General features: G+C 41.2%; 3 protein-coding genes and 2 long non-coding RNA genes across 12 annotated transcripts; 3 read left to right on the plus strand and 2 right to left on the minus strand.

Annotated features, from left to right (window-relative positions):
* Positions 1-18,442: 18,442 nt before the first annotated feature.
* FRMD1 (FERM domain containing 1) lies at positions 18,443-58,198 on the plus strand. 3 transcript variants are annotated; one of them, XM_061471360.1, is made up of 14 exons: positions 18,525-18,545; positions 27,776-27,939; positions 33,594-33,684; positions 42,592-42,671; positions 44,751-44,827; positions 46,454-46,640; positions 49,087-49,242; positions 51,475-51,540; positions 51,748-51,816; positions 51,990-52,164; positions 53,836-54,171; positions 54,312-54,440; positions 55,145-55,224; positions 57,134-58,198. In XM_061471360.1, exons 2-14 carry the CDS (start codon positions 27,844-27,846, stop codon positions 57,419-57,421), a joined length of 1,830 nt encoding a protein of 609 aa, XP_061327344.1. In that variant the 5' UTR covers positions 18,525-18,545; positions 27,776-27,843; the 3' UTR covers positions 57,422-58,198. The 3 variants fall into 3 exon arrangements, with proteins under 3 accessions (XP_061327345.1, XP_061327344.1, XP_061327343.1); XM_061471361.1 differs by lacking the exon at positions 54,312-54,440 and having other exon boundaries at positions 18,443-18,545; XM_061471359.1 differs by lacking the exon at positions 18,525-18,545 and having other exon boundaries at positions 27,694-27,939.
* Positions 58,199-71,483: 13,285 nt separating this feature from the next.
* Positions 71,484-111,618, minus strand: KIF25 (kinesin family member 25). 2 transcript variants are annotated; one of them, XM_061471362.1, is made up of 15 exons: positions 111,429-111,618; positions 110,553-110,618; positions 106,286-106,402; positions 104,550-104,688; positions 101,703-101,806; positions 100,366-100,454; positions 98,848-98,890; positions 94,746-94,813; positions 88,201-88,275; positions 83,230-83,379; positions 81,996-82,172; positions 77,178-77,329; positions 74,662-74,859; positions 72,230-72,385; positions 71,484-71,676 (listed from the first exon to the last, which is right to left on the minus strand). In XM_061471362.1, exons 1-15 carry the CDS (start codon positions 111,501-111,503, stop codon positions 71,501-71,503), a joined length of 1,785 nt encoding a protein of 594 aa, XP_061327346.1. In that variant the 5' UTR covers positions 111,504-111,618; the 3' UTR covers positions 71,484-71,500. The 2 variants fall into 2 exon arrangements, with proteins under 2 accessions (XP_061327346.1, XP_061327347.1); XM_061471363.1 differs by lacking the exon at positions 111,429-111,618 and adding an exon at positions 106,556-106,797 and having other exon boundaries at positions 110,553-110,616.
* A 4,340-nt stretch (positions 111,619-115,958) lies between these two features.
* AFDN (afadin, adherens junction formation factor) lies at positions 115,959-229,677 on the minus strand. 5 transcript variants are annotated; one of them, XM_061471364.1, is made up of 35 exons: positions 229,155-229,677; positions 195,446-195,641; positions 193,782-193,894; positions 192,074-192,237; positions 190,724-190,884; positions 189,573-189,730; positions 183,905-184,016; positions 183,292-183,459; positions 182,233-182,277; positions 178,050-178,144; positions 177,067-177,329; positions 175,634-175,703; positions 173,420-173,535; positions 171,962-171,964; positions 169,918-169,979; positions 168,808-169,013; positions 165,184-165,204; positions 164,294-164,439; positions 161,997-162,091; positions 159,749-160,014; positions 159,103-159,246; positions 158,409-158,607; positions 156,944-157,047; positions 154,303-154,389; positions 138,976-139,041; positions 138,742-138,815; positions 138,103-138,221; positions 136,878-137,072; positions 136,537-136,628; positions 135,909-136,097; positions 132,172-133,194; positions 125,491-125,625; positions 123,405-123,696; positions 119,056-119,140; positions 115,959-118,111 (listed from the first exon to the last, which is right to left on the minus strand). In XM_061471364.1, the coding sequence occupies exons 1-35, from the start codon at positions 229,263-229,265 to the stop codon at positions 117,967-117,969; spliced, it is 5,520 nt and encodes a 1,839-aa protein (XP_061327348.1). In that variant the 5' UTR covers positions 229,266-229,677; the 3' UTR covers positions 115,959-117,966. The 5 variants fall into 5 exon arrangements, with proteins under 5 accessions (XP_061327348.1, XP_061327353.1, XP_061327351.1 ...); XM_061471369.1 differs by lacking the exon at positions 182,233-182,277; XM_061471367.1 differs by lacking the exon at positions 165,184-165,204 and having other exon boundaries at positions 125,491-125,619.
* A 3,069-nt stretch (positions 229,678-232,746) lies between these two features.
* On the plus strand, positions 232,747-235,287 carry LOC133278518 (uncharacterized). The gene is made up of 2 exons (XR_009746576.1): positions 232,747-233,003; positions 234,513-235,287. It is a non-coding gene; the product is annotated as an uncharacterized LOC133278518 (long non-coding RNA).
* A 2,037-nt stretch (positions 235,288-237,324) lies between these two features.
* LOC133278517 (uncharacterized) lies at positions 237,325-245,242 on the plus strand. Its single transcript, XR_009746575.1, has 2 exons — positions 237,325-239,824; positions 241,221-245,242. It is a non-coding gene; the product is annotated as an uncharacterized LOC133278517 (long non-coding RNA).
* Positions 245,243-288,358: the final 43,116 nt, after the last annotated feature.

Below are 288,358 nucleotides of genomic sequence, written 5' to 3' on the forward strand. Positions count from 1 at the left end.
ATGCCTGGCTGTTGTTCTGTTGAAAGTCGGTTTGTTTCTGTCTCATAAAGTATGCAAGAATGTTCCCATGCTCTGCTCGGGCCAGCCCCCAGCAGCATGCTTTGCACATTAGCAGCTGATGCTGGAATGCGGCGTTCCCAGGGCAACTGCTGGCCCCCCATTGAGCACAGCCAGCCCCCCACCATTGTGCGTCTTGGCTGAAGGCGGCTTTGTTGGGTGATGTAATGCCATGTATGCAAACTAAGCCAGGGGCACAAATGGCACTTGGAAACTGTTCCCTCACTTCAAAGGGCAGGCTGCCTGACTCTCACTAAAGCTGCCTTGCTCAGGCCTGCACCTTCACAGCTGTATTTCACCCATTCTCCCACTCCTTCATTAATACCGCAGTGATAGCCCTGGAAGAAGCATAGCAGGAGCTCTGCAGTGGAAGGGACTCAGGTGTTGCTATCAGTATGTCAGCCTAACTTGCTCACACACCTGTCCCCACATGGACCTCTGGGGTACAGTCAGGAAGCTTTTTTCCAGAATATTATTCCTTCTTGAAGCTTGGGACTGAGAAAAGTGCTGCACAGTAAGAAAGAAGAATTGTCCGCTCAGATCCATATCCTGGCTGAAAGGACACAGCTGAATTGCTACCCATCACCTTCAATAATTCAACTAATTCTACAGCACTGTATCCTCAAGAGATATGGCTCCATATTGATTAGCGGCTTAGGCTCCAGGGAGCCATGACTTGATGTAGAACTAATGCTGTGTAAATGTTTAAAAAACATTATTCTTGTCCCTGAAGCTTTGCTGGGTTCTACAGGTAATGAATATTAAGAAGGCAATTGGAGGTTTGTCACCAGCTTCAAAAAGAGAGAGCAATGTTTTTGTTACATTTAAAATCCATTTATTCGACTACTGTCTAAATTCAGTTACATAAAATGCAGAAATAGAACACATCAGGGCATTGTGGGGGCTGATCAGTTCCTTAACAACACCTTGAGATTAATGAAAATCTCAGCATCAGACCTCTTACATGCCAGATTGATTGAGAAACAATGGAAGTATGCCTGTTCTGTGAGCCTGGTTTCTGTTTTCAACAAGAAGTGGCAGAGGTATTTCAAAGGATATTGAAAAAAAAGGTGGAAAATATGCAGCGTTCAAAAAAATCTTCGTAGTGCTCTTTGGTTGTGCAACAGCAAACCGATACGTAACTCCAGCTAGGACTGAGAAAACTTCTGCCTGGGAACCAAAGGCATCCCAGTTACACACCTATTTGCAGACTGCGGAGTGCTTTAATACTGACATCTTGTCCTAGAACATTTTGGCCCAGTTTTTCAAAGACATATATATAATGCCAGAAGATGCATATAGGCATCAGTATATAACTGTCTAAAGTTTTGGCCCATGCTTCTTTTCTATTTGTGTCTTTCAGTACTGGGAACTCATTAAATGATCTCAGACATTTCCTGTAGCACTTCTGAGAGGCAGGCAAGTCAAGCGCAGCAATGATGTTACTACCCAGTGCAAAATCAGTAAGCAAAATGGCTAGCATTTTGGTCACTGTCAGTGACAAAACCGGGACAAGAAGCTGATGGATGCAGATGGAAGAACTCCTCTGGATTTCAGGAAGGCCAGGGCCAAGGCTGCTCCCTCAGGATCCTAGCTCAACTGCCATGCATTGAGGCGATCTCATGATCACACAGTGTTTCTGATGGGAAGGAAAACTGAACTACAGTGTCCTCCATAGCAAATATAAAGCATAATCAAATAAAACAACATGCTTGAAGGCCAATAAATTCAGAGATACTCTTAAAACAACCTTATAATGTGGAAATAGAGATGAACACAAAGCATATAGGCTTAAGTCTGTCCATGTGTACCTACCAAAACTGCAGCGGGAGGGCTGGTGCTTCAGTTGTGCAGCTTCCTAAAAATGAAGCTGAGTAGAGAAACTTACTGACCTGTTCCAGTGAGACCCAATTCTGTTTCCCTTCAGCTTATACAAAGCTCCCATTACTTTCAGTAGTGGGAACAGCTTAGCAGTTCTAGTAGTGTGAATAGATGCATTATAATGTCAGTAATAACAAATGTCATGCACATTCCATGATTAGCTAGAAAAATGATTCTAGGGTTAAATAGGCATGTCTCATTCAGATGCATGTCACTGAGCCAGGCCCATCACCTAGGTACTGGATGCCATCTCTCCCTTCTTCTCCTATTGCTAAACATGCTAATCCTGCACAGCAACCAAACATCATTATTGCAGGCTTGTCCGAAAATTATGCAGAGACAATTAGTCTCATTGAAAAAGGTATCAAAGACCTCACAGTATCATTCGTCTGTCCCTCAGTGCACACTCACACACAGAGGCATCCAAGGGATTTTAAACATAGCGAAGACAGTGTTTTCATTAGTTCACTGTGAATGGCAGTGACTTCATGCATTAAAAACTCCGCACCTCCCCCTGTGGTGTAATGTCTGTGCCCTGGGATGAATGGCTTTGCTGCAGCTTTTTGTCCTCAAAGGCTAGGAGAGACACTCACCAGTCCCAAGGGAGATTGCAGCTGAAAGTGCCCTATTACGATCGCTGGCAGCATCTATTGATTGCAAAAAACAGGTGACAGCATCCCCATCAAAATAAACACAGGGATAAATCAAGCACCTCCAAATGGACAGAATGGAAACCGGGAAAGGGGAATTTAAAGGAATATCACTGGTTTAGATTCTCCTGGGGTATAAGTAGTTAGCAACAGTAGGAGTTGTTATTTCGGGTGTTTTACTAGTGTGAACAGACTCAGCGCTCCTGAGAAGTAGAAATTACATACTTTGTTTTTCTCCTCATATATTCTCCTATATATTTCTCCTTATATATTCTCCAATATAACAAATTTTATGTTATAAAGGTAGGAAAAAGAGCATGAGGTGCATTTGATAACAATGCTCCCAATGTAACTCTCAGCATCCACACAGCATGTGGGGACAGAAAGACTAAAAGTTAGACAAGTGGATGCAGTAAGGACCCAGACATTTACAGGAAATTCTGTAAGTAATTTGCTGTGGCTTTAAAGTTCCTGCAGCAGTTTCCATATGAAATTATGTTATTAAAGGGGTGAAATTATATTATTATAGGGATGACGATGCTTTTCATGTATTTTGATACTGGATTTTATGGCCACAATGCATATATCCTGTGGCTTACATTAGTTATTTTCTTGCTCACAAGTGTTCAGTGCGTTTTTATTACAAATACATGCTGTAATACAGTTGTGAGAGAATATCTGAACCACTACAAAGCAATACTGAGTGAATCAGCCAACTGAATGAGAAACTAAATTGCTTCACACTTTATCTTACAGAGAACTCATCAACAGAGAATGCGAAACAACTCTGGGAAACGATAGCAATTTTAACTTTTATTGGGAAACTTGGCAGGGCAGCCACAGCTCCACCAAGCTATAGAAGCTGAGCACTCAGGAGCAGACGATGACTCCCTGCAAACCTACTGAAGAGCCTATGGGCCCCAAAGCTCACTCACTTTTTACAGCTGTATGAGCAGTTACTGCCTCCTAATAGCATTTCTCTGGACCACCGAGGCTGCAATGATTTCAGTGCTGCAAGTCTTCAGACAGACCAGTGTCTTTCACAGGATGTATCAACAGCCTGATCCAAAATTGATGGCCATAAAGGGAAGCACAGCCATTCTAAAAACATAGCTTTTAAGTCTGCCTAAAAACAAGCTCAAACTTTCCCAAATTCTTTTAACAAAAATATTTACACTATCCAAAATAATTTACGGACTACTACCAACCCCATAACATGGAAAATCATTGTTATACCATATATTGTTATACTGGGCTGCTTTTTAAGGGTGACTTAAACCACACTGAAGCGGCTGTGCACAGCCTTTAGGAATCCACTGTCGTTAATGATTAAACTACACACCATTTCCTAAAGGTGGTGCTGCAGCCAAATTGCAATCCATAGGTGGGCAGCAGAAACCAGGCAAAGTAACTGTTTTAATAAAGAATGATTACTGCCTTCAAGCATAATGCTTTTGACAGGCTGGTCTAAACTCTTGTCGGGGTCACAAGGTTAATCTCACAGCAGCCACAGGCCCCGTTACTGCTGAGCGTGAACAATATGGTTAACATTTTTGGAACGGAGTTAAATTTCTTTGTCATTCCTAGCCTTCACCTGACAGACACAGCCCTCTCCTCTGCTTTCATAACCTGCCATCTGGAAGATAACAAACTCTTATCTAGCCCGTTGATCTTTTCTTCAATCGCGATGAATGTTTCCCACCACTGACCGAAAGACCAGAAAACAGAGCTTACCCACCTGAAATAAACCCTGAGCTCTCCTGAGGCTAATTCCTTCAGATCCTAATGTGACTGCAAAATACAGGAATGTGTGACACAGCAAAGAGCTCTCAATACAAGCAGCATTCCTCTGGCTCATCACCACAACCACCACAACTCTCATTCCTGAGCTACTGACTAAACACAAATAAATCTTGACATTGTTTTTTGTTCACTATCTCATCGTATTTTGGCTTCATTCATCAGTTTATCCCCATGAAAGACTAAGGGTAAGTTAATACAGGATAGATGATGCCATTTAGCTTATGTCCCAACAAAGAGGAGGTCACGCTTTGCTTGATCACCTACAGTGGCGGTGCAATACTACCCTTTAGTAAGTCAGCATGAACAACCAGTTACTGATCGTTTCAGTAAGGGATCTACCTGTCCTCATGAAGACTTGTATCACATGCAGCAGGAATTCTTTCAGTCAAAGTATTCAGGCTCAATAGAGGGATCCCTACCCTCGGTCCTTGCAATCATCTGCAAGTGCTATCTGCAGACCCAAGTCTTATACAAATGTATACATGGCTTAGCGTGTCTTCTTGGACTCAGGCAAGCTTCTTGTCCCCCAGATTGAAGGTGTCATGGTCAGGGTTTCACGTCCAAACCTCTCTCTAATCCAACCTAAATTAACCAAACTCAGGATTTTCCTTGCTAGCAGTACAGACCACATACTTAAATGTCCAGTTCTGAAAACACTGTGGCCTTATTTACATGCCTGAATTCATTCAAGTTACTGAAATTAGGTGACCACACAGTAATGCAGACTTGGACTACTGAGGGCTATTTATGCTGCCTAATTTTAGTGAGGCAACCTGTACAGTCACAGAAAGAAGAGAGGCCTCCCAAAGTCAGTCAGAGGTAGGGATTTTGTTTTTCTTAAACTGGCTGATGTGATGTGCCCCATCCAGAAAAGAAAACGAAAAGAGAATATGTGCCAGGTATATAAGGAGCCCCAAAACTCTTCCAGAAGAGGCATAGCATGAAAAGTTTGAGAATACACTCTGCTAAGTAGCATCTCTGTTTTCTCTGTTAGGAACACAAATAGACTCATCTTCCGGTTGCAACTGCCTCGACTATCCACTCCCACTCTCCTGCTTAACTTCAAATGTAGCAAGCATGCAATTGCCAAGACGTAGGCCCTTTCTTTCTGTGGGTTAGGTACCACTTCACATTTTAGTGAACCTGATTAAACAGTGTGTTTCTGCTGAGAAGGTTGTTTGCTGCTGCAAAGTCTCCAACTGCAGCGTCCCTCCCATCCCTCCCCATATCCTCTTGGAAATTGAAGCACCAATTAGTGCTTCAATTCAGCTGGCTCATTTTTGGACAGTATTAGTCTTCTGGAGTTGGCCAAATGGACCAGTTCCCCCTGCAGCTGTAGGATCACTAGGCTGCACCCTAAAGAAGCACTAGAGAGAGGAAGAGGAGCAGAGCATTCATAGAATCATAGAATAATTAGGGTTGGAAAGGACCTTAAGATCATCTAGTTCCAACCCCCCTGCCATGGGTAGGGACACCTTACGCTAAAAAATATCACCCAAGGCCTCGTCCAACCTGGTATTGAACACTGCCAGGGATGGAGCATTCACAACCTCCCTGGGCAACCCATTCCAGTGCCTCACCACCCTCACAGTAAAGAACTTCCTCCTTATATCCAATTTGAACTTCCCCTGTTTAAGTTTTAACCCGTTACCCCTTGTCCTATCATTACAGTCTCTAATGAAGAGTCCCTCTCCAGCACCCTTGTAGGCCCCCTTCAGATACTGGAAGGCTGCTATGAGGTCTCCACGCAGCCTTCTCTTCTCCAGGCTGAACAGACCCAACTTCCTCAGCCTGTCTTCATACAGGAGGTGCTCCATTCCCCTGATCATCCTCGTGGCCCTCCTCTGGACTTGCCCCAACAGTTCCATGTCCTTTTTATGTTGAAGACACCAGAACTGCACACAATACTCCAGGTGAGGTCTCACAAGAGCAGAGTAGAGGGGCAGGATCACCTCCTTTGACCTGCTGGTCACGCTCCTTTTGATGCAGCCCAGGATACGGTTGGCTTTCTGGGCTGCAAGCGCACACTGAAGCCGGCTCATGTTCATTTTCTCATCGACCAACACCCCCAAGTCCTTCTCTGCAGGGCTGCTCTGAATCTCTTCTCTGCCCAACCTGCAGCTGTGCCTGGGATTGCTCCGTCCCAGGTGTAGGACCTTGCACTTGGCATGGTTAAACTTCATGAGGTTGGCATCAGCCCACCTCACAAGCGTGTCAAGGTCCCTCTGGATGGCATTCCTTCCCTCCAGCGTATCAACCGAACCACACAGCTTGGTGTCATCGGCAAACTTGCTGAGGGCGCACTCAATCCCACTGTCCATGTCAGCAACAAAGATGTTGAACAAGACCGGTCCCAACACCGATCCCTGAGGGACACCACTCGTTACTGGTCTCCAGCCGGACACTGAGCCATTGACCACAACTCTTTGTGTGCGGCCATCCAGCCAGTTCTTTATCCACCGAGTGGTCCATCCATCAAATTGATGTCTCTTCAGTTTAGAGACAAGGATGTTGTGTGGGACAGTGTTGAACGCTTTCCACCAAGTCCAGGTAGATGACATCAACTGTTCTATCCCATCCATCAGTTCCATAGCCCCATCATAGAAGGCCACCAGATTGGTCAGGCAGGATTTCCCCTCAGTGAAGCCATGTTGGCTGTCACCAAGCACCTTGTTGTTCTTCATGTGCCTTAGCATGCATTCCAGGAGAATCTGCTCCAGGCACAAAGGTGAGACTGACTGGTCTGTAATTCCCCAGGTCATCCATTTTCCCCTTCTTGAAAATGGGGGTTATATTTCCCTTTTTCCAGTCGTCGGGAACTTCACCTGACTGCCATGATTTCTCAAATATGATGGCCAGCGGCTTTGCAACTTCATTTGCCAGCTCCTTCAGGACCTGCGGATGGATCTCATCAGGACCCATGGACACATTCAGATTTTTAAGATGGTCTCGAACCAGTTCCTCTCCTACAGTGGGTGCAAGGTCTTCATTCTCACAGTCCCTGCATCTGCCTTCCAAGACTTGGGTGGTGTGGTCAGAGCCTTTGCCAGTGAAGACCGAGGCAAAGAAGTCATTCAGAACCTCAGCCTTCTCCAAATCCTGTGTAGCCAGTTCTCCCGAGAGCTTCCTGAGGGGGCCTACGTTCTCCCTAGTCAGTTTTTTATTTGCTATGTACCTGTAGAATCCCTTCCTTTTAACATCCCTAGCCAAGTTTAATTCTAACTGGGCCTTAGCTGTCCTAACCTGGTCCCTAGCTTCCCAGACAACATCCCTGTACTCTTCCCAGGCCACCTGTACTTCCTTTCACATTTTATAAGGCTTTTTTTAATTTGAATTTTCCTCACGACCCCCTTATCAATCCAACGAGGTCTCCTGGCCCTCCTGCTGCATTTCCTTCTAGTTGGGATGCAACACTCCTGAGCTTGTAGCAGGTGATCCTTGAATATCAACCAACAGTCTTGGGCCCCCCTGCCCTCTAGGGCTATATCCCACAGAACGTTACTAAGCAGGTTCCTGAAGAGGCCAAAGTCTGCTCTTTTGAAGTCCAGGGCAGTGAGCTCACTGCACGCACTTCTCACTGTCCTGAGGATCTCAAATTCGAGCATCTCATGATCACTGCACCCAAGGTTGTCCTGGAGAGTCACATTTCCAACCAGCCCTTCCCTGTTGGTGAGCACGAGGTCAAGCATGGCACCTCTCCTTGTCGGCTCCTCTATTACTTGCAGAAGGAAGAAGGAAGTTGTCTTCCACACAATCGAGGAACCTCCTGGATTGATTGTGCCGGGCCGTACTGCCCTTCCAACAGGTGTCAGGGTGGTTGAAGTCACCCATGAGAACAAGGGCCTGTGAGCGTGAGGCTTTTCCTATCTGCCTATGGAGCGCTTCATCCACAGGTTCTCCTTGATCAGGCTGTCTGTAACAGATCCCCGCAGTAATGTCTCCCATAGCTATATTCCCCTTAACCCTGACCCACAAACTCTCTGTGGACTGCTCACCTGTCCCCAGACAGGGTTCCATACACTCCAGCCTATCCCTAAAATAAAGGGCAACTCCCCTCCCCGCCTTCCTTTTGTCCAAACCAGTTTAGCTGTAACTCGAAACCATGCCATAAATGAGGTGCCTCAAACACAGAGAGCAGGAATTTGCCCCCTTGCCACCCAGGAGCAATGCTCAGGCCACATGCCATTAATGCAGTCATCAGGAAACCATGCTATCTCTTTACTTCCTCAGCAGGTCATGACATCCCTGTTTTCAGGTCATGTGTGGGCAACACAGAAGAGCAATCTCTACCATGGGCATCCCCAGTACATGGGTATCAGTGATGCTCCCCTCCTCCTTTGAAATGTAGGATATGCCTGGATGCATGCATAGAGGCATTTATGGATGAAGTAAAATGAGGTGATCAAGCCCAAATTATTTGGAAATGCTATTACCTGCTTCAGAGGTGAGCTTGCAGGGCGGAATGCTAAGTATCTAGATAGCAAAAATGTTGTACGTATCACACAATCATAGAATGGTTAGGGTTAGGAAAGGACTTAAGATCATCTAGTTCCAACCCCCCTGCCATGGGCAAGGACACCTCACACTCCACCATCTCACCCAAGGCTCTGTCCAATCTGGCCTTGAACACCACCAGGGATGGAGCATTCACAGCTTCCTTGAGCAACCCATTCCAGTGCCTCACCACCCTTACAGTAAAGAACTTCTTCCTTATAGCCAATCTAAATTTTCCCTATTTAAGTTTGAACCCATTACCCCTTGTCCTATCACTACAGTCCCTAATGAAGAGTCCCTCCCCAGCATCCTTGTAGGCCACCTTCAGATACTGGAAGGCTGCTATGAGGTCTCCAAGCAGCCTTCTCTTCTGAAAGTACTTTATACCTGTTCGTGCAGGAACTGGCTTTCTATATCTGACATCTAATTAAGAGCATGACAAAGGTACCTCTATTTACTTAAAAGTACTTACTTACCCTACTTATTTTCACCCCTATAATGCCGCAGTGCAGTCAATAAAAACCTGATGATCACAGATGGCCACATAACTGGGACATGTATGGTAACTGGAAAGCTGTTTCTACTTTTCTTATAATTTTTCTCAACACAAAATCTGCTGAAAAAAGGTTTTGGTCATCTAAAAGCAAGTCAAACGACTGAAAGAAATATGGGGTGGGCATTATAATGTGCTATGTACCTTAATACAAAATTTCTCACTAACTTGAAAAAGGAGAAACCTACAACCTAAGATGCCTGGTTGAACATGCTTTGACCTTTGCTGAAGCAAGCTCTTCCAGCAGCTCACTTACTTGCTTGTATCAACACGACAAAGTGCTACATTTCCATGAGCATCCAGAGCCCACTGCATCCGCTAAGAATGAGACCCATGCCCAAGGGACTCTCGTCAGTGCTAGCAGGGCCTCCCTCTGCTGGAGTTCAGCTTTACTACTGAAGATGGCAAGGGCTAGCTCTAAAAACTGGTTTCACTGCTATCAGATAAGCATTTCTTCTGTCATTTTAATGGAAGGAATAGAACCAGCTATTTTTAAAAAGTAGGTCTTAGTTCTTTATGGGATCATTTTTAGAGGCTGTGGACGTCTTCCCCATGGGGAAAAACAACCAAGCAAACCAAACCCCCAAAACAAACCAACCAAAACTCAACCCTCAACTTTGAACTAGAAGATTAAAAACAATCAATAACAGTAAGTGTTTTCACGAGACATAACTGATACGTAGAAAGAATCAGAAAACAGTTCTTACCTTTTAAAGTTTTAGAATACAATTTGGAAGCAACCTTAAGTGAAGTAGGCTGACTTGTGTTTCTCATCTTTACTTGATGTATGATGACAAAAGGAGATAACCTTGGTATAGACAGCATGATTTATTCAGAACTGAAGTCAGTGAGACATGCTTGCAGTTATTGCAGATTAGTAACCCTTGTGTGTACATTTTTTATCACTTTAGGCTTTTCTCCCTTTCCCACCCTTCATCTCCAGCTTTTACTTTGTCTTTGCCTATCTCAAAGTAATGTCCTTTTTAAAGGACAGAAACCAATCCCACCAAGGATTATATTTCACAGCCACATTCTTTATTTACAAGGTGGTTTCAGTGCTCGAGACTTTTTATACTTGTAAGACACATCAGTTGTTTTTTATAACTTGATGAAACGTTTATAATGTGACAAAATAGCTTTCAAGTCAAAAGTACTTCAATGAGGAGAGTTGCAGCAGACATTTTAACACCTCCAGGCAGCCTCTAAAACTATGAGAGTTTGGTGAAATGTGATTATATTTCTTGATACAAGCTTTGAAATCAGCTCTGATTTCTTTTTCAGGAGCATGCCATTTTTCTTCCCGGAGAATGTCAGGTTGAAATACTCAACTCTGGATAAATGGTTTTGTTCACTTAAAGACCCATCATCCTCTTCAGAGGCAAAACCACAAATAGGCAGGAGATATTGCTACAGGCAGCTGAGCCTCTGACTGGAGCAGTGTTACTCACAATGGGTAGGGGCAGAGCCCTACCTGTAAGTAAGAAGGGGCCTGTGTGGAGCTTCTGGAGCTCCTTTAATCCCGACCCCCATTTTCAGAGGTGAGAGCAAAGCCTGACTAACTCCATCCTGGGGCACCTATCTAACCAACATTTACCAGCAATGAAGGGAGATCTAGTTGCCTCTTTACTCATTGACTTCAAAATACACTCTCTAGGTGGAATAAACCTCGTATTCCAGTCACTTTTCCTAATGTCACCTCCTGTATGGACAGGTATCACAGCACTCTTTCCAGTGACCTCTCTCAGCTTTGCACAGGAGCTGGGAATTCACCCAAACCCCTTGCACAGTGCCCAGATAATGTGATGAGGAGGGAAGCAGATGGGACCTACACATTGGTAGTTTTACCCAGAACATGCTGGAGAAAAGAAGAATATCTATGGAATTTATCCGTGCAGAAAATGAACACAGTACAGCATAAGATAACTTGTGAATTCCACTAGTTTTTAAGTCAGGTACAGGCAATGCCTTTTCTTTATGCTTGGAACTGTTTTGCCCCAAGCAATGCAAAAATGCTTTAGCCAAAGTTACTACATTTGGCCTGCATTTGCATTGACACTGATGTAAATTCAAATTATTTCACTCTAAGATCTTAATTTGTTAGAACATAGTCTGACTTGTAATTATCATTTTTACAACCCTTTGTTTACAGATTTCACTGGTTCTTTCCTGATGTTCCACTCCTGCTGCCTAATTTCAAAGCTCTTGCTACTTTGACACAGCATATCAGTCTTAATACATAACTGATGCATTTACTAAATGGGCAGAAAGGAAAAAGAGATGAGCAAGAGTAGGGTAAGTACTTGACTGTAATTATCTGTAAATAGGCTTAGGTTAGCAGTGATAATGGTAGAAATAGATTTTACATGTCAGGCTGAATTCATCCTGTGGGTAATTCAAATTGTCTTAGTGCCATTACTTCATGGAAAGGTTCAGCCTAAATGTAGCCTTTTCTTTTAACTTGCATCCCCTATTTCTTATTTAAGCAGCAGGATGACACAGCTCATAAGGATGTCTAGTCTCTTCCCTTAAATTTGTAGTATTGTAGCCTCTTTTTTGGCTTTCTCCCCACTTTTTCCAGTGTTTTCTCATCTAGGCACAAGGTGGGGGAATCCGCAACACTGCCTGCTAGCAGGGGGTAGAGAAGGGGCTGAGGCATTTGCAAGTGGCGGCCTCTGTTCATCCAATTGTTTCCTGCCTATAGGATTTTGGAGCATGTGGAGCTGCTCCCAGGCACGTTTCACTCCCCATTGCCCTCCAGCCCCCCTCCCCACTCCCCCACCGGGAACACCAGCTCTCCTTTGTGTGAAAGCGCAAGGTGCTCCACAGGCAGGAGGCTGCAGGCAGGACTCCAGTAGCCAAGATTACATTTCTTCCACATCTCAATTTGCTAGCGGGGTGGATCAGAGGGAACACACACAGCATTTCCAAAAACACAGGAAAGGGCAGCACTTTTAAAAACCACAGTGATTTTGCAGAAGAATCTTTCTCTTCTCCTGCCTCTCAATAATACTGCAACACTCTGTAATTGCAGACATTTCCATTATTTGATCTGGGGAACAACAGAGAAATGCAGATGAAAAATCTGAAGAAGGTAAAACACTGAAATTCAGATGAAAAATAAAATCTGCATCTCATATATATATAAAAAAAAAAAAGTTTAACCAGGGAATATTGTTCCAAATACTTCAAAAATTGATCCGTTTTTGTAACCAAGACCTACCGTTCCCCATCATCCAGTGGCGTTATTCTTCCTTTTGGATAAAAATAGTTAAGTAAGGGAGAAAAAGAGAAAATATAGGAAAATAATATTACAGAAAGTATTCTAATCAGAGCCAAAATAAACATGTATCTGAAATAAAATACAAGCAGAGAAAAGCCCTTGTGACACCCCTCTCCAGAGACAGCATTTACTTCTTTGGGAGGTATGGCTTTTGTAGGATTACTGTTGTGCTTTAGGGGCTGAGAGAGGAAAACTTGCAGGGAACAGACAGCAGGAAAGAATATTTTATTAAGCAGCAACTGACAATGTGTGTGTACGTTTGCCATGCAGGGGCATATAATTATTTTAGCGTTGTGATCGAAGCCTAGCACAGACGTGATCAGCACTGAGAAACCATAAGCAGGGATTTAACAGTTCTGGTGTGGTTTCAATATCCTCTAAAAAATAACCAAAACTTCACAGATCAAACAGCAGCATATGGTTAAATACGTTGACAACTCCTGTCCCCAGAAAGGGACTTACACCAGCAGCTTATGCACCTTGTGTGTATTTAGCTACAGATGATACCAACTTCCTAGAGCTCCTGTACAAGCACACATATGTCAAACGGGTCCTATCAGAGAGAGAAAGCGATTTAAACTCCCCATAGCCAGCGGCCACACCATCACTAGCTGTGATCTCAGAAGACTGTGTAAAGAATACAGGTTTGGGCTTGATTAGAGCTTGGGTTAGGAAATCTTGAAACAAAGGGTCCTGGGAATTTGGTCTGAGTTAGAAGAAAAGCATGAGCCTGTAATGATGTTAAATGATTTAATGTTACTGAAAGACTATTTCCCTGTTTCACTTTAGAAGTGAAATGAAGCTCATGACCATTTAATAAATGCAGTCCCAGAGGCTGCCAAGGGCAAGAGTTACAGCCTCTTGTGCCTTAGGGCCAAATTTATGAATCCATTCTCCCTACCCAGGTTACTCACATGGTTTCCAAAGTTCGTCGATGGAGCAGTGTTAAAGAGCTATTCCCTAACTACCTGCAGGTGCCTCTCTTTCAATGGCAAATGAAAAAGCTTATGGAGGAAGCACATCAGGATCCGCTGGGATGAAAGGTCCAGTACACAGTGCCTATAAGGCACCAGACCCAGTAGATACACTGCAATGTCGCCTATGCCTGCACAGTCACATGGCACGTCCCTGGCTCACAAGCCATACCTCAATTGCCCACAAGCAGTTTATGGCACCAGATCTGTACCTTGGCCTCACTTGCAGTGTAGTGTGCTCAATGATCATTGCAACAAGGATTTGATTTTTATTTAATGTAAACTGTCATTTCAAACCTCACCAATTATAGCTATACCTTGTACACAGCTTTTGGTATAACAAAGAGTAGTTATTACTAATAATGTTTTTGGCATATAAGCCACCCTGCAACTTTACAAATATTTTTTACTGTTTGCATGCTATCATAGAAAAATTTCATATTTTACTGGTGAAAAAAAACAACACCAGCCCCCTGTCCCAGAGCTCAAAATTAAACGCGATTTTGCAACATGCTAATCATTAATAGTCCCACTGGAGCTATCGATGATTTTCTAGGAATAAGGCAAGAGCCAGCATACTCAAGTTCTAACATGTTTGAAAACATCGCAAAATAAGATTTGGCTTCAGCATGTATGCTAACAGAAAGTAGATGATTATCATCATTTCATGTGTAATGCCTATGATGACTGTATGCACAATGAATATATGCAAAGAATTATTACTCCTGCAAGAGCTGCATTATGGTTGGAAGGTGTCTGTAACGTTTGCAGCTAGTTAAATCTGACCAGTTTAAACTGAGAACACAGAGTTCTGCAAATAATCCTTTTCATGCAAGTCAGAAAAGTAATTTTTCTTTAAGGTTCCCTGACTGTCAGCTCACTGCAGCCACAGCTACTTCAAACTTTTTTAGGTTTCATTTCATGCTCTCCTTTCTGTTAATATCCCCCAGATCAAACCTTTCTCTAATGAATAGCTGACCTATTCTTCTTTGATTTGCCATTGATTTCCTCTGCTTACCTCCCAACGCTTTGCCTGTTGATTAAATGCTGGACATAAGAATGCCTCAAATTTCTGACTTCTGAGTCATCCTCTCATGACTTGAACAGCTTGAAGCCAGCTTCAGCTCCCTGAGATCATTAGTGAGAACTCCTTTTGTTTCTAGACTCTTACAAACAATCCATTTCTTTCCAAGTTTAGGTGTTGTTTGTGAACTAGATAATAAATAGTAGCAACAAAATTAACCCCTATATTCATTGCTAAAATTGTGGTAAGAAAAGGAAAGGGATAAGTTTCCAAGACTGTGAAGGCAAACCTCAGCTTTCCCTTTTGCACTGGGAGATTTCTTTGTCTACATGCAACATAGACCAAGACCATAAGCAGACATCTGCTTATGCAAACTTTTGCATTGGGTCCCTCTGACTTCAGTACGACTCTGCATGAGATACAGGCTTACAAAAGGAGCTCTATTTTCTGAATTTTCTGAATCAAGACACTGGTTTATAAGAACCCTTCCACAAATCCCCCTCTCCAGCATACACTTCACAGAGCAAGCTGGATGAAATGGCTTATCTGCACTGCAAGAAGGAGAGCTGGAATTCACGCTTTGAAAATGTGCAGTGGTATTTCCTTGAGCACAGATATCTACAGCCTCTAACACTTTGATGTCTCCTCCAAAAACAAACAGGCTAACACTATCTCAATTTTCCTGCAGTTCTGATGTTTCTCAAAATGCAGCTTGTTTTCTCTAGGGTGACAAGCAACATCTGCCAACCCTAAGAGACCAGCTATGCAAGATAATGACTATACTTCTAATTAAAGTAGTCATACCTGACAAACTGTATGATACTGCATTCTGGTGGGAATGAGGACAGCAGGTTAACATGAGGTGCCATGAAGCACACCACAGTCCCAAAAGCCTAGATGCAGCCCTTTGTTCCTGTGATAGATAAAGGACTCTGCCACAGAAACCCAAGCTGAGTTTGTAAGCAAGTATAACATTTTATTTTCAAATGATCAAAACCCAGAAGCATGCAGCAACTGCTCAGAGCTGTTTGCTGACTTTTCAAGCTCTCCACTATCTGTCAAGGCATGACAGAAAGTCCTACGGTGAACTGGCTCTGAAGCAGGCTACATATGTGGTATTGGGCAGGTTTAATAAGAACAAGTTTGAAAATAGAGCCTAAACTTGGGCATCAGATTCCCTGCCTGACTGATTCCCATTCAATCCTGCAATCCATGCTATAAAGTAAGGCATAGAATCATAGAATTATAGAATAGTTAGAGTTGGAAAGGACCTTAAGATCACCTAGTTCCAACACCTCACACTAAATCATGCCACCCAAACCTCTGTCCAACCTGGCCTTGAACACCACCAGGCGTTCACAACTTCCCTGGGCAACCCATTCCAGTGGCTCACTGGAGATGTTGGTGGTGATATTACAAGACACTGACTCCAGCACTGAGTGGATCACTCCGTGGGACAATCTAATTCACCAACATGACAGAACACTCTTCCAGCAAAAAAAAAGAAGCTGCTCTTTTCTGTCCCTTTAGTGAGTTTGACCAGTTTGACCAGCAGTCTGAAGTGCTACCTTCAGTGCTGTCACAAGGAAGATGATACAGCCTTCAGTGCTCCTACAGTGAGCAAAGGGAGCGAAGGAGACAGAAGACTGAAGATGGGAAGAAGTAAAAAGAAGACAGTGAGTCATCTTTCTACAGAGAGGGGAGCTGTCATGCCAGCTCAGCTGCCTGTGAAACCCCATGTTAGGCACCTCAGATTTAGAAACATCTGGCATGTGGAGATGGTACTACACATCAGCATAGGCTTAACAAAAGAACAAGCCATGAAGGACTTAACCTTAGACAGTGGGGATCCCATCTGTTCACTGAGGACCCACAGCCCTGGAACTACTCCTGAAATGTGGTGCTTACACATTTCCTCAGATCATGAGTAAGATGCCAATATTTTCTCTCAGAAGACTATTGTGGGAAGAGAAAGGGTTGGTGGGGAGATGTCCCCTGAACTCAGAGGAGCCTCACTATTACAATCCAGCTGGGAAGAAGCAGAATTGTCATCCACATTGAGTTTTTATCCAGTCTCATGCTCAACCTGAAACACAGAAAAACCTGGGAGGAAGGAGAGGGATGCCCTGCTTCCCTCACCCTGCCAGATGCCCATGTCACACCAGCGAGTCAGGCTCACTCCTGTGGTCCCTCCTGGCAAATTTCATCTGTTTTCTGCAGAGCAGCACAACACTACAAAAGCCTTCCCACCTGCTCGACTTAGAGCTTGCTGCCATCCCAGCTCCCCTGCGGGCTGCACCTTTAAACAAGCTGGGTACGCGGGGAAATTAAACAACAATCTACTTATGAGGGAGAGGGAGCTACACTACAGAACTTGAGATGATGCCCAGAAAGGTGGCAGATGCACCATCCCTGGAGATATTTAGGGCCAGGCTGGATGTGCTTCTGGGCAACCTGATGTATTTGAAGATGTCCCTCCTCATTGCAGGAGGGCTGGACTAGATGACCTTTGAAGGACCCTTGCAACTCAAACTATTCTATGACGTTAGCCTTCTTTGGGAAAATCGCATTAAAAAGTGAATTATAACATAGAAGAAGGAAGGAGGCAGGAAGATTTTCAGTATCTCCTTCCCAAGCACGTTGCCTCCTGCACACGCAGGCTCCAGGATCCCACCAGGCACTCCGTATTTCCGTATCTGACCCCGACTCTCCGACAGCATCTCTTTACACGTTGTACTATTTCTTCTGCCCGGCCAACCCGGTTACGGCAGGGCGACCCGGTCTGAACTGATCGTGCTTTGCCTTCATCACTCTTAACGCAGAGTTAACTTCAGAAGCCTACAGAGGCTTCATCACTGCCACCGCGGAGCACGGACTACCCTGCCAGAAATAAAACCGATCCCAAACGGGGCAAACCCGCGCCAGCCGCCGCAGGCAGCTGCTGGGGTCTCCCCATCGCACACATCACCTTCCCGCCGCCCCCTTTTTCCCCTCAGCAGGGTCACTAAGACCCGAACCCACCACCGACCGCGACGGTCCCGCTCCCCTTCCCTCGGCACCGACCGCGGCGCTGATCGTCACCGCGCTGGCCAACCAGAGACCATGTCGCAACCCGCCCCGCCCACCGCTGCGCTGCTCTACCAATCCGCTGAGGCGGCGGCGGGGAGGGGGTGGGAGAACCCCGCGCGGGGCTGCCGCGGGTGTCGGAGTGCAGTGGCGGGGCGGGCCCGGGGCTGGGGACGTGTCTCGCCCCGCCTGGCCCCGCCCGGCCCCGCCCCACCACCGGTCCCCCTCAGGGCACCCCGCCCGCACCAGTGCTTTACTCCGCTCAGCTCTGCTCTGCTGGTGTTGGATGCTGCCCCGGAGAGCGCTGCGGAGACCCGCGGTGAGTGCGTGTCCGCCTGCAGCTCCTCTGGCAGCGGGTGGGGCAGGCGAGGCCCCGGTGAGCTGCCGGGGACAAAGGACGTGGGACGGGTCCCAAGTGCGGGGCGGGAGGGGCACCGGCACCTGTCCCATCTGGCTGTGGGGAGCGGTCACCTCGGAGGACGGTGCGGCTGCTTTGAACGAGGAGACCTGAGAAGCGCCCGGCTGCGCTCGCCTGCCGGGGTGTGCGAGGGAGCCCTTTGCACCGCGAGGGGAGGGCTCGGTGAGCGGTGTGTGTTCGGTGCTCCCCCCCAGCGTGCAGCCGGCCGCGTACCCGTGCGCTGCACGCTGCAGGAGTACGTTTGCAACTTGGTAGGTAAAGGGAGGTCTGAGTTTCGGCTGGAGCGCTGCACCGGTTTCTCGTGTTGCTGTTATGTTATCAGGGAACTTTGCCGTTAAAGCGGCGGTGAGCGGAGGGCTGAGGCTGTCGATGCCTCCTGCACCTATGTTGGACTCCTGGAGACAGCGAGGGTGGGCAGTACCGGCTGGGAACGGGAGGGAATGGGGCTCTGGAGTCGTGGCAACTCCGCCGTCATCCTCTGCCACCGGTGGGTCTCGCCGGTGCTAGACGAAGAGGTGATACCTGTACACGTTCCTTGAGAGACACCTCCGGCATGTCCCGAGGCAGCTGGTTATGTCCCAAAGGGCTCCCGTGGGATAAAGTCTGGACGCTTCCCAGTAGCCGTATAGTCAGCTGGTACCTGTCGAGCAGGTGCTGATGGAGAGTAACACGGCCATAGTCGGAAGGTTCAGGACAGCTGTGGGGCCGGTGGGGTGCGGGTTGCCCCCCATGCTTTAGCATCTCAGGCAGTGTGAGCAGTGTGGGGCAAGTAGCTGAGCGTCTGGGACTCCTCTAGGGCCTTAGGGCTGAGGGGCTGGAGGCATCCTGTGAGGCTGGTCTGACTGTGAGGACAGACATCCATCTGCCGGCATGGGACAGGATAGGGCAGGAGTGTCCCAGCAGGTGAAGGGATGGGTGTCAAGAAGGAAAAAGTCTCCATACTTCGTTCTTTCTGCACCTCTTAAGTTTCTTCTTGGTAATGATTTACAGGGAAAGGTTCTGGGTTTCCTGTGGTGGGAAGTCATCCTCCTCTGCATCGAGAGATGTTTCTCCTCCTGCTCGGCAGTGACGGGCTCTCAGGTTAACTCCCCTGTGGCATTTAAAATGCACATCTGGTTTTTTCCACTGCAATGTGCTGTCTGAACCTTGTCCCTTCTCCAGAGAACTGCTGTGATGCACAGGCCGTCACAGTAAATACTTCAAAAGCATAGGGCACTTTCCCAGAGAAAATAATGAGGGTTTATTTCTAGCACCTGTGATGTCAAAAAAGGAGGAAAAAAAAACCAGATATATATGTATTGGTGTCCCATTCATTTGTTCAGCTTTTATATTTTTTTAGTATATTTTAGTATATTTTTTAATATTATAAAATAATGTTTTATATTATTATTACGATTTTTTCTTATTCCTGGAAAAACGTGGCATGCAATAGAATGCCTTGGCCTTACATGGTTGTTTATTCCTCCCTTTTAAATATTGTGCACTTTTAATCAGTGTCCTATTTTCAGTACTGGCGATGCCGAGAGTCTGTGTAGTAGCCAGTGTTTTGGCCTCACATGAGGAATGCCAAATCAGAACAAAATGGAATCCAAAAGGGGGGGAAAAATGGTTTCTTGCAAAGATTACCTTAAGGGAAAAAAAAAAAAAGAAGAGTAAGACAAGTATAAGCAAAAATACATCTACAAAATGCTATTGGAGACCCTGAGGTGTAGTGATTTTTATTTTTCAGTGGTTTACCAAAAAAATATTGTCTCTGCTCTTTGGACAGGTCTTTTTCTCTAAAGACTTTTTTATGTGGAATTTTGTATAGTGCTAAACAGCAGTGTCAAACTTTTCACCTGTTGTTTTTTTTTTTCCCTCTACTAAAAAATCTTAAATCCCCTGAAATAAATTGTATTTACATGTGTGTTTCTGATTTAAGTCTTTTCTTGATAGAGGAAGTTTTTTGATAACAGGTATGAACTATGTAATTTCATTTTGGAGGGGGGAGTGTTCGTAGGTTTTAAAGTGGTTTTTGTTTTTTTTTTGTTAAGAAAAGTGAAACCGATAGGGCTTTAAAGCTATAGCACATTTTTCTGCTCCCAACATTGCAGGTAAAAGTCTTTGAATCCAGTGATTAACTGCATCAGTTAGCTTTTGTAGTAAAGTGGCTGCCCTACTGTTCATCCAATGCAAGACAATGTGAATTGCTTGCATGCTTCTGTGCTCCAGGGTTACACTTCTTTTCTTGCAGAAAGTCCTGTATTACTGCACTGCTGCTTGGTTATCTTGGTGATTTTTATCAATGGTACCTTAATTCATGGTTTGTGGTTAGTAACTGAGCATGGGTAAATGGTGGTTTCAGCCCAAGAGAGGTTCTCTGACAAGGAGGAGCTGCTCCTTGGAGATTTGCAGGAGGAAGTAATTTGCTTCTTGTTAAACCATGCCTTATGCTTGCCCTTTTTTTTGCTTCCCTCTCTTTCATCATTTTGCAGAATTTGGCATCACCTCAGAAAATGCAGCACTCTTGTTTTGGGGTTTTGTATTTTTGGGTTTTTTTTTTCTGTTCTGTTTCTTTTTTGGGCCATGTTTTCCCATTTCCCTAATGCTGATGCCTGGCAGTACTGCTTGCAGTCTCTGAAGCTGCATCTAATCATAAAGATCCTGCTGTTTGTGTTAATTTTGTCAAGGTATCAGCAGACTGGCATTTTCACACTTGTAATAGAGGCAAGCTGTGTTCCAGGCGGAGTTTTATTTATTCTTTCTGGATGTCTGGCCACTTTACATAGATCAATATTCCTATCTGCTCTGAATATTATCAGGGCTAGCTGGACACTTTAGGAGGAAAAAAGGTAGAAGCAAGCTGATGCGTAAGCTGCCTAATTGGTCTGAATATTTAGATGGTGATTCAGATGCGGGAGATCAGCAATGGACTTTCTCCTTCCTCTGGGGAAGTAAGCCAAGTTGGTTTGTTTTTTTTACCTGGTTATTACTGGTAGCAAAGCTATTCCTGCTCAGAAGAGTTCTTTACATGATATATTGGTGAAAGCCTGTCTGTTCTTATTTGTGCTGCAGCTCCAGGTGTTGCTTGTGAGATTATAATGATGCTTTTTCCTTTTTAAAGACTTCATAGTCTGCTTACTAATAGTTCTGTTACAAGATCTTGGTGAGAATAGAAAATGAAGGAAGAGTTTATTCACACTTTTTTGGGTAGCTCTGGAAGGTATTTCAGAAGGCTTAGTGACCTGTCCCAATTCAGTGCAGCTGTGGAATAACTTCTTCAAAGACAGTAGTGTCTCTCACCTGTTGTGCTTAAGGCCAAGAGTACAGTAGATTTGCTTGGGAGAATCAAGGCCAGGTGGAATGGATGGGGCTTTGAGCAGCCTGGTCTAGTGGAAAATGTCCCTGCCCATGGCAGGGGGGTTGGAACTGGATGGTCTTTAAGGTTCCTTCCAACCCAAACCATTCAATGTAATCCTGTTTATAGCCTTAGTAAACTTAACAGGAATGTGTTTCCAGTTGCATTTCCTGGCTCTCTATATGTATGCCCATGATTAAGCTTTCTGTAGGCATCTTGGAAAAGATGTGTCTATGGGTTTTAGTGGAGGCAAGCTTGTGTTACTGAGTGGCTATTCAAGTAATTCACTTCCCTTAACCTTTGGAAGTTCTCATGCAATGCTGTCTTGTCATCCAGCTTAGAAAACAGAGCTTTGCACTTGTGAGCAGGCTTCCTTTGCAGCTGCTTTATGCAAGGTGTAATGGACACTGAGGCTGCCTCATGCCTTGTCCCATATTTTGCTGGTTCTTTCTTAATGCGTCTGCATTTACTTAGGCCAATCGACACCTTCAGTTGCTACTTACTCATGAACTTTAATATGCTTGGCTTATGAAGTACGAGGAAGCCCTATAAATGATTGGTAATCAATAATAAACAAGTCCATTAATAGATTATGCAGAAGTAAACAAATTCATTGTAATGAGAAACTTCATGTTGATAGATAGGCATGATAGGGTACATGCTGCTACTTTTACCAATCAATGAAAAGGCAGGATCAGTTGATTCGTTCCTGTTCCCCTGTTGGCAAGAGAATGTTTGTCCTCCCAGGGAAAGGGCTTGCTAGCAAGGAATTGCATGCTCTAACTGCAGTCTTTACTGTTTGGGTATTGTTTAAAGCATGTATATTGCTAAGTTTTACATATGCTTCTGATAAAATGTGTTTTTAAAGGCTGCATGGTTTTGTGTACAAAAATTCAAAAGCACTTTCCATCACTTAGCAGTGATGGAAAGATGTAGTCCCTGTGAGATCCTGATTCTGTCCCTTTGCCTGGAGCCTTTAATACTCATTGTCTGTTTCTCTCAGAAGGCTTTGGATTCAGTTTTGGTTTCAGGGAAAGATTAAGCCCAGATGATTCATGCTGGGCTCTCCTCACAGGGAGTAAACTGCTGAGGAGCTTTGTTCATCCCATGGGAGAGCCAGATGGAAGTGTGGCAGCCACCCTGCATAGTCCTGCCACCACTGCCCTGCTGCTGTGCTTCCATGTGCTGTAGGATGTCATGTCCTTTGGTACTCTGTGTCAGCTAAGACTTCTTCCTCTCTTCGAAGACTAGTTAGCAGCAGCAAGGTCTGATGTGTGCCCAGAAGTGAGAGTCACTTTTACATGACTACCAGACAACACAACCAGCCCTGGGTAGAAGAGTTGTCCCCGTCTTTGAGCTTAAGGGCTGGTGCAGCCTACAGACTAAGTAGCACAGCGTCTCAGTCCCAGGTTAGGAATGGATGTCCCTGGGAATTTTGGGAGATCCCTTCTTCCTGAGCACACTGGCCATGTTGTAGGGGTGCAGAGCAGAAGAGTTACAAACTCAAGAGCGTGTTTTGTGTTCTAGTAGTCACTTATGCTGTTTGACATGAGGCAGGAAAACTTCACAGCACAAAGGTGTGGGTGGTGATGCCTCGCTAAGAGCTGTGTCTAATCCTGCAATGAAGACTGAGAGAGCATTTTCCTCTTTATTGTTAAAGCTCGGTGTCACCAGGGTGTGCTGCTTGTACAAGAAGAAAGGAAAAAGGATGCTGGTTGCTATCTGAGACCAATGCTCAGTGATTTCTCCATATGTCTCAAAAGGTACAGGGTGATGGTTAAGCCTTCTAGGGCTCCACAGTGCTGTAGTATGTGGAAACATCTTGCATGGTACCTTTTGAAAATCCTAAAGGAAATGTGGGAGCCAGGCATACATCCCATTCCTGCAAGAAGACTGCACTCAGATCTAACCAGTGTTGCTTGCAGATGCAGAAGGCCTACTGGAGTTGCATCTCCCATACTGTGGACTGAAAGATATTTGTCTTTGCTGCCAGTGTTGCGTCTGTCCTGTAACCAAGCTACATTGGTTTGGGATCCAGTCCTTCAGAGCACGCAAGTAACTGGGAGGTATATCAGTATTCCTCAGTGAATGGCTTTGAATAGGGACTTCCTACTAAGTAGTGCTCGGTGTTTGAAGGCAGGTGTGCAGTCCACCCTAAAAGCAGTGTCTGCACACAAAATTCAGCACATTACCTCCTTATGGCATCCGTGGCCTTGGATGTGTCATGCTAGCCCTGAAGTGATGCTGAGGCAGATACATTTGAAAAGTCAGTGTGCTTCTGGGAATTTGCTGCAGGGAAGCCTAGTTGTCCTGGCTGTTGGTTGTAGGTGGCACTTTTCATATCATCTTCACCTGTGACACAAAGCTGTTTAGCTTCAGTCTTCTTTTCTGGCCTGACAAGCAACCTTTTTTCCCTCCCTCCTGATTGATGCATCTTTCTGGAGAAGTTTTCATCATCTCAGGTGATAGTCAAAGGAGGTAGGTGGGGAGTTAAGGTTGCTGGGAATGGTTAATGCATGCCATCATTACATCTTTCATTCGCTTGAGCTCTTTATTACTGTTCTGTAGGTGCCATACATTATGCCTCTGAAGAGACGAAATACCAGGAAGGTGAGGGGAGTTCTCAGTTTTAAGGCTGTGTTTCGTCATGACTATGAGGCAGCCTGAGTGTGGGTTGTTGCCAAAGACAGATTTGTTTCCAGGCAGTTGTGTGTCTGTCTTGCTGCAGGACTGCCTTGATTAAAGCTGATTAAGCTGATTGTGAAACTGCAGTCTAAGAGTCTGGTTGTCTTAGAAGCCGAAGACATCTCTGGATAATGTCTGGGAAATGTTCAGAAGAGTCTTAATGTTTCTGGACAGTTTTTCATGGGACTTCATAGGGTCACTCTGTTAGGGTTTAATTGGGAAGGATGCTCAATGCTCACTTTCTGTCAGCTGTAGCAAAACCAGCTTTCCCAAGTTGTTTTTACTGTAATAAACCTTACAAAGCATGTTTCCAGGTGTTCCCGAGAAGCATGGAATTACCTGTGCTTTTCTCTCAATAGAAGATGACTTCATTCTGGTTTTCTGCTATGAGTTGGTAGGTGACTGCTTTGTCCCCTTAAGATGTAGTTGTGATAGTACCTAGAGGCTGAAGTCAGGATCGGGACCCAGTTCACTGTGGTCCCATGAACTGTTGTGTAAAATACAGCAGTGCTTATAAGGCTGTGTGAGCCCATGTGCTGTTTGGATGGGATCTGCTTCCAGACAGGCTGTGGCTGCACTGGGTCCCCAAATTCAGTGGTGGCAGGTCATCCTTGTGCCATTGTGTATATGGGCTGTGTGAGGTGGTTTAGTCAGCTGTTCCATTGAAATCCAAAGCAGTCTCCTTACTCATCCTCCTTGTCTCTATCACTCTTATCCCTCTTGCTGGGGCAAACCTCAACCATTCCTCCTTGGACCCAGGAAGTGCTGAGGTTCTGGACCAGTGCTGGAAGGCAGCTCAAAGGGCTGTAGAGAGAAGAGGGGATGACTGGGGGGCTTAATGAGTTTTTGCAGCCATGTAAGAACTGTTTAATTGGAAGAGTCTTGAAATTAATGACAGGTTTTCCAAAGCTCCGCTGTATGTGTGTTCAGGTAAGGTAAACAGTGTTAAATAAGCTGTGACACCTCTCTTGGCACTAATAAGCTTCCTGACGGGTACCAGAAGAATACAAATAAATAGTGCCTTTGACTGTTTCATTGATAGACTTCCGGGCCTTTGACCAAGCAATTACATCTTGAAATGCACTTCTACAGGAGCTAAAACATGCTGTGATATTATTTCTAAATAAATGAAATAATAATTAAAAAGCAACCAAAACCAACCAAACAAAAAAACCACAAACAAACCCAAACACCTTGTAGGGTGTCTCAGAGGCCAGTGATTGACTTCAGCTTTTATTAATTCATCTGCAGTGCATTTGCTGAAGCTTTCAGGGTTTAATTGAGGTTAAGAGGTTGGAATCTGTGGTAAACAAAAGAATGGCATATGGGCAGTCTGAAATTGTGTATGTTTAAGTAAGAGCATTCCTTCTGGCCACTTGTTTTCATTGGGCAGCTACTCCTGGCACGCAACTTTTTTCTTTTTAAAGGTGTAAGCATGTAATGCTAGCAAGTTAATGGTTCACTATGGTTTATCACATCCTAACATACCTCTGGAGAAGGCTGAGCTGGGCTTGTGTTTGACCTCCCCCTTCAGATTAAGGATGTTGCCTCTTTAACCTCTTGCCTGCTGTGGCTGGGTCCACAAGATCATTGGTTTAAAAACATAGGGAGGACAACACTTTCTCCCCTTCCTTTCTCATTTCCTTGCTCCCAGGGTCCACACTTTTTCTCATAAAAATCCAAACGGACAAAGCAGGTGTGAGACCAGAGAAAAATCTTTCCAGAAGCTTTGTTTTATAGAGACTATGGGGAAGTGGGATTCTTCTTCTCCGGTCGTGCACACAGTTTTCTGTGGCTGTGTTTTTAATGGTCACTTCTTCCTTCTATTTTCAGTTCTGTTAGAAGCCAAATTAATATCTTTGCAGGTCATGATCTCCTTGTGTGAGTGGGAATATGTACAGGCCAGTGCAACAGTTTGACAAGTCTCCTTGCACTGGAAAGCTTGAGCTCGTACTCTGAGGCCTTTATGCTGTTGATAAAGTTTATAGTGCATATGACATCAGCTGGCAATAATGATGGTGATCTGTTGCCCCTGAGTCATTCAGTAGACATCTGTAATTTATATACAACTGTTAGTAGTGTGTAGCCTGGAGCTCAAGAGGGCTCATCAGTATAATTATATCAATAAGAGAGGATAAATCAGAGTTTTTCTCTTAATATTTAATAGAACCTCTTATCTTTCTCAGGGAATCAAATGTTTTTCCCGCTTGCTAATAATTTAGAGTAATATCCTTTTTAAAACTCCTCATTCCTGTTTAAATTTTTTTTGAAAAAAGGTAATAATAGCACCCTTTATTAACCCCTTCTTTTCATTACTACAGTAAATGCAATTTTTATGCACTTGCCTCATAAGAGGTGCTCTACATAAAGAAATTGTATCAAAATGCTTTATTAAGAAGCATTATATATTCCAGCTCAGGGAAGGAGGTGCGCAGAACAGCTTTTGTACTTGCAAAAGGACACTTATAGATCTCTTTCTTGCATTTGATGAAGAAAAAAATAAAATGCTTGAGTGCAGAACTGAAGGGAGAGGGGTAAATCCAATTCTGGGGGCTTTGCAGGCAGGCATCAGCCAGCAGCACCTGGTGTTGCTGCTGGAAGGGAGTCATGCCAGGGTGACTTTGAGGCAGCCAGGGTTTGATTTGCATTACATCTTGCACAGGGATGATGTGGACCCCAGAACTGGTTGGTATCTTGCTGGTTCAGGTGTCTGCTGGTGTTCATCCCTGATTTGCCCTCAATGAGCAATGGATTCCTCAGGGCCTGGAGGAGCCTTCCTTGCTCTGGAGAGCATCAGAGCAGAGAGATGGCTGTAAAATGTCACAAATTGCTGCGGGAACTGTGTGTAGCCTAGCTATAACATGAAGATGATGTTGTCTACTGCGCTTCTGGGTGCGAGCAGAGTTTCTGTCTCTTATTTCTGTTGTTATCATAACTTAAGCTCCTAAGAGGCCTGTGTAGCTTGGGATCAATCTTAGGAAGGATGCTGGCAGTGCTCACCTCACAAAAAGTATGATACAGCAACTCAGCCTTGTGAGTTGATGCTTTTCTACCTTGAGGTATAGAGGATTTGTGGGAGTGGTTTCCTAAGGACTAGGGGTGAGGTCAGGGAGAAAGCAGCTCAGATGAAGTCTTGTGCACTGACACATGCCTGCTGGGTGGCTCATTGACATATCTGCTTTGGGTGAGAGTGAGGTACTTGGTTGAAAGACAGGCACTCCTCCCTCTCTTGTGGGCATTTCTGGGGAGCAGTCCATGGTGTCATCTCCCTTATCACTTAATATGCCTCAAAACCTTGAGTCTGGTTATTTCAGGGAGACCTCATCACTTTATGGCACTCTTTTAGGACTCACAAGCTATTTAAAGGTTGTTTTTTTCCCAGTTTGTGCTGTGATGCTGGTGAAAACATTGACAATGGCACTGTAAAATGTGCGTGGCTTGTTTATTGTTCTGTTTTAAACAGCAAGGAGGATAACCTCCCATCAAATGCACTCCATGGGCTGCTCCCAGTGCTGGCTGGAGCATGGCACTGATGCTCTCACCTTCTCTACAGGTGCGTGGGATGAACTGAGCCTGACGCCTGCTCAGAGAGGAGACCCTGTCCCCACAGAGCTGCCCACCATGAGCAGGGTGCTGCTGGCAGGCAGGATGCAGCCAGAGAGCCGCAGCGTCTGTGTGTTCCTGCCCACCCGCGAGCAGCTCAGCCTCGTCGTTGGGGTGAGTGGTTGGAGGGAGGACGGGAGGTCTCTGCTTTAGGGCTGTGGTTCAGTTTTGTTAGCTCCCATTGTTCTCCCAAGAGCCTGGTGTGGGTCTGCTGACCAAAAGGCTATTAGCCAGCTTAGGGTAATTGGTGCTCCATTTTCTATTGGGCAGCTTCAACTCATTTGCAGAGTTCCTTAAAGGTCTCTGTGGTGGTTTTGGACAGAGGGTCCCCCCTGCTCTTTTTTATTTTCTCAGAGTCTTTGTCACTGCTAATAATCTAGCAGTTTTTAAGGGCTGAGCCTGAAATGCCTTGATGACTTGGCAGCTGTAACCAACACATGACTATTTGCTCCGACTTTTAGCTATTTCTGGTTTTGATAGTCTGCAGATTGCTTCAGAGTCTTAAGGGAAACAGCCACTGCAGGTAGGGTTTTCTCCATTCTTTGAGTACGTGTACACACAAAAACTAGAGGTAAGTCACTTCATTCCTTTGATCACCACTTCAAATGCCCAAGAGTGTGTGCATGAGTGACAGCAGAGCAGGTCAGCTGGCAGCCCAGAGTGGCACAGTGTCCACCAGGGCATGGTGCCTCTTTGTGCAATGCCGGCTGCTCCTTGAACTTGTGAGAAACGGAGCTGACAGAGGCACTTCACATTCAGAAGACAAGCCAGCCTGAAAGATAAGCACTCTCCTGTGTGTACATGCACTCATGTGTAGGCTGGGAAGGTTTTGCTCTGTTTTGCGTGGGTTTTTCCCCCCCTCTGGGATGGGGAGGGGGAGAAGACAGTTGAGGTGAACTGTTATTTCAAGCACTTGATTTGAGCTGGTGGCTTTTGAAACTCTGCATGGTAATCTTCAAAATCCATGTAGGAATTTTCCTACCTGCTGTGCCTGTGTGGCATCATTAACTGAAACAGCCACCAGGGCTGGATGGAATAGGGCTTTAACAACAAAATCTGGGGCACTCTGCTTCTAGGTTACCCGTTCAAACCCAGCCCAGCTACTGCCCCAGAGGGGTTTTGCAATCTGCTGGCTTTTGTGCAAGCCTCAGAATGACAATTTAATTAAGTTCTTGGTGGCAGGTGCACAGGCCTGGGAACGGTCTGTTGCAGCTGACCCTAAATCTCACCTTCTTATAGCTTTTATCAGGGAGAATGATGATCTGAGATAGTGGAGGCCACTGCCGTGGGGAAAGTGCAGGCTGGTGTGTAGCAGGGCAGTGTATCAACAGGGCTGGTGCTGTCATTGCTCCTTCCTGGGCACATGGCTGTTCCTCCACTGCTGGGTCACGCTCCACCATATTAAGTTCAGGCAGTTTTTAGACTCTACAGTAAATCCTGGATACCTGCAGTTTATCCTAAAATCATAGAATCATTTAGGTTGGAAAAGACCCTTTAGATTGAATCCAGCCATAAACCGAACACTTCCAAGTCCACCACTAAACTATGTCCCTAAGTGCCACATCTATACATCTTTTAAATACCTCTGGGGTATTTAATAAGCATAAGAAATGGACCTTTGTATTGAGTGCTGGCAGAGACAGAAGGAAGGTGCCATGTCCTGCCTGCTGCCCCTCCAAAGAGTTGGGGTGCCTTGAGCATTGCTGCCTTGTCCCGCAGGGGTGTCCCTGTCACAGCACCTCCCAGCAGCCTTCTTTTTTGTGGTTCTGAGCAAACCTGATCTTGAGTTGAAGATGTCCCTGCTCATCACAGGTGGGTTGAACTGTATGACCTTTAAATGTGCCTTCCAACCCAAACTAGTCTATGATTCTAAAGACATTGCCCTTCCTTGCTTCTGCTGCTGCTTGCTTTGGTGGCTGGAAAACTGGAGAAAATATATATGTGGAGATGCTTTTGTGTGAAACGGAATAGCTGCCTGGGCCAAAACATGAGACCTTAATGTGCAGTTGTGTCCTAATTGCATAGAGGGTGAAACATGACCTGTTAAAACTGGGCAAGTCACCAAAACTAGCTTTTCGTTTGGCTTCTGTCTTTACCACAACACCCCTTCAAAACAGCAACAAAAAATAAGGTTTCACGCCTGGAGATCTACATATATTTTTAAAAGGAACATCAAGGCAATTTTCTAATGATGTTGAACTCAAATTCAATTAGTACAACCGCAGATGATACTTTGTGCATTTATTAGAATGATAATGCCACTACTTATGATTTTCAAAGCCTTTTAACCTCTTCAGTGTGGAATGCAAATACTAAACAAGCTTGCAGCTCAGTGAGGTAGGTAGGAATGGTTATCCTTGCAGCAGAATAAACTATAGATCCTTCCCATGATAAGCACAGTGTTTATGCAGGTAATTCCTTTCTCCTCCCTCCCATATAAATTCCACCCTTCCAGATAAGAGTTTACCTATATGTTTTATGTGGTCACAGGTAGATTAAATTCTGCTCTTTAAAATGGATTTATGTCCTTAACAGACAGTGCTGTTGAAGAGGGAACAGCAGGAGGCATTTTAAAGTTTCTTCCCTCATAATTGGGTATCTCATAATTAACTTTGGTGTCCACCTTTCTGCATGTATAGGTGAATTTGAGGGGATGGTGAGGAGGAAGGTTATCTTTCCAGGATGCAGTTGTGAGCATGAGAAGCAAAGCAGTGAGGAGAACTAGTGGGAGCTGCAGCTCCACCAGCTGCCCTGAGGACAGTGAGGCAAAGGGGAAGAGTGGACCTCTGAGCACAGAGCAAAGCCATCTGCCTTGCTCCAGGCAGCCCAAGCTGGGAGGTGGAGTATGAGCACCAGAGAGCTTAAGTGGGCTTGAGTGAGAATGGGGTAACTAAAAATTGTATTGCTTGCACCAGAGATGTTGGAGTGGTATCCAATTTGCTCAGTTTTGTCTGCCAGCATTGTGGCTTATCTTCCTGGTGGTGTTGAACCTGTTGATCAACTAGGTTTCTAAAACTTTTCTGGGCTGGTAGCAGCTGAATAAAGTAAAGACCCCTATGCTAGGGAAGGTCTGGCTGCCAAGGAGTGTAGCAGGGCAGGCAGCCACCCTACCTGTGTTTAGGTCTCAGAAGAAGCCACAGCAGATATTGCTCCTTGCCTAGAATCTGGAGAAACCATGGGACCATGAGCAGGAATTTCTGCCGTGAGGAAGTCCTATGAGCAGATTTTGTGTGTTGGTGAATGGCAAGCGTAGGTCTCGAGTCTTTCAGTTGTTCTGTGAGCAGGAGAGCTGATGTTTTAAAGCATATGGATTGAGTTAAAATAGAGATGGGTAACCAATATATGTGAATATTTGTATACAGAATGACCCTGGAGTAGCAGTACCTTCTGTAAGCTTGCACTTGACTTCGCTTTGGACTAAATTCCACATGTAAAGAAGCCCTGAGTCTGATGTGGGGCAAAGCTGAGGATCAGTGGAAGGAATGATTCATGGCGTGTCTGGGATGGAGCTTGGCACAGGAATCATATGCAAAGGGAGGAAAGGCAAAAGAGAAGTGTACGGATTAAAAATGAAAAGGGAAATGTTGGTTGTTTTGAGCATAGGGGAAGGCAGGAAGAGGGAATAGCCATTGCAAGTGTCGCTGGTATTGCATAGCCTTGAAGGCTGGGAGTAAAACTTGATACAAAAGGGAAGTGCCAAAAGGAGAATGGACAAAATGGTAGTTCACATACCTGCTGTGCAAGAAATATGATTAAGTCAGTACTTTAGAGTGTCACAAAACACTAAAGTGCTCAGCTCCCTGGAACTAAGTGTCTTAAAGCAGGTTTTTCTTCCCTTAGGTGTGAAAGTGTGCCACTTACAAAATTCATCTGATTTCAACTTTTCCATAAAGTCCTGTGCTGCTAGTGACTCATGTCACCATTCTGGCTAGGGGCAGGTCACCTCTTCCTTAGTCCTTCCCAGGTAGGAGAACAGGCTTAGAGCTTCCTTCAGGAAGGAGGTCAATCTGTGCCTAACTTTCCCTTCCACCTGTGTATTCCTGGCAGCTGAGTAAATACCGCATTTATTTGAGAGACTGTAAGGGTGCAGTCTCACATGGAGACCCATATTAAGACCTGGCTGTGGTTTTGGGTTTTAACAGAACTGTGCATCACCTCCTTTCTTCCCAAAGCACATACATGCACATGCGTGTATGTATGGGTGTAGCACAGGTTTCAAAGCTCCCAATAAAACAGTAGTGAGTGTTTGGCTAGCGATGCTTGGCAAGTAGAAGAAAACGAGTAATTAAATGACCTCCTGTTCCCATTGTCCATGTCTAGTGACATGGCATAGCCTGGGGCAGGAAGGGGAGCGCAGCCAGTTTCTGGGGAGTGTGGCACTAAAAGGGTTTGAAGAATTGCAGTGGCAGTTAGTTGTTGGCGGTGATTAGTTTGTAGGAGAGTTCAGCAGTTGGCTTCTGCCCAGTTATCTTTGCTGCTGTGAAGGTAGTGCTGCACTGTGTCCCCTCGGGAAGGCTGCTTCTGCTGCTGCTAATTGCATCATCCAGAAGCAATGCAGTGAAATTCAGAGCTTCTGGCCCATTTCATGTCTGCAGCTGGCTGCACCCTGTGCAGAACTGAGCTTATCTGTGTCAGCGTTGTACTGTTTTCCCCATCTGCTCTTGCCCCAGTGCCTCTGAGGGTTTTTGATTGTGCCTGTGGTTATCTGTCTGTGCTTCTGGGGTGGTGCAATGGGGCAGAAGGAAATGAGGCTGTAGGTGGGGAGCATTTAGTGGAGGAATCTTGTGATCATAGTACACATCCAGGCCTGCATATGCAGGTAGCCAGCATCACATTCTTACTGGGGGAGCCTGTACTCTGAGCCACCTTGCTAGTGGTGCGTTCAGTATCTGTGCCACAGTGTTACGGTGCTCTCTTGCCCTTGTACCATGCTTGCAAATTCCCCCCAGCCTCTGATCCCACGCAGGAGGGTATGCTGGCAGCTCTGCTTTTCCCAGTGCTTCCTCAGAGCATGCACAGTGTTATGGGAAGCAAGGGTACTGGAAGATCTCTGTGTCTCATGGAAATAGGAAAGAGCTTATTGGCCATTGGTAGCAGCTTCAGAAGATGAAGATGTTAATTGCTCTGTGACCAGGAGTCAGCAGGGGACAGAATAAGCTCTTCTGTGGCAGTACCGAGCAACCTCATCTCTAACCCACGATCTATTTCTGCTCTCAAACCATGCAGTTATGAGTTTAGTTTTGTACTTTTTTTTTTAGTTCTCCTGAATAAAAGCCTTTTGGTTTTGTTGTTTGCTCTTAACCTCTCTTTCTTAAAAGAAAATTTCTTCAAGAAATTCGTATTTTCATTTTTGTAATTACAAGCACGTTTTTGTAAGAGCACCTATAAATAGTCTGGTCAGTACTGAACAAAACCAGGGCTCCAGCAGCGCTCCAGATTCTTACACAGAGATGCCAATAGGTAGGAAACCTTTTAAATTCATCTCGCTAAACTGAGCAACGCTGCACTGTGAAGGAAGGAGAATGACGCATTAATTACTATTCTGTGATAACAGCAGTAATACTGAAAACAAACCTTGCTCTGTTTTGGGGTTTTGTTTTGGTTTTTTTTTGGTTGTTTTGGGAGAATTTGGGGGTTTATTTGGCTGTTTCAGGGTTGTTGTTTTTTTTTTGCTATGGTACCTCAAAATATACTGGCCAATGTGAAGTAGAATTGCTCCATCCAGGTGTGTGAGCCCTCTGTAATGTTGGATTGGTTGTTTCTTTCAGGTCAAAGCCACTGGACAGGAGCTCTTTCAGCAAGTTTGTGATTTAGTGAAGATTAAGGAGCCTCACTTCTTTGGCCTCAGCATTGTTAAAAGTAAGCAAACTCAATACGCGGAGCAAATGACTTGGCAAACGTCCACAGACCCGCTTGTGTATTTACAGTGTGTGCATATATACACAGCAGCCGTGCCTGCAGGGAACTTGATTGTAGTAAGGTCACAAAGTATGTAGATTATGCATGGGCTTCTCAAGCTCTTTTGATCTTTGGTATGTGGGCAGACAAATTGGGAGAAGGGGGGGGGCTTTTGTTCTCCACCTTTGTTCTCACATTCCACCTCTTCGTGGGGTTTTCTTTCTCTCCTGTAGCCAAGTTGCTAGCCAACATGTTTGTCACTGAATTCAGAACTGTCCATATTTGAACAAGAGGTGAATTTTAAAAGGACCTTGGGGCTGAAAGTGTTATTTCTGAAGTCACAGGAAAAGAATGTGGCAGCAGGGGGAGGAAACCCAAATGGTTTGGGGGGACTGAATGCATGTGTTGGGGACACTGGGTTTTGAAATGTTGCATGGGAAATACAAAACTTCTTAGTCCGTGGGTTGAAGTCCAGTCTTGGTCCTACAGCTCAGTATTGACCAGGTAACAGTGTAAGGTGATGCCTTAAATGAGCAAACTGATACGAGATATTGCATTTCTAGGATGGTGTGTGCATTGGCACCCCCTCTGTCCCCAACTCTTAGTAATAAGAAACGGATCTGTTGTCCTCCTTATCCTGCCTCCCCCCATTTCCAAAAGCACAGAAAGGACTTCCCTCCAAGTTTTCTCAAGTGTGTTATTTACTACTGCAACTCTAGATATTGTTACATTGAAATGAGAGTAGTCTTTTATGCGTCCTTCCAAATAAGGTTTCTTTTGCCTTCTAATGATTACATGGGATAAAATAGTTCCCTTTAAGTTTGCTTGTCTCATTTCCTTTCTGCTCTTATTCTCTGAGAACTTTTGCACTTTTTTTGAGCATAGTCCTCAAACTAAGACAGGCATAAGCTCTTTATCTCCATAAGGTGTGTAGAGTCTCCAAGAAATTCCATCAGTGTAACTACAACAGTAGCTAAGAACTATATCTCTGTGCTTAAACCAGCAAAGGTTTGGGTTTTTTTTGTAAGGTGAGGAAGACCTGAATGCTCTTAACTCTTTTCATGAACCAGCTGTGTACCTGTGAGCCACCCCTCCTCACTGCCTTTTTTAACACCAGTTTTCACCTATTACACTTGCAGAACATCTTCAGTGAAACTGGAGCACCTGACCTCCCATGTAAGACAGGGCAATTTCATTACCATTTTCTTTGAATTAAGTGCTCTTCTCCTGTTCTCCTCATGTTTCTTTCACACCCCCCCCCCCCCCCCATCTTCCTTTTTTCATATTTTCTGTACCCTGTTTTTAACTTCTCCCACCTTTTGCATGCGGCAGTTGAACATGTCAAGCACAGGGACTCGGGCCCCAGAATACCCTATTGTGGCAAATGCCTTTCAGCCTGTTGGAAATGCAGTATAATTACTCAACCCAAAGAGCACAATAAAGCTGTGCTGACTAGACCTTAAAGAATATTACCCATGGCTTTAAACATAAACAATCTTCTCTCTTCACAAAAGTGTTCTTCCTTTTTAGAGCAGCTAATTCTCTGCACAGCTCTCAGAAAAACATCAAGGAAAAGAGTTGCAGGAGCCCAGCAGACTGAATTAACCTTTTTGGTTTGTTCTCTTCTTTACGGCTCTTCGTTTATCATTGCTGTAGCTCAGTTTGTAAAGCTGCTTAATTGAAAGCTCCTCATGCTCGCCCTGGCTCCTCCAGACAGCCATCTCCTTCCACCACCCAGGCAAGTGTCAGTATTTTGGACAGAGGACCAGATTTATTGTTGTTTGTGCCTCTGTTTAAGAAACTGTTGGGGTTGGCCAACAGGAAAGCATCAGCAGTGAGTTTCTCAGCCTGAAAGATTTTAGCCCAAAGGAAGGTTGCATCCCACTCTTGAGTGAGGGAGCCAACATGGTCTGTTTGTTATTGCTTCCTATGGTCCTTACTGTAAAAATTCAGTAAGCTGCTGACCGGAGTCTTGTGGAGTAGTTTTAAGTGTCATCTTTATTTTGTTCTTAAAATAGTTTCATGTTTACTACTGTAGAGAAGGAAATACTTTGTTTTCTGTTCCCCAACTTGAATTCCACCCCACCCCCGTTTTGGCCAGCAGGCTGGTGATCACCCTTGCTGCCAGTGGTAAGCGGTTTTCCTTCTCTTGCAAATGTAACACTCTCCATCTCTGGCATTGGGAAGTAGCCTTTCAGGGCCTGCTTCTCGGGTTTTTTTGGTTTCATGGCAAGCTGTCATGTCAAGAAAGGGAAGCAATCCAGTCAGGCTGTGGGGGAGGCCTGGGTAAGTTTTGCATTGCCCAGGGTTGTCATGTGGGTACTTAAATCAACTGCCTTGGCCAGGCAGCAAGTCGGTGTGTCTCCTGCAGAGGCTGTGAAGGGAAGGCATGGGGCTGGTCAGTGAGGCAGGGGCAGGTTAGAGCTCCAAACACTGGAGAGAAAGCACCTGTGTTTTGGACCAAAGTATTCCTCTTCTGCATCATGCTTTCACCTCTGTGCTGCAGCTCTAAGATGTCATTTTCAAAGATACAACTGTCCTGTTTTAATAAGGGTAGATTTCCCAGTTTCTTAACATGCATTTGGTTTTGGCAGTCTGATGCTGCCACATGCAAAACAAGGTATTTTAATCCACCTATATCCATTACCTTGCTGCTAATTTGTCAGCAAAACCCTGACTGTCAGTAGTGGCAAGAGAATGAAAATTAAAGGATTTCTACAGAACTGTAACCAATCACACTGGGTGGATTATCTGGATTAGGAGCCCATTTGACCTGCAGACACTGTACAGATACACTAATGCTCAGTTGGTTTCATAGTAAGCATGGGGGGGGGGGGGGGAAGGTTGGGGTCCTTAATCATAAACATAAGTTTAACCCCTAAGTGTTGCAAAAATGAAAACGGCACCATGCAAACTGGGAACCACGAATGCTGTGAGATGTAAGATGTATGTTATGGAGCCTGTCTTCCGGCATTTATTGTCCAAATTTGTTGCCTTCACTTCTGACTGTTACAGATGCTGAGGGCAAGGTTCAGGATTTAAGTTGTCAGTAATGGTGGCAGGACAGAGTTTTTCACCTTTTCTGCTCTTGAGCAGACCACTCCAACCGACTGTATTTGGGAGGAAGAAAGCTTGCATCTGTAAGAAGCTAGCTGATCACTTTGAAAATTGAGGTCAGGAGTATATATTAATAGGAGGTCTCACCACCACAAAGCCTGGGACATGCTGCTCCTCTAGTTTTGACACAGATAATCAAGCAGGCTGTACCTTGTGTGCTGCTGCTTGCAGTGCATCCTTTCCTGTAGTTTGCTTAGTGAAAGACCGTGCAAACCTGCCAGCTTCAAGCTGGCTCCATAAGCTTCAGCAGATGGGTCTTATGTTGCAGCTCTTCTTGCAGGGTCAATCTTATCTAGTAGCTTACAGGAGGTTTCCCCCTTGTTATCAGAAAGCATATGCAGTGACACAATTCAGTCTTCTAAAACAAAACTGATTGTCAGCAGACAAAGAACAGCCAGGCCTCCTTTGTTGTTATAACCTAGATCCCTCCGATCTTGAATCTTGGGCTTCTCCTTTCCAGGAGCAAACCTTGCTTGACCCAAGCAGATGGAAGCCTTTGACTGAGAGGGAGCAAGCAAGCCTGCAGCTCCTACACCCTGCTGCTGTCTCTGTGTCTTCTTACCAGTTTGTTAGGCTGGCTTTCTAACAAAACCAGATCCCTTCACTTCAGCTCCCCTGCCTCAAGGATCATCCTCTAGTTATTACAGCTGTGCTGTTCACCTTGCCAGACCTATGCCTCCCAGCACGTTCTTAGCAAGCAACTTGGTGTTTAACTGGGCCATTCCACTTCCAGTTAACTCCCTGCATCTGTGTATCCTCCAGTACTGAAGTTCATGGATGGAATATGCTAGTATGTTATCTTTATATTATTATTACAACAAAAGTTCTCTTAAGAGACAACAGAATTTCTCCAAAACACGCTTTGACTTCTACACCCTAGTCCTTTTCCCTCTATCCCTTCTTCTGCCTCTTCTCCCTTAAATCCGCTTGGATAGTTACATCTGTCTTATGAATTTCTTCTGCATGCTAACGTAAGATACACCTCTATTATAACGACTTTGATAGTTCAAATGAGTTAAATGTGATGCAAGAAAAACGTGCAGAAATGTGCCACCTAGAGGGAACTGCAGGGATTCAGGTGTTCAAAAAGTATGTAATACTCTTTGGATGGGTTTTTTGCCTAACCAAGTGCTCTCCTGCCTGAGAATTGCAAGGAGTTTGTTTGCTCCTGGATGAGCAGTGCTGGAAATGGTTCTGCAGCTCTGCTTGTGCAGAAGAATCCCTTGTGACAGTGCCAAAAGTCTGAAGATCTGTGCCTGGGCATGCCTTGTTGCTAACTGTAAGATGCCAACATAAAATTCCTGCAGTACCTATCCATCATCAGGAATGATTGAACCTTTATCTTGGTCTTCAGACCTCAACAGTTACTAACAGCCACACAGCCTTGGGCTTCTTGATATTGCCTCCTTTCATTCTTTCCTCCATATACATTCTGCCCATCCCAGGTAAATCAATCTCGGTCAGGGCCTCCCTTGCTTTACTCTCAGTCTGTTGTGTTTCTTTCTTTCTTCACTTGGTGTACATGTACTTTCCAGCTGAAACTAAACGCACAAGCCTGCTTGATGACCTGAACCAAGTTCTTCTAGATCACTTAGTAAACTAATCAGCCAGGTACTGAAAAATGGACAAGGTTGCTCTCTGTTGGCTTGAAAGGTAACACCAGGAGCATCAAGAGATTATGTACAGGTGGTAATGTTCCCAGGCCACCAGAACTTGGAAACCTGGGGAACTCCACATGCCTGTGTGTAGTCAGCTCTTCTTCAATACAAACAAAAAAATCCATGCTGGTATGCAGGGAAGTTAAACAGGTTATGTGAGGTCTACAGTGTGTGTTGTGAGGAGAAGTTAAGTGCTATAGCCAAGTGTTGGGGGTTTTCCCCTTTAAGGCAGAAAATGCTCACTGTGTTTGGCTTTGCACTAATTCATATTTTATTTGAATCCTAATTTTCTGGACTGTCTAAATAGTTACACTAAAATATACTTCACTCAACCAAAGGAGTTAAAGGGATGTTCTTGGCAGCCAGTGGGGCCTGAGCTCTGCCTCTTGGTAGGACAGGACTTAGCCCTCTGGAATTTCTCAGTGCTCCTAGCCCAAAATGGGCACAGGAGGAGAATAAGTTATTGGCATTCACCATTACTTACTTTCTCTGCAGGGAAACTTACCTTTTATAAAAAAATTTAATGGGGAGGCACTGGTTAATGCATAACATTGGCTTTTAGAGTTAACAATGATTCAGAATTTATTTGACCCTGTATTACAGCCATAATTTTCTATTCCCATTTTCCCTGCAGTGTAAATAATTCCTATTGTAAATCCGCATCACTCCCTGAAACTGTCACTTTTTTCTGACTGGAGACCTGGCCCATTATTTTTCCACAACAATGCTTGTCCTATATTTGCTTAAATATGTAAATGTACTGAGCTAGCTTTGCAGAGCTGGAGCACTTGAATGTTTGCATTTCTGGTGAGTGCTTCATTTGAAGTGAGATTTTTACAGCATAAACCTCGCATTTCATTTGAGGGCTCTTAAAAGTAAATTATGTTACTGGAAACTGGCTGGGTATCCAGATGCTGTGCAACGCATGGGTGTGTTGTGCCAGGTCTGGTATTGTACACACATACATGAGGGAACCTTTTAAGAGAAGCTGATATGTTATTTTTAAGCTCACTGACAGTGCTGAGACGAGATTCATGAATGCAGTGTCAGTAGCTGCAGGTGGACGTGTGCGTATTTGCATGCAACTTGTAAGCCAGCTTCTTACTACCTTTCAGTTGTCCTTCAGCTGAAGCCTGTGAAGCAATGACAGTTTGTACCTGCTGAGTATCCAGCACTGTTTTGATCCATAGATCAGACATGTTCTTCCCTGGGCCGGCAGCCATCTGTGCGTTTCTATGCAGTACTTTACAGCACTGCTCTGGAGTGCTGCAATTTGGTGCCCTCATCTCTGTTAGAGATGCTGTTTTCAAGCCGCAGACAGTTTTGGCATCTGGCAAAAGATAGCAAAATTTCACTGCTAATCCAGTTTAAGGGGAGAAAAGAAAAACCACAACCCACATAAGGCTGGGGAGGGAAATACCTCTTTGTTTTTGTAGATAGTCTTACACTGCAGGTTGACATTCCAGCAATATTAACTTCATTAAGGCAGGAATGCAGTGCTGCATTCTTGCATGGGAGGGAGGAAGGGTGAGGAGGATGCTGGGCTGGGAAGGAGCAGGACCCCCAGGGAGAGCTGATACATCAGGTTGTCCTCCTCCTTCATCTTGGCTTATTCTTGGGGTTTGTGTGCACCTCTCAGTAGGCATGATAGTGACCTGGAGACCTCAGGCTTGGCATGTGGGCCGTGCTAGGGGCCACATGTAACCTAATCAACATGACAGAGGTAAATAGGGACTGTAGGTAACAAATGGCTTTATTATGGTGTAACTACTCTGTCATCCTTTTCCCCTTTCTGTCCCAGTATCCTTGTATGTTGGGATGGCTCAGGGTATATCACTGCACTTTCTGTTGCCGTCTTTCCCTTGTGGCTTGATTCATTGTGTATATATGTATCCATCATTTCCTGAGCAAGAAGGGAAAACTGACCCCTCGGCTTGTACAACCATGTAGGTACCCTACCCTCTTTACAAGGTAGCAGCTAAACACGGGCGCTGGCAGAACCAGTACAGGCTTCACCCAACACTCCTGTGCCAGGAGCAGCCTCAGTCCCACTGCAGGAGCCTATCATGCACAAGTACCCTTGACCTGGGACTGCCAAAGCCCAGGCAGGGATTGGGTGCTGTGCTTGTGTTATCCCACTCCTCTTGCTTGCTGTACAGTCACTTCCTAAATGAGATTTTACTTACTTTTTAAGAAAAAGCTTTACAGTGAGATGCTTATCAGCTTGACAGCTGACAAGCGGCAGAGACAAGTCCAAGAGATACACCAAACCCATCTCTGTCATTGACTGGGGCTTCTATCAACCTTCTTAAGGCAGCGTTATCTGATCCAAATGGATTTAGAGAATCAAGGGTTGGTGCCAGCACAGGCCCCCAGCTGCCCAGTTGTACAGGCATAAGTGAAAAGGCAGGTACAAGATGTAGTCTCTGTGGTGCTAAAACCTTCCTCTCCTTGTCAAAATAGCAAAGCAATTTCTGTATCACCTTGTGTGCTGCGGCACTTAGATTCCCACCACTAAAATTTTCAGGATTTCTGTACAGTTTCAACACTTCTGTTAAGTACTGTTGTATGTATATGTATGTAACATATCAAGCAATGTGGTAAACAAGTGTAATTGTATTAAAACTACAGCTGCAATCAGTACAATGCAAGGAAGACCATAGAGGCAGAAAAGGGACTTTTGGGGGACTGTCCTCTTTGTTTTTGTCCAGTGTTACTGGTATTTTATGTAAGGCTTCCTGTTAGTGTGGCATATGGACCCATGTGGTTTCTTTGACTTGAGATGGGAATTGAAGGAGGAGGCAATAGGGGGTTGTTTTGCTTGCTTGTTTTTTAAAAGGTTGCAAAAGAAGTATTTGCTGTATCTGCCCCTGTAAGGAACTAGAATGCTCTGGGAGGATGGCTGTGAGGTAGCTCAGAGCTCCCTTGAATACCTGCTGTAACTGGAACCGTGGCCTCTACCGGATCTTCCATCTGCTGTACAGACAGAAGTGCAGGCTCTCGTCTGGGCTGGTCATCAGGGGTGGAAGGTTGTTTTGTGAAGGGTTCTTTTTTTTCTCCTTTGGTTTTCCTGTTTTGGGATTTTTTTTTTTTCCCCCCTCCTTTTTCCTGCTCTTTTCATGTCTAAGGAACAAGTTCTTCAACTTGGTACTTGTGTCACCTGTCAAAGCACTTTATTGGGCAAGACCAAAGAGTAGAGGGACTGGTCAAGTGAATGCTCAGGTGGCATTGCTGCTGAAGCCTGAAACACCCATCAGGTTTTACTATTATTATTATTTATTTATTATTAAAAATTATTATTAAAGAGACTTGTGCAGACTGGAAACAATTGTTTACTGTCAGAGTTATTTTGGATTTGATAATTGGTAAGCAGTGAAACAAAGCATTGCCTTTGAAAGCGGCACAAAGCTCTTTGAAGGTGATGTGCTGTTCAGGCTGTCTCTTGTTCACACTCACCTGGGTGGAGAGCAAGTCCTGGTCTTGTGAGAGGCCAGGTTTCCCTTCCTTTTATTCATCTCTTTCTTCTACGAAAGAAGTGAGCAGGAGATACCACACCTTCTGAGGTGGACATTTGGGTTTGGTTGTTGTCCTCCTCACCATTTTGGAGGACCCAGTTCATATATAGAGGATGAAACCTGTCAAATACCTGACTCTCCACTTGCTTATGCCATGTTGGGCTGTGGCAATGTGTGATGGCAGAATGTAAGTTTGGGTAGGGATTACTTGTTAAATAATTATAATAAAAAGCTGAATCTGCTAAACTGTGGCAGTACAATTAGCTTGGTAAGGTGATGTTTCCCCTCTGTAAGTGGCTCCTTCCTTATGAAGCAGGAATTCTGCATTTCTGATGAGGGTGTTTGGGAAACCTTGGCTCTCTCGAACTGAGGCATAGCTGACCTTCCTTCCATACTGTCTCAGAAGCATACATACCAAAGAGACTTGGTGCCCTCTCTTTTCCCTGCCTTGTCTATTCCCTGGTCAGCTTTGTTTCAAAGTCCATTGCTTGGAAACAACTTGTATAGTCATCTAAGTACTTAATGAATAAGAATTAGAAATTCTTTAACACTGAATTCCTTTTCCTCTTGTCTTTCAGATAATGAGTATGTTTTTATAGACCTGGAGCAGAAGCTTAGCAAATACTTCTCAAAAGAATGGAAGAAAGAGACCACAAAAGTAAGACAAATGCTTGGTTTTGGAGGCTACTGCTTTTGTATTGGACTAGACAGTGAAACTAAAGCTCTTAAGCTAAGGTCCATAAAGCATTTCTTGAAGAAGGTCTGCAGAATGCTGTTTGGTAGCAAAGTGCAATGTTTTGTGCATGGTGGTACAACTAAAAGATCTAAACCAGCCCCTTACACAACTGTACCTGAGCAATAGTAGCTGCATGGTTGCTGTTTAGTTGCTACAAGAGTAGAGAAGGTCACTTGGTCAGTATTCCATTTGAACTTATCCGAGCCCACAAAGAGTCTGGAGATTTCACTGTGGTTAAGCAGAAGAGCTTAAATGACATTTTGTGACTTGAACCTGGTATGAGGAAGAGGCTGGAGCTCTGACTCCTTCAGAGTATGTGCAGAAGGACAGTGCAGTGAGAAGAATATTTTGCTTGAGAAGAGTTTTAATTCTTTAAGGCTACCCAGGCCTGTCAAGGGAGAGGAAAGCTATGTGAAATAAAGACAAGCCTACATAATTGTGTAGTGCTGGTCGTTCAGACATGATAGTGCCTGTTTGCATGTGTCATTATTAGAGGAGCCACAGTCTAGAACACAGTGTAGTGTGCAATTACATTCAAATATCTTAATTAGCTCATCATGACTTTTTCCACCTTCCTTAAGGGTTTTTGCTTGCCGTTTCTGCTGCTTAGAGAACTTTGCAGGTGACTGTTGAGGTTTGGGGATCAATCTTATCCCACACTGCTTCTCCCAAATACATGAGGGTTACTCCAAAGATAGCTACCACTTGTGCAGAGGGCTGTCTATCCAGCCAGTGAGGTTTTTCTGAGGCAAGTGTTTCTGGTCACCTCAGAATGTGGTATGCTTTGTGGTTGCTTTGAGGCTGGATTCTTGCAACACTTTTTAAGTTGGGACAAGTGTCAAACCCTTGGTGCAAGGTGAATCGTAAAAGGCTGGATGAGTTGCCATTGGCAGTACTGAAGTCTGAGAGGAGCTGGGCTGTTGGACTGGGTTAGCAGACAGGGATTTAATTCCTATTGAGAGGTTTCAGGTGGAAAGCCCCATCCAGCTGACAATATAGGGTGACTATGAACAAGTTCCAGAAAAATAACATGTAAATACTCGATCAAGAAATCACTGTCTACATCAGATGTGCACAGCATGCCATATACCTTGTCCCAGTGAGATGGTCTGACCAGCAAAACCTTGAAACTGGCTGTGTGAGCTAAGTTACCTGTATGAATGCTAAAGAAGTGAGTGGCAAAGTAGGAAAGATGAGAGAATGAGCTAGTGACATAAGCTGTTCCTTTTTTTCCCTCCCTTCTCATAGACATATATTTTTTTTTTCTCCTGTTTAAACAAACCTCTAAGTCTGAAAGGAAGGCTGGAGTTAAAGCAACAGCAGAACTCTTGCTGGCTTTCTTCTAACAGACTTCTTCAGTGTGAAGCAGACATCAATGTCTCCCTTTGGTCTGTGGCTGCAGGAAGGTGTGGATAACTAACCATTAGCCCTGCCAAACAACAGGCAAGGAGCTAATATCAGGCTGGTGCACCTGAGCCCGAGGCAGTAGATGCTGCATGCAGCAGCGCGTGTGTCCGTGCTGAGTGATGTGGTGCGGCACTATGGTAGCTGGTTACTCCTAGGTGTGCCAGTGTGGCACGCTGCCCTGCCGCCTTGCCTGGTGCTCTAGGGAGGCTGTGTTCAACCTGCTGCATTCAGCACTAATGTGCTGCCAGGTGCTGAGCTGGGTTACTCTGGGCCAGGCTGGGCATGGCCAGGCTGGGCATCCCCAGGCTACACTGGGACTCCTTTATGTTATTTATTATTTCATTGCCCCCATCCAAAACCTTCTACCCTCCCTGGGATGTTTTGACATTCAGCCTGTTTTATGTTTTATGATGTCTCACTGTTGTGAGCCTGCAAGACGGTCGGATCTCCTCCCTAAAACTTGCCAAGAGCTAAGAGCAGAAAATGAAAAGCAGTATGGAGAGAGGGAGTTAAGGAGAAGAGAGAGTTACCAGATGGGTAACAGGAATTTTGGATGCTGAAAGTTACTTAATCTGTCTTCTATCTCTGCTCTAGGGAACAGAAAAATTCAGCCCTCCTTTTGTTGCATTCTTCAGAGTACAATACTACGTAGAAAATGGAAGAGTAATAAGGTAAGTTCCCCTCTGTGGCTGTTACTATGTTTTGAATTAGTCACTGTTTTCTTAGGAGGCAAGTAAAATAACATTTATTTGTTGAGTTTATCTCTGTGAGGTCTCAGAAATAAGCTCAAAAGATTTGCTTTATTTTTTTTTATCTGTCACAGAGTTCCTCATCCAGCCATGAATATTTTGCCCTTGAATCATACTCCTTATCCTTGTGAAAATAGTGACTGCTTTTCCATCTGTATTTAGAGAGCAGGTTGAATGACGACAGTATCCAAAGCACAGTTAATACTCTTCTGCTTGCGTCTTTTGGTTGTATGAAAAGCATCAGATGAATATACCAAAAATATCTGTCTATACTCCAGAGCACGTGCTAATAATTTTGAATCTGTTTTTTTGTATCTGAGCAGTGCCCTGTGCAGTCTGTTCCTGGAAATGGACTTTTGTAAGCAGACAAAAGAAATTACTTCATAAGTTTTGCATTTGCAGTCTATTCACATGGAATATGGGCTGCACTCAAAACACCACCACCCTCACCCCTGGTACAGAACAAAGGATGAGGTAGTTAAAAATGAACAACTGACAGAGTTAATTTGCATCAGCACTTCTGGCATCGCTGTGACCTCAGGGCAATCCAAGAGCTGGGATCATTTGGGTGGATTAAAATCTTTACCAAATTTTTGGCATTTGTTCTCATCTTGAACAAAGCTTGGTGGTTTTTTTTTGTTTTGTTTTTCTCTCACCATAGTCTTTCATTTTGGATACAGGGGAGTCTTTCTTCTGGAGTCTGTTTGGCTGTTAGGTGTGTTTAACTTAGTTTTGCTTATAGGTACAAAGGGAGATTGCATATCATTCTACCACCCCTGACATACATATCCTTTAGCATCACAAACAACTTTCTCTTGCACTAGTAATTTAATTGGAGAGGTAGTTGCATGCCCCCTTCAGACTATACACAGACACACTTTTCTAACCAGACCATAGTGTCCAGCACCTCATCTGTACATGCACACGTCAGCAGCCTGCTTCCCATGAGCTCTTACAGCGGGGGCTGTGTGGGTTATCAATGCTATGCGATAGTTATGCCTTATCAGACTATCCCTGTTTAGCAGCTTGAGGAAGAAGACAAAAACAAGCCCAAGGCTCCAGTGTCTTTTGATCTACCTTGCAAGGAATTGGCTGTTGAAAAGTGCCTTGCGCCTAAGGCAAGGTGAAATGAAAAAGCAGTGCTGGGTTTAGAGGGGAAAGGAGGACAGGTGTGCAAGAACAGGACTGGGATTCAAGGGGGTTGGCTCTCCTGATTGCTACAGGCTTCCCAGAGAAACAGAGTGCTTAATGTAGTCAGTCTCCAAAACAGGTGTGACGTGATTTTCTTTCATCTACCCCCTACCCTAACTTCTTAGATCTCATGCTCGGCAAGATAGGAGCTACTATTTCCCATGTTTGTACAGCACTCAGTGGGAGAACACCTTGATCTTGGCTTGGTGCCCCCTACACACAGCTATATCAGGGTGGCATTGGCACACATCAGGGATGTCAAAGTTTAACCCCTCCTCTCCAAAACAGATGTGTTTAAGGGGCCTTGTCTGAGCCCAAACTTTCTGCTTCAAGTAAATCTGCCTTTGTGTCTTGCAGTGATAAGGTAGCACGGCAGCTCTACTACTGCCATCTCAAAGAGCAAGTTCTGATGTCTCGGTGCAACCACAAAGAAGAAATCTACTTCTTGCTGGCGGCCTACAGCTTACAGGCAGACTTGGGCAACTACAGAGAAAAGGTCCACACTGGCAAATATTTTGAACCTCAGGCTTATTTCCCGCAATGGGTGAGTTTCAGGGCATCCTTCTGTCAACAGACTGCATGTGCAGCAGGAGCTATGTCAAGGTGGTACCTAACTGCAGCCACACAATATCCACAACTCCCACTGCAATGATCAGGCGTAATGGTAAAGTGGGACCCTGAATTCCCGCAGGAGACGACATCTCTTTCCACTGGATGTAGGTGCCCATTTCTCCTGGGCTTACTCATCAGTGAGGTGTGTAACCTTCCTTGGTGAGGGACTGTATTGGTGTCAAATTAAGAACTCTGACAGTGCAGCTGTCTTAATTTAATTCTTCTGTGGCTCAAAGGGTTGCATGTTTGCAGTGGTACATCAGCAAGATCTGCACAACCTAAGCTCTACAGAAAACCTTAGTGCCTTGAAGCCAAGTCCACTGCCCTTTGTCCCAATCAATGGGATGGTTAGACCCAAACTCTAAGGGGTAATACTGCTGTGCAATACCTCTAGTGCTTGCTTTGTCATTAACCTCTAGCTCAACTGCAGTAAGAGGAAAAGGAAGAGCCTGGAAATGGGTTTGCATGTTTGTTTACAAGCATGTGCGCATGGGCTGTGACCTTCAGGACTTAGAAATCTAAGAGTTGGTTTAGTTATCAAATGAAGGTGAATTAGCTAAGACGCTGACAGAGCTGGTTACCTACAGAGAGTTCACCTCTAGTGGTAAGTGTCAAGGAAACTTGATAAACACTTTAGCTTCCATAAAAATAGAAGGGGAAGCTAGCTTTGCTACAGGCACATCCTTGTAATGTCTGAGGATGTCTGGTGGAGCGGGATGTTCCCTGTGACCTGGACAGAACCTTCTCTGCAACCTGATTTAGTTCTGGAGCCCCCTTCTCTGCTGTGACAGCAGATTTCAAGCCCAGATGCTTGGGCTTCAAACAACCTCAGGTAGTTGGTCCTCAACCAAGTTGTGTCTCCCTTGATTGGTGGCACTGTCCCCTGCTTTGGGGAGAAGGTTCAGAGCAGTGACAGAAGTTGTACTGGGGAGGCAAGGCTGGTAGAGCCTCCTTCATGCACAAGTCCCAGCCTGCCTGCCTTGCTGTGCAGAAATGAGCCTTTCTCCCAGGCAAGAAGCCTTCCTCCCTTGCTGTTCCTTGTTATATGTTGCCTGGCAGAAGGTAGCTAACAAAGGGCTGGAAAAGGTGGGTCTCATTTGTGCCACTTCTGGGGCCGTTAAAAGTCTTATCACAGACTATTGCTCATCTGGCAAACATTGCAAAGGCCAAGGCAAATCCTGGCTCACCTGCACTGAGCCACAACCCCAAGGAGGTATGTGGGTGATTTATTACATCATTACAAAGAGCAAAATCTGGCAGGCATGGGGACGCTTCTCTCCCTGCCCCTGGGCTTCCATGGGGAGATACTGAGTGATCTCTTCCAACATGAACTCTTCCTCCAACACGTGCTTCAGATAATTTGGCCAAGGGCTGCCCCAAGCCCTGTGCTGGTGAGGAGAGGTGGTGATGCCCTGGAGTGATCAGCCTGACTTTGAACTGTGGTTTTAGTGCATCTCTCTCTGCTAACATGGCACAGCTGATGGCATCGGTGTTGTCCTCCACCAAGCCCAGCCTTTCTCATGGGAGGGCAAAATCATCTGGCAAGGCATGCTGGGGAGGGCAGAGGTGTTACCAAGCAGAGTAAATAGGGGGCTTAATATAAACCAGGTGGTGATGGGGTCTGGTTGTTTTGAGCCTAGGCAGGTTGTTCCTGGCAGGATGTTCTCAGGTATCCAGTGGGATCCAGTTTTAAATGCCCCCACTGGTGAGGGATTTTATGAAGTGAATTCAGCCAATGCCCCTCTTGTTTGTCACCGCTGCTTGTGGTCTGAGATGGGGCTAGGCTGCCCTGTAGCCTCCTATGGAGAGGGCATGTGGGCAAGCATGGAAACTGGGCACTTGCAAGGCAAAGAGCAAATGGCCCAGTGTGGGTTTTAATACTGCTTAGCAAAGCCACATGCCAGCCAGCTACTCCTAACAGATAAAAAAATACCTTGAGATAGTGTTATCCACCCCTTTGAGGATGGAAATGCTAAACAAGGTAATGTGTAGTTTCTGGTCTTCAAAGGACCACCTAGCATTTCTGCAGTGTTTAGAGATGTTGCTGTTGATTGTGTTGGCATGCAGAGCAGTATTTGTTATCTGCCTACAAGCATTTATGGATGCCAGGGGTTAGAAAAGCTAATTCCAGTAATTAAAATGAAAAGAGCTGACACGACCTCTGTAGTCGTGGTCTGTTACGATTTTGCCATCTAGGATCTGTTTGTAGACATTGGTACCATCTACTTTAAACGCTTGTCTTCCAGGGAGGCAGAGGTGAATGTGGATTAACATCTTGAGGGACTGTATGAACCTCCTCCATCTCCAGTCTCTGCTTTGCTGCCTCCTGTGGGGATTGCTGAAGAGTTGCTGACCTGTTTGTTTTCCTTGTGGTTTAGATAATTGCAAAGAGGGGGAGCGACTATATCTTGAAACATGCCCCAGAGATGCACCGAGAACAGCAAGGGCTGAGTGCTAAGGAAGCAGTGCTGAAGTTCATTAAGGAGTCCTGCCTGCTGGAAGATGTGCCTGTCCACTTCTACAGGCTGCAGAAGGTTAAACAAATTCCTTCTTATTTTGACCTTCCCTCCCATCATTAACTGGGTGCACCACTGAACGTGCAAAACAAGTCTAAAACTTTCAGCCTACAAGGCCTGTCCCCGCAGACAAATCTGTTGTCGATACACAGGTATAGCTGCAACCTGGTTTTGTTCCTTGGCCAAGAAACTGGCAGCAGAATGGCAAAACTTGATTTTTGTCCCTGCCTGTCAATGGACTTGCATCAGGAATCACAGAGAAGCCTTTTTTTTGTTGTTGTACAGTCAGTTGAAATGGTGACAAGAGGTTGGCCAGCTTTCACATAAATGCCATGTAATAACTGAGGTGACACTGAGTCATCCTGACTTTCTTATTCCCTTACGCCTCCAACCCTGTTAGAGTGGTTGGTGTTTTTTCAGCTGTCAGTTTTTGGATTCCTGTGTTGTTTGTCCCTGAGTTTTAGACTCCTTACCCAAGCAGGCTTAAACAGAATGTACTTCATTTTCACATGCTAAGAGAGTTTAGGTCTAGAATTAGAAGTTTTCTGTTCAGCTTAAAGCGAGTGAAACCTGCTCATGCAATTAGGAATGCCTTGGACCTCTTTTTTCCAAATGGAGATATTCTAATTTGTCAGACTCATAATTAAGTATCTTGATTGGTTGTGCTCAGTGGGAATTATGTCTGGGAGGTAACCATGTCCTTTGACCAGATCTAGCAGTTCTGGTTACTGGAGCATTTTTCTGGAAGAAATAAGTTCCAGTTTGTTCTACAGTCCAGGTCTACAGTCCAGGCTTAGTTTCAGTTCCTTGCAAACTGTAGATGCTCCCCCTACCTCTCCTCTGTCCTCACAGTTTTGATTCCAGTACTGTTAATGATGCAGTCGTAAGATTTTTGGTTATACTTGAATGCCATAAGAAATCCACCTGGCAGGACAGGATATAATTTATATCTGAAAACACTGGGGCTGTGAAATAGTTGTTCTTAATATCCAAATTCCTGTCTAACTTGAACTTATATTTTATTCATTGCTGACTCTTTCATGTGTTGTTTGATCTACAATGTGCTCTTCTTCCTGCTGTGTGACACAGTTATCTCATCTTATGAGGAGATTTCCTCCTCCTAGGTGATACCTGGGTCACACGCAGGGGTGCCAGGTGAATGTGTTGGTGTGCTGGCTGCCCTGAGATTTCAGTAGCAGTTACTTTTGTCTTACGCCCTCCTCATGCCTGCTACTGAGGTTGGGAACTCTGAAGGAAAACACAGCACTGAGCACCATGTCTTCCCTCCAGACCAATACTGATTTACAAAGCTCTTAGGAGGCAGAAAGCATTTCCTAATGACTTCAGACTGGAGACGTAGATGGTACTGGGGCAAAGGGGGAAGTAATGGGATGATATAAGCATGAGGCTTGTATCTTACATGCCAGATGAGGAGGCAAAATTTTGATAGCAAGTTTGAGTTCTGTGCCCCATAAATCTTTACCCCAAAATGTTCTTCTTCCTCCTAGCAAGAAAAGTATGTGTTCCCCTCCCTTAGTCTGCCATGCCAGGAAGGACTGAAAGAACTGGTTTATGATATTTTTTTGGTCTTCAAGCAGAGGAATCTCATTAGAGACAGTATATCATACCAAGACACGGTATGAGGAAAAACAAGGCAGTATTCCAGCAGAGCTGCAAACATTTAAGATCACCTGCTCCAAACACTGAGGTCAAAAGGTTATAAAGAAAGTTTCTGTAACTCTGGACATTGATTAGCCCTCTCCCTGCCAAGGGACACCTAAGGTCCAGCAAGTCCCTGGGTTCTAGCAGCAGTGCTGTGGCAAGGTGAAGGGGACATGTGTCCCTTCTGTTTTGGGCTCCCTGTCACCTGCAGAGTGAGTGGTGCATGTTCATGGTTACAGCAAACATGTAACCTCTCATGCTGCTATGTGCCAAGGTACCTCTAAGAGCAGTCATGCTCTCAGATGAGTCCATGCTCTCAGATCACTAAAGCTGGATTGCCTGGCCAGGGTAGCTAGGGTGTTCATTTGCTGGTGAAATGCTTGAGTTGCCCAGCAAGAGGGGATTTTAGGTGTAGATATTTCAGGGGTCAACAAGGCAAGGTGCCTTTTACAAGCACAATAAAAACTGAATGAGCTGATGGAATCTGCCTGATAGAGGAGTCCTGCTACCTCTCCTGCAGTAGGTGCTAGAACAAGAGTGTGGTCTTTATAGATTAACCTTTTACTCTGAGCTCTTCTGTTCTTTCAGGATAAGAAGGAAGATCGCCCGACAGTTATCCTGGGCCTGACCCTCAGAGGAATGCACATCTATCAGGTAACAGACTGCTCTGAAAGCTTTCTGGTGTAGCATTAACTCTGCCCAGCTCCCTGTCCTCCCCCCAGCCGCGGCTCCTCTGCCTCCCCTGCGAGCACCAGGACCCACATATCTCACATTCTTGGTTGTTTGCAAATTCTTTGCACATCGCTGACTCCACCCTGTACCTGCCAGTCCCTGTGTCAATCTGAGCTTGATGTGTTGCAGGAGGTGAACCACGTTCGACAGCTCCTCTACGACTTTCCCTGGTCACACATTGGGAAGCTGGCGTTTCTGGTGAGTATGACGGAACAGAGGCCATCTGGCATTGGGCTGTCAACCTGGGACCTGGCAAAGCCCATTCTGCCATGTCAAGTCCTGTTACTCATACACACAAGACTGCAGCTATCTCTGGTAGGTTTGTGGCTGGAAACATGCTCATTTCACTGGCATCTCTCCTCTTTATGCAGGGGAAAAAATTTGAGATCCAGCCAGATGGTTTGCCCTCTGCACGGAAACTGGTTTACTACACGGGTTGCCCCTTCAGGTCACGGCACTTGCTGCAGCTCCTCAGCAATAGCCACCGGCTCTTTCTCAATATCCAACCGGTGCTGAAGCAAATCCAAAAACTGGAGGAGGCTGAAGGTATGTGATGGAAGAGTAGGTGACTTTGGTAAGGGGAAGAGTTAGGCTCTGCTGTTGCTTCATGCTGGCTGCTCTCTACCTAATTAATGGTGTTTCTGCCTTATCAGGAAGCCAGTGAGAGAAACAGAGGTGTTAGGTATGTTTCAATTCCATTACTGGGAAGTGTTTATGGTTCTCACATTGCTAGACTCTGGTCAGAAAGTGTGAGTGCAGTAGAAGAGTAATATCTTACTTTAAGTGAGGAGATCTTTGCTCTTTATGCTCCCAATTTGTGCACATTTGACACATGTTTCTAAGTGGAAGTAATTTTGAATAAAAAGCTTTCCACTGGGATTAGATCTTATTGTGTTCAAGCAGCAGTACAAGTTGTGAGCCTGTGTCTTTATTTTTTAGTGCCCTTTGCTAAAGACTGCACACAATTTAGTCTATAGTGTCTGACAGTTAAGAGCTAGGAGTTGCAGGTGGTAAAGCCCAAGAGGAGATCAGAACTCCCAGAATTTGTCTCTTCTGATGGGGTCCCCTCTCTGTAGCAACAGTGATGTGAACTGACAGTCCCTAGTATTGTTCCAGACAAATTTCAGTTGTTTCATTACCTCCCAGCTTGTGCTGTTCCATTTTCCAACTCTGCAAGCAGGATCTCCTACAACTTCTCAGCCTGCCTCTACCTGGTGACTGTTTTTAACACATTGCATAGGTTTTCGTTCAGAGGATTGTGTCCTTTCCCTCTAGCCTTCTCCTGAGTGCCTTTTTTGCCCCACTTCTTTCCTAACTGCTGTTCCCTGCATTCTCCATTCATGCTCTCTCTCTTTTCACTGGGGTTTGTAAGAGTTGTGTTGTTATGCTCAAGGTCAGTAGAAGTCAGCCAGCAGTAGTCGGTAACTTGTTTCTGGTTGGAAACTTATTTCTGGTTACGTCCCATCTCAACTAGCTCTAAGGAGTGTAAGTGGTGATCACCGGTTGCGTGGAATCAGTGTATAGGGCAAGGCAGGGCTTGGTCTCATCTAGCTTGGTTGTCTTTCTCTTCAGTGGGGTTATAAAAGTGGCCTTGAGCTGTGTGGGTGCAGCCAGTGGCACGTGCCAGTTGCCTGTAGAAAGGCTCACTAATCAAGTGTGCGTGCAAAAGGCCTTTGATTGGTTTGTGTCTACTAGTGTCTCATGGATTTCTTGACCACCCTCAGCACACCTCTCTGTAGGTAACAGGTACAAGCCATCGGAAAATAATTAATAAATCATTAATAAATGCCAGCCACAGGGATCCTGTTCTTGGCTGTCTCCACACGTTATTGACTGTTTCAAGAAGGTATCATTGCACTCGGTTCTTAAAACCTGAGCACTTGGGTTAGCTGAGTAATCTCCCCTCCCCCCCCCCTTTTTTTTTTACCTTTCCTTCAGTTTGGAAGCTACTGTTTTCTGTATCATAACTGCCTCTACCTGCCTGTTCTAATTCAGGAGATGCTGGGTTTACTGCAAGCATGACTCACTAATTCTTTTACAACTAGCTGAGCATCCTGGTATCTGCTGAGGAAGCAAAATACAAAGCTGTCTCTGTACCTGTTCAGTAGCTGCAGCTGTTGTTTAATGGTTGGTTTGTCCCAGCCCATGTTGTTTTTGCTACTCTTCCATCAGTCCTGCTTAAAATTCCCACTGGTTTCTCTCGCCTCTCTTCCTCAGAGAAGAAGCGCTACCGGGAGTCCTATATCAGTGACACACTGGACATGGACCTAGACCCATGCGATAAGAATTCGCGTGGCAGCGGGAGCAGCGGGGGCAGCCGGAGAGACAACCGCCTCTCACGCCAGTCCACGGGGAGTCACGGCAGCTCCCACACATCAGGCATCGAGGCTGACTCCAGGCACCAGGTGTCAGTGGAAATGTCGGTGGATGAGCCCTTCAGCATCGACCGGGTGCACAAGAAAGAGAAATCGTGCAGCTCAACCATCAGCTACGGCAGCTCAGGCATTGACAGTGGCAGCAAAGGGCGGGCTGAAGACGAATCTCAGGATGATGGTAAAGGCTTTGGAGATGCAGATCAACTTCTAAACCTGCTCTTTTCTACTCCTGCAGGAAAACGGGGAGTAAGAGAATGTGAAGCAGCTTGGAGCGGAAGTGTAATGCTAACCCTCCTCCTGCTGCTCTCTTCCTCCTAGAGCTTGAGCTGGCAGTAGATGAGCCAGAGGAGGTGCCTGTAGATGAGCCTTTAGAGGGAGACCAGTTAGAGGAGGCCACTGTGGGAGAATCTGTTGAATCTCTTCCTCTAGATGCTGCTAGCTGCCAAGGTGAGACGGCTTTCTGCTACTGCTCAATGCTTTTCTTTAGGCTTTAGCACCAGACGTAATCTGAGGGGATGTAAGAAAGCTGTATCTTCTTCCAAACTACTGCCAGTACTACTTATTGCCCTACTGCAACATGGTTTGAAGTCAGCTCATCTAGCAGTTAAAGGCGAGCACCCTGTATTATACTATGCTGCTCTTCTCTGTCCTCCTCAAGGTCTCCCTTCTCCAAATTTGCCAAGGTTATACTCGGTTAATGATGAACAGATAACCTTTTGTCATGAAAGAATTTGCTGTAAAATCTTGTATACCACAAAACAGACAAGGTGTTCAACCACAGATTAACAGGCTAGTCACAGGGATGAAGAGGTAAAGGTCTGTGGCTTATAATACAGGGAATGCCAGAGAATGGAGTCACACAGAAGCTGTCTGGCCATAAGACACGCAGCCTTTATAGCAAAACAAGATGGGTGAATATGGGACACATTGGTGAGAAGCTGTATTCTTGAGGTTTTTAAACATTAATCCTTAGGGGCGAAAAGAATTACTTGTGAGCAAACCTTCCAGAGCGCTGAGGGTGCTTACTGATGTATATTTATACCTATAAGCCAGCACTGCTTGAATGTGGCCTGTGAGAACGACTTCCCTTTTCTGCAGCCCACAAAACCTCAAATCTGCAATGCTTCTCACTTCTTCCTTTTCCTTTGTAGCTATAAATCAGGAATCGTTGTCTGTGGTCCAAGTCACGCTAATAAAAATGAGAGGCCAAAGTGTGGAATCCCTTCATCAGGTAAGGGGGTGCTTTGCAGGAGGGTCGGTGTGTGGGCATTGAACCAAGGTCTAGTGCAATGGAGACAGCAGTAAATCAGATGACCTTAACTAGTCTGGATTTGACTGATTTTTAAATGGTGTAACCAAAACCAGCTGCTGGCCAGCTACTGCTCACTAGGAGTAGGATGAGAGCAGCCTTTGGGCCCAGAATAGCATAAAGGGGTTTGGAGCCATCGGTGGGAAAATCTTGCAGTCCAGCTCTGTCTGCCTTCCAGAAATGGGAAATGGAAAATAACCCACTTCCAAATTTTCAGTGCAAGATAGAGCCAAGTCATAGCCACACATCCATGCAGTTTGGATGTGCATTGCAAACTTGATAATCTTCCTGTTCCTGAAGCCAAAAGGAGCTCACATCAGAGCAAAACCAGATGCTCAAGCTCCTAATTACTATTATTTGTGTGATTATACTATGTGTGTGCTTAAGTCTTTGTTGTCAACATTTTCTTTTCATCAAGCCCTTGAGAAAAGACAACTATATATGGTAAAATATGTTATATCGTAAGTTGTGCTTGGAAAAAGCCTATTAAAATGCCTTTCTAAGGCCAAACAATATTTCTTTTCAAAGTATAGCTGTACCCACTGGGGTAGATAAAAACAAAACCAAAGCCAAGTCTCCACCATTTCTTTCCTTTCTGAATCCAAATTAGCCTTATCTGCTAAAAGAATGATTTAGGTTTTTAACTTTTTTCTCCAAAGCTGAACAAATCCTAATGAACTTATTCCTATATGAGTGGAGTGACTCACAGACTGCAAGGCAGGGAGCGGGCATTTTGCTTAAAGTAATGCTTTTGATGTTAATGCTTTTACGAGCACATGCTTTGTACTGTTAATTGATCAGGAGGCATCTGCTTTATAAGAATGTTTCTGATCAACATAGGACTGCCTAAGCAATTGCAAAGACCTGGCTGCCACTTTGGTACTTCAAAAACCTCACAAACTTCCTTACAAGGCCATGCTGCAGGACTGGATTTCCTTAGCATTGACTAGACTATACAGCATGTGCCTGTTTCTGGGAGCACGGCTGAGCCAGCACAGGATTTCCTCAGGGTAGTTTTTAATTCCCATCCTGTGGAGGTGAGAGAAATGATACTGGGAGGAAGTTTTCTGCGTTTCTGACAGAAGTATCTTGTTTAAAAATTACATTCCTGAAATCAGCCTTAATGTTAGCATTTAAAAGCTGATAATTTAAGAGACAGAGTAAGAAAAAACAGGTGGGGAAGTTGGAAATGTCTGGAATGGTCAGTAATTTCTCCACAGAGGCTGAGTCACTACAGCTTGTGTAGTAAGATGCTGCCTCTGGGAATTACTGCTGGTATGTCACTCCTGTTTTCTTCGTTGCTAAACAAAGTTATGTAGATGAAACTGTATGTCACACTTAGTTAATTTTGGACACAGTAGCACCATTAGGTGTTACACCGTTTTGGACACTTACCAGTTTGCATGGTTGCCTTCTTGAACCTTCTTTTGAGCTTATTAGATTTTCACTAACTCGGCATATTCATCTGCTGTTGGAGTAATTTTTTGTCACGTGCACTTCCTCCGTTTGAGGATGACTGCATGGATCTCCCAAGAAGTACCAGGTCAGTCAGGTGTCAATACCTGTCAAGTATTTGGTACATTGTACTGGACACTGAGGACACTGTGCAGACAGATCAGGATCTGGCTGAATGTGGCAGGGCAGCTTAATGCACTTGTAATTTCTCAATGGTTCACAGCTTCTTCATTAAGCCAACATCCTTCAGGCTGGTGGGGCTCTTTTGAAGGAGTAGAAGAACAATTTTGGGAAACTTGTAGCATGCATAGCCAGCAACCTCAGGCTGTGTCTGAGCTCATTGGTCTTATTCCTGTGTGTGTGACTGAACTGACAGGTCAGATCGCTCAAAAACAGGAGCTGCACAGACCAGCACAGCCAGAGTTTGGATGACATCCGCCTTTACAAGCATCGGCACCCACCACTAAGTGCCACGCTGTCTTCAGACACGTCCCACAGCTACACATTTGGCTGCAGCCTGGAGGATAAGCTGTCTATCTATGGCTGCGTTTATTCCACAGCAGACTGCAAAACCAAGTCTGCTCTTTATGGGAAGCGATCCATGAACTGCCTCTCCTTGGATCTTCTTGGAGAAGACCAGCTCCCAGAGGAATTTGTGGTGTAATGAGATTGGAGTTCTTCCATACCAGGAAACAGCTCGTCATGGAAATATATACCTCATTAACACGTGTGATGTCACTCTGGTTCTTGCAGGAGATTGTGAGCAGCTTTGTTTATTCAGCTCCATAATCAGTAAGTGGCATCACTTCTGCAGACCTGACTAAAGGGCAAATCAACTGGAGTGTAGCACTTAATGTTTGCATTTGAAGTGTCTGCCTGAGCAGAAAATATAAGTGGCCTGCACCATTAGCAGTCACAAAACCAACATGAAAACCAAAAAACCCTGGACCAAAACTGGCACTGAGCTAGTAAAGCAAACACTGTGTCTTAAATGGATTTATCAGAAAGAAATTTAAAGTCTGTGTCAGTTTATCTTCCTGCCTTTCTTTTGTGGTTCACTTAAGTTAACCAAACTATCTGTACACTAGCATTGTCTTGAGTTTGTGCTGCTACACCACTGCCAACAGCTGTCAGGCCAGGATATACTCTGAGCACATTTGAAGAGCCGTGTATTGAAAGTGTCTAGCCTGTTGCTGTTGTAATGAACACAAGTTGCCTGTTCACTTTACTGGGAGCAAGACCTGCTCTGCCAGAAGCTCTTCTTTCATTTTTTTTCTTTCTTTTGTTTTATTGTAAGCATCCAGCCAAATACATTGTGTGTTCTTTTTTCCTTTTTTCTTTAATGCAACAAATTGAACCGTCTCTCAGCTGTTTACTACTACTGCTGTGATGCAGATTGGTAAATAAATGCTTATATCTTTGGGGAGATGGGACAGGGAATGAAACAAGTGACTTGTCTTCTGTGCTCTCAGAAGCAGCCAAGTTAATTGACTGGCTCTTGAAGACAGGAGTGTGACTGGAGAATTTGCCCAGGCATGATCACCCCTTAACGCTGAATCATACTTTAATGTTGTTCTTTCCTTTGTTTTTAATAAATCTGTTCCTTAGAAATCTTTCCCTCTGCTTAGGAGGCAAGTATGGACCAGAGAAAAGTCACTTTGGAAGGACAGATGGAGTGACTGTGTCCTACCTAGTCATGGATAGGTCATGCAAATGTGTGTGTGGTGCTGCAGGGCTGGCAGTGGTGGAAGCATAGGATGTTTGTGTGTCAAACAAAGGGTACTTGTTTGGTGATTTTTGAGTGGTGGAGCTGGCTGTGCTGGCTCTCACTAGGAAAATAATGTTAATTATGCCATCTGATGGAAACACTTGGTGTGGAAAGCATCCTGCTACCTTGTTAGATCCAAATAAGCCTATGTTCATTTGATTTCCTTCCCTGCCTTCCCCCAGTACCTCCTTCCCATATCAATTCCCAGCATTTGGGAAGCTTGTACTTACAGGCATGTGTAACCTGTGCCCAGGTTTTGACAGCCTTGCAGGTGGAAGCTAATAATTCTTTTGTGAACTCTAGAAACAGACTGATACTGTTCTGGTTGAGGAAGTGTGTGTTGTACAGTGTCCATCACTCAAAAGCTGAAGATAGCCAGATTCAGGAAAGGAAAAGAGGACCACAATGAGGAGGGTTGGAGCTGCTGCTTTGACAGTGGGCTTGCAGGCTTAATTGTGTTCCCATAACTTATTAAAATAGCAGATCTATGAAGTTTTTCATCTCGCTGTGCCTATCCAAGTGAGTGAGGTGTAGAGACAGTGTGTGCAGGTTCATCTGCATTTACTAAAGTGGCATCTGTGGTTGTACATCCCCTGAGATGAACCCTAGCTGGGTGTTTGAGGAATGAATGAGCACAAGCTCACCATAGTCATGACTTATTTGACTGTGACCGCTTTGATCACACTACTCTTCCTTTTTGTAATGAATAATTAGGAGCTGTGTATTCACCATAACCTCTTTTATTCTAAGCAAAGCCAAAACACCTTTACAGAGTACCTGAGGTGTATTTACGTCATCCAAAATACTCCCCTAAATGGATCTAAATGGACAAACAGTCAAGTATCCTGCTGTTGGTTGCTCCTTGTTACCTGGGCTCTGTTTAGCCATAAGCCATGGGAGACAGACACAACCCAGATCCAGGAGGCCCGGGGCTGTGCTGCAGGGAGCAGCCTTAGTTTTGCAGCATCACAGCTAGAGGTATGGTTTTTACAGCAGTGGTGCCTGTCTGTCCAAGGGAAAGGTGAGGGGTCTGGAGCACCAGTCCTGCTAAACTTGCTCTCCAACCATGCAGGCATACAGTTACCTGTGGTTGTGGCAATGGCTGTTAACAGGAAAGAAGCTCAAAATTCAGTGGGTATAGTTGTTTGGAGAAATATCATAAAACGTGTGTGTGCATCACGTGCTCACATCTGTGCACACTTGTCTCAAAAGACAATCACATTCATACCTGCTTCAGCCTAACCACCTTACTGAAGTGGTGATTGCCACAAGGCAGATTGGTAGTTTCTTGTTGCAATGACTAAGCACTCAATGGATTTGGTGAAATCCACCTGTAATCCTGCTGTCACTGGTTGTAAAGCATACCAATGCCCAAAACCAGTATAATTGGCTCTTGCATGAGCATCCACTGCCTTGTATGTACATAAGGGTTTCTTGTATTTATTCATGGCTGGTGGGGAAGGCAGACTCTCCAGGTCTGACTGTCTTATCTCTGTGGTTTATGCAGCTTCCTCCAGAACTGCAAGTTACATATGTGTATGAAGGGGAGACTGGACGCTTTTGTGTATCAACTGATAATGAATGAATATCTTAAAAGCACTGTGAATATCTATTATGCAAGTTTTTGTATTCATATGAAAAAACAAAACAAACAACACCACAACCCTGTTCCTTCTAGTAATAGGTCTATTTTTTGTTTGTCTTTAGATTTAGAAGGTCTCTTGCTATTTTCATTTTGGATTAGTTTGGTAGAGGGTAATGTGTAAGCATTTATTAGCTCATGTTAGAAACTAGCTGCCAATATTTGTATATATTTGTAAAATACTCATGGTATAATCACTCTATTTTAATGGTAAAAGTTTCTCCTTTCCATGAAAGGAATTTCTTGTTAAAATAAAATATAAATAATTATATGTATACCTGCAATAAAGTATGGATAGAAAAAGGTAATTGTCTATCTTCATTATTTTTTTCCCTTTAAGCGGTGCATGTCAGTGACATATTCCTTGTGTGATAGGTATGTTGTAGAAATGAAATTGCTGCCAGGCTCTAACCCATATGATCTTGGCTTGTGATGGCAACCCCAGAGGCACTGTAGTCACTGGAACAAGTCTTTTTCTTCCCTACCACTCTTGGAGGCTGCTTTGGCATCAGGCTGCTGTCGGGCACCGAGGACCCACTCAAGTCAGGTTGGAGTCAGTGAGATCAGTGATGGGAGATGAATCTGACTGAAGAGACAAGCTGAGCTGCTTGTGGCAGCCGGTCAAGAAAACTGAGTGTGGGCACTCCCAGGGATGCAGAGAGATATACCAGCATCCTCCCGGTGGCTGCATCTGAGGGCAGGCATGACGCATGGACGTATGAAGGAGTGCCATAGTATAACTATCCCCGTCCCAAAGAAGCTTGTTGACTGGGGTTCCCTTGTAAATTGGGGGGGGAGAGTTTTGGGGATGCTGGAAGGAGGTGGCTAGGTTACACATCGAGCTTTCTATGGAGGTAAAATTAAATAATAGGCAAATACGAAGTCACCTATACCTGAATGGCTTTGTCACTTTGTTTTGTTTCCTTGCTTGGCAAGTAATAGCACCTGGCCTGTTGGAGTGCACTGCTGCTGACCATAATATATAGGATGGTTTTGTCTCTGAGGATGGGACCTCTCGTGGCACCACCAAATCCTGTGTGGGTTAAATAAAGTGATACAGTGTGGGCAGGGGGGAATGGTACTGCCCCAGGTCTGTGGTGAGATGCACCAACTGCCGGAGCTATATGCAGAGGTAAGGTCTGGAGGTGCGTGCTCAAGCTGATGTATGAAACACCCAGCAGTTCTGCTTGAAGCGAGAGCAGTTCCTCAGTGCGGCTCTTGGCAGTGAGGTCTGAGACACCGAAGGCTGGCTGGCACGGCGTTTTAGGAGCCTGAGCGCTTTCGAGCAACAACAACCGGTCACAACGTCTCCCGTCACACCCCTTCCACGTCTTCCCAAGCTGGTGGGGGTTGCTTCCGGAGAAGCTGGGTGCAGCCGGCACGCCCGAGCGGCCCCTCCGACCGCCCCTCCCGCAGCGCCCCCTGCACTAACAGCGGGCCCCGGGCTGGCGCTGAAGGGCCGGCGCGGGGCGGGAGACAGAGGTCGACGCGGCGCTCCTCGCACCCGCCTTGTGGCGGCAGTGCCGGGCCGGGGCGCGAGGGGGCGCTCGAGGAGCACGGCGGCCGCTGTCCCGCGGGCCCCGGCTGTCCCGCGCGGTCTCACGCAGCTGGCGGCGGGCCCGGGCCGTGTCGGTACCGCGTCCCCGGAGCCAGAGGGGACGCCCCGAGCTGCCGTCGACACGTGGCGGGAGACCAGGCTGCCCGCAGGACGCGGGCGCACGGCGGGCTGTGAAACGGGGGTGGGCCGGAGGGCCCGCGCAGGACAAAGCGCTGTGTTTGAGCGAGCAGACCCCAAGACCTGCGGTGCCCATCGGGAGCTCGCCGAACCGTGTAAAAACGCGGTCCCAGGTCATGGGGCAGCATCCCTTGGGCCCAGAGGAGCATGTCCGGTTCTTGCAGGGGGGGTTGTATGCCCCAGCTACACTGGGGACAATGCTCTTGCTTCTCGGCCTCTGGGAATCTTGGCGTGGGATGCTGGTTTGTGAAATGGTGACACTAGTTCACAAACTCCCTCCAGTAAGTCAGTGTATGGAGGACAAGCCCAATGAGGAACAGTGGCCATAAACTAAACCGCAAAAAGTTTCACCTCAACATGAGGAAGAAGTTTACACTGAGGGTGGCAGAGCACTGGAACAGGCTGCCCAGCGGGGCTGGGGAGTCTCCCCCTCTGGAGACATTCAAAACTCATCTGGACATGTTCCTGTGTAACCTGCTGTTAGGTGGCCCTGCCTTGGCAGGGGGGTTGGACCAGATGATCTCCGAGGGTCCCTTCCAACCCAAACCATTCTGTGATTCTGTGCAATATAACCGCTGGGATGGGATGATGGGGAAATGAATGGGAAGGACTTCTTCCCCCACGGATTATTTCACTTCTTGCATCCAAACGACATTCTATAAAGTAAACCCACCTCAGAATAATTCTCACCTCTCCTTTGCTGGCATTTTGCATCCCTGCACCTTGTTTCTGGGGGGCATACTCCAGCCCATGGCCGTGCTGCATTTTCACACTGCTGGTCAGCCAGGTACCAGCTGCGTCTGTCCTTCTGAAGCCTGACTTTGGCTTTGCATGGCGGAGATTGTAGCTGTTAGTGTAAGATCCAGATAGCGACCCGTGCATTGGAAGTCTGTTGTTCTACCACAGAGATGTAATGAGCAAAAATCATATTCATCCTTTCTGGTAGACTGCGGGAGGAGCTGAATATGGGCTATTGACAAGCATAGCTGTGGTATTTAAAAATTCTGCTTTATATTTTTCCTGGAAATATCAGACTCACATTTTAATCTAAAATCTCATAAATGTATTTATGCCAGTCTTTGTTTTTCTTTCTCAAATCACTGCTCTTCTCAATATTCAGTTAGAGAATTAAGTATGGCATGTGCTAGAAGCCTCAATTCTCAAGCTACTAAGTGGAAAATACCTCTGAATGCTTTAGCAGCAGTGTAGGAAAAATTAGTTTGCATTAGCCACATAACATACTCAGCCTCTTTGCTATGACCAGCTGACAAATAGCCCAAGCTATTTGAGGGCTGTGGCAACAGAGACTGATTCCCACGGACTGATTTCACCACCCTTGTAGGAAATGAAGCTTTGAATGTGGCTCGGTCTCTTAACCAGGGGTTTCAGACTGGCTCCCTGCTCTTCTGCTGGGTGCAGCCTTTGGAGTTACCCTCCCCTCATACCACCTCAGACCCAAGTGTGTTCAAAAGAGCTCTGGCTATCTAGATGGAGACCTCTGAGCAAAAACATATGCTATAGGAAGCCAGGTACTTTTCTCTCCTTGATGCCTAAGTTTGGGGGATGACAGCAAGGGGGCTTTTTGACCTGTTCTGAGGTATCTCTGCTTGTCCACTGCTAGAAATAAGGTCTGTATTGCAGTTTATTGTTGTTCCTGGTGGTGGTATTGAAATCTTTCTTGTCTGGCTTGTGGGCTGTGCTCCTATATTTAGGGTGTGTGTAGGGGCGGAGCATGGGAAGCCAGACTGGCTTTTGGCTGTAGCATCCCCTGAAGTGGATTCTGAGCTCTCTATGTTTGCAGGAACAGCAATGCCCCCTCCTCTCCTCTGGTATGCAAGAACAGCTGGGATCAAGGAGGGGTTTCTGCTCATATGATCTTTCTGTAGCTAAAGCAAATTTTCTACTATGGTCTTTTTAGTTAGACATGAAGAGAGGGCTCCATAATCCCTCTGTTAAAGTGCTAATGGGTTATGAGATACATTTTGGTGAGCTCCCATTCTTGGGATGGCTCAGAAGGAGATGCCAGTCACCAGAGTGGGTACATTAAGGCAGGTGAGGTACTTGGGCCAGGGTGACACTATTAGTATTGCCAGCTTTGACCACATTTCTTGCAGGTGTTGCAGTGCTCTACGTTTTCTTTTCAAAGCCTCAGCTCCCTGAGTCACACTTTTGCCCAAGGCTAACAGCTTGTAATGAGAAAAACAAGGAACCCTTCCCAGCATACCTGGCTGAAGTGAAAGTTTGGCAATAGGACTGCTCCAAGGGCCCATGCCAGAAGGTCAATAAAGGAAGCCCCAAGTACGGGTATGTATTTGAACATGTAGATCCAGACTCACACTTAAGAAATGCTTTAAGGCTGGGAGTGCAGATGTGAGGCCTTCCTCTGAGTGGCAGTGCCCCTGCCAGCACTGGCATTCCACTCACCACATCCTGCAGCAGAGATGAGCAGCAGGGTTTGCTGTGGGAGCAGCTGGGCACCATTTAGCTCAACACGTGCCCTGCAAATAATAGAGAGGGTACAAACCAGTGCTTTTCAATCTGTGTCAACACAAACCGCTTTGAGATCCAAAGAAGGATTACTGCTGAAAAATATAGGGTAGTATGCTGAGGGAGAGCTCTACAGCCACGGTGCTGATTTTATCCTATTTTCAGAATAAACAGAGGAGGGCAAGAGCTCTTGAAGGCTGCCTTTCCCAAGGGCATTGCCAGAGCATCAGCTGATCTTTCAGACAGCCCTCCACCTTTAAGGTTAACAAGCTTTAGTGACTTCCCAAAGCTGCTCCCCATGTCTGCTGCTACCACCACTCCAACCCTGCTTTGTTGATGCTATCCTGCAGGCTCAGAGCTGCCTCTGTAGTGTCAGGCAGGTGTCCACAGAGCTTCAAATACAATTCCTTCCCATGTAAAGGATGTATGAATAAAACACACAGCCCCTTGAGGCACAGGGACAGCTGCTTCAGCGGTGACATCCCAGGTGTGGAGGAGCACAAGGTGGTTTCCGGCGTCCCTAAGCTCCCAAGGCAGTGGGCTGGAAAGAAAGGGCTCTTTGGCTCAAGTGTTTACCTTGCTGCAGCTGGTAGCAGGTCCAGGTGGCGATGCCTCCAGATAAAGGCAATCAAGGCACAGGAAATCAGCTGTCTTCTGAGGAGAAGGGCCAGGGAAAAGAGGAGGTCTTTGTGTATCTTCTGGGAGAAGTTATCAGCAGGCTGTGGTGTCATGGTATTATGGAGGAGCTGCCCCGGGAAGAAGTAAGGAGAGCTCTGCTGGTGTGGTGGGGTAGGGCTTGCTTCTCCATCTTGTCTAAATGTTGTTCACTGTAGAAGTCCTAAGCAGTTGCTGGGATGGGGCCTGGAAACTGCCTCTTCTTCCCCCGTGTCAGGTGTGTCCTAGTGGTGAAGCTGCTGACGGCATGCACTGGTGTAAGGAGTAACTTTCAAGGACTGCAGTCAGTGATGGCACGGGTGAGGGCAGCAGTAACTTGGCAGGGCCTTGGTAAGAGACTCTTGTGATTATTGCATCAGTAGGCCAGGGCTTATTTTATGTCTGGCTGTCCTTATTTTATCTTGTTTGTGGCTCTTGTCTTATCTGGAGCTTGAGGCTCTCCTAAGAGAAGGGCTCTGCAGTTCTAGTGTCTTGGGTTGCAGAGGACCTTGGCCTCACATGTGTTGATAGTCCAGCAGTGTCATCTCCCAGGGCACATGTGGCTGCTGAGTCTGACCTCCTGGGAACAGCCTTTTGCATCTGCAGACCCCACATACCTGGCAGTATGAGGAGCCAGGTGAAGGTGTCAGCTTGGGACATGGTGGTGGGACACTGCAAGGACTTGCCTGGTGGCAGGCAGTGCTGCTTGGAGTGAATGGGTGGGGGGCACTATCAGTCTTCTCCAAGGGACTCTTAGACCCGCTCTGTTAAAAGCAGGTGCCTAAACTGAGGCTTTGGCCAGGGTCTGGCAAAACCTCTGCCCTGACTGAGGTTTTTCAGGGACTTCATCTGGCTGCAAAGTGCTGAGGAAATCTGAACATCCAGGGTTGGTTTTGGGGCCTTAGTTAATGTTGTATGAGTTAGTGTCACAGTCTCTCTGGTATCTTATGCTTTCTGGAACCTCAGCAGGCCTCGCTCAGGACTCTGCATTTTTTCTCTGCTTCCCTTTCCAGCCCTTATGGGAGGTAGGTGGTGTTCTTTGAGGCTGGGTACTTTTGTGCTGTTGTGCCTGTGATGAGGTGTCTCTTTGCCTTCAGGCTACCCTGTGATGGCAGCACTGTGTGTGACCCAGAGCTCAGCTGCCTGAAGGCATCTTGTGTGTGCCTTCTGTGCCTGGCCGTGTCCCTGGCAGCCCTGGTAGGGTCTGATGATGGTGTGGAACCCTCTCTGGGTCTCACAGTGCATTTGGGGTCACTATATACTGTGTTGTATTTGAGTGCTTGTCTGGGGTCTCCAGAAAGGTGTCCTGGCTGAAGGCAGTTTGGTGCTTCCTTGTGCAGCACCACACTTGCCAGCAAACAGGCAGAGGTGTCCCCAGTGACACTTCCCCTTCCTTGGGCTTGGTCTGTTCTGCAGAGGGACCACCTCACTGTCCTGTGGCGGTGCATGGCTCACTTCAGGATGGATGCAGTAGGAGCAAACCCGTGAGTGAGCATGGGTACTTTCTAAGTCACACATGGATGAGTGTGTGCCTCTGCCCATGATGAGCCACCTACCCTGAGAAATGCGTGTGGGGAAAAGGAGTGTGGGCAGGTGGACCTCAAATGCAGATGAGACTCATCAGAGCGTGTGTATTGCACATTGTGTTGGGAGCGTTGGGGCTGCCTGGCCAAAGCACGTAGGGCTGGAAGTATTAGAGGCCTGTGGCTAAAGTGTGAAGGACTGCTTGCTAATGCATGGGCTGCCGTGCTAAATGCTCACACCTCTTAATCTAGCCATGTGTTTAACCTGGAGCTTATGTAATTCAAAAACAGCTCACAGCGTATAGTGGGCAGAGTCTGTGTGTGCTCAAAAAGAGGTAGAGGACGCTCACACTGCAGAAATCCAAACATCTGAAGTGAGGGAGGAAATACCATCTTCTGCCTCTTGGATCTTCAAAGCTTCTGGTGTGGCTTCCAAAACCTTTTATGGTAGTGGGATGGGTTTTGTTGTTGCTGTTTTCTGTTCTTTTTGTTTAGAAGAGGGAAGGAACTGATTAGCAAAGTCCAGAGGAAAAAGAGAGGGAAAATGACTGCTTCTGGTGCTTGCCTTTAAGTGATCTGCTGGGCAGTGACTCAGCCAGGATAGTAATTTCACGTAAGAGAGAGACTAAGAGGGGACATGTATTGGAGGAGGTACTTGCAAGCATGGAGCCAGAGGAGCTGAAAGAACAATGGGGTGATAGCTTAGCTGTGGATCCCCAGGGAAAAGAGCAGAGGTGCAACTTTAAGCCTGCCAGTCTATGGATAAAAAGTGCAAACCTCATGTTCCTGGAGTTTGACATCTGTGTTGTTTCTTTTGTTTTTTCCCACATTGTTTCCATTAAAGCAGATGTTAAATACTTGGTCCTGAGAGCTGGAGCACTGCAGTTCCCTTCTGTTATTGCTGAATTTAGGCCCTGGTGTTTGAACAGGTAGGACTGACACCTGAATGTGTTTGGTATCTTGACCAGCATTTCAGCAGGTTTTCTGGGGCAGATCCCAAAGTTGTTGGAGACATGTCATATACTGAACAAACAAGAGGTGAATTTGGAGCATCGCATCATGTTATTCAAGTATTGGGTTTGGACCCCCCTTCCAAATACTTTGATAAATCCCAAATCCTTGGTTAAGTAAAGGAAGGATCATCCCTGTTTTAAAAATCTGAGATCTTGGGTAAAAATATAGGCAGAGGAGAGCGTTGTTGTGAAGGAAGGGGTCGTTAAGATTATCTCTTGGAAACACTTTCACAGCCCAAGAGTTCAGAGAGGAATGCTCATAAAGGTGCATTACCCAGTGGCTTCAGCATGCTCTGTGCCATCAGAGAGGCCACAGGTTATACCCCACATCAATAGCACCTATGTGCCTTTGTAGCCATAGGCCTTAGTCCCAGGCACCAGCCTATTGCCTGGCACAGGCTGAGGCTTTTGGGCACTGCAGTGCCCACGTTTGCTACTGTGTTTGCTCTCCTGACCCCAGGGCATTCTGGGAAATGCTTGCTTCAAAATGTCACTAGGGTATAATTGAACACCACTTTAGGATGGTTATCGTTTGGACATGTTGCCAACCAAGACCACAGGCACCTTTCCACTTATTCAAGATGAGCTCAAGTAAATGAAACTAATGCAGCTGACCACTGCTCTCGCCTCTCGAGAGATACTTGCAGGAATTCAGGAGGGCTCAGATTTTATCTCAGATTTTTTTTCTCTCCCCTATATAAACAAAATAGGGGCGAATGTGTTGTGAGATAAAACCTGATTTGATAAAATGGATGCCAGAAAAATCAGAATTATAGGCAGTGTTTCCCCTCGCTTGTGCCCTTCAATTAGATCACCCTGTGTCCTCCTTTGTATGGTACGTGGCTTGCGTTTATATCTGGCTGGGCTGTGATTGTTGTTGCTCAAATACCAAGTTGGTTTTGTGAAAGACAGTGGTATGTTTGATGTTCCTGCACTCTGAGTCCCTCTGTTCCTCCATGAGCAGATGCTGTTGCTTCTCCCCCTGGTTGGAAGACGCTTGCAAGCCCATCAGCTTGCAACTGCTTGTCCACAGCAGGAGCCAAAAGGCTTTTCCAGTAACCACTTCATTCTGCCTGGTCCTCCCATTTTGCAAAGGTTTGGAAAAGTGCTTCATAAAGTGGAATCGGCAATTTAATAACAAATTAAACATTTTTGTGAACATTCCAACGTTGATTATGGTTTTCCCTAGCCTGCCTAAACCCAAGAGCAGCCTCTCTTTGTGGTGTAGCTGCTGCCAAGGCATGAGGCCACATGTGGAAATTAAATATATAATTTTCAAACATCAGCATAGGTCAAGGTTTGGTTTAAGAATGGGCCAAAGGCGCTGCCTGGTTTAATTACTGCTTTTTTTAACCCTGTGATGAGATGCAGCACTGTTAAGCAACTGTGGATCATATCACCTCCTTGGGCTCTGGTTAAAGGTATACTCCTCAGTGGTGGGGAAGATTAATACCTATCTGCAGGGGGTGCATGGTGCTGCGAACTGCACTGTGCATTTACAGCATGTCAGGTGCTCTCGGAGTAAGCTGCTCTGCACAAAGTTTCTCCCTGCGGGCACAAAGGAAGACTTACATCTGTGGATATGTCACACCTGCTTTTCTAACATAGCTGTTATTTCAGAGCATGAAAGATCTGAAAACTAAAAGAAATACAGCAGAGAGGTATAAGGCCTTACACAGGGCATCAGTTCAAAGGGTCTGAAGACCCTTGCCTCTCCTGTAGCAGGTCTGAGTGAATGTTCAGGCAGAAGACAACTCAGGTTAGACACCAGAGTAAAGCCATTTTACCCTTTCAACTTTCTTGTCAGTCCTTTGGTGCGTCACATCTGACACTGCGATTGAGCAATCGTGTCTCCATAACCCAAGAAATTCCAAGACTGAAAGTTCTTAGACCAAGATGTTAACTTTGCTGCCTTGCATATCTCATACACCTCATTGTGCAGGCCAAACAGTGAGTGATACGCCATGCTGACAAGGAAAACAGGAATAGGGAATGCTGCAAGTATATTTGCTGATACTTCAGGGGTTTAGTTTTCAGCTTTAACAGTCAGTATTGCTGCTTTTCCACTACCACACAGATTGTAAATAAATGCCAAGTTTTGAAGAGCAGCTCCAGAAAAGAAAGCGCAGTTCCTGACAAGTTACATTTCTGTGTAACACTTAGGAAATGCCAAATCCTTAAAAATATTTAAGGAACTTACTTAAAAATGCTGGAGGATCTCTAGCCCTTCCTTGTCAATTAACCTCCCCAGGAGCTGTAATCCAGGCTGCTTTAGTAGCATACCTCTCAGGAGACTGAGGTGAACGTGGTCTGATCCTGCCTTTTGTTTTCAGACTAACATTCCTTGCTCTGACACTTTCTGACCCAAGATGGCTTTAGTGACCATTCAGCTTCCTAAGGTCCTGCATCCAGATTCTTTTTCTACCCATATGTTACTGCTGGAATCGGGTAAAATTAAGGCATTTTTACCCTCACAGCATTATTTGAGAAGACAAGTAGTATTACAGCTCTGGTTGCGATGCTGATGTTCTGAGCAGTAGAGCACTGCTTGCAAAATAGCAGCTGTTACATATTCAAGGGTGAAATTCCAATAATAGGATGCTATATAATCTCTGGATAAATATTTATGCTTGTGAAGGTTAAGTGACTTGGAGTACTATAAACTCCAGCCTTTTGGACAGGCCATGGCAATTTAAGCCTTCTTGCAGTGACTTACCAATGACCTTTCTCTCAGTCTAGAGGCAGAGTGAGTGCTGGAGGTAAAAATTCAGCAGATCCTGAGGTCTCTGCTGAGCAGTAACATAGTGCATGAAGCACATTAGGTGTTACTTGAACCCAGCTACTCATCTTGGAACTGCTTCTCATCTCTGACTTGAAATGAGAATTCATGCTTGAATTTCCTTCAAACTTCTCCCAGTGCAACTTCATTCGCAAACCCTGCATAATGGTGTCTCAACATTGGTGTAAGAGAGTGAAAGCCTCTTGAAGATGACAAACATTGTATTACAAGCTGAGTTTTTGGTGTTTGTGTTCATGTGGTGGATGGGAAGCAATTAGCTATCCTTTCCTAATGTGCAGGCACATCTTCAAGGTTCTGCTGTGGTTAACTTGCATCAGAAGTACAAGGAAACAACAAGCCAGACTACTACTAAAGCAGCTGTGCAAGTTAGGTCCTGTTAAGATCTGTAGTTCAGGGCCTTTTATCACTCATAAAGCAAAAAACCCACCCCAAAATAGGCAAAGCTGAACTTGGCAGCATTGGCATTCACTCCAACTATTTAACCTGAGCATTTTCAAAAAGCTTCCTAAGCTGTTTTCCAGAGGGATGCATAGAGCCTTACTCCTTTTTTCTCCTTCTTATTAGTGCCATTACTTTTTTACTTAAAACCAGAGAAGAGAACTCCACTCATTACAAATGATGGATTCATTTACACTCCTACCTGTTGGTAGTGCATCAGGAATGACCCTATCTATGCTAGACAGAAAAGCAAGCTACAGTGATGTGTCTTGTTTTAATCCAAGCTGGAAGGAAGTATTTCACTTGCTGCTTTGAAGCACTGGAATGATATTTAGACCTCTGTCTTCTACTGAGAAAACAGAATGCACCCTTGGCCTTTCAGAAGCCATCCTAAATCAGGGCTCTGTTGATTTAGTTCTACTTGCCCAAAGAAAAGACATTGCCAAAACCACATCTTGAAGTAGCTTTCCTAAAACAGCCTGATTTATTCTCTGCCGTTCCACCATGGTTGGTAGCTGTTGTCAATACTTGCTATTATCTTTGGAGCAAGAACATTATCAGCAGGTTTATGACTTACTAATGCCATGTTGAGGATTGTTTATTTTATCTGGCAGTTGATACCTAAAAGAATGGGTTTAGGACAGCAATATACATTTCAGTCTGAGGAACTCATTAATAATACTTTAATCCACAGGAGTCTTAGGTTTTATTTTACTTAGCACAGGGAAATTCTTTTTCTTGACTTGTCCTCTCTGAACTTGCCGAGCACGAGTTCCAAAGCCCAGAGACTGCATTGATTCTGTTAAGTACTTCTGGTCAGGAGAGATGCACAGCATCACCAACAGCTTAGCATCACCCCCTAAAAGAAGAAAACAGACAAAACACAATTACCTCATTATTTTCTGGAAGTTATACATTGATAATGTACTGATCTACAGAACAGCAAGCATAGGCTTCCTGCTGTTGCTTTTATGAAGCAGAAGACTGCCCATAAGAAGGGCTGTTGACAACAGACAGCTCCTTCAAGTGACCCAAACATAGTATTAAGGAATGTGTAAATATGTGACTACACCCTGTAGTGATAAAGATTGAAGCTTAACTTGCAAACTGTACCTGACATGAAACATTAGTGAAATGCAATTGTTACCCTTTACATGATCCTATTAGAGATGTTGTGGTTTTTTACAAGTGCATTCCTAAACTGAACCTTGGGAACAGCAAGGCTTAGCCAAATTCAGGAGCAGTTCAGAACTCTCACTGTACTCACAATGCTCCAAAGCCAGAGTCTTTGAACAGAGGCCCACATACAAGGGATGAGTACAAGATCATCCTCTAGTTTTATATAACAAAGGAAGGGAAATATTGGGAAATCTACATTGTTAAACAAAAGACAGGAAAAATTCATCCCTTACCTACAGAGTCCTGCAGGAGATGTGTGAGTTTGCTGTTTCGATATGGTACATGAGATCGCTGTTCTGCTATTGCTCCAAGAACGTCTGCTAAGGCAGACAAGCTGCGGTTAATAAATGAGGTCTCTCTCAGTGCTGTACCCGTCACTCCAGACATACCTACAACAGTGTAGATAAAGACAAGGGTAAGATAAAGCAAAGGCTGCTTCAACTGTAATATGTGAAAAATTCTGTTGCTGTATCATCTCCTTCTGATGCAACATTTTTAAATACAAGGTCTGAACCATGACTTCCAGTCCACCCATGCCAAAAGCAAGACACAGCGTTTTTTCACTCTGGACTGCTAGTACATTGTTCAGTGCTTCTGCTCTCTTGAAGGAAGGTTAAAGAAGGTTCAGTGCCAGCAGATGGTCTGCATGAAGTGTCTCATGTTAAATTTGCTCTCTTTAGCTGTACAATTCATCTTGTCTCCACATGTATTAAGAACAGGGAACTGAGAAAGTAGGAACACCATAAGATCAGACAAGACAATGCTGCTTTTGAAAACATGAGTCCACAGGGTCCCCCACAGAGGAGCCTGTTGTGGTCCACCACTTTTTATAGTAGTTAACTAACTGTCCCATTTGTATTCCTTAGGAAAAATAGAAGTGACAGTGACGGCACAAGCTCCAGAGACAAAACTGCACAGCAGCTATAAATGTGAGGGGTTTATGTTCACCAGAGTCTGCAAGGTGCTGATCTGTGGTATGATTTGCTGCAAGGAAACTGATAAAGAAAAATGATGCCCTTCTACCATCCACCCAGCATGATGGTATGCAGCTGTGCTACCCTTGAACAACTGGAAAGGTTTGGTCTACGCATCACATTGCACCGCTTTAAGAGATGCTGCAAGCTCAGCTCTTTGACTGGTCTCAGTGAGCACGCAGTTAAGAGTTCCTCCTGTCTTTACCTCTTCCATTTCAGGAATACAGCACTTTCCAAACTGTGAGAACAAGAGAGGTGTTCAAGAGGCAAATGTGAAAAGGTTCAGTAATAGCAAAACCCCCAACAGTCTGGACAGTGAGGGCTGGAGAAATGTGACTGTGGAAGGGGATGGGGCTGGAGTGGTAAAGTCTCTTGACAGGCACAGAGCAAAACAGTTTGGAAGACCCTGTCATGGTCTGTATCTCAGACTAACTTTACTGGGGTCATTGTGTATGTAGCCATCCCCAGACTGCAAGTAAAAATGGACTCCTGAGACAATGGGTATCACCCTAAAGCAGAAAACTGCAAATAGGTGATGGGGTACATGTTTAAACTGCTGGTTATCTACATTTGGTTAGATAAACTTCCACAAAGCATTTGGCTGAGTTTTCAAACTGAAACCTGGTTTGCTAAAAAGGGACCACTTATCTTGTAAATGCTGTACATGATCCGGGATGGCTGTAGAGCTAGGAAGGCAGGGTGCCGAAGTGTGTGAGAAGCCTCCTGTACTGTTGCTTGCTTAGACCTGTTCACATTTTAGCACAATTACGAGTTACCAGCTGCCCTCACTTATCAGAGTAAGTCCACCAGTGTAGCTAGTGGCAGAGGTTAGTCTGCTGCATGTGCTGGGCCACATCTAACACCAATGTGAGCACAGCTCTTCAGGCTTCACTTGAGGACCTGGCCCACTGAGCCCCAGACCAGGCAAATGTTTGTCCCGGTTGAGAGAGCAAACACACACCCTGTTGCTCAATTATGTGTTTACCAAACAGTTTCCAGCACTCGGAGCAAATGAGAAAAAGGATGAATTATATTAGGTTTCTTTAGAACAAAAGTTTAGCAGCGAGCAACAGCAAGAATTCTTGGCAGTAAAGTAAAAGACTCTTTCATAATACTCGTTCAGTTTTCAAAACATTATTTCTGGAATGGTACGTTTGGCTGCATGGCTTTTCTTGGTAAAAAAGCTTGTCCTTTAGGAAATAATCAAGTTTTTGAAATTATTGTGTGCATACAGGAGGCAGGAGGAGGAAAATGCTTTGAAGAAACAATGAAAACAATATTATCTTTTCAACATCAACTTCCTCCAAGACTTTTTCTATAATAAGGCAGAAAACCCCACACATGATGATACCAATTATTACAGATATGTGTACTATTTAAGTAATTTATGCACTTTAAATATTTCTGTGCAAAGATATGCTAATTCTCAGAGTAGAAAAACAGGCTTAATAAAACCAGTCTGAACAAATAACATACCTATGATATGGGTAACCGCCCCAGGCTTATTTCAAGCTTGTGCAGTCAGATTTAAAGCTAGAACAATCCGCCCCCAAAACTCTGTTTATGCCAGGATGTGTGTTTATGCCCCATGTGTGAAAGCAGGGTAGCATGTATGCATACATAAAGAGTAAAGGCTACTATTGTAACCTGGATCTGGGAGGATCCAAGCCCATACAGATGTGTTTGCTTACCGACACACTCACTACCAGCCAGGTCCACCAGTTGCAATCTAGCTTTGACTTGCTTCATTTTCTCAGTTGCTTCAAGCTGTGCTGGTGAAGAGGCTCTGGAAGAAGAGGTAGATTTACTTTCTTTCATTTTTTGTGGGAAGGTGCAGGAAACCTCTTTGTGTAGTCTCTGACTCGTTTGTTCATCTTCCCATGAAGTACCTGGTTAGTGGAAAAAAGTTTCTCACTGACAATGGAAATTGAGATGAGGAAAAATGGGGCATCGACAGAGGAAGTACAATATATGTTGTTTCAACCTATTCTGACAGAAGCAATATACAAGTCAGAATCAATGCCATAGGCTGGCTGAATCACTTTTTTATTTAAGGTTTTGCTCATCAAACCGATTGTACCACTTGGTAACAAGACTTGGTATAGGTTGTGGTTTATCCAATTATCCACATTGTTCACACTTCTGTTCACTCAAAGTGAATACTGGGTGTTTGGGAGCAGTAAGCTTTGAAGTCTGTTTTTAGATCTTTGAAATGTCATCACCTGCTGGTGCTATGGGCAAAAAAAGAAATCCTCACCGGGCCTCTGCAGTTTTGCCCTTTGCTGCTTTTCCCTCTAGACTTCCTTCAGCTCTCATATCCCACTGCTGCATCCCCCATGATGAGCTAATATCCTCAGTAACACAAGTCCCAGTTGTTTAGGTTGGTTACTGCTGGTAGTTCTGTAGTTGCGCTAGACTGCTTCATATCCTTCCTTTTCCTGACCAGCAGCATCTGTCTTTCACTCTCTGCTGGGAAGGAAGAGGAAGACAGATTCTCTGGGAAAGCCACTTTCACATTAGCTTAGCGGGAGTATATGCAAAAGCATTTTCCCAAAGCAGCTTTTCTTTTTTCTCCCCCTCAGTGTTTTGGTTTTCATCCATCTCTCTGACAGACGTGAAAGAGTAAAAGGCACATACTCTGCTACATGTAGTAGAAACAATAGACTTGGAGACTTAAAGAGCCTAGTTGCAATAGGCTCCCAGCTGCAAAACTTGAGTAAGGAGCAGACTAAATTGCGTTGTAGAGCTCTCAACTTCTCAAGCTAGGCTGTTGCTAAAACCCAAGCTAGCTGCTTGCAGTGTAGACAGAGCAGCTGTGTTAGTATATACAGAAAAAGTGGCTTTAGGCCATAGTGTGTAAAAATAAGTGTTCTCACTCCTCTTCAGTTTTAGATGAGGAAATTAAGAAACTGCTCTCCTCAAACTGGTAATGCTGAAACAAAATTCTAAAAGACTTTAATCAAACCTGAAAAAGCACTGGCTGGTCAGCTCTGGCTTTAGCTACAGAATTCGTCACAGATGTTACAACTCTTTAACTTAGTCACCTTAAGTCTCCGGTGCTGAGATACTTGACAATTGCACCTAGCTTTTAAATCAGGATTTTCTCCTTTTAAACAAGACAGGATATGCTGTCACACTGCTATAGTGAGGTCCCATTTCCAGTGCTGCTCTACCCACCATATTGCACATCTTCATCCATGTGCTATAAGCTGGAAGCCTTAGTCTGCATTCAGCATAAATCAGACATTTCTGTGAAGCTTTGCTACCAGAAAATATGGCATAGAAGAGTGACTGCAATGAGAAGTGGCAAAGGGAAGTCTGGACTAGACAAGATGACTGGTGCCCTATTGGTGCAAACACTGTTTTGAAAAGTGCCTCCTGTCTGATTGACACGAATCTGGAACTGGCAAGAGCTAACACCTGGAACACTGGAGCTGCAACTCATGAAATAACTGTGTCTTTTGGCAAGGCCCATGGATGAGTGAGGGCACTGTTTGTTCTGTTTTGCTAATATTGTTGGTTTAATTTCTGATAGCAATCTAAGGGAAAAAATGTTAAGTATTTACCACTTTCTAAACCCATACTGTTGTTGTAGAGCATGAAGGAGATGGACCACGGCACTGAAAGCACAGAGCCTAATTACAACATGAGCAAAAGAAAACAAAGTTAACCCCCCACAGCCAAAGTTACTCCTAAAGCAATAAACTGGTAAGTCGTGGTGTGGTAATGAAAAGTAGAAATAAAGGTTTTGGCATAGTAAATAAAAATAACTCTGCTGTCTGTTCCTCCAATGGCCTTTTATTAGCAGTTCAAGAAACTCAATTTAATGGATGTTTTTGCAAGACAGCCACTAAGAAAATCATTTTTTCTCAACCAGAAGCATATGATGATCCCTAAAATGCATGGTTACCTTACAACAAACTTACTATGAACTATACTATAAAACTTCAAGGACTTCTTTACATACATAAAGATACAGAAAGGAAAATGAAAAGTTTTTATGAAAGTAAAAGTTTCAGTAGCATCCAAACATCAAACTGGTCTGTTATTTAAGAAGGTAAGTAGCAGTTAAAAAATGAATAAGAACTGAGGAAATGGATTAAACATTGGAAAAAGGAGAAAAAACCATATGAGAATCTCTCAGGCCACAGACTGTTTTTCAAAAACCATCTGGCTCTAGATGTTATTTCAGTAACATCCTACTTACCAAAGCTATCTCCAGAGACAACTGTGGTTATGGTCAGTGTAACTATCAGATGAGAACGAGAGGAATGAGCATGCACCAGTGTTGGGTGCCTGACTCTCAGCTGCAGGCCTTTTTTGACTAGATGCAAAAATTCAGATGCACTTTCAACAGTCCTAGGAAGTAAAAAAAGCAGAAGAGTTAACTGACTCACAGTAAAAATCACAAGAAAGCTGACAACTTAGACGTGAATCTGAGCATTTCCACTTCCTCACTCTGTGCAGCTCAAAACTGAGAATAGTGTAATGAGCTAGAAAACAACTGTATTGCAGACTTTTTCAGATGGGATATAGTCAAGATGAAAATTCAAGACAAAAGCTGAGCTGTAGTACTGAAAGTGAAGAATTGGCCTTCCAGCCTTGTATAGGTACTGTAGCTCAGCTCTAGAAGTGACTAAAATTCCTATACCTCTACACTTTGGAAGAGAAGGCACAGATTTAGACACTCCTAGAATCTGGTCTTACAGAAGTGGAGTTTTCCAGTTTATGCTAAGGTAGCTCCTGTTCTGTGGGAGGTACAGAATCAGGGGAAAAAGGTATCTCTGAGCCTTTGGAAATCATATTTTGCCTTTAAGTCCAGAATTCTTGGTAAAAAGGTTAGTAACACTGTTCAATGAGCAGGGACTCCACCACAGCGTCAGAATACAGAGACATAAGTTTCTACAGACGATATTATCTCATACTATCCATCTGCTTTTCCAGAGATATGCAAATATGACCAATCGAAGGGCAAAAACCTAACACAGAAAGTGAAATAAAGGGATTTGGTAAGGAAGAAAACCACTATGATTCCCTCCAGGTTTGCAGTGTTTAAAACAAACAAGGTAAGATTGCCTACCCTTTCCTGTCAGTGCACTGCCTTCTTCAAAGACCATACAAGTTACATCATCTAAACATTAGTTTCTAGATGGGGATATAAATTGCTATGCCTGCATATCACAGCCTGGTTACTGAATGCCCTGTAACACCAGCACCATTAATAACTCTCCTGACAGGCTGCAGGCTTGGTTCCACATCACTGCAGTCAGCAAAAGCAGTCGTGTGATATAAAGTGAGGGCTTAGTGACTTAGATTTGGCTGATTTCAATGAAAGTCACATTGGGCACAGACTTATTTTATGCTAAGAGCAGCCATACTTGAAGACAAAAGAGCTGTATCCAAGTAAAACAATTTCCTTTGAAAACAAAGCAAGGGCATCTGAAGAACAGAATACCACTTAGCCACACCATCCTTATAGACAAGTAAGAAGAGAAGCAGCCACCTAAAAGCAGTTCCTTGTGTAACCAGGGCTGCAGGAACTAAACGATCACTACAGACTTTGCCTGTCAATCCACATGCTGGCCTCCCCTGTAATAACTCTTACCTCTGTACAGCCACTGGTAATGTCTCCCCGGTTGTTTGACCTGCCACCAGGAGGTAACCAGTGGCTTTAGTTCCTACTGGCAGAGAAGACAGAGCCGCACACTGGAGTGATCTGACAGTTGCCTCAAGTCCAAGGAGGCAAATCCTACCTTCCTGAGTTTTGAACTGCATTTTCCAGTAGCTGTCAGCCAGGACTGAAAAGTTTGAGAGGTAAGCAGCCTTTCCTAGGATGCAGCAACAAGCTGTTGGCTTCTGCAGGCTGCTGCTGTGCATTGGCAAGGGGTCAGTGCTACAAGCCACTGTCCTTTAACTAGTGTCTGCAGAATATAGGCCTTGGACTAAGCTGTCAGTGCTAGTCTCCTACAGGGAAACTGCAGTTGACTTTGGAGAGAAACAGCATCCCCAGCCCAGTGCTGCAAACCTGGCGCAACAACCTCTCAGCAGGACTGACAGTAATGATTTTTTAGTATAATCTCTACAACTTTATCATGCTGTACATACTGCATGTTCCAGGACCAGATCCTACAAAGAGAAGCCCTGTTGTGGTTAGGTTAAAAATTTGATGCTGAATGTTCTCCAAAGTCAACCAAGCCATAAAAGAAGAAAGAGACTGAGGTTTTTGTGATTCAGTAAGATGTACATGCTAGCAGAAGAGACTACTGACATTATTGGATATATGGAGAAGCCAATGAGACCTAGCAGGCCAATATATTCTAGATGAAATATTATCACAAATGAGGATGTGTTTTTATTCAAAGCACCAGCTGTTTACTTTAGATTTTGGGCAGCTGGGTGGCCTCCTTCAATGATTCCCTTACTTTGCTTGGGTTTGCTTTTTCTTATTAACCTTTCTGTGTAATTATTACTATAACCTGTTTATGAATTGGACTTTTTTTGCTGCTTGCATTGTAATTGAGATACAAATCCATATTCTTACTTGTATTTGCATTACAATTCAGTATTTATCAATTAAGTGGGTTTTAAGAGGTGCTTAGTTCAAGGCTCCAGGTTCCTTTACCACAAATTAAAAATTACAGAAATAAAGAAAGCAGCCATTTTGTTAACTAGAAGTACAAATGAAACCTTATTGTAGCTTCTAGTTCTTGTCTGTGTGGCACAAGCTACATCTTGTCCTTCCCGAAAGCCTAGGAAAAGAGATGGGTCACCCACTAACTACACAAAGATCCCTTGGGAAGGCAAGTAGGCACTTTTCAGGAATGAAACCAGCTTAAATACTATACTTAAAAATTACTTGGAGGTTCTGATGAAGCAGGAAAAGTTTAACTCCCATCATACCCACACTATATGTACCTGTCTTAATTTTCTAAGTCATATGGTTCCTTTTTCTCCAGTCAAAAGAAAAAGATTAGCTCCTTCAAGAAAGATTTGGCACACAAAGGTTAGGCTCTGCTCCCAACTTCTTCTGAAGTTTTTCATTCCCTTGACAGCAGAACCTTTACGAGACGCTAAAAGCTGGAGTAGAGTCACAGTTGGCAAAATCCAAGAACAGAGACTGAGAAACCTACAAGTCAGCATAATACAGACAGGGCAAAAGGATTCATCACTTCAAGCTCCAGTCATTTTTAATTCATTCCATGCTCTATATAGAGCATGCAGAGTGCAATCAAGGATGCAGAATTTCTCTGGAAATCATATTTAACCTCAAGACTGAAGAGCAGGCATACCCTAGATACAAATGTTAATTCATCCTAGAATATTGCAGTGATTATTATTTCATAGAAAGAAAGGACAGTTACATAGCCCCCATGGTGAAGAAAGGCACTTCACCATTTCTCTGGGCTCCCACTTTTCTATGAGCAGTTCAAGGGCTAGAAAATAGAAATCAATGAATAAGTATAACTAGGTAGAATGAAAGTATGTTCGTGCAGTCCTCCAGTATTTCCTTGTATTTTTATCAAGGCTTGCTGGCAATAGCATAAACCCACATGAGCAAACAACTATGAGTCTGCTTATGTGACTAAGTCCCACAAGACAAAATACTGCCTTCAATTATTTCCACTGAGGGTGTATTTTATTTTAAGGGAAGGGGGGGGGGAAGGAGGGATGCTTTTCATATCTAACTTCTAATTCCTTCTGGAAAAGTACAGATTAGACCATGATAAACAATTATTATAAGAAGCGAAGAAAACCATTGTGTTTTCCTCAGAAATATAAAAAACCATAATACCGTGCTAAACATTTCAATAGGGCAAGATGTTTCTTTTCACAAACATAATTTGGCTTAGGAGCAGAATATAATATTTTAAAGTTTCTAGAGCTCTCTGTAGTACACAAGAAAGATGTCCCCTTCTGGAATGTGTTCACATGCTGGGTGCTCACATGGAGATGTCCAGTAGCTTAACTCCACTGGGTAGCATCACTCCTCTGGTGGCACTAGTACTGCTTGTCATAATTTTTATTTGCTAACATTGATTTAATACTGGCATAAATAAAACAGCCATTACTAAAATCTGAAACATATTCACTCTTCTTAATAGTTGAATTTTTATGAACATGTGGTTTTTACAGTCTGATCAACCAAGTGTTTTATGTATAACAAGAAAGTAGTATACATTTGCTTTGTATTCTACACATATGTAAAACCAGGAATTATTCCCATGTGAACTAGGACAAGCCTTTATAATGATTAATAAGTACAAGAAAACATTAAAGTAAGTATAGCGGTAGTCTTAAATACCTTAGTAGTCCCTATACCATCAAGATGTGTGAATAAGAATCCAGTTGACCATGAACTGATGTGGGGAAGGTATATATCTTAACACTGAATGGGTAGAAGTTTAGCTACTTCTTAGCTTTTAGTTTGAAGAACCTGGATTTTCAAGAACTATGAGTTCAAATGCCTCCAGTTATGAAAATAGAACACTAAGCATTTAAGAAGGGTATTTATATTAAAAGATCCCTTCAAATCTTATTCTTTCTAAGGTATTTTTTTTAACCCCAATGCATGTAGGGAAAGCTAATACTCTACAGCTGCTTAAAAATCTACAACTACATATATTACTGTTATAAGATGTAAATTTTATAATCTAGTAAGACTGAAGAGAAAGTGCTTTGTAACAGGTTACCCCTTTTTCTACAGCTGATGAGAGGCCATAGATCTTATAACAACAAAACACACAGCTATCTTCAGGCATTCTGAGCAGAAGATGCTTAATACAGGATTATGACCCAAATTAACTGTACTGTTGTTTCTGAAAGTATTTTGACAGTTGCAGCCCACTGCAGTCTAATAGACTGAGCTAATGGAAACAGTGAGAGTTTGCCATGTGTTATTTTGCATATGGCTAGGACTCATTGTTTAGAAGTGATAACTGGTGCCTGTAATGCAGTTTTGTGACAGCTATACATTGCACTGACACCAGATCACGGTCAGATGATAAGGGTCAAATCATGTACTTACTCATGCGTAAGCAATGGAACGTCGCTCTTTCCTTCTCTGGTTGTGACAACATCACGTTTGACGCCAGATCCTTTTCCACAACTATCTTTGGCCAGAAGATCAAAAATTTCATTATTATACACTTCTACAACAGAAACCTCAACCCAGTAACTTCCTGGTGGCTTTTCTGAAATAAGCCTGGAGAATGAAAATAGGGGAAAAAAAAGGAAGAAAAAAGCTAAACGATGTTGAAGTCAAGCCCCAGTCTGTAAATAAAGAACTATTCGTTAACTGTAATCTAATTACAGTCTGATAAAATTGTTTATTAAGTATCTGCAGCCATGGCTTTGCCTCACCCATACACTAAGATTAAGCTGAAGAATCAGAATATACAGTTAAATTACACATGAAGCAGTAAATAAAACTTCATTTTCCAAACAGCTGTTCCAGCTTAAACTGGTTTTTGCTACCAGCCTCCCTCCTTCCTTAAGATTTTTTTATACCATTTCTTTGCTAGACATTGCATTCAGAGCTCAAGGTATGATAAACAGAGTGCAAGCAATGAACAGGTAGAGAGGGTAAACTGCACAGCTAGATCGTAAGAGAGACTGCCAGTCCATAGCCTCAGAGTCCATAGCTCTCCTTTAATTAAGGAGAGTATTTACAGTTAGATATAGTTATCTGATACAAAATTGGATCTTTGATTTAGCTTATACCCTTCTCCAAAAGAAAAAGCTTAGCTGGAAAAGCTCTAATGGCTCTTCTACTATAACACAGCAGTGTATCAATTGAAATCATGCATTAGTTTAAACTAAAAAATCTAAGAATTCTCAAAGTAAGAACAGATTGTGATTAAAACCTCTACTATCATTCTTCCTGGGGACCAGGTTCTAATCTGGATCCTTTCAATCTATTCCCATCACCAGTCTTCACAAAACATGTAGGCACTTAATTAATCTTTGGACTCCTAAAACTATGGTTGAAGTATTTTCAAAAGTTAATTAGGAGTCTGAAGGACAGACAGGCAGATCACACACAGCAAGACTGCGTAATCTTATTTATTTTCTTAGAAAATCAGACTAAGCAGGAGAGAGTCTAGAAATCTGTATCAAAAATCAAATATTGAATGGCAGTCAGAGAAACTATAAATATTAATCACTATGAAGCTGGAATCTGTTATGGTAAATACATTACAAACATAATTTCATCTTTTCTGTAAAGTTTAAGATAACTGCCACTGCCACTTGGTTGTTACCTGAACACTTCTTGGGTAGCTCGAGGAATAATTCCAAGTTCTGATTCATCTTCTATGGCAAACACAAGGTTCTCCTCTGACTGCGGTCCCAACATTGTGTATGTCTTCCCGCTTCCGGTTTGTCCGTAAGCCATGATGCACACATTGTACCTGAAAGTTAAAAGGGCCTTCATTTTCTTTACCATTACCAAATTTGTTTGTTAGGTAGCAAGTCAAACCCCAAACAGTTTGGGAATGTTAAAGAAAACGCGTCACCCTAGGTTTTTCAGAGCAGAATCTCAGACATATCTGATTCTTAGAGAAATAATTTAATAATTGAGTGGTAGGAGTAGCTCGAACTGGGTGCCTCTGGGGAGGGATCCAGAACAAAGAAATTCCTGGGGTTTTATACCCTTACATTCTATGCACCCAACCATCACACACTGTTCACGCATCTCTTGGTGCATTGGTGAATTTTGGTCTGCTAACTAAACTTAATTCACAACAGGGAACAAAAACTGAAACAAAAAATAAATACAGCGCCCCTGCAGATTTCTTGCTGGAGATCTTAAAGTCTGACAGAAATTAAAGTACTGCTCACATCATTGCCTAAACAGATTTTATTTTTTAAACAGAATTGAATGGATGCTTTTAAGCAGAGTTTAAGGGATGCTTAGCTTGGAATGACTGACGAGGTTAAACCTCCTGTCTGCCCAACTTCCAGTTCATGCACTACTGAGCTGCTTGTTAATCAGCTCCCGAACCACTGCAGTTTAAAGAACAGCATTTTAAAGTAAACCATTGCTGGGTTTGATTTGTCTTAACAGCACTACACTACAAACCACAGCACTAATATCTTAACAGCTGGGAACAGCTTAACAGCTGGGAACTCTTCAGCTTTCATAGTCTTTTTCAGGCAGGCTCATCAGTCATAGCCACTTGGAAGAGATAAGACTGCCTTAATAGTAAGAGGCATACATTTTAAACCAAATGCATTAGGTCAGTATAAGCATGCACACAAAGAATACTCTGGAATAAAGGCGTTAGGAACTGTTCTGATACGGACTTGTAGAAGGTGAAAATATGCACTGTCATTGCAGAGGTACAGGCACCCACGAAACCCAATTCATCATCTTCTGAAGTAGACAGGTAAAGTACATCTCACGAACAGGACTCTGAAAATGCCCATCTCTCTGCACTGAAAATAATAAATAAAGTCCATAGCTATGAGCTCTGTTGTGGATGTCTGTGCAGCAGGGATCTGAATTTAGATGTAAGAGTCCTATCCAGAAAGTGTGATTTATCCAGCCACAGTACTACTTTGTGTTGAGGACCAATACTGTACTGTATGGCTGAAGGCTGGTCCATACTCAGCCGCATCTGCCCTGCAGCATCTGCCATCACTTTGGTATTGACCACAGAACTGTGCCAGTAAACACTCCTGGAAGATACGCAGTTATGCTGACAGGACTGCTCCTTCCCTGGACTATCATCTTGTTTGCTCAGAGGCACACCATGAGCAGAATCTCAAGGACTGCTTTGCAGTATGCTGAAATTTCTATTCTACTGGAGGCTGCAAGCAATGGGCTTGCTCCTGTTCTGCCAGGGAGTAAAATTTCACTGCTTAAGCTACCTCCTCTGTGGGCAGACCTGAACAGCTGCTTCTGGTTATCCGATGCTTTTCCTCGTATCAAAAATGTTGTTTCAAGCCCATGCCAGCATATTTCAATGAACACCCCTCATATACTTATTTCAAATTTATGGTTTCAAGTCATGAAATACTTAAATGGCCAATGCAGAGAAAAATATTTGCAGTGATTTTTTGCATATTAAACATGCCTAGAAGCATTTATTTTTTGGAGAAGTATTTAGCAAGCTTTCTCTTGCTAGAAAAAAATGTGGGCTGATAAGCAACACAGCAAATATCTGGGTACCCCTTCTGGGGATGCGAAATCAAAGTTGCAGCCAGTGAACCTACAGTGAGGTCCTCTCACGGGATGCAGAGTATAAAATAGAAGTCTAGTCATAGATTTGGTGAAGTAAAGGGGATTAACTGAAAATAGCACTGCAGCAAAATGAAATGGGCTAGACATTAGAGCTGTAAATCTGAAATGAATGATTTCTCTAAGAGTTCACTGCTGACATAACTCTGCTTCCATATATGTTAGTGGAAGAGCTCCTACTAAGTTTGGTAGTTTTTAACTAGGCTTACAATGAGCCATTTTCACAATTCCATCCTAACACACACTGCGTGGCCAGCCCATAGCTTTTTGAGATTTCCAGCCCTGCTCCAAAATTAAAGAGAACGTTGGAACCAAAAAGAGAGCCAGAAGTTTGCAAGTAGTAGTTTTCCTTAGGAAAACCAGAATGGAAGCCTTTTTAGAAGTCCTTCAAACTTTCATATAGTCCAGCTATTCAAGTTTTCCTTAATTGCTAGTTGTTAGAAAGTAAGCATTATGTACAAAATAGCTCTGACAAGATACAGATGGTCAGATTAGAAGCTAAGTAGACAGGTGCTTGTAACATTGAAGATATTCAAATCTTCAAGTATCAATCAGTGATAACTTCTCCACCAAAGCAAAAACAGTAAGCCCAAATGACCTAAAATGATAAAGTGGTATCACATCTAAATAGGCACAGGAGAGAATGAACTGTTGACAGATGCAACAAGATGACAAACAGCAGACTAGTTTGTATTTAACTAGTTTACTTCATTGGTGTTCCGGTTCCAACAAAAGGGTTAGAAATAGAGCAATCTGAAAATTTCAGACTATGATTCATCTATGTGCCCTGATATTTCTCCTTCTACTCTCTGCTTCTTTAGTTATATTCTTGAGTAGAAAAGTTCTTATTGTCAAGCTAGAATATCAATAGAATCATAGAATTATAGAATGCTTTGGGTTGGAAGGGACCTTAAGATCATCTAATTCCAACCCCCCTCCCCTGGGCAGGGACACCTTTCACTAGACCAGCCTGCTCAAAGCCTGTCCAACCTGGCCTTGAACACTGCCAGGGATGGATCATTCACAACTGCCTTGGGCAACCTGTTTCAGTGCTTCACCACCTTCACAATAAAGAATTGCTTCTTTATATCTAACCTAAATCTCCCCTGTTTAAGTTTGATTCCATTGGCCCTTGTTCCATCACTACAGTCCCTGATGAAGAGTCCCTCTCTGGCATCCTTGTAGGCCCCCTTCAGATACTGGAAGGCTGCTATGATATAAAATAGTTTCATAGTATTTCTCTCCTAAAGAGTATGGGTATTCAGTCCAGCAAAGTTATCACTAGGAGAGAACACTATTAAAGGAAATCAAAGGCAGAGAATTGTATTCTTCTTTAAAATAAAAAGTTGGATTCCTCAATGCTGTAAAGAAAAGAAATGTTATCTTCCTCCCTTGCTGGCCCTGTATATCTAACTTTAAACTTTGAAGCTTGCTGTACTTTGTCTCTTTTGCATATGGAATAATCTGAAAAGTGAAACAATTCATTAGGGAAGAAAAATAAAGAAAGGGAGTGGAACACACCTTTCTACTTAAGCTAAAAGTTGTTACAGACCACTTTGGAGTCCAGACTAAAACAACCAGGAGCAGCAAAGAGGTTCAAAGTTCAGACTATGTATGTCTGTTTCCCATTTACAATGGCAAAGCTGCTGAGAAACAGGGCTTGTATGCACAGCCTTGCCTTCCCTGAAAATCTGCTTCTGTTTAAATGACACTTCTGGAAGAACAAGACAGGTCTTTTGTTTTCAGTAGCAGAGCATTTCCTAACTGAACATAAAACCCTAGCTTTTAGGGCAGGATTCTCCCAACATGGGAATTAGAAAGTGGGAAGTACAGCAGATCAAGTACAGATCAGGTATGTCTGAAGATACAGAAATGACATATTAAGCCAAAGAAAACTTAACGGTTATGGCTAAATAAAGTAGAGAGAGAAAACAGTGGTTATAAGGATTTCTTCAGGCTCCTCCAACCTAGGTCCCTAGGTTGCTCAGCTGTGGAAACTGTACTTACTCATCTTTGGTAAACGAGAATAATGTCATATAGGATCTTTAGACCAGGTAGCCATTGTGGGCCTCACTGTGACACGTGTAAAGGGATGGCTGGGCTTTCCCAGTATTCACAATATCCTGATTTCCTCTTCAAAGCTGCTTTTAAGAAAAGAAGACTTGGACACCTCAGTGCGCAGGCTGACAGGAACAAGGATTGCTACTGTCCAATTATGCCACTGTGGACAGAAATGGACTGTCTTTACCTCTACAGGGAGGGAAAGGTCCATGACAACTCTACAACCACCGTCTATAGCTGAGTGGAACTGGAGCGGGGTTGAGAAAGGAGAAGTTAAGTTTTGTATAAATCTCAGTTCAAGACTCAAAGATTCAATAGATTCAATATTCACATGAATTGCACAATTCAAATACGCACAATTCAAAGATTCAATATGCACATCAAGACTACTTTGCAAAAGTAGCTTAAGTTGGCTCTAGTATAAATGAAAAATCACACTTATGAACTTCACTGGCTAGAAATAATTACATATATTTGTTAGTGCTTCTTACTAATCAGTTTTGTATTCAAACCAGAATTCTGTTTTAAATCCAGTGCCTGAAGGAACATTAGAACTATGACTGAGGATGCTCAGTTCTGGTTCAACCAGGAACTGATTCCTGGTTCATCTTCATATGGCCTGTGCTGTACACAACAACAGAACAGATGCTTCACTTCACCAGTTAGGAGACCAGAAAAAAAAACCAACACAAAAACCAACACACTTTTTAATTTCCAAATTTGCTCCATTAAATTTTGCAAACAGTGTTTTCACTGTCCTTATGCAGAAACATTTACTTGGTGTTCACTAGAAAGAAGACAGGAAAATGGAACTGCAAAGCTACAAAACTTAACAGGATATTAACTAAATGTTGAGGTTTTTTTTTCAATTGATGTATTTAAGTAGATTATTCTGCTTTAGCTTTCTTACTTCCACCTTTTAACTTACCCATCCAGGAGAGATGTTAGCAAAGGGGCCACATCTGCAAATACTGCATCTTGTGACTCCGAAGCACTGTAAACTCTGAGGAGAAAAGTGCAATGATTAACTGAAGAAAAAAAATAACTATGTTGTCACAATTCAAGAACATAAACTAGGGGAAATGTAGGCAAGTGACATAAAACTTGTGACCTGCTGACATTTTAACACTTGCACAGGTTGCCCGGAGAAGCTGTGACTGCCCCATCCCTGGCAGTGTTCAAGGCCAGGTTGGACAGGGCTTTGAGCAACCTGGTAGAAGGTGTCCCTGTCTGTTGCAGGGGGTTGGAACAAGATCTTTAAGGTCCTTTCCAACCCAAACCAGTCTGGGATTCTATGATTCTGTGTCAGAGAACTAAAAATTAGAACTCCAAGGTTCTCGCCCATTTTTGGGGAGCGGCTGTTGTGTGTGCTGGAGGGAACAACCCACAGGTGTACACTTGTGACTCTCTGAGCTTATCCTAATCCTTCTGCCTGCCTCTCTGACAGACAGACTCTACTTTTTCAGGCTGTACTGGATCCCTGTTACTTTCTCCCACCTACCAAACTGAAATATCCCTGCCTCCCGTGTCTCCTTTGCGTCCCTAAGAAAGGGAGTGGTCACATTGTGCTTCCCTTTAGATGCAGGTAAGGCTTTGGGGTACAGAGGCTGCAGACTTGCCACGTGGCTTGTCTAACAAGAGTCAGTGGCACAGCGGAAATAAGAAGGCCCTGAGGATCTTGCTTAAGAATGCACTGTCTTTGTGGACAGCATCAGTCTAAGGTACATCCATCCCCATCCCAACTGAACTATCTGCTCTGAAATAAACCCTTCTCACTGGAGAGAAGACTGTCTTTTACATTGTGATGTGGATTCAAACTAATTTTTAAACCGAAGGAAAGACAATGAAATTGAATGCTCTTCTACCTTTCAGAAAACAAGGACAGTACAATCCTTGGGCCAGAACAACATCTAAAGCAACTGTGTATGTTTTTCAAATCCAAGGAAAAAACCCAAACTAACACAGGACCCTTCAAAGAAATATTTCCTCTGATCCTTTCAAGTTTGTACAACATAAAATCAAGACCTGAAAATAGGAAATCATCAAAGGGAGGATAATTTTGATCATAAAACATGGACTTCTAACTCCCTCATTTCTTCTGTAGCACACCAAAAATATATCCTCCCCAAGATTACAGCCTGCAGCAAGCGCTGTTTATACAAGATGAACAGAATATAAAACACGAATGTCATTAGCCACATTTAAGTATTTGAGGTATGGATGTTTATCTTTGGAAAAAGCTTCCTTTTCTGATATCTTTCTGTTGTGATTTTTGTTTTGTTTAGCTCTGTTTAACAATGAGTGATATGTGTTCTTTATGGCTTATAGCAAAATGACTAACTAGAAACAGGAATTTTGGGTAGCAACAAACATTACAAAGCATAGTCACTTCCCTGTGTATGTAGTATACTAGTACACTTCACTTAGCAGTGTATCCCACAGCTTGTGTATTATACTACAAGTGTAACTGAATGAAGACATATTGTGCACTTTAGCATTTGCTCAAGCTCTATATTTGACCACGGTTTGGCCACTACAGTCTATAGCTTGCACAAACGCAGATTTTGCATTCATGTTCTCCATAAAAAAAAGACTTTACAGATGGATCACTGATAAACAGATATAGTATTGGAGCCAACCCACTTAATTCAGCATTTTGTTCCTGACAATAGCCAGAGGAAGGAGCAAGAAACACTGGTGGCTGGAAACACAGTAACTCTGTGCCACATCCTAATCCTTAAAATACGTAAACTGGCCTCAAAACTGTAATATGAGTTGAATCTCTGTTTCAAAGAAAATATTATTAGAATTAGCATTCAATTTCTTTTTACATCTTGCTGAATTCTTGGCCTAGAGTAACATCCTGTGGCAATGTATTCCACAGACTAATTATAAGTTGCATGAAAACGTACTCTCTTTAATCAGGAAAGAAGCACTTGTCTGGCTTGATGGACAAATACTGCTTGTCTTGCCATTCCACTGATGTGCTGTCACACTACACTGAGAAACCAACAAATATGCAGAGATGTGGCACAGCCTGTACTAGGAGGACATAGACACTGAATAGCAATCCCCTATCCTTGTTTTGCATGCATAGACGCATATGCTTCAGTAAACTTTGCACATCAAATCTGCAAGGTCCATATAAGAGAGCAAAAAGCACTTCCAAACACTTTTCTCTGCTTAATTTATCATCTACAATTCATAAAATACTTATTAGCACTGAGCCCTCCATTTTAACCAGCTAGGTCTCTAACTCGGTACGTGTTGAAATGATGTTATTTTTCGTGACATATCAAAACATCTCAGAGCTACTACATTAAAAAACCCCTACAACTTAGTTATTTTAGGAATGAGAACATTCATACTGTCTTGCTACCAACCGTTACCAGGTAGAATAAACCAGTCTTAGTAGTCTGTTTGCACTGTGAAGAACTACAGCAGTAGCTAACTATGTCAGGTTCAGTTTCTAGTAGCTCTATAGAGGAAAGACACAGGGCTCCATGTTACAGTAACTACTCCAAATGTTTACTCAACTTCCTAAAGAGGTTTTATTGCCACTGCTTAGGTGCTGTGATTCATATGCTACTGGTACCCAAATGAAGTAGCTTAAAATTGTCTTCAACTAGTTTATGCTATGCTGTAATCACATCACTAGCTGAGGCATGGACACCCACTTAATTAATCTGAGACCATGGAAGATGCAGCAAACCCAGGGAATCTCTTTCTATAAGCCCATGTATTTTTACCAGAACGATGATAGATTTGTGCCTGTGCAGTGATAAATGTTAATTTTGCCTTGAAATTTTGATCATCTTTTTTATTTTGCTAACTGATTTGCCAATAAAACTATAAAAGCATAACATGCTGAAAGCTGGAATTTTCTTCGTGAGCTGAAATCAAATATTTTGACATTTATTAGTTCCATAAACGTTGCTAAAAAAATAAACATTTTTGAGTTCATAAGAACCATATGCTCTTCTGTTTATAGAAAAGAGCTGTGCTGGGACACTAGAAAAACATTCCCCAAGAACTGCATTCTTTGGGGGATTTACATTTTTTTAACCCTTTTCCTGATTATCAGGATCTCCACCACATGTCCAGAGTCACAGCATCTCTGGAGTTCTGTGTCAACACTATTAGTGGTGTTGCTCTACGGAGTTGAATTCTGCATTTACTTCAACTGGCACGGCTGTATTAGGTATAGCTGGAGAGTGAAAGAAATTACTTTGAGTAGCTTAGCATACATGCGATGAGGCCATGTACCTTGACAAATCTCTTATGCCTGGTATCAAAGGAGTCCTATAACCTATGGGGTCATTAAAGCTTCCCCAAGATTTGCATTATCTTGGGAATTTTCAGGTTTTGGTGGCCTATAAAACAGCAGTCCCCAGTCTTCATAAGCAGAAAAAGGCAGCATCTTAGAAGGATTCTACAAGGAAAGGGTGAATGACTGGCAACATTTAACAAACCTACAGCAGTTCAGGCTGAGCAGGCTCAGAACTTAAGTTTAAACCAGGACAGATAATTCATGCTGGATAAATCTGACTTTAAATCAAGCTTTGTCTCCGAGCAAGGAAGCATGAAATTGTCCTTATGTGTTATGTTTCCAGAGGGTTCTGAGGCATGGTTCAGGGTAGAGAGCCTACTGTATGAGGCATTGTGAGGTACAGACACAAAGTTTGCACTAGAAAAAGGCATAGGGCAAATTTCGCTATTTCTTCATTGACAGAAATCTCATTTGTATTAATTTAATCCTTCATTCCTATTTTCAGAAGTTCAGATCAGCTCCATTCTGAAAGTACATAAGGCATTTTTCAGCCTGATTCCCTGCAGTTTTCTGTCTTGTGGACTGACTCTCTGGTGGCCCATAAGGCACAAACACCAACTAAAACCCTTACCACAGCCAGTGCATTCAAAATCTCTCGTTTATTTGGATTATTGAGCATCTAATAAGGTAAGTGGTCACACCACAGCCTTTCCCTTGGAGAGCACTGATTTACATGCCACTACTCTACCCTGCTGTCCATGTTCAGGCTATTTTAACTCTAACTTAAAAGGAACACAACTCATCTTCAAGTCTGTCCTGGGTTCAACAGTAGCAGTCATTTTTCTCCTTCTTGGTAGCTGGTGCAGTGCACTGTTTTGACTTTTGGCCTGGGAACAGAGCTGATAACAATGATGTTTTGGTTTGGCCAAGGATTTTGTGAGCCTCATGCTCTGCCAGGGAGGAGGGGAAGCCGGGAGGAAGCGGGGACAAGACACCTGACCCAAACTGACCAAAGAGCTATTCCATACCACAGCACGTCATGCCCAGGAGGTAACGGAGAGTTACCTGGAAGGGCTGGGAGACTGCGGGGTTGGAGGAAGTATGGGTCGGTGCTTGGTCGGGCTGGGGGAGGGGGGGGCAAGTTATTGGTCAGCTGGTGGTGAGGTGTTGTATTCTCTTCCCTTGTTATTTCCTTTATCATTATTATCACTGGTGGTAGCAGTAGTGATTTGTGTTATACCTTAGTTACTAAACTGTTCTTATCTCAGCCCGTGGGAGTTGCATTCTTTTCGATTCTCCTCTCTGTCTCCCCGGGGGCAGGGGGAGGGCAAGAAGGCAGGGGGAGTGAACTAATTGCCTGACTGGGTTTAAACCACGACAGTTCTTTTGGCACCCAACGTGGGGCTCGAAGGGTTGAGATAACGACAGATCTGACCAGATTAATAATTAATAGTCACTTGTCACAATGCTGATTTATTGGCTCTCAGAGTTGTTCCTCTTGATCTCACAGTTTCAGAATGCAGTACATTACTTAGAGCCGGTATTCGCTGTGTTAGTGTTTATCAGGTGTGGGGCTTGGGCTAAGGTTCTTGTCTCACTGTACTTTATGGCAATGACTTGTAACACGGGCGGGCTCCAGCAGCAGGGCGGGACGGACGCAGCCGTGGACTTGTACCTGGCCGTCCGGCTGCTCTTCACCGTCCTGGCCCTCGCCCTCGCCTCCGTCTTCGTGAGGCCGCGGGGAGCCGCGGGGGGGCGGCCCCGGGAGCCGGCGGCTGCTGAAGCGGCCCGGGAGAGCGGCCCCGGGGACCAAGCCGCGGAGGGAGCGGGGCCGGAGGCCGCGAGGGGACGGCTGCCGGTGGAGGAGGTCGGGGCGGTCGAGGAGAGGAAGGAGGCGGCTGCAGAGCAGCGGGAGAACGCGGCGGAGGAGCCGAGCCCCGCGGCCGAGCCCAGCCCCGCGACGGCCGAGAGCATTCCCCGGAAGCCGCCCGCCGAGCCCCAGGAGGATGCAGGAGACCACGCAGCATTTCCCAGCAGGGCAGAGGAGGAAGAGCTGGACTCAGAAGAGAAGCTGGTGGTGGGAGAGCCGGCAAGCACAGCAGCTACCCCAGCCCCAGTGACAAGTACAGCAGCATCGTGTGAGAGTTCTGAAGGTTTTGAATGGCCTTTGGGTATCCTTGGGACCTGCCTGCTGATTGTGATGGGGATCAGCATGTTGGCACACACACAGGCTGTGTTCTACCCACAACCATTTTGTCTGATCTCAAAAGTTAAGCAGAGTCAGGTTTGGGTCTTGTCTGGGGTTAGACGATGATATAGGAGGACCAGGAGATTTTCCCCAAAGCTGGACAGTCATGAGTGGCAGGGTGTGTGGGACAGTATGGGCAAGTATCTAGTCCACTGGGCCCCTCCAGTGCTTTGGAAGAGTCGGAGATGGAAGGCAGCTGTATGGAGTCCCCAGCAACAAGCTGCAGAGTAGGGGGAGGGCAAGAAGGGGGGGAAGTGAGTGAACAAGCTGTCTGACTGGGTTTAAACCTCGACAAAGTCTTACAAGTCCTTAGTCCAGTTTTTTGCTCAGTCATGCTGTATGTCTAATGCTGAAGTCATGCAATCCACCTCAGTTCATAGAATCAGAATAGTCTGAGTTGAAAGGGACCTTTAAAGTTCATCTAGTCCACAACCCCTGCAATGAGCAGGAACATCTTCAACTAGATCAGGTTGCTCAGAGCCCCATCCAGCCAGACCCCCACCCATGTTTCCAGGGATTACCTATTAACCTGTTCCAGTGCTTCACCACCCTCATTGTAAAAACTGTCTTACTTATATCTAGTCCTAATCTACACTATTTTAGTTTAAACCCATTACCCCTTGTCCTGTTTCAACAGGCCCTGCTAAAAAGTTTGTCCCCATTTTTCTTACAAACACCCTTTAAGTACTGAAAAGCAAACATCACTTCCTTACCTTTAAAATGGGGATAACATTTTACTATCTCACAACATGTAGCAGGCATGTAGCTCACAACAGAAAGATAGGAGCAGCCTCACGCTCGCAGGCCCTTGTCCTCATGAGGGACTTCAACCATCATGATATCTTTTGGAGGGTCAGACAGGTGATCTTAAGGTCCTTTCCAACCCTAACTATTCTGTGATTCTCTGATTATATAGAACTTCCAGCAATCCAGATTGCTGCATACGACTACCTACCTTTCAAACTGAAAAGTCTTGTTTATTGATGCATGACCAGGACGGCTACACTTTACAAGGACAGTTTCCTAAGACAAAACCAAAATAGTCATAGTTAATATCATAGGCTCACACAGAAACACAAAGAAATATTTATCATTTCTAACATTTGAGCTGACAGCAGTAATAAAGGATCATGAAGTCCAAGGTCCTTCTCCAGCAGTCACCAACATGTGAGTCTGTACAGTCTGTACACTGCAGTGAAACCAGCAAGACTACAAGACATGATCTCAAGACATGGATTATTAAAGACCAACCAACACAAAATATGCACACTTAAGTTCATGAGGATGATTCAAACCCTTACCTGAACTTATGTGCGTAGAAAGCCACAGGCAAGTAAATCCAACCTCCCTAACTGCCACCACAGGTAGAAAAAAAAAGGCAAAAAACTCTTTTTTGTTATAGAGCCAGTTTTCACAGTATCTTTTCAGACTGATTTTATGTACATTTGTGCCTAGAACTGAGCAGAAGATGTGCACTTTATAGAGTAACACGCTAGACCACCACTGTGAGAAAGATCTGCACTAGCACAATAGCCGGAATTACATGAGTTTATAGTGAAATCCACTTTCCGGATGGATTACATAGTAGTTTTCTGACAGTAAGTAAGTAACTCTTTTAAACTATTACCAGAGTACAGTCACAGCAGCCTGACATTCCTTACATAGCAACTTCTGTGCCCGTCTGTTCCTTCTGGCAAATGTTGCTTAAGTGCAGAGAAAAGCACAGAAAATACTTCATCTAATCCAAGGAGGTTTCCTAGTTTACTAACCTGGGGTAACATTACTGCATTTGATGGGAGTGCTGAAATTCCTACTGTGCTTCAGACAAGTAGATTGGAGTACTAAACTAATGGCCTTCAAATTAGTATTGCTACAGACTGAAGTTGTAAACAACTGAGCAAATAACAATTGCATAACACTATGTCCAGCATGCAAATGGCTAATAAAAACCAAATTTCTTGGTTTGAGTTTACAAGTATTTCTCTCCTTTGGAGAAGGCCAACCATTATCAAACTAATGATGACTACACTCACTCTACAGAATGAGCTGTTACCCATCCCAATACTGGCAAATTTAGCCGCAGTGCAGATGTAAGTACAACACTTTGCTACAGAATGGCCTGACACCAAAATTATAATAGGATCAGTAACCAACAGGCACTGGGGGAAGGAGAAAAAAAGAAAATTAAAAAAAAGGAAAAGAATTATATTGTTATGGAACACATTTCTGATTCAGAGATCGATGTACTTGCAGACCAGCTTTCCATAAGGTGAGAAATGGAACATAAAAAGCTATCTGGATGACACAGTAACAGAAGAATTGTTAATAGGCTGAAGCTCCATATGAGCATTTGTAATGACCTTCCTTTCTCAGGAGATCAGTACAGGCTAAAATATATCCACTACTGCTACTGGCCTACAAAATCTCATCAAGTTTCCCTGTCAATAGTGCTTATGACAGGTGTCTCACAAGAACACTGAAAAATCTCTTTTTCACCCCAGAGTCACGGAATACTCCTAGTCTGAGTTCTTTCAGGGCAATATGAATCCTTGAAATGACAAAAGTATACTTCATAAATATCCACAATCTGTCCTGACATCCAAGCTTGCTCCCTAATCCATGTGGAGCAGTTCAACCTGATGCGCACTATGTACTTACTTTCCACCATTATAGTACAATAAACTATAGGAGAAAGGCTCAGACCGTTGGAAATGTTGAGTTGGGCATACATGGGAAAGTAAAAAGAAAACTTCACAAATCTTAAAGTAGCTCAAAGCCTGAAATGAAATACTTTTCTCTTTTTAGACTTAGAATGAGAATAATGATTCTCTAGACAAGATAAGCAAGATTATAGTAAAGATCACATATGTGTTTTGAAGAATTATATGAATCTCTAAACAAAAGAAAAAACACTCAAAGACTAAATGGAATTCAAGTAGTCTCAGTCTCACAAATAGATACTCAACTATTCTGTCCAAGTATCAGTTCTGCCCATCTATAGTCAATTTGAAGACCTAACACAGCTCATGGCAGAAGAGAAGCAAAGCTGCTTTATACTGCCATTTCTGTTGTGGTCTTTCAATTCTAGTTATAACATGACAAAGTTGTAGCACAGATGAAACAGATCAGCAGATTACTAGAGCTACCATCCAATTCAGGAGTAATGTCAAGCTGAAGCTTGTCCAGAAGATCCAACCATAGTTTCCTGTATGTATGCTGGACTGCATTGTGACTGGTTCTCAAATACCGCTCTGCTTTCTAACACACATTAGTTCTAAAGTGATCATGGCATATAACTGCCTGGTTATATTACATGTATACAGTATTTTCAGGGAAAAATCTGGAAAGACAGCCATGATCTAAAAAGCAAAACTAATAAACTCAGCACCTCCAACACAGCTTTCCTTCACCTTGATCTAAAGTTTTCTTTAAATCATAAATAATTGTCTGAGAAATGGTTAATTTGTTTCCAGAAATATGAGCTTTGACTCCGTTGCAACTAAAATCTCAATAACAAGACAAGCCCCATAATTTTATCTAAAAATTGCATATTTATCCTAGCCAAAACAATAACACTGTGAGGTATTAAAAGCAAAATAAGCAGGCAATAAACACTGTTTACTTTTGTTAGATTGGTCTAAATTGACTTCTTTTTGTAAAGTCAGTGCACTTTTATCCTCCCTCATGAACTTGGGTGCTTCTAACAATTTTTTTTCTTAAAAAATATCAAAAAAATTATACTAAGAAATTAACACAAAGACTTAAGGTGTTTGATCAAAACAAGAAAGCAATTTAGCCAAATGCCAATGCAAACCAACATAATATTTTAAGTCATTGTGGTGTTTTCCAAATACAGGAAGTTAGTACCTTGCAAATTTTGTTTTACAGACAAGTCCATGCATACATGTATTTTCCTGCAATATTCCATAAGGATTTTTAAACATGAGAACAGGTTAGCATACTGAAGGTTACCAGATCACTATTTCATACAAACTGGAATTCACGAACTGGCATCAGCAAGCATACACTGCTTTGCCTGTAAGTATATAGGTACTGTAATATATCAGTTATCTATATTAAAGAATCCAAAACCTAAATACTATCTAATTTAATCTTTATGAATAAAATTTAACAGGTCAGAAATGGTCATGGCATTTTATAGTACAATAAATGGGTCATGACATCCAGAATACATCTATCATTACAGATCCCTGATTTTAAATCTCCTGGCATATCTACTGTTTCTTAGCTGAGACTTCATGTGCTCCATTAGTTTCCTAATTGCATATATATATATATACACATATAAGTATCTACTTTATGCAAGAGTGATCTGCCTAATGAAGCTGCAATTTAGAAGATTTAAATGCATAGAGCATTGTAGGTCACTTTAGCAATATTTTAATCATGATACTATTGAGGAGAATTTAGCTAATCACCATGTAAGTAACAGTGAGCAGTAACTAAGAACACTGGCAGCAAAGAAAATTAAATCCTAAGTTAATATTTTGACCTTAGCTCACGCTACTGTGCCTGTTTAAGTTTTATATCTTGGTAATGGCCTCCATTAATGCTGGAATGTCATCTGGATTTGCAACCTCAGTGTTCATTCTCCTTCGATAGATCTAAGCCAGAACACTTTAATATGCTTGACTACAGTACCACGTAGGCTGTTGTGACCCATGAGATACCGTGTTTCTCTCCTAATGCATGAGGTGTGTTGCAATAATAAAATGAAAAAAGCCTGACTTAATTTTAGAAATCATTACAGCAAACACAAGTGTCTCCAAGGAACTGACTGCAGGAAGCCTGCGGCGGTTTGACTACTGCAAACACACAACCTCCACTTCATGGGTGACTGCACCAGCAGAAGCACCAAGGTATTACTATTACAAAGAGTGAGGATGAAAATAGCATGAATCACCTGCTATTGCACCCGTGGGTAATGAAAGCTGGGCAACGCCTGACAACAAAGTACCCATGGCTCATGTGTCCCTCTTGTTTCTCTGTCCTAGTGTCTGTGAATGTGCTTTTAAATTTTACCATCAAATACTCACATCATCAGTTGCATATGCCACTTCTTCTGAAAAGTTTCTTTGCCTGTAAAGGGAAAAAAAGCCAGTAAGGAAAAGACCAGCACCTTTCAAGATAAGCATTACATTTAGGTAAGTCAACACTCAAAATGTCTGTGAGCTACACACCGTCCCAAAGTACATACTAACACCACAGTTCATTGTGAATAAAAAAACAAATTAATGTGCAACCAAGCAAAATAATCTGCTTTAAAAAAAGAAATATAGAACAAACCCAATTAAGACTAAATCACATGCAAGCCATGCTTTTGTGTTGAGATTGTAATGTGAGCTTGTAACAAGTGGCTTTCACTTTAGAACATTAAAGTGAAAACACCCTCTTTTTAGATATTTGTCCCTGTTCTTGCATCTATTACTAGCCCCAAAACTGACTGGGATAGCTGAGGTGTATAAATGCATTCATGTGAGCAAGTGTTTTGAGAATCAGTCCTTAGTTTTACAATTAAGTTTTAGTTCTATTACTTTTTGATATATTAAGAAGAGTTAGTCTTAGTGATTGTTTGTTTGTCCTAGTCCATCCTGTTTGACACTGCATTCAGAATCTGACTGCACTAGTCCATAGAGCAACAAAAACAGTAAGTGGATTCCTTCCCAGCTATAGCAAGCACAGATCAATGCAAGTTTCCCCTTCAGGATCCTTGAAATTTCTGTCTACTCTTTTTGATGTTGTTTTAATTAAAACAATTCTATATTTCTGTTAAGATTTTCCAGAAATTAATAAACTTTAATACACTGAATGTACTCTTTCAGAATTACCAGCCAGCAAAAGTAAAATAAAACCCGAAATCAGTTATTTACTGATACAGCAAATGACAGTGTTACTGGTTTCTAGCCACCCACCTAGATTTGCCCTTTTTCTCTTTCTCTGTGTTTCAGTCCCTTCACCCTTTCATGTTGGTCATCTATGGGGAATTTGGCTTGTTATAGCACATACTTGCATCTAATCCCTCTTCTCTTTTTGGATCTTGGAATGTTTTGTTTTGACACTTCAGTAAGTGTATTATGAATTAGGGATGCAGAGCCAAATTACACTGAAATAGAACTACCAGTGTTTGTACAGACAGAAAACCTGTTCTACAGCATAACAAAACAACTGTAATACCAAGTGTGTTTCTTTACCCATGTCTTCTGACAGTTATTCCATTATTGTATCCCAGAATTTGTAAAGGATTGTGAATATACTCTAAACTGATTGCAGCTGTGCTACTTCTGCAAAGCCAGGGGTAATCTTGGCTTGGCAGAATGGCTATGGGTTTCTATGCAGATGGACATACTTTTAGACAAGGGGATGAGATTGGCTAAAGCCAATTTAGCAGGAGAAAGAAAAGGAAAATGCAGTTAGTTAGTATTTATGATACCATCATCATCTCCCCACATGCATAAAACCAGAAAAATCAGTAAGACAGTTGTTCTCACATACATATTATTTTCTCTGTATATTAATTACAAGTCAGCTAAGATCTAACAGCCAAAATAAATTACCTGTCTTGTGATACCAAATGCCCAGCAGCGGTATCAAAAGGTAGCAAAGGTCTGATCCTGCAGTGGACTCTGATATTTCCTCTCAGTTCCTAGGGTTAGAATATTAAGATGTATTTAACACAAGCTACTGGAGAGAGTAAATACACTGGATTTGTGAAGCAGACAGGAACATGTTAAGGAAATCAGGCGTGTACAACATCACAGCTTTAGTCTCTGCGGAGAGAAAAGTAGCATCAATATCATTTGCCTTGAGAAGTTAGGAAAAAACACTTGAGGAATTACAGGCTCTTTAGAGCTCTGGAATGGTGCAGCCCTCTCCAGTCTATGTGGCAAAAAAAAAACCAACAAACAAACAAGAAAAGGGCTTTCAATATGAGCCATTTCTTCAGTCTCCTTTTTACTTGAGCTTCTTCTATTAACTCAACATACAAGATTACACACTCCATTTCTCTTCCATCACCCCTGAGGAAGATGTAGAATATAAAACATTTTGTACCTTTTCCTCTCCACGGTGTGTTCTTACATGACTAAAAAGCCATTAAGTAATTTTTCTCTGCAGGCTATTTCAGACTTCAGTTTATCTGACCTGGTGTTTTTTCTTCCTTTGTGTTGGTGATCAGTTCTTCTCATTTTATATCAGTTAAAACAGCTTGCCTGTAATGGCTAGTGATCACTGGCATTAACTCCCCACTGCCTTAGAGGAACAGCCTTTCTGTAAACTGCAACACAAGGCAGAGTTTGGAAAGTAAGTACTTTTTAACAGACATTCACTTTCCCAGAAAGAAGAACTTAAAAGAATTTTGTTTGGGAGTGGCTTGTGTTTCTAAAAATCAGGTCCTGAATCAGGCAACCCAAAACTAGACATTTGTGGGGTAGAGAGGAAGAGCAAAGTTAAAGGGCAAAAAGGAAAATATTAATTCCAAATGAACCATCACTAACAGCAGAGCAGGATACAGCTATGGCAGAGCAGGATACAGAGAGGCATACCTGGAAAAATAACACACGATATTTTTGTAATTTCAAGTTGATCATTTTATGAATTCTGAAACAATTTCAGAAGCAATTTAGAGAAGAGGATGAAGAAACTCAAGTTTTGTCCACTATTCAAAATGGATGATACTCCTTAAGGCAAAATGTTGTACTAGTGCATTTGGAAGATACTTGTGTAAAAAGAATGGGATTTATTGTAAGACAAATGGGCCTCAGCAAAGAAATGTATTATATATGATAGCTGGGGCAGGTGATATATTCATTTAAAGTATATTCATTAGTTTTATTGGCGAGGAAATGGTGATCACAACAAAATAAGAAAATGATCTGTCATTAAATATACTTACAACTAAGCTGTTATGTAGAGCTCTCCTCTTTTGCTTTTCTTTCTCGTATCTCTCTGTCAGCTCTTGTAGAGACTGCTCAAGATCAAAAGCTTTTATCTGAAACACTAGAAGAAAGCAGTTTCAAAGAACTGAACTCTTACTTCACAAAATGAACTTTCCAGTAGCACCTCATGAAATACGAGCATGAACCTTTTTAACTTCTACCAAACTTTAATTAGGAGGGTTAGTTCCGGATTTACTAGACACCTGAAAAATCCCATCATACTTCTTGCTGTGTGAAATTACAGATAATTACCAAAGGTATACATATGAAATCTTGAAAAACAATCAAAAATACAAAATATTTAAAGGCAGTTCAAATGTGCTGATTTAGTTAATGTTATGTGTCAGTGAAGCCTGAAACCTAAACTTGAAGCAACCTGCTTCTAAATGGGGCTGTCACTTGCAAGGCTCATGACATATTTGCAGATTATTAGATTCATGCCAGCTACCTTTACAAGAAGTTAACCTATCATTTATCCTCATTTACAGTGCTACTAATCCTGTAAAACAGCTATAAGGATCCCCTTCGAGATAGGTGCACTCACTTCATGGGTAGGATTTCATTAAAAAGATTGATCTTTTGAACCCCAGGGAGTCTGCTTCACAAAACCGGGGAGAGCAATATGGTCATTACAAAATCCTTCTAACTTCACAAATAGTTGTATTTCATTACAATTACATGAACACTGAGCAGGCCTAAAATGAACACTTAGCCCAAAGGCACACAATGTGACTGCAAACTTGCATAAAAAGAAAGCTTTTAGGAACCCCAGCAGGATATCAATTCCTCCAGCATTAATTGGTGAGCAGTTTGAAGATGTAGAGTATCAGTCAAAACCATAGCCTGAGAGCTGAGTTAGCAGGATGGCCACCAGTCTCAGTATGCACCTTTCAAACAAAGGAACAGACTTAAAATCTCAGCATGTCACAGCTATGATTTATGGTCGCTGGTGTAACTAAAAATCTGACAAATTCAAGGGACATCTGTCTACATTTGAGATTTCACAGATCTTATTTTTGTAATATACATGCTGTCAATAGTTGGAGAATCAAAATCTAGGAGTTTCACTGAGAAAATTAACAAGAAAAATGTGGAGTAACACTAGTATGTCTTTGTTTGGAGAATCACACGTGAATATGTTACAATAAACTGTCAAAGTGATCTGTACAGTCACTGACCCCTAATCATACAGTATTTTTCAAAACAGGAGGTTGGAATCCATTGATTAAGTAATCTCCATAATATGCATCTTCATTTATAAATTTGTGTACACACATTTTGAAGTCTCTTGAATAAGCAGTAAAGCAACAGGTGCTAAGGGTACTCTGCCATTCTTGAGTCTTGAAAGAAAAAAACAAAACCTACTCTGTTTCAGTACTTAAATGGTCTCTTAATGAGGACTCTGAGAAACCCACTGGACATTGCACATCCAGTTTTAGTTAACTTAAGCCCTAATTACTCAATATTTTTTTCTAACCAGGCCCCCCTATGGTGAAGATGACTATGAAAACAGAAATCAGCCTTGGGGTTTCCTAATTTGACACCAGGGCTTTTAAGCAGAGAGGTGAAGGACAGCAATCTGCAGAGAATGAGTCAAGTTGCTGCATTTAGCAGATGGCATATTGATATTTGTAAGAGTGAACCATTAGTTTTAATGTCCATCTTCTGTAAAGCTTTACATGAAGCACAGAAAAATTTCTTTAACAGAAGCTCCGCAAATTTTCTGATGCACCAATTATTTCTGAACTTCTAATTTTTCTGAAAGTACAGTTACATAATTATAAAGACTTACTTAACATTTTTCTAGTTTTCTGCTTGACATCAGCTGCAAGCTATTCAGAAATTGTACTTTGGTCCATAACCTAGAGGCAGCCACTGGGTTCATCTGTTTTTAATACTAATAACCTGCTCTTCATTATTCAAGAGAAGTAGCCACTACATGCCTGCAGCCATTATAGACATCTCTTTCCCCCACACTTTGCCCATCTCATTGACCTATATGGAAGCCTTTGGGGAACTGGGAATGATGATTTTTTTGTTTAAGCATCACTGAGCACAGTTAGACTCTTCATCAATAATTAGACTAACAGCTGTAGAAGAGTGATGGCTTGCAAACATGTTCAGAATTGTTATGTTTCTTTAATTGACAGTCCTGGTTAAGGAGCCTTTCAGCCCCTCCCATTCAGTGCTCCACCAAACCTCCTGCTGTGCTCACACAACTGCTTCCAGAGCCAGGTGAACCTCTGTCCTGGATTAGCTCCCTGATCTGTGTGTGGTCACACAAACAGTTACATCAGTATAATGGAAAATCTAGTGAGCTGATTTTGATTTGCAAGAAAAAATTTCTCTATGATACACTGAAATATTAAGAATCCAGTCTGTTCTAATTTCAGACAGTATTTTCAGAAATCTCTGAAGTCACTGGAGTCCTTTTCTGGTACAGTCAAAAGCAGACAAATTTCAACTAAAGCAACACATTCTTTCTTCAGCTATTCTAAAATAGTCCAGATAACAAGGCTGAGAATTTCAGATTTACAATGTTACAGCTGAGCCAGCTCAGCAGCAGTCTAGTAGCAGCTGCAATCAACACAAAAGCTAAATCCAAATTATTAGTCACAACCTCTGCAGATTTATTTGTACTCTAATGCATCATAACTCCTTGCTGATCTAATGTCAAACAAAAAAAACAAGTACTACAATTTAAATGACTCTCAAAAATCAAACTCGACCTTTTAACGTTAGTAACATTTAACAATGACATTGTTGGTGTTACATGTTTGAAATATAAGTGTAATGAGCCTTACTTTGCACTGCTTCATTTTGCAGCTGAATCCCTTGGACTGCTGTCAAAACTTGGTAAAGATAAGTCTTGCTTTGACGCTGAAAGTCTTTTGAAAGTTCAAGAGCGAATGAATGGAGGCTCTTCAGGTCGCGCTTAAGCCTCTTCTCAGCAAGAACAAAAAATATTAAGACACAACAGCAGCAGTTAAAGAAGAATCAACATAACACCACCACAGATAATTATGGTGAGATCTCAGCATCAGGAACGACCCTCTAGTTGGTGAAGGAAAGTCTTCGGTATATCTTTAAGCATGTTTAGAGAACGATCCAGCAAGATATTTAGCAATGGCATTTCCTAAAAAGGCTTTATGAATCCTTACCATGTTGTGGTACATGCTTCGACCATAACAAAGCTTCAGTTATAACAAAGACTTTCTTATTTCATCAAATAAAAATAAGTGTGTGTGAGCATGTGTGCATTCTGTCCACTTACAAGACATATCCAGAATTACCAATGAAAAATTGTGATCCATATATCCATTACGGCATTCAGTTTCCACACTTTAATTGGGAGGTACTTGCTAAGCTTCACTCTAAGTCATTTCTTAAATAAGCCAGTTTGAGGCCTTTCTATGAGAATAGCTGTATTCTGTGACATTTTGTTTTTCCAGTGGGGGTACAGAGCTTGTGTTAATAGACTAGTTTCAATAATAAAACATAATCTAAACTAAAAGGAAAAAAATCACTGCATTTCTCACTCTTAAAAGCCACAAAGTAGAACTGGGAAGAAGTTTTAGCTTTTTGTTTTGTTTTTTACTACGGGTATGGGATTACCATTAATCTAGACTTTTATTTGGAGAGCTCTGCTTTCTCACCTAACAAGTACTGATATTTGATAGCAAATCATCTCAGTCCACTGTTATTGCATCACAAGAAGTTCTGCTGCTCTAACTAACCTAAAATGTGAAACACCACCATAAAATTTACTGAACAGAATCACTGTAATTAGAACAGAACAGTTCAGTTGGAAGGGAACTACAACAATCATCTAGTTCAACTATGCTACAATTACACAACATCCTTCTGCCTGTTAAGAATCAGCTTTCTTTCCCTAGGTACTTTCAGTTATTTTACACAGACATTCAGTGCTGCCTTGAGAAAAGCTGTCATTTGTGAGTGTCTCTAAAATGAATTCACTATTCTACAGGGTAACTTAAGGAATAAGTACTTTAAAAAAAGAAAATATTATGGCACTGGCAGAACAGTTCCAGTCTCTTTCATGCAAAATTGAGAGGAGTGAGCATAGAGCGAACTACTCCCTCTGGTGAGGTCTGCCAGAGCAAAACTCCCAGTGAAATCAATGGAGCTCTCCAATGCTTTTACAAAGGATCTGGTTAAAATATATCACAATTACCGTTTTTTAGGGGATGTCCATATGATAGTCAAATCAGGGACTGCAAGGTTTTGAGTACACAAATATTTAGCTTGGATATTGACAGCACCTATATAAAGATCCTGGAGCTCAGAAGCAGCCACTTCTACCAGCTTCTCAGGTGATCTTGCAACCTATTGCAGCAAAACCACTACAAATTTTAAGCCAACTCAGGCATGACCACACATTACTGCAAGCACTGCTGTGAACACAGTAAAACCATAGATCATGTTCATATCTGACTGTTTCCTGCGTTTTACTATATTTGATAAGCACGTAAATGTTCAGGACATAGATCATGCCTGCATGATTACTAAATGTCTTTACCTTTATTGCTCCATACATCTGGATTACAGCAGAACTCTTCTGCAATTTCTGCTGCTGGCTATGAGCAGAGTAGAGCTGCAATACTTCATTAGTGCTTCTTCCAGCCAACCCTTGATACTGTTTAAATAAAAAACACCCAAATCAGCTAATAATCACCTTAAAGCGCTCATGTTTTCTGTTGCATTCTGTCCCCTTTGTCCCTGTAAACATTTTTAATTCAACTATCTGATCACATATGATGTTGTAAACACGTAATTTCTTTGCTTTTACCTTTTTCTGAGTCATGTGAAGGATCACCTTGAGGCAACTGGCTAACATCAGAACATTCTACTTCCTTAGGGTGGCAAACCTCAGCAGCAGATTACTAATACGCGTTTGCAGTACCTAAGACCTCTTACTTATGTGTGAGGTGGATATGAATGGTTAAAATTCTGCCTTCACTTAGGGGAAAGGGCTGGTTACACAGCTGGTTTAAATGTCTTCTGGTAACTACATTCAGTGCAGGAAGGTCTCTGAAAGGACATGAAATAGAACAAGGACACACATAAACACGTTTTTGCTGCTAAAGTCCTGAAGAAGGTGGTAATACACAGCCCCCAACTTAGTGTTCATTGCTCTAGCTTTCTGCTGACACCAATTCCATTACATTCTGTAGAGTTGCAGTGGTGCAAAATGGTACCAATAAAGCACTAAGCTGTGTCTTCAGTGATCAAAGCAACCAAAGCAACTTTTAAAGGATGTGGAGAAAAATGCTTTCTAATAATCTAAAATTACTTATTATGCAAAAGCAATTCTTATGGCAAATTTTTTGAGATGTTGAAATAAAAAGAAATAGTGCAACTTTAAATACTGAAGGTCATGAACACAAAAAAGATCTCTGTAGAGTACTTGTGAAATTCTGTAATATGACAGAATCTGTATTATATGACAAACTGCTGTAATATGACAAAATCTATATTATATGACAAACTGTATTTTCATCATTTACTGACAGTCCATGTGCTTAAAATGAGCTGCAACTTCTTCACCTACTTTTCCCTGCCACCTGTTGACATCTATCCTTAGCTAGTACTAACAGCCTCTTCCTTTATTTTTGGAATGCCCTTGTCTTTAGCACAGACTTATTTCCTACTTTATTGAGACCATAAATTCTATGCCTGCATTTCCCTGTTATTTAAATTAACAAAGCATAGAAGAGTACAACATAAAAGTGCTAAATGTACTTACAACATCTGATAATGGTAGGTAAAAAGTAAACATTTAATTGCAGTTTAACTACAGATGATACCTGCAAAAACAACAATACAACATCGTGGAGCTGTTAAAATAGAGATAGATTATCTTTTCCAAGAAAAGTACTTCACTTATCTAAACCAATCTTTTCATGTGGCTTTTTTCACATTCACAAAGCATGCATTTTCTAAGTGCAACTGGAGATCCTGCACAACTACACACCTTAGCACTAATATAAAGAATTGTTTTGTGGCAATGAAATAGCAGAAAAAGATTATTAAAAAAACCCAAAACCAACAAAAACCAAAACACACACACACAAAAAAAAGCCCAGACAAAAAAAACAAAACTCCAAAACAACAACTCCTCTATTTTTTTGTTTTGTTTTGTTTTCTTACAGGCTTTAAGCTCCCAGACATTGGGAGTGATTCTATAGAGTGTTCACACGCTCTTTTCCTTCAAGGATTTTCAGGAGTGCAGTTACTCTGAAACAGTATTTACATATATACTTGACAAAAATGCATACAAGTAGCACACCAGAATTAGTAGGTCTAATCACATGTGAAAAGTTAAGCATATATATAAGCAATTGCAGTACTCAAGCCTTACTGTTAAATAAGCTTAAGCTAGTTAAAACCTACTTTTAATATCTAATACATTTTCCACCATCTGCACAGGGTTCCCCTGACCCCACATTTTGCTCAACATGAACAATAAAAGTGGAATGGTCTATCCTACTGTCATTGCAGTTAACCTCTCATCACTTCCACTATAATGTTTATCTTTATTGCAAATCCTGCCTTGGTTTTGAGGTTTTCTCCATTAAAATAGTTTTAGCTTTCATCAGACTTGTTCCAAGGTCACAACTTGCAAATCTGTGCTCACGCATAAGAGGCAAAAAAAAACTACTATAAAACTTTTTATAGTCAGCTTTATTATAAACAGAAGTGAAACTGAACTACTTAATAGCATTCTCCAAAGTAAAATATCAGTTCTGCAATTGGATCCTTTCTGGCAGACTTGGCTTTATGTATGGAAGGCTGCAGGATCAGGAATGGAAAGACAGGAAGGCTGCAGGATCGACCTCAAAGACTGCTAACAAAAGCAGGGGGCATGCCGGTAGACAAACACATTTCCAAATGGGCAAAAGCAAATATACAGAGAAAGAATCTGACTTCTTATGTTCAGTAATAACCCTTACAGTATGCTGTCAAGATTAAAACATACTAGGCTGCAGAAAACAGTGGCAGTGCTAGTATCTGTGATTGTCTCAAGTATACAAGGAAGGGAAGGTCTACAGCAAGAGGTAACATTTTTATTAGCCTGATACAACCCATAGGCAAACATTTACACTGCAAATCCTAATTTATAGCTATCATCAGAAGTTTGTCTTCACAGCTCCCTAACTCCCTTCATCCAAAATGAATCCAATTAGCTTTTACAAGTTAAGAATAAGACCTCTGTTAACCCTGGTCACTGTGAATGAACTTGTTACAGCTCAATCGTTCAGGCAACTTCACCAGCAGATCTGAAGGATCAGTGATTGATAGCTGAGGGCAAGTGCTTTTTTTTTTGCCAACATAACTGATGAAATACCAGGAGATACGGTGCAACATTGCACAACCTTAAATTCATCTATTTAAAATTAGTGTTCTTTTTAATAGAGACTCTTCATTGAGGTAGAACTATTTTGCAGATGTCAGTTTAGCTCATGCTTTCACATTGCTGGGGCAAATTAACCAAGAAGTGAAAATCTATTTAATAACTATCTGATTAGAAACATCAGCAGAAAGTTAACTGCAGAGTATTTCCATGGATCATTTGACCTTGTTTCTGAGTGATGGTGGTAACACTGCCATGCTCCTCATGTGTCTGTAGGTGCTCGTATCTTTCAGCACATCTTTCACTAAACTGAAACAGTGCTTGAAAATGAAACCCTGGAAAACAAGGTTTCATTATCTAATATTCATATAACTTCTTCCTACATCTAATGCACCTGACTGATGAGAAAAATCTATTTCTTGTGCTTGTGAGAATAAAATAAATAAAAATCAGTTGACATATTTAAGGTCTTTGGTAAATATTATAAAGCAGAACAAAAATAATAGCAACATTTTCTCAGAATAAATGACAGTATTATTCTGTATACCTACCAAAACTCATTTCAGATGTACCATCTGCTTCCAGTCAGGCTTTGAAAAACGTTAAATCCACTTTTATCCACAGGTGTTAACAGACCCACACGGAAGGCAAATGGCTTTCCTGAGGTCACCCAACCATCTAATGTTTCAGCCCAGATTAGAAACTCTTGGCCAACAGTCCATATCACAACTAATATTCACAGCTGGCTCTACTCCAGCAGCGCAGATCAATACTCAAAATTCTCTAGATCTCGGAAATCCTACCTTTGAAGACCCCAAACATTATCACAGACTGTTCCTTGTTTCAGTAATGGTCTAAGAACAACATATGTTTCTGTAGAATGAGATAAGGAAATGAGGGCATCCAGTTGTTGCTGTGCGCTCTGTGATCAAGTTCTGCAACAGTACCTTGCAATTTTTACACAAGTGTAACACCAGTGCTATGAAGACATGCAAAAGGACATCTCTGGTAAGTGTACTGTTAACAAAATGTCTTTTCTGCACTCTAAGAACAGTCCTTTTTAAGCATGATCCTAATTATGTCTAAAAAGTATTCCTTCAAAACCTACCTTTGACTTTCATACATTTCCCTGCAAGCAGAAAGCAGTATGCTGCATTTAACAATAGCAGAGCCATTCCCTCAGTTCACTTTTATAGATTTAAACCAACAGCAATTACTTAAATGCATGCCAACTTCTAGTTAAGGAGTCTATTGTTACTGCTACCATTTATGATTCATATGTAAACAAACAGAAACACAGAAATGCTGAGCCTTGATCCCTTCATAGATTTCCCCAACAGGTGATGAGTTCAAACCCTGAAAACAGGAGGCAGATTTCAGCGTATATCTTATTTTCATGAGAATTCTTCCTGGACAAACAAACAATAATTACCTCTGCAAGCTTTAGATGGAGAGCAGCATTTTCAGTTTCCAGGACAACTATTCTTTCTTCTTTGGCCTAAGGAACAAAACCCACCAAAAACTAAAAATGACGGAACCATGAGTTTGATGGTACTATTATGATCGCTTTCATTATTGCATTGCTCTGTTTCTCAGGTTTCTCAGCCTTCTGAAATGACAGGACTACCTACCCCCAATCTCCTCAGCACAGTAATATTTAACACCTCTTTATTTCCTGTACTCTTGTCATTTTGCCTGCTTGCACAGAAATACATATGTACAAGGTTTCAACTGCTTTTGCTTTATAAAACCATCTCCTGACATTTTTCAGATGTATGGCCTTTAGAGAAATTCTAGTCATAGAAAAGGAGGTTGGAAGGGCCCCCGAGGATCCTCTGGTACAACCTTTCTAGGCAAAGCATGACTTGGACCTGATGTCCCAACACCCTGACCAGCTCAGAACATTCTCATTTGTTTATAAACAACCACACAGATGTCCATTTCCAAGGCTGCACTGCTGGACACCTCCAACAGTGCGGCAGCAAGACTATTTCTCGGTGCAGGTGCTGTCTCACAGGGGCATGCCCGCTCTGCCGAGGAGGGCTCCTCACAGTTCTGAAGCCCCGTTTCCAGCCCAGCCCGAGGTGAAGCAGTCTCTCCCCTGCCACACCCCTATAGGCTGCTGTATTGAGGATTCTCGCCCAAATGTTAAGGCTAGAACACACGTTTTTAACAGAAGGGGCCGGAGGGGCCTCACCCCCTCTCCCAGCGGCCCAAAGCCCCTCCAGGTGCCCCGCCCTGCCGCTCCAGAGCCCGCCCCAGTGCCCGCCCATCGCCTCCCTTCCCGCCGCGGGGGCGCGGGGCTCACTCGCAACCGCTGCTCCAGCTGCCGGAGGCGCTGCGCCCACACGGAGCCCGGATCGAGCCCGCTCCGCGGCCGCATCGTCCTCCCCGCTCCGGCGCCGCGGCACAGCAGGGCCGAGCAAGGCCCCAAGGGGATTTAAACCGGCCAATGCGGGACGCAGCTGGCGTGGCCGCCACGGTGACAGGGCCCGCCTCCTTCCCCGCCCAGCAGCGGGCGCCAGCTGCGGCCTTTAGGCGCTCCATAGGGGATGGAAGTATCCCTCGTTCGCCTGGGTCACTTGGGATAAGTGGCCTCGGCCTCTGAGTGGGAGTATCCTTAAGTTAGGGTAGGGAAGGGATAAAGGGAAGCCTAGCACTCCAAAGGTCTAAGGTACGGAAAGATTCCTCCTCAGAACACTAGTTCTTGGGTGTGCAAGCCTCGTGTTGAGGGTCAGTGGCGGCAACAAAGGGGGAGGAGGAGGAGAGAGCTTAGAGCTCCTATACTGGGTACAGGATTTCCTTCCTGAGCAGTTGGTGATGTGTACTATGGGCTAAGGCTGGAAAGGCCACAAAGAAGATTAAAGGATAAGAACATCCGTTGTTGGGGCTGGGGGAAAGGCGGCTGAGGGGAAATCTGGTCACTGTCTGTAAGCACCTGATGGAAGGCTATAAAAACAAGAGAGCCCAATGACAGTACAAGAGGCAGCAGGTACAAACTGAGATGTGAAACTTCATCTGAACTTTAAATACTTCTTATTGTGAGAGTAGTCAAAGGCCAGCATAGGTTGCTCAGAGAGGTTGAGTCTCCATGACTCCATCCTTGGAGATAATCAAACCCCAATTAAGCAGAGCTCTGACCTTGGGCTGTGTGATACACAGAGGTCCCTTAAACTGCAACTGTTTAGTTACCCTGTGAACAAAGCCAGTGCTAGTCTTAGGGGATGGACAAAGCCTGCGGGTCCAGCTGCTGTAGGAGCCCTAATTGGCTGCCCCAGGTGGAAGCTATTCATTCAGGCTATGGCAGGGGGTCTCACACTAAGGTGAATGCTATACACATTAGTAATACTACGTAGTGCTCAACTGTATTGCACTGAAAGATTAACATCTTAAAAAGAGTCGCAATACTATTTGGCTATTAAATGTGAACATATACCAGATACAAACATGCCAGCTTCTCGGAAGTGGGAAATAATGCTATTTTTGCACTAGAGTTTGGGGTTGTTGTTTTGTTTTGTTTTTGAAACCAAAGCCAGCATCATAATTACAGAGCAATCCAGTTCTGCATAACAGCAGTCTCAATTTACTGTCTACTGAACATGGTGAATGCGCTCTCACACAGGCAGTAGAAAATCCAAAGGCATGCAGCAGTGGACTTCTCCATGTCTGGCACAAAAGGGATAGCAATGCTTCACAGAGGAACCCAGATGAAGCCCACCTATCACATACCAAACCAAACATTCCTGTGCAGCTCTATCAACTGTCTTGGTGGTACTGTAACATCCACAAACTGTAGCCTCAGTCTAAAACCAAAACCCCTCAACAAACTGACTGGCAGCTCCTCAACAGTTCATCCTTGCAACTAGTTCTATATCGGTGGAAAAATGAGAACTGACAAATGGATACAGGCTTCAAAAAAGAGTCCCAAAGTACTGTGATACTGTGGATTTTAGGAGATGTTGGCACTAAGTAAAGCAGACAGGTTTTTATCAACATCAGCTATTTTTGGAAGTTTAGTAGCTTGAGGGGTATGATTCACAATTCTTGACACTGAGCTGTGATTTTTAGATGTCATGTTTATCCTCTAGCAGCAGGAATCAAATCAGAACAGTTCCAACAGAACTCAGCTTCATCTCAGAAAGATCACCTCTGAAGTGTAATGGTTGATCGAATGATATTAAGAATCTGGTTTCTGTAGGCTGTAACAGAGAAGACTTAATTCGCTATCATTCTGACTTTAAACTAGCAACCTAAAACTGAGCAGCCCCAGACTGCTCTTATTTAGTCATTCCTCTGTACACAGCAGGTTACATAGTGCTGAAAAATCAGTCCCTTCTGTATAAAAAAAAAAGCAAAACAACCAATAACCCCCCCCCCAATTACAGTATGTTGTCACTCACCATAATAGCATTTTCCTTCTATTTCCAAAGCAAAGGGGAAGTTGCTTGATGTATGGGGAACAAAAAAAGTCTGTCAGTGAGATCTAGGCAAGAAAGGAATACAAAATCCAGCTATCTGCTGGAAATGCTGCAAGGCTGTGTTCCAAGCATGCCTGACTACACTGATTCTCTACTTTGAAGAATCTCTGGTTCCCCCCCCAACTTCTACCACCTTGATCCCATCTTCCCCCTGCAAATGCAGAGCCCTCCTTGGTACAGATCTTTCTGAGGAACCAGAGGGCCAGATATATAATGAAAATGGCTCAATCCATTTTTAATTTTAGCATCAGTGGTGGATTATAAAGCTTAAGATACCACTGAGGAAGCATTGTGTTGAACACTTCTGATACATTTTTGGTCAGAGATTTACCAGACTGGTCAAGGCAGCTTTAAACTAGATTTGTTGTAGGGGTGGCACTGATCCATCCCAACTCTACCAGTTGGATGCCAGCACCTGTAATGAATGCTCAGAGTGATGCAGAACAGCTCCAGTGGAGTTTGGCTGAGATGCCTCTATACAAATGCCTTTAATATGGGGACTAAACAAGAGGAATTAGAGATGTGTGCATACAAGCGCATGATATCATTGGCATCACAGAAACATGGTGGGGTGGCTCCTGTGACTGGAAAGTTGGAATGGAAGGTTATAGGCTCTTTAGGAAAGACAGGCTGGGCAGGTGGGCAGGGGGTATAGCTATTTATGTCAAGGATAGGCTGGAGAGTTTGGAACTCTGCCTGGGGACAGGTGATGGGCCAACTGAGAGGCTGTAGGTAAGGGCTGAAGGGAGAATGTGATGCTGTACATTACTGTGGGGGTCTGTTGCAGACCACCAGATCAGGAGGGCTGCTCAGAGCAGCAGACCTGGCTGCATATGCAAATATAATTTCATACAGTTATCACAAAGGTCATCATCAATTAAAATAGCAAGAGCTGTGCTACGAAGGATGACAACTCATGTCCCTAATGCAAAGCAAACCACATCACTGTTCAACTCCCACCATACTGGTTTGATCCTTTGGCAAACCTGACCTGAACTTTGCAAAGCATAGCTCAAAACTTGTTTTCTCACTGAGAATGCATTACCACTGTTGTACAGTGCACAGCTCCTTCCCCGCCTCCACCACCCCCCCCCCCCCCACCCCCCCCCCCCCCCCAACCCCTGGATTACTTTAGTCTGGAAATAAATGTATAAATGTTTCCATGACAGTTCACAGCTGCAACAACCATAGTCTCATCAAATATATCACTTTTTGCTTTTGTACTGGTTCTTTGCTCTTGCTTATACTAAGGGGCTGACATACAGGAGGAGAATGGATCGTTTCTCTTCTAGACTACACATTCTGTATTCAAAAGTTATTTTTCTTTAGGCTGTTCTCACAGTCAAAAGCTATCCTCAAAACATGGATGAAAGACTCCCCTCAGCCCTACCCTGAGGTCCTGGCAGTCATTTCATTGAAACATACTAAACAGCATTTCTGACATTCTGTGGTTCCTTTAGCGCTTTCCCTGCCTTTGCACACACATTTATTACACTAAAAAACTAGAATATCTTCATCATTGATTTTAAAAGTTCCAGCATGGAGATCCCACAACTCAAGAGATCAAGGTACTCACCTGGAAAGAAACAAGGTGCCTATCCCAGCTCTAGAGGATATTCAGCAACAGCAGTAGGCAGCTACTGGCCTAGTTCCCTCCTGCACCCTTCCCATGCAAAGCTTTAACTGGTGTCTCCCAAGAGTCAAATCATCCAGCCTTATCAATCTAACAATAAAAGAGGAGCACCACCATTTAGCTCAACCTTCATTCAAAACTACACACTGAATTTGAGCCCACCCCTCAAAATTTCCAAGTCAGCCAAACAGTTTCCACCCTCCAGAGATTTGACAAAAGTTATCCTGCATTTGTGTTCAAAATAAAGAGATCAAATGACTTTTTAACCACAGCAATCACACTGGAGACTCCAGTTGTCATACTATTTACTTTTCTGAAAGAAGCTGCATTCCAGGTTCCTCTTCACTGTTAGAAAATACAACTTTGCACTTGAGGAGGATACAAATACAGCGCAACTCATCCTGCCAATATTCACTATTTCCTAAGTTGCTGGTTAAACTGTAAAAATTAGTTATTCTTTCAAGTCCCTGCTGCAGATCTTGAACATCAGGCCAAGAAATTCTCCTCTCCGATCAGTTAAGAATTAGCCTTCTCTGCAAGTGGCTTCTCCATGTAGAATTAATTTGAGGTTTTAGTCTGTTCATTATGAATACACTGACTTTGTTTGCCAGGGTATTTTAAAAGGACAGGTAAGGCAAAACATAATAATGGGAGTCCCTCTGGTTTACAATAATGCTGTTACGCAGAATCAAATAACAAACAGTACAAAAAAACATTTAATGCAAAGTTAAATACAATACAAACTTTATTAAAAATAGGTTGCAAGTGAAATACAGTAGAAATGGGAAACTACAGCAGTTTTGATGTTTTTCATAATAATGCACAGACAAATACGAAAAGCACTTTTACACATATTCACACTTGACCCGAATGCCCAATAGCGGCCAAATCCACTCAACTGAAGGTTATAGGTATTTTTTTGCTAAGCCTTTTTCAGATTCTAGCAGCAACAGTAATTCAGCCACAGCATAAGTTTTTTTCCTTAAGAAAAATTTGTCACTGTAAGGCTGCTAGTGTTCTCAAGATAAATTGGGAGAGGCTTGCTTTTCCTGATTAACAGACAGAGCAAGCATGCAGATCCTTCATTAACACTTTGAACCAGTTTAATCTTCTACTTCATATTTAACAGGTGAAACGGTAAAAGCACACTTTCAAATAAGAAACCTGAAATACGTAAAAAATATTTACACTCCAATTTTCATTAACTTGCATTTATTTATCATACAACTCTTATTAAAAGTGATTTCTTTCCCAAGGCAGTGAAAGTCTACCCCTTTGTATTTGGAAGTGTGCACAATTTCCTAAATATATATTTATAAGAGAACAATATGATACAGAAAAAAAAAATCATCTAAAGCCAGTAAAGGGCTTTGTCAAATAGAAAATTTGTTTGGAATCACAATATATATTGTCTTAACATCACACAATGAGAAAAACTCTGATGAGGTCCTTATTCCCAACATCATCAGCCACATAAGCAGAGCTGAAGAAATGGTGGGAGGAAAAAAATTAACAATTTAAAATTAAATAAGGCTATTACAGTGTGGAAAAATAGCTTGAACTGCCAACAAGATTTTCAGGACAACAGTAATGGAATGCCAGTAAAGCCAGGTAGACTAAGGAGCAGCTCACTAGCACTGCTTCCTCAGCATAAGCAGAGATGGTCCATTGCTAGCACACCAGCTCTGTTAACGACCCTACAAACACTCCCACTCCCAACCAGCAGTACTGTATTTGATGCTTCACACTTCAGTCTCTGTCTCTAATATGCCAGTTCACTTCTCCATAGAAAAAAAATAAAGATATTGCTGAACTGATAATAGCAGACTTAGCAGTACTGTTCCATGCCTAATCGCCTCGTAACTTCTAATCTACCTTCCTCAGGTGACATACCTATCTGTTCTGCTCACCTTGGAACAGGAATCATTACTCCTTGTCTTTTACACATTCCTAACATTTTGGTCCTAGCTGATGAAGGGCCATTACTGTAGCCTACTAGCTATTGCTTACGTAATGTTTAATAAATCAACCATCCAAAGGTCGTATCTTCACGTTTTCAAAAGTCTGAAGCACTTACAGTGGGGATGCATCAGCATACAGACTTCTGTAATAACAGACAGGCAACCCTTTTGGACCCCAAAAATACATAGGACTAGAAATATTTTTATTCCAAGGTTCTACCTACAGGATGTGTGTTATCCAGTACTAAGTAATAGTAAAATGTGTTGATATGCTGATCATTCTATGAACACCATAGTCAGACTTGCATATGAAGTCTTATTTAAGGTGGCACAGACATTGCCTTCTTACCAACCTAAACTACTAATTTCTAGTGCACAGTTTAGTTTAGGCAGTTCAAGCTATTCTCACTCTCTCTGCTCAGCAGCTAAAACAAAAGTGTGTCTGTAGAACACCAGGAAACAGAACTTTGACAAGTGCTACTTGGTCTGGTGCACAAGAACTTAACCCCCAAAACAGAAAAGAAAAAAAGTTACCTTCACGTGATTCATATCTTTAAAATTTTACAGTGCTTTCATTGTATAAACCACAAGCTCCTGGCAAAGTAATCAGTTTTCTTGCTATTGCAACATCTCTAAATCTTAATTAACAGTCTTAGATATAGAGGAATCAAAGTCACTTCTTTCAGAAAACATTCATTTTCTGTTCATTAGTAGTGTGCCCCCCCATCTCAATCCCTCAATTCAGAGATCTTCAGTTACATCTGATAAGGTGCTTTATTTTGTGTTCAACTCATTTTCCAGTTCCATTAATTTCCTAGAAGCTTTTACTTTATTGGATACATCCTGACCCTGTGAAAAAAGTCGCTGGCGTTCCCTGAATGTCAAGTTTTCTGGTGCTCCAGGTAAATCTGTATCTTGACTGGAAATGGGAAGAAAAAAAAAGTCTTTATAATTCTTATCTATAATAATCCTAAATATAATAATTCTTAGTGACATGTATGGACTGATAGCTTTCTGACTACAGCAAAAGATTCTGTTTAGTGTTTCACAAGGTGTTGCTCCCCACATGTACCTTTAATTCTGACATTGTGCTATCATTTTGACAAATTAAGGGCTCATGACAAAGCTTTTAGGTCTCAGCAAAGAAAGCTACCAGTACTGAAGTACACTGCAGCGGCTGCAACACCCCTGTATCTCGTTCTGTACTGGCAAAGCTTACAAGTGCAATCATTGCCTCAGCTCTTGCACTGATCCCTTATCCCTGTAGCAAACAGATTTTTGCATTATGTTTTACCACAGTGAAGGTCTCAAATCATTCTGGACTAATCTCTACATATGTGATTAACCCTCATATAACAAAGCTTTACTATATATTTAAATTTCTTGATCAGAACTTTCACTTTAGCTCCAAGGTGTCTGCTCTGCAGAGAATCACTGACTACGTGTTAAAACGCAGGAACTGGGCTAATTAGCTTCTACAGAATCCTAGCTGAGCCCAAGTCACAGCTTCAGTATGCTACACAGTAAAGCTGCCATTCACATATAAGATACAGCCTGTATTATTTATGCTTATCAGCAATTTGGTAAGAATTCCACTAGAGAGGTACTCTTCTGATTTACAAATGTACTTAAACTGGTTGAAGTTGTTCATTTACACTGATCATTCCATTTATTCAGCTGTAGCACTGAAATTTGCTGCTGTCATGTAGTACTTCAGATCACCGAAAGACTTGTGGAGAACTCAGTTGTATATTATAGTAACCCAAGGTACTCCAGAGCCAGATGAAGAACTCTTGAATAGCCCACAGAAATAAAAAACAGCCAAGCCAGGTATATAAAAGTTAACTGACTCTTGGACTTCACCTTTTAGATCGTTTGTCTCTTGGATCCCGATACACTTCATGGGCCCCAACAGCTGCTCCTGTAGATCCAGTGTATGAATTTACTCCTTATGCAAAAGTAAAAGTTGAAAGACTGCAGTTACAACATGAAAGTTTTATATTTCTTCAAAAAGGTGCAGTGCTTCTTTCAAGAACTAATCTCAAACTAGAATCAGAAATAAATTTCGAAGGCCATTAATATTTAAAACCAGTACTACTAAATTCCATCCCCCTCCCAAACAGCTATAGTTTTGTTACTCCTAATTTTGAGCCAGAACTCATTTTGTATAGCTTATCCAGCACATATTGATTCACAGTCTCTATCGTAAAATGGCTTACTCTGAGAGACATTAGAGGTTGTTCAAGATTGACAGAAAGAGCAGCACACTAAATATCCTGCAACAAGCTCCAAAGGAACAGGTTAGCTGCCACTGCTCTTTACAAGGCTGTAAGTAAGCCAGGATTAGGATATACCATCTTTGCAATTCAGCAGTCACACTTTTTGTCTCTGTTTAGTCTCATTAAGTAAACTATCACTCAGAAAATGCACCCCCCTCCCTTGAATTTAAATTTCAAGCAAGTTATCTTGCAGCACTGCACCTTTAGTTTAACTTGATCTAACACACAGGTTTTACACATTATATTAATTGTTTCTAAAGGCCACAAGACAAAACATTTTCTTTCCAATCAAAAAGTTTATCAATTTAATTGATATTTAGGACCATATTATCTTAGTAACTGTCAGGAAAAGAGTAAAAAGTATCAGCACAATACTCAGATTTGTCTGCAGACAGTTCTAGTGTCAATATTGCATGTGTTATGTCTTGTGAACCTTCTTTGGTACAAAAGGAAATGTTTGCTTCTTCCACTGGTATATGTAACTTATAAATACTCAGTAAGACATATGGCACACACAAGCAAGTTCAGCTAGTGTGTGGTAAGCTGATTTTTTTCCACCAAAACTTTGCAGCAGACCAAATCATACAAGGTATGCCAGGCATATGAAAGGTTTTTTCATTTCAGAAATGTATCTTACATGCGTGTCCCTACTTTGAACGGGCCCACATGCTGTGGTTCACACTTCCACCTGCTTGGCAGTTTTGATTTGGGTGTTGATTTTTCTCTGGGTTAGTTGACAGACCAAATGGTCTTAAGAGACCCAGTGGAAGAAGGTACGAGAGCAAAATTTGCAGAAGCGTGGTTTACTGGAGTTAACGTTGAGAACAGAAGAGAGCCATAAAGGAAAGGAATGTAAGAGAGTCAGCGAGATGGGAGATGGTAAATTGCACAGTGAATTCTGCATTTTGTGCAAACGGCTTTGTACGTTACGCAGGCAGTCTTCTTAGAAGCTTGAGCAATCAGGTGAAGTTAACCTGTTCTCATGGCTATTTTGAAAATTATGAAATAAGAGTATTCAGAATTAGTTGTATGGTTTATGAATTAGGTTATTAAAGGCGAAGCATCATACTACAATATTCCTTAATTGTTACCAAACCCCTAACCAGATCTCTGTAGATTGTCCTGCTGATTGTTTTCCAGGAAAAACAAACGCGTGCACGCAAAAAATATCACTGAACATTTCACTTTCCTGAGATTCATTTTTCCATTGAAGTTAACAAAAAACAGGACTGGGAAATGCAGTTACATATGAGATGGCATTCTGGGTTATGGACGATGGGAGGCAAGAAGACTAGAGGTGACAATCAGTGACTGATGGTTCCAGAGTTACTTAATTTATTACATGTACAGACTTCAACGTGCCAAAACAGGAAGGGAAGCAAGGGCCTTTGGGAGCCTATGTGTTGTGATGGTAGGTACAGTTTGTGTTCTATTACAGTTGGTTTCAAATAAGAATTTCTAGAAAAAGATAGTCCTCTGAATGAACACAAACTCAGTACAGACATACAGTCCAAAAGTTTCATGTCAGAATATTCCTAAGAGCAAGCTAAGAACATAGTCATAGTGTTTAAAGAGAATCTCTTCTGCTTATTTCCTGTCTTTAATCTTATTTTTTAACTCATTAATTCTTTGTGACTTAAGGCGCTCAAAAGCTAGAGCCCTTCTGATACAAAACCGTGATTCGGGTTCACTGGCTGAGGGCTAACATGCATGGGAGGCAGGCATAATGGCAGTATTTCCATTGTAATGACAGTACATCGCAGGTAGCATGCAGTGTGTCTTATTTACAGTCTAGCGACAACACCCTGAAAAGCTAAAACCTTCCCTCACCGTCCTTTAAGATTTAGAACCTATGACATAGCCAGACAGGAGTGACAGACGGGCTTGCAAGATCCATAGGGACTACTACATCACAAGATCATCATGCGGCAACACCACAGTAAATAAAAAGTTGGTTTTTTTATCTTTAAACAAGTATCTTGTGCAACTTGGGTGCTGTACTGACCCCAAAGAATGAAACTGCTAAGCATCAGCTGTTACCAGTTGGACAGCAATTTTAACAGCTGAACTACTGTTCTTTCAGCAACATTAAAACTACACAGTACTGTGCAGAGCTACACCGTGGCACTGAACGCAGCCCAACTGTAGCAGAAGCTAATCTGCCATGCAAAGGAAAAGATGCCTTGCTCAGAAACAATGACTGGAGCCTCAATTAAAAAGGATGCACAGGAAGCTCAGAGTATCATGTACCTGCTTGGCCTGATCCATACCCTAATTCAGATTCATACACTACTGCATCTGGATTAGAAGTGCTTCTGATAGACTGAACCCATTCTGAGGCTCATATGCTCCCTATGATCAGGGCACACGCCACACCTCTGATTAACAGTGACTTTTCTAACTTGTTAGGTGGCCAAAAAGTTGATCAGGGATATACCATATTGTAGGTTTCCACATTTGTCACTGAGCCTTGAATCCAGTAAACAAGTTAGCCATTTGGCTAGAAGCCAGCATAAACACTTTCTATTGCTACCTCACAGGTGACTTTGCTAACCTTTGTGTTTTAGAAGGATGGTTTGATCAGCTGGAGTTCACCATCAGGCACTTGTTGACTTCCAGCATAAGTAAAAGGAACAAACTAGGGAAATGTCATTGCCACCATTCCCCTCAGAAGGATACAGAAGCAGAGAAAAAATGTCAGGGAAGCAGTGGCCGATGCTGCTATTTAAAGACGAAATACTGTACTAATAAAGTGCAAATTTGTAAGAGTGAGATCTACACAGACACGTACTCCAAGAGTAAAGTATTTAAGATTCCTCCTGCAGAGCAGTGGTTTAAACAAATTTAGCATGGAACTTTGGACTGAGCTAGCTTTGAATTCATGAGTCTAACTAAAGTAGTACTCTGCAGATAAAACACCTTGCTGAAGTTACCAGCAGCTAGAGCTCTACTTGAAATTAAACTCCATTATGGTTGCCCACCTGGAGCTGTAAAAGAAACAAGATGAGGTGACAAAGAAATACAGGACGTAGAAGGGAAGGGAACGACAAAGACAAAAAGCACTAAGATGAAATTTAGGGTTTTGTCTCTTTTTGCAAGAGAACTGCACTGTACAAGCCAGAAGTACAGGAATGGTGTCTAATACGTGAAACTAACTGCATGTTCCTACATGCCTCTTGATGCTTGTGTATTTAAGAACTGCATCTACACAGGTCATTTTTAAAGCCATTTGCACACACCATTGGAAGACAGAACCCTGGTACCAATAATGAAAGCAGAAGATAAGCTCTGTCCATGAACCCATATGAAAAGGTTTCCTGTGTTCAAGAAAGGTGCACTTCCAGATGCCCTGAGTAAACAGTGGTCAGTCATATAAAACAAATCACTGAAAGATACAGAGTGAAAGCCAAAACCAACAGTACTTTGAATTGGTTGAGTAACAGTTAAAATCACTTCTGATTCATTGTGTGAAAGATGGAATTTTTTGCTTTTGAAGAGTTTGGGTAAAGAACAAGGAAATTTGAGAGATCAAAATAATTAAAAATTGGAGAATTGATATTAAGATCAGGATTTAAATCAGATCACCACAGTGAAAATAGTGATTAAGTGGGGAGGAAAATAAATCACAAAGTAAGAGATCAATCCACAACACCAGAGTTGAAAACACGAGGACAGTTCTGCAGAGACGGTTGAGGTCATGGTGTCTACCTTTAGAGCTGCTGGCATGGATGACACTTGGTTTGTTTGGTGGGGGCGGGGGCTGGCTTTTTTTGGCAGTAGTACTGTTGGCATTGACTGGAGATGACTGGAATGAGTTTGAAAGAAAGAGGCCATCTGAAACTGGGCGAGGCTGGCGGGAGGGCTGCTGTGGCTTAAGGGTGGCAGGAGGAAAGTCACCATAAGATTTTCGTGTGCTGGAGTACTTATCCTGACCTGCTAGATTGGAATCCTCCTCCTCCTCATCATCATCATTGTATGCAACAAACTTGGCAGTATAAATCGTGTCAGGGGAGAGGACCTGTGTTTTGAGGTAAGAGGTGTTTCGCTGAGGTGGGGGAGGAGGAGCGTTAGATGAAGGGGTTGGGGATGGGAGTTCATATTCCCGTGGAAGCGGAGGTCTGTACAGACCAGGCTCATCAGGCTCCAGTAATCTTCGTTCTGCTTCATCGTGTTGCCTGCGCCTTTCAGCCTCTAAGCGACTGTAATACTCCTCTTCCTGTCGCCTCTGCAAGTCCAGAGGAAACAGAAACACAGTGGTCAGAAACACAGACATTTCTATCTAAGAGCAATTTAAGCACTCCAGCACCAAGCTACAAACACCTTTTTTTGTCTCCTTTTCTGGCAATCAGCAGGGCATCCATATGGACTCACACAAAGAATATTTACTACGAAAACCAGGGCAGCTGTCCTGCAACACAGCGTTGCTTTTATTTCCACATTTACCTCTACCTGCAGTAACTAAGGCAACTAACTGCCTGTGCGAACTAAGGGCGATTCCAGCTTTTATTGCTCAAAATGTAACCACAGTTAATAAGAGGCAGATTTAATAAAGCTGTAAAGAATCTGTGGGAGAGGAAAAGAACTAAAATTAACTACAGCCTTTAAAAAAAGGAACTTTGTCATTTTGCTGCATGCCTATACAAAGTAAATTAATCAATAGAGCCTTGGAATAGATGACTCCTAACAAAAGCTTCTCATACAAGTACGAGGGAAACTGGTACTTATAGAAGTCAAATTACAAAGAACTTTTCTACAGATAAATGTTTTTAAATAAAAAATATTAAAAATTTAAAAAGCTATGCTAGTGATACTTATATCAGCCTATTCACCATTTAAAAGGCCATGAAATATCTTCTATGTATTTTTCCAGTTTGATTTTTATTGGCTTTGAACTAAATAGCATTTAATTCTGTTCAGCTCTTTAGTCTACACCACATCATAAATTAATACAAAGGTCTACTCAGGGGTTAGTTTGATAACGAAAATGTTTGGAAACTGTATGCTACAAGAAACCTTCTGCCTAAGCATGGTGTAACTTCTGCTGGGAGTATGATGGCATTTCAAACAACCATCCTTTCTGCTTTTTATCCATGTGTCTAAAAAAAAGAATTCCACCATATCTGCTTATCCGCTCAGCTCTGTGAGTCAGTTATCCTAGAAAAATCATAAGTAAATCTGATCTTATTCATCTAGAGCAAAGACATGAAACTCATTGCCTTGTACTACTCTCTAAAACAACAGTAGTGGTCAGATAGTACCAAGTTCTGAGCTGGTAGATACATGAGTGTGTCAGTCAAGATCTGACAGTGAGAACCCTTCCAAGCAGGTGATCCAAATGTCATCTGGCTGTGTCACTGCCCAAAATTAAGAAAGCCTTGGTTGGTTTTACTGTTGCCCAGTTTTGAACAATTAAGCTTCTCAAATGTTCTGAAGGAACCTAGAAGCCTGAATCTTTAGAATCTGCTTGACTGCACAGTGACCTAACTGCTGGAATTATTTACTTTCTTTCTAGAAACCAACCAATTCCTTTCCTCCCATAGTCCAGACGTGGAAGACAATGTGGAGTAGCCATCTTCACTACACTGTGTTTTGCATTTCTCTCTGTATGTGCATCAAACAATTACTGCAGAATTTAAGTGCCATCTCTGAGACACAGCAAACCCCAACACCATTAACTAAGGTAGTATAATAAAGAGGGTAGCCAAGTTATGTTGGGGGCTGAAGGAAACCAGGAGGTAACTGATTTCTGTCATAACTTCCAGAGAAGACTCTGAAGGAAAGCCCTCGACACCACTGAGCACCTACAAATGGTGAACCTACAGTACTATTTCTGCATCCTCCAGCCTCCATGAATGAGCTGTTTAATTACTTTTTGTCTTATACTGGATAAATCGAAGCCTTGGGTCATGACCCTTATTAATGGGGCTGGTGCATTTAACCCCTGCTGACCCAAGTGTTACTGGCTGGGCTAAAGAGGAGAGGCCTGTCAGAACCCTTGCAGCACTTGGAAGACCACAACCTTTTCTTCAGCCTCTCTCCTGGTCCGCTCCTCCTCTTGCTGTCGGCGCTCTTCTTCCTGCCTGGCCCTGTCTTCTGCTTCTCGTTTGCGCATTTCTTCCAACTGCTGCTGCCGTCTGCGCTCTTCATCCTGTAACTAATGGAGATGCATCTTCAATTGTTTGGTTGTTTGTGAGTAACACGGGTCAAAACAAATTTAACCCAAGTATTTCCATCTAAAAATAACCCCATCTATAGAAAACACTTTACTACGAATAAACCAATATCATTTCCAGCTGTTAAGAGTACACTTTGTTACGCTGGTTTCTCTAAAATCAATAAGAAGAGGGTGGGAAGGGAAGAGATGCACAGAACTACATACATAAAACCACAAAACACACAGAGAGACATTTCTGACATTTTTAGCAGTCCTACATGAACCCCTAGCAGAAGACTGAGGAGACTCGAGTTCCAGACAGCTTCAGCAATCATGGTCTCATAGGTACAGTAAAGTGAAATTAAATACTTGGAACCTACAGCCCACAGCTCAAGTAGCCAATTGGTTTTTCATTCTGCATTAGTATTTAAGCACCGGAAAATCCTGACTCATTAGTCAAAGGGTCAATCCATTTAAAGTAACAGGCTCATTCAACAAGTCTGCAAATAGTCTCAGGAGATAAATAAAATCTCCCATCTGTATCTGCAAACAGATGTGTTTTGGAAAAAGGAGAGCACAAGGCAACAAAATCTTTGACCATCGAGATTGAACAGCTCACATGAACAACTGTTGTCCAACAAACAGTACTGTTTTATAAATGCTTATGATAAACACTGCACCGATGAAACTGAGCAACAATCTAAACTTTGCATGATTCTCTAAAGCTAAGGCTATCTAAGCCCTTGATGGACAGGAATATTTACTAGTACAATAACAGTCACAAGCAGAAATTAAATGGACAACATGCTGTTATTTCTTACTGCAGCATATGCTTTAAAGTGACACCCCTCCCCGCCCCCCACCTTTTACATCAACTGCTATAAATCAATAAATCATTGGATCTTGTTATAAGCTGCATGCAGCCTAGATACTTCTCTGCCTCTGGATTTGTTTTTACACTCTGGTTTCATTTACAGAGAAAGGACCTTAAGACACAAAGCAGTAAGGATATAGGAAAAGAAGTTGAGCTTTAATAGACTCTGTGAGGACAACCTTCATGTAGGTATCTCTTCCCGCCCGCTAATCAACAGGAAATGTGGTGGGTCTTTTTAGAAACTTTAGGTTTTCTAATCAATTTTCCAATCAATTCTAAAAAATGAAGGTTGTTTTGTTCTGGGTTTTTATTTTTACTAATCTGGTAATAATTTGCCCCCACTGTTCATGCAGTATTTCTGTTATGGGCATCTTATGACTTTGTACAACAGGTAGTTTTGAAAACATTTGCCTTCTGTATCTTCAAGCTGCTGTACGGACTCACTGCAGTGAAAACACCTCTCATTTCAAGTGTTAAAACCCACTATTTTGGAGCATGAAAGCTAAAGAACAAAATTAATTCATTTCGTTTAGGCACTCATTTGGCAAATGTATACTAGAGGATGGTACCTCTGAGTAAATTTCCCTTATTTAGGGCTAAAACTTTTATCATTCCTAACCAAGCCCAACATAAATATAGTGATGAAGCTCAGCATATACAGTAGAGCAGTTAACAAATTCCCTATGTGGATTATGACCTCTTCTTGTCTGGGTTATTAAAAAGACATTATTTTAGCAAAAGAGATAATATTGCTGTCAAAAGGAAAGACAGGCAGTAACTCAGAAGGGTTTATAGAAGAGAAGTAATTTCCTCTCAAAGAAAACCAAAAACCCAGAAAGGGTGAAGGGGAGGGAGGGAACTGCACAGTGAAAAAATACAGAAACATTCCCTAACTCTGGCCCAATTGCATTAGGAGAAAAACTCGGCAGTTCCTGATCCCAGATTACAACACGGATGCCTTTTTGCTTAGCAGCACATATTCTGTTCAAGTGCACTTGAACAAGAAAATTTTTCAAGTTAAGTTAAAGGGGGAGTAGGACTGACTTACTTTCTTGTGACCTTAACTAACAGATAGAAGGGAAAACTGGGCAGGGTGCCCACCTGGGAACTGCTGTCAACATCTGAACCAGAATGATTGCTAAGACGACTGTATCCAGGTCAGAGGCTATGCTAAACATAACATATACGTATAATTATTGGCCTTTTTACTAAGTAAGACAGAAGCAGGAATAGAGCAACTATTAAGAGTGACATTCCACTTCTTTACCATTAGTAACTAGTTCCTGCTTTGGAGCATTATTACACCAAGGCAGGGAGCGGTAAGATGGTGAAGCATGCCAAAGTACTTTGCAGGCACGTGTTTTTAATTGTATTTATCACACTACTCACTTCAAACTTTATCCCAAAATTTCAAGACACGAAGGAAAACTAGCTTCATGTCCCATTTCTAGTAAGACGGCTATTAGATTCCCAGGTTGAATATTTTGATTTGATACTTCTCTATCCCAATTAGCTTTTCTCTACTTAGAAAGTCACATTCTCATCTGATTTACTGTACTTCCAGGGTTTCTCCAAAGCAGTGCATTTGTATTATACCAGGTAGAAATGACTGATTCGTGACAGAGAGGAGCATTCTTCCAGCTGCGACTGCATGAAGCAGCTTAGCACAAAGCACTTATTCTTGCCCCCTGCTCTGTCCCAGTTCTACTGCAAACTACCAACAGTTTGCTCAGCTGCACAGCTCTGTCCTCCCTACCACCACCACATATGCTTCCAGCACTACTTCTACCTAGGATGGCAAAAAAGGCCTCTTTTCTTCTGAGCTATTGGCTCCTCATAGAGGAGCTGATGCGCTGATCGGTATCAGCAACGTTAAGATATCAAGGGCACTGGCAGGCATCCAGGAAGGCTCAGATTCCAGACAAAATTCATTTCTCCGAGCACTGCTCTGAATGTTTTAAAAGATGATCCAGAAGAACCTTAAATGTATACCTATTTATTTTTGACTAAAGCTGGGTCAGATCTGTTAGTGGCATAGGGAATTTAAAAAGATACACACTAGCCAAGCTCACAATTCATTCATTCATACATTTGTCATCTTTCACCAGCCCCCTAATTAGCACAGCAGCTATCACCAGTGCTCACTTACACATATATAAGAAGCACTGAGCATCGGATTTTTCTTCTAGAAACAAAGCAGTAACTACTTGGGTATGTGAAGTGGCAAAGGATAGACGCCGCTATGCCCAGAAAGTCATGTGAACAGTATGAAATTAGGAAAACAGAGGTATTTTCCGAGTACAGTGCTCAACACCACCTATTTCAGAATTAATTTCTTTCTTGTTTTTAAAGCTAAATTTATGTACATAATAAATCCTCAACTGATTCAGGCCATGGACCCATCTAGTGCAGTATTCTGTCTCTGACCACAGCAAGAAGCTGCACACGATCCTGAACGTTTCTGCTAGTATTTCCCCAGCACGGTACTAGAGATGTCAGCTGGTGCAGCCTTGTTAATCCTTTGAGCAGCAGTTTACAGGCGTGATGTCTATGACTTTGTCTAATCCATTTTTAAAGCTGACGGTACTGTCTGCCTTCACAAGCAGAAAGATACAGAAGTTTACAGCCAGCTTAGCACAGTACTTTATCTGTACAGTCACAGCACAGGGGACCAGGGCTTAAGCAAAAAAAAATAAGAGTAGTAATAAGAAAAAATATTGATAGATACCAAGTCTGAGAAATCCGTGACGCTTGGCTTGTCCATTAAAGCAGAAAGCTGACATGCTTTACCTGTTTCACTGCTGTCATCTGCTTAACACACATGTACCACACATACAAAACCAACCACTTCAGACAGACTTAGCAAATCATACGAGGTATGCATTTTAAAAGAGGATTATTTTTTTGTTCAAATAAAGCAGTGCTGAATGTTCAAAACCATATTTTGAACAGTCACGTTTACAGTTCTTTCCAGCAGAACAAGTTAATTATACTAACAGGACTTGCAAGCATTACCTTTCTTTCAAATTGGTACAGTAATTACATAGAAATACTCTTTGAAAGGGATGTATTTCTTCTCTAGAAGACTACAGAACTCTTTTCCCATGCACCCATTTCCAATGGGAGCAATAAAATACACAATTCGCCAGAGTCATAGCAATTACTGCTCCAATCTGAAAGCCTGTCATGTTTTAGACACAAGAGAATGGTATTAACCAATTGAAACTGAAATTATATGGTAACTTAATAATTGCACGTTTATGTGACCTACTTGGAGATACTAGTTCAGAAGCAATTTCAGAGTTTACAATCCATTTTTTCCCTTTAATGAGAAAATTGTGACACCTGTAAACACCAGTGTTTCAGCATGTGCTGTAACAGTGTGCCCTATTAGGCTCTCAGGACAACTTCACTTCAAATTGGAAAGGAATGGTGTTGCTAGAGCTATTCTAAAATCTGCCAGGGTGGGGAAGGAAGGAAATCTTGCCTCACAGCATGTTCATTCGAAGTTGTTAGTAAGATTTTTATAAACACCATTGCACAAAACATCAAAGTTTGAAATTAGATCACTGCTACAACAAATCAAGCCTGCAAGCAGAACACAACATCTAAAAGGAAGGAAACACAGGGAAAGCAGTCACCACATCTGGAAACATTCAAATGCATGCATACAGTTAACTTACTGCTGATTGTGTCACAATGATTTTTGAACACCCAAAAATGCCAAATCATCATCCAAAGCACATAGGGTGGTTATTAGTAACATCAGGAATTGAAACGGGAAAGAGATATTGAAGAGAAAGAAACAAACATACCAAATCTAGAACAGAGATTGCTGGCACAGCAGTCTGCTGCAGGTAGTAAGAAAGGGGAAAAAAAGAAAGATGCACAGTGAAAATAAAGATAGGTTAGACTTGTGCCATTTTCAAAGCATTTTCTTTTATTTGTTAAGTCAGCTGCTTTAGAATGAGGAACTGAATTGACATCATCCTGAAATACAGAAATCAGAACAATCAATAATCCAGCTTTTTTATAAGCACTGATTTGACTCATTCAGCACCTTGGTGACTCTCCAGAGATGTGAGTTACTGCATCTCTAGTAGTACAGACAGTGAATGTTACCAAATGCAAACATTGCTTCAGTTCAAGACAACTTTCTTAGTTCCAAAATGTTCCAAAACGCTGGAAGAACTTTAAGCACAAATAGCATATTAAATCCAGCATTTGGGGAGAAGACTGATAAAATGTTATGCAACACAACTGGTTTTCTATTCATGACACATGGCTTTTTAAGCCTTGCTACAGTGAAATTTTAAAGACACTGTTAAAATGGCAGTTTTGCATGGATTTTTTTATGCCCATAGGTAACTGCCTATGTGCTACAAATTAGACGTTAGTGATGCTGGGCTTTAGCGCAACCTGCTTGCCAAAGATATATTTAGCTTTTCCTTTGTTCAGTTTCCAACTCTGAGGTATCCATTGTTTTACACAGTAATAAAGTTAGCCACAAGAAAAAAAGGAAAGCAATACAGACTGCAGCAAATACAAGAAGAGCAAGTTTAGGAAATCAAGCTGCCAAAACAATCCTGAACTCAAACACGACTGAAGCCCATCACCATTTCTGAATGTCAAAATAAGCATGTCCATACATTTCTCAAGAATTAAAAACTGCATACCACAGAAGTGAGTCAACTCTTCAAGATAAACAAACAGAAGACACTCAGCATATTAGAGAGATAGATTTTAAGCCTGAGAAAGCACAGCTACTGGTATGTAACTTTGGTATCCATGCTGTTATTTAGAAAAGAAAAACAGGTTTTCCTGTATTGTTTCTCAGTAACAACAGATTTGAGACAACAGCCACCAGCAGAGTGATAAAAACTCCATCACACTATTCAGTTGTGTTATCTTATTATGTATATTATGAGCTTTCACAGTACTGAAGGCAAAGTAAGCAAAACTTGTCAGTACTGATGAAACTGAACACCAAGCAAAATCCAGGTATGTATGAGCTGGAGCCCTAGACGGGGTATATTAGTTGTTACAACACCCAAACCACATGTCTCAACCTGATGCTTCCCCTCCAGCGCTGCTGGGGTCATCACTGAGGTGGTAGTAAAGGCAGAGGTAGCAGCTGCCATATGCCTTTACCTGGAGCAGACCAGCAAGTGGAATCTCAGTTCAGTTCACTGGGAACAGCATGCATTCAGTACCTGCGTTCAGGTCTGAGACTATAAGTAAGAACTCTTAGGGGTAAATACACAGAAGGGGAGAAGGAATGGAGGAGGTGGAATGGGAATCACACTACTGATTCTCTTACAGAGTTTCATTTCAAATGTTTTTGTTTACCTTCATGTAAGCAAAATCCTGCTATATTTAACCTTCTAATCCTAGTCCAGGTACATGGCAAAATCCCTTTATCCCAAGGGAGTTTCTTTCCCCACAAGCAGAAAAGTAAATTCAACTGCTAACCTAACAAGTAGCTATGATACTTTCATAATACATCAGTTAACTGGTGAAGCCACTGTAAGTTAGCAATATTAAAATTCAAGGTATTTAAGAAAGCTTCATCCTCCTTTACCCTGTAAGAACATCAAAATACTCAAAGCCAAAGAACCAACCAAGATACAGATTTACAATACTTTTGTCTAGAAAAAATTATCCCTTTTTACCCTTGCTCTTCTTTCTGCCTCCAGTCGCTGCATGATGAGCATAGTATCCACGTCATCATCCTCCTCTTCATCATCATCTTCATCCTTTTGCTTTGATTCCTGAAGTCGCTTTTGGAACTGCCACTCAAGCATGAGCTTGCGGAGACGGTCATTTTCTTCTGCTGTACGATCAGGCTTGTTCTGAAGTTCCTGAATCTCTTTACTCAGCATGTCCACAATGTGCATCTGTTGCTGCTTCTCCAGCTTCTCCTTAGCATCCCGTTTCCAGGGATCAGGAGAGAGGCTGTCACTAGAGGACAGTTCTTCTTTACTAATAGTGATGTACTGCAGATCTCTCCGCTCTATAGTCCGAGGCTGCTGTTGGGGTTGCAGCTCTCGAATGACTGTTTCTTGAGGCCTCTGCAAAGTTGACGGTTTTTCTGATTTCACTTGCTGAAGGGAAACCGGAGGAACCACCGGCTGAGCAGGAATTAGTGGCTGAGAACGCATTTGGCCCAGTTTTCTCTCCTGCTCACGACGTTTCCTTTCTCGCTCTTCTTCCAAACGTGCCTTTTCCTTTTCATACCACCTCTGATGCTCTTCTCTTTTTTTACGCTCAGCAGCAGCTACCTGAGAGGATGCTTGTGCTCCTATCTGATTTGGAGGAGGAGGGGGAGGCAGAGGCAAATCCATTTGTAGTTCATCAAATTCAGATGCATAATGCACTGGAGGAGGCGGTGGTGGAGGGGGAAGATCTGTTCTGATGGGCTGGGAAATGGCCACTGGAGTTGGCTGGCTACTGGCTGGAGTTTTCCAACGGCCAGGTCCACTTTTAGTTAAGCAAGAACCAGGAGAGACTGGTTTGGCTAAATGATTCAGGTGTTCTTGGCTAGATGTGCTAGAATCCACAGATGAATTCATCCACTGATCGCTGTCTGACTTCCGATCGATGTACTCTACATCCTTCCGTATAACAACTTCCAAACGATTCTTCTCTGGCTGGAAAACTTTATCTCGGAGTTCTTCCTGGGAACGAGCTACACGCTGGAAAAAATTAAACAAGGCATGTATTTCATATTCCATCTATATGAAACCATATTTGAAAATGGCTCACAAACCACATTCTTATTACTGATGGTAATTACTTTTAGTGAATTTCAGCATTTCCATGCTTAGTAAGAATCCCAAAACCTACAATAAAATGTTCTTCTCACTCTTTTTAACTCGTTCAAGTGATGGAAGATGTAGCAACCTCTGAAATGCCTGGAAACCCAGACTGGGAGGAAGACTGAACACAGGATTGAGTTTAAGCTGAAAACCTCCACAGCTCACACAATTTCTCAGGACTATAACTGACACCCCTTCCCCCACATATGAGTATGGGAGTATGGGAGTCCTGGCAGCCCAAACAGTAAGCTCCAGCTTTACCAGCTCTGCCATTCAGGCTTCAGCGTGCTTGACTGAACATTTTTGTTATTGGGAAGGCAAACAGAAAGGCTGCTGAGGGAGAGACAAGGGAATCTCTGCTCACTCTCCTCCATCAGCAGGCTAGATGACCCTTGGGAAGCTCTTGTTACTTCAGCACCATTCACAAGTATGGCATCTCCACAGTTGGGTGTAATTTTACCTATTCTTGGGGCATGGTCTGCACTTTTTGTCCCTATTTTAGTGCAACAAACACCAAGGTTTTTTTTCTTTATACAAGCTCAGGGTCTCACTGCACTGTACAACCACCTCTAAAGGAATACCAAAAATCAGGTTTATCAAATCTGTTAATGTTTTTCTTGAAGTACATACTCATACTTCGAATGTTAGGCATTTACTAAACACTCAATAACAATGTACCAATTATCAACAACTGAGAGAAGACTAACAAAGCAAACTCTTCTTTTTCCTCCATCAATGACCTTAAGCATGACCTCTAAAGAATGCCTCCTTTGAGATGAACAAGTGTATTTTTCATGCTCTATTAGTCCAGCAGAGCTGAACACACAGCTATTTGTGTTAGATTTGCTGTAAGGATGCACCTAGCCGAACAGTTTGCTAATGCCTGCAGAACAGAAAACAGGCATTTCATTTCACAGCCAGTTGCTTGTGGCAGCTTTTTTTATAAGCCCAGTTCTTGCTGTAAAGATGAAAAGGGTATTTTTATAATTTTTTTTAAAGTCTGTTTTTCTCTAATTTTCAACGTAAAGGAACTATTGTATGGCAAGGAAAACTGTACACTTTCAATGCTTATAAGGAGCTAAAGCTTCTAGACATTCGCTCTATGAAAACACTTTCAAGTTCTGCATTCAGCCACAAGACAACAGCTCAAATTCAGTATCTGTCAACAGCTTTAACAGATGGGGTTCATCTCAACAGTTTTACCCACCTCATTTAAGCTACTCACTTAAGCTTTTCTTAAGCAGGGGAGAGATGCACGACCACACAGCTGTTCATCCCATTCTCTGCAGGTATTAGCCTCCCCCTGTCCCATCACTGGCAGAAATGCCTTCATCCCATTAAGACAAATGGGTAGGAACCATTCTCTGCAGGTATCAGCCTCCCCCTGTCCCATCACTGGCAGAAATGCCTAGACACTAACTACGCGGATAAGGTTAGGTGATACCAAATCACAAAATGTGAAGGAGTTAAGCACGAAAATTCATCAAAATATTTCCATAGCTTTTTGCCACGGTTATTTAACTTGTGGCATTCTCCATCAAAATTAACATCTTACCTCGGGTGTAACATCTATTGTCATAACAGCTGAAATAATTAGGATTTTATATCTATTGATTCTATGATCTCTAACACCAGAAAAAAAAAAAAAAAAGCACTAAGCTTTTGTTCAACTGGCTTTTGACTGAATTCACTTGCCAAAACACACATGAGGAATCAATACCCAATCCTTACTTTATGTCTTTGACAATCTCAAGACAATTTACATGTCTTTGCTTTTCCAAAATACTGAGCCTGCTGCAAGGCTCTGCTTTTATCCCAAATTAAGAAGAAATAAAATAAAAAAAATAGTAAGAATAATATTTTTTTTTCTCTACATTTTTAAGTCTCTGGCAGGTTAGAGAAAAGGATGATTCAGTGACTGGATTTAGTAGATCTGGATTTAATTTCCCATGTGGATTTGAGTAAAGTCTTCATTTACAAAGAGCAGAACAACATTATTTTTTTAAATTATAAAGGTACAGTGGGGTAAATGCATTTCCGGTCAAGATGCATCTGCACGTTGATAACAAATGCAACTTGGATGTATTTTTTAACTGAGAGTGAGGAATGTGCTTCAGTGAAGACCCTGGATAGATCTCAAAGTACCCATTTATTTAATTTTTAACACCTTGCTTTGTCACTTAAACCACGCATCCCGCAGGCAAAGAGATTTTTCCACATAAACCTTCTTGGAAGAATGAAAGATTTATTTTGCTTTTCAGAAAACCACAAAGCATTTTACAAGACAAACCCTACTACAGCCTACACCCCATTATCTCTAACAGGGGATTAAAACATCCCAGATAAGAAGGTCTGCAGAACATGATAACATAAATTCTATGGGAAGCAGAGAGGGAAAAGAGTAGGGTTTCTGAACCTAAGCCAATCTTCGCAAAAGTGTAACTGCTGTTCTCCCACACTCCCCTGTGTGGTAGTTTGTCAGAGATTACAGAGAGTTTAGTGTTCTGCAAAAACATCTCCAGCAGCCTGGGAGTGGAAAGAAAGCATTTTGTTTCTGCTTTTCTCTCATATTGAAAGAAGTTACTTCTCACCTGCATTGTACTATTGATCGAATGATTATTTTCTGCCTGGACCTGTGGTTTTTCTTCGTAACTTGGCCACTGGCTCGGAGCTGGACCCATTCGATCCTGGGACTTTGAAGCTGGGAATGTGAAATATTCCCTAGTATATGTCTGTGTTGGGATGGGATAAGCTTCAGGTCGTGGGGGCAGAGTCTGCTCCTGAAAAAGGTAGAAAGAACGTAAGGTACAAGTTTCTCATCAAACAGATCAGCACAGAATATTGTTCTAAACATGCATTTTCCAAATGTTTTTTTTTGTTTTGGCTCCTAAGAACATTACTCGTCAGGAGCAGGAGATAAAGAGGTTGTCTAGTATCAAATACAGTTGTGGTTATGAGTCACGTTTTTATGATCTGAAAACAAGTACAGAATGTTGTACAAACCTAAGAAACCACAAGAACAACTTCATGAACAAGACTTAATGTAATCAAAGCTGCTTCAGTCTTTCATAAGCAGTAATAAGCAAAACTCCCACCCAGTCACTAACACCAGCATTATGTTCAAATAGTTAAGCGAGATGCTGGTTTGACTAAAGCACACTGACGCTATTGATAGTCAAGGAAAGTTTAATAGCCAACATTTTGCTTGCCACTTCTGACCTCTGTACAAAGATTTCCAGTGGAGACCGAGGTTATTTTGGTGGTAGTTCCAGATGCATAAGCATTCTTTCCCCCAGGGCTTGGAGGCTGATCTGTTGGAAAGTTAAAGGAAGCATTTATATGACTAAATGATGATTTACATAACTTAATAAAATAGTATTATTCACAAAATAACTATGATTTTTCCTCTGAATAGTTTTAACAAGAGGCTTGCTGCAAATGTTACTATTACATTGGCATCTTAATCCATTCTTAAAAACAGTAACTCCTTTTTTCAATTCAACACCCTCTAAAACTAGTGGAGGAGGCATCTCCCCTTAAAGAAGCATAACCTTACTTACTTGCTACATTGGGACTGGAGCGATGATCGGCTCTGTTCTTCATTAACCTATCATCCCCTGGCAGCTTCTTTGGTTCACTGTACTCCGTCCATGGCAGCTGAGGGCTCTCAGGTGACCCATTTTGAGTGGAGTTGTTGTACAGCTCAAAACCTTCACTCTTTGGTCGAGGTTTACCTGAGCCACGGCGGTCAGAAACTGTAATAGTTGGATATGTATTTTCCCCCTTTCACTTTACATTAACTACTGTCTAGAATATTCTTTTCCAAACCGGAGCTATCTTGCATTTATAATTAAAAATGAGTTTCCAGCAAAGCAAATGCTAGATTTTAAAATCTTTAATTCTTCAGATATACAATCCTACTCTTGTACCAACTATATGGGATTCCTTCGATTTGCATGCTTCAAAAGAGCTTTTGAAAAGGTACAACAATATTTGGAAAAGCCAAATGTGCTTTACTGAGCAGTCTCTTGCTGACTCTCGGAGGCATATGGCAGCTGGGATGGTGTAAACTCTGATAATAAGGATTTATTCTTTTAACCCATTCTTCTCTACACTGTAATACTACCCCATCTTCCTTCACAAAATTACATTCTTTACAACATTATTTTACATAAGACTTGAGTATGTCTTTTTTTAGGTCAATTAAGTAGGATGATAAAATGTAGCACTGGAGAAACATCTGAGAACTTATTATCAGACACAGAAACCTAAGAAGATATGTTTCAATATTTCTAGTTAAAAAGAAGTAAAAAAAAATTCAATGGCAAAACATGTTCCATGGGCTTCTGTTTCTATTTATTTCTCTCTTAGTAATTACACTGCGCTTTGTGGTTACAAGGAAGTCATATTCTGAGAGGACGAGAGAAGCTTTTATGAAAGGAATAAAAAAAAAAAAAAAAGAAAAGCCATTGAAGCTTAATGCCCTTTGTATTCATTATATTCCATTTGTTAAAATGGACAAACTAGAACTGTGTTTAAATGCGCAATTTTTAAAAGGTACACATGCAAAGCCTTTATTCATGATTAGGCTAGCACCATTTCAAACAATACTGAAAATCAGATGAACTTTTCATAAAAAAGGAAACTCTTCTCTTTTCTGTGCAATGATGTTTCTTTTCTCATTTGTATTTGGTGATATTTGGCAAGCTACTGTGACTTACTATATTTTCTGTGTTCTAAGACTTATAAACCTGCTACTGACATAAATAATATTAGCATTTTTACCTCTTTGCATCATTGGGGATGGCTGATTAAGCAGGGTTGCAAGACCATGGTATATTGCTCCTTGTTTTGCTACTTCTAATGTTACTACAGAACCTGTCCTAGTCATAAGTTCTGCTGCCCTGCAATAAAAGCCAAAGCAAACAAAACAAAATAAAATTAGGCTTACTTAGGCTAGTATTACTTAGTTTTTCTTACTACCAGTTTGTATGTCATGATTATTCACATTTATTCTAGTAATCTTTTGTTTGACAAAATACACTTTTTCTGATTAATATTAAAGTCACTTTGAAAAAAATTAGAAGATGTTGACTGGAAGATAAGCTTATTAAGCAGACAACAACTACAAGCAAGTACTATTCCCAATTTCTACAATTAAGGTCAGAAGCCACAATATTTAAAATCAGAGCTAAATAAAGTTTGCTTAAAACTAAAGCCCAAACATGCAATATATCTCTTCTAGATAGGTAACGGTATCATATATGGAAAATATTTCACAAAGTAGTAGTTATAAAAAGCCTAACATTAAAAAATAAAAAACAAAACAGAACCAAATACAAAAAAAAAAACCCATCCCTTTGGAATAAATTATTTCTCTGGCATTTTTTTCATGTAAAGACACCCAAGGAAAGCATTCCGTACCTTTCCTGGGACAGGCCCACCAAACTTCGACCGTCAACACTGAGCAACTGATCCCCTGCAGCCAGACGACCATCCTAAATACATATTCAAGGGAGAAGAAAAGTTTCAATACATCAATGCCAACATGGTCTAAATTAAAACAATTGTTCACACATACTAGTAAAAAAAGAATCTGAAAGCATTTCCAAAGGATCTTTCTACCTTTGAACTCCTGATTTTAAGAATATTACTAACCACGTCTGCAGCACCTCCCTTCACAACAGACTTGACATATATTCCAAGTTTATCTTGACCAGCACCCTACAGAGAAAGAGGCATTAATACATTACATTTGTATTAAGCATTCCACAAGTGTTAATCAGAATTTTACACTGCTAAGTTTTCATTGCTTTTATATATCCCCAAACTGGAAAAAAAAAACAATTATACAGAAGAGTTATTCATTTAAAGTCAAATGAAAATTTTAATGTTACACCTATTAAGCCTGCAAGCATTATTAGAAGAATATTTACTCTCAATGCAAGCTTGAATAAGAAAGAAAATACATAAACTAAAATCCACACTTCATAAGTTTGTTCCAATCCCCTTCTAATAAGACTTATTTGCACTTTTACACACACTATTATTTTTATACCTCTATGTATTATGTTCCAAAAACTTAAGTTTCCCTTGCTAATAACCAAATGAAACAAGGTAAATTGCAGATTACAATTAGAATAATTAGAAATGCTTTTTACATTGACTTGTAAAAGGACTGTATAGAAGCTACTGTAAAGGAACAGTGCTGCCAGCTTTATAATAAACAAGTAGATATTATATTTACTAAGTCTTCTAGAGTTGACAGATATTTAAGTTTATGCAAAACCATGCAATTTTGTTCATAAAACATCTGCCACAAAGTATTATGCTAAACTTTGAAAGGACTGTTAACAGTGAACTCACTGAGAGGCAACCAACGCATTCAAGACAAGAGAACATAAGCATCTATTCAAGCCATGCTGTTGCGTCATCCACATGCTCCAATTTACAAGACACCACACAGATCAGTCTAAATGTTAGTACAACAGACCTTTAAATTGCCACTTACAATGTAACACAATGACTTGTGATTTCATTATCTGCTATAGCAAACAGTACCATTTTACTCTGCAAGTTGCTTGGGAGTGCCACGTTTTCAACAGAGCGGTTTTTAATGTAATGTTTCTTTCTAAAATAAACCCCCAAGTTGCTTTAATACTGAATGTGCAACTTCCTGAATCTTTCCCCACCCAGCTTCCCGAACTCTTTTGGCAGCAATTGCTCCCACTGTTACAATAAAGTAAACTAAAAACCAAATTATTCAAAAGCTAATGCTGCACACTGTTTTCTAAGCAAGTGAAAGACCTATTTTTATTCATTATATCTTGAGTTAATCCCAAAAGTTTGCTCAAAAGCCACAGAAAAGGAATTCCTTCGAGTCCCATGATTCCAGATTAACATTCTACATGTCCACATTTTTCATAATAATTGCTTAAGCCATACTTACAGGAATAAAGGAGGGAAAATATGCAAAAAATAACTGAAATAAGGACACTTTCTTTGTATGGAAGGACTATAAAGGCAATTAAAATTTAGTTACTTTTTTTGTTTTTAAAAGACTCTTAAACAACAAGGTAACTACAGAATATTTTTAGCTTTATACCAGAAAAACTGGTTAAAGTTGTGAGGAAACACAAGTCAGAAGACAGACAGATAAATACAATGAAAAATTAAATCAACCTTCAAAAATCTCTTCCCCAAGCAACCAAGAAGCATAGGGAGGGTTGATCTAGTTGCCAGAATACCTACTCTTCCAAGACAGATCTGGCAAAGCTGTAAAGCCAGGAATGCTTTATGACTTGAGGGTGACATGGGATAAGAAGGAATTTGTCCTTATATATGAATAACTGGATCAGCATTGGATAGGAAGTTATTAGTTTTCACAAGGAATGGTAGTTTTCAGAGAAGCCCTAAATGAATGTGTTGTTCACCATGCTTGTAAATCTTCCAGAAAGAGGGCAAACAATAATGTAACTAAATTTACCGTATAGAATATTTATCAAGTGAAAACCAAGAGTTGGAGAAGGATCACATGATGCTGACCACTGGAGCAATAAGGGGGGGGGGGGGGGGAGAATGTATTTCACTGTTTCAAATGTGAAGTAATGCTCCAACCTTAAAAAGGATCAGGCCCCATCAGGGCACTGTCAGCAGAACCAATTACCACCTCCCTTGTTGAGAACTGAAAATTAAGATGACTGGGTTTATATGCTCCTTCCTCTGCCTCCAACCACTAAACATACCTATAGGCAAGCTCCTTCAGTTCCAAAGGGCAAGACAGTCAACAGCAACTCACCCACCCACCCTTGTAGTTATAACATTATACATCATGTAGTTATATGTAACTGGAGGGACCAAACAGCTGCTTTTCTTAGTGGTCAGACAGACCAAGACTAACCAGAAGCCTCTGAAGCCACCCAGGATTGACACTGCTTTTAGCCAGTCCTAGCTTCGAAAGATGCTAGCTTGATTATGATTGTTAGTACACACTAAATGAAGGTGAAACCTTCTGTTTATGCCCACGATATGTACACTGGTTTGCAGACAGTGATGAGAGAAGCATTTGCAATTGCACAAATACCCATATAATAATTTTTAAACTAGCTTTAACTCCTTGAGAAAGTTCTTTTCAAAGCTATCTTTGCGTGCCAGCTCAAATACCTGGAAGCCAACAGAACTAATAGAAAAGAACAAACAAAACAGAAACCACCATGGTCACATTTAAAAGGTTCACATTTAGAAAACTGTTCATAATTCTGATTACTCCATTACAAAATGACACCAGCAGAACCATGAGGCTCAGAGGGCAACAAAGGTGATCAGCAACAAGGAACAGATTTCTTGAGAGAACAAACTAGATATGGACTCCTCAGCTTTGCAGCAATCAAAGAAGTGAAGGTCTATGATATTACGAGTGGCATAAATCGGATTATTTATCATCTTTCTAATCAGCCTAAAAAGAAACCTTTCTTACTCATGCCATCATAGCTAGCATATTTTAAAGAGTAAAAACCAAAACCAAACAAAACACAGCAACAACAAGGAAACCCACCCAAAACATTTTTCATAGGATTTCATAATTAAATTGGGAAACTGCCAGGAACAAGACTGCTGTAGATACCAAAGTATAAGCATAGACAAAAAAAGATCACAAATTCATGGTGGTGCTGAGCCCTTCAAGGGCTTTCAGAAACAAAAACACCAGAGAAAAACCCCACACAGATACAACGCATTCTGGAAGAAATTCTGCAACTACAGAAAGCTAGAAACCAGGAGGAACCATCTTGTACTTTCTGCTATTTTCTTTGGCTAAATACCCCACAGCTGGAGGATACCAGCTCAGATGGAGTTATGCTGTAACTGTTCCTGTACTGTAAAGCTGTATAGTAATTCTTCATTATGATTTGAAAGAGCTGGCATTTTATTCCTTGCCCCTTCTTCTTTGATGTTTCTTATGAAGCTTATACAGTTTGTCAATCCGTTTCCTGTTTTTTAAGAGATGTTATGAGCAGATGTGTTAGCTCCAAGTCATCTCACTTAATACAAAACTAATGAATTCTGAAAGCATAAAAAAATCATTTAAAAATAAATCTCTACAGATTATGTAAAAAGTCATTATCGGCTACCACATCTACTCATATATTATTAGGACAAATGAGTTCCTCCTCTGCCTAATTCACATGCCATTTAACATGTTTGTATCAACATGCCAGTGCTCTCACGCTTGGGAAGACTTCTCACTTAAGCATCCTCAAAGTTAACTCATCATCTTCCTCCAACTTTTACCCTAAGATTTATAGTCGTTTGAATCAAAACTCTTAAGATCTATTGAAAGAGAAGAAACTGCATTAGAAGTAAATGTACAGTAAGTAAGAACACAACAAGGATGTTAATATGTAGTTAGACACACATACTGATCTCCAAAGTAAGCAAAACTCTCATACAAAGCACGTGGATTTTTCTCCCATCGTGTACCAACATTACAATAAAACAGGTTTCTTCGTAAACTGCTTATTAACCTTCTGTTTTTCAAAGGAACAAAGTTCAACATAACAAACTACTGTAAACAAGACAGAACAATGACGTGTGTATCAGTAACAAAACATGGTAGACATTCTTTTCACTCACTTTATTTTCTCCAATTCTGAATACCAAAAGTATATGTATTTGCAAAGCTGTTAATCCAAACAGAAGAATGGAACTGTAGAGAAGTTAGATGACTGTGGAAAGCAAGAATGTAGGCAGTATGAAATGATGGCTTATTCCCTGCCCCAGTTAACATACCGGAACCTACAGCACATTTTCTCATATTCACACAGCCAACTAGAAAACACCCAAAACTGTTTGCCCCTTTTAAGTTCGGCACAATTCTCTGCTTGACTACAAGATTTTTAGATGCTAAATAAGGCAAAGGAATGAGTTGGATATTACAATCTAACCTTAGCTTTTGAGACAGCCTAACAAGAAACTAGTCACTTTCCATCACATCCGCTTATCATCTGGGCCATCTATCAAGCAACGCATCAGTGTGCAGTAGTCCATACTTGTTTTACAATTAAGAGTTCTTTTGCAAGCCTCTCCTTGCTCTAACAGGATTGAGCTCAAAATACGGCATTCACTTAAAAAGTTACTGTAGAAGAGGTAGCATTAAAAGAAAAAAAGTTACAGCTACTTCTATGGAGTAGTCAGACCAATGAAGACAAGAAGCAGATAAACTACAGTGATCTGAAAAAAAGAAGCAATTACTTCTACACCAGAAGTATATAAAATTGAGGATGTGCAAGACCACAGTAGTGGTGAATTATCAAAAATGACAGGAGGAGAACATATTTTATTGCTATGTCACAAGATCTATAACTCAAGACTTCCTTGTCAGTAACAGAGGAAACTTTGGCTCACATAAATTATATCAGCCATAAAATCAGAACATGCCATATAGCACAACTGTAGATAAAGTAGCAGTTTGAATAACAGGATCATCAGATACAGTCTTCCTAATGGCAGCATCGCAGCTGGCCCACAAGCTGGTGACTCAATCACCATGGAAGCATTAAGAGCAGGCAGAAAAAATCCTGCCTTCTCCTCCCTTCCATTTGGTATTTGCCAGCACAAGCAGCTGTAACTGCATGGTGGAAACAACAGGTAAATTCATCCGGTGAGCATCAACACACTGCTGGGTTCCCAGGTAAGCCACCAATGCTATGCCACGCCACACCACGTGAGGACCTGTCACAAAGTGATGGGCTGGAGGTGCTGAGACACCATGCAGCCCTACCAGTACCCCAATCTAAAGGTATCAGAGTAGGAACGAAAGTCTATCTGTTGATGAGGTTATAACCTCTGAACAATTAAGCTATTCCCATCCTCAAACATTATGCTACTCAAACATCATGCTCCGCAACTAGCTTAGGTGGATCACGAACTAGATGTACTTTCTGTGAGGTTAGTCATATTCTTGTAAGTTTTAGATCTGTAGGATTACCTAGTTCTGTCACTACCTATAATTAGAATTAAAACTATGAAAACTATTACAAAAACATCTTTCCTGCTGTTAGGAACAACAGCAAGATCTAGTATTAAGTAATTAAGGAAAAACTATGCCTCTGCAAAACATATCTGTAGGTACAGCACCTACCCAAACTGGTAACGCTCCTGCCAGTTAACAGGAAAGTCTTGTCATTACTTGTTCTAAACCATCACTTGCCCATACCTGCTTAGCTTCCCATACTTTGTTTATCACTGCAATAAAACTGGAGCAAGGAACAGCTTCCAGTAAAGACTGGCAGAATCACATTTAATTAAAGAAAGGAATACACTTCAATAACATTTTTTAAAAATACATTACACGTATCAAAAAGTACTTTACGTAAAATGCAAAAAAGTTCCCAATGAACTTTCAGTACCAAAGATTTCGGTCTTAAATACATGAACATTTAAATGTTTTCAAGCTTCACATAAACAGCAACAAGAAAGAGCAGTCCGAAAGTGAAGATATCTTCACTGTCTAGTTATAGTTTGACTGAATCCACAAGAAAGTGTCATAGTTACAAACCTGTTCAAAGTAACATTCCAATTTAAGCAGCTTCAGAGGCCAAGACTACATGGCAAAACACTCCGGTTCACATAAACCATCAGAGATTCTTTTAAAATATTTTCAGGACTTTCTTGGATTTTGCCCAAATACTCAACCATTTAAAAATACTTCATTTTAATAACGTAGATATCACATATGCATCTATGTATAAGCATAAGCAAATACAACTTGTTGAATTATTAGGATCTGGTATCTCTCATTACATTTCAAGGATTGCACTGTTTACCCAAGTCAGTCATAGAATCATAGAATGGTTTGGGCTGGAAGGGACCTTAAAGCTCAGTGTAGTTCCAATCCTCTACCACAGGCAGGGGCACCTTCCACTAGACCAGGTGGCTTCAAGCCCTGTCCAATCTGGCCTTGAACACTGCCAGGGAGGGGGCAGCCACAGGTTCCCTGTGCAGCCTTTTCCAGTGTCTCAGCACTCTTTTTTTGTTACGCTTCTGTTGTACTGTATAAAAATGAAACAGTTCAAAACCAGAATGAATCCACCCTGCAACTAAAACGCCTACAAAAACATTAAGACACAAATGTAGCTATCAAGCCTGATACCAGCTATAAGGCCTGAAATCTTTTATCTGCCTACGCCCAGAGTAGAATTCACTGATTTTTATCTAATTCTCTGATTCCAGACTTTTAAGTTGACACAGAAGATCTCTAAGTTCTTATAAACATCCTTAAAGGCAAGTTTATGCAACAGAATCAAGTCTCAGTCTGACCTCCCTGGCAAGTAATTAGTCTAGAAGCATTTACATAACCCAAGCTTGTAAGTATTTTAAAGAATATCAGTTTACTAAACTATGCAGTCGGTTTACAAATGTACTGTCTAAGAGGCAAACCCGAACGGTTTCTGGTCACCCAAACACTCACATTCCCTGAAGCTGCATCCATTTTTTTTAGGTTGTATCTGGATGAATACATATTTACCTACTGCACGTACTGAACATACTACATCTACATCTCATTAAGCTACTTGCTGTCAGCTCTGAGGAATAAGAAAGGACAACTTCGTAGGTACTGGTCCCACCTCCAACGAGGGCAAACTTCTCTGGACTTGCAGATAAGAAATGCCCCCCCCCCCCCCCATTTTGTCAGAGGACTCAGATGACTTGAGACCAATACAGAAACTGTGGAAATCTGTCACTGTTAGACAAAATACTTCCTAGCATGCCCCATATAATTTCCATATATAAATGAGGTGAACCAGCCTACCGTATGTAAAAATGGTCTGTTAGTTGTGGCTACAGCTGCTCTGAGTCACGTTGTACCCTGACTTAAAAAGAATTTAGAAGTGACCCATGCTCCACATATGTAAACTTCAGCTTTCCCCTCACAAATCCTCCTCCATGGTGGTGGAGGAAAACACAGAACTTTTTTGGAGATGGAGGCAGTACAGTCAGTATTGTGCAAAACACATCCAATTAAAACAGGCGGAGATTCAAACTTTGCTGACCATCAGCATTATTCACTGGTAAAGAAACATTTAACATCTATGACCAATTCCCCTTTAAGTGGAAAAATAGATGAAAAACAAGTGCCTTACTATTTAGAGGATAAAAAAAGCTAGATTGCACACAGTACAGGACCATAGGACTGAAGCATCTGACAACTTAGAAGCTTTACATCTAATGTATCCAGAAGCTCTATTTATAAATAGTCCCAAAAGAAGACTGAAAAGTTCTGTTCTTCTCTTTAAAGGAACTAGATTTACCTGTTAATTTTTATTTTTTTTTAATAGAAAGATGTTTGCAATCAAAATTGACCTACACACAAAGTAAGCAAGTTAATAACATGTTCTTGATCTTACTAAAGCGTGCTTCTCCCAGGAGATAAAAAGACCAAAGAAACCAGGATGTTCTGTAATGGGCTCCCTGAAATAGCACTGATTTTTGGTTTTCATTTGTTGGGTTATTTTATCAAATCATGGTATTCAGAAACCTCAATAAGGCAATTAGATTAACACGGAAAGCAGGCATGCTGACAGAAAATAGCTGTGGCTGTGTGCTGAACTGAAGTATATATATTTGTTAACCATGTGATTTCTCTCACACTCTGGAAACTGTGTGCTTCTAAAAGATGGTCTCCATTCTACAAAAAACAAAGCAACTAAACAAACTAGCTAAAGCAACTGGCCTGAAGTCTCATTCTGAGACTGGAATCAAGTATTCAACAGTTCCTACCTAACTCCTGCGCTCATGAAATATGAAAAGTGGCAAGTAAAGGGGAAATGATTAATATGCAACATTCATAAAAGACTGAAGTTTTATTAGTCTTTCTTAATCTTTCTGAAAAGGAAGCTTCAATATAAACACTGCAACTTCAGATTCATATGATATTCTACAAATGCATAAAAGCACTCTTCATTTTTAACTAAAGAAACTAAATAAACAAGCCTGTTTTCTCATTTGTTTCTCTCTTGTTTTAAAGGAAAAACCTGGGTTTGAGCTCAAGGAAAATACACTGCTTGAGCTCTACTTCCCCAAACAAGAGTCAACTTTTTTAACATACATTTGCTATAAATACTCTATGAGCAGTGACATGCTAAGGGCTATTCAGAGTTACATATGAACCTACAAATTGTATCAATCACAGGTTCTGTGATGCTCTTCCCTGCTAAGGCAACTCTGAACTAATGCCTCAGTTTAATTAGGTCTATGGATAGAGCTTTACAGGCAAGACATACCAGGTAATCTATTTTGGAAAATAAACCACCCTGCATCTCTGCACTTCTTTGAAGATATGGCTCTTGGCTCTATAGCTGCGCATGACTTACAATCAAACACAGCCCCCCTCCCCAGCAGAGTCTTCCTCATAATGCTGCTCTACAGTTTCACATGGATACAGCTTAATCCAGTATCAGTACATACATGGCCATGTACTATTAAACACCCCAATTTCTACTCCAGCTGACAGTATTATTCAACAGGTATAAGTCTACACAGAAATTGTTCACTTCTGAAAGCCTCCTACATCAACAGGAGTAAAAACTTTAAAATTAAAATGCTGTATTAACATATATGTAAGCAAAATTTTGGAAGTTATTTGAATGCCAGAACTGAATGAAGTCTGGTAGAAGAATTCTAGCTAAAGCATAAGTGCACTATAACTTTTTCATGCTTGCTAGCTAGTGCCCGCATGCAGAAGGTATTAGTGCAAGGAAAAACTGGCACTTGAATTCCAAACCCCACTCTATTCTGGAAGGCATTAAGGGTCTGGGTCACCCATCTGCAGTATCAAGCTAAACATAAACAAATGAAAAAGACAAAAATACTCTACTTGAGCAGAGCTGCGGTTTCACAGATAGCAAGAAGAAAAATCACGCTGTGCTGGCATAAGCTTCAGTTTTTACGCAACATATGAAAGCATTAGCGAAGTTTTACAGTACATCTACAGGGTACCAAAATTTAACCAAAAACCCCGCCAGAAGTTATGAATTGACAAGAGACAGGCAAGTTGCTAACACACAGCTACTTATTTGTTCACAGTGAAGACTAAACTGTCAACTTGCACACCATCTTGCTCCTGCAAGACTGAGAAATCTGTGTTCAAAACAACAATTATTTTTACTTTAAGTTCTGTCTAAGAAGCCTGTTAAGGCAACATCAGTAGTTCAGACTGCTGATGTGAATTAGTATCAAAGATTAAAACCACAACAAAACTTCTACATCTTACTCCCAACATTTCGATTCATCTATGCTGAGAGGAAAGGGCAAAAATTTTCCTTAAATACTTAGAAAGCACAGACACAAGAAGACTTCAGACACCAAGGTATCTGAATCTTAAGAAATCCTAAAACCTGGAATACAAGTAAGGAGCTAACAAACAGTTAAAAAATATTCCCATCAACTGTTTATATTTGCAGACACAGAGTAAAGAGAATCATATTTGTATATTCTGTTACCAGTGTTATCATCAACTTGGGGGACTGGGGGGGGGGGGGGGACAGGGAGAAAAATTTCTACCTGAATGTTTAAGCCTGTTCCTTCTACACAGAACTCCTACGAGATATTTGTAGAACAAACTTGCACAAAAAATTCACATCAAAAGTAATATTCCCAATAGCCTGAAACCCCCCTTAAATTTAACACCTTAAACTGACTGTTAAAGTGATGAGCAACAGTTTAGAAAATAAAGTAACTCTGAATGATTTAATTAAACCTTCAAAAACACACAAGCTTGCCAAATAATAATACATTAAGATGCCACACACTTTCTTTTAGAAAAGTCCCTTCCCCAGAGTATTTATTGACGAAATGTCACACTGCTTGAAATGCTTTTATTAAAAAAGAAACACCTCATCACCATTTCACCCTACTTTAGCTAGCGCTCTGAAAATATTTAATCTGACCAGGTGTTAAACCCCTCTAGAAAATACACTGATTTATATGCCAGCAGGGGCATATACATCTGCATTTTGAAGCGCTTATATATATTTTAAGATAACTTTTCCTGTTATACTAATAGAAGGTGACTGAGCAAGAAGTTGAAGTGTGTCATACTTTAAAGAATTAAATCGTAGCATACTAATGAATATAACCAGCATGCAAAGATTAATCAACAAAACCTTCTCTGTCATTCTCGCAGAACACAGGGATGCTTTCTTTGGTCCAGCAGCAATCTAAAGTGAATTTAAATGCCAGTACTCTGGGAATGTGTTGAACATAAGATATCCTAACTGCAATGTATTTGCATGTTCTGGTCTTTTCAGAAGGGTCTAGAGAGTATTAAAAATCTTATGTATATACTGTTTGGGAATTCATTTTCAATTATTCTGAGATTTTATAAGGGAAAACCAGACTTCTAGAGGAACCTGGATTAAAGCCAACTAAATATGACAAGTAAACAGATCACAGGTCATGCTATTCATGCTCTGCCACAGTAAAACAGTAGTTATCACACCTGAAACTTTAAATATTAATAGACACTTCCACAAATGTGAGAAGTGCATGTGAAGAATAAGCTAAAAAATTAGTTTTTTCTTTCTAGACTTTAGGAAGTTAGCTACTAACATCTGACTATATTTAACTGCATGCTGTATTACATCGTTGCTACACGAACAAATAACTACTGGCAGGTTTAAACAAGCAAGAGAGCAGGAAAAAGTACAGGGAGAGTATTTAAAACTTCAGAGAAAAGTCCCAACAGAAACCTGAACAGACTTACCATGGATTCTGTTCTTCCAACAACAGAAAACCACATTTTGATCTCCGGGACTACAGATCCTTGAAAGAAAAAAAAACAATTCTCCACTTCTCTTCCAGCCCTCAACAGCAACCACCGCTCTAGTCTGCTTGATTTTCCAAGATACCCATCAAGATAACTCGGAGCTGGATGCTATGACACAGGGTAGCGTTTATCAACACCAGCTATAACCAATACAATATTCAGGCTCTTACGTAATCAGTTATGCTGTTTCTGACTTCCATTTACTTTAGAAGCTTTATTAAACTTTGAAAACTGCTAGGAAAAAAAAAAAAAGAAAAAAGAAAAACAAAAAGGGAGCCCTTTTGTACAAAAGACAAAACCTCCTCCAAATTAAACAGGAAGTAATGTGCTGGCCCACAGATGGCTAAGAAGTCACATGCAAAAGCCCCCAAAAAGCGATATATTTTTAAAGTAAACTGCATGCACACACTGCTTCCAAATCATCTGGATTTCATAAAAACTTAACCACAATGTGGTTGGGAGTCTGGCAGCTTTTAACATCAAAATATCTTTCAGGGTTACAGCAACCAAAGTCTGCACACAACCTCAAAAAGCAATACTGTTCCTGCTGCCCAACCACTCCTACTAACTACTTTTCCATACACCTATTATAAAAGCTACTGCTAATAAAGATACAGGAGTATTACTGTAAGAAAACATGCAACACCTACAAAAGGGTAGAACAAGTTACCTTTTTGGATCACATCTGAAGCTATACAATTTGACTTTAAATAAAAATCTATGCAAAGTATTCAGTTTAAGAAATGCTATTAGGTATTTTCCCAATTTTTAAAAAAAGCTAACCGATCTCCTAACACACACAACAATGTTTACAGTGCTCTGGCAGCTAACAGTTGCTTCATAACTAAACTTGTTTTCTCTGGTATGTACGCATATAGCATACATGCTTACTAAATGGTTGCTCAAAGGGGCTGTCCTGGCTCAGAAACGCCCTCACAGCAAAATGAAGTGAATGCACAGCATTTCTGCTCTCTGGCACTCCTGGCAGGCCTCTAAAACTTCTATTTCACAGCGATTCGTATTTTATCTAATTAGAAATAACACACCTAAACATTTTACCTGTCCTTAGGTAGAAAAAGGTACAAATACAAGATTCCCCAGGGACCTAACACTTTCATACACTCCTTGACTCATCTCCTTTGGTTTTTGTTTTGTTCTCACATTAACGTCAATGAGGTTGCAATCACCTAGTATCACAAACTGAAACCACCTATCGTAAAAAAAAAAGCAGGTGCACAACATTTCAGCGCAACTTGCGTCACTTCTCTGCTTGTATAATCATTGCTTCAACTCCAGTCACCTTTTGCAACTGCAGCAGGGAAGGTGTGACAATCGCTTGGTAATTAAACACATTTGGTGTGTAAGGGACTTTACTGATCTACAAAACCCAGCAAGCTAATCAAAATTCAAGTAATTACTAAATGATGAATCTGTTAGATGTTTCCTCAGAGATGAGCACAGATTACTAGGAAAGCACAGATTTTTTCCAGTGGGTAGAAGGAAGAAAAGCAAGTCGGTAGACTTGTCTTTCAAAATGATCTCTAAGAATCTGCCCATTTCATCCATCTCTAGAATATCACCAACCTACATGTTAATCCAAAGCCAGTGACAAGTACCAGGATTCCATTAAGACTTCACAACAAAGTCAGGTCTGCACTGACATGCAAAGGCACTGTCACAACATGTTACTGAGAGCAACTATTTTGTCACATCCCAGGGAAAAAACAACTATTTTTCTAAGCAAACTGACTAGATTCAGGGTTGTCTTTCACTGCTTGGAGCAGGGCCACCTATTGACCATATGCTGCATTTTCTTTTATTACAGCACTTTTGAAGCACTCTGGAAACCAGCTCAATCACTGTAACTGGGTCAGCAATCAAACTGTAGCAGCAGTAACTGTGTATTTCTGAAACTCAGTATAAGCTTTCACTTCTTCAACTACAAGGTACTTTCATGTAAGCATGTGATAGCCAACATTTTACTATTTAAAAAGTCAGTAAAAACTGAATCTGTTCTCACACTTGTGCCTCCCTCTCATTTCAGGTATTTTATCCAATTAGCATTTAGAAAAATTTAGCAGTCTGCTGAACTTCTTCTTCCATTTTCCCCAGTCAAAGGAAAGAAAGTAAGAATTTTCATTTTTACGCTGGTAAAAGATACCCAACTTTAGACATGTTGAAAAAATTCTTAGTAAAAGCCAACAAGATAAACCAAAATAAAAATCCACCCACTACTGCTAGCTTCTCAGTCACAGTTACTTAGTTCTCTAATCTGTTCTGCTCTGGCCAGATTGAGAAAATTAATGACTGTTATTCTTTCTTACTCTTTTTTTTCTAATGCCTATTACAGTAACAACATGCTATTAATTACTTACAACAGACAACTTCGAACCCTTTGAAATAACCTCTTGAAAATAATCGTATTTAGCTACTACAGCAACTTGTTTCAACACTTAATGCAAGATGAGTATTTCTATCTGAATTTCTTCAGTTAAACAAGTTTCCGTTTATGTACACTGAAACTAAAAGAAAAATTTGCCCCTCACTTATTTCAGATTGAGATTTAAGATAATCATTTTAAAATATCAGAATTACACTACTGTGGCAGGCACATAGCAGCAAAACAAAACGAAATCACTGCCTGAACCAGTGTTTCTGCAACTGAGCTGAGATGGAGACTGCTCATGTCTTGATGTCACTGATGATGTTAAAGAAACCATGAAATAGGTTAAACAACTTCTAAAACCCTTTCAAATCAAGCTTATACACTGACCAGTGGCACCGCTACATACTGATAATGGAGATAAAGTGTCAGTTGTTAAAACAGTGTACAGAAACCAGCCAGCTCCAGTGAAAACAGAAACTTTTCCCTCCTGTTATAGCCTGCTTCTCTCTACATGAGAATTCTGATTTCACAGCTTAAAGTGAAAAAGAAAAATAAAATTTCCACTGTGCATTTTGAAACATTAAACAGAAATGCAGATGTCAGAAGTCTAATACATAATCTGGCGTTATCTGAAGATCTAATATTTACTTGTCAAATTATTAACCCACTCTACCAAAATAAGAGTAGAATATTGAGTTACATTTTACAGACCCTGAATAGCTTCCTCAATAACTGCTGACTGTTAGCAACATACACCTGATACCTGGTATTCCTTTACAGATGCCAGATATAAATCTTAAAAGCTGATACCATGCAAGATACTGTTTCTAGTACAAACTGTGAAATGAGCAGTCACAGGAAAAAAAACAGCACTTTTTAGAAGCAATTAACTGTGTGAGAGAACTTAAAAGCAGTAAAACAATCGTGTTTTCAGCCCATGCACCAAGTACCAAGGAGGACTACAGCATTCGGAAGTTTCATGTGCTACACAGTGGAGAGACACTGGACTTGTTCTGTCTGTAGTAAACCACACAACCACAACAAGGGCTTTTTGATATCACCGTTGCATAATTTATAACATGCTTAAAACTCAGAAGATTATGTCTGCTATGTGACCCAGTTAATAAAGCAAAACCAACCAACTAGTGGAGTCCTCCATCTGGTGGCTGGAGTCGTATGTGCATTCTATACACTACTATCAAGTACTACTAAGAGTAGCATACACCCACAATTTTGGCAAGTCAGAGCAAGAGAATATGCCTTCCTTCGCCAGGCTACTTAATAGGCTGTAGCACTCTAAAGAAGCAAAACTGAAGTAACACATGTATCTGTACACTGCGCAAAAGATAAGGTGTTGTCTTCATACAGAAAGTATACAGACTTTAATGTATGTATTTGGATTGGTTTATTTACCTCTCAAAAAAATACATTCTTTATATTCACTGCTTTTCTTTTCTAGATAATTCTGGGGTTTTCTCAGCAGAAGTGTTAAACATGCCTGTTTATTAACTCCATTTAATAACACTGACAATTTTTGGCTTGGAAAATGAATAAACCTGTAGTAGAGGTCTTTACTACATCTATATTATGTTTTCTTGTACTGTTCACATCTGTGTATTTTACAGAAACATTCCCCAGCCAGAACAGAAGTATGATCAACGTGATGTGCACAACAAACTTCAGGGAAATAGATTTTTCCATTAACATTTTCCATAGTCGGCTGATTTTAAAAAAGCAAGCTTTTTCCAGTAACATTTAAATAAACTAACTTCCATACCTTGGCAGCAACAATGCTGAGGCCCATTCCGTTCTGTTTTTTTAGTGTTACAGTGATAATTTCAGGTTCTTTCCTCAAAGGCTGAGCCTATCAAACAGGGAAAGGGAAATAAGAAAAAAGAGTTCATATTCACTGCTAAGCTAGGAAAATTACTGTGCAAAGTATTTCACCTACAGTCAAAACCAAGTTGTTAGTACAGCAGCAGATCTCACATCCTAAATAATATGTCTCATACTCCATTTTCAAGGTAGTATCTCCAACCTTTGATTAATACGGATTCATATTATCAAGTACTACACCTGTGTTATGAACACTGCTAAGCTTTTAAGTCTATCCACTGTTCTTCCTTCTCTAATTCAGCAGAGATTATTAATGATTCATAATTTGAATCTTAACAGGTCTATAAGACTGCAGGAACTTTGAATAAAAACTGAAGTTCAGACTCAGTAGGCTCCTATTAGAAAGGTGAGGGTGATGAACAGAGCTCAGGATTTAGTGCTGCATCTGGGGGGTAATAATTCTGCAAAGATATAAAGAATCTAACTAATTTCAAACAAAGTGTTAAAATCCTGGAAGTTCAAAAAGATTTCACTTCTGAAAACTGTTAACTCAAATGCAGCCCAAGCCCCTGAACATGCTCAGCATTTTTTTTTTTTACCTTTCAACACTGTCAGTTCCCCCTACTCAAAAAGTTGCCATCCCAGTCTTCATTAGGTGAAGCACGTAAGTTAAAGCACCCAAGCTTGTATTCATATTCAAACCTAACTGCAAGTTCCACAAGACCCATGACAAAATAAAAACACAAGCAAAGGAAGTTAATTCAAAAAAATTTTAAATTCATGTATTAGAAAAGAAAGCATATTTTTAGCCAGGAGTATTCTAGCACTCCTGTGCCAAGGACGGCAAAAGAACAAAATCTGTTTCTACTTTATTGAGGAGTTTTTACATTAATTTAAAATATAAACATTATTAAACTAAATCAACAAAAATCCCATACACACTGGAAAAGGTAAGCCACTGTGAAGATAACTTTGCTATTAGTTAGTCTATATTGAATTTCTCTCTCGGTCTAAGAATAAAAGAAATTCTTCAATGAAAATCTGAGGAGGACTGCCTAGTGTGGCCAATTCGACAGACTACCAACAGAAGCGCAACTGAGAGAACGGTTTTGGCTTGGGGTGTGGGAAAAGACAACCCAAAACAGAAAAACCCTTAACACATCAAACCAAATAAAAAAAAAAAAAACAAGCAAAACAACCTGACCTCATAGCTATAAAATGGAACATTTATATAGTATTTAGATTATGTAGGCATGTTGCACCAAGAGGTGATTTAGAGCACTGCTCAGGCACCAAGACTAATGACTTTCAGAACTCCGAAGCCTACCACATTCAGCTAAGACACATACAAAAGACAGAAGAATTACTAGATCAGGTTATTTGAACAGTCTTACATGGTATTCATTTCCACGGAAGAATCAAACAGTAGCACCCACTCATCCTGCATTTCTTTATCAAGCCTTTACAAGGAAGGCTGGCCAGAACTTTTTCTTTTTGGTATGAAAAACAGAAAGTACCTAGTATAACGTCAGATGATTCCTGTTTCCTCTAGCTCTAAAAAACGCATTTCTTCAGACCAATATAGTGATGCATTATGTGTCAAGAATGTCTCTGCAATACCTTCCTCAGTCAAATGCCCGTTTATCAAGATAGCAAGTTTGCAGAACCTGACTTAGTGGTTCAGCACTGGGCTCTGCTACACCAGTCACACAGATTTAGGAGATGCTATCTTCTGTAAAGTAAACATGTTCTTTATGCTCCTGCAGCAAGACTGCATGAAGTCATCTCACAAATGCCAGGTTCCGAACAGAGTAAATAAAGATTTCAAGTCCCTTTGAACAGTGAGGGGCAAGTATTTTCCACAGAAAGCCTTAGAAACGTATTTCTAGTTTCAGGTTGACCTTCCCGATTTCACTGAAATATTAATTACAAGCATGAAGCTATTTCTGTTTACCTATTTTATACAGCAAGTCACCATCTTCCAAAACTGAGCTGTTCTGTAACTCTGAGATTCTTGGCTACTGGATATTAAAAAAAAAAACCACAGAAACAAACCCAAATAACTACAAATTAAAAAAAATAACCAAACAATCCCCCCACCCCACCCAAACCAGAAAAAAAAACACCATCTCACACTGAAGTGAAACCCTTCTTTAACAAGTATAATGAAAAAGAAAAATCAAAACTTTTTCCTGAAAATCTAGCAGAAAAAAAGTATCAGATCACAACTTAATACTAAACATTCAGTTGATAACTGCCAGTTTATAAATAAAAGCAGTAGCTGCATTCATATTACAAGTTATTTACAGACACATGTCCATATATATTTTTGCTTGTGTTTAAATGCAATTACTCCACTGTTTAGCCCCAGGGTGGGGGAACACAACAGTCAAAGTTTGCTTATGTGAGAACCTTTATCATTTAGGCAACAGCCTAGAAACACACTCACTTAAAAAAAATCTCAAAAAAACCAGTTCCTTAAATTTACCAAATCACTGATGTTTACTAAGTTTAATGATGAATCCTGTTCTTGCTAATCACATGAAACACAGTGGTAAATTGTTCACTGAATCAGTACTTACTAGCTCAGCATTCTCATGTGATAGGTGACTTTCATAGTCTGCACCTTCAAAGTATATTGTCCACGTGCCTGGTGATCGTGGGTGAGGCGTTAGTCTACAAAAACCTAAAAGAGACAGTAACATCACCACAGTCATGGTATTCTCTCAACAAATTAAAATCAAATGGACTGCCACAAGGAAACCCCAAATAGCAGTATTTATCTTCTTATATTCATTAGTATGCTGAATCTGGCATCTTAAATGCCATTATATGCTTCACTGCAATTTTATGTTATCTACAAAGCCCTACTGTTCTATAGCTATTGCTCCTGAGAAACATGTATTTACAAACACTATAAGCTCACAGAAAACTCTTAGGCTGCAAAATACTGCTTGTGCCAAACAGGCTCAGAAAAGTCCTTAAACACCAAGTCATCTTTATAATACAAATCACCAGAACTATGAGACAGCACCAAGTAAGTCTTCTGCTTTGCTAAGTAACTTTGCTTCTAGTGGTCTTACCACAGATTTGGCAGAGATGAAGCTTCACCTGGAGTCATTACCTTTTTTAATGCAACTGTGCAATTAAAAGTGGAGGGTTTGTTTGATATTTTTTCCCCTCTTAATCGAGTAACTCCTAGAATTTTGAAAAAATGAGCCACAGCAGCTGAGAGGTATCCAACACTGACTCCTACATCAGGGTCAGTGACTAGCCACATCACATTAAAATTACAAAGCACTCCATCAAAATAACCGAGATTCTCCTCCTCACGAAGACATCTTTCAGCAATTCAGTTTACACTAATTTACTCAAACCAGGCCCTCAGTATAACTTAAGAGATACGTAAAAAGTAAAATGTTGAAAGTATGCATTAAAAAGCCCTTACTTGTAATAACTGTACAGATGTTTGTATGGCAAATGAACTATACTTAGTTAAAGATTTAATTCTACTAGTCTCCTTTAGGCTAAAGACTACATCCTCTGCAACTCACTGAACATACATTCTTATTCTGATGAACATAAAAAGAACTATTTTAAGACTGTGGGGTTTTAACATTATATTGAAGCAGCTGATGAGTAGAAAAAGTGGCCGATTTAATTCACATTCATTTTAAAAGTATATTAACTGTGAACGTATTTCAGTATTACAAAATTTACATTTATATGATTTTTTTGCTGCTCTAGCACCAAAATCCAAAGAGGCTCTGGAGGAAAGGCAAAACAAAGTTTCAGTAGGCACTAGTTAACTCAGCACTGCTTATTTAGAACCCTGAAATTCAATTACAGGGACTTGGGAAAAGGGTAGGAAATTAAAAATCCTGCATACTTCCTATGGGTTGCAAAAATAAGCAATTGAAGAACACAGTATAAAAAGACTGAAACATACATACATAAAGCGGTTTACATTTAACTAGAATGTAATTTGCAATCTGTGTTCACTACGCTAAAAAAAGGAGATAATTATAAAACAACACAAGAACTAACCTCTCTGACAAAGCGGATCTAAAAATTCTTGTAAACCACTTGGAACATTTCTGACAACATCACAGGAATAGCCATCTTCTGGTAAAAGAAAAGGCAGCTGTAAGTCAGGATCCTCTTCCAGTTGGACTTCTCGGCCATCACTGCGAGCAAGTTCATCAGCTGTATTTTCTGCAACAGTTACTACATTCTCTATCAATTCCTGGACAGAAGGCAGAAAGACATTGTTACTATTAAGGGATAATTTTGAAACCCTAACATTAAGAAAATAGTAAGACTGCAAGAAAAAGGAATTCTGATAATAAATTATCAGATATAAAACTTCTTTAGCTCCACTATGTATAGTCAGTACACCATACTGCTTTATTAGATTAAATCACAAATTATGTAGAGAATATAACAGAAGCATTTACTTGAACATTTCCGAAATCTGTGGTGCGTTTTTTACTGAATATGAGAACTATATTTAAAAATATGTAACAGAGAACATGCATGTGCAGAGGTGGAATCACAGCAGCTTTAAAGTTCTGACATTCTGTTGAATGCATATAGACTTCTGCTAATTCTAAATAAAAAGAAAAGAAACTGACAACCTGTGTAAACCAGGACTTTCAGCTCCACCATGACACATATATCCACAGAAGGCCAATGGCTCAGGTATGTTAAAACAGCACAGTAAGTGACAGAAGAGACTTACTGTCGGGATGAGTGGTTCATCTGGAGCACAGTGATAATTCTGCAACAAAGCTTGTAGCTGCAGAGAATTCAGCTTAAAGCAAGTACTGTTAATATTTGGAACATCTGCATGTGAATATTTGTCCATAGTAAGCAATGTGGTTGCCTGGGGAGAAGGAAAAATAGTCATAAGAGACAAATCCAAACCAGAATGAAATCCTAAGCCTTGTTTCTGAATGTTCTTCAGGCAAGAGGTAGGACAAATCAAGAAGCCAGATTTGTTAACAAAAGCTACATAAATATCCCCCAAACGACCACTAAATACACCTCCTGTACATAAAAGGCAAATTAATAGGAAACCTATCCTAAATGAGGCATATCAAATTTTCACCTATTCTTCTTGTCCCTGTCAACAGAATTATCCCTCAATCATATAAACAAATTGAACAGCATGTTGGCTAAAAATCACTATTAATTTCACTTGTAACTTAAATATTTATGATGCTGAAAGCATATTTTATGTCTTTGCATGCTATCTCAATGTTACAAATGTTACACACAAACTACACTTGTCCTCATGCTATTCTCTGGAGACACAGAATATACAAATGTTCTCTCTGAATATACAATCGTGTGAGAAGTGTTCAATCAGCAATACACATACTCACCTGCACTATTCTGCTCAGGTGGCAATCAGCAGCCAATTCTAAACCCTGTTTTTCTGCCCAGGCTTCAATGTGGCCCAACTGTTGACGAACAATAGCTCCCCAGTAATGTGAACATAACCCTGAATCCGGTGCAGTAACTAATCTGTTAAAAAGCCACATGTTGATGAAGTGAAACAACTGGGAGAAGAGCTGTATGGTCAGAGCAGCATTCACTCTACATCGTCGCAACAGAGACATAGCTCCAGTCAATGTATGCAGCACATCATCTACAGAGATAGAATGAAAAGTAAACCACATTCATAGACTGCAACGTACAACTGGTGCAGGCCATAAAAAACATAATACAAAGACACCCACAACAGGCTGGTGAATGATAGGTGGAACCTACATGTATTTAAGTTATAAAGACTTTCAGAAATAAATTTATTGCTCCATGGTTTTCAAGATTGAGCAACATTAAACTGACAGCTGAAATATATTTCTTAACTGCTGATATCAAAGAAAACTCTTCTGGAGAACTATTTAGTATGCAAGTACTTCACTGGTTGTATCTGACACTTACGTCCTCACTTGAGCAAACTCATTTTTCTGCTATTTTTAATAACAAGTGAAAAACTTTATATTCTACTGTTTCAAATGCACACCGCGATTATTCCATAGCTCCAGCTTGTGCTGGGGAGTCTAAAACTGGATGCAGTGCTCCAACTGCAGTCTCATAAATGCTGAATCCAGTTGAGTATCAAACAATACTCAAAAATTTCAGCAGAAACTTTTTGCATTGCATGATGCACTTGAGCTGCAGAACGTACCTTCTGTTTACACATTAAAGGTTTTTAAAACATCATTTCCTTTTGCCCATTAGTTCACTGTGATATTGTATTTGAAGCAATAGTGACTTCTTATTAACTTCACCAAGAGCAAACATCTTTATATGCTTCCTGGTGGAAGTGGAATATTTAAGTCAATACTTCTATCTGAAATCTCTCTTCAAGAGAACACCAAAGTAATTTCTTTAGAATTGAAACACAGGATTCTAACTTGAAAAGCATTATCTGTATGTTGCAAGAGAGAAATATATACAGCAGTTCATAAATGTCTGAAATAATGGTCATCTGCCTTTATTCCAATATCAGTTTGCTACTTTTTCAGCATCTGTCTCCCAGAATGTACTCTCTTTCACAGTACAGGGCATTAAAAAACTTAAAGAGTACATCTTTACATTCTTCCTTCAGTGTTCAGCACAGGGAAAACCAAGTGCAGAAAGTTTAATATTCAAAAGACCAGGAATTACATATGAATTTTGGATAAATACTCTTCACAGTTGAACAGAGTGACCGTATGTAATAGCTCTGCAGATCATCTTTACTTCAATTATTCAGAATGTCACTATTTTATTAATTTTTCTAACATTTTATCCACAGTTAATCCCTCCAAACTTGAGTATTTTTTACATGTTCCATTTTCTTCTTTAGTCATCAGGCTACAAAAAAGGCTTTCACACTTTCCCCATGAAAAGAACAACATGGGGTCCTGCCTCAGGGGCCTGTACATGAATGCGTTCAGCATGGAAAACAGCAAGGGGCATTAGAAGTCTGATCACTGTTGCTGAGTTGGGATTACAGATACAGTGGGATAGCACACATGACCAGAGTGCTGTCATGGACAGGGACAACCCAGGAAGGCTGACACTGCTATGAAGCAGCACCATATTTAAAATATTGTGGCAAGGATCCTTGGCAGGAATCTACAAGGCCAGTCAGCTTAACCTTAGTACTTGGGAAGTACTTTACCAGATTCGCCCATAGCGTCCTTACAGTGAAACTACTGAAACCAACACAAAAGTTGTAACATGAGGTATTCCATACATATATAGCTATTTTCTCTGTGAGGGGTAGTCTAACATTGGAACAGGTTACTAAGAGATGTTGCGGCAGCTTCATCCATCAGTGGAGATTCAAAAGTAAACTGGGTAATACTCTGAACAACCTGATCCAGTTGCACCTGCCTTGAGCAAGATGCTGCACCACATGACATGCAGATGTTAGCCTTCACACTACGTTATTCCATGATTTTTAAACTCGACAGACATCATCTGAATGCTACTTCTGTCCTTTCTTATCCATACAAAACTTATCTGAACAGGGGTTAGGAAAACTTTAAAATGTCGTATCACTGTTAAGAAAAAAATCAAATTATTTTTCTTTTTTTTCATTTAGAAGATAAACAAGGAAAGATCAAGCAGTCTAACCTATTTTAGGCCTCTGAGGATTATTCTCCTCTGGATCATCGATGAATGCTGGCATGTAGTTATTAAGCTCTGATTGCAGACAATGAACCAAGTACCTGGAAGGAAGAGTTAAAAAAAAAAAAAAAAAAAAGACATTTTAAAATTCTTTATGTGCTTGCTATGAATGTTTCTGAAGAAAAGAAATTATTACGTTACAAGGAGCCTGAAATTGCAGTGTCTGGTATGTGACTACAGGGAACCAAGTAATACTTTTTAAAAAGCCAGGGAGACCAGTTCTCCCTTACCTTTCCTAAAAATGCTGGAAAAATGTAGTCAGGGAGCAAAGTAAATGCAGTATCACAACCACACTTGTAAGCAAGGGTCATACGCTACAAAAAGAGACGCTACCAGGCCATACTTTGATTATGCAAGATTGGGAATTTTTTTAAAAACAGAAATACACTTTTCTCCGTTTTAAAATCTACCAAGAGCAATACTTACAAAATTGAAAATTTCCTATTCTTAACCAGTGCACAGAACCTGAAATAGTCCTATTAGTTTCTGTAGGCAATTTTGTTTCTTGTATTTCTCTTAACCTTAAGAGTGAAACGAAAGGCCTGGTTTAGTATTCTAATAAATGTTTTAACAGCATTTTTGATAATTCATTTATACATTTACTGTTGAGCACTGAAACTAAAAGGAAATCAAACTGTAATAACATTAACACGAAATTTTTCATGGCTTTCTACAACTCCCCCTTCTGTTTCACTGGTAACATTTTTAATGAAATATCTTCCACTAGAAAACAAAAGCCATGACATTTTCAACCAATTCTTGTATGCCAGTTGTTACCATTAAATAACATTTTCACAGCAGAATCCTTTCATGCTTCTGTTTTGCTTTTTTATTTGCCTTCTAAATATGTATTCCATAGTTCTTCAAAAGTTTAATACATCCATTTGGACTCTCTCATGTTTAGTGTACTTAGGGGAGAATTCATGCAGCTGACATTCAGAAATACACTTCCGCATCCAGCCTGCTCATAACGTACAGGGAAAAACACAGTCCTTTTTCTTCTACCCTCAGCAATGTTGTGTCTTCAGTGACTATCTAATAAATTGAAGTAGCGAAGAGTTTTTTGACACACAAATCTAAAACACTGACCTATGGCAAAAAGGCACAGTTTCATTAACACTTATGAATTTAGAGGTGCTATGTAAGTGGAAAGACCTGTCAAAATAGCTACTTGCTATACCCTATCTGCCCGTAATTCACCAAGAGAGGCGGGGAAGTCTGTGGGAGTACATACAAACTGGTTTGGTGCCTCTCTGAAACCTTTCGGAATTTCAGAAAGCAATGATAAGGTTTCACATACTGCATATTGCTCTTCAGAGCAATACAGCCCCCCTTAAAAAACTAAACAAACCATGTTTAAGTCTCCCAAGCCTGTCATGGTATAAGATTATTATTAGAGACGTATGAAAAGACATCCTGGAGAGTGGGGAAAGGGTGGGTATAAGTAACCCAAGATATACTGTGACTTCTCTATACATTAGTTTCAGAGACACAGATTTGCTGAGAAATACTTGTTCAATTGTCACTTGGGAAAAAAATAATCTAAATATGAACAAAAAATAAGCCCTTTTCGTTGCTTAGTGCTGTGCTCTCTACATGTCATCTTTCTTTGAGGACCCTTTTCCTCACTGGACTTCCCTTTCCATTGGATGCTTCATTCAATTTTTCTTTTAATAAGTATTGTAACTGCCTGAGCTGATGAGCACAGGTTGATTTTAACTCAAGCTAAAACCTGCCCTTACGTTTTTAAGGAAAAAACTGCAAAAAAAAAAAAATCACTGTGCAAATTGCTATTTGTGCAAATTATGAAAGTGGATTTATAATTAGCAGCCCTTAAAGTGCACAAAGTTCATTAGAAGCCCATAATATTTAAGCCTATGTATTTACATATTAACAGGAAAGATAACTTTTCCTCACATCTCCATAAAAAATATTAATTAAAAGAAAGCAATCAACATAAACTACACTTAAATAACATTTCCCTTAATTTTCACTGCAGCCTCAACTAGCATAAGAACAGCTAACAGGTGAAACTCCTTGCGTAGCCCAGTGATCCATTCTCATAAAGCAAAGTATGTCTAAAGAAGGAAGTCTGGCCTCTTTCAGAAGTCCTCCTCTCAGATATTTAATAACATACAAAAGACATTACTGCTATACCTAAAATTTGGCAGAGATGTGAAGTTATTCTAAAACCCAAAGAAACACAGAATGTGTTAAGTGAAACAAATGTTTGATAGCCTTACTTGAATGCCATTTGAACCAAGTGTGCTAAAACATCTTGCGCATCAACAGTAATTCGGCTAAGATCTCTGTCTTGCTTTATGAAATTCAGTAATTCAGATGCATTTGCCATCCAAAAGGCAAGTGCCCCAGCAATATTCTTCTGTTTCTGTAAGTAGAAAGAAACAAGAAATAATACAGGGAAATGGTATTCTGATAAAGCATGGCAGCTTATAAAGGCTCCAAAAGATAGACCAGTACCTTTGCCCATTTCACCAAACATATCCCAGATACCAGATATTTGCAAAATGTTTATATGCAACATAGCAATTGTTGTGACTGATTAAGTCCAATTTTAACACATCCACGGAACATACGAAATTCTGTTAAATTGCCAATAGCCACATCAATAAAGTCACTGCATAAGCACCCAGTTACAAAGTGCTAAGAGTTTAGTGGAATGCAGTATCTGGTAATCTGTGCACTGTTAAGCGCATATTCACTACTGCCCACTGCCACTCTGATACTGCACTCACTGGCTTTGATACCAGGTGATTCAGTATCAAGTACTGATCTATCTCACCATCTCCCGACCACAAATGCCAGGCCAGGCAACCTCAGATGAAATCCAAAGAATAGGAACCACAAACAACAAAAAAAGAAAATAAAGGGAAGAAAAAAGAACTTTGGTCATTTCATATCCACACTGAAGTGCGTTAAGCAGAAATTATGGAATGCCGTAAAAGTTGCAAAGTCAAAAAAGGATTTTAGTACTGCATGTTCCAGTTGCTGAATGAGTGTTATGAACTGTTCAAGTCCAGCTGTTTGAGTATTGTTTTTTTGATATGGAAGCAGCATGAGAAACTGAGCTAAGCCAACATAGCTAGGATCAGTTCCCAGCAATATATCCTACCTGATCAACCTGGTCTACCTCCTGGAGTAAAACGGACGAAGGAAATCAAACAGAATAGAAGAAAGAAACTTGTGAACAATCATGATAGCTTTAGAAATCAAACACTAAATATGAAGGTACAACACTTATGTTCACAGTTACACACAGATGCATTAATCAGTAGCTACGATGCAACTGAGCCCCTTTTAAAAAATTAATTACTTTAACAGGACTAGTAGCACAACAGCTAAGAACTGAAGTGCCCACATGTTATATTTAATTCCAGGAATGCCCTGTACTAGTTGACATCCCAGAATAGGTGGTTATTAGTTCAGTGTGCCACTAAAACCCCACAGAATTGCTTGTGGACAATGGGGTAACTAGACATCCCAGTGGCAGATCCAGGGATCTATTTGTCCACACTGCTGCAATGAAGACAGTGTACAAACACACAAAGGTGGACAGAAAATCCCCACCAGAAAAAAATAACCCACAAAAAAAAAACCAAAAACAAAACAAATGGGAAACATAACACACCTAGGACAGATTTAATACGTGATATTTGAATAAAAAAAAACAACAAAAGAGTCAAATGAAATACCACACTAAGCTTCTTAAATGCTGGTACAAAAGTTACACTGTGTAATCAAAAACATAAAACCAAACAAAACCAACACCTAATCACCATATATATCTGGCTGATTACTTGAAACTGAGCTCTTACTTAATACATTTTGGCTTTCTACTCAGACCACTCTCCCTCACCAGCAACACAGAAGCTCACTGCTGAACCCAGGACAGAAGCAGTAATTTGAGGTGTGTTTGCTGTTACTATTAGAATTTTAGTTAGAGCTCAAAAACGAAACCAAATTGCCATTGCTTTTGTTTCTTTTCCCTTTCCAACTACAGGGTCTTGAACTGACTGAAGATGTGCAGTCAGAGAACAAAAGGAGATGCTCCTTCCATCGACACATTAAAATTTTCAGAGTATCAGAAATTATTTGAAGGTGGAGGGGGAGAAGGGAAAAATAAAAATCAGGCTAAAAAAGGCTTTTTTATATGATGAAGTTTCCATCCCTAGATTTTCACTGAAAGCACTGACCCTTCTCACAGATCTCTCCAATTTTATCCCTATCTCATATGAAGTATTCTATGATATTTGCATACACTAATGCAAAGACTACTGAAAGTCACAGATTTATCAGCAAGTACATCTTGAGTAACTCCAGAAAGTCTCTTTATAATCTAGGCAGGCAAAATCAGGATCTAAATTTATTTTACTCCCACAGTACAGCATTAAGTTGTGCACCTTCCTCCTACTTTTGTCTCTGCTTGCCTCCCTGTCTTTGTCTTTCACACCTTTCAGACCCTTTTCAGTGCAGGTATGCTTTGCAGTCAAGACACAAATCTGCTGTTATACAGTGAGGACTAGGGTGGCAATTTAACTTTGACAGCCATCAATGTAACCACTCATTCTACAGCTCAGATGAAGTAATTTGACTTAATTTACCTAGTACTATTTATACTCTACTAAGACAAGTCCAAGCTAATGAATTTTTTTTCCTGGTCAAGCTTTAGAACCAAAGCATTTCTTTGTCTCCAGCCCACTAACCTTCAAATTCACTGAAGTTCCACTCTTTTATCAAATTTGTTGCTTTCCCCCTCTCCTCCTGTTTCTTCAGCATGACATCTCAAAGAACCTCCTTCCAATTTTCTTCAACCTCCAACACTCATCAGTTCAGTTCTTGCAACTAGGTAACATCTTTCACAAACCACAAATACAGCTACCACTTCCTTAAGTTATAGGTTGGAGATTAGATTCAAACTACAGAGTTGCAGTAATGTAAAAACAGCCTTCCACAAAGGACAGTCCAGAAAAACACTTGTTTTTAACAGCCTGGGAATGCTATTAGCAAGATTATATAAAATATACTTGCTTGCAACAACCACAAAGCTGGACTTGACTTGGGAAGCCCTTCTGGGTGCTGTAAATGAATGTTTTCACAAGACAATCTTTTTCTCTCTTTGTTTCATGCTTATCCATTTTAGTTTAACATAAAGAATGCAGCACTTTATCTTTGCTTTCTCACTGTTCCCATCTTTGTCACCCCAAGTCTTTTAGGGGTTACTGTTACTGGTTTATATTAGTTATATAAACTGAGTGACTGATTAAGCCCTGTCAATTTCAGATTTGACGCCTACCCTTTCACTGTTCAATTTCCATTCTCCCAATTACATCGTTTATATTCAGGCTCTTTGCATTTAATCTTCTCCACTACTGCCACAGTCTAATCTCTGACTTTAACAAACTCCCTCTTCCACAGCCATATTTATTTTTTTAATAGCGGAATCTGAATATTTAACTTTTGATACCATTTTGATTTTGTCAAGTATCCATCCACCTCAAAGCAATGCAGTAGTTCTTCAGATGGAAGACACCTTTCAACCTCTCATCAGCTTCAGAATGTACATGAAAGGCTAGTATTTGTTTTCTTAAAGCGTCTTCAACACTTGCATCTTCTCCCACTCTTTCTTGGGAAAAGTAGGAGCCTGTTATAACTGATACAAAGCTGTCTAATTGTAACATTCTCCTTGCTGAAAACTCCACTAAATCTTTCCAAAACCTGAATAAAAGGTGAACAGTCATGGTCTGCTGTGACTTTGATGCCACTGTCATTTGTTTACATTCCTCTTCTTCCTTAATCAACCTGGTGAGTAATACTTGGATCGTAAATTCTCTAAAGCAGGACTGATGTGTCTTGTTATGCTTGTTCGGTTCCTAGCACAACCGGGTCCTTTCTCTGTACGGGCTACCATGGCAGCATTTCTGCAATATATGCATGTGTCTTAAGTAAATATAGAAATATATTTTGATTTTTCCTCTTAGAAAAATCTGCAGACAAAGAAGTTACAATAATTAATTAGTGAGGATACCTGCACTAGCACCCCTTTTTCAGGAAGTGACCATTACAGTTCATCACGTTACACACTGCAAGGTTATTGTCTTAATTTCACAGACAACCCAGTGGATCTTATGTGCATTCCCAGACAAAACTGAACTCCCCCTGTGCTTCTGTAGAAGTCTTACACATGTGACAGCAATAGCATCAGACTACATATAAGACGCTGGAACATCTGAGAACTTACGTTTCTCTTTACAGGGTAATTGGTTTAGCTTGGTGCAAAAAGTACAGTTTTATTACCATTGTTTATTACCATTTTTGTGGTTACAGAAGTTGTAAAAGTAACAGGATCAAAATTAAAGTCGTTTCTTTTTAATATGTTCACTTCAAGCATCAATCAGTAAAAATAACTGCTAACTGTACAATATTCTTTAATAAGCCACCCAACTTGTTTTACAAGGGCTCTTACCTTCTACAGAACAGAAGAGTAACTTCCTGTCAGATAATGTATCTTCAGAGCAACAGATTGTCCCTAACCTCCCACACTACTCAAGAGAGGGTTTCTTACCACTGACATCATCCATTGACACAAAAGCAAACCTTTCACATGGGCAATCAATACAGGTATTGGTCTGACCCTCAACAAAAGTCGGTTAAACACTAAGAAAAAGACTAAGGTTTTCATCAGATAACCTACAACATGTATTTAAATCCCTTTACATGTTTTTGCAGAGAAACTCACCTGTATAACTCCTTCCATCATGTTCACCATCTTGTTGACTATTGCAATGACTTTATGAGTACGCTCAGCAGGAGTGATATCAGGTCTGTACTGGCTTGACAATACATACCGACATGTCATATATAAAACATATGTAGGTGACAGCTTAAAATGAACTGTCGAGCTATTTGTGTAATTTATAATGGCAGATAAAAAGGCATCTTCAGCTGTAGAGAAAGAGAAAAAAACCCTGCATGTCATAAAGTCAAAGACAGAAAGAAAATGAAACAGAACAATTCTATAACTTGGGGGAATAGAGGAATTCTTGGGGGGGAGGGGCAATTCACAGGAATTTGAACTCTATATATTTTCTACTGTGTACTACAGTTACTTAGGCACACTAACAACACATTCCTATATAAAGTTAAAAAATCTGATCATCAGGAAACATTTCTGTGCTACTTCCTATCTCTTTGCTAAAAATTTGCATCTTCAAGGGGAACAGGAAAACGGAAGATTTCTCTTGTCCATTCTCTTTCTACAAAGCTCCCCTATTAAAGGGAATTTTATACTAATAAAAAAATGTCTTTGCTTGCTCACAAATCTATTTTGTTTCAAATATTTGAATTCTGGACAATCTCTGGTATGGTATTTTTCTACTAGATCTGAGACTTTAAAAACCTGGAGACCAAGATAACAAAAAAAAAAAAAAAACAAACCAAAAAACCAACAAAAAACAGAACACTAAATGAAAATTTAAACCAAATCAGATTTTATATAAAGTGGATTTTTGACCAAGATGCAATCTATTATCCAAGCCATGGAGAACTGTATAGAAGAGAATGAATTCCATGTAGAAAGGTGGGACTAACAATTTTTTCACAGTTAAATTTGTATCTGAAGATAAATGAATTGAAATACAATTAGAATTAGATATGCATGAACTTGCCTCAATATCCAAAATGTCTGTTCCCCCTCCCCAACAAAATAAATTACATTGCTGGATTAGCTATCATCTATTCAATCATTATTCTTTTCAATGTTTGTTATCCTTAAGTTTTCAAACTGAATGTACTACACTACAGAAAAACATGTTAACAGGTTAGCTTTGTAACTTCACAATTTACTCACAGCTTTCCCTGAATTCAATACTGGCAGGCAGTATCAGTTCTGGTCCATGGGTATCCTGAGATCTAAAGAAAGATGACAAAAACTGAAACAATCCACACGGGTGATATCAATTTCACTGTAAAATGACAGATTTCTCTAAATACACTGGTTCCAAATGCTGACACAATAGCCTTCCCCAAAATTACCCTTTTGTTACCTTTCCTCTAGAATCATTCAAGCTAGATTTGCCTGCAACACAACAGATCAAAATACAGACTCTTCAACTGTGGAGTCTGTGATATTAATGAACATCCTCCTCTGCACTGTATGGCAGACTGATAGGATCAGTTTGCCATCTGCCATTGACAGGATTCAAGTAACAAATTACTCATGGATGCATGAAAGAAAGTGAATGAAGCTTCACCTGAAACATCAGCTTGGTTACAACAAATACTCTTTCCCATCTTTAATAGCAAGAGCCCTAAAATTGGTGAGAACTTAATCAATTTATTTTACCTTTCTTCTGATGAGCAGGTAAAATCTAGCCTCTGCCCTCACTTGTCTGTTGCTACGCTATTAAGAAACAGCAGTCATTCCACGAGCCCGAGAACTATGCCCTGACTTAAACTGACTGCAGCACTCTTGCTTATCACTACCTATCAGAGAATTCACAAAGGAGAAAAATGAACAGAAAATTGATTTTTATGGCATCTGCAAAATGTTAAGCACATATTTCATTACTCCCTTAAGAAAAATCATTAACAGAACTGTTCTCTGTAGTTAGGCACCTATTTTTAGGGAACATGTAAAAGCTCAGTGTCTTCTGCATGCAACAGTCATTTTTAATCACATGTAACACAATAGGTAGAGCTCTTCTACTTCCCCCAGCAACTTTGATAAAAAAAGGCATGTAATACAATTATGTAAGCCTCATTCTCCTGAGAATTACGAGTTATTCCAGGAAGCAAAGATAGGACACCAAAAGCCTTTATTCAACTACCTCCTATAGTAAAAATCCGCAAGATAACTTTGAAGGCTGATGTCAGAAAATCTAAAATTAAATTTTAATAGATTTAATCAAAAAACTAAAAATACCTTTGGGGTTTGGTGTTGTGGGCTGTTGAGTTTTTTTATTATTGGTTTTGTTTGTTTGGGTTATTTTGGTTGTTTTTTGGTTGTTTTTTTTTAACTTGCAAAAAATTAAACCAACAGATATCTCAGTTAAGCCATTCAGGTAATGCTTTATTATAAACAGCACTCAGCAAAATGAAGTTTTGGGAGCTGAAAGTGAAGGAGCAGCACAGTACTGCAATGCATGCGGTAATTTCTGCCAGTTTGGTTATATTTCAAAAATGACAGCACTCTATGAAGAACACTCAGCTGGTGTGTAAACTGTAGCATTTCCTCAGGTTTTATTGCTATAAATTTAAGATTAACTAATTTCTCACCACCTGCACGCTGTCAAAAATGCATCATCTTCACAAAGAACTTAATTACTTTCAGTGAAGAATAACTAATATTCACACAGCATTATCTAAACAGAACTACAGTGACAACTCCAGAGAAATTCTTAATCTCTCCCTACAGGAACTGTAACAGACAAAGAAATAACTGGTTGGTGAACCAGTACAAATTTCAGCTGATGATTTATCTCCTTCTCTTTTGAACAAAAAGATAGTGATCCCTTTCAGCACACAGGAACAGGATTCTCAGTCTTCCCTCCAGTGGAAGAGAAAGCAGCATGAAGATATGAAACGTGGTATGGATTAGTGTAATTGCTTAGAGAATTTCGAAAATTGTCTTTAAGAGAAAAATTAATATGAACTAGAAAGAGGTAAGACTTCTTAAAAAAAGTTAGTTTTGCCAGTAAATTAATACTCTAAGAACAGATGCAGTAAGTCAATTATTTCAGCTAACTTGGTTAAGTGTTTCCTTTAATTAATATGCCATTTTCTGCCTTTCCTAATCACACACAAAAGAAATACTCTCTAAATCAGCTTTGCAAATTGGAAATTTAGATAAAATAATTCTCTCTGTGCTTCCAATATGATAGCACCCACTCAACCTGCTTTGTTAATCAGTGCATTTTAAATATATGTTGTCTTTTGATATTGCTTTTATAGAAAAATCCTCTCTGTAGCGATGAAATTCTCTGAGCTAAACCAGTCTGAAAGTCTAGTTAGGATATGTCTAGCAAGGCCATAAAATACTGATTAGGGGTTGCCTCCTCTCTATAGTGTCAGGTAATATTACACTTCTAAATTGCGCTAAAAACAGAAACATTCTTGAGGTATTTCTGGATTCTCTTAGATTGTCTATGATAAAATGCATTAAAAAAATAAAATATATTCTCTCCCTGTGTGGTTGCAGTGATGTCAGCCAACTACCAGCATCTTTGGATGTATCCCACCAGGTCTTCTCCATTTATGACAGAAAATAGAGACAATTTTTGAAGCAATGCTAATATTTAAAAAAAATTGTCTAACAAGGAATTGAGATCTTTTGGATAGGAGCAAGTTGAAATTGAACATGGTATTATGAATACACAGATACCGAATAGCAAGAAAATGGCACATGACTGGAAGTCAGTGTTTTTCATTATAACTTTGGAAACCAAGTGAATATGCAAGACACGAAAAATGTTGTTCTGTACTTCATAAAAGGGCTTATGAGCAAAATGGGATACCATTTATCTACCTAATCACAGGCACTACATCATAAAAGCAAAAATCAAGAAGTATTACATGCATTTATAAATTACGTAACATTCAGAGGTATTACAAGCATTCAGAGGTAGCTAAAATTCTTGCTCACATGACTTGCCAACAAGACTACCGTAGAAATGGGAATGACCTTTTTCCTCTCCTGAGTAAACCACATCATCTTGCCACCAACATTATTAAAGTTATTTCATATGACATTCCTAACTACAAATCATTGTGACATGACTATCAGCTTGGCTTTACAAAAAGAGAACTACAAATAATAGAATATTGAAGGAAAATAATTATTTTTTTTAATATTCTGAAGTTTTTTTGCTTTAGTTGTTAATCCTAGGTTTTATTTGGAGGGAAGGTGGGTAGTGACAGGACATGTTTACAAGGGTATGTAGTGACAGGGCAAGGGTAACTGCTTTAAACTCCAAACAATAAATTTATATTAGATATAAGAAATAAATTATTCACTATTAAAGTGATGAGGTGCTGATAGAGCTTGCCCAGAGAAGCTGTGGCTGCCTCATCGCTGGCAGTGTTCAAGGCCAGCTTGGACAGAGCCTTGAGCAACCTTCCCTAGTAGAAGCTGTCCTTGACTGTGGCAGGGGGGTCGGAACTAGATGATCATTCCAACTAGATGATCAGTCCCTTCCAACCCAAATCATGCTATGATTCTATGACCTGAAAGGAAATCTCATCTTCCATTAGGAAAATCAGAGTTTAAACTATTTTCACATACCGCTTTATCTATCAGAAAAATGTACCTGTTTTTTTCCATTATGAGAAGTAATGGATTACACGTTTCCTACCTTTCCTGTCTGCGGTAATCTTGCTGCTGTTCTATTCTAACCATCGGCTTCACCATTCCTCGTTCGGCTGTGCTGGATGCTGATGATGTCCTGTCACCATCAAGCCTGCTGGTGCTCTAATTCAAAACAGCAGGACAGGTGCTTAGCATGCAAACATTGGATTAGCCAGTATTTGTGCTTGGCAGTATTAAAATGAAGTGTCAATCTGAGGCTTTAAAAGAGATGAGAAAACAAAACAGAAGAGTACAGCACAGAACCCAAGCAGCTCAGCAGGTGTTTTTACCACAATGAAGAATTTTGAAGAGTACACTTGAAAGTCAAAAGATGACAGTGGTCAGTGAGAAGCAGCTATTTGTTAATGCACTGCAAGAACAGATAATGAAACTGTAAAACTTATTTATTTAAAAGTTGTGTGGTTATCAATAAAAAGTAAGAATGAATTATTAATGAAAACTTTAGCTAAGAGACAAAGTGAAATATATTAACACAATTAAAACTGGCTATGCTCCCCTACTCTGCCTCTGCAATAGTTTCCAAGCACTTACATTTCTAATCCATGCCACCATTTATCCTGCTCTTAAGGAAAGGCTGAGCTGCTAGACAGTACATAATTTTCCAGGGCAAGAAGTGGCAATTCAAACAATGCCATTTTTAATGTACAATTCCATGAGTTGTTTTCTGTCAGTGTCACAAGCTCCTTAGTAAGAAGCTTTAAATTTATCACTTCCAATTACATCAAACCCTACCAAGAAAGAAAAAAACATGCTGCTTTAAGCAGCAAAATATATAGCAATTATTTTTCAGTGTAACAGTTGAAAATAAACCATTAGTAAAATAAAGCGTTACCACATTTCCCAAGAAATTTTTAGGACTAAATAATATGCTTTGACACAAGAAAACCTACCAAAAAATGCACTTCAAAGCAAGAGTTTGAACAAAGCTATTGTTACCCCTTTACCATATAGAAGCAGCAAACTCTTAAGAGCAACCATCAGAAAACAAGTGATTCAACCAGCAATTTAACAAGATGTAATGTACATTCTCAAATAACAAAAAAAAAAAAAAACCAAATTAAAAAAAAAAGTTTCTCAAGCTTTCCTAAGTCCACTAGAAGTATTCTTCTCATGAGTCTGAAAGGACTATGAGCTATGCTATATAACAATGTCACAAACTCCACCTCTCAGCAATTTTGAAGTATTTTAAGTTTGCAGTGTTCCTTGGAGTTTTTTTTGCCATAATGTCACTAAATAAATACCTATCTGAGGTAAAGAGTGCAACGAGGATAAAATAAAGCACTGTCACAAACAAAGCTACAAGAAAGGAGAAAAACTGAAACTGAAGTCTGTGGCAAGAAAAAAAAATAAGACTAACATATTCAGAAGCTATCAAAGTATTATTAATACCTACACTGCCATTCCAGTATCACAAAATTTCTTTACAAGTACTTCAATTTGATAATAGTAGTAATAAAACATAAAAAGAAATAACTTTCTGGGAGGACTACTATATTTCATGTTGTTGAAATAATTCATTCTCTCATTTCATCTGAGGCATGTGACCAAAGCACCAAGAAAGGGATTAACCAGGGTGTCATTTTACTCTGCTTTTAGAATATGTAACTCTGGCACAGAAATTATTAACAGAAAGACAATGCAGAAAGAAAGCAAGAAAAGATTATCACCTCATAAAGAGTTTAAAATTCTGACTGCAGAGACTGTTTAGTCAGCGTGTACACAGAAGCTGTACTGAAGTCAAAAGTCACATTCATTAAATTTTAAAAGCCTAGTTAAATTAAAATCAAATGCCCTTTAAAATTTTATATAAAACATTTATTTACCCTACTGCAGATGACAGTCATAGGCTACATACAGGAAATAATGATGTATGACTTATACCATTTCTAACATGAATGTCTACCTGCATGAAATCTGCCTTCAAAAGGTCAGCTTGGGGAGAAACTATCCCAGGCTGGAGAAATTTCCCTTTCTAAAAAAAAATTAGTATTATTGGCATGGAACACATGCCAAATGCCTAAACAGAACAGTTTTGTGGGGAGGGAAGACAACGCACATGATACCAAAGCCCACCCACAGCAGGAAATGGCTGGGGAGAAGGATGAACCAGCTGCACTTCACCAAATACTACTGATGTTTTAATTTTGACCTTATACATGATCTTCCATTATTTACTGCTAATTTAGTCATAATACAATACCTTGCTTGCTGGTAATGCTGTTCCACTGTGAACATCTCCCTCCAGATCAAATGTGGTTTCCTGAACAGCTCTACAAGCAAGATAACATTTCAAGTAAGTCTTGGAAACTACATCATTAAACATTTAACAAATAAGGAACAGAGTAGCTAAAACCAGTAAATTAAAATTCAAGAGGTATACCATAAGTCCAGTTAATACTCACTTTTTAAAACACTGTATCGATTCAGTATATAAAAACACCTACAGGTATCTATACAGGTAATTTTCTTTGGAGAAACAGATTCTTGATAACTTTTTTCCCAGTTAAATGAGAAAAATAGAAATACACATAAACGACATAAAGATAAAACCACATAAAAATATGTTCAAGGTATTATGTTCCCTTGTAGTAAACTTGCTACAGTTTTTTGCCCAATCCTTCAGTACCAAACATACCTTCTTGATAATGTAAATAATTCATAAATCATAGCAATAAATTTTATTATCTGCTTATTCTAAAGAGTTTGAAAAATATTTGATTTTTCAAACTGCAGTAACCCTTTGCCAGTGATTTTGCTGTCCAGGTGTAAAGTTCTGCAGTAGTACCGTGCTTTGCAGTTGACTACATAAACCTGAGAGATCATTTGTTTATTGATCTGCAAGCTTGATGTAGAGTGAACTCAAGATTTAAGGAGAAATATTACAGGACAGCTAAATTCCTGGAGGCCTTCCAGCAGACTGGTCCTACAACAAGCACGCAGCGTACTTCCACATTAAAATGAACTTGAGAAAAAATTATAGTTAAAACATACACCTATATTAAGTCTTACTAACTAAAATTGTTTCTCCTGTGAACTTCTATAGCCACTGAATAGAATACCTGAGCCCCTGCAAGTCACTAAACCTATAACCAGTGTTTTTATTACACACCTATCAATAATGTGAATATACAGAGAAACAACAGGATGGACTCTAGGACTGCTGGTCTTTGAAAAACAGTAATCACACTGCAAAAAGTTGTTGCTATATTGAGACATCTAAGTCCCTATCCTGACTGTCTCAGTTCGTGACTATGCTGCTTGATTTCCAAATCCTTCTGGGGGAATTTTAGAAGTTACTATCTGACAAAAAAAAAACAAGAACCAGGCTATCTGAAAACATTCAGTGACTTCTTTACTTTCCCTGGAGATTGGATGAACTCTGAAATTTATTAAAATAAGGTGTTCCACTGTTTTTAACACAGAAGTGAGCATCAGGAAAACTTGTCTGAATACTTCACAATGAGAAAGACACTTGCTAATCCTAGAAAAAATCACAAGGTGGAGCTCAAGTATTAAAATAGTTATATATTTAACACTTCAAGAAGCTACTCAGAACTCATTTGAAGTCATACTCTAGACACAGGACATTTATAACACCCTCATTATTTTTTCGAGAGCTCCAAGTTTACTTACCCAGTTTTGTGTCTAGGACCTTTGACCATAAGACTTGCATCAATAGGTCTTTTAGAAATAATATGGTCTTGAGTGGGATCCACAAACTTAAATACATGAGATGACCCAAACTGAACCTTCATTCCACTTTGCAGCATAGTGGTTTCTGAAATACGCTGACCTTCCACATAGGTTTCAGCATCAATGCTTCTTGGAGTTACAGTGACAACCCCATCCATATTAGTGAGGTCACAGTGATGAGGCTGAATTCCTGGACCAAATAACTAGGAATAGAATTAATTAACACAGAATAAGCTAAATTATACAGCAGCAGAAATTAAAACAAAATGAGCAGTTTACCATTTTTACAGACTAGTAACTTCACTTGCTTATGAATTTAACACAGGTGAGTGGTACTAAAATTAGTTGAGTTTCACTCCAATTTTCCTTGCAACAGAGATAATAAAACACACAACTAAAACATGCAGCAGAAATCCCTTAATAAAAAGGTTTTCCCTTTTTTGGTCATATGCTGTTCAGAACTGTTTTCTTCCACTTGCTGTTTTGATGTAGAATCTCACAATGCAAGTTTTTGCAAGTCAGCCACCTGCACTGACGGGGACCCAGGGTGCTGGTAAGAGACTCTCTGGCATGAACTTCATGCAGCCATGCTCGTTTAATACATTTACAAAATCCAGCCTTGCTCAAAGGGGTTGGAAGCCATTAAGCAGTCACAATAACACTGGTAAGTACCAGTGGACCCAGCGTCCAGTCAAAGAAAAGAAAACCCCATTTTAAATAATGAAACCTTTACTTTCCTCTAAGATTACAAGAGAGGAAATAAAGTCAGAGTTATGACCATTAACATGAAACTGCAGCAATATTTAACCCTTCTAGCTTTGTAGGGTATCTACAGAGTATTTTACTTACCCAGTTACTACATTTACACATAACTGACCAAAGAGTGGATAAGTTCTGTCATCTGAGCCTGCTTTTTTCCATACCTGAATGGAATTTTCATCAAATTTTTCAGTTCCAACTTCAGTGACACTTAACTGTAGACGATAGAGCTTTGGCTTATCTCTGGAGTCAGAACCATCTGTACAGCAAGTGAAAAAAATTAATTTGCAAGTTAAATTTCAAATGCACAAAATTTCTATGTTGTTGCAATTTAGTTCAGAATAGCAATGTTCACCAAAATTAACTGAGTGACATTCTTTCGAGATTTGTTAGGAACTAAGTTGCGTGCCACCCATCACAGAAAAAGCATTCAACACAAGAGCACTCAGTCCTATGAACATTTTGCAGGCACGGGGATAGCCTTTTATTAAATCTCAATACTTGACTCTATAGAGACATACAACTAGTATCACTGTACTATAAAAAAGCAATGCTAATAGGAGTATCTTCAGCAACTTAGACTGTATGCAGTTTTTCATACTTAACAATGTTAATCAGAAATTATACAGCTGCATCTTCAATGTCACCAAATGCAGACATTCATTTGGCTGCTTACCCCAAATTCTCTCAATTGTTATTATGTCTCCCCACAATTTACACATGAAAACCTAGAGTAGCTCCTTCATTTATTTACTTATGAATCCCAAAGTCAGACATTTCCTCCTCCTACGCACATCCCAGTTTGTTAAAACTGGCACCCAAAAAATACAAGATCTAGTTCGGGGGCAGGGACTCTTATTCAACAGGCAAAATTACTGGAATTTCAGAAGTCAGTGACATAAAAGTCAGAGCCAGTTATCTAGGGCTTTTGTTTTTGATTTCTTACAGCACCTTCTCCTAATCCCTTTAGGCACAGATTAGAGAGCAGTCTTTACAGTCCAGTGATTTCACTCCACGTTAAACACACTTCCCCCCTCCCCATTTAATTTTTGACATTTTAAAACGAAAAACAAAAAAAGACAGTTCTACATATTTCTGAAGTATTCTGTGGAATAGATGGTAAAATATGTTTTCCAAATGCTCATTTAAGAGAACTTACGGATTTCATTCCTGAGTTCAACATTTATGTCACACCACCATATATCCTTAGTATAAATGCGTGTCATGCTTTCACACAAGAAACGTATTTTAGCAACACAACGTTTCTGCTGAGGCAAATCAAGACTGCCCTGTTTCTCTGGAGTGTCCAGTGTAACAAGTAAACAGTTTAAACCACAGCACTAAACACTCCCCCCCCCCCCCAAGGAAAATGAGAAAAATTTAAGCTGAAAGTTACTTGGAGCACACATGTAATCATCCATCATTAAAAGCCCATTTCTACAGTAAAAAGGTTATCTTGAAGAGAATTACTACAAATTCTAAAAAAGATGAAAAGCCTTTTTGTTTTAGGGGAGGGAGGGATGCAGGAGGGAAGGAAGGTTGCATTATGCTGCAGTACAAAGTCTTATATTTCCTGTTTTTCAACAGCTGTAAGCTCACCTAAATGCTGTTTGGAATGCATTCCCCATAACTCACTACACCGGGACACAAGTTTTGCCATACCTATGACAAATTCCCTGGCTCCCCACACCATGACAGTCCAAGAAGGCCGTTTTAAGCTAAGGACGCAACACAAATAGAACCTGTGTCTGGGTTTATGCAGTTACAAGTCAACATTCATGCTTCAAACAGCAGTGTTATTTAAAAAAAAAACCCCAATCAAACAAAAAAACACGCAACCAACAAAACCACCAAACTATGTAGTGAACAGAATTGAACAGTCACTCTAAGCACATCAATCCAGTAATTCCTAATACAAAAGTAGATTTTTTGATTAATACAAAAAAAAAAAAAAAAAAAAGGACAGGCCTGCCTTCACGGATATGTATTTTAAACACACTACTTCACCACTAAAAGGTGAGCACTGCACCACTCTGGAGATGGCAATTTCAATTGATTTTGTTAGCCCGGTGCTTGAAGCAATGCTGGGAAATAGTACAGACTTAAAGCCAGACTAAACCAAATGAAGATCAGACCACAGAAAGCAAGCCTCAAAGTTGAACAAAAACATCCATATAAGGGACTGCACCTATTGACTTAAAAATCATTCAAATCCACGCTTGAGGAACAGCAGATTTCCTGCACAAATTCCTGAGTGCTAATAGTTTAAACAGTAGGAAGTTTAAGAGACTGGTTGAGCAGATTTGAAATATGATAACAAATTAAGATAATTCACTACTAAATTTCAGACAAGATGCGCACTTCCAGCCGAAACAGCCAACAGTAAACATGTTTCAGATGACAAAGATCCTTCACATGAAAGTGTAAAGAGTGTTACCACATACCACACCGTAGTTCTGTTCTCAGAAAGTTGGCCAGGGAAACAGCCCTGCCCAAGACTTTTAACCTTCTTCAACCTCCTGCAATTCTTTGCAAGGTTTTGTACCTGCATGTTTTCAGCATCTTCCATTGCTGTCAATTCTACAGTTCAGTATTGCTTTTTTTTTTTTTTTGTGAAGAAGCAGGGAGAAAAAAAGCCTTAAGGTTTTGCCTCCTTTTTTGAATTTATTTATGTAATGCTTTGTAATTTTTACTTCAGGCTTGTAAATAAATCTCAGAGCTCATATCCTAAAAAAAAGTCTGTCATTTTTCTCAGCCTGAAGATAGTAACATCCCTGAACTCATCAGCAGTCATATTCAGATAACATCGATAGTGCCAGCCGTTCAAGTGCCATCATAATACACTTCAATCTATTCAGTCTATTTCTGCTACTATCAGATTCATCTCTATTTATTGGTTCATTTACAGGACTTGGAAGTCAGAGACAATTGCTGACTACCACATTCGCAGCCACAAGCCACTGAAGTGCATCCTCTACCACACTGTGCAGAATTTGATCTTCAGTCCATAAAGCTCCAACCAGTCCACAACCAGCAATGTCAGTTGTGGAGAAGCAGAAGAACAGGACAAACTTCCAGTAGCAAACTGACTGAATTTGTGCAATTGCTCAGGACATGAAATTGAAATTGAAATCTGCCAGGTTCTTCTGCAAGAACATAAACAGCCAATGTTTTGACAGAAGGACACTTCTACAAAGTTATTTCTAAATACAAATATGCCAAAATGCATTGTTCCAAAGAGACAGACTGGACTCTATAGTACTAAGACCTCTTTTACACATTCTGAGACAAAGATTTAAAAAAGTAATTTTTTCTTCCCCCCAGTGAGATGCAACCAAATTTCAAGCTTTCTACTCAATGGTCAGGTGCTCTTGCAGAGCTCCTCTATGCTTATCAGTTCTGCTCTCTGGAATAATGATATTAATGAAATGGAAGTTGAATTCACCAAAGAGTTGATCACTGCAGGCGTAAGTTTGAACAGAGTTCTTTAAACCCCAGTACTGTACTCTATAGCCATGAAAAGGGTGAGCAACACCATCAGATGGGTCTAGTAGCGTTACAGTAGTCTGGAAAAAAAAAAAAAAAGAGAAAACAGATGCCCCCCCCACCCCAAAAAATAGAAAAAAAAAAAGTATCTTGATAGACATTTCATGATAAAGTGGCTTTGTATTCTTGTCTATTTAGCCACACCAGGACATACCTGCTTACTGATCAAGCTCCAAGGAGTATCAAAATCCATAATTACATTATCATTTTCAACTACTACAGATAAAACGGAGTGAAACTGTACTGCCTAGCATGGCTAAACTCTTTGACACACACCATAAATGTTACACAACACCACAAATCAGGCAGTAAAAATAGCAGAGGATGCTATGAAACACAAAACAGCAGAAAGTGAGGTCACTTCACCAGTGGTCCAAACACTATTTCACATAAAAGTCATCAATTTCATCCTCTGAATCCACATGGTAAAGCACTGCAAAGCACAGTTAAGTTCCATACTATTTACCCAATTCACTTTAGAACAATGAATTCAGCAAGTAGATGGATCAAAGAACGTTTTTCTTTCTACAACACTGCCTGCAAACCACCCTATGAAATTTAGCCATTAACCTTTAGCTGGAATTTTGAACTTTCTGGATGGTATCATCTATTTGATAGTTGTTCACAGACTGAATAATTAAATGGCAGCTGACAAGCCAAATAACTACTTCACAGAAGTAATCCCTTGAAAAATAGTAAGACAAGCAAGACAGCCTTTCATTCGTCAAAAAGAATCAGAAGACTTACAGCCAGTGATGTTTTTAGTGACCAATGAGAGAACAGTATTAAATAAAGGGTTACCTTCGTAAGCGTGATAGTTGTAGTAGGCAAAGTGATTCCTTCTCCCTGGGGTTAGAAACACATGCAGAGGACCCAGGTGAAGGCAGCACCAGCAGGACAGATACCATGCAGAACATGCGGAAGAGGGCAGGAAAAGAAAAGACAGGAAAGGGTGAAACTGTAGCCAGACAACACTTATTCAATTTATAAGGATGAAGTGTATTAAACTCTTTCAACTTTAGAAACTGCACAGAATATAAAGACATCAGTACTACCAAGCTACTGAATGAAACAATCCCTATTGTTTAGAAAAGCGACAACAAGCTGTTAGAAGAAAAACATGAACAATAGGTCAGTCCCATGGGCACCATGGCAAAGGCCTAGTACACAGTGTTGCCACCTGTGGCATTTCAGATTGTTTTTCCTCTCCCAGTTAATGGATGTCTTGCTCCACTGTTCAAGCACAACATTTTAATACTAAAGCGACTAGGCTCCATGAAGAGTTTAGAGCACAAGAAAAGAAATCAAAAGCACTATTAGAAGAACCCAAAGTACCACTATGCAAATCAAACCTCAGCATACAGAACACAGTATAAAATACATTTAATAATACATTCTGTGTAGTACTAATTTCATCTGGCTAAAAAACAAAACAACAAAAAAAAAAAACCAAAAACAAACAAGGAAAAAACCAACCAAACACGAACTAAACACACCACACGACTTGGATTTTTAACCTTTTCCCTTTTTTGTTGCAGTTCTGAACAAAAGTTGTCAGCTCTAACTTCCAGCCTGGTTTCCCAAATGGTGAACAACCAGACTTCAAATTGTAAATCACCTCTTAGGGTACCTGAGTGTACTCAAGTTACTTAATAGGAAAAAGAGCTGCAAATAAATAAATCACCACAACTAGAAGTCCATATCCAAAACTTTCATTTCTATTGTCTTCATATGTTTCAGAATAGAAGTTGCATGTGTTTTATCATCCTTTCTTGGTCTTCCAGTGAAAGTTTTATCTTTGAAAATCTAAATACCTATCTAATAATGTATTTTAGATTATTAGATAACTAGAATTCTTACCTGGGCTTAATTCTACCAGGTATGGTAGTTTCTCAGGAGGAAGGCAAGAGCCATAGCCAGACCCGTCAACTCTTTCCTTCCCCTTTAATGGCTTTCCGTCAGCTATTTTCTTGGATTTCTTTGGGATATAATCAGGAGGCCGCCTTTTCAACTGAAAGACTAGTATTCCTAAAACACAGTATTATACATCCTTTGAATCTCACTATCAGTGAACAAGCACACACCAAACATTTACTAATTTATGAATGTTCCACAGGATTACTTTCGGCTTACTAAGTTCCTGACATTTCTTTATGTAGTTATTTTTAAGTTAAAATTAATGAAAAGATTAGTAGCAGACTCCTCCACAGTATGTAATCTAAAAACTTTAGGATAAAATGTAAAACTCTTCTATTGATTAAAGATGTAGTACTATAAACTGTGCTGAATCAAACAGTAAATAACTCTAAAAACACCTAGTATTACAAGTGCCTGAAAACAAAACACTTTAAACTCTTTCCAACCCTAACTATTCTATGATTCTTACATTCCCATTTCTTACTTTACAGGGGTTCCACACCAAGGCTTACAACACCCACGGCACAAAAAACTCTTAAAAGATTTTTATACTTACCTTTATCACTAGGCCACTCCCTGAATATCTGCAGGGGACACTCATCATCATCAAGAATAGTTTCTTTAGCACCTTTATCATCACAGTGCTGAGCACCAGGAGGAAGCGTGACCTAGAAAAGAACCATTACCAGTTTTTAGAGCTGTTAGCAGACAATTAGAACAGAGAACTGATATAACTTCTGATTTTTTTCTTGTTTGCTTGCTTATAACAAAAGATAAAGTAAAAGGATTGAGTTACTTGAAAAGCATTTTGCCTTCAAAGAGTTTTTCCAACCATCTCTCTTGCCACAGTTAAATCACACTTCCCAGAACACCAGATATATTTAAAAAGGGAAGGAAAGCAAGTTACATGTAACATAGACAAGCTGTCTAAAGAACCAAAACCAAGTATACTTTTGGAACAGAAAAACAGACTGCTCATACCTTTTACAGCTATATCCTGACAAGACAGTGGAAGGGAGAAACCTTGGTTCATGAGTTCTGACTCTAAAGGAGACATAACCTGTGATTTCATGCACATTTGCATTACTGCTCCCCACGGTGATCAAGCATGAAAAACGATGATAGCCAGTATTACACTGCATGAGTATCTTCCAAGTTAAAGATAGATCTTTCAAAGGTGACTAAAATAATAAAATAGGGTGTTTTTTTATACTGCATTTGTGAACCCAACGATACTACTTAAATTCACAGACAGTTCTATTTTAAACAAGCTACTCAAAATTATTCCCATCTCTGAACTATGACCCAGGTAGCACCTTCTGGAGTGATGCACTGTTGGCTGCTGCACCCTTCTGTGCTGCAGCACTCAAGAGACTTTCCACTCTTATTTATCACCTCCTTTCCACACCCATTTTAGTCTTAATCAAGTTCTCACAGATCCACCTCAAACATCTTTTCATCTTCTCCCAAGCAAGGAAACAAGTACATGTAAGATCTAAAGTATGTAATAGAGTCATTTGCCTTTCCCTAAAACATTTTCTATGCAAACCCTGGCTAAACATAGGACTAATTAAATTACCTTTAATTAGATTTTCAAGTAGACAAGATATTATAAAATAAGGAAAACATTAAAATGTATAAGCCAAAGGGAAACAGAAACACATCTATACTCAAATCTAATCTTGCCAAACCACTCTTTTCTATTTTGTGTCTCCAATTTTAAAATCAATTATACCTACAGGACAATTTTGACTAGCTAATTAAAGTAACAGTGTTTCAAGCCTTACTCAAAAAGCAACGATTTTTAAATTCCAAAACCCTAGTGACAGAAGGCAACCAGTTGCTACACAAGAACTACATGCTATGTATGTGTACCAGGGCTGATCAACACTGGACTGGGGAGCAAACCAAAGAAAAGCCAAACACAGTGAAGTAAAAGGACAGATGAAATACATGCAGTGCTACTACTTGACCCTGTTACTACTTTTGCCTTGGAACTTGGATGAGCATCTGTACTTGGGTACTGGTCTCAAGGGCAGCCCCTTGTCCTCTCAGACAGTTGCATTCCTCCCTGACTCTCAGGAGGCGTAAGCTGGTAAGTCAGCCATACCTCACTTTAAAAAGTGTGTGACCTAACCTGTGGAAAGACACAAACCACCACATGTGAGCTCCTGCAGGCGAAGAGAGTTCTAGCTGTGAAAAAGTCGTTTTTGAAAACATCTGTTTCAGGCAAATGCTGTCTCAGTTTCACCCACAAAGCTGAATTTCCTACATTTTAGAATAAACTTAAAACATGGGAACAAGTTTATATTATGATTGGGTTTTGGCTCATAGGTAGAAAATTGCTTTAATGTTGAGAAACAGAAGATGCAGCAAAATATCCTTTCATGAATTTAAATCCATGCAGACTGCTGAGGCCAGGAACACACACTTTACTGATTTCTGCGACAACACAGGAAATGGAGATTGGTAAAACCGGCTTAGGATCACAAGTCCTGGAAGAGACTTGAAGTCTCTTCAGTCTACCAACTGAAACAAATGCATAACAGATGATTCAGAAGAACATACTCTGCTTCCTCATAATTGCACTAATTAGCATATACTTATAAAGTCATTCCAATCTTTATTCAGCTAAAAATGCAGTGAAACATGCATGAAATACAACCTAAGAAATTTAAATGAAGTCCATAGCAACTCAGGACCTAACTTCCAAGGCGTTTGCTGGGATAAACAAGAGAAGATAATACTCAAATACTTAGCCTTCCTGTGGTCAGTATTAACTATAGATCAAGTTATCAGACTGACCCATAGCAAAGTTACACAAACACACAAAAATTGCACACACACACACAAAAAAGAACCCATGCTATAACATGTCTTCAATAAGCTATTCCACCATTTTTTAAATGAAAAACTTAGATTCATTTTATGTTTTAATATATTGACTCCTTCAAATGAACGAATCCTCAATATCCCTTACAAATTGGGAATACAGGCTCTGCACATGCCCTTGGGAAAAAAAAAGGGGGGGGGAACACCCAAAAGGAAAAAAAAAAAGAAAACACCAAACAAACCAAACCAAATCAAAAAAATCCAAAACAACCAAAAAATTGAACTTGCTACAAAAAATATTTAAAATCTCATGTCTGTAATCTTTATTTCTTAAGCAAACACACCCAAAACTAACTGCAACTGCTATGAACTGTATGGTTTTGCTTGACATTACAAAAGGTTCTTTATGCCTTATTCTCAAGAGTAAGACTATGCTAAATCAAAAGTCCAATCAAAACTCTACATTTAAGAGTTAACTAGTTTGCTGTGTGATCAAGGCTTAGCCCTAAGTGAATATGTACAGATTGCTTGAAAGACTGTCTAATTAATTTGACAACTTGAGATATGTGCAGTGAACTCCCTATTATTCAGGAAAACCCAAGCCAAGCAAACTGAAACAAACAAAATATATATTGTAACAAACCTGTATTTACTTGATTACATAGAAAAGCATTTTACAGGTAGGCATAAAGGTACAGCCTGGTACACTGCAAACCAGGGTACGAAGACAAGCAACTAACAGGAAACTGCCATTTACCATTACAGTTGTTAATGGTAAGTGTTAAGAAAAATTCTTACAGTGCTCATCTTTCAGCTGAAACTTCAAAAGTGAGTGAACTTTATTAGAGGAACTTACGCAACCTTATAAAGGTTTTGTCATATAACTATCTATCTTAACAGTTAAGTAAATGCCAACTGTTTAAGTCTTATTTGAAGACACTTCACCTGCCACCCGAAGAGAACAAAATATTTAAAAATCCCAAACTGTAGGAAACTGAACTTACACACTCCACTGAACACTGTTTTAAACCCAACAAATAAGAAAATAGGAACACGTGCAAAACAAATCTGTCTTCTGTGGAAAATTGTGAAGTGCCAGAAGAACACAGGCAAAAGCCCCACCAGGGGTAACGAACAGCTATGAGACTTCAGTGTAAAGGAGTACCAATGGCCATGACACCTATTTAGCAATGTATTTGTGAGTTTCAAAAAAGGACAAACAGTGATGAAAGACATAAAGCTAAAGCTAGGATACCATAATGTTTTGAGCAAGAAAAGCAACTCCATAAAATATCTGATAAAAAGTGGATTTTAAAAGTTAGGTTACAAATATTAAACTTGATTAATAAAGGAAGGATTATCATACTGAAAACCCAAGCTCTCTATCAGCAGAAGCAAGAGAAAGGCCAAGTAGATTTCAACCAACTGCAATGGCTTACGGTAAGCAAAAGAGTTACGTCTTCTGCACTTAAGGGTATAAAACAGATCTGCTATTAGCCTGTGAAGATCACCCACGTATTTCAAATGTAAACATAAGCATACAACTCATGTCAGTATAGAAGCTTACTACATTAAGAAGATGTGCCACTCAGAAAAGACAAAGTATTTTCCGGAAGTGCTTTCCAGAAAGCTAATTTAAATCAATTTGCTTCACAGCAAAGATTTTGTTAATCTTTCTCAAGATCAAAGCAACATTCCTCAGACTATTTTCTACATTAAACATCCTCACACAAAATTAGAGAACATAGGAGAGAAGATAGAATCACCAGAACCACAGTGACTTGCAATAGCTTCCTCGTTAAGTGTGCAATCAGTTCACTAAATTCTATAAAATCTAAATATTTCGTAATACATCATAATACCCTCTAACTAAATACTGATACAAAACTATCTTCCAAATTCAGTCACATCTTTGCTGTAACCCAGAATTCTCTCAAACCAGCAGAAAGAAAAGCGTGCCAATTCAGCAGCCTGTTTGATAAGATCAATGCCTGAGAATCGTTAATTTCAATTACAGAACCCACAATATGAAGATAACTGTCATAATTAAAACTACACATAAAAACACTTTGCAGGCAAGAGTAAAACAATTTTAATATGCTGTGTCATGAAAAAAAAACCTATTACTTAGAAAATTCTTCCTCTCTATAATAAAAACCTATGTAACATTTTTTCTGAAGTTAAGTAAAATTAACTTTCACAGTTGGGACCCCAATTATGGGTTAATGAAGACAAGGATAAAAAGTCCAGAACTTCATTAAAAGTATGTCTACAACTAAGACAAAACTGTTGAAACAATAAAAACTAAGAACAGTCCACTGTTACGAAAGTACAAAAGCACTACTACTGTACAGTTCCCTTATTACTAATCAGAACATTAGAGCAACATGACAATTCCCAGCTGATTCTACCACTAGAGGCTGTAAGCACAGAGAAATTAGATACTAAGGTTACTCAAACATATCATAAAACACAAATTGGAAAGCAACTTTAAGACCAAAGATATATCCACACCCTTAGAGCAGCTAGAACGTGTGGGAATAGAACATAATATAACCTTCTTTACTTTTCCAGTGTCATTTCAAGCACTGGAGAAGGGGCAGATGAAGAGAGCACAGTATCACGAGAGACAAAGATTTTTCCCTTTCCTTTCATCATTTTAAGGAGTAATACATCCAATTTCATTGAACAAAAAATAACTGGTAATGTAATCAAAGACTGGACTCAAACAAGGATCAAATGTTTTCAAGTCTCACTATTATTCTTCAGAAGATATGGACAGACGTTTATAACCTTTAGTCAGTACTGTCCATGGGACTGCTTGAATAAAGCCGTATCTCTAATAAAACAGCAATTCCATACAACTCCTTTAGAACTTCTAAACCAATTAAATTCTGAAAACAGGTGTAAGTTTCACTTAAATGTTTAATCTTTTCTGATCTGTAATGAGGGTAAGCTACCACTGAAAGGCATAAGGCAACAGCATGTAACATACACCTTTTATAACGGAGCTTGCCTCAGCACTTTAGTCTGTTCGCTTTTAATTCAGGGGAACAGTTCTGTGCACAAACAGCACTAATTTAGGTATCTGCAGGATTAACTATTAGTTTATACATCTGTGAACCATAAGCACACTTAGTGGCATAAAACCACAGCACCGTTCAGAAATATGTTGCTTTCGTTCCTAATGTTTATCCATGTAGCAAGTAATAACTTTGCAATATTGGAAGATTTAGGTTTTAAAAGCAAAACCTCTGACAAATCACTTCAGGATAACTGAGGCTGTCAGACTGAATTATTTATTTTTTTAATGAAAAAATGATAAAAGAATTAACAAACAAAAAAATCAAGTATGAAGCACGAGAAGACTGTGACTCAGTAACTTCACTTACACGAGCAATGCAATAATCCTTTGGATTTTCCTTCTCCAGACCATATTTTTCCAGTGCTTCAATAACTGCAAAGTCTGCAGTATCCGTAGTGGACAGTAGGATTGTCTTGTACGGTATATTTGGTTTTAAACTGTCTGCATAAATTCTCAGTGTCCCACCTTGGAAACAAAATTTAGTTAATAATGCTACCAAAGAATAAAAAGACAGAAATATAATAAATGGCAGAACATAAGAACAAACCCCTTCAGAAATCATTTAGTCAATCCACTAATACAAGAAAAGTTACATAACATCCCTAGAATAATGTCTTTGCCATTGGCAAAAATCTCCACCAATGCTTTCCTAATTTCTCCAGCAAGTCTTTTCTCTAGTCCTTTACCATTCTTTATGCTACCTGAAGTTAAAATGAAAGAGACACAATGACTGGATGAAGAACTGACCTTTCCCCAACCTGACAGCAAGCTTGCCCTGACTTTCAAGAACCTCTCCCCCTCCTTAAAAAGCCCATTTAAGATTTCCCTCAGGTGATGTTTTCTACACCTGCAACTCCCTCTTCATTACCCCTACACAGAGAGAATGCATCATTGGAAGTTTTATCAGTACTGATATTGTTTCATTTATTTAACACTGATGTTTACACAAGCACTGGTTTTGTATCATCACCCCCAAAAACGTGAAATACTTGATCATCTATATTCACAAGTTCTACCAGAACCCTCTGTGCAGACCTGAACAATCATGCCTTGCCATCCTGCATTTGTGCTACTGATTGCATTTTTACATTCAGGTCATTCAGCTTATTCTTAGTAAAATGAATGACATTTATTTCACAAAAACTTCCACAGTTTGTCAGTTTAATAAGCCTAATTCTGTCCTTCATTCTTTCCCAGTTTAGCACGGTTAGCAAGATTTCTAGCATATTCTCTTAAATCAATTTGCTCATCACTGAAAGCTTTGACGTGCGCTCAGCACAGAACACACTCCTGTGGAATGCTACATCTACAAATCCTTCATTCAGTTACATCACAGATTAAATCAGCCATGAAGTACAAAAAACACTGGAGAAAGCAGAAATCAAATCTACAGACACTGTTTGCCTTAAAAATACTCTTTCAGTAAACAGTTTACTGTTCAGAACTTAACCTGAGTACCTGAGTCTGGTCTGCCATCAGAACTGCGAAATTCCTGCATTCTCTTCTCCAGTTTTTGTTGTCGCCGCCGTTTCATAACCACCTCAGGATTTGATATTGTGCGAGTGAAGCTGGTCTCAGGCATATCTTTGTAAACCTCAGCTGCAAGGCGAGAATTCTCACTGCCAAGTTAGTTTAAGCAAACAGAAAAAAAAAAAATCATTATTAACATCTTAAAATACATATATCCTCATCATTTCATAAAAGATAAATGGCAAGTAGAACTCATACACATAGGAAATCAATTATTGTAAGTTGGTTTCTACGTGAACTTTACTTTTGCTAGGATTACCACTGTTCATGTACCCCGTTCACCTGAAATAGACAACCACCATTCTAAGTATTGACGGTTGCTACGTTTTGACTCCTGAAGAGCATGGGGGAAAGGCCTTAAAGAAACTTTATACTGTACCCCTAACTTTGTTCTGATTTACAATACTGCAAATCCTGTGGAAGCAGTTAGCGTGTGCTTGCAGCTCATGCTTTTTCTTTTCCTAATGCACTTAAATACAATTTTATTTTAATTAAAAAAAAAAAATCAAGATCAAGCAGAATACTGAAAAGGTCATGCTGACATCTGAAACAGACTACACATATCCATGCAGAGCAGTACTACAGGTAAGAAAAACATGTCAACCAGTTAACTAATTTCTTTCATCTCTAAGAATCTGTTCTCAATTACGATCATCACTGACTTTCTGGGTGTATTAAAAATCCACCATTAATGATTCCCCCTTTCCCACTGTGTATTACATATGAAATCTACAAAATCTGGTACAGAGACTAAGCTTAATGTAGATCTTTCTCAGCTTTCTAGTTCTTAATACAATTACTCATGCCTGACTCTTGTACTCCAGCTTTCTGTACAAGGACTAATGTATGTCCTGCCCTGTCTCAAAATACATCTCGGAGAAAAGCAAACTGATAGTCAGGGGATAAGCCAAATGCAAACACCTACATATACTAATTTTTCTGGCACAAGACAAAGCAATCAAACACAGTCACAGAAATAAACCCACTCTAGAGTAAATGCTCAAAATAAACATAGTGAAGAAAAGTCCATGTCATCAAGCATGTCAATTTCTGTCCAAGGACAAATAGGTGGGAAAAAGCTTATTTCATGCTTTAAAAACAAACCTTGTGGCAAAATGTACATACAAACCACAGAAACTGCCATCACATATTTTGGTTTATCATGATATTGCACCCACATCAACTACTATTGAAAGAAACAACTTATTTGTTAGACAGGATGAATCCTTTAAAGTAAGATGCAGGTTACATGAGCTGATCAAAATTTAACAGACTTACATATCATCCCCATGAAGAAGCCTATCATCTTTATCTGATGCTTGTCGTAACGCCTCTTTTTCACGCCTCTTCTTTTCTTTTTTTTCTTTTTTTGAGAGAGTTCGTTTGAAATTCTGAATTACTCCCTCTTTTTCTTGTTTTTCAGGGCCATTGCTCTGAGCCTTCTGAAATAAAGGAGTTTAATACAACTTCCATCATTCTTAGTCCAATTAAATATCGGTATCAGTTGCAACTTTCCAGGTAAGTCTGATTAAGACATAGTATCACTAACACAAAAACAATAGTTCAGGCAACAACACTCCATTACACAGGGATGGAACTAATACTCTCCAGAATAAAACAGAAGGCAAAAATAATTTCAAGTTCCAAAGCAGGTATGGACTGATTAAGCATCTTGTATGCAAGAAAGCAAAGAAAAAACAGAAATGTACTTGAATAATGCTTACTATTTCACCTTAAAAGATTAACTGAGGCTGCAAACAAATTTCTGCCTCCCAGCAAAAATACTTCACAAAACAACACTGCACTTCATCTGTTTTCAAGACAACCATGCTGGAGCATCAAATAATAAACTACAGAAGGAAAAACATTAGAGAGGACATTTCCCCTATGGTTTATTTTTTCTGAGTTGTCCTTCCAGTGTTCTCTTCTCCAACTCCTGCTCCTTGCACACACCTGCATCAAAAGATAACTATAATTCTAGGCTCATCTGCCTTCTGAAGATAGAAGATGAGAGAAAGATGATGCAGGGTTTGTTTTTTTTTCTATCAGGAAGTAAAGAACACAGAAGACTGAAGATTACTTAATTCAATGAATAGGAAGAGCAAGTCTGGTAGATGTAGTGGAAGACATCATTAATTTACTCTCCTCACCTCTAACATGGATGCATCCTGCAGCCAAAAATATAGTGTAAGAATAGCTAGCTCATGTCCCGATACCCAACACACCTTTACAATTAACAAGTTCTAATTCCAAGAGCAAAAGGAATTTAGTGCTCAGCCCAAGAGGAAAAATTTATCTGAAGATAGCCCACACAACAGCACATTTTCCAAAGATATAAACTCCTTAGTTAGATATATATATATATATATAATTATCTGACTCCAGTAAGCCAAAGTCTCATCTAATTTTATATTTCAATTATTAACATATAAAACCCCCAAACCATAACACTTTTGTATGGCTCATGTTATGTACCTCATTTTGCACTTAGAAGGAAAAAAATCCCCAAACAAAACAAAACACACCTCCCCCAAAGGGAAGAGTCTCCCAGCAGTTTTGTTAAGAAACACCATGTTACCTAGGGAGGTAACAATTTTTAGTTATTTAACTCCCTCTTGCACCCCCTTTTAAAGGCTCTGCAAGAGGCAGGATTGGCATCATATACTATTTCAGGAAAGTTTTAATTCATGTTAGAACAAAGCAAGCTGTACATTCTCTGGGTTTTACATGCTCCAGTTCTAGACAGCTATATGGATCAAAACATCACAAGCCATTTGAAAGATGCATTGCTGATGTGTTCCATCTGAATGCTGTGTTGTGAAGGTGCATTTTAAGTATTTCAAAAGACTAGCTCCAGATATCAAAGGTCAGCAGCAGCAGTTATTCTCAGGAATTAGGAAAGCAGTAATTATGTTTTGCTATATAAGCAAGTCCCACACACTTCAAAACCACTGTTACCACTAGCATACTCCATAAGAATACTCACCTTTGGAGGAAGCGTATCATTTTCATTCTTGAGAACAAATCTTCCCTCTCGATCATCTTTGTTCCAGTTTAATTGCACAACAAGAGGCTTCTCATCCACATCTAATCTTCTTTCTTCTTCAAAAAAATGACAAGCAGTAAGTTACTAAGCAAAGATATTGAGAAACAAGTTACAGGTCTTAAAAAGCAGAAGGCTTGCTAACAGTGCACATCAGCTGATGTTTCCCTCAAGTACAGGGACAGAAAGTCTAGGGAGGTAGTAATGCATGATCCCTTTCCAGCAACCAGCCTATGTATATTCCCTCTAGCTACATAAGCTGAAGGTCCACATAAAATTGTCTTGCAAACCTCCTTTGTCAGAACTAAATATGGGAACATAAGATGATCACTCAGAAGGAGAAGTTACATCTACAGTTATAATGTTTCAGACTTTATAACTTCATGAGACTTCCAAATTCTTGTTTTCCTTATTTTAAATTTAACCAGCCTGATTGTGGCCCAAGAATTGCTGTTCAGGAAAGACTACACAAAAATAAACCAGACCACATAACGGCTTTTTTCTTCATTTCATACATCTACTAGACAATATTTCATTTAGCGCACTATACATATTTTAAGTATATGAAAAAATCTGAGAATGTTTTAAAAAATTAAACAAATGCTGCCATTTATCTCCCTTCTAGAAGTAGGTGACACTACATAAACATAGGAAGACAGTGTCATCTTTGCAGTTACATTTTATTTAATGAGAAACACTCCTATTGGATGAGGCACCTCTCTTATAAGCCACATTTTAAACATCAGGAACATGGTATGCAAAGGAAAACATTTCATTTTGACTACTGGTATGGTGCTACCAGATTTTTAAGGAAACCTAAACAGAATAACCACATACTATTAATTGCTTAAATTAGTGATGACACATGCACTTTTTCCTAATACCATGCAATTTGTTTGCATCAAGTCATCATTCACAGACTGGAAAGTGACGCATATGCCAATAAATTTCCATTCGCTATCTCAAATTAAATAATTTTCAGCCTTTCAAAAGCAAAATTCAAGGGAGTTAAACCACTTGTCTAAGCTTCCAAAGTACAAAAAAGAAAGTGCAAACAACATGCTAGTTTCTCCTATTCCTGTCCCCACCACTACCACCTTCCAACTAGAATCTTTCTACTACTGGGGGAAGACAAATGCTAGCAGGCTTAGATATCTATGTTGGTCACAGTTAACATGAAAGGATCTGTTTAAGAAACACAGTGTCTTCAAATAATACTGTGTTGAACTTTTCCCAGAAGGAAAGTGCAGGAACACCAAAGAACTGAGGATGTTCTCAAATTGACACTCCTATTAACCCATTATAAATTTAGCCCTTACCTACTAGTGCTAAAAATATCAATTCTAGCAACAAATTAACAGGATGTCAAGTACAGAATTTAATAGAACATAATCAAAACTTACATAAACTGCAGGCCTGATATGAGTACTTACATTTCTAAACACCTCTCCCCACATAACACTTAGTAGCAATATATTTAGGAACAGCTACAAAAAAAAAAAAAGACCCAACTTATATGGTTCAGAAGCTGATGGTAAACATACTTTGGCTGGGGTGGGCAGGAAAGTGGTGTGGATACAGGCAAGGCTTCATGACTCAGTACTAACCTCCGCTGACGTGCACCTCATAAAGCGAGTATTTAGGGGATGACAACATTCGCATGTCTGGTCGAAACTTCTCTGCGAGAGTTTCTATCACATCTTGAGTTGTGGCAGTACTAGACACACGGATACATTTTGTTGCAAAATTTCCAGCTGCTTTGTCTTGGAAGTAGAATCTCATTACTCCATGAAACTCTAGATCCTGTAAAGAAATAAAAATACAAATCTGAGTGCTGGCTAACAGTAATAGCGTTCAGAGTCCTCCAGTAATTTATTAGTTATAAATATTTAATGAAAATATGAGACATTCAAATACCACGCTGATTTTCAAAATTTTGAGGGCAGTCGAATTTACTAACAAGGACACCAAGAACTTGGAAAGGGAAAAAAAAAAAAAGATATTCTGTAAAAATAAATCAGGTACATTCGTGGAAATATTTTAAAACTTGGATCTCTAAATACGCCAATTTACAACTATTGTCAGGTCTAGCAAAGGAAAAAAACATTTTTTTTTTTACCCAGAAACATGTCTTGACACTAGTCTCAATATATACTGTTACCCAGAGTAGGCCCCTATATTCCACATCTCTAAGAGCACAGGCTAAATATGCTCAAGGAACAGCAACATGTCTCAAAGAAAACAGCTGTCACAGAAGAAAAGCATCATCTTTCTCTCTTCTTTCCCCCCTGCATGAGCTACTCCTTCTTATGCTAGCATGCTGGTCTCAGAAACAGCCTGTTCAGGAACATACAGAACAGCCGGTTAGTCCTCGGTACAGCTCCCTCTGTATATTCTGGGAGAGAAGAAAAGCTCCAGTTTCAACACAAGGTGAAATGGAGGGAAGAAAGGGACTGCAACTGTTAACCAGCTGCAACATCAATCCATTCCAACTATTGTAAATTCACATCCTCAGATAAGTACTTTAGGGGTGAGAGCACCCTATTCTCCTCATTTCTTGTCTTTAATTATCTATTTCAACTTATTAATGAATTATCCATACGAGGACTTAACCCCTCTTATGCAGAAGGCTATCAAATGACTTCTGGAAATGCTACCCACCACAGCAAATTAGAACTTCCTTACTATGTGTTCTTGCTAACACCTTCAGTGACCTCCAAAAGGCGTAAGGCACAACTTTGTTTCACAAAGCTCTGTTGATCTTTCTACAATTTATTCTAATTACTATGTGCCTGTGGATTCTGTACACTGCTGTAGCTTCTAGTCTGCACAGACAACAGCCTGAGTAAAGGTTCTTTTAATACCTGCCTCACACTGCATTTATATCCAATTACTTGAAGGTGTCTAGCTAAATAAATCATTACATACCACTTAAGAATATTACTTCATCCCTCACTTTCTATGGAGTAATTGGACAAACACTACTTGGTTCTACCAATGCACTTCCATGTTGTTCAGCTGCTCTCTAAACTCTTACCAGATGCTGATTTGAGAGCATTCCTCTAATAAGTCACCCATTGAATGTTCCTGGCACAGCAACCTTTCCAAGATTTTTAGCAATGAACACATTACCTTCTGAAATTTTCTTTTATAAAGTGATCATCCTGTAGCCCTATGGCTTGTGGTAGCTTTACTACTACTAATGTGCTGAAAGGCAGTTATTATTAAAGACTTTCACAATTTAAAACTCAAATTTGTTTGTGCTATCTTGCACTTTTATATTCTGCTTGTCAGCTTTTACATCTTTACAGCTTTCCTCATTTGGATACTACTTCAGCTTTCTAATAACTATCTGCCTGATGTTCAGCCATGTCAGCTTCCTTTTGCACTTCCCTTGATATTCGGCATGCTTTTGCTCTGTACCTCCAGCATGGCATCTTAATTCTCAGCAGGTGGCAAGTACTTTGCCACTACTAGTTGCCTCTTTCAGCTCTAACAAGCTTCCCTAGTGTAGCTATGCTGTATTTCAAGTCAGGCTGGAAAAATCTCGTAGTTCTTGTAAGAAAAGTGAATCTAAGTACATTTCAATCTCTAGTACAGGTAACACTTTGAGCCACATCCCACACGCTCTTTTGGACCAATTAAAATGGTTGCCTCTTTTGTAAATACTCCTTAACCATAAATGCTTCCAATATAGCCACAGCTATTTTTATAAGCAACTTAAGGTTTTGACCCACTTGTTTGATGGTTGCAAAAAACGACGACACACAAGCTTTCTGCAGAAGTGTCATGAAGCACAATCATATCCCATTTATAACATTTATTTCCCTTTATACTTCACCAATACTATCTCAAGGTACTGCTGAAACAAGAATTAGGAGAGAACAATGAGCACTCTACAAATCTCTTTAAGGTGTTACACACTGTGAGAATTTCCATACACATATACGGTTCTAGTTTATTTTTTTCTTCCTTTTAAGGAGAGGAGATTATTTTACTGAGGATACTCTCCATTAGCAATGCTTTTATGCCTATAGGTTTTAATTCTTCACAACAAAACTGCAGAGATTCAAGAGCAAGGGAGTGCAACACAGATCCATTCAGAGAAGATACAGAAGTATTAAATTATTTAAATACAAGTGTTTGGTGACATGGAAGTAACCACTTCACATTTCAAAAAATTAGGAAAGTAGGAGACTAGAAAAAGACACATCCCCCCCCCCTCTAGTCTTCATTATTATTATCATCATCATTATATATGATTTTTATGCATGTATATATAGCTCCAGTATATAGCTCCAGTTCAAGATACATTTAACTTCCTGGCCATGGCTTAGCAGACCAGTAACACACACACACACACAGAGTCTGATGCCACCACTCACACTAAGACAATAAGGTAGGCGCCACTCAAGTTCCAAGTTATCTCCACTCTAACTGCATTAAAGTGCTCACTTTTCAGAGTCACTTCATTCCCAAACTCACTCCACTCTTACATATCTGTGTCAAGACTGCCATGTCAGTTCACGGCAGCTTGTATTATGGACTTGTTTCATGAGAATAGACTAAAGAATAAAAAACACTTGTCCTAAACCAAATAGATATACAAGTATCTGTTACTGCCAAACATGTACTTGTGAGGGGAGAAATCTATACAAAACATCTACAAACCTCTTAAAACCATCTTTCTCTAAAGATGAGAGCTGCCGTTTATAAATTACCAAAGAGAAGTTAAAATGTTTTTTGGATTCCAAAAGTGACTAATTACATAAGTGTATGTATTTAGTTCTTTCAGCTCCCCTAGGGAGTTGATACACATCACAGGCAATTTTAGCTTTCTCATCTAATCACATTTTTTATATTTCATGTATCTACTGTGCAAGTCTCTTGACTCCTTATGTAGGAATGTGAGGACACAGAACTGTCTTTGGCTACACAAGCACAATCAATGTTAACAATTTTTCAATTCTGATCATCTAGACTGCAAAATGTATTTTAAAGAAAACCTAGCAGAAGTCAGCTCTTTTTAGGTCTTTCAAATCGTAGGGCCATTTTTCTCAAATACAAAGCCTAAATGGTTTTTTATCCCTATAAGAAATTGGTTTTCAGAAGTGTTCCCTACTTAAAAGAAGGTTCCAACTTACATAGTAAAAAATTGCCAGTTAACCACTATTTATTGGTTTTACAAACAAAATTATGACACCTCTTCATCAGGCACAAAGCCCAGTGATTCAACTATTCAACTAGTTCATTACGACTTTCTACATAAAGTTCAAAACTAACAGATTAAATGTTCCAAAAGTGTGTCTGGGGAGGGGAGGAAGGGGGAATAAACACACATCAAAGCATCAAAACGGCACACTAGAAACAACACTTTGACAACACAAAAAGAATTCAAAATTCTATAGAATCTTGTGAAAAGCTTTGATGAAACACTCTTACAAAACATGTGGTTTCAAGCGCCATCACCCTCCTCTGACACTCCTCCTGATGACCTCAGACCATCATCAGCTGAAAGAGTACTACAAAAGCAGGAAGCAAACAAACTTTAATACATAATAGGGTCACGCAGATCACTTAAGCCACATTTAAAACTTAAAATGTGACATACAAGTTTTCAAATGGATCACCAAAGTTTTCCACAGAGCTTCAGCAGTGATTCCTGTTTCTCAAAATAGCTTGTTTGATCTTTAAAACTTGCTCCCAATTATTTACTATCAAGTAGGTATTCCTGCTTTAAAGCAGTAACCAGTAATAATCAAGATAATCACTCCTCTGAAGTTATGTTATACAGAACTGAAAATACATAAAAAAGAGAAGAGCATCTCCAGCTTCCATCTCCAACTATGGAGACTGGTTACATACATATACAAAAAGTGTTAATAGTTGTAGTTAATACTTTGGTTATTTGAAAATCCCCACAGAAAAACCAGCTCTCTTCCAACTGTCCCATGCTTTTTACACAAGAAAATCACAGTCAAGCAGGACTATGAAAAACAAGTGGAAAGCAATAAAAAGACTGTGCTGTAAGCAAGGTCTGGAAAAAGCCTGCAACATGACACAATGGGATTTGTAGCAGGCAAACCTGGACTTCCTGAAGAATCAGAGAGGCTTCTGCAAACAAAGCAGTTATATCCAGGAGCAGTAATCCATAGCCATGCTTACATACGAGAAAGGAAACCCCTCCTTTCAAGTGTCAGAGGAAGCAATGAGAGCATTATTCCTATGTGTAGGGCACAGCAATGAATGAGGAGATCAAGACCACTATTCCTACAAGCCAAGCAAAGAATACCCCTAGACTTTTAAACTACTATCCCACACACATCAATCATAAACCAATACATATTTCAATACTTAAGCATATTACACACTATTCATTTTGTGAACTATTCAATCTCTTGCACAGTAGAGAACATACAAGTTTCCCTTCAAAAAACCTCATCTGTAACCCCTCCAAGAGCCTATCTTTGATCTCTTTTAGCTGCATTGATAACACTGTTTGCCTTGCAAGCAGCATTCTGCATGACTGCATCTAGAAAATACCAAAGCCCAGTGCTAGGAATGTTACATCTTTCTTCCTGTGCCATTCAAATTCTACAGGCAAAATCTACAGAAGACTAAGTCCTAAACTAAGCTGCAATTATTATTCAGGTACACGTACTTGTTGCTCAGGAGTTTTGCTAATAAAATATAAATCACAATAAACCCAATTCACAGCGCAACACTTAGAATTATAGCAAATACATGTTGCTTCCAAATGAATTCAGGTAACAATAGTGATATAGCATAGATAGATATATAGATATAACAGTATTATCACTGCAGGATATTCTGAAAAATTCATCTAACATCTTTGTACCTGATCCTTTGTCAGCCTACAGGATAGAACGGAATTGCTTCCTTTGCCTCTTCAAAAGCTATAAATATGTAGCAAATTATGCAATTCTAATGAATAAAAAAACAAAAAAGATAAAAAAACAAAATTAAAAGATATAAATCATACAAGATCTAAGATTTTAAAAGCCTAAGCATATTAAATCACTAAGGGAGTAAACACTGCAATTACATCAGATTTGGGTTTCTAGAATACATTCTCAGCAATGAATTCTCAACCTGAAAGTAAAGAATAGACAGTACTTTTGTACACAGACTCTACAGCCAACTATTCAAAATGACTTCTGAATAATCTTTAAAGAAAAAAAATGTGTTAACTGTTATATCCTGTTTTACACATAGAGGAGAAAAGCAATGCTTTTGCTGAAGTACAGCTTTTCAGACACCTTCAAAAAGTGCAGCTTCAAGATTAACACAATGCCTTAAATGGCTCCAAGAGAAGTGAGGAAGAGCAATAGAGATGAAAAAAAAACAGCTCCTATAAAAATATTTTTCATCAGCTTTATTTCCTCTTCCAAACCTTTGACACCTGGATCAACAAAGACTTTCCACTACAGAATGACTCATTCCACCACAATTTACACACACAGTAATGTTCACAGAAGCAGGACCAACAGATGAGCTGTCAAGAGAGAATTATCAATAATCCACAACAAAAGGAGCATAACTAAATGAAATCCCTTCTATGTTCCTGAAGGGGACTGCACCGTAGGAACCAGGCCCACTACGACATCAAACAAAGCCTCAAGATCAAAACCCAAGAGGTACTACAAACATTTTCATTATATAAGTATAATGCAAAGTCAATACAAAACCCACTATGGTACATGACAAATGCTACACAAATAAAATCTTAAACTACAGCCAAAATTCATGTCTATAAACATAACTACCACATACTCTAAAAAAGGATTCTTTCATAAGTACAACTTGAATGCCCCTGTGAACCTTGAATTATCACTGATGTACATATTTCAATGATCAATAGCAAGACTGATTAATACAGTAAGTCAGGATGAAACAAACATTACAGTAATATTGAGTATTTTCCTGGTGAGTTACACCTCAATTCAAAAAATTAAGCTTCAGAACAGACCCATTTACACGAGGTAGATGAAGCAGTATATTCCCTGCCGACTTCAAAACAACAAAAAAATAAAATAAAGTTGTTTTCAGAATCCTATTTTTGCCAAAGCCACCAGACTCGGTCTGCAGCCATCACCCATGCTGCATTCTGAAAACACTTAAGTTTTCATCACCTTCTACAAAAGATGTTGTCATACAAGCAACATGAAGTGTCTTCAAGCAAGATTTATGACTCCAGAAGCAGCTACCATTACAAGAAAATCTGCCAAGGGTGATCCCCAAAAGCATTACAGGCTTAACCTTCTAAGTAAGTTTCAAACCTACAGTAAGCGATCTGCAACTCACAGCTACTGTCTGCCACCTGCAGGCTATTTTTTGTTAGGCTGCGCTAGACAGAGTCACTTTGCATTTTCTCTGGTTAATTGTGAAAGGTTATTATTGTTCTTACAAAATGATGTCTGCTACAATTAACTAAAAAACATATAAAACCAAAAATATTTTCAACAATGAGGACTACTAAGAGTTCTGCAACTATTTAATCATTTATAAACTAGACTGCTTTAATTCAAAATGCAATAAACACACCCATAGGTTAAATCATACCACCTTTTATAAACTTTATTGATGCTGGTGCAACTCGGCGACTCTCACAATACCATAATACTGAGGATCTGGTGATCATTGTCAATACACACTTTGAAAACATACCCCGAAAAATGCTTAAAAGATCATCATTTTATTACTAGGAACATGACAGGAAAAAAGAAAAAAAAAGTTCATTGACATACATTCAGTGTATCAAAATACCCTGATAGAGTCTCCAACAACAAAACAGAGATACATGCAGTGTTCAAATGTATCTGAAACTAAGTAAAAAGCCAGTCAAAACCTAAACAAATCCTCCTTTGAATTAGTCACGACATATTTAAAGGCAAGAGGAAAAATAATAAAAAGTCATGATCCTCAAGAATAGATCATTTCTAGTATTTACCAACAACCTGTCACTGCTGTGGAGCTAAGAGCCAAATATTTATGAGCAACTCCAGAAACTTAAGAGGGGAAGAATTAGAAGTACAGACAATCCACTATGGCATCTTTCAAGTACGTCTTAGAAAAAAAGCTGACGTAAATCAGAGCTCTCCGTATTATTTACTGTGTTGAAGACTGTTCCTTTTAAACAGTCTGATTTGGAGGAAGAGGAACAGTTTATTATATCCACATCAAACCAAAACACAGGAAAACTGTAAGAAGGAGAATGAAAACACTGGAAGTCTGATTTTTCACTGGCACTGCTACTTGTCAACAACCTGCAGAGCTGCAATCCTTGTATTTAAGCATCAATCAGGCCATAAAAAAGACTGCCCTTACTTTAACATTAGAAGTGTAGGCACTTCGAAGCAACAGAAACTCTAGCTGCTGCAGAAAGCCTTTCCTCATGCCGAGACACTCCCACCTCTTCCCTTATGCCAGACACCAGCATCCTGCAGTTGTACAGCAACATGAATCGGGTTAAATAACTCAGAAGGTGGGGGTTTCTTCCCCTCCTCCACTCAATGTGGAGGAAACTGGCAATACTAACAGTTGGGAAAAACTGTCCTTCTTCTGGCACCTTGTATTAACTTGAAGGAACCATGAATGTGCAGTCTCTACCAACCTGGACTATTAGCACGTTTGCACTGACCAGCACATACCAGACCCTGCACAGAGATTTTACAGCATTATAAGCCAGCAAGCGCTTCTTTTTATTGTTTCAGGCTATGCTGGCCTAGCATACTGTGAAGTCTTTGCACAGGTCAGACAAGCACCAGACCAGAAGGGAGCAGAAATGTAGGAGCCTGGCAGAGGCTAATAGTCCCAGTGAGCTAATTGTGGCCTGCTACAGGAAGGGCAAATCTCAAACATTTAAGACTCATTCCACAAACACATCCAGAAGAGTAATCGTATTTTTTTAAAGTCACAAACTGAAGCTTAGAATACTGCAGTCTTAAGGGCATTTCCTTAACAGGTATACTACAAGAGCTGCTGGATACTGATGCTACACAGCAACTGCTCTACAATTAAAAAAAAAGAATAAATAAAAATCGAATTGTTTCCTCTGTGATACAACTTTGGTAGAGGAACTTATTAGGAATAATCCTAAAATCCACTAAAACCAGCAGAATGGTATAAAGAACAAGCATTGTTTCTTATAGCTGTCCTTCCCAAAACTGATCATAATTTTACTACAAGTGACACAAATCAAATTATTGCTAACATTTACCTCCTATGTGGATTCTATAGTATCCAGAAGTACACACACCACATAGTGCAAACTAAATCTCATGTCTTGTCTCTATATGACCACCTACTGTGGAAACTTCACATTCCTGCCATGGGCTGAAGGTTCAAACAACCAATAGGTCAGTCAAAACCCAAATTTAACAAGCTGGTACCAAGCTGGTACCCATCCATAGGCTTACACCAACCAACACACAGCAGCTTAGAAACCACTCTCACTTCATTTTTATTTGCTCTCAGTACCTGTGCACTACAAATACAGGACATAAACTCCCACTGCATGACAAAAAATGTGACAACAACATTCCTTTAAATAAACAGCTGTCTGGGCTAATTTCTCACAACTACTGCTGCATTTTTACCATTTCACTATCAGGTTTTAGTATGATGCAACAGGCCTTCAAAAGAAGCCATGAAGACAGGATCATTTTACATAATGCACCCAGGGGTCATGTCATATATTTATTTTTCTGCTCACACAGCCAGTAAAGACTGCTCCAAAGTCTACTCTGCAGTGATTAACTTGTGTTACGTTAGGTTCTTCCTCCAGCGGCATGAGCTGGAATCTGCACCATAGAGGGTTAAGACACCCAGCTACACTGACTGAACTAGAAAAACAAGGGTGCTATCTGATACTCTGCATGCAAGTGCTCTGGCAACCGGGCTAATTAGCCAGGAGTTTAAAGAAGGAATGCTAACAAGGCAACTAGGAAACAAGCACCTGATTCTCCTACAGGAGACAAACTGCAAGAGGAAACCTACTTGGGGGGGGGGGAACAAAAAAAAAAACAACCCACAACTAACAAAAAATTTGAGACTTTAAACACCCAAAAACCCTGCAAAAAAAAAAAAAAAAAACAACCTCAAGGCCAAACAACAAAAAAGAAAAATCAAAATCCCGTACAACAGCAAAATGTTCTCAGACCCTTACCTTCACACAGAATCTATTCTTGACTAGACCCAGTTCCCAAATGTCCCACTACATCCTCTGAGAAATGGCAGGCTGACTTTAGAAACATTTTAAAAAGAGCAGAGTATTCACTTGTTTTCGAGAAGACCTTATTGTAGCTATGAAGATTAATATAGCCAAACAAAATGTACAGAGGATGCTATCGAGCAAAATGCAAAACAGGCAGGTTGACAAGGGATGATTGTGCAGGTAAATCTGGGAGGGAAAGGGGTCCCTAGCAAAAGAAACCCCTCTCAATCCGAGTTCTCTTGTTTACACCACTGTCAGGAGCTCACTGCCAAACTGACATTGCTAAAGGTTTTTTGCAGGTCAAGAGCTTGCCAAATAGCAATGTGATAACATAGGAATTGCACCAGACTGTTGGCAGGTTCATTAACCTTATTACCAATTTTACTACCTCAGGAGACACTGATGTGCAACATTTAAATTAGTTCCAGTTGCACAATTACTGCTGCACTTTCTTGGAATTTGGTCTACAATCATTAAATTCATACATGCCAGGCTGTATTGATTGAAACCCAACATTTTGCCGGATTAGAGATTAGATTAGTCGATTAGATTAGTCAAGCAGGTTTGAAGGAATAATACCATTTCAAAATGTAGCCTAAACTACAATTTTGGTGTAACAAATGAACTATTACTGTTTCCCCTTCACACCTGAAATACTTACCTTCCCTTTTCCTTTTTAAGGAAAAAAAACAACTTCAGGCTATAAGGTCATTGATAACTACAGCATTAGAGCTCCAAAAAAATTACCCCAAAACCCAAAATCTGGACTGTTGAATGAAATTCAGTGAGATCAGCTGTGTCGTAACTAAAGACGCACAACCACAATATGCATGTGCAGCTTTGCCTTGAGCACACACTCACAAGAAGACACCCTTTTTCTGAATGTGTGGTAGAAGTAACTAGAAGGATATGTGTTCAGAAAAAGGGTATGTGTTCACTACAGATATAAAGGTAGACAAATTTACACAGGAAAACACCAACGGAACTAGAAGCATCAAATGTAACCTTGCTGAACATTTAAAAGAAATACTAGGTCCATATTGAAATTTCCAGACAGGAGACACTGAATTTTGAAAAATTCAGTCACTCAAAAACTCCTCCAGGAATTATAATTTTGAATGACTTGTTTATTTTTTTATTTAAAGGAACCGGGTCATTTCTGATTTTATTTAAAGGAATTGGGTCATTTGTTTTTATTAATGCTGTTAGTGATCTTAATGCTGGTTGACAGGACTACCAAGGGCACAGATAGCTTGGAAAAAAACCTTTACATTAGTTACAATACTTCGGTAAAATTTATTCGTTGATAGCCTTCTCTCTGCAAATCCTACTTAATCCTGTTTTATAATCTTTGGCAACAATTTCATCAAGCACTGTGCTTGATGAATGACATTCAGGTTCAGTTAGTTGCATTTAAAAGCAACTGCTGACAAGTTAAAAAAAGTCTTTCTCTGCAGTAACACCATCTAAGCATCTTCAGACCAATAGGGATTTTGCACCCACTGTTTTGTGAAGCTTTCTTTTGACTATTCTCAGACTACAAATTCCTCCATTCCAACACAAAAGCTAGTTCAAACGGATTTCTTACCGAGGTACTTGCACAACCAAAACTCTGCTTTAGTTCCAATTTTACTCCCTCAGCACTCTATTTGATTTTAAATTTTAAGCAGAAGATACCTTGTAGCTGTCAACATAACAATACACTTTAATTAGTGCATTTAATTAACAATACACTCCTGCTATGTTATACTTGAGCTAGCCCCCTTCTCATGAAGCAGCATTCTTCCTTCCAATTCCCTACTGGTTTCCTTTTTCCCTAGGGGGGGTCCACACTTGCTCCCATTTACAGCAGTGTCTATTTTGCCAGAGTGAAAACAAGTTCATTGGCTGAAAGGTCTTGCTCTGTAAACAGAGGTTCATTTAACAAGATCTCTGTACCTAAATGCTTTCTTCTTTTATGTATTCTCCATGTACCTATGATTAGAACACAGAATATAATACTCACATAGACCTAGAAGTAAATTCCCCAGAAGTCCCTAATTGCCAATTGCTGCAAGGTTATATCAGTAGGAAAGTTACTCCCTGAGTCCTGTTTGACCATAGCAGTGAGGGTAGAGTATGACATTAAGCTAATCCAACAGCAACTAGCAGTTAAATTTGAAGGGGCTTTCTCTTTCCCTACCTACCCTCCCCCCCCCCAGCTACGTGTCATTTCAATTGCTTTAACACAAGCATTGAGGTGAGAACTCTTAATGAGCTAGTTCAGAGAGAAAAGCCCAAGGAAAATTAATCATAGTCCCCCAGCTTTCCTAACAACTTCACCATGGAGTCATGCAAAGCCCCAATGGCAACATAAAGGAGGGTATTAAAAGAAATGCTTAACTGAAGAAAGGGTGAGGGGAGCATTCTTGCTGCTAGAAAGCCATTTTACTAGCTTAAGCTATGAATATGAAATCTCATCCCCACAGTTTTTTCCCTTGTGTAGTTATTGGCACTCAAAATAAAACCAAGATCAACAGTTTACAGAAGTAAGGAATGTCCCTGCAGACCCAGAACCCCAACCAACCAGAGTATGTTAGAGGCTAGCTTTAACAGCATCCAGCACCAGTAAGCTGCTTATCCATGGGAACCTAAGCATTTTGTCATTCCTGTCTAAACATCTATTTCACTTGTCTAAGGCTGAACAAACAAAACATTATGAAAGTAATAGAGTATTTGAAACTCAGTATAAAAGGCCTAAGAAAGGCTATTAAAAATAGGCTTTATTTCAATTAATAAATCATTTAACAGAGGAAAACAGAAGTCACGTTTTTGTTTATAATACTACAGGACATGGCATCTAAGAGTAGCCTAAAAATAAATACTGCTTCCTATTCTTTCTACCAAAAGAAACCAAACAACAACTAAAGTTACCAAATACCAAGGTGACGTTATTTTCTACTGGAAGTAACATTTTCCCCAAAATGTCAGGAGTCACTGAATACATAGTACATTAGAGCTATAACCACCGTCTGCTAATACTAGCCTCTGAAACATTTTTCCATGTCCTGGGCATAAAAAGACAATGCTGACAAGGATTTGGTTAAAGTAGGAATAACATAAATGGTGGAGGAATTACTCAGTGGTCCCAAGAGACCTTCTGCAAAACACTACATCAGATATCCTCTCAGATGTTGTCCACACACAAATACCAACAGTTTTACAATCCTGAGAGTCTCTGAAGTCTTGCAGAGGCCACAACAGCATCATTTCAACAAAACAATCCAGAAGAGGAAAGCAAGCAAATTAAAAGAAAACAAGATTTGAAGCAGTCATAATTAAGAAAGTCATTGCAGAGATGGGGTGGGTTAAACATGTTTTAAGACATGTTTACCTGCTAAAGGTAACACTTAATTGTGGCACCGAGCAGTCGTTAAAACAAGAAGCACTCGAAAATACCTCCTAACAGTAGAAAGCTACTCTCTTTCTACAATTGCAGGATTTCAGCCATGGCCGCTGTTATTTTCTCTTTCCCTCCTACTGCTTCAGAGTCTCTTATTCCATGCTCAACACAACAATGCAAATGCAACGACTGTGAGTAATCACTAACCCTATTCCCGATAGAGGAAACAGCAGTTGACCACTTGATTACATAGGAAGCTCCTCATTTCCTTTGCAGTTTTCTTCATAATAGCATAAATCATGTAGAAGAGGTATCATATGGTACAAGCATAAAGGCCAATTTGCGTCTTTTTATCAAGAGGAATTTGATTAGAAATCATCATTTCATTAATTGTTTCAAACAATGGAGCAAAGATATAGGTCCTAGGTTTGAGGTTTTTTTAAAAGCTTGAGTTATTATTTTATAATTGTCAATCCTGCTCTCTTAAATATTCTAGGCTCTAGCCTCTAATTAGATTAAGTGTTCTATGCAAGTCTGTTCATGCTTTATGAAAAACTACTTCGAAACAGCACCAAGGCAGGTTTTTTCCCCACTCATAAATAGTGATATTTCATTACATCTTTGAAATTATATAAAGCATCTTGAATTCCCATTTTGTTGTGATACCAGGTAAGATAAGAATGTGGCTACACTCTGAGTCATGATGAAGTGCTGAAAGGTAAGTATGAGACTGATTCGGTTAAGTGCTCAAAGTTTTAAGTAGCCAGAGTCACTTGCTCACTTGTTACTGAAGCATCAGAATAAATCTACTCCAACTAAACCAATACTGCCCCATCATTTCACAGTGGCTTGTTCTTTGCTTCAACAATGGGCTGCCAGCGGCTGCTTACAGAAGACTGAGGAAGTTTCAGAGGGCAGGTCGATCACATCACCAGTTATGAGACTGGGTGTGTGGAGTTGGGAGGAGATAGGAACAACATAAAGGCAACTGAAAAGCTGAGTGCTTAATCATAACATAAGCATCCTTCACATTACTGCTTTCTTCTCACCCTCCCTATCCACCCTAGTCTGGAATAATGCACTTAAAAATAAACAATACATTTCTGTATTTGTACATTGCTTAGACTAGGCGGCAGCTTCACTCCAGAATTGGGAGAGCAGACGGCTACAGATCTTCCAGAATACAACTCAATAGCTCCTTCGAGAGTTTGTTCGTTCAACATATTGTCATAACACAGGCAGTCTCCCTCCACCGCACACTGCTGCAGCTGTCTTCAGCTGAACAGCTTATATTTATGAAAAGAGTCTTCTGGAAAGGTATTTTTCTTGAGGAACTCCAGACTGTCATCTCTAACTTCTGGGACAAACCAGTCCTGACCTAATGACTTCTCAGAATGTGCACGAAACCTTTTTAGCCATGGGTTTTAAGTGGAAATCCAAGAACAATCATCTGGACCATGGGGTTATCAGATGCATCATAGAATCATAGAATAGTGAGGGCTGGAAAGGACCTTAAGATCAGGCGGTTCCAACCCTCCTGCCATGGGCAGGGACACCTCACACTAAACCATGTCACCCAAGGCTCTGTCCAACCTGGAACTGAACACCTCCAGGCATGGAGCATTCACAACTTCCTTGGGCAACCTATTCCAGTGCCTCACCACTCTCACAGTAAAGAACTTCTTCCTCATATCCAATCTAAACTTCCCCTGTTCAAGTTTTAACCCCTTACCCCTTGTCCTATCACTGCAGTCCCTAACAAACAGTCCCTCCCCAGCACCCCTATAGCCCCTCTTCAGATACTGGAAGGCTGCTGTGGTCAGATACTGCACTGATATTTCAGATACTATACGGTCTCCACGCAGCCTTCTGTTCTCCAGGCTGAACAGCCCCAACTTTCTCAGCCTGTCCTCATACGGGAGGTGCTCCAGTTCCCTCATCATCCTCATGGCCCTTCTCTGGACTTGTTCCAACAGTTCCATGCCCTTTTTATGTTGAGGACACCAGAACTGCACACAATGCTCCAACTGAGGTCTCACAAGAGCAGAGTAAAGGGGCAGGATCACCTCCTTCGACCTGCTGGTCACGCTCCTTTTGATGCAGCCCAGGATACGGTTGGCTTTCTGGGCTGTGAGTGCACACTGAAGCTGGCTCATGTTAATTTTCTCATCGACCAGCACCCCCAAGTTCTTCTCCACAGGGCTGCTCTGAATCTCTTCTCTGCCCAACCTGTAGCTGTGCCTGGGACTGCTCCGACCCAGGTGCAGGACCTTGCACTTGGCATGGTTAAAGAGGCAACTTAGCTACTTCCGAATGGGTAGCAAGGTTTTATCAAAACAGATTTCAATACAGCATGCAGGAAAAGTGATTTAAAGCTTTGTTTAAAATTAATATCAACATATAAACTTTTAAGGTTTTTGGGGGTTTTAAGGTTTTGCTTGCTTGGCTCATTTTGGCTTTAAATTCCTGCTATGTTAATACTGGCCTTAGAACACTTACAGAATTAACAGATTAATGCTACCCAAGTTTCAAGGTAGTAATTCAGACTTTAATGGTATGAATGACCCATTGAAGGAACAAATAGTAATATTAAACATAGGTGGCCAGATGAGATTATAGTCTACTTCTGAACTAGTACTTTAGAATTTCTTCCACCAAAAATGTTTCCCTATCAGCATGGCTATATTTCCATGCAACTGACGTAATCTCCATATGTAACCACCTATACCAGAGGTTCTGAAGTTCTGATACCATGACAAAAGACCTTTCTGAGGTTAAAATTAATGTTTCTCAGATAAAACAGTTCGTTTCTAAACATCACAAATGCAAGATACATTCCACAGCTACTACTTTACCAAGCAATACATGCTGGTTTTTAAGACATTTTTTAGACATCATACAAAGACCCATAACACAACGGCAGAATTCAAAACACAAAGAACGTGAGGTTCAGTATGAAGAATTTAACTAGTCAACCCACTGGACTGCAGAAAAACCCAGCATTATAAAGGTAGTAATATTCAGGAGTGAAAGCAGATTATTATTCACAAAAAGACATACCAATAAAAATTATGTAGCATAATTAATTCACTAGAAGTATCTTTTTGTGTAACTGAGAGGTGTCTGATCCAGAGTATGAAGAAACAAAGGAGCAGAAAATGGGAATAAAACATAGAAGTTAGACACGTATCAAGAGTAATTTCTCCAACTAATGCAATGCAATCCATCGCAGACGGAAATAAACTGGAACATGCACATACACCACCGATCCATGTAGGATCACAGGATAATTCAAGGAGGGAGGAACCTCAGGAGTTTCCAATCCAACCTCCTGCTGAAAGAAAGGTCATCTCTGAAGTCAGATCATGTTGTCTGCAGTTTTACCCAATCTGGTCTTAAAAACCTCCAAGGACAAAAACTGCACAACTTCCCTGTGCAACCTGTCCCACTACTTGACTATTCACTGGCACCTGAAAAGTTTTATTTTGCAGAACATATTTGTAGTTAGTCAAGTGTGCAATGATTTCACTTCTAGATGGATAAAGTGAACTGTAAGCCTGAAAATATGGGGTTTTTAATAGTAACAGGTAAACCACTGTACAGTGCCTCTAAATAGGCTTACTCTATTCACCACTGTGAAACACTAACACTAGCAGCTCATTTCTCCTTTAAGAATACAAAGTGGTATTTTATAACATAAATAGGTCATCAGGAATTTTCAGGATGATTTTTTTAACATCGAAGTCCAGTTCATTCTTCAAGAAAGTTTATACAACCAAAAAGCAATGAAAGATCAAAAAAAGCAAAACACACAGAAATTTAGGCAAGGCCTTAGAAGCAGCAGCTTTTAAAAAATAAATTCAATATTCCCCGCCCTCCCTATACCTTCAAACTAGTGAAATTTCCTTAGGATATATCCCATATAATGGTTTGGGTTGGAAGAGACCTTAAACATTATATAGTTTCAACCCCTGCCATGGGCAGGGACACCTTCCGCTGGACCAGGTTGTGTTACTTTTGAACACAGTTCAGTTCTGAAGCTCCAGACAAGCATCTGAATACAACAGGAAAAGCGATTCACCAGCATCAATACCAATTTGTTGCTATTCTCTAGCTGCTATAGGGTATGTAGGGCACAAGAGGGCAAGAGTGGGTGGAATTATTATTATTATTAATAATAATCATATACTAACCACAGAAACATAAACTGATTTTGAGGAGAACACCACAAAGCAACAGAACACCAGAAGAAAACAAACTCCAAGAGCAGGAACGAAAGGAAAGTAGGATAGACCAAGACAGGAGAGATCAAGAGAAGAATGAAGGAACACTGATCTCATTACATGAACAACCTAGTTTGAAGATTCTCAGTCGCTCACTTCATACAAGTGCACAGAAAGAGGGAAAGAGGCCCAAACAGTACGAGAAAGTCATACACTAAAGGAAGCCTCTTTGTCTCATGAACCAAAAATCCAAAATTAAATGAAAAGCTCCTCCTTCACACATAAAAAAAAAAAAAGTCAAACAGATAAATAATTAGGAAATAACAGTCTTATTCTAAGAAGAAATCTGCCCTTGTGGTTCAATTTACCAATCTTAAAATATTAGGCAACCAATTAATCTTTCTATCTCTCCTTAATTTCACTTTGTGCAGACAAATGATCTTACTACTAGTGTGTAGCTGAAGTTTTACATAATAATAGAATTGTTTTCTAGACACCACTGTATAAATACAGCTATACAACAATGGAGATACTGTTTTTATGATACAGGTCTAGGATCTGCACGATGTGAATTTGTCACAGCGCTGCTTCTAGAAAACAACTACACTAAAAATTAAGATCTTTGTCATTGTCAATAATTTCATGACTGAAAATTCTCAAGTAAATATTCAGCTCTGCTGACAGTACTAAACTAACAACAATTAACTGTAAAACCTAGATGGCCTGTACCTGCAGTAACCAAATCGGAATTTACTTACCCAGAGCAGGCAAGAGGACTGCTCCTCCACTGAGAGCAAGGTAAACATGTCACTGACACTACTTTTAACATGTGCATCACCTCTTCATCTTCTAAGAGCAACCGGATATTTAGTACTTGTCAGGTAATCAATAATTATCTGAAAAATATCTAATGTCCACAAAATCACAGGGACAAGTCTCCCCATTTCAGCACTACAAAAACATGGTTCTCATTATCACAAGTTCCAAAATTTTCAATACAGAAGGCAGATGGTCAATTGCCAAAGCAATCTGTATCAGTTTCTCTTCAGTTTATCACAATAATGAAATAAGCTTTTCCTTAATGATAAGTGAGCTACCTCAATGGTGAAAAACTAGGAAAACTAGCTCCAAGGTTTCTGATATCAAATGGAGAAGAACAGTTGGTTTTGTTAGTCTTTTTGATCTGAACCTTTGAAATGCATATCCAAGAGACAGCACTTAATTCAGATCCCTAAAGTTAGTCCAGCCAATTATGATTTTTTTTTAATTAAAATTATATACAGCAGAAATCAGGAATACTGAAATTGACTACTTCAATTAATTAATTGTAGAAGACAAGAATCACATTTGCAGTTCTCCATCTTGAAATTCAACTGCCATACAGTGAAAAACACATCTGTGCCTTTATAAACTGAGATACATCACTAACTATACAGAAGTCTTGAGCAACTACAAACACTCTTCCCTCTCAAGATGTTGAGACATTTCTAATGATGTCACCCCCACAAGGTATTCACCCTAAATTTTATAGCTATGTAATATCTGAAATGGCTAAAGGTACACAAATAAACAATCAGAAAGAGAACATGTTTTCCCCAAAGCCAAGTTTTTCAAGAGGTTCTGCTGAACAACAAAAAGCAGCAAGTATAATTTTCTCTGAAAGGATATAGTTTCCATTTTGCAAGCTGTTCTTTTTGGAGAGACGCATGCTAATAAAGTGAGATGAACTAACATGCAACATCAGAGTCAGAAACAGTAATTCCAGTATCCATTCATTTTTAAGCTGTGATGAAGAACTACTGAGTTTAGAGACACAACTCCTCCCTGTGCCAGAGGCTACCCACTCTACATCATCAGTAAGGTTTACATGACTAAGCAATGAACACTTTCATGATTGTTTCAAGAAGTGATCCCAAGGAGCAGATTTTGACAATAACTGAGCCCAGATCAGACACACAGCATTATTTTTCATTTTACTTTAACTTGTTCACTACTTAAAAAATTCCAACCCTCTGGAACACACTTCAGCTTTGGGAAAAAATGCTTTTCTGCCTGGAAATACAATCTAAGCTGTCAGTATACTTAAGCAAATCTTATTTTGCAATTCACAGCATTTAAGTTTTCTGTAATCTGTCTCAGGTATTTAGAAAATATATACATGATTTTTATTTTCTTTACGTAGAATAACAAAGTAAAAAGCACTTCCCCAGTCAGGAAATAACACTGCACTGGGAAATACACCCATGAATGTGATTACTTCACTGTTCAAACAGCACATTTGATTACCAAAGGAGCTACATTTTAAAAAGAACTAGCAGCTCTATTTTAAGGATTTCTTCTAGGAGACAACGAATTAATATTTTCATCATGTAGCAGCGGTTAACAAAACTGGTTTCTGCAGCTGTGTTAATCAGAAGAAAGTGTTCACCTGTGTATTTATGCATGAATTCCTATTTTGATCAAGTCTTGCACTTCCGCCAGTAGGTAGTTTTGCAGCCAGTGACATGGCTTGTATGTTTAGTTAACTCCCTCTAATATTCCATTTGGCAACACTACATTACAAAAAACAACCAGAACATGAATTAGTTGGTCAATTTCAAATATTTTCTTGCTCCAAAATACAACTGTATCAAATAACCTTAAATTTATTCTTATCAAGGGGCTGTCATTTCAGTAGCACATGGACCAAGGACAAGTTACAATACAAACATTAATGCAGATGATTAACTGTGAACAGGAGTATTTCAAGTTCAAACAGGCTCAGATTACAAAAGCATTTAGTAACTTGGTTTGGCTTACTCAGATATTAAAACACAGTTAATTAAAGCATAAGTGATACTACCATGCAAGATTTCAAGTATATTCTGACTCACTGTGAAACAATCTAGGCTTTAACTGGTGATATCACCCAAAGAATCTTTGCAGCAAATGAGGATTAAGGCAGCTGAAGTTACACCAAAAGACAGGTCTGTCATTCTCAGTAGTGAGAAAGTATGTCACAAGAATATGAAAAATGAATCAAAACGAGGAGGGGAATCAATCTGTGAAGAAACAGAGAGTGGAAAGAGACTTAAAGTCTCCAGCCTCTTTTCCTCATTTAATTAGCAACCAATAATCTCAGTGTGATGCACGTGCTAGTTAGTTTTGTTCCTCTACTAAAAGGACAAACTTTTCCACACTTATTTGTACAAAAATATTTAACTTGTACAGAAATAGAAACAAACATAAAACAAAATCCCAAGGCAAGCAAAAAGATCATGCACATTTCATATGTTAGTTAACACCATATTATCTGGGATGTGTATTTTTTACTGTTATCCACAAAGAGAAGCACGGTTTCTTCAGGATTAGGTACTTCTGAGTGACTTGTTGAAGAATGGGGCTTTGGGCAACCTGGTCTAGTGGAAGGTGTCCCTGCTCATGGCAAGGGGGTTGCAACTAGATGATCTTTAAGGTCCCTTCCAACGCAAACCAGGCTGTGATTCTATGAAGATGATTATTATTATTATGACAGAGTATCTGGGGCTTGCATTTTCTTCAGTATTCACTTTAAGAATGTTAATACAACATTTATGCTTGTCTTAATTAACAGTGAATTGTCTTGATTGAGACAATCAACAGTTTATAAGCTTCCTAGCAGTTTGAATACCAGAAAGTTACACATGTGGAAAAAAGAAATTATTCATCCAGTTCAAAACTTAAATTACATATTTACTGAAATGGGGCAGTCTCACATAGATTTGATATTTAAGTATTTCTGAGACAAAAATGAAGTACCCCCAAATATTAAAATTACTCAAGTTTTCTTTGAAGAATGAATAACCTACTTCTCACTGTGTGTAGATACCAAATGAAAGAAAAGAGGCATTCTCTGCTATACCATACAAGTCAGTTTAAGATTTAAATTGGAGATGGGGTGGTGGTATACAACATCATAAGTTTAACTCCCCGCCCAGCCCTGCATTATCCAGCAAGTAGCAAACTGCACACACACGGGAAATCTGGCTTCTCCTTCTAGCTCTGGAGTAATAAAATTTACAGCACAGTTTTGAACGCATTACTTCATGTATCTGCATCACTGTTTTGCTATCTCCACGTCCTGGAAATCTTGTAACAATGTGAGAATGCTTGATGCGCCTTTAATACAAACACAAGGCAGTTTTTAGAGGAGGCTACAACTACACACACGTAGAAGTTAAGTACAATCTAAATAATCTCATCTTGATTAACATCATCTTGCAGAAGCACTCTAGCAAAATAAATAAATAAAAATCAAGTAGTATCACTAGTCTCCAAACATTTATTTTTATTTCTTTTTTTATTGTTGAGCACTGCCTGCTTTCAAGAATTACACTCAACACTGCTCATTACACAAAAATCACATCATATACATTCTAGATACGAAACTGTTTTAGGTCAATAGCCAATGTAAGGAAAAAGATTAATATTAACACTTGTGCTGGTATGTATTAACAGGAAAGCTCAGTAACACACAAAAAACGTCCACTTGTGCACAGCAAGCAACTTTTCCCAACCAATGCAGGAAGCTTTAGCAGAACTTAAACTTGTCAATATCTTTTCATATTTGACATAATGTCATACATGTAAACAGGGAAAGAAATTTTGAAATAAACTAAACACCAATTAAAATGCTGACAACCTTTAAGAACAGGAAAGTCAGATGGACATTGGGGGTGGAGGATAAAGCAAAGGCTGGCCAAAGTTTCTGAAAGTCACAGTAAATATCGACATACAAATTTAACTGTTACTATTCAGTGCTTCTGGAAGCTGCAAAAGTGCTTAGGATCAGCGCAACGCAACTGCTAAACATTAGAAGCGGCAAACCCCATTGCTGCCTTTCAGCGTCATCACCACCATAGAGCTGGAAGAGAATTAAAGATGGCCAGCTCCCTGCTGAAGAACTCCCATGATGGCAATCAGCAGTGGTGGGAGAAAGGTCAATGCTACCAGCTGTCTTACTGTGCTTCAGAAGTGCTGAGGTGTGGTTGATGAAGTGGCTGCAAAACAGAGGTATATACATACACACACATGGAACTATTCATCCTCTTTTACAGCTGCTGAGGTAGAAAAAGCTTCAGATTATTTAAGCAACTATCAGTCACGGCAAAGGACAGTGCTCTTCAGTATTTTACCTCAGAAATTCAGGGTATAATGGTATCAGAAATATGCTGGTATTTCACTCTGCTAGCAGACTTCTACTACCACTGATATTTCCATGGTACTACCCTGGGAAGAAGGGAGTTGAAACTAAGAAAAAGGCATACGTATCAACGATTAGAGCAACTGCCTTGCCCATTTTGCTCCATAAACACCCTGTTTATCCTCAGGATTTGGCTAAATTTAGTTCTACCTGCTGTGAGTACCACTGTAATAGCCTTTGAGGTGGTTAGGAAGTAATTTTTCCCCTTGGTGCAAGAACCCCTTCGCAGCAGCTAAGGAATTCAGCGCAAGGTTAATCAAGAAAACTCATTCTGTCTTTACCTAGCAGGTACCCAGAATAGGTAACACTCAAGCTGAAAACTTATAATATTACAGCAAGCAAAAAATAAACATCTTTTCCCCTCACCCCCTTAGAAAAAAAAAAAAAAAACCACTGCTTCAGCCACCATCAGCACAAGGACTAGCTGGTTATAAAGAAGCTCAACTGCAACAGTCTGCCCGTTCCAAACTCCAAAGTCCATAAGGCACGTGCTAGAAGACTGGCTGATCAGTAACCTTATGGGAAGCTATTGATAAAGCTGGATAATCACAAAGCCATGTTCCTGGGGTCTCCCTGTGTAGCAAGATAAACAGGTACAAATGTTGTAACTGGCATTTTTCACCCTAAGATTGGGTGTCCAGTTCAGGGGTGTGCATTTTAGATTTTGAGGGCAGAGTGTCTGTATGAGAAACGTGGGAGATTTCCACATAAGCAGGTTTACTGAGAGAGCTAAATCAGTGCATTTATAATTATGCATATGGGTATTTATGAGCATCCATGCGCACAGGGCTGCTCAAAGACCTAGTGACAGTTGTGAACCACTGCAGGTAAGACAGACACTTGAGGTAAGTGCTGTATTTCAACAGGCTTTTACAAACTTCAGACCGCCACGATCAGAGTGTTGTACATTACTCTGCTTTAGTACATGACTGCCTCACATTGGTACAGCTGCCCAAATTCTGCACTGCACTTGACAGTTATCACACAAGATAATGAAGGTTATTACTATGCGAAGGCAAAGTTTTCAGATTCCTCTAATCTCTCATAAATTTGATGACCTGATTTTCTGAGTTCATGCTCAATCTTAATGCAGGTGGGAAAGTGAAGCGTGACATAAGTATTCTGGAGCCTGTAGAAGCCTGCAAAGAATTTACTTCCAATAGGAATTAATAACTCCTAATTACTTGAGAACTACTCCTTCAGAACTACTACTACTCAAGATACTGAGTCAGTATCAGTTAAGATCATTGTTACCATTAAGGTATTCTTTTTTGATAGCTACTTCAGTGATTTTGAACACTGAAATTCAGACACTGTAAGGTCATCACAGATCTTACCTTACAGGCCAACTTCAGTCAAAAGCTACAGACAGACAGTAATCAGAAGGTAACAGAAAACCAGATGTTTCACTGTAAACCCTAACAAAGGTTCTACGACAGAGACAATACCTCTCTTCTTCTACATTTTTTTTTCCTTGTTAAACGTCTAAAACACCTGAGACAGACTGTAAGCCCACCTCATGTCTTGAGCACTTCCTGGGACTGTAATAATTTCATGACTTTGTAATGGTTAGGTCTTTAGATGCTTGTAAATGGCTCCAGTGAATATGCCAACAGTCACTGCATAAAATTACTTCATTTGTCTCTTCATTTTCTAATCTACACGTCAATTCTTATTTGCCTGAAAAAAACTTGCTATAGGCATTTACAGCTGAATTTATTGAAATAGCTCTTGCTGTGCTATGGCAACAACTTGTAATATTAGACATAATTTCAGTATTTCTGGAGACTTTATCAAAAGCATTCCAATATATCTCTTATACACAAAATAAAGAAGGGCTTTGTCAGAGCATTTCACCAACTTTTGAAGTAGGGAACAGCTGTTTCCCCCCTCCGTTTATTGTTAAAGCTTTGACAAAGCTAAAGAATTAGACTGCAAAATGCAGTAATCTTAAGTAATTGCACTTTTTAGTTTCCTCACTATAGAGCAAATGCTAGACGTAACAGGCAACCCACCAAAACCAATTAGCAGGATTGAGCAATATTTTCATTAGTAAACATTGTCTTTCCAACACAATTTTCAAATTATTTTCCTTTTCCAGATATGAAAACAATCTATCCCAGTCTTTCAATAGCCAGAATAAACACAGTAGATGTTAACTCTTAAAACTTCCATTCTGTCATTCCATTCTACACTGAAAATGAATAGCAATCATGTTCAGTACAGTTATCACTTTAAATGGAAATAACATGTTTCCTAATAAAACACCCAGCATTCTACAAGAAGCATGCAATGCTTGGATATGATCCAAGCACAGTAAATATTATCAAACTATACATGGAAGGTGAATACAAGCCAGATTTCTCAACATAAAAGAAATTACATTACAAAGATGATTTTATCTATGCAAAACTTTCTAAAACGCAACCTGGTAACAATTTGGTTTGTTTCCACATAAATATCTTCCTGTCTAGGAGGACACTGCAACACAGACAGCACTGTCCTGGTATTTTTAGAATTCAGAACCTGGAACAATTGTTTTTATTAAAATTGAGAACAAAACCAAAATAGTTAAAGGGTCATTTTTAATTTCAAGCTGATGTACTGCTCAAAGTAGAGCACTTTCTGGGAGGGCAGACAGAAGTAGACCCTTTGTTGACGTATTCATTGGGTGAGAGTTTCTTTGTGGTTTGAACTCTTTTGCCCAACTGCAGGCTATACAACAGCCACTAAACTTCATTAAGGGGAATTCTGATCTTCCACTGGGTTTTGCAAGCGTGACACTGCAATTAAGTTGTGCATCTGCCTGTACTCAAGTGTGGACTGAGAAGACAACTCATCTGACAAAGAGAATGCTCTACTAAAGAGCTCATGGGGTGCTTGAAAAATCCAGGCACTGAAACTTGAGTTCAGAGATACTGCTACAGAAAACACACTTTGTTTGCCAAACATAGTTGCCAGACAGCTCATTCTTTCACTTCTTCCCCACTATAAAGGTGCTTTCACTACAGAGAAAACAAAAAATTAAGCCATGCCCTAGGATACAACTCACCAAGAGCAAGCCTTAAAAAAAATTCATCAGGAAACCATAATGTAGCACTAGGTAGTAAACTGTTGTGAGAGTTTTCATATACCATAGTTCTAGTTACAACAGAGTAACACATATCAAAGTAGCAACAAAAACAATGGACAGATAAATTAAAAGACCCACCCTGAAGCCATTAATCTACACCACTTTTTGTTTCAGTGTGACACCACTCTATAGCAACTAGCGCTGTATCACACAATCTGGTCTATTTACCCAAGAGCTGACCTGGCATTAGGAGTCGTGTATTCAAACAAGATACTCAATTTCCAATTACATCACAGCAGTTTTCTAATGTCCTTGAAAATAATCACTACAGTAAACTTGAGTACTTTTTTCAGGTCTAGTGTACCTTACACTCTTGGAATACATGAGTAAAAAGAAATGAATTGATAATTATTCTTGTGAAAGCTTAAAACTTGCAAAGTTGATGATGTGTAATTCCTGCTCTTGACTGGACAAACTTACAGAAGAGTATATACAATTTCATCAGTACAATCATGAACTCTTCTATTTATAGAATGAAATTCAAAGACAGATTATAAGTATGTGTACTGGAATATTATTTACATTTCCTAGTGTCCCATTTGCAGATTCTTTCAGGACTCAAACTTTGAAGACATTTCCATAAGTAATTAGTAATCTACACCACAACTGTTCAAGACAAAGCAGGGTAATAAAGAGCCCTGCCCTGCTCAATATGGAGAGAAATGTGGAAAGCAGTATCTAGTCAGCTTCTTCATAAGGAGGAAAGGTGGTATCAGCAGAATGGCTCCCTCGTAAAACTATCTGAGATAAAAGATGATCTGAAGAGAGGCTGAGCAAAGGGTCTAACTTATAGGTGAGCACACAAGGAAACCAAGCAGCTGTAGAAAATGCAATGAAATCTAACATATGATAATACTAATCTGTTGATAACCTTGAGGCTACAGCTTTTAACAGAAGTAGATGACCATAATCCTGAAGTATTACACAAAAATGGTTCTACCAAGTTATAGACGCCTAACAGAGAAAAAGTAAAAGTCACCTAGAATAAGAAAGTACCAGCAAAACAGGAGTACTAAACAATTAAAAAGCAGCAATAAACATGGGACTTCGTGTCAAAGCAGGTTTTTTTTAATCTTGCTAGAGAACCAAACTAGACAGCAATGAAAGGCAGACGTGCAGTTTGATGACTGAGGGCAACCAATCACATGGAAAGTTTACCTTCCCGCTGCAAAAAGTAGTTATGACCTTATACATTTGTTCATCATGAAGAAGTTCACAAGGCAATGTAAGGCCCAGGAAGATTGCTCAGAAGTTACTGCTAGACCTGAACTACCACTACTAATGCAGAATTTTATCTCTGTTGTCTCCTGATTTAATCTTAGAATATCAAAGTTCTAAAGAGGGACAGTTACAGAAAAGCAGTAGATAATTTTTATCCTTTTTAAAGGGGGAGGGGGAGGAGAGAAGGGAGAATCTCTTCAGAGTGTTTAACTAGCATTATGAGCTAAGTCATGTGTGCATCCAAAAGAACTACCTAATACCCAGTTAGGCTTTATCTTGACAATATTCATTGAAAAAAAAAAAAAAAAGTTATCTAAAGAGTATTTCTAAGCCCCTTATTCATAAAGATAAACCAAGGCAGAAAAAAAAGTCAGGTTCCAATATTTGGCTACAGAAAACACTGAGCCGCCACTTGAAAAGATATGAACATTTCCTTTACAGAGGCCACTGAACTCAATGAAAATGTTAAAATTAGTGTTGTTACTGTAAATTTTAGCTTAAATTTCCACATTCTTGACTGCTTAGCAAGTAATAAAAACAAAAGGCGCACCTTAATGCAAATCAGTCAAGTTTACATTCCCTTCCTTGAAAACGAGTATGGAAGGAGGTTAGGAAATGAACAAGCAAAGAGAAAAAGAGAACAAAGGAAAGCCAACAAATCAGAAAAAACAATGGTCCTTGAGGATTTTCACTTTCAGTAATCTTGATTCCATACAGAAAGAGAAACATATTGTGCTGCATTAGTAGAAGGTGCCCTGCCCATGGCAGGGTGGCTGGAAATAGATGACCCCTTAAGGTCCCTTCCAGCCCAAACCATTCTACAATTCCATGATATTTTTACAAAAATATCAAAAAAGTTCCAAGGAAATGTGCGCTCAACTTTACCATTTCAGATCTTGACGTACAAAACTAGATGACAGCTGTCTATATGGCAGTTCTTAACTCTGCTATGAGCTAGACATAATGCAACATGTTGCCCACTTGCCTTCATCTCAGCTACTTAACAAACATAATTATGTGAGTACGCAATTATGTGAATACGCTGCTTAACAATTACTGAAATCATTCATACGTTGCGATTTTATACCCAGTTTAAAAAAAGCCCATCCTCCTAAAATGTTTTTGCATTTAACTGCAGCTGTTTGGTTCTGTGGGTTTGTTGCGGGTTTTTTGGTTTGTTTTTTGGTTTGTGGTTTTTTTTAGTGAAAAGAGAAAAGATCTCCAAAAACAACATAAACACCTTAACAGAAAGGATTAATAGGCTTTGGCCTTTTCACAAGCTAAAAGCAAAATCCCGTACCTATCTGTTCACCGAAACAAGCATCACTAAATATGTATCTTATACTTAATTAGTTTTCCTAACTAAAAATCTCTAAAAATCAAGAATTACCTATATATTGATTCAAATACACTTCAGTAGAGGCTTCCATTAACTGTGAAGTTAATTTTGGAAGACAGAACAAATAATCCATTACTTATCTGGAATAACTCCTAAATTTGATTTCACTTAAGTTTATTGTAACATTCAGTTTACCACTTCACATCCTGTTTTCCATTTCCACCTTCATCAGAACCACTGGTCAAAAGAAGTTGTTCTCCATGCAACACACATGGAATTGTGCATTGCCACAATCTACTTTCTTTCATTTGTAACAAAGCAACTTTTCAAGAAACTATTGACAGAAAGATAAATTCCGAGCGGTTTCTTAGTTCTATATCCTTACCACAAACACCAGTTCACTTCAGCTTTTAACACCTCCCAGCTTAGCTCTTGTTTCTCTTGCCCCATTTAGATGACAAAAGCATTTACAGACAAAAGCAAGATTTTACAAATTGTAAAGCAAGATTTTCTTCCAAAAAATCATAAAAGTATGGGGTGGTTTTTTTTTCTTTTAACCTTTCTGAAAGAGAATTATTTTTGTCAGGAAAGCAAAACAAAAAAAACCCCACACTTGTGCAAACAAAGTAAACCTCTAACACGTCCAGAGTACTAGCAGGTTTTTTTTCCAACTGAAAAATAATGCTTGTCAATCGCATTTTAGGCAGGGAACATATTCACACATCAGGAGGGAATTCTTAAAGCCAGTATGCCTGAATTGTATGGACCTAATTAGCCACTAACTCAAGAAATATCTTACATGAGGCATATTAAAAGCACAGCATAAAGCTTCTTCCTAGAAATATTTTCATGACATTATGGTATCTGTAGATTGTGGTCAAGATCTTAACTCATATTTCTTACTGCCCTCTAGATAGCAGTGGTTATAGTTCGTTTGTAAAGAGACAGACATATTCACTTTTACTCTGTAAAAGAAAACTAGTCTCCAAATAGCTCTTTTGATGCAAATGAGCAGACCTGAGTCCCTGACTTCTTTCCTCCAGCCATTTCAATGCAAAACCAGAACTCAACAGACTCAGTAATCTGCAACTAGAAATGGCTAACCTCAAAGTAACACTTCAGTGTTTTTACCTCCTCTTAAACTGTGTTTAGTGATAGCAGTTACTGAAAAATATTCTGCTCACTAAAACACAAAGGCACCAGCTTTTAAGATTCTAAGACACCTTTCCCGGCTGCCTAAATATTAAACATTTGCTGCAAAGAGAATGTATTTTCCATATCATAGGTTTGACAAACTCAGAAATATAGTATTTTCAGACACATTAATCAGCTTCTTGAGAGCTATACAAGTTTGCAGGGTCACACTAGTTAAAACTACTGGAATCTGACACATTCAGAGGGCACAAGCATTTCCACCACTTAGATGACGTTTCCCTATCACTTACACTTCCACTAGTAGAATCACCCATAATGCAATGCTGCTTTTCTAAGCTTTCTGATTAGATCTTTCTACTTTTGTTAATACATAGGTATATCAGATCAGTTTAGAACAGCTTTCTCTATCGGAAAACAAAACTGCAACCGATGTATACACTTTAATTTAAAAAAAGGACATAAATGCAAATAATTTCTTATATACAAGCTTCTGAAAAACTATGCACTTGTTAATCATTAATTCAAACTTACTCCTTTTTGAAAACTGAGTACTGTAATCACCCAAGACTTAAGTCAAGATCAGAACATCAATTACCTACTACTGCAAAAGATCTAAGTCTTTTTACTGCATTTCTATCCTTGACCCCAAGAAAAAAATAAAAGAAACAAGAAAAATAAAGAAGGCATACCAAATACTAAGAGCATCCAGAAACTTGGAAATACTTGGAACAAAGGCAATGTGAAAGTGGAATGAAAAGGGAAACAGATTTAAAGAAGAGTTACCATACTGTTTCACTTTGAATCTGACTGTTGATTTATCTACAAACAAAAACATGATTCATCCCATATTTCCCCAAAATCTCCTGGATTTTTCTTAGACTTGAAAAAGTGAATAGCTGCCTCATCATTTACAATAGAGACAGGAAAGCTTAATCAAATTTAAATTAGTACCAGTATTACAGACATATTTAGCAAGGGTCTGGACCTAGCATCATAGAATCATAACACTTTAAACACAGTCTGCGGTTTGCTCATTTCTAAGCTTCTCAAGCCGCAGAGCTTCTCTCAGCTATTTTCTAAATAAAACACCAAAAATCTTCAGAACAAAAATGATGCAAATTACCAGATTTCTCAGAACAGCAGCTTTAGAATAGGTAAATATCTAATAAAGTTGAAGTTTCCACTTCGCTCTCAAGCCTGAATCCACAAGTGACATCAGCAAAAACATAAGCGAAGATAGGAAACCCTCACTCCCAGTAAGTCTTCAGTCTTCCTCACATGGAGACACAGAAGAACACTCAACTTTGAGCATGGAACAAAGTTCCCTTCATCCCTGTTTCACTGGGGAAAAGTAACACTGAATGACTTCGTTGACTGTTCACATCACACAACAATCTAGGAAAAAGTTAACAGAACTCAATATGCCCTACCTAAGGCATTTGCTTTTCAGTATCTTACTGTCAATATACTTTAAGAAATAATTTGTGTTTAACTCTCAGAAGAGGCAAGTGGACATGCAAATCTCTAATTCCTTAGGACTGGTCTACATAATAAAATATTAACAGGAATTCCAACCGATTAATTTCATGAAACACTTATCTGGAAAAACAAACAAAAAACACACACACATTTAGAGTGCTTTCAAAATACTACCCTATGAATTCAAAGCCAAGTTACATTTTATACTGTCAATGTAAGTGGTGAGGACCCAATGGAATTAGAGCAATTGTGTCTCACCAAAGAATTAGACTTTTCAAACTAACACCGAGGTACATCAGTAGGTCACATGCAAGCACCTTTCACTGTCTTGGTCTAAGCTATGCTGTCACAGCTCTGGTCAATTTACATTAGATTTAACTATTCCTTTTCTTTGCTGACAATATATACCTCCCTGAAACCCTACTATTAAGGAAGTGGAAAATTCTCTCCATATATGTAGGAAACTTAGAAGACAAGTTACTTAATCTGAAGAAATGCCCGAAGAATCACTATTAACGCATCAAGACTGGGTATCTGAACCACGATAAACACAACCAGAAGCTCCTGGGTGACAGCTTGCAGTACGGATACGTGCTAGCTGAAAAGCTAACCCTGCAGGCCTGCAACCATGTCTGTACAGTTTAAAATGACCCAGTTCAACCCAGCTCAGGCACAGCCAACAAAAGTCACATCCACGTTACTGCATCTTCACAGGTGCCATGCTCGATGCAGCCCCTACAATAAGCAAGATGTGCCTTGTGGCCAAATTGAGACTGGAAAAGTGGGGAAAACAACAGAAGATTGTCAGCTCTCGAGCAGCCTAGTAAAGCTGATAAATAGTTCACCTATGAATCACACCATCATCTGCATTGATAATATTGCTGAATTTGGGTCAGCTCAAGGTAACAGTGAAAAAAATACATGAACATTTGTAATTATCTGAAAATATATTTATAAAACTGTTACCTACTGTTTGCTGTAAATGCACCTGCAGACTTACTAAACATTCTTAGAACTAGTAGTCTAAAAAGCTCAACTGTTCAAAGAGATATGCATGCACTTAATTTTACTATCCATAGTTCAACTGAAATGTCATCATTGACAGTGGTAAGTGCTCCTAGACAGGTTCAGAGGCTTAACTGCCAAAGTGTGGAGCTAATGCAAGTAAAATTATTATTTCTTTCTACAGTAACTACAATAAAGCTGGTAGCTTTTGTGCAAAGTCTAGTTAATTATGATCAACACATAAAGCTGACCTAAAAAATGGTAATATTTGTTAAACTACTTGCCAATAAAACTACAGAAGCACAGTCTGCCATAAACACAAAGAAAAGAAGTTGAAGTTAGAATGTACTGGGAATGGACAAAAACTGAGCTACAGTCAGCAGTCAATCTGCAATTCCAGACAGACTGTACCTATTCTCAAACAGGAGTACTCCTTCACGCTAGCATCAGCCTGCTTTTCTGAACAAGCGACTTGTCTGCCAAGAGTGATATTGTTAAAACCTAACCAACGCAAGCAAGAAGCTCTAATTATGATAAATATTGCAAGATGTACAAAATAATCACAGAAAGCCCTTGCCTTGGAGTTCACGAAACAGCATGTAGCGAGCAGAACTGAATATACCCAAAGCAATTCTCTTCAAGCCATCATAATCTTAAGAATTGCTTTCAAGACTTCTTTCGTGGCTACACTAGCAGACAGCACCTGGGTGCAGAAACAGCAGCAAGCTCAAAGACCAAGCCAACGTGAATTCTCAGAGGCTTCTGATAATAAACAACCGGGACCAGGGCCAGGCCAAGAGCAAGTGTGAGTTTCCTACTTTTCCCCAGGAACATGCACATGACCAGCCTCCACCCTCCGAGCAGGGTTTCAGCGGGCTGTCACACACACACACACACACCACACACTGGGCTGTAACCTGCCTCTCCAGCCCTCTCCCTTCCTCCCCCCCCCCCCCCCCCCACCGCTTTCAAACCAGACGCACAGCACTAACCAGCCACAGGGAACACGACAAGGGGTAGCGGTAGGGTGTGGTTTGGCTATTAGGGCTTTTTTTGAAGAGTAAAACCCAGCCTCTCTCAGCCATTAGAAACACCCATTTCATTAGGAAGGAATTACCCGCTGTGTTTTTCCAGTACAACATGTGAACTCAGGACTACGAACCTGCTCCTGATATTTACTTTGCACCGAGCCAAAGCACTCCGTCCGCCCGTCACGCCCCGGGGAAAGCTGCCCCGGAGACTGCACCAGCGGCTCGGGCAGCCGCTGAAGTACAGCGGGTCGCCTTGGACGAGGCACCTTCTGCACAAAGCCGAGTGTTTCAAGAAACAAGCAAGCAGCAACAACAATAAAAGCCCACAATCAGTCTTCTCAGCCCTTCTCTTCCACCAGCCGCCTTTCGGTTCTGTGTAACTCACAGGCAAACACACAAAAAAAAACAAACCCCACGGAGATAACCTGGGATTAGGGGTAGCTTCTGTATTACCGCCCTTGACCGCCTCCTTTCACCACCTCTAGCTCCCAGAGGGTTTCCTGCCCCGGAGCCGTCTGTCCCGCAGGGTCGGGCCGGCATGTGCCTGCGAGAGGGAGGAGGGGACGGCGCCGGCCCTGCGCTCCCTTTCTTTCCCCGGCTGCTGCAACCTGCCTTCCCCCGAGCTGCTCCGGACATGGCAAGGGGCCCGACACTCGCTCCCCAGCCCTCCCTGCCGAGGAGCGGCGCCTCCTCCCCGGCCAGAGCGGGCCGAGCGTTACCGGGGAGCGGGAGGAGGCCTATGCCCGAAACCCCCGGCCAAGCGGGGGGCCAGGCTGGCCGCGGGGCGGAGGCGGGCGCGGCCTGGCCCGGGCGCGGTGCCTCACCTCCCCGGCGGCCCGCGGGCGGCGGGGGGGCGGGCGGCGGGGGGAAGAGAGCGGCGGAGTCGCTCACCTCGGTGGGGTCGCTGATTTCGAACAGGTCCAGCCGGTTCGCGTTCCAGTGGTTGATGATATCGGCGAGTTTGCGCCGCTCCTCCTCCCGACTGCCGCCGCCGCCCGACATCCTCGCCGAGCCCGCCGCCGGGGAGCCGAGCCGAGCCGAGGCCGGGCCCTCTCCGCCGAGCCCCGGCGAGGGGCGGAGACGGGGACGGAGCAGGGGGTCCCCCAGTCGCGGCTGGGGAGGGGAGGGGCCGGCTCCCCCCGCTGCCGCTGCCGGCACTGCCGCCGCGGAAACGCTCCGGGATCGCGCCGCCGATAGCGATCGGCCCCGAAGGACGGCGAGGAAGGAGAGAAAAAAGAAAGGGGGAGGGGCGGAGAGGAGGAAAAAGGATGCCCCGAGCCGGCGCGGCGGCCGCTCTGTCTCCCGGCTCTGCAGCGTCTGTCGCCGTTCTGCCTGCCCTGAGCCGAGCGGACTCGCCGCGGCCGCCTATTCTCCGCCCCGGTATCGCCCTCCCCTCGCTCGCTCCCTCACACACCGTCCCATGCGCGCCCCCGCCCGGCCGCCGGACAGCCCGCCCTCCTCCCCCTCTTCCTCCTCCTCCCGGGGCGCGCGCGCGCGCGCGCTCCCGCAGCCGTCACCTCCCGGCGACGGCCGCGCGCCTCAGGAGGGCGCCCCCTCCCCTCCCTTCCTCTTCCTTTGCTTCCCGCCGCTCCACCGGGACGGGAAGGGGGGCTGGGGCGCGGCGGGGCCAGGTGTGACGGGTGCCTCCGCGCGGTGAAGGGGCGCGGGCAGGCGGAATGGAGCGTGGGGGCATTGCTGGCAGCAGGCCTCGCGCCGGGCGCTCACACCAACAAAGGGGCTTGGGCGGCTGCGGCAACAAAGACCCCGCGGGTGGAGGCCCTGCTGCCCACCCCCCCAGTGCCCTCCGTGTCCGCGGGTAGGGCACACGGCCTGGGTGGTGGGGGGGACACCGGGGCAAGGCCGGAGCGGTGCTGCCCGTTCACAGTGCGGCCGCCGGCTCGTCCCCTGGCCTTGCTGTGTCTCGGCGGCACCCCGCGCTCTCCCTGGGTGCTGCTGCTGTGGTTAATGATGTTTAAGGAGTGTCTTTGGGTCGCTGCGTGAAAGGAATTGCCTGAAAATGCTGTATTGTCAGAAATCGCTACAGCTTGAGGTGAACTTGAGGTGAAGTTAAAGCATCAGATGCGTTTTGATGGTTTTTAGATACGTAATTTAGGTGTGGTTTCTAACGAAACGTGTCAGTTGGCTGTAAGAGGCATTGCCCATTGTATAGACTCGAATCCAAGGAGGGGATTTGCTTTGTTTTTTAACCCGCTGGAGGAAGTAACGCATCCTCGGTCGCATTTGTTTGGCATTGGGCAGACTCTGGAACTTCATCCTAGAACAGTCATATTTGAGCTGGGTTGCCCAAGTGCCCATTTTTCTGTGGTTTCTTCAGGTGGTTAAAAAGGGGGAAATACCGTTTCTTTTTAGTGAGCCTAGCAGAGTATTTACGGTTCCTCTTCACTGAGGGAGTTCAGACAAGTGGGCTTTACTGGTGAAGTTTTGATTGGCTGGGTTATTTGAAGAAGGGGATCCCTCAGAGACCTTGTCTACATTAAGCAATTAAATTATTGTTTTTATCCAGCAGTATAGCTCCTGTGTAAGTACCAGCAGTTCTGGTTTTACAGGTGAAGGTCAGTTATGCTTTTGCCCTACATCTGTAACTGTGCCATACCAGAGCTTTGCAGTTCCAAGGACGGAAGAGATCCTATTTCTCAGGTCCTAAACCCTGGGAGGTGTTGAAAGCCCTTCCGAGAGTCCTCGGAGAGCTTGGGGGGGGGGGGGGGAAGGGGGAGAGTTTGTTGTAATATCATCGTAAAACTGTATTGTATTCTTTTTAGAAGTAATTTGGATAGAAGAAGAAAAAAGAGAACAAACTCTTCTTACATAAAAGAAAAAAAAATTTATGCTGGTTTTTTTTGGTTTTTTTAACCCCACATCTAGAAAGAGTATGTTACCAGGTAACGTTGGATGTTCTGGCAGTCCTGCAAAGACCAAGAAACCATGTAAAATCTGTGATATGGTAGTCTGCAACTCAGGTGAATAGTTGCTTGCTCTGTCACAGGTGACGTCTGCAGAGTACTCTGCTGATTTGGATGCTTGGCTCTGTCTGGATATTGGTGAAATGGGATTGTTCAAGACACAGGATGAGGAACAGTGGCTGTATTACTTCATGATTTGGAAGGGGACTTCAGGGTCTGCATAGATCACCATTTCACTATTACAAGCTACATAGATAAAATTGCTTTTCCTGGGCGAAAAGGGGCAGTTGCTCTGGGAAAACTGGTTGCTGCAAGTAGTTGATTTAGCATTGCAGGCGTGCCTGGGTTTTCAAATGCCGAGGAGCACCAGGAATAAAATTATCACTATGCTGGGCTGATGTGGTGTATATAATCCACTGTGAATGTATTTATTTCTATTTTAACCGTGGCTAGTCAGCATTTCTAAACTGTAGCTAGCCTCCAGCCTGGATACAAACAAATCCTTCAAACTGAGCAGAATTGGAGCGAGCTAACAGTGCTTAGATGTCATTTCTCAGCAATCCCAAGTCACTGCAATGTATTTCTGTATTGGCAGGAGCAATGGAAATGCTACTGATGGTCAGATAGCAACAGCAACTGTGCTGATTAGCTCTGCACTGAACCGGGCAGTGCTGAATCAGTACGAAAAGAAACCAGGCTTGCTTGTACCTGCAGAAGAAGTTGTTGCCATAAACAGTCAAATGGCAGAAGCTTTAGTACAGCATCAGGATTTAAGAAAAATCCTACTGTAGACAAGAATGTAGCTGGCTGAGTGAACCAGCAGGACAGTATGCGTATGGAGATTGTACTGCAGGAGATAAAGCGTAAGCCCTGGTCTCCTTGGAAAAGCTAGTGTACAGGAAGCCAAAGCATGAAATTATAGTATACCAGCCAGTTTATAGTGGAAAATGTGTGCTGCTTCACTTTCAATCCTTTTTTTTTTTTTTTTCCACAGGGCTGTTGCAATGAGAAGTAAAACAGCTGCTGTAAAGCCTAGGAAGTGACATGATTCCTGTGAACAGTTGTAAAAAAAAATTCAGAGATATTTATGAATGGAAAGCATTATATACATAAAATACATTATAAACAGGATTGTGTGTTTGAGCTATCATCAAGGCATCTTCCATTTAAGGTATTGCATAAAGTTACATGAAACCATTAAATTAAATTTTCCTCTGTCTTCTTTCTGAGATTTTTATCATTTACATAATGAGAAGACAAAATCCTATTTGAAGAGTTTCAAGTTCAGCCCAGCATTCCTGTAGCCCACTGAAGTCAGTGGCAGAGTTAGATTTAACTCCATACACGTACTTGATAAGAAATAATAGGGTGAGAAAAATGAGAAAACAGGGAACAAAAAGTGTTCTACTTGCAGTAAGAAATGTTTGGGTTTATTGGGTTTTTTTTTTTACTTTTTTCCTTCCTGAACAATGTTCTTTTCTTTTTTAAGGTGCTTAAGATAACTAAGCTACTGTAAGCCATTATTGTGATTGTTTGTTCAGCACTCAAAACGTAATGTACATTTTACAGAACAAATAAGATAAATGCCCTTCCCCGTAGAGATTGCAAGCTAAATTTTTTCACATGTGAGAGCAGCAACTGGAAGAGACATCCATGGAGAAGAAATAGATACACGAGGAGACCTTTGCAATCTTCTCCATTCCTTGAGACATCGAGAAATGCGGTGCCCATGTGGTTACGTGCCACAAGGCGGTTGTGTCTCTGCAGCTTCTCTCATTAATCATGTTGGTATACATCTACCCCTGGGGGGTCTGATGGTGTAAGCAGCAACAACATCCCTTTATTTCTGCTCCTTGGCTAGCGCAGTTCATGCAAACAGTTCTCTTGTGTAGGGAAGGTTTGCATGAAGGCAGGGTTGTGCTCTGCTGGTCTCTTGGCTGCTCGCCAGCTGCCCATATGGTTGCCAGAATGCAGCATTAATTTTCTGAGGCAGCATATATCTGATGTATAGTGCCATGCTGTATAAATCAGTGCACTATTGGAAGCTATAAATTCATAGATAAGACTGAAATTGTTCAAGTAACCCTCTTCATGGCTTCCCAAGTGTGCATGCGTTTCTAGAGCAGGAGAGACGGAGCTGTAATTTTGTATAACGCAATGCAAAAGCTGATGTCAGAGTAGCATTAACATTGCAAACCTGGGTCATCAAACTCCAGTCCTTACATAGACGACACACCCACTGAGGTAGATAAATCAGCCAGAGTAAGAACTGCAGCTTTGGACACTATAAACACGAGTCCGAGAGGGGAAAAGAAGTTTTGCATTGCACTGTTATCTCGGCTGTGTGAACTGTATGCACTGTGTACATCAAAGTATCGATTTCATAGCCTAATTGGTAAACAAACAGTACATACAGACTCTGTGGGCAAGTTCATGCTGCATGAAAGATCTTTATGTTTAGATCCCTGTTTCTTGCTGTATGAATGTAGGAGTTTAATAACCTTGACCTCTTTAAAATGCAAGTAAATGGAGGGGAGGGAGGGAAGTAGGGGGGAAAACAGGGCAGGTGTGGCAATTTACGTAATTGGGTTTTGGAAATCTTAGGTTTTCAGTTCAATTATCCTTGCTCTATTTTTAGGGAGAGGGAAGCATAAAACTGTATAAATGGCAGCTATCTTAATAAATGTATCTTAATTTCGATTTATATATGGTTAAATTATGAAAGCTGTAAAGAAAATTCCCTCAAAGAAGATGTTTATTTTTTGCATTATGTATGGAAGATATTTCAGAGCAATTTACTGATAAAAGCTTCTTGGGTCAAGACCCCTTGGGGGTAAACAGTGTAAGGGGCTTTCTCTAGCCCTACAGCCAACTGACCTAGCCTGGGCACCTCCATGGTTTTAAATTGTTTTAGCTCTAAAACAGGGTGGCCACATGCAGATTGCCTGCTGGAGTGGATCCTAACACGTACTGACTCCTAGTCTGTAGCACTCTGTGAGCTATCAGGTCCATAGCCAGACCATGCTAACAATTTAACTTGCATATGCTCAGGCACAAAGGAGTGGATCTGGATGCTGAAATGTCCAGTGGGTCACTTAGTGGAGAAAGAGCCTTGGAGCTCTTCTTCCACAGCTGTCTTCAAGGCAGGGTGCTCTTCCTGGGCAGGGTGCTTGGGCATACCTGTGTTTGTAGGTTCAGAGCACACACAGCCTCTGTCCTGTAGTGAAGCGTGCTCTTTGATCCATATTCAATGTGGATGAGAATTTAATGACAGTTGCAGTATGTGAGTGTTTGTGTTGGCTTCAGCAACATGTATGTTTGTCTTCAGGTGAACAGCTCCTGGAAACCAGAAGCACATGGGACAAGGGCCAGGTCCCAGTTAGAGGTTAGCAGTCAATGTTAGCCTAATATTAGAATCTTGCTGGATTCATCCTAAGATGAATACGGAGTGCTTTCCTGGAAAATGCTTTTTATCCAGGGAGTGCTGTTCTCAATGTAGAGGTATTGAGGAGAAATTTAACGGCTGGTATACACATTATCAGATGATCTCTCCTGGCCTTATCCCATATAATTTAAAATGCAGTCAGTTAAAGTTCAGAGCTGCTGCAGGTGCTACAAAAGCTTTCTGATAGTTTTGACTTTTAATCACAGATCTCTCAAGTATTTTCTACCAGACTGCTGTGTTGTGAAAGAGGGTAAGAAATTGGCCAACCACAAGAAGGCAAAGGGATGAAGGTAGTCTGTATCTAAAATTGTCATATGGACAATGTAAATAATCTCATATCCCCTGTGTCCAGAAATTTCGCTAATTTCTCTATGGTATACAGCATTATTTGTAAAAATGGTGAAGATGCTTAGGTAGAAGTTATACATTTCTTTTAAGTTGAGGGTAGCTCTCCAATCAGCAGTCCTAACTAGGCTATTAGTTACAACAATGTGTAATCGTTTCAAGGCTCTTTGAGCAAGATGTAGTGGGTGTTTGATCTTGTAATTAACCTGCTGCCATTGGCCATGCATTCTCTCCACCCTGTAATTACTTGTCTAAAAAATAACACCATTCAAACCATACATTGTACAGAAAATTAAAAGAGCATTAATTTTAATCTGTTTTCACACTCACATGATGGCTATAACTCGTGCGTACATTTCACTTGTGAGCAGAAGTCATTTGGCAACATCTGAGCAGTTTTTGTAAGAAAAATTTGATGTGGGAGCAAACCGAGTTGTAATGCAATTAGCTTTTTTGTTTAATTTCATTTATTTAGAACCAATCTGAAAGTACTGAAAGGATTTTCACTTAAAAATATCTTACTGCTGAGCTAAGAATGTAATGGATATTTAATTATTTGATCTTTTGAGTCATATAACAAGCATAAGGCCTGTATGTGGAGATATAAATACTTCAGGAAGCTTATAAGTTAAAACATTGGTGTAAACCTGTGAAATGAAAATGCCTGCTCAGCAAAATAAGGCCAATTCTTCCCTTGGCAAGTTTTCCTTAGAAATGCTTCTGCATTCTTGAGATCTTTTTCTAGAACAAGTATGGAGTAGAAGCGAGGTTTGTACACATGAAAAGCACCGGAAAGCAACAGGGAAGTCCTCTGTGGAAACCTGCAGTTGGATTTATTTTATCTAACCTGAAATTGTCTAAAAGTTTGACCAAGAAGGGTGAGTATAGCCTCTCTCTATAGGTAGTGGAGGGAAGCAGCCATTTCCAGCAAGTGACTGACATCTATCTTGTGACAGGATTAAACCCTAACTTTTAGATGGCCATGAAGAAGTGAGTTGACTCCTTCCTTGAGAGTAATGCTGCTATCTTTCAGCTTCTTCAAAGCCTCAGTCTTTTGATTATGGCATAGGCTTCCCTTCCAAGCCCACTCTCACTTTAGCAAATGACACTGGTTTTGTATCAGCCATGACACAGCTGTATTGGTCATTTCATTTATACAAAGACAATGAATCCCTCCACCTGTGTTAAACCAACTGCATCAGACTCAGTGAAGAACTTGTTTTTCACCTCATGGATATTGCAGCTCAGTCCTGCACAACTGAAGGGAATAGTTACAGGGAAGCATGTTAGGAAATATATTTACGTTGCAGAACATGACATAGAGATACAGTGTCCTTTTCAGCTAGCTTAACTTGTCCATGTGAAAGTCTTTCCTGCCTCACCCCCTAGACAGCTAGCTGGGATGTCTGTGCTCAACGCTGCATCTGTGCCAGCGTAGGAATATTCAATAATTGCACTTTGAAATAACTGAGCCCTGACTCTTCTGTGTGAGACCAACCTTTAATACTGGATTGCACGCTTTTCTTGTCAAACACCCTCACCTTTCATCCCATGCCACTCCTTGACTGTGGGAAGAAACCCAGCCAAAATCACAAAGGTACTTCCTTCAGATCTTTCTAAATTCACTAGTCACGACGCTTGTAAAATACCAGCCTATGGATAAGGTTCTTGGTGTGCTGTGACCTCTGCTTGTGTTGCTAAACACAAGCCTCACATTTTTACCATGTTTTCCACATCTTTCATGTTCCTGTCTGGTCATTATGTGCCTTTCCTCCTTACTGTGTTTTAATAGTAAGGGTTTGATAAGCTGGGATTTGCATGTTGAGTCAGGGACTGTCTTCATGTGCACATGTGCAGCAGTTAGCACAGCTCAGAAGGGTAGGACAGGATGCGTCACTGTGTAATATGTATTAAAGCTGGCTGGAAAGCAAGTGTGACTGCCAGACCCTGGTGCCATAATCATCAGCATTTCGTATCCTTGGCTCTTTCCCCCTTGAGTGCAATTTTGTACAACAGGGAATGGAAAAAACAGACCATCTCCTGGTAGTCCAGGCAGGCTGAAACACTGTCAGCTAGAGTTTGTTGTTAATGACCCTGTCATGCACAACATATAGCCTCACAGGTAATTTAAGAAATGTGTAAGAGCATCCTTAATGTTACCCAGCAAGGCACTGCAGGATCTATTTAAGCAAATCTTAAAGACAGAATACTCTACCTTGTAAGCACCTTCAGTGTCAGCACCTCCGAGACAAACTTTCCTGTATGCAGTTTTTCTAAGTGCAAAGTTTTCCTTACATTGTTTTCACATTGTACGTGTATTTAGATGTTACCAAACAAAAAAAAAAAACAAAAACAAACCCACAAACAAACATAAACAGTTTGAGAGTAGATCTGACATAAACAAAGTACGGTTTCCAAGGCATATATTCCAAGGAAGGTTATCCAGATCTGTCACTGCAGGCCAATCAAATGAGAACCCAAGAACTGAGAGATTGTTGTAGACAAAGATTACGGAGTACAGCTCACTAGATGAAGGATCTCCTGAATCATACTACTTACACATTTCAAAACAGAAAGATCACCGCTTTCATTCTGACTAAAGTTAGAAACACATGCACAGAAATAGGCACCTAGATTAATGACCTGGTTTTGAAATGCTATGAATTCCCAGCCATCAAAGGCACCTTTGAATCTGCATTTACAAATTTAGACCACAAGGCATGAAAAATGTGCCTTTTGCCTCCCAGTAGCACCTATCCAAATATGCACATTCCACAGGGAGGCTCCACAAAAAACTTCACCCAACATGGTTATGGCATGTATGGATGTAAACTGCTTAAAGTAACAAATCACAGGAGTCTGGAGGCTTGCAGCTGGGGCAGGTTTTCCCTGCCAGGGGCTCTGCTGGATCAGCCCTGTCCCTGGAGCACAGTGGAGATGTTGCACGCTCTATGATGTATTTGCACGGGGCTGCACTAGCAGCCTTGGGTATCGGTAGCAAGGGTGTTACAGCAGTAGGGAGCTCAGCCAACCTACCCTAGTGTGCTGCTGAGTCAAGGAGTCAGTCTGGTGGGACTCTCTGCTGTCAGGGTTATCCTGCTAGCAACATCATAAAGCTAGGGCAGGGCAGCCATCCCAAGACACCAGCTTTTCATCTTGAGGAGGGTGTTTTGAAATCCCCAGCCTACGCTGGATTTTCCTGTGGTTATTGACCTTAATCTGACCATCAGAATTACTATCATGTGAGAAGGCAGCATGGTGAGATTTTGGCCTCTTCCCACTGTAACTTTTGATTGACAGTGGGCTAAGAAAACATCATCTACTAAGGAGATGTGATATAAAATGCCTTGCTTCAGGTATGAGCTGTGACACAAGTGCTCCAGTGCAGAGGGAGCAATGGAAAGACTCATCTATATTCCAATAGATTATAAAGCAGAATGAGCAGCAGATCTGTTCTGGCTTGTTTAATACAAACTGTAAAATTCAATTTCTCTGGTCTTTGGATTAATTCAGCAGCTTACATTTGGTGAAGTCCTATGTTTCCTGAAGACTTAGACTGAAGATAGCAAGAGACAGTGGATAAAGCACTTCACAGGGTTTGTTCCAGCTGTTAATCAGCCTCACCGCTAAAAGGTATATCATACTGAGCGTGTCCAAATTCAACTTTCAGGCACTAGCTCATGTCATACTTCTGTGTTTCGTTCAGTATCCCTTTGGTACTTCCTATTTTCTTCCATTTAAGGCACTCTTTTCTTACCTGCTGGTTTATAGAGATACCACTTCATCTTTCTTTTTGTTTTTTAACTGGCTGAACAGATGACCCTCTCTCTCACTGTAACACACTTTTTCTAGCTTGAAAGTAAGCGCTAAGGCTGTTCACTGCACTTGCAAGTGTATCTTGACTTTTCTGAAAGGGGATACTAGCATCCAGCCAAACAACAATTCGTCTTTCTGGCTGTAGGAGTTAGAGCACTCACTGAGTCCTTCGGAGCCTCCTGGCATGAAGGTTAGCTCTGCATAAATCAGGCCGTATTTCTTGTATCAAGTTCCTCCTGAACTTCCTGTGTTGTATTGTTTCAGTTGAAAGTACAAAGCATTACCAGATTAATAAAAAAAAGTACATATAACAACAACATTCCTTCATGTGCACAAGAGCGTTCTTTCCAGCCATACATCTTTTAACAAATGTAGAGTATTTTAAGGAGGATCTATTTAAATTCTGTCTGCAGTGATACAACTAATTTTGTTCCTTAGAACCAGGCTTTTTGATGTGTGGAAGTGCAAAGGAGCTTCACAAATCTGTCTAAATGGGAGTAAATACATAGAGTCAATACTTCTTTCTTTTTCTTTGTGTTATGCTTCTAGGCCAAGAAGTGATGTGTTTCATCAGGATGCTCTAAAGCTCACCCCTAATGGTCTGATGGCTTGCTTATAGAGAAAATGCTAAGACATCCTTAATGAAAGCAGTGCTGGTTGTTTTCAGTAAATTACAGGTAGCTCACAATGGCTCTGAAGACTGTGTATGTATATGATAACTCTTCTTTTGTTAAAGATTATAGAGTGCTCTATTACTTATTGAAACACTGTAGGAGCATTACTGCAGGTCGGGGGGGGTTATCATTAGGGTTAGGTAAAAATCCCTGCTATCGGTAGCTTTGCTCAATGGCCAGTGTTGGGGGTTCCATCTCAGAGCAAGCTGCAGCACATACACTTCAAGAGGAGAGAAAATGTGCAGGGATATGAAATGTGCTTTCAGAAATATTTACAAGATCTTCCAAAGTCCTAGTTACTTGCGTTTGTCACTGGAAAGCAGATAGACCAGTGTCACAGCCCTCAGCCTTTCAGTGAGGGTAAGGAATTGAATTGTTTAAAGAAATATCATAATTTAATACTGTCATATACAGGTAAAGTCTTGAGCTCAAAGGGCTCCATTAGACTGAGCAGAGAGAAAGAAAAAAGTATTCAGTAGTTATTATTCCTTTTAAATATCATTATTTTCCTGAAGGAATATCTTAAAGAGACTGCAATGGCCCAGCCTTGTTGTGATATCTGTGCAGCAGCCTGCTGGATTAAGTGTGCTGGAGAATTAAAAGGGTTATTCCGTGTTTCGCACCAGTGCTGGAAAAATAGAATTACACAAGACCCAAACTAAATTAAGCAGTTAAGAATTCAGCCTAACACATTAAAATTACCTTCTCGCTACAGATTTAATGTTTTTCAAGCAAAGCAAATCCATTTGGTAATGATGTAATGGATGTAAATGGATTTGCTATTGGCTGTAGCAAAACCAAAACTGAGACTCATTTGTGGTTCAAGACTTTGCAAAGGGATTTGGCACACTTCACGCACAGTGATAAAACAAAAGCAACATTGAACGTGTAATAGATACACAGAGAAGGGACAGAGAATAAAAGAAAAGGTTGTCCATTTTAGAAGAAAGTCACCTTTCTCACTCTACCTTTTCCCTTTTCATGTACTGTTTTCCCCTTCTTTTATTCTTCCTTACGTTTCTCTTCCTTGCCTTTCTTTGCCTTGCCTTATCCATTCTAGAAGGCATTTACATATTTGCTCAGTTCCTCTTTTTGAAGAACATAACTCAGCTCATGCTAACTTATGCATCTGCTTACCTGTCTTTCCTGACTGCAGACATTTAGGTGAAGTCAGACCTTAATTAAGATCTTCAAGGATTTCTCCAGCTAATAACAAGATGCTCACAGAAGCTGCTTTTACCACGGGAAAGCCACACTCACTGTGACTTCTCTGCCATTAAAAAGGCTCTTGTGGAGGGCACTTCAGGGCAGGATTCTCACCTCACTATTCTGAATCAAACCCTGGAAATGCTTCTCTTCCTTAATTATGGAGCAACAATAGGAAATCCTTTCCATACCACGTGCCTCATGTCTCATCATGTGCCAGACCCTCTGCCCCGTGTGTGGAAACTCGCATAGCAGCCTCAGAGTAAGGGCCTTCAGTCACTGTTTCTGCTGTTCACACCATGCCTGTCTCTGGCTTCCATGGGGCTGGAAGGCAGGAGCAGGCAGAGGAGCCCAGTGCAGGGCAGGGGTGGCAGGTGACATGCCTTGGGCTCACTGCTACCACAGTCTGAGGAGCTGAGGGACACCGACTTATGCAGAACTGATACCAGGCACAGCAAATAACCCTTTGGTGGCCCTTCCTGAGGAGAGAGTGCTGGGTAAAAACTGACATTGACAAATCCATCACATTTGTCATACTGTTTTCTTTTAGGATACGCACAGCAAACATATACATGAGTAATTAGAAAGGGGAAAAGACACAGCTATGTGTACCAGAGACATTGTGCTGTGGCAGATCTCCATTCCTTGGTGTTTTCATGGCTGTGCCCCAATCTACCCTGCTTTGGCACCCATCTTATTCCTGCGCTGAAGTACCTAATGACACTGCATTCCTGAGCAAATGCCTGTGCTGTTCCTTAGACAGGGCAGAAGGAAATTCACCTACCACAGAGGGAGATCCTGTCTGGCAAAATTTGAATATCCAAGTCAGGCAGACAAGTTCCCTTGTGGGAATATTCCTCTCCTCTGACATGCCCAACCGGTGAGTTTGCCTGTGTTTTTGAAACTGCCATACCTCAAAGAGCAGAGTGTAAACCTGCCGCATGAGAAGGTTCGGTATCCACTGAGTTTTTCTAGAGCTGGGGAAGGAGTCAGATCATGATCTCAGTCTGACTTTCTCTTTGACAGAGCTTCTCAAAATCATGAGCAAGCCTAATAGCTGCCTATGAAAATTATGGTATGAAAGTTAATCATAATGTGCATCACCTCTTTTCATCCAGCTATCAAAACTGGGAGTGAACTTAGAAACTCCCTTTTTACAGAGGAGGAAGCAGATGCGTAATGAATCGATGAAGCAGAAAGAGGAGACATGCTTCTTACACCTCCTCCCTGCCCCCTCACCCACTATACCTCCCATAGGTACCTGTCATGCAGCTCTTGGCTGTCATTTGTGAGAGGTGTTAGCAAACACAGCTGTTCTTAGCTGTCCCTGGGTGGAGCCCATGAATGCCACCCTAGGCTGAATACCTGTCAAGTACCCTAGATAGATCCAAGGACCTAGGCTGGTCCAAATGGCTCCTGTGCCTCAGGGACTGTGGAGAGGCTGGAGTGGAGGTGCAAGTGCCTTCCTTTCCCATGCGTTGTGGCAGCAGCAGCAGCCTCAGCATGCCACCTGCCTCTCTGTCATCAGATTCTCCCAAAAAAGACTGTGCATGAGGACCTCCCCACTCACAATCTGTTCTTAAGGTGTACTACTTGCAGGTGAAGAGTTTTGTTACAGAGGGAGGTCAATGAGAGTGTGTTTGAATCTCAGAAGCAGAGGCTCTGCTTGTACCCTTCTCAGATCAACCATTCGAAGGCAGGACTCCACCACTCTGTTGTAACTTGCTCAGTAAAAGTTGTGTTACAATCAAATTAAAAAGGCACCAAGCAGAGATGAAATCCTAGAAGTTTTGGCTTTGCCTGAGCGATGAGTCTGGAAGAAGAGTTAGGAGCAAAGTCCAAAACACCAGTGTACCCGTAAGAATAGATTGCAGGACTCGGAGTTTTGAGTGTTACTCAGATTATATACTCAGATAGGTCAGCAGTGCTGGCAACTTGCTTTCTACATAGTGGCAGTGGGTATCATCTTAAACTCGTTTTACTGCTCCTTAAGAAAAAATGTATTTTCTTAAAGAGCTTTAAAGAAAAACAACACAAACTCAATACAATTGACCTGTCCTTCAGACAGGAAGAAAGCAGCCAGTTATTTTAACAAAAATAATTATTTAGCAATACATAATAGTATCCTGGCTCTAGTTACCAGAGAAGCAAAACCTTAGTTATATAGATGAGAATTGGAAGAAGTCATTAGCAGAAGAGAGGCGATTTTAACAGTTCTGTATTTGATTCCCATGGAGAATTTCATATTTCAGTCACATCTCCTAACAAAAAAATTTTGGCAGTCCTATGAAAAGTAGTGTATATAGATAGACTCATTGGCTTGCTTTCACCCAAGCTTGTTTTGATGCAAGGAGATAAACACATTAGTTGGTTTATGATGGGTTTTAATTCATATTTTTAGCTGGCACAAGTCAGTGCACCTTCAGTGCTTCAGGCCTGAATTACATTGTACCAAAGTCACGGCAACACATTGCAGTGGAGCTAAACTGATTTATGCTTGCTGAAAATCTGGTGAATTTTTTTTAAGCCTCTTTTGTAATGATATAAATACAGCGCAAAGTCGGTGTGAAATGATGGACACTTAAGAATTTTAATATTTGGCCGCAATGCATATGTATGTAGCTGTGTAACTAAAAACGTATGAATGCACATTATACTCTCCAGTGTTTGTCACAGGTTTAATGTAAGGGAATACAACTGAGTGACCCGAGTCTTCTCACTCCCTATGAGTGCCACTTCTGCTGCCACTGCATCTGTACGTAAAGGAGGTCCTTACACAATACTTGTGTTCCTTCTGTATTGTGGGATTGTAGCCAGATGTAGATATGACCACCAACTCCATCAGCCCAGGCTTCCCTCTGTTGTGACCACAATAGCAGCCCTTGTCAGAGCCTCTTGGGGTACCAGACCCCTGAAGTATCTAATACCCCGTTCCCAAGCCTTCTTCCATGTAGAAGTGACTGGAGCTGCAAAAGGCAGTTTGTGAGCATATTTTTCTCTTTGCTCTTCTCTTGTGGTTAAGTGATGAAATCTGCCTTGTAGAGCATCAGTCATGGGAACAGTTTCCCTATAAGAGTACCTGTGGCACAGTAGTTCTGCCAGCAGCATGAATTAGCTGTTTTTCAAGACATACAAAGAATTAGTTGTCACAGGTGTGATGTTTTATGTCTTCTTCACCAGCACAATGTTTACTTTCTTCTGTTTGCTCTGACTTCAGACGAAAGGTGGCTTGCTATGGCATGCAGACGCAGTATCCTAGGAGAGAATGATATAAATGTCTACGTGGATTCATGTAAATAATACTCTCCACTGCCAGTGGTACTGGGAGATGGTAACATTCCCATGGATGCAGCCCCAAATGGAAATAAAACAATGGAAGAAACTTCTATGGCATTTTCTATACATTTCAGACATTCTCTGCTACCAACAAGAGGGAGCTGTAAAGCTCAGGAAGAGCAGTTTAAGGAATGCAAATCTGATATGTACAGTTTAGTGCTTTACATGATTTTCAGTCCTGAATGGCTTTAAAATAGCTTTTCCCTTGCGAGATGAAATTTCCAGTTGACAAACAGCTTGACTTGGAGCCCATTTGTGTGCTAAGAAATACTGTGTATCAGCTGTTTCTGAGAAAAAAGCTCACCATAGTGAAACTTATCTTTTAGAATAACCATGCAAAATATCGCTGATGGGCAAATGCTTGGTGATTCATTTTTATCATGATTCCTTTGTTCCTTCTAATTTTAGGCTGAACTTTCTCTAAATTATTGACACAATGTTATCTCAAGACCTCTCAGCCAGATAAGACCACGCCAGTTTCCTCAAAAATGGCCTTCTGTCTATGGATTTTGTAGATATTTGGGGCAGGGAGGCGCTGTGGGAAGCAAAACACTGAGTGTATTTAAATTACTTTCTGAACTAGAATTCTTGAAAGTTCATGTTAAGGAGTTAACCTGAAAGTTTTTAAGTCACTTGCGTAATTTTGAGAGAGGCTTCATACCAGATTTTTCCAGAGACTTTGAACAGATGCTCTGGAAAGCAAAAAGAACCAGCCCCAGAAAAAGGATAAGGAAAATTAATGTTCCAAAATCTCTATGACCATCCACCTTGGCCAGAGAAAAGTCAGAGCACTAAAAAGTACCCTCTACCAACATGTGGCTAGTCGTCTTGAATGGAGCAAAAGTCTGTTCTAAGAGATGTGATGTCCAGCAGGTCACCATCTGGCCTATTGGCTACAATCCTAACTTTTAATTTATACAAATCCAGAAGCCTGAAAGAGCTGATATGTTTTCAGACTCCAGCTATCTTCAGAGATTTATTATTCTTTTTTTTTCCCCTCTATTCTTCTATGCTGTGAAATGCCGAGGTCATTTTATGTTCCTTAATCTTTTGTGTGAAAGCAGGCATATCGAATGCATGCATATGAGCACATGTATTGTCAATCTAGAGAAGACTTTACTGTCCAGATATTATTTTATAAAATTGGGTTTTGGAGTGTGTTGTATATTTGAAAGTATGAAAAGTATCAATTATCTGTAACTCTAGGTAAGTAAAGTTTTCCAACTCCTTATCAAATCAATAAGCATCTCTGAGGCTGGAGGCAGGGAAAGATAACAACTACATTTGCAGGGTTGCCAATATGATTTTCAAAAGCCTCAGAGCAGGCTGTCCATTTAAGCACTCAACCATTCAGCAATATAATTCTAAGAAGAAAGCCTTAATAATCATCCCTGAGACACTCAGATTGTCAGAGGGTAGTTTTATTTCAGCACTAAGAAGGTTAACGCTTTCAATCACAACTTGACAGGTTTGGATAAAATTCTTCGGCTGTACTTTCTAAACAGAGGACATCTCTGTGCTTAGATTCTTTTTAAAATGCATGAGGACTGATTATTTTTGAAGTAATTTGATTAAATTCCTGTATAATATTAAGGATCATCTGGCATTGGTATGACGATTGTAATTAATTCTAAATTAATTATATTAGTGAGAGTACAACAATATTTAATTTTATAATTTAGGTGTTTGAATTAATGCATAGTGTAGATACTAAGTTTCATTTCTTGCAACACTCAGGATCTGTGAGCCTGTCAACTGGTCAACTTAAACTCCAGACCACCTTTCCTGATCCCTATATGATTTCCTAGGACTTTCCCATTTGCTGAGTTGTGCTGGTTGAATGTAGTTGTCATTTTAAAGCTGCTTAAGAGCATCAAAAAGCTATGATTAAAAATATTTTAAATCTTCTGCATGAGTCTGAAGTTTGTCCAGAGCACTCAGGAACAGACTGAAACTGAACCTAAGCTGAGGACAGACAAGATGTGCCAAACCCACTAGAGGTTGAAGGTAGCATCCCAGCTGCCCATTTATGTGTCCATTGACACGGCAGTGAAATCACTGGGGACCAGCATGGATGGATGGGGTTGGCTTAGCTGCTTACCTTGGCATGGCTCACCAAGTTTCTTCCTCACTGCTTCTGCTGTCCCATTGGCCATGCAGATATCTGAGCTGTTCATGCAGTGGTCCCTCTGGTGCTCCCATTCATAATGGGATATCTTGAGCAAGACGAAATCAGTGAGGGTTTGCTTTCCCACTGCTCAACTGGAATCACAGCCCTGATTCACGAGTAGCACGGGGCCAGCTATAGTGGGCATGGGAAAGACATCTAGAGCATCACTGTTTCAGGCATCATTCCCCAGGACAGTCCACCCATAAACCAGAGGCTGGGGCTCATTGTCCTGACTCTGCTATGGGAATGGTGATGGCTGCAGAGAGGTGGCAAGAAACAGAGGGTAAGAAAATCACCCAGTGAATTGTGAAGTGACCATGAACCAAAGACCTCAATGAATCTTAACCTGAAGAAAGAGTCTGCAAGTAAGTCTGCAGCTGCTGGATTAAATGAGAAAAACCCTGTATGGAGGAGGAGCCTTGCTGCAGACCTCCTGCCCCCTGAAGTGAATGAGCATGGACAGCTTCCCTTCAGAGCTGTGTGTGAGCACAGGCACATATGAGTTCAGTGGCCTCAGTTCCTACAGGGTGATGTAGTACAGGACTAGACACAAAAAGCTAGATCCAGCAGAGTTCAGGTGGCTAAAGTCAGGATGCTGCATGTTTCCTTGCATGTAACCTGAAGTTTAGGGGCTTGGTTTTCTCGAGAAACCCGAGTCAGTGACTCAGGATAGCACACAAACAGACCACATGCTTAATGGGGTGGTGCCTAACATCGATGTGCTGCTGCCAAGTGTCCCGATAGAGAAACACTGGATGCAGCTGCCTTTGCACATTCTTTCAAAAACATCACTGTTCTTGCTTCTTGTATGTAAACATTGATGGAGACTGTGCATCTCCTATGTATCCTAATTTCTGGGATGAAGAATAGGAGAGTGCTTCTGGCCTGCTTTATGAATTCTGAATACCATTTGTATTCCAAAATATCTAAACAGGGACTGTTCATTAGATGCACTAAGAAAGTGTTAGTATTTTACAGAAATTGTTGCTTGCATTTCACTGAAGTGACAGGAGGAGCACACTCCTATTTTTCAGTCCCCATATGTCAGCTGCTTTGAGCAGCAGGAGGGGACTAGGAGGTTCCCAGAGGTTCCTTTCAGCCTTGACTGTTCGATGATTCTGTGACTTGGTGATTTTATGCATAAAACACTGACTGAGAGGAATGTGGTTTTCCAGTTATGTTTCATTTTAGTCTTAATCCATTTGAACAACTGGATTTGCTTCGGAATTGGCAGCAAAATGAAGATGCTGATATAATAAGAAACACAGACAGGATACTTTCACAAATTCTGAAGAGGGTGGAAATGAAAGAAATCATAGTTGCCTCACTTTCACCAAAAGGAGAAGTAAAAACCACAGGGGAAACCATTAAAACCAACTGTGTCGTATCTTCCTGTATGTCATTGTTAGCTTTCTTAACAGCGAGTAGCTGGCACAACTGATTACCTGTTGGAAGACAGCTGTCAAATGCAAACATCCACAAACCATCTTTTGTTTATGGTGGACGTGCCTTCTCTTCTACTTAATGCCTAAATTCTACTGGTTTGATTTAAAAAAAGAAAAAAAGTAATGATCTTTTCAGTTAAAGGAAGATAAAACTGAAGATAAAGGAAGGATTATTTAAAGCACCTTTGTATCACACATGTCTTTCCTCTCTGGAGAATTTTGCATCTCTCCCCTAGTGTTAAATAGTAAGAATGATGAATCATGTTTTGATCAAGTTTAATTTGTCAGAACTGAGAGTCTGAAACCGAAATTTATGTTACCATATCTTTCAAGGTGAGTTTAAGAAATGCATTTTCAGTTCTCTTACTACCTTTTGCATCCTGCTCACAGAGACATGGCTGACAAAGTCATCAGTGCCCGCGGGTCCACCCAGCTGTGCCAGCGACCCGCAGCATTCCCCAGCCAGCAGCGACCCACATTAGCCCCTTCACCCAAACCAGTGGAACCTGCCTGGCCTGAGCATCCCTTGGACCACCACACTGTCCCATCCTGTGCTGGGAACCCACACACAGTGGGGAGATGCAGGGCTTACTGCAGGGGGGCTTTCCTCTTTCCCTGCTGCTCACAGATTGCCTCAGCATCTGCCCTGACGTCTGTTACAGTTTTCCCCTCTGCGCACCCTTCATTTCAGTAGTGTCCCCCCACCACCATTTCTTCATTAGGTGTAATTTGTCCGGTAAATAAATCGTAGAATCACAGAACGGTTCCAGTTGGAATGGACCTTAAAGTTCCAACCCCCTTGCACAGGCAGGGACACCTTCCAGTAGACCAGGTTGCTGTAGGCCCAGTCCAACCTGGCCTTGAACACTGCCAGGGATGGGGCAGCCACAGCTTCTCTGGGCACCCTGAGCCAGTGCCTCACCACCCTCATAGTGAAGAATTTCTGAATGAACTGAAACCAGCACTGTTCATTTGTGCTTTTTCTGGTGTGTGCTGGGCGGGTGGAACAGTTTCATTTTTTTAATCTAAAAACGAGACCGAAGCATTGTCTTGCAGCTACATGTTTGAGCTACGGGCACTCCACATACCATCTGCACCATCACCACACTGCACAGGTCAGGGACGAAGACCTGACCTTGCTGGCTTCGGGTGAGATCGTAAGAACAGGGAAGGGGGCCAAATCTGCATACCTGTGGTCAAAATGTGGTCTTCTGGAAAGACACCATTGCAGTCACAGGGACAGTATGGATAAAGAAGTGCTGCTCTGAGAGATTTATGCATCCAGGAGGAAGAACAGCTTAGATAGAAATCTGCCAGTCCCTTTAATGTGGCAACTATATAGCACTTCTTATCGACACGTCTCAATGTGCTTCCCTGTCTTTGAATCCAGATCCTTGTCTGCTCTTTTTTTCACACCTTGCTATCAACCCTCCAGAAAAGGATGATCTGCACTGTGATGATTTCAAAACACAGACTATTTTTAAAGGTTCAGATTGAAGAGCAATAGAGCTCCTTCTAAGATATACGGGATTGAAAGGCATGGATTTGTCTAAAATGAGCCTTTTGTTGGGTATTCTGAGTGTCCCCAGTAGCCTTCCTTTGAGGTTTGTAATGTCACTTGCCCTGGGAAGGGGTCAAAGAGGGGACTGAAGGCTAGTTGCCTTCACCCTTTCCTCCTGCCTGTGAAATAATGCTCAGACAGCACGTTGTTGTGGTGCAGCCATCGCCTGGGAAGAGGGGACACACTCTGGCTGCCAAGCATGCCTGGGCAGGGGAAAGCAAGCAAGGAGGTGCACTAACCATCCGGGTGCTGATCCATGAAATGTATAAGGGTCTGGGTCATATTTGAGCACACTGTCCCCAACATCCTTCTCAATAGCCATACTTTGCTGTGCAGAGGTACCTCTTTCTGCACGGTGCTAAAGACAGATGTGTGTGGTTTTGGGCTGCATTCTGGCCAGACTTAGTCAGGTGCAGCAGGTCATACTTCAGGCTTACCTCTCTCAGTGGGTGCTGTGGGTGTTCACCAGCATGCTGCTGCCCATGGTCTCCCTGGCTGTCACCCGCTGAGGTTACACACTTGCTCTGTCACCGCAGAGAAGACTGTTGACACACACCAGCAAGAGGGTCACCCCAGCAGACAAGGCATCTGCTCATTTTTATTGTTGTTTTTTTCCTTAGGGCTTGTGTCCCTACACAAGCAGCCACAGTGCAGATCAACAAAGGGGCTGTTGAAAACACTCCCACTTCAAAGCGCAGACACTGGCTGGCTTATTCTTTGTACTGTAGGAAAGCCTGCTTTTAACTCTTGCCTTTTCTCACTCTCCTTCATCTGGTGCGCCGTGACTTGTACATCTCCTGAGCAGCCCCTGAGGAGGGGCTAAGCACTGCATATCGCTCTGGCATGTGCTCAGGTCCATGCAGTCCCCTGGGCTGTGCTTCGTGCCAGCCTATGTGTTCCTCCTTCTCGGAGCTGCTAAGGGCAGGATGGGCAGGAGGTGAGGACAGTTAACCCCTGGAACAGAAGACAGAGAGGGCAAAGGCAGGGGTCAGCAAGAAGGGAGACTATGGCAGGCAAAAGTTTCACCTAGGCCATGGTGAAAAATAGGTTCATGATGTGGGAGAGCAGGGAGGTAATAGGAAGAAAAGAGAACCACTGGCAGATGGAGAGATGGAAGAGCAGAGGGCAAAGGGGAGGCAAAAAGGACAGGAAAGGGAAAGAGAAAAGCTAATGAGAAGGAAGATAGCAATAAATAGTACTGTGAGATAAGTAAATGATAATTAATAGCAATTGCTCAGGGTACTGTGCAAAGAATTATGAACTTGCAATCAATTAAAGGCAGTGAACAAGCTATGTATTAGAGTCAACCAGCCAGCACAAAATCAATCAACAGCAATGCAGAAATGGAAGATGGGGACTAATACTAATAGCAGATGGATAACACACACACTGCCCTCAGTAGGATGCTCCTAGAAGAACTGTAAATCTGCATTTGTCTGGAAGTCACGGACGCATGAGGAGAGGAAGTGTGCTGACGGAGTACTTCTGCACATCAAAGACGTGTAAAACCGGAATGGCTGTCGGGATCCTCACAGAGATTCTCTGTCAGATGTGCTTTGAATTCATGCCACGCACTGATGAGGAAGGCAGAGAACTGCCCATACAGTTTTCTTCTTCTAGAAGGTATTGGCAGGTAAGAGGCTGAAGTGCTTTTTGACAGAGGGGTAGCTCTGATAAATGTCTGGATTGTGGGCTGGAATTTCAGGGCTTTTCTCCACTCCCCCAGTACATCTGAAGAGAATTGCAACTACTGTTCTTACTGCTCTGGTCCACAAAAAAAGTGTTCATGTCTGCCATATAAAATCAATCTAACTGACACCAGACAAGAAAACACAACCTACATTTCCCTGTTACCACATCATTCCGCTACCTATTCCCTTAAAGTGCTGGCCTTCTTCTCCAGGACTCTTTCTGGGTCTGGATCTAGGAGTCCTTCATGGAACACAGAGAGAACGTCATTAGTCTGAGATGAAGTATCTGACAAAACACAGGTCATCATTAATACATGAAAAATTACAAGATCATCTTCAGGAATTTTTTTAGTTACAAATTTTACCAGAGGGCCTGCCCTAAGTGCCTGATACACATCTTTGGAATGAGTGATGACATCCTATCCCATTTTAGCTTTAATCTGTAACTCTGCTGGATTGCTGCCATGCTCCCAGAAGTGTGCTAGGTGGCATATGCGTATCGGTTGCACTATCTCATAAAATGTGTCAGAAAGACACGCATTTTATAGAACATGCCAATAGCAGCCCTGCATCCTATGCCATCCTGTCCTCCTCCCAGACAGTGCTTTCATGCTGTGGGGTTTGCCTGCAGCCTTCACGAGCGTGCCAACCCAGAGGCAGGCACCTGAGCACAGCGCACCCATCTCCTTACCACCCCTCTGTGCACCAAGCCTTGCCAGATGTGCTGTGCTCCGTAAAGAATGAAGAAGGGATGGGACGTATTATCCAAGAAGAGGAAGAAAAGTCAATCCAATGAGCCATTTGCCACATGAGCCATAACACTTGGCTGTGTCCTGGGGAAGAGCAAACCTCTGCAGAAGGGAGCAGCAGTGGTCTTCTCACAGCGTGGTTTCTTTGCAACAACCTATTCCAGCTCATCCAAATGATGGGGTGAGTGAAGGCTAGCTTGAGCCTTTCTTGTGTGCCATTCACATTGCATGGCTCCTTTGCATCTTGTGCATGCTCACAGGAGTGCTTGTTTTTAGTTTGTTGACTTCTGAAGTGCTGAGGAATGCTGCCTGAATGCTGTCTGTGGCAATGAAGCTGTCACCCTCTAAGGAGCTATAATGCTCTTTATTGTGATGAGCCCTTGAAGCTGCACAAAACATCTGCTGCTGAACAGCTTCTCAAGACCCCAGCTCAGAGGAGTCACAGCATTTCTGCCTCATGACCTGATCTGGATGACTCTGGTCATCAGCGTGCTTTGGCATTTTACACTGAGCAACTTGATTGACACAGAAAGCCTGAAATTATGCTGTACAAGTCGGCAGAGTATCTGCTGCTAACCCCAAGTGTCCCCTGGGATGATACAAAGTGTACCTGGCAGGAAAAATGCAGCCACCTTTTGTTTTGCCACTACACTGCAGGGTGTAGTTCACCTGAAGGGACAGTGGTCCCATGTCACATGGCAGACCTGGAAGCTTCCAGCACAGATAAAGGTCAGCACCCTAAGAGAGTAACCCTGGAAGCTGTGCTAGCAACTGAGAAAATGTGATCTCCACCTCTGGGTGCTCACAGGCTGCTGAAAACATGATTCTCGTAAACAGTGAATGGCATGGGATAGCTATAGGGTGCTCTCTGGTCATGTGGATCTCACATGGTTTGGGAGTAATTAAAACCAAAAGAAGCAAATCCTTTTCTTCTGCTCCATACAGCTGATAGCCAAAATTTTTCTTGCTTTTGGGGGAAGGTGAAAAATTTCATTTCTCCTTGAATCCATAGTTTTTTTCTGTTGGTGGCTAGCCCTTTGGATGTGTGCCCAAGGGAAAAAGTAGTGGGGTTTTGTATCCTGTTCCACTGCAGGGCTGTATGATGTCATATTGCTCATGAGTTATGTCTAAGGTGCAAGAAAAGCAGATTGTGATTCTGGTTACTGCTCAGTGGATGAGACTCTGCAGGAGCACAGAAGGAAAGAAGGCTGTGACCCAGCAACTAGAGGCTCCTTTACAGTGGCAAAGAGAGAAAACAGAAAGGGGCACGCAGTAGCCTAGCAAGCTGAGTTGAAAGGCCAGAGCATAGCCTGTAGTGGAAAGCATGGCCCTGCAAAGAGTTGCCATTTCTTGGATTATATTCTCTTCCAGATTCCCTCAGAAGAGGGAGGAGAAAGAAGAAAAAATAAATACTCTGTTTTCCCTATTAGAGCCTCGATACATCTCTGCAGACAGCATCGTCCTCCTTCTTGGCAGTCAGATCCTTTTTCTCTCCCAATAAATGAGCCTCTGGAGAGCAACTTCGATGAACGACTTCACTAGAGTAGCTTAGGACAGCACATGCCGCCCTACATGGCCAGATTGAAATCTGAACTTCTGCCCTCTTCCATGTGCATGAGTTCATATTTTGGCAAGTCTGAAGAGTTTCTAAACAATTATATGTTTAGTTTACTGGTACCAAAGGGGAAGTCACTCCAGACAAGTAAATAAGATACAGAGATAAGTTTCTTGAGAAATTAAGGTCTCAATGAATACACAAATATACAAAGGATGTATAAATAAATGACATTTATAAATAGTACAGTTAGTGTATGTTATGTTATTCATACTAGCTTTCTTCTCCGGTTCATGTTTAGAAAAAGTCATTCTGTAAGGATATTTTCCGTAAGTGTATTCAAGATGGCCAACACAATGTCTTTAAGTAGTTAAAATGCACAATAAAATGATGCTGCTCCAGTGCAGTAAAAGTTAACATTCTCATATAATGTCTGTCATTTTAATTTAACTCATTCAGATGAGTTATTAGTCTTATTAATGATAAACCAATAATTTTTCCTGGTTTCCACTTGCAAATGGCAGGGAGCAACCTCATTTCCTGGTGTAGTTCTACTTCTCTCACTGTCCTCAACAACAGAGCTCATAGTTAGCTGTGATGGCAAACAGGAAAGGAGCAACCAAAAGAAGCTGCAGCCCCTCTGTGCTTTTCTACCACTCCATTAGGAAACCCTGCTCAAAGACATTCCTGTTATTTTGTCCAGTTTTTGAAATACAATCTGGAAAAAAAAAAAAATCTGTGTATTATAATGCCCCGTAGTCCTGTTGTGTATGGCTCACTGGTCTATTTTATGTGTGGATGGTACCATATGCACAGTCATTGTGCTCACAGTGCTCCTTTGCACTAGGAGCCTCAATTGTGCAGACAGTAGTGCTGAGGCACAGAAAGCTTCATGGATGCATTTAGGGTGGACTGTAATGCCCAAGGGATGAGGCCAGCAGTGAGCACCTCTGAGAAGCCCAACACAGCTGACTTGCTCAAGGACACACAAGAAATCAGTAGCAGAACTGACGCTGAAAGTTAGAGGATCAAACTCGCATCCGTCTTCCTAATTGGTATTTTTCCGACAAATGATAGAGCAATATATAATTAATTGGAAGATGATGGCTATGGATTTTCAGAGTACTCTGTTCATTCCTACAGTTTCATGTTTTGGGTTCCAGTTTGAGACAGAAGGTCCAGTTTTCAGAAAATAATAATAATAATAATAATAATAATAATAATAATAATAATAATAATAATAAAAGCACGCTCACTTTCTGACAAACAGGCTTTTTAGAGCCTATTCAAGTGGATGCTCCAAGGCAGCCAAAATCACTAGCCAGTTCTGCAAATGTTTCTGTTTGCAAGATTTCAGCTATCATTTGCCTTAAAGTAAGAAAAAAAAGAAACAGAATTTCATTCATTTTAAGAAGCTTATGATGTCACATGTGAAATGTCAACAGATAGCAACTTAGACTAATCCCTAAAAGATGACCTACTTGAAGGTGTTTGACAGGCTGGACAGTCTATCCATACGGCATCCACGAATGTCAGTTTCATGAAGCCAAATTTTAATGCATCAGATTTTGAGCTAACCAGCTGATTTACTGTTGGATCAAAGTTTGATTTCGTAGTCTAACATTTAAGACAGAGTGTTAAAGACACAACACATTCATTCTCCATAAACTGGCTACAGTCCTGAAGCTTTCACATTCTTTTAATTCATTTTTATCTGATCTGTTCTCTCTTATTGCCATAGATATGAAATTAGAATTTTCTTTCCACGGAGGTCTAACTTCCTCCAGATCTAGGGCTTGTTTTCCATACAATCAGGGGAGTGTTGGCCACAGACTCTAGTGGGAGCAGAAGTATAACCTTAACAGACATAGATCAAAATTACAATGCAACATATATCATCTGAATAATTTTAGGGAAAAAGAAAATTCCATCCAGTCTGGACCTTTTCAAACAAACAGGGAGGTTTTTTCCTCCCAGCAGAGGTATTTTTCCACATGGCACTGAACCCAGAGGTTGGAGATTACTTCAAGATAATAAAGATGTTGGCTGAGCAAAATTCACCCTGCCCAGAAGGCCAGCCTAAGGTCTTAAGTGATCTACAGGCTTTGTGCTGACCCCTGGCACAGCAGCACTTTTCACCATCTATGCAAATAAAACACACAGGCTTGCCTGTGCTGAGGCTAGGAAAGGGCAGGGTCCAAGAGTGGTTGTAATGACAGGCCATTAATTTCACGCTCTTGTCTCCTTAATTTCCTTATTTCATCAGTGTTTTTTGGCTTAAAGATAATGTTTCCTGGATGCATCTCTAAGAAGTCTGCCAAATAAGAGATATTTGGCCAGGAATGGTTGCAGAGAGCCCCTGGAGATGCTGTGAGAGGGGCGCTGAGCTGTGGAAGCTCAGCTTGAGCACAGCCACATGAAATACATGGGAAATCAGGCATCCTGTGCCACAGGTGTGGATAGGGATGTGAAAGAGGTTCATATTTAGCTGAAGGTTATTGTGTATGGAAACCGGTGCCTCCATGTGCTGCCGGGTGAAGAGAGACTGGAGAGAGGCTTGTTCCAGACCAGATAGAGTCACTAATGGCTTAGTTAAAATGGAAAAGGTTGGTGAAAAAAATAATGCAAAGGTAATGGGGCCAGCACTGCAGGATTAGGAGCTTCCAAAAGGCAAGATAATTTTGGGAATGTTTATGTGTGTGGCATGCCACATGCTACATGACTAGCATATTTTGTAGCAGTAAAAAAACCCTGAATCAATCATAGAATCATAAAATAGCTAGAGTTGGAAAGGAGGATCCAGTAAATAAAACATAATTAATTCATGCAAAACAGATATATTTACGGTGACTACTCAGGAGACAAACTTTGTATTCAGGGACAGCTCCCATACCTTAGTGAAAAGCAGAGGACGTACACAAACCTTGCAATACAAAGTCAGATTTATGCAGATTTAATTTCTTGTCTGTGTCTCTTGGCTTCAATCAATACTGAAAAGCAAGTGAGAATGGATGTCATCTCTTCTTAAAATGCAAGAGGAGTACAGAAAAAAGAGGCCTTCTGGAATGCTACTAGCTGTTCTCCACCTCCTTTTTTTCTCCACAAAGGGAGAATGCTTTTTGTTACACATCGCTACTACATTTTTCAATAAAGTAAAGAAGCCTGGCACTTTTGTGAATGGTACGTATATTTTATTGATCATATCCACACAAAGAGGATCTGATAGAAATAACTTTTTTACCTCAAGGAATATAGAATGAAGAAAAATAAAAATGAAACACCAGATTGTCAGGAAAATTGGGACTAACGTGCTTATCCCATTAAATTAAATTATACTGAGTCTTTACAATGATACGCAATTATCAAGGCAGTCTCACCTGTGCCTATTTCACACATTTTCTACATTCAGTGTATTAATATTTTACAGGCAGTTTGCTGCGTACAAAGGAATAAAGCAAATGGGGGCCTGTGGGATGGCAAATCTTGTAAGCTTCTAATAGCGGAAAGCTCAGCAAAGCTTGCAGTGGACACAAAGTCTGGATGAGAAAACAAAGCAGCCTATTTATTACAGCACTACAATTATCCAGGCTGCAGGATCAATTTTAGATGGGCTAGCTGGTTATTTTCCTTAGGTCTTCACATAATCCTTGGTTTGACTTTCCCTGGTATGAACCCTGACTGAACCAGGAAAAACCTGCTTACTGCCTACAGTGGTCTGTATTCTGGGAGACCATCACCCATGGTGCCTGCTTACTACTGCAGGCACTGCCAAGAGGAGCACATGGATTATTTTCCCTCTTTTAAAATCACAGGGTAATTTGTGGAGGGAGAAATCATTATGACCTTGTGCGAACTGGAATTTTACTGACACCTCACTTACTTTGGGAACAACGGGGAAGCATGCACTGGCAGTTTTCCTTGACTGCAGAACTGTGTTCACCTTTGAGTCTTCTTCAGAAGATATGCCTTTTGGTTTGGTTTGTTTTGCCAATATTACCTTATGGCTGACAAATATATAAAGAATTGCGTGTGGGCAGTGAAATGCTATTTTTCAATCCTTTTTACTAACAAAAGTCTCTTATAGGACATAGGAAGCAAGTATGATTTTTAATTGCACTGCTTGATATGAATTACTATGCAAACTTGGCTTTGTTATGGTTTACATTTCCAGTGTAAGAACTAGGGGTTTTAAATACACTTATGTATGCTGCCATGCTTCTTATTACTTATCTTAGGGGGTTTTGTGTGTACATACACACATATACATATATACACACACATAGTGCACATGCATGTGCATGTGGATATACCCAGTGCAAATGCACCACAATCGGAATATTTACTAACTTTGTAAGTTGTTAAATGAAGATGGGGAATACAGGCTTTAAAAAGGATGTGAAATGACTCAGACTTAGTGTTGTACCCAAGTTTGGTCTAGCCAGCATAGAAAAGAATAGTGTTTCCTGGTGAAGAGGATGTTCTCCAAAATCATTACATGAGTTAGGAACGAGTTAAATGAAACCTTCCCCACAGCTCTGCCAGTGTCTGAAGCCTAAGTCAGGATGGAATGAAAACTGAAAGTCATTACCCTTTGGGGTGAAGCCAAAATGGGAACTGTTACTCACATTTCTGCTTGCAGCAAACTGCATGAATTATAGCTGGGAGTGAGCCCCCGAGGACATTCTGCGTTTTTTAATTCTCTTGTTCCCTGTCCTCTGAACACGCATCAGCTTTGCAGAACAAGAGGGCAGCCCCGTGCTACAAAATTTGTCAGTGATGCAGTCTTGTAGGCAGAAGAAAGGGTGCTAAAATGTAAACTCATTTTTGAATATATACTTATACATACACACACATGTAACATAAATAATATTCATATATATATTATATACACATTTAAAAAGCTACTTCAAACCCAAGCTTTGCATGGGAACATGAAAGACATTCCGTAAGACATCATAGTGCAGTTGAGCTGGCCACAAGGCATCTTCTGAAATAAGTATTTCTTATGTAGTTATGGGGAGCTTTTCTAAAAATAAATACATAAAAAAATAAAAATACAGGGATTTCAGAATTAGCTTTTGGACAGATGAATAATGAAGAAAATGGGGGAGAGGAGGGGGTATTGCAGAAGTGGCTATAGCTTCTTTCAATGACCTGCTTTGCTGTTTACTTCCAGCAGGTGCTTTATTGATTGCTCTAAGATAAATGGCCTAAATATTATAGAGTAGCAGGAGCTGCTCTGTAGTTAAGGTTAGTTTTTAGGCCAATTTTCCATCTTTCAACTTCTCTGAAAATAAAATTGTTCCCAGTAAAAATCCTAGCTGGAACATCCCATCTCAAGGATTGATCCTGAAAGACACCGCGTAGCAAACTGTCTATGGCATTTTAAAGACAGTGAGTTTTGAAATGTCTCTTTTCTTTGTTTGAAACCCTAATGCTCTTGGCGTATTATGTCTTGCTCATGGTTCGATCTACAGGATGCCATTTTTTGTTGACCTGGCTGAGATACATCTCTTACAGTTGTCGGAAAAAAAAGAAATTATTATGAAGACCTGGTGTGTTAACACCTGTCTAGTTTAAATGTACTAAGGCAGGTGGGGCAAGATCTGAGTGCTGGTCAGAGTGTTGATAGTGGAGGTACAAGGTAGCTTGAGAAGAGCTACCTTGCAGAAAGCTCTGAGAAGTGTGTATGTGAATATATGTGTATATATACACACATACGTATCTCCAACAAAATTTGATGTATGCACAGTAAGACTACCAACTCCCATCTCTCAAGATGGTAAATACCAGCCTTTTACCTGTAGACGCTCTGCTGAATGTTTTCAGACAGCTGGTAAGACAGGCTGGCCTAACTGGATGTTGGCAAGTTGTCCCTGTTCTTCCTTTCTTTCTGCTTTTTAATTTTGAATTCTTTCCTACCTCTGTTTTATTAGCTTGAAGGTTAACTGGTTTCCTCAATTCAATGTCTTTATTCCCTGAATGGAATAATCACTTAGATTTGTGAAAGCTTGTTTTTCTGGAGGATGGCTTGGGTTTATTATTCAATACCAGTGGTTTCGGTTTGTTTGGTTTGAGGTTTGGTTTTGTTTGTTTGTTTTTTAAAGGCACACTTCTCATACATCTGTTTTATTTAGTCCTGCAGGAGTTCCTGGTAAGTCCATGCCAGGTGTGCCAGTTGGTTTTCTACTCCCAAAACTTTGTGTAGCTGCAGCCTGACTCCATCTTTTGTGTGCAATGAGTGGAGTCAAACAGAAGGGCAATGGTCAATAAAAAGTTCATAGCAAAGTAAAGATAACCTAATTTTTAATATTTTTTTTTTTTTGAGGATAAACAAGCCAGCAAATAATACACAGAAATGTCAATGCGAAATCCTGCAAAGAATGGCTGGTTCTGGACCGAGTTGGAAAATCCCGCATGTTGCTGGCTGGTCCAAATGTTATGATTTCTGCCAGGCTTTTGGTTACATGCAAGGCTGAAAGTTGTTTCAGAGACAGCAAATGAGACCCAGACTCCTAACAGGATAAAGGTCATGAAATTTCCTCAAACTGAAATTAATTTCATTTCCTTGCTCCAAGAAGAGAAGAGCAGCCACACTGAGACCAGGGGTCACTACAGCCCAATGCACCACCTTGGACAGGAGTTAGAGTCAGGTTTCTAGGGACAGTGCAAGAGCAGGGCTTGCATACAATAATATTTTCTTAGAATACTTTCCCAGTTTCCAGTGATTTTTGTCTCTGGGTTTATATGAGAAAGAAGAGGTGCATTTGTATGTAATAGTCTTCCGTGGAAAGGCCATGGAAGAAAAATGACTTCTAAAGCCCCCTTTCCTCCACCCAAGGCATGCCATTACCCAAAGAGCTAGGTATGAGCATTCGTTGCATACTTTTGTCCTCTCAGTGGCTGGAACATTTGCAGTTCTTGGCAAGAGCCATTTACTTTGATTCATCCTTCAGTAATCAGCACAATGGAGAAACTATACTGCACCAGCTCAGGGATGAACTTGCAAATCCTACCAGCATATCCCTTCCTTGTCCATTTTCTGCCTTTTTATGAGGTGGGAGGAATGATGTGAAGCCTCCTTCTGACATTTAAATATATGATCTGATGAGTTATTTCTGAAAGCCACCCAAAATAAAAAGAATGGTGAGAAAACACTTGGTTCTTCCTACTGATCAGCTGTAGCAACAATCTTCTTGCCTTTTCTAGGTTTCTGTAATATTATTAAATCCCTTACTCTTAGCATTTAAATTAATTATCTGTTTCACAGTTAACATTTACATTACTGCATTTTGGATTTTGGGGTGCATGGGATGTCTGATCTCTGCTTGTAAAACAAAAGTTTACTTATTTGCAAAGGGTCCAAATCAGTTGTTTTGGATTGCCCCTGGGCCATGGTTCCATGGATCCAGAAATGAAATTTTGGGCACCTGGCACTGTGTCAAAAACATGACAGCCACACGATATTATTCCATTTCAGTCTAAAGAGACTCTGCCAACCCAGATGTGTTAATGTTTGGCAACATTTTCCTAGCAGATCCGCAAGACTTATTGTCTGAAGGCCTTTGACTGGACCTCCCATAGTCTTTTTGTGCCATCTACATGCCAAGTCATGGTCTCCGGCCTTTGCTGTGCTGCTCTATAAGCAGGTTTGGACCCAGAGACTTCCTCTTCTATTTGCATGCTCATCAAGCATGAACTGTGCCCACACTTCTCCTTGCCTGCTGCCAACGTGCCTCCATTCCAAATCATGTTAATGCCTGGACTCACTTGGGCACAGCACGAGCAGTGTGGCTCCACTGCTCAATGCCTGCAGAGGCAGAATGCATCTTCCATGTGTCCTAACTGCATCCTAACTGGACCCAAGTACAGGTATTGGAAGAAAACAGAGACATGTCAAGAGACACGTCCATGCACTTAGCTGTCACTGGAAACCTACAGAACAGTACAGTCTGTCATACCATCCCACATGATTATTTCAGGACCCTGCACAGGCCCTTTCGGATTATCTTGTTCAGATGACCCTACAAAAAGCCAACAACAATAAGCTATGGTACTAAGTTTTTTGCTTCTCTCGGGACAAAGGATTTGCACTGCATTACAAGTTGAGACATAAGCACAGCCCTTGAATACGACAATGATGCTATGTGGAAGCATCTCTTAACCCATTTCTTTAGTTGATCTCTTCTGAAAAGGAAGAGGAGGCAAGAGCATGAGAGAGCACTGACAGTACACTTTCCACCTACCTCACTGGTCTCTGTAACAGAAGGACACTTGATGGTTTTGCGTGCTTTAACCAGGACAGCAGAGCAAACTAGCAATTGCTATCCATGTCCATCAACAAGGTCTTGACATGGAAGGGAGGACAGAGAGAGGCACAGGATAGGAACTGGCTTCCTCTCAGGAGTCCCAACCCTGGAGACACCCATATAGGCAAGCCCTGCCACACCGTCCATCTGTGCTTATCTGCTTCAGACAGTGTGAACAGAATCTCTTCTGGGTAGCATAAATCAGCTCCAAAGTTGCTTGTCCAGTTTCTGTACCAAAGCAGTGGCAGTGTGTGGTGTATTTCCTTACTACTTAGGCTGGCCCTATTCTTCATCAGGCAAGGGATCAGGAAATTTAACAGAATCTAAGTGAGTCATCTCTGCCAGATATAAGGATGCAGCTAGGTGTGGGTTAATCCTGCTACTTATTGCAATTTGGAAATATTTTGCTGGCCACAATGCTGAGCTTCCCCCGAAAACCTTTTGCAGGACCACATTGGAAACACGTGAGCTGTCCTTAAAATTGGAAGGCCAAGTTCCCTTGGAGTGCCACCTCCAAACATCCCCTCAATGCAACTGTGACAGCATTCCTCACTCACACCAGGAGTGTAACACCAGGGCTGCCAGTTCATGGTCATGGCGCAAGCTGACACAGACTCCCTAAAGTACACAATTACTAACCTGATAGAAATGCAGTTAAGAGCTTGTTTCTGATCTGTATTAAACTTGTACTGCCAGATGATCTGGTGGATACAGAGCTGGTATTAATGAATGCTGAATCACAGACTTGGTGAGCAGCACCTGGGTCAAGCTCTGCACTTCAGACACAGATATTACTGCTGAATGTACCGTCTTGGATGCTAGTCAGTGAACTGATGTGAAGAGATAGAAAACATTTTTATTATTTATACTGTCTCAAGCAAGAAAGGTGATGCAGGTAAAGAATATAAGAGCAGAGTGGCGACTAGAGCTAATACTAGTCTGACTGACCTGCCCTGACATTAAGTGCCTTGGAGGATTCACTCTGCCATTGAAAAGTATGCTTTTCTGCATAAGTCTGGTTAAAAGGGGGTAGGTTTCATCCATGTGTCATTAGAAATGTGTAAAGATATCTCAGCAGGTCCAGGCTGATCCTGGTAGCAGTAGAACAGCAGTGTAGGTAGAATGTGACCACTGCTTTCAGGGAGCAGCAAAGAGGGAGGAAAACATACTCTGCGTTAGAAGGAGGTGGCCTGCAATTTAAATTAACAGGAAAAGGTTACTAATGTTAGTTTAGATTAACTTCTGTCTTAGGCAACAGAACAACTAGTTCATGGCAGCTAAGGGTGAGGCAGGGCATATGCTGGTCATTCAAACTAGTGGAAGGATGGGAAGAAACAGTGAAGGCCAGAGCCCCCCCGACCCCATTCCAGCACTTCCTAGGACATACACTCCTCTCTCTTTATTATTGCCAGAAAATAAAAATCAGAGCTCACCCCAAATTCATCAAGCCTTTTTACTATTGCAAAGCCATAACTGTGACCCCATCATGTGCTTGTGCATATCTGCATGTCAGCATGTGGGCCTTCTGTGCTTCTGAGGAGCAACTGGCCTTACTACCAACCTGATCAATGCTCAAGTAAAGAGTGAAGTTCTTCTCAGGGTACACTGTGGGTCAAGCATGTGGTGTAAGTAATCAGTGATATGAGTAAAGAACAGTGCAGGAATTTAAACAGCTCTCAGACTCCGCTTTCCTCTTTTGCAGCCCAGCAAGCCAAGTACTTGGCAACTGGTGGCGTTCTTACATCAGCTTGTTTATCATAACATTTAAATTCAGCTGGTTCAGCATGGTGCATATGTTTGCTGTTAAGTGGTACAAAATGCTCAGTATAACTTATGTGCTGGGTGTTAGGACACAGGAAGCAACAAACTGATCCAGACTCAAAGGGTGTTTAGATGTGTACAAAAAGAAGCAAGGCAAACCATTAAAAATGAAAATTACCTATAGGATTGATCTCAAGCACTTTTTCTCTGGGAGTTCATTTTTCTTTCACCAACTCAGAGTTAAAAAAAAAAAAAAAATAGGGTTAAAAATACATATTATTGTATAAAAAATAAAGAGTTAAAGCTCATGCCAAAAAGGTATGTGCTGCCACAGCATGTACATACCCCTGGAGAGGATATAATGCAGTTAGAATGGGTCTGGCTTAAACACAGCAAACCTCCCAGGTGGGACACATATTCCTTGTCTACACTAGCAGCCTTGATACAGATGTCTTGGCAAGCCCTCCTGCTTCTTACAACTCTTCAGTATTTTTACAGATGAAAAAGAGTTTGCCAGCAGGGAATGTCGCAGCATGTAGGGAGCTAATTATAAGTGATAATAATCCGACAGACCTATATTGAGATTAAACTATGCTTTTGTCCTTGAAAGGTGGACACAGCGTTTTTTGCACAGTCTAACCTAGGGACCATGTGTAAAAAAAGCTCTCTTGGAAGTCCCAAAATGGAATGAACCTTATCAACAAAATCACTTTCTCCTTAGCAAAGTGCCACAGGGCATCAGCTAACAGAGCTGCAGCAGTTTGATTTGCAAACTTTCCACACTGCTGGCAAAACTCAAAGACGGACCAGGTCTCAGAGGTTTCTGAAGGTTTTCCACAAGTGAAACTGTGGCTTTCCAGTCTTTTGGCTAGCTGTGCTTTGTGAATGTTTTTGGCAGTGTGTGGTCTAATCAAAGATTATGATCTTGGTGGCCTATGTATTTTATCTCAGCTCATAATCATCCCTTCATCACCTTGACAGCAATTTGGGAGACAACAGATAGTGGCAGAGCCTGCTGCCAAAATGCTTCTTATGCCCAGGGTGCAATTGCCATGGCAAGGTGGGTACCATGGAGCAGCACAGCCTTTTCGGCATTGCCTAACATGACCCCCACCCTGCATGAGACTTGGGGCATGGGGGGGCTGCAGCCTCATGATCACTCCTGGAAAGTCCTGCCCTGAATGCTGGGAGAGCAAGGGGAAACAGGGGGCTGCTGGCCCTGTGTATCTTGTCCCAAGCCAGGGCAAGTGGCCAGGAGATCCTTGCATTGATCCCCTAGCTGCCACTGATGTGACCTCCCCTTGTCTGCCTCTGAAGCAGGATATGGTTTGTCCTTCCAAAAGACACAGAAGGGTGTTCAGGACTGTAGCCAAAAACTTCCTTGAAATGGTGTTTTCCAGCTCCTGTTATCCTCAGTGCCATGGGGATGATGACAGGGATGCATCCCTGCTGCAGAGGAGGAGCAGACCCTCTGGAGCACAAGACATACCCTAAAGCTGCCCACTGACCTGGGCAAGTGGGATTTCACTTGCATTCCAAATCAGGAGGGACCTGACACTGCTTCCCCCAGCCAAGAGAAGTCTACTGAGCATCACTGCTCCTTGGTCTCACAGGTCCTCTTTCAGCAAGATATTTGTTTTATGGTTAATACAAGCAGCTGCTGATTGCTATACTGGGATTATGCATGTGTTTATGTTTCTTGCTGAATGGGAGTCTTAAGGCATTATGGAGAAAATATTAAGGAAATTGGCTTGAAGGTTTGGAAAACTCATTACTATATCTGACCAGACAGAAAATACAAAGTATGTGTTTATCTCTTGCTTTTTTTTCCAGGCAATTAACAGATCCTACAACGTGATAACTTACCCCTGAGCTATCAAATCTAACAATGACTATTTTTTCCATTAATTAAACAGAGTAACAGCAAGTGGAATTTAGGATGGATTTGTTTATTATATTTAGGGCGAAACAGTAATTTTAGAGGAAGTATCTGGTAAACTGGTTTGGAGGTGGTGATGAAACAGTGCTTAATAGTCCTGTTATCTAACCTACTCATCGCACAACAATCCAGCAGCAATTACCTAGTATCTTATGGGAAGCCCATGAGCTGCCAAACTTGCCAAGCAAGTTTCTCAGCACCCAGATGAATGACAACAGGCTGAGAGTCACAGGGTGTGCTGGGACCTCGTCTGTTCTGTCCAGGCCAGGAGAGCAGCAGCTTCCCAGAGGGCAGCCAGGATGGGCGCTCCACGTGGGGGATCCTGCCTATGCTGATGAAAAGCCATTTATCTTTCAGAGGCCAGAGACAGACTAAAATCCCCAGTCACAGCCTAAAAAGTGAGCGTGGCCTTTTCTGAGCCTGTTCTCCTTTATTTTCTCTATTAACTTCTGCTCCTCAGTTCCGTTTTTAGCCCTTCCCCACATATTCATCCTGCATTTACCATTTTCTCACTATCTTCAGAACCATTGGAGGCATTGCAGGGGGAATGGACAGCAGGGAGTCCGTTCTCTGGCTGAGCCTCATGCTTGCAGGCTGACATATTGCATGAGCAACCAGAGAAAAATCCTAAAATCTAGATAGCTGCTCATTTGCAAGACATAACACTCCCACTCACAAAAGGCAGTAGACACACCTAGAAGAGATAGTTTGGAAATAACAATAATGAAACAACATGTGCCTTATACACCCTGTGTGAAAGGCAAAGGCAGATTGAATGCTTAGGGGAAAAGTGGTTCTGAAACACATCAATTACTGTTTTGTCAAAACAGAGTCAACAGCAAAAGGTCAACGAGGCCATGGCAATTCTCAAGGACCTTGAGAATGGTGACACATTAAGACTTCAGACTAGCAGAAATCTTGATGTTAACCCTTATGTTTGGACTTTTCAGTGTCCAGCATTGTTCAGATCCACATTCTCCAGTCAGTGATGCAAACAGCCTCTTTCAAAGATGAGATGAGGGGATGGCTCAGATTTTGAACACAGCTTCACTAACAGGGTTGCTGGATCCCCCTGCAATATGAGGTTTTCAATGTGAAGTACTAGAATTTAGCATCTCCTGTCTGTACCAACTTCTGGTATAAATCTGCTGTAAATCTAATAGATAGCTTTCCCCACATTACCCCTTACATTTAAAACGGCAGCATGCACTTCCTTATGAGCATCTTGGTTTTGCTCACCCATTACTCTCTGGGGTAAAATACACGTCCTCCTCCTTAAAGCTGAGCATGGAAATTTGCAGCCAGGAGGGCATGTGGGGGGATAACTTTACAAGAACTTCACTCAGCTGCTTTCTGAATTGCTAGAACAAGCAACACGCAAAGCACATTTTTCTTTTATCAAGGGAACTGAATTTTCTTGTAAGGTTAGCTGCTGAGTTGATGGATTTGGAAGCCCTACTCATGGCAGTGATTCTGCAGGGCAAGATGTGTGCTGTGGTCGTTATGGATACTTAGAGGTCCAGCTGTGCTGAAGCAGTTACGGACCCATGGCCTAATTTAGGTCAGTCATTACTGAGCAGTAGGCACAATGCATGCGAGGTTTTTTGCTTGTGAATGCAGGAACTGTCCAAGGGAAGACTTCTGGGGGAAAAGCCTCCCTGAAAAGCATGATGGTGGTGTCAGAAACAGGCCTCCCTTGGAAAGAAAAATGAATTTGTAAGCCATTGTTTAAACTCTCGGAGGTATGCATGATTACCAAGCAAATTTCTCATTGATGGAATGAGACCTGTAAGTAAATTCTCAGAATCACAGAATAGTTTGGTTTGGAAGGGACCTTCAAAGTTCATCTAGTCCAACCCTCTGAAATAAGCAGGGACATCTTCAACTAGACCAGCTTGCCCAGAACCACATCCAGCTTGGCCTTGAATGTCTCTAGGGATGGCACATCTACCACCTCTCAGGGCAACTTGTGCCAGTGTTTCATCACCCGTGATCATTGTAAAGAATTTTTTCCTCATATCCAGCCTGAATCGCCCCTCTTTTAGTTTAAAACCATCACCCCTTGCCCTGTCACAACAGCCCTTCCTAAAAAGTCACTTCCCATCTTTCTTATAGGCCCTTTTTAAGTACTGAGGGCAGCAAAAGGTCTTACTGGAGACTGCTCTTCTCCAACCTGGGCAGCTTTCTGCTGCCTCACGCTGTTGTGCAAATGCCACCACCAGGGCTGTGCAGTTGCATACCTCTGAAATTGCCAAAGAGCTCAATTAGCCAACCCCATCATAATTCACTTAGCACTGTTTGCTTTGCTTGTGCCTTTGCTTTTTAACTTAAAGGGTGGAGGAAATTAAGCAAGCACTCATTTATGAGCAGTTACCATCTCCAGTTTCCAGACCTCAGGAAATGAGGGTACTTCGCAGTAACTGGTAACACAAGCTGTGGATCTGCCCAGAGTCCCTGGCAGTGCCCTGGCACACAGAGGCTGTGCCACGTGGAAGGGACTGTGGGATTGCATGGCCACCTGTGCTTGCTGCCAGCTAAACTGAAGCTGCATTGAACAGGTTGTGTAGTGTGTCAGCCTTGTATGTAAATTAGACAGGCTATTCACTAATGGTGCCTATCATAGAATCATAGAATGATTTGGGTTGGAAGGGACCTCAGAGTTCATCTAGTTCCATCCCCCTGCCATGAGCAGGGACATCTTCCACTAGACCAGGTTGCTCAAAGCCCCGTCCAGCCTGGCCTTGAACACTGCCAGGGATGGAGCAGCCACAGCTTCTCTGGGCACCCTGTGCCAGTGTCTCATCACTCTCATGGTGAATAATTTCTTCCTTATATTGTGATCCCTCTCCAGGCTCTGGGCATCTCTTGCTGGCTCTGGCATCAAACTTGTAGGAGAGGAATAGGCTGAGTTTCCCCTTCCTTCAGTTTAAATTCCTCTTCATCAGCTTGGGAAGCCTATGACTGAAGATGTTCTTCCTCTTCTCTGACAGGTGGACCACATTAAGTCCCTGGCAGACTGGGTTTCTCAGACCAAGTCCCTCAGTCTAAGTAGCCGAACCCCTGGCTGTGGCACCAGCCCTGTAACCATTCACTGATCCCCCACATTCAACTGGCCCTTTCCAACCCCTTCCCTTTGACCAGAAGGACTGATGAAAAAACTACCTGTGCTCCAGAGTCCTTTACTGCTGCTCCCAGGGCTCCGTAATACTCCTTGATACTCCTCAGACTGCTCCTGGCTGTACCACTGGTGCCTATGTGAAACAACTGCAGCATCCCTGTACCTCCAGGTAGGGAGTCCTGATTGGAAAAGTGGGTAAAATATACATGTGCAGAATCTATTAAGTATCTCAGACCTCTAGCACTTATCCCACATCAATATATAGTAACTCTGCAGAGTATGGGACAAACTGAGCTTGTGACATATGCGTTGTACTAATTGTGTTAAATCAGAAATGTCTGCCACATTTAGTACTTGCTGAGGAAGTGGAAGTCTGTTGGCCAGCATGGCCACAGAAGGTCTGCCTTGTGCATAGTTGGTTCAAGAGGGTAGGTATGTATATACAATGACTTTGGAGTCAGTGTGAAGCTGTCTGATGAGACAAAATTCATTTGACATCTGCAAAGTCTGGAAAAAGTCCAAATTCCTTCTCCCCCCCCCAGTGTGAAGAAAATTTTTATGCTTTATGAAAAAGAGGGCATGCTCACATAAGCCCAGACTCATTGGGCCCTAAATTCAAAGCATTTAACTCTTCTGGAAGCACTTGTATGACAGGGGGGAGACGTTTTAGCACTTGACCCATCTGTTCCCATGGAAAATGGAGAATTGTGTTTGCTGAATCTAGTAAAAAACATTGTGCAGGCTACAGGTGCTTCTCTCACACACCTGTTCCGCTCTCTTCAAATTAAGTTGCTGGTGATGGATGTCTAATTGTGCTCACAGATGTATATCTGACATGATCTTGGGAGTGTTTTCTCAGGAACAAAAGGAGCAGCAGCCAGCCCACCCCTTTGGCTGGCGTGGCTTTGCAGGGCGAACTGGAGAACAGCAGCACTTCAGAGGTGTCTCAGCCCTGACAGTGATGGAGATAGCTGTATTACCTGCTTCGCATTCAGTGACCTTACAGGGCTGTGATGGGAGATTTATGAGGCAACTTTCAACTTGTCAAACGAGCAGGGCTGGTGAGGGAATGTGGGGCAGACAGTGAGCACACAGCCTTGGCGTACCCCAGGGGCAGAGATGGCCACAGCTCACCTTCCCTCCTGCCCAAACCCAGCTTGGGATCCTGCTGATGCCTTCCCACACTCAGCTCAACCACTCACCCTGCTCCTCCTCCTCTTCCCAGCCCCACCGGCTGTTCTGTGCCCACTGCTCCCTGCATTTCTCTTGGCAAACTCTCACGTGCAGGTTGGTGACTGCAGGCAGCCTGGGCAGGACCTCTTGGAGGGAGGAAGGGAGGGCAAGGTATAGCCCAGGGCCACAGAAAAATAACCTACTGTGTGTACAAAGTGAATGCTGATGTATCAAGGCCAATATTAAACTATGTCCCTGTTCTTCTCGCTGTTTGTCAAGCTAGGCTACGCAATCACACAACACGTGGAGTGCTTCCAGCACACCAGGTCCTACCTGTAGGCCCCTTTTCTGCTCCTTCCTTTTTCCCTGTGAAATAGATCAAAATATTCTCAGTTTATAAGCTGTAATTAGTCAGTAATCCCACCAATATGTTGTTCAAGGACATAAACATATAACAGATTCTGAGCATGCCTGCATGTTCGGTTGTTTTTAGTCAAGAAAACACCATTTTCAACTGCTGTGTTCCCTCTAGATTAGATACTCATTCTCATCATATTTTATATTACTGCTGTGTACTGATTTACAGCAGGGGAAAACCTAGTCTGTGAAATACCCACTGTCACTAATGAATTCTGCATGAGATACATGATTAAGTGTTATTTAATTTTTTAATGATGTCAATAAGTGTATATGAGTGTTCTCCAGGGAATACAAATTTCCATGCAGCAACACTGAGCAGCAAGCTACTCTGAGACCTGATGTGCTACACAATTCAGATAGGCCGGATGATCAAATGTGACTGTTCCAGCTTTAACATTTATGGTTCCTGAAGAACAGAAGCAACCTTGCTGTGACTGGAAAAAGAAATCTTTCCTTATTTGATTTTGTACTACAAGCATCACCTGGCAACTTGCTTGTAGCCTTGCCTCTCATCTGAGTATATCTGTGCTGATCCCTCCTTTTGCAAAAGCATTATGCCTTTTACCTTGATATTGATCTGCTTGCCAAGGATTAGCATAAAATTGTACAACCTTCCTAAAGCTTTATCATCTCTTCATTGCAAAACCCATATAAACCCTTTTCTATTATGACAGAAGAGTCTATATCTTATCTCTTAATCTGTCAGCCTTCTGCAGGAATGAAAGATGTAGATAGGATTGCAGAGATTGAAAGCCCTGTTCTAGGCTAGTCCAGCCCCTTGGAAAAGGAATTTAAAGAAGATATATCTATGCATCCTACTGGCCCCAATTCCTCTTCCAGAGTTTCACAAAGCAAGATGCCTGCATATGACATTTTAAACATCCAGTCTGCAAGTGTATCATTAAGCATATTCTGTATCATTAAGAATATAGTGATAAAAATGTCTTCTTAAGATTCATTTTGCACCATTTTACCTAATGTGTACTGTCAAAAGCAAATCTTCTTTTATGCAGAATGGAATTCATAATCCATGATGGTAACTATTGGTACCACATTGACATAAACTAGTGATCAGTGAGACAACTTTCACGTGCTGCTATAAAACTTTAGGTAGATAATGATGCCAAAATCTCTTCTGTGGCACACCACCTTCTCTGCCAAGCCCTGTATTTGTCAAAGATGCCAGGAGAAGCAATTATTTTCCTTTTCACTGTACTCTCCTGACCTGCCTTATGCACCAGTAGTATATTGTTCCAGCTAACTGGATCAGAGTAAAACATCAAACTAAGAATAGGTTGTACTAAGTACAGCAAATTAAATGCATGTGCTATTATAACCACAGTACAGGTTCATTTCTTGCCACACAGAGCCAGGGCCTGTGCTGCTTCCTTTCTCTGCTGTCTTTCCCTCTTAGTCAGGTGTCTCTTTCAGTTTGCTCTATCCAACAGTGATTTCACTGATCTGGAGAAGTCAGAGGCAGTGAGATGGAATGTTAGTGGTATCATTTAATTGTCACAGTGCATCAACAGTGTTCAGGATGGACTTCTGTCAGGACCCACTACCCTCTTCCCAATCTTGGCTGGGAAATGACCATCCTGAAGTTTGCAAGGCTGAGACCTTACATCTGAAACTTCCTGAATAAAGGTGATGGTTTAGTTACATGAATGCCTAGTGAAGTACAGACAGGAATGTTGCCCCCGTAGGCATACTGCAGTGCACATACATCATAACACATGAAACCACTAATTTGTTCAGATGGATCCATTATTGATGGATTTTCTTGCTGTTAACTGGAAACAGTCTTAAAGAGGACAGAAACTACTGAAGTTAATATCACATAAATAATTATATCCCAGAGTGCATTATACAGATGGTATCACCTTCCATTTATTCAATCTGTGAACAGTTTACTCTTGCTGTTCACCAACATCTTTCCTTCCTTAAGAAAGTGAAAAGAAATTAAACCAAAACTGAGTAGTTTTGTCTCTGGTGACTTGCACTGCAAAACCACAAGACAGGCACGGCCCAGTTGCATCACCCTTTTTTCTCATCAGGGTGTCCTAAAAACTTGGGACTGACATGCTGAGGTGGCCTGGTGTCACAGTGACACTGGTGCTCATCCAGCGACACTTTTATGAGAGGTGAGAAAGCTGTCTGCACAGCTAGAAACTCTGGCTATAAATAGCAAAGTCCCCTGCATCCCTTGCTTCCAATGGGTGATAGCAGTTACTGACACATCAGTCTTGCTCTGGGTGGGCTCTGCAGAAGCTGGCGGGGAGGCAGATAAAAGATAATCCTCAGAAAGACCCAGAGAGCAATGGAGTGTGTGCAAGGAGCTGTGTGAGGAGAGAGGGGAAAGGCAAAGCCCAGGGAGAAGTCAACCTTGCAGCAATTTTTTATCTAGACCAGGCCTTTTCAGGCATTGCCTTTACCTGTACCACTGCTTTAACAGAGAAATCTGTCCATGGAGAACTTCCTCCATAGAGCTTGACCTCTTTTCCTGACCCAACATCATACAGGCAGACGAGTGTTAGAGGTTCAGACTCCTACAAGGAAGGAGGGGGAGTCTTTCCTTGTAATTGGCTCTGGTTAGTTTTGTGTATGTGCTGTCACTGCTCTTCTGCATCTCCAGCCTCTGCCTCTGGAGCTGCTGCTCACTGGTCTGCATCAGGCACATTGTCTCTCCAGTGACTCCATCTTCCTTGTGAGCTCGTGGGGCCTCCTCTACCTGGGTATTCCCTTCGATGGACTAGAGTCTCCTGCTTTAGTCTCTCCATCTTAAACTAGCAGAACCTTTTGTGGAGGTCTTGCAATGCTCTTTTTCAACTGATGCTTTTGCACTGGATGGGCCTAACAACTGCAGAAGTACCATCAAACAAAATGCCAGGACTGTGCAGCTGAAGCAGTGTATCAAAACTGTAAGGAATAGCTTACCTCATATATTCTATGATCCCCTTAGTGGTACTCCCTGGTCCCCTTTTAGAAAAAGGTCAGATTTAGCCAGCTTGGTTATTTCCCAAATCGTTTGTAGGTCCTAAGCCAAAACCTCTGACACAAACAGTACCAGTATGTGACAGCATGATACTCAAGCATTTGGTCAGTTCCTATTCCAACTCGTGCTAGCTGAGCAATGATAAATGATACAAAATGCTGGCTATCTGAAACATCTGGCTACTCTATCCCTTTATTTCTGGATCTAATCAGTATTCTGAACTAATATGCGTGCAGTCTTGCATTTATACATTTTTGTTACCGATCCAAATCTCTTGCTCTGCATATCTGGAAGCCACTTTGCTCATCACCCCTCGGCAGGGATGGTGACAGCAGTCCTGGGGCTGATGGCTCACCCTGTCAGTGAGAGCTCCAGGCGCTGGGAGCAGGGAGAGCAGCACTGTGCGGGCGTGAGAGCTGAGTTTTGCCTCAGGCTAAAAAACTGGGAGGGGGATATAAAGGCAGAATCAGAACACAAGCTACATCAAAATGAGACTGGCACGTCAGCTCGCAGTAGCTGGGGGAAGGACAGTGCTGCAGAATGGTGGGCAGATGCTCAGCACTGCCAGCTTCACTTGCCAGCACTCCAGCTTTGGATTTCTGTTTTCTTTTGAGATCCCACAAGGGCTGAGATACTCAAGTGTGAAGAACGGGACTGCAAATCACCCACCTGCCTGGCTGTAATGCTTGAGGGCATGATGCTGCAAGTGCTTCCCCATCTGTGTCCCCCTCTGGCAGGCCCTGCCATGCTGTCCTGTGGGGTGCTGAGCTGAGCCATGACCTAACCAGCACAGGGAGGCCACAGCCCACCTTGCAGCCAGCCCATGGGTTTAGGAACCCATTCCCAAACCCCACTCATTTGGTGTTTCAAACTAAAATCCTGCAGGAAAAGGGAGGGAAGATCGAAAAGTGCAGTGAAAATCCCATTGCCATCGCTGTAATCCCTGTTGGGAAATACTTCATATGCTGTCCAAGATCACTGGGCAAAGTGAGGGATTTGTTTCTAAATCCCTCAGTGTGTGATTCAGTGCAGGTGAAGCCAACCTGCTCCTTCTGCCCAGTGGTGGTGGGATCCACCCTCTCGTGCATTCGGGAGTTGTGTCTGACTCAGAGGCAAAGCAGAATAAACATGTGAACCTTTCTTCTAGGTCTGCTGTGGAAGTTTTCCAGTTAGTTAGGTGTGGAAGTACTGGGCATTTGCAGGAATGCATGAGATCATACATGTTTGTTGCCCCACCAAGGCTGCTTCTATGGCGGGGTGCAGGAGACTCCTCAATGTGGCTGCGGACTTGGGCTTTTGCACTTTAAATAATGTCTTTCTAATGCCATTTTGTCAGCAGCCGGTATGCTGCATTAAGAGAGGGCCCCAGGACTCTGACTGCACCTCTCCAGAGAAGTTGCTCTTTCTGCGGGTTTGGGATCACCCTGCAGCTTGGCTTTTTGCTCCCGGTGGGTCATGGTGCCCAGTCGTGGCCAATGTGGTCTGGGGGTGTCGCAGGAGAGGCTGGGGGTGCCCATGTCTATGGAACGTGGTCCTGCCTCCTTGGTCACAGGTTGATCCTTGGAAACTGGCTATCAGCATGCCAGAGTACCTGGCAGGCAGCAGCAGCAGGCACCAGCACATCAGCAGGGGCTCAGTCCAAACCAAATTGTTAGAGCAGCTGAGAGGAGGACAGGGCAATGGTCTCCATCTCTGCTTTGTTTAAGGTCGCATTTAGTTGCTCGGCAAAGAAACCCACAGAGAGTATTTTTTAGAGCTCCAGCTACCATGAAAGAAGCTGACATGCCTACCACTTCTTTCTGTCTTGAAACAGGAGAGAGAAGGGATGGTATCTGTGAGGCGGATCTAAGTGATGTGACTCATGCTTATCACCATCACGCTAATGGGTCTATTTGGACAATTATGTTAAACTTAGTGTTAACGTTCCCCACATTTATTTGAAAGCAAACCAAAGTCTATGCTGGCTAGGGGTATGTAATCCTTGGTCTTCCATAAATAACACCAAAGGGCCATTATGCACCTTAATTTGTTATTTCTTGCAAGGTAGGTTTAGATTTCAGAGTGATTGTAATGGTGCAAAATATGCAGCTAATAATAAGTAAGAGCTCCCTAATATGTGGCACTCCCCTTCTTGATAATGTGTTCTCATTCCAGTTACAAGCACAAAACCCTCCAAGTGTTCCTTTAGGTCATCTTAAAACCATCACTCCAACACTATTTCTGTTTGTCCTTTTCCTCCATGTTGTAGCTACATGTTCAAAACTACAAACTCCATCAGGAGTTGACCCCTCTATATTTGAAAATATTTTGCCAAAGAATAGAAGTGCTGCTAACAGAACAAACACTAGTAATTAAGTATTCATTGAATTTTAGGACCCAGTGGTAAGAGTAGATGCAGTAGTTGGTCCCCTGACACAAAGATAAGCACCAGTTTGCTGCAGCACACACCATGGCCTGCTGGGAGTTTAGAAACAGAGGGCGTACAAGTGGTTGCCAGAGAGACACCGTGGGGAGGTCAAGCTGGGAAAGACCAGCACAAAGCCTGATCCATTTGCGTGCAACTGACGAGGGACAAAAGCATCCCCAGGGCTATGCCAGAGCTTACCTCTAGTGTTTTTTGATATTACCATCCCTTCCACTACAGATACTATTATAATTATTGTTAGTAATATTCATTCATTCATTCATTCATTCATTCATTCATTCATTCATTCATTCATCCATCCATTACCACTCATCCACTGCAGACATGGTGCAGAGTAACCTAATTCTGGCATCAGATAGGTATATCTGCTCCTCCTGCAGCTTCCTTATTCACAGCTGGGCCTGTGCTGAATAACCAGGGAGCAGCAGCACAGGTCCTCTACTGATGCCACTGCTCAAGAGCTGACAGTGTACAGTGAAGAGCCGTGCGCATAGCCATCAAACTCTTGCAGCTTGATCTTCCTATGTGTGTCCCTCAGAAGCCATGGATGCCCTTTTGGTCATGTCATGTTACACTCTAGTTGCATCCTGCATCATTTAAGGACTTGGTCCCAGAAGTTGCAAGGTCTTTCTTTTCACCCTATTGAATAACCTTTTCCAACATCATGTGCAGTTATTATTAAACTCTTCTGAGGATGTTTCCCCCCTGAACTGACATTGAAGGAGCAAGATGGCAGCAGCTGGGGTAATAAGGGGCAAAGATGCTTTTGTGGGCCAACAAGTGCCTTGAGAGCTAGTCACAACACCCTTTCATCATTTTTGCTCAGCACTCAGCAAATGCAGAACCATTTATTTTCCATTGAAGTCTGCCGCGCTCTGCTTTTGCTGAGTTTTATGTGAAACTGAGCCAAAAGGAGAAGAAATAATTAACAGTCTGCCCTGTCCATATGTTTAAAATATACTACTAAATGAAAACAGTCCTGTGGAGAGTTCTCTGCATTAAAGCTTTTCTGTCACGTGGAGTTGGAATATTTTCTCTCTCTGCTCCTTAGGGGAGGACAGTATTTGAGAAACCAGAGTTAATATTAATTTTAAGAATCTTTCTAATTTTTTCAGTTAATTATTCATACATTGTACGCCTGCATAAAAAAAGAATTAGGGTATGGTACGCATTGAAACTATTTCAGATGCTCAAAATTTGTAAGAATACTAAGGAAGAACTAAAATGAGTTTAAATCCCAAAAATACAGTCTGGACAACAGAATGACTCCTGTTTAAGGACAAATTTTTACTGAAACTTTATGGTGTAGATCCACTTATTTAAAAATGGATCTAACATCACTAGCCCCAAACTCATTTAAAGCAACTTACTGCATTTGAATTTCTTAGGAAAGAAATAACATAGGAAAGCCTGTTAATGACAGGTGGTGCTTGTATGACAAGGGAGGAATTTGAGTCAAGTGAAATGAATGTACCCATGTGAATGATGCACATTCCTCTTTAAGTGACTAATTTCAGAAAATCTCCTTTGGAGTCATGATAATAGATCCTCTGCTCCTATCAGTGTCCATTGGCCTCATTATCAGACTCATTGCAATTGCTTTGTGGTGAATCACCAGTGCAAAGCAGACAAGATCCCAGCAGAACTCGCCAGCAAACCTCACTGAGTAGTCATGATTGAGGATACATCCAGTTCCCCAGCATTGTCACCAAAGGTGATAATTGTCACCAAAGGTGACAACGGTCAAGCCCAGAGTCTTCCAGCGTACCCTTAGGGGGCAATCACCCTTGGCCTGTCCTCTGTCCATCTGCCCTTTGCCAAGGCTTAGAAAATTTGCACATTATAAACCAGGACTAATGAGGCTGTTTGGCTGGTTTTGTTTTCTCAGGAAGGACCTGCACAGAAAGCCACTCTGTTCTTGCTGTCTTGCTGCTGCTGGTGTCCTCCCCTAGGCTTTTCTGGCACTCTGCACCAAGAGTGTATGAGAGTTATATCGGCATAACCAGTCCCAAGGTCAGCCATCCAACCGGCACTGAGTGTTATCTTCTTGGTAATCTCAACAGGAAAGCCAAGCGCTGAACATCCTAGAGGCCAACCAGCAGCTTGGCCCTTAGATACGCACCTCTGGACTCGCTTGACCATTTGGACTCATCTTGAGCTCATGGCAGAGCCAGGTGGAGATTTCACTGCTACAACCCAGGCTGCACTTGTAGATTTTAATCTCTCCAATCGTTAATCCGGCACCTTGCAGCGCAAATGCTCCAAGCAGACACGTAGCCATCAGGGTTGGCTGCACAAGGATCAAATATTCATTGTGGAATCCCAAACATCCGCTGGCACAGACATTGCTGGACCGGCACACTGACTGTCCTCAAGGGGAAGCCAATTACTAGCTCCTCAAACAGCCAGGGATAGTTGTTGTATAACATCAGCATAACCTCTCCTTATTCTCTGTGTCTCAGGGGCCTGTTTTTTTTCCATGGTCCCTTGCCCCACAGCTCTGACTGGTAGGGCAGGTTTTCACAGGGCTCTGTTTATGGGGAATGTGTTCACACCTAGGGCTGCCTGTGGTGGCAGTGGAGTGAAAGGGAGAGCAAAAACTTCAGTGTCAACCCTCTGCTTTCTGGGGAAAAAATGCAAACAGAAGGTACCTCTGGCTAAGATATGTATTTCACTGGGTGGCAGCAGGCGAGTCAAAGCCTTCTCCTCTAAGAAGCTAAAATACTCTATCTTCTGCATGGGGATCAATGCCCTTGTCCTGCCACACTCTCCCAGCTCAGCCTATGTGCCCCAGCTCACTGCTGCCAAGGCCTTGTCCCCTGCTTTGAATGCCAGAAGACAGTGGGAGAACACAGATTTCACCTTTCTTTCATTTCTCTGTTAACTGAAGGGTCAAAATCAATTGAACTAAAGAACTATGCTGGAAATTCAGTAATTAGAAGCTTGTGAGCAGGTGTAAAAGCTAATCACAATAATAAATAGTTATCCAGTAACTTCATTACATTATGGTAAGAGCTACAATATAATAGGAGCTTAGGGAGCTAAAACCACTGAGAAGCTATAAGTTATAGTTCAAATCAGAGGAAAAAACCCTTATTGCTGTTATAGGCCAGGTTCAGGAGCAGCCTGGGAAGCTGAGCTCTGGGCACAGATGACATCCTGACATCCCCCTTTAAATTGGATGGTGTGCATGCCCTTAGGTACTGTCTCCCATCTGTGTATGTATGCACAGCCTGTTTCCTGAGCCAGCCAGCTGAGGGGCAAGCAGCAAGTGAAGCAGTGGGGATAGGTAGGCTGGAAGCCCTTGCTGTTATAACCAGGCTGTACTTTGATATGTTGACAAGACAGGCTGTGAGGTTTTGCCCCAAGAATGAGACTGCCAAATAATGTCAGCCAGGCTCAATGCCACTCTTCACACAAAAGAGGGAAGGAGAAGTAAGAAAACTCATTATCAAATCAGCAATGTCATCTAAATCATTCTATCCTGTTCTTGTCCAGAGAGAAAAAGCCAACAGGCATCTCCTGACATTTGAGTAGGAATGTCCTGCAGAACAGGTTATACCTCTCCTCCTTCCCCGTGCAGAACAGGGTTCAATAGCAAACAATGCTTTGGGGATCCTCAGTATTTTCCCAGCACTCTTACTGCTGTTGAGGGCAATACACAACCATTCCTTCAAGTTTCTGGCCACCAAAAACCAGGGCTGGATGGGGGTACCATCAGTCACAGCAAGGTAGAAGCAACTGGGCTGACAACAGCCCTTTGCAGGCACAAAGCTGTCCTGTGAGGTGAGCATCGCTTAGACAAGAACAGTGAGTAGTTTACTCTCTGTAGAGCTATCAGGTAAGGTTTTAAAGGTCCAGAAGTGTCTCACAGCCTAGGTTTTAAACCAAATCTCCAAGTCTCTGATAAGTGGGTAACTCTCTGCATCTTGCAGGTAGCTGTTGAACATTAGTCACAGCAAGATCTTCAGTGATGGCGAAATCAGCCTAAAGTAAACAAGGGGAAAATGTACATGCAGGATATTTAAATAATGCCAACATTGATATCTAAATAAGGAAACAGGCCTTTCTGAAGCATCTAAAAGAACAGTTAAGTCTTAACTGTGGGCCTCTGAGCTAGATGAGGCCACCTCCATTATGTCCTCAGGTATGCTCTTCAGGGAGAACCAGTTGTTAACAGCTGTTTGCAATACAACTGACAAAGAGGAAGAAGAAACCTTGGCTATTACTAAAACTATTCTTTTTCCTGCTAAATCGGTTTGATCCTGCTGGGGTCATCACACTGGAATAGTTCTTTCCATTAAATAGTTAACTTTCTGTAGTCCTCAGATGCTGATTTTTCTACTGATCCTGTGGGGCAGCCAGTCTGGAGGAGAAAGGGTAGAGGGATCCCTTGTCCAGCCTTTTTTAATTTGAGTTTATTGCAGTCAGTACTGTCCTTTCCTTCACCACTGCATAGCTAGGGGGAGGGGAAGAGAGCTGAGCCTTCAGCCGGGGGATTTCAGTAACCTTGGTGTTTGAACACACAGCCAATGCACAGCAAGAATCTGCTTTGCCTGTTACACGCTTTCCCCCATAAGACTAAATTAACTCATTTTCTTAAAAGTGAAGTCTTCCTAATGCAGGGATCTTTTTTAGATACAAACTCAGCATTATGACATATACCATATCATATGTAATGCTAATGGGTTATGGAAATATAAGATATCAAAAGCTGAATCCTTTCTGTGTGCTTAACCAGCTGTATTTCCTGAGCCCAGATAGCAGCTGTGTTAATAATAACTAGAGAGATACAGTTCTTCTATTTCCAAACCTGCATCAGTTCACATATCTTAGTAAACTTTGGAATGAAACAACCCAGTTTCACTATCTACTTTTTGCAGTAAATCAGTAGTAAATAGGAAGGAAAACATCTTCAAGTAATATGAAGGGGGGAAAAAATGTTTACAGGAGAAAGCTAAGCGTGTTATGTTTGTAACAGCAAACCCCACCCTCAAAATTGCACAAGTCAGGCTATAACCTTCACATTATCAGTCTGTAGGCTGACCCAACATGTGAAAACTCTCTAAAGGCCTCATTGAAGTTTCTGCCTTTTGGCTGGGAAAGGTCAGCAAGATTACCATGCTGGTACAGTATTATTTCCCCCCAGTCTGAAAATCTTCTGAGTTTACAGATCCCCAAGTCTTGATCACTAACAAGACTCTTATTTGAGCCATTAAATCACAGCATGGCCCCCCAATTCAGCAAGATGCTTAAGCACCGAATCTGAGCTTTAATGCCAAATAAACAAGCTTATCACACTGTTATGCCATTTAGGCTGCTATACAAACTGAAATAAAACGCATCTAGCTTAATGTGTGCATTAAACATTCTGTGTAAGCACACGAAATTACAATCTTAGTGTTCTATAATGAAATCATAACCGCTGCCTGCAACAAGGTCAGCATAAATCTTCCTGTTTTCCCAATGAGGCAGTGTCAGACCCCTCTGAAATCTGTTCCACAAATGCAATAAAATCATGACATGGGAGAAAAAGCAAACAAGAAAGGGCAGACAGGACTGAGTCCTTGTCAGACAAACATTTTTGTGGTCCTAGAAATCAGATTTTTGCCGTGTTGCCATCTTGGGATTCATACCCATACTATCTCCTCCTTCCAGCATGCTCTTTTAACTGTTGATTGGAAGATCTTGCAATACTCAGCATCATTACAAGTTATGACTTCATTACCATCTATTGATGTGCGTAGGTTTATGGCTTTTTGCCAGCCTCTTGAAGTTGTGATCCAAGCCTTCAGTTTCTCATGCATGAAAGCCAGAAAAGTCTAGATAGCGTTCAGAATGCCAAAACCATCTGATCTTCATAAATCAGGTGATGCATTGTCAGCAGTGTTTACAAATGCTGGACATCAAGAAGCCCACAGCAGGCTTGTACTGGTCCTTTTACAACATGTACTGCAATGTCTTGATGACTTCTGTTTCTTACCAAAAAAGTAAGAAAACTCTCTTTTCAGCTCATCATCATGTCCACAGTTTTCATTAATGATTAATAAACCTAACTAGCCAATCTTTCTGCCCATCCCTGCCACATGGGTCAGGCCTAGATGTGAGCATGGCATCAATGGTCTGTGTTCACCTCCTGGGCACTGCTGCTCCTTGGCAGAAGTTAGACCTGCTCTTGAAACAAGGTGCACACCACCATAGAGATTCAGACCAGAGGTATGAAATCTGGCTGAGGATGGATGGGTGCTCAGGGTCTAGATGACTGCCAGTTGAACCCTGTCCCTGCTGGTTCCCTCTTGGAAGACCCTGAGGAGATCCCAGCCAGAAGGTTGTGGGAAGAGCTTTAGGCAGAACTGGATTCAAAGCTGTGCTTACCTGAGCGTTTGGACATGCTCAGGGAAATACAGGTAAGTGCTCTCGGTTCTGTTTGCTTTCTCCTTCAGCTTCATCAGCCACCTTAGTTTAACGTGAAAGAGCTCAGAGGGTGCATATTTCATGAAGCTTGCTTGCACCTTATGCTTAGATGACACTGAGCAAGCTTCTCTCTCAAGTCATTCTCCCCATCTGCCACTGTATGCAGTTGAGCCCTGTCAGCCAGCAAGGCCTTCACACAACGTTTCCAGCTGACCCCAGGTGCAGAGGGACCCCTGCTTGTGTTGGTGGACTCTTGGTCTTTGAAGCTTCCCATCAAGGCTGACCACGGAGCCACCGAGCTTGCTCTGTGTCCCTGCTGGGCACGCAGCCGATCCCTGGAATTAATGAGCCCTTCTGTCCCCTCAGCTATTGCTGGTTTAAAAACAAAGCCAGGGAAGCAGCGTTTTGGTTGGGAGGGACAATATGCTAAGGAAGCATGCCTTAAGGAATAGGCCATTGCTGCTTTTGTATTAAGATTGAGAAGCCCCAGGGAGAAGGCAAAGAGTAAGGCTGGGAAAGCAGACCTAGAGCCATTTGAAGTGGACAGACCAGATTTATTGTGCTAGACACTGATAGCAGGGATGCTGCTCTTTCATTTGCAGGCTCTGTGATGATTAGCAGAGTCACATGTAAACACTTGGTAGGGAAGCTTGACATTAAGCTAAGAGCAGTTGAGGTTGCTGGCAGATTGCAGGAAACTCAGAGCCCTGTTATTTTAAATTTGTCTGGAGTTCAGCTTTTGGGCCCAAGCTTAGCGCTTTCGGAAAACCCATTCCTCATTCCAAGCCAAAAAACATGCTACCCTTATGGTATTACAGAGCATATTTGGAGCATATTATTCAGCCCACAGCTCCTCCTTGCAATTTCTAATTTTTTTGTAGTCCTGCATGCAATTCTTCCCCGTCTAAGGAATACAATGCTGCAATAGCCTAAGGAAGAAAGCGTAATTTAAAAACAAAAACACAGAGACAGTTACACAGAGATCCTTAACTGTGTTTTTATGCCGATGGCTAGCTGAAGGCAAGTGAAACATGCTGTTGTATTGCTTAGCTGTATTCAGATAACACTACACCACAGAAATATTTCATCCCGTTAAAAAGAAGAAAAAAAGAGCAAGTTTGGAGCACTTGGAAACGTCAGCTCAGGCTGAACATGGCCCAACTAATCTAGATGGAAAGGAGAAAAACTGAACCATCATTTCAGCATTCAAATGTTCCTAATTTATTTCAAAATTACTTGTAGCTAAATTGAAATTTTTAAAGCAGAGAAAGCAAAAAACTAAACAACAACAACAACAAAAAGACATTAAAAATGCATAAAATAGCCTGGATCAGCTTCAGAATTTTCCTCTATTTTTTTTCCATTTGGTCACAGACCTGAGGGGGTGACATTCACCTACTCAGAGAACCACAAGAAAACCAGTGTTAGTTGTGCACTGAAGACACTGTGACCCAGCTGAAGGACATCCATGACTCGTTGCAGGTTTTGGCTGAGCCTGGCTTAACTCTGTGAGCATTTCACTGCAGATATTCAGCAGCACTCAGGCAATTGAGGACTGTTGAAACCCAACTTAAGAGATCCAGAGGGGCCCACTGCTTGGGAAAAGTGCCCCCCAGGATCTTCAAGCAGTCTTTGGTACCCATGGGACACCAGAGTCAACAGCAGCCCAAGCTACTTCCCTCTGTAGCATGTGGTTGGAGGGACTGGGCACAAAGTGTTCTCTATGCGCATTCAGGACCCCCCTCCTTCTTTGGATCAGAAGTGCGTGCTCCAATGTGGGTCAGCACCACCATGTTCTTTTGATCTGCACTGACTCGGCAGGAGACTGAGGCGTTGTCTGCATAGGAAGAGTGCCAAGAGCAGCAACAAGCTCTTCCCATCAGTGCTGGGGAAAACACAGCCCTGTTTCAAACCATACTGCTTTATCTGTCCTAAATCTCTCTAACGCCCACCACCAGAACAGACCATCTTATAAACTGCCCCCACCCTCACTACAACACCAGTAAGTGGAAAAGGAGTGGGAAAAGAAGCTGCATGCAGGTTTGATAATGCAAGGTGGCTGAATTTGCTGTGCCTAGAGAGGTTCCAGCTTGTTTTCACAAGAAAAGGATGTGTCATTGATTTCACTGCCTCCCCTTCTCTCTGTCTGTCATCCATCCCACCCCCCAGCAATATTTTAGTCTGCTGAATGATCTGAAATACCAGTGAAGGCAGTAATAGTCTCAAAGGCTTTCCTGAAAGATTCATCAGAGTCAGCAGCTGGGTGCAAACAGGGCAAAACCAGGCTTCATTAGCACGGCTGCTCACAAAAGTGGCTTGTAATACTGTAAATATGTTGAATACTGCAAATATGTTGAATACTGCCTCTGCCCTAAAGATTTGCATTTAAAAGAGAAAGGGGAACTTGCAGATTCAGTTAGGTCCCCTTAGTTCTAATATGCCAAAATTTGAAAGTAGGTAAGAACAGTGTGCTATAGGCACAGAGGCAACCAAACTTCAGCCTTGTGTATCTGAAAGCCACAGAATGTGGTTGTTTTCTTATATGTATCATTGGAAAACCCAGGGTTTATTCCAAAAGAGAAGCAGGGAACTGTGTCCCAGGAAGCTTTTAAGTGGGTCATTGGCACATGGGATTAACATAACAAATTATCACACAATGTGCTGCAGCTACAGGCACACAGATTAATTGCTGAAGGCCAGATGGGAGTGCTAGGGGTAAATACAGCTTTTTGTTGAAGGAAGAGGGTGAGGGCTGAGCATGCAAAGCTGCAGTGACCAGGAGGAGAGTGTGAGCCCTCCTGGGAATTTTGCCTTGACAGGGCCGATACTGGGGGAGATACAGATACTTGACAGAGCAGTGCTGCGGGAGACCTGCCTCCAAACTGAACCACTCACACCTTCATCAACAAAAGCTGGATGGGACAACAAATGTAATTCACTGCATTTCATGTCACCATTCAAATAGGAAGACTTTTTTACAAGGAAAAAAAACCATCTATTTTAATATATCTAGAAAACATTGCCTACCTTTTAGGCACATTCGTTGAATATGCCTAACAAACCCAGCTTTCAAGGGTCTTGCTTTCCAAATATCATTGTCTAGTGCAACATTTTGATTCTGATCTTTAAAACTGAACTGGTAAATTGGCTGCCAATGGGGCTAATTTATGGGAATATGCTTCAATATCACACAAAGAATTTAGAGATTTTTCCCACTGTAACTTCAGCATGGATGCAATTCAATCAATTTACCATCAGAGAAAGCATCTGGGCCCTAGTCCAAGAAGTGCTGTATCATTTTTCTATCATGGTGATACCTTGCCGATGGATTTAGGGAGGGAAAAAAAAGTAATTAACATGAATACTATTCAGTTTACTGGCCTTTCAAGAAGAACACATTAAGGCATAGTACTCTGGAGCACTGTAATGTTGGGCAGCACTTGGTATAGATCCTGAGAGTGAATGGGGAACAGCTGGCTTCTTGGTAGAAGCAGGAATTGCCAATGCTACTGACATTTGCACTTCACCTAATCAAAGGCACTAATGGGTTCTAAGCCCTCTCAAACATCCACTGAAACAACCATGTTGTCCCTCTCTCATACATACCCTGAGCCTCAGTTTCTCAGGTAATGCCAGATTGGAGAATCTATTTCCCAGCAAGGAACTTCTCTGCATTTTCAGCATTATGTTTTGATGATAAATGTGTTTATCTTTTTACCACTGAACACTGGCATTCATTTAGTTGGGGCATAGTTTATCCTCCTTTAATGGGCAAAGTTTCAAATCTCTAGTTCCACAGGATATGCCTAGACTAGAAAGCGCCCACATTTAATGAAACAGATCTTTCATTCAAAACAAACATACTTTGTTGTAAGGTATACCATAGTTGCTAATTCACCGAGGATGACTTTTTTCTGTACTAAAGCACACTAATTTCTATAGAGGATTGATGCTGCTAACACAGTGTTCATTTGCATCAAAGTCACTAATTAGCAGGTCTTCAGAGAGACTCTTGAGTAAGGCATGAACTTTTACCCCTGTCCACGATATCTTAACATTTATGCCACAGACTGCAGACTAAGCTTTCCAATGTGAGCCAGCAGGAAAAGTGCAGCCTCAACTGCCTGGCATTACATACAGCAAGATGCAAATATTCAGAGAGAAATCAAGTTCTTCTGGCCTTAGTCAATTTGGCTGATTTTTTAAGGGGAAAAAAAAATCCCAAGCAACCAACATGCAGAATTCAGTCAGGGAGAAGCATTTCACCTTGTGAAAATTTAAACTCCAGAACTTACTTTCTGTGGGAAATTCTGGAGCTTACCACCCAGGTTCCAGATGTAGCAATGTGGAGTTTTCCGTGAACGGAATTTTGACAAGGTCTAATTTATCACTCTCCCTCTGAGAGAAGCCAAGCTCCCAAGGCACAGCAGATAATACTATTGCAATTATCTGCATGACCTTCTGCCACTGATATCTCATGTTGCTGTGTGGTGTGTGTGTGGGCGAGGAGAGTTATTTGTGGACAAACTCTGATTTTCACCCTTCTTTCCTTTAGGGCCTCCTGCATAATCTTAGTAAGATAAATTTCACAGAAATCCAAGCCCCCACTTCTTTGGAAACTTACTGAAGAACAGGTAAAGAATGAAACTACTGAATGGAAGCAGCAATAGATTCCATTTCATTTTGGTTTTAGCTGTTGAATTTCTGCAGAAGTAACTGTCACGTTCCTTCCAATATAAACCTCTGATTCCTACTCTATACCTAAATGTACTCCCATAATCATAAGGGAAAGAAAGAAATCTTACCGTAATATATTAACATATGCCTCTCTTTTCTATAGCAGGTTCTTTATTGCTGTATATGAATTTATATGGAGGACATGTATTAGAATTTAATTTGGGAAGGAAGAGACAGAAAGATGGTGAAATATTTTTTTCTCTTGACAGAAAATTCCTATGCTCATTTTTACATAATACTATCATCTTCCAGGATGTATAGCCATCCTTACCTAACCAAAACTAAAAATCAATTCACAACAAGATATCTTGTTATATTTTGCAAAAAGCTCTCAGAGACAAGTAGACCAGGGGAAAAAAATAGCCAAAGCAAATGTAAGCAGATTAAAGCTGACCAAGCTTGCAGTTGAATGAGTTTTTGACATGTGGTATTAGTGTCCATATGCAATTTACTTTTCAGAGACAGGATCCTGTAGGAGGACTGGCTAGCTATTCATTAGGCCACCAGGCATTCTTTAGATGTATTTTGATGTCTAAATTTAGATGATGGGAGGGCTGTTGAGGCAATTCAGCTAAGGCTAGCGCAGACACTAACTGATAAGGGTAACTTTCTAGAAAAGCCATTGACCTACCTGATATACTTAAAATTCAGTCACAGCTAGAGTGGGGATTTGATAAAGTCCTTTTTAAGGGAAAGGGAAAAAGGGATAGGGAAAAAGGGAAATGGGAAAAAGGGAAAAACAGGAAAAAGGGGGAAATGGGAAAGGAAAAAAAAGAAAGGAAGCTCTGCTCCCTGATAAGTTAAACATCAGAAGGTTTGGCGCTTCTTACTGCTTTGTATACTGCAGCTTTTAAGAAGGAGGTTACTTCTTGCTGCTTGTTACTCAAGAGAGCTGAAGAGCAAAGATGACAAAAGATATGGTAGATGACAGACCATGGGCTGGCGTGAGCCACTGATACCTGTTGCTCATGGGACAGACAAGAGCCAACCTGGTGTGCTAGGCTGCAGTCAGGAACTGAACACCATGCAGGAGCTAGCACAAAAGCCTATTGCAAGGATTAGTGATGCAAAACTCAAATGCCCAAACTTTACCTGAATATGTTATGTTTTGGGTGGTGCCATATCATGTTGAAAACAAAGACAGCTGCACAGGGTAGGCTGCCTGGCTGTTACCAGCAGAGGGAAGGATTGGATGATGAGAGCTTCTCAATGTGGATCTATGGTCAAGAGCAAAGTGCTGTGAAGAGTCTAGCAGATTCTGATGCCCTATGTAGCCACATATGTGCTGGTGATGAAAGTATCCAGCTGGGCAAACATACTTGGTGCAAAGCATGATCAGGAAAATTAATAACATTTGTTTAGTAGGAGTCATCAAAAGGAAAGATCTCCAACAGGGTCATATTCAGCAAGGGTGCAAGAAGGCCAAAACAAAATTCAGCTACTGCAGAAGAGGTTTGGTATTTAGGGCACTCGCCTTAGATGTGGGAAAGCGCAGCCTCAGACTGACTGAATCACATACACAGATGGGTTGTGCCTGTGTCTTCTGCATCTCCTGCTAATGCCCCAGCCAGAAGTCTCCTGCCTCATTCTAGGAAGGGAAGATACCTTGAGAACTTTTCATTTTATCCCAAGCAGAACCAGGGAACATGTCTGAACTCTTGCTCTTTTGCCAGAAGGATGTGTACAGGAAGAAACTTTCAGTTCATTCCTGTTAACCATTGTAAGGGGAACATAATTTACAAGTCATCAGATCTGAATCTAACCAAGTAGCTTTTCCTTCCCTGACCATTTACCATCTGCTCAAGCATGTAGCTTTAAAGTACATGTATGTGTACAGGCTTTGTCCATGGTTTCATCAGATAATCAAAGCCCTCTCCAGCAGAGGATATAAAG

This window comes from Pezoporus flaviventris, unplaced genomic scaffold (assembly GCF_033815535.1).
Source record: "Pezoporus flaviventris isolate CSIRO_AGI_PZ_B2104156 unplaced genomic scaffold, CSIRO_AGI_Pfla_v1 ptg000066l, whole genome shotgun sequence".
NCBI classification, from domain to species: Eukaryota; Metazoa; Chordata; class Aves; order Psittaciformes; family Psittacidae; genus Pezoporus; species Pezoporus flaviventris.

What these genes read in the sequence shown, in the direction of transcription:
- KIF25 (XM_061471362.1), bottom strand. Translation starts at nt 111,503, where the DNA reads ATGCGGCCGCGGAGCGGGCTCGATCCGGGCTCCGTGTGGGCGCAGCGC. An exon ending in AGATGTATGGAGCAATAAAG is followed by an intron (nt 104,689 to 106,285) that starts GTAAAGACATTT and finishes CTTGCTGAGAAG; the next exon opens with AGGCTTAAGCGCGACCTGAA. An exon ending in AAGACTTTTCAGTTTGAAAG is followed by an intron (nt 88,276 to 94,745) that starts GTAGGTAGTCGT and finishes TTTTCTCCTCAG; the next exon opens with AGTTTACAGTGCTTCGGAGT.
- AFDN (XM_061471364.1), bottom strand. Translation starts at nt 229,265, where the DNA reads ATGTCGGGCGGCGGCGGCAGTCGGGAGGAGGAGCGGCGCAAACTCGCC. An exon ending in CAACTATCACGCTTACGAAG is followed by an intron (nt 178,145 to 182,232) that starts GTAACCCTTTAT and finishes CTTGCTGTACAG; the next exon opens with ATGGTTCTGACTCCAGAGAT. An exon ending in ATCCCCAATGATGCAAAGAG is followed by an intron (nt 137,073 to 138,102) that starts GTAAAAATGCTA and finishes CAACTATTACAG; the next exon opens with TTTCTGACCGCCGTGGCTCA.
- FRMD1 (XM_061471359.1), top strand. Translation starts at nt 27,709, where the DNA reads ATGCACTCCATGGGCTGCTCCCAGTGCTGGCTGGAGCATGGCACTGAT. An exon ending in GGAAGAAAGAGACCACAAAA is followed by an intron (nt 42,672 to 44,750) that starts GTAAGACAAATG and finishes TCTCTGCTCTAG; the next exon opens with GGAACAGAAAAATTCAGCCC. An exon ending in TTGGGAAGCTGGCGTTTCTG is followed by an intron (nt 51,817 to 51,989) that starts GTGAGTATGACG and finishes CTCTTTATGCAG; the next exon opens with GGGAAAAAATTTGAGATCCA.